The 288358-nt window shown below is 44.0% G+C and overlaps 5 protein-coding genes across 25 annotated transcripts in view; 3 read left to right on the plus strand and 2 right to left on the minus strand.

Moving 5' to 3' along the window:
* Positions 1-7339, plus strand: part of CEP20 (centrosomal protein 20) — a 10273-nt gene extending 2934 nt beyond the window's left edge. The window contains exons 3-5 of one of the 2 annotated variants that reach the window (XM_075566094.1): positions 461-545; positions 3177-3313; positions 7026-7339. In XM_075566094.1, coding sequence (XP_075422209.1) covers positions 461-545; positions 3177-3313; positions 7026-7102 — 299 coding nt within the window. In that variant the 3' untranslated portion in view covers positions 7103-7339. Of the gene's footprint in view, positions 1-460; positions 608-3176; positions 3314-7025 lie in introns of those variants that run through there. The other variant, XR_012787429.1, reaches the window with a different exon arrangement.
* A 28182-nt stretch (positions 7340-35521) lies between these two features.
* MYH11 (myosin heavy chain 11) lies at positions 35522-121786 on the plus strand. Of its 3 annotated transcripts, XM_075566097.1 has the most exons (43): positions 35522-35636; positions 43530-43885; positions 49128-49284; positions 61268-61295; positions 74412-74514; positions 75983-76003; positions 78619-78711; positions 79847-79910; positions 84195-84293; positions 85537-85680; positions 87594-87689; positions 88038-88156; positions 89183-89335; positions 90173-90346; positions 90679-90852; positions 90950-91064; positions 91544-91737; positions 93790-93911; positions 94630-94699; positions 95253-95413; positions 96532-96640; positions 97404-97535; positions 97643-97849; positions 99231-99368; positions 101124-101247; positions 101915-102086; positions 102435-102647; positions 104218-104362; positions 104457-104663; positions 108333-108437; positions 108530-108682; positions 109605-109853; positions 109977-110189; positions 111050-111262; positions 111374-111535; positions 111833-111961; positions 112108-112196; positions 113190-113313; positions 113399-113607; positions 113926-114034; positions 114807-114979; positions 118035-118067; positions 120807-120945. In XM_075566097.1, exons 2-42 carry the CDS (start codon positions 43547-43549, stop codon positions 118057-118059), a joined length of 5826 nt encoding a protein of 1941 aa, XP_075422212.1. In that variant the 5' UTR covers positions 35522-35636; positions 43530-43546; the 3' UTR covers positions 118060-118067; positions 120807-120945. The 3 variants fall into 3 exon arrangements, with proteins under 3 accessions (XP_075422212.1, XP_075422210.1, XP_075422211.1); XM_075566095.1 differs by lacking the exon at positions 118035-118067 and having other exon boundaries at positions 120807-121786; XM_075566096.1 differs by lacking the exons at positions 75983-76003; positions 118035-118067 and having other exon boundaries at positions 120807-121786.
* Positions 121787-122234: 448 nt separating this feature from the next.
* NDE1 (nudE neurodevelopment protein 1) lies at positions 122235-138028 on the minus strand. The gene is made up of 9 exons (XM_075566118.1): positions 137822-138028; positions 133776-133906; positions 133542-133695; positions 130516-130664; positions 129611-129747; positions 127076-127249; positions 126336-126427; positions 125771-125904; positions 122235-124077 (listed from the first exon to the last, which is right to left on the minus strand). Exons 2-9 carry the CDS (start codon positions 133859-133861, stop codon positions 123984-123986), a joined length of 1020 nt encoding a protein of 339 aa, XP_075422233.1. The 5' UTR covers positions 133862-133906; positions 137822-138028; the 3' UTR covers positions 122235-123983.
* MARF1 (meiosis regulator and mRNA stability factor 1) lies at positions 137999-178747 on the plus strand. Of its 18 annotated transcripts, none has more exons than XM_075566109.1 (28): positions 138185-138759; positions 140761-140817; positions 142034-142100; positions 144575-144775; positions 145522-146205; positions 147342-147510; positions 149107-149333; positions 150657-150774; positions 151233-151405; positions 151787-152212; positions 152886-153073; positions 154279-154440; positions 154527-154710; positions 160922-161100; positions 161229-161309; positions 161841-162077; positions 165994-166113; positions 166432-166607; positions 167465-167685; positions 168338-168480; positions 168848-168981; positions 169243-169445; positions 171845-172075; positions 173298-173528; positions 174037-174249; positions 174445-174505; positions 175509-175670; positions 176148-178747. In XM_075566109.1, the coding sequence occupies exons 4-28, from the start codon at positions 144629-144631 to the stop codon at positions 176381-176383; spliced, it is 5106 nt and encodes a 1701-aa protein (XP_075422224.1). In that variant the 5' UTR covers positions 138185-138759; positions 140761-140817; positions 142034-142100; positions 144575-144628; the 3' UTR covers positions 176384-178747. The 18 variants fall into 18 exon arrangements, with proteins under 18 accessions (XP_075422228.1, XP_075422224.1, XP_075422225.1 ...); XM_075566102.1 differs by lacking the exon at positions 138185-138759 and adding an exon at positions 138813-139900 and having other exon boundaries at positions 144571-144775; XM_075566099.1 differs by lacking the exon at positions 138185-138759 and adding an exon at positions 138813-139900.
* A 5367-nt stretch (positions 178748-184114) lies between these two features.
* Positions 184115-288358, minus strand: part of BMERB1 (bMERB domain containing 1) — a 105962-nt gene continuing 1718 nt past the window's right edge. Inside the window, 5 exon segments of the mRNA XM_075566119.1 lie at positions 184115-186800; positions 188096-188178; positions 188688-188802; positions 198712-198785; positions 215713-215836. Coding sequence (XP_075422234.1) covers positions 186688-186800; positions 188096-188178; positions 188688-188802; positions 198712-198785; positions 215713-215836 — 509 coding nt within the window. The 3' untranslated portion in view covers positions 184115-186687.

The following is a 288358-nucleotide window of genomic DNA, read 5'->3' on the forward strand; positions in this document are numbered from 1 at the left end:
GCCAAGTACCGTCCGATAAAATGATCGTCTCTTCATGTTACAGGGAATTTTCATCTTTATTACGTTGCAGCAACTATTGTTTCTTAGTGTGTCACTGTTATGTTTCCATAGAAATTGTTTATAAAGCCTCGTGATTTTGTACTATAGCACATATATATTTCCGCAATCAAGAAATATTACCATTGAAAACTGATACCAGGCAACGTTATCTGTTTTGTTTCGGACACCTGGTAGCGGTTTTGAAAAGTGCCTTTCAACACGATACATTAATGAGAACTTTGATCCTAAAACAGATAAAGTAATATTTATTTTATATCTTTGTCGTTGGCTAGAAGTTCCTCTGACTGCTACTATTGTTATTTCACCCCCACATCGCTGTAGAACTGAAGAAGTATTCATTATAACAGAGGATTCAGTATAACCGCTCACAGTAAGAAATGTACTACATTTTGTTTTTCAGAATCAGGTCTATCAGACATCCCACTGGATCGTCCGTTTCTTGCCAAAGAGCTTAATATTGTTGAAGACGCAAATTCCCGATCAGTGTAAGGAGGTGCACTTAAAGAAAATAAGTGTTTGCCTTTTTCTACTTGCTGTTTGTATCCTGGTAATTACTGATTACAGATAAATTTGTTTGCCAATCCCTAAACTAGAAAACTGTAGATTAAAAGTATTCCTTTTTCCCAAATGTAACCTTTTCCTGGGTTGTTTCAATTTTGTTATATTGAAACAGTCAACTGAGCCTCAGTTTTAATCATTTTGGTACCTAATTTAAATGGTCCATGGCTTTTCTAATATATTCTCCAAGGCTACGCTCTGCTACACAAAATACCAAGAGTAAGCCAAAGTGTCTGACTATAAACCTCTGACCGTTTCTCATAGATGTTTCGCTTAAACCTAACTCCCTGCACCTCACATGTATCCTCTTGAAACCTTTCTCATGCTTTCAATCGCCCAATGCATCTCCATTACTTAAGTTAATATCGTTTAAGTACGTATATGTTTGTGGATAGAGCACCATCAATGTACGCTGCGCTTTACAGAATAGGCAGGAAAGTTTAGGAAGATCATATACAAAGTTTTGCAAGTGCATTAAACAACTGGAATTGCTCTATACAGTTTACAATCTAGTAGCCACAGGTCTAAACTACCTGAGGAGGTGAGATTTCAGGCGTGAGTTGAAGATTTGTAGGGATTTAGATTGGCGAATGTGACAAAAGTGAGAGGGTTTTCAGATATTAGTGCTGAGGAGACAAATGGAGCAGAGAGGAGACAGCCAACTGCAGAGGATTAGGGAAGAGAAGAGGTTTCGTTTGAAATTTGAACCGAGATGTTCAAGGGAAGAGACGAATGTACAGCAGAGAAGGAGAATCTTGTAATTGAATGCAGAGTTTGATGGGGGGAGCCATTGGATGGGATTCAGGCATAGAGGAGATGGGACAGATCTAGAACAGAATGAGAATTCTAGCAGTAGCATTTTGAATCGGTTGCACAGTATGGAATTGGGAGGCAGGAAGGCCAGAGAGGAGAAGGTTGCAATAGTCAAGTCAGGAGATAATGAGGGCATGCATGAGCGTTTTAGTTTGTAGAGCAACAGAGAAAAGGACGGATTCTGGCAATGTTGTGGAGGATGTGCAAGATTTAGCAACTGGGTGAATGTGAGAAGAAGGGGTGAAATATTACACCTAGGCAGTGTGCTTGGGAGACTGGTAGGGGCTAATACAGTAAGGGAATTTAAACAGGCTTGGGAATGGCATAAGGCATAAATACAAAGAAAGTTAATGATCAAATATGGTCAGAGGTTTTACAGTGCACAGGAAAATTTGCAGGCTTGGTAATTCTTATCTGCCGTCAAATTCTGTTTTGTTTCTATGAATGAATGGTAGTGCCAATCACTGGCGGTGGCGGCGGTCGTTACCTCCATCAGAGCAATCTGAAGGACTTCAGATCACTCACGGGGCCGGGGGTGCGGCCATGATGTCACGTGAACCGCCGCCGTGATGTAATCAATGCTCGGCCGCCGCACCAAAAGACAAAAATCTTGTCTTTGGCAAAAGTGGTCGCGCATTGCGCTTTCTGCAGGTGCGCGCAGGCAGTGACTGGGGCCGGCCCCATAGAGGGCCGTATCTTGTTCGCGCCGCGCATGCTGTGGCGCGCAGTGGGGATGAAGCCTTAGACATGTTATGTTTTAGGTGATGGAGGGCTATCCAGCCTGAAATAGACAGTGATATGTGATTGGATGTCAGTAGTAAGCTTAAGGGTTGAAAAATACAATTATGTCATCAGCAAAAAGGTGATATCTGAATTCAAGGGCACTAATTATATTGCCAAGTGCTAGTGTATATATAGAGAGAAAGAGGGGTGTCATGACGCACACCAACAGACAGGTCATCAGGAGAAGAGGAAGAGCTAACAGAGGCACTGAAAGAGCAGTTAGGAAGATAAGAGGAGAACCGGGAGAGAGCTTTGTTACGGATACCAAGATATTGCAGAATAGGCAAGAGTAGAGAGAGGGTGGTCAACAGTCCATAAGCCAGATTGCTATAGGCCTAAGGAAGCATAAGAGTTGAGAATATGAAGGAAGAGTGCATCGACCACGTTCAAGGAGCTTGGATACAAAAGGCAGGAGAGAGGGCGATATAGGGGTAAGTATTATCAAGGGTATTGCTTTTAAGGATGCGTGTGACTATTGCATGTTTAAAAGCAGAGGAAGAGGTGCCTGAGCAGAGCGAGGAGTTGAATGTGTGTAAGTGTAGGCAGCAGTGTGGGAGTAAGAGAATGAGGTTAAGGTTTGCACCTAGTGGAAACAGACGAGGATAGTAGATGAGACCATTACAATTCTCTGACAGGTGAGATGGGATCCAGCGTAGAGAAGGCGGTTTTAGGAAGAAGAAGAGTATGAGATGCACGAGGGTTGTCTTGATGGATTAGATCGATTTTTGCCTTAACTTTGCTTAGCCCTGGTCTTTTGCACCATTCTCCTGATCACTAGTTCTAAGCGTTCTTACTTAGTACAACTTGACCCTGGGAGTAAATGTAACGATGGCTTTCTTTAAAAATAGATGTTGTTACTTTAAATTGGAAAAGGTATTAACTATTACTAAAGTACTCACTTTTTTATTTCCACTGTCATTCTGTAATTACGGAGTATAATCAATTCTGTTTTGATCACATAGACCTATTCTGTATGGAATCCTGTCTCACTTTCTACACGGAACCAAAGAAGAAAGTAATCGTAACACATTCCTAAAGCCTTCATCAGAAAAGCATATGCGGAGACTTTATGGAGATGCTAAGGAAATAAATGCAACAGGTAAACTTGAAAAGTTCAATACGTTCTGTTTATTACATAGTGTTCTAGGTATACACTGTCTTTGCAAGCTCAATATTATATGTATGTTTGTCAATTGTATGTTTGTCAATTGGACTGCTACTGGGATAGTGACCTAAGACAGGGGTGCAGAAACTTTCCTGTCTGCGCCCTCTGTCTGCACTGCCCCCCTGCTCGTGCGCAGCTCCTTACCTTGTCTCCGGCGTTAAATGACGTCACGTTGCCATGGCAAAGCGATGTCACGTGGCCCTGCGGCATCACCGGAGACAAGGTAAATGAAGTAGAGGCCTCTCGCGATCCCCCGGCATTTAATTTAAATGCCTTGGGAAAGAGCGTGCCCTGTGTCCCCCTTGAAAAATCTTACACCCCCCATGCAATCGGCAAAGAAGCCTCAATGTTACATCCACTGTGACCAATGATTTAATCACCATCTATTTTTTCTCATAAGTATGGGTCACTTGGTAAAATCCTTTGGCCAAAACATTTCAAGCCTCCAACCGTGTCACAGTCAGACCCCATCAGCAGGTCCTACAATACCAATTTTATACAGTGTTTTCTGTATTTCTTCCCCTGCATAGAGAGAAGAGGAAGCAAAACAACTAAATTAAAGTGAAACAATCTTTAAAATATTTATACTTTTTTTCTTTTTCTTGCACTTTATTTTTACCTTTTTTTCACTATAATTATTAGGCCACTTCTGAGTTTTAACTGCACTGTAGTCCATACATGGCACATACAGTGCTTCTTAATGTTAACCCTTTAGGCAGCACATACATGTCACAGATCCCATGCTGTTGGCTATAGTGCTGTTTTGCTTCCTCTTCTCTCTATGCAGTGGAAGAAATACAGAGAGTATAACATTGGTAGTGTAGGACCTGCTGACAGGGTCTGACTGTGACACGGTTGCAGGTTTGAAATGTTTTGGCCAAAGGATTTAACTTAAATGACCCATACAAAAAACAGATAGAGATGAACTAAATAATTTGTCATCCTTGATATAGCATCGGGGCCTATTTGTCTGTCGTGTTCTAGGTCCCAGCAGCAAGTGTTTAAATATAATTAGTTGCGGATTGTGAACTCTTAGGCTGAGTCCATAGAAGGCATAGGCTGAGTCCATAGAAGGCACGTCCGTGCTGAGCCGTGCGGACGCTCCGCGCTGAGCCCCTGCATCCTCCATGAGGATGTCTTTAGAGGGGGCTCACGCGAGCGTCCGCAGGCGTGCTGAGGCGCTGGATTTTTCAGCCGACAGCCAAACTGTTTTTCAGAGCCCTGTCGGCTGAAAACATCCAATCAGCGCGGAGCAGCGTCAACATCACGGCACATGACGTTGACGTCGGTGCGTCGCGGGCGATTGGCCCAGCGACATCACTGCCCCGCCTCCCTCATTCTCCCCCCGCCTCCCGATCGCGCCCGCTGGCTCGCCTGCATGGGCATGAAATCGCGCAGATTTCAGCAGGCGAGCCTCAGCGTCCGCTCGCCTCAGCCCTGCTACCCCCTCTAAGGCCCCAGCCTTAGATGAGAATTGTCATGCAAAACTCAATCTTGTGTTTTGTCATTAAAGTAGCAATCCCACCCCTTCTTATTTTTATATATAGAATTTGAACTGGGGGGTCCTTCAGATCTGAACCCCTGGTTCCCAAGGTACAAATTGTTTTAGTCGCAGGTTTACTTTGTGGATTTTCAAAGTTGGCGCCCGCAGTCATTCAGTATGAACCCGTATCGTCTCCCGTGGGATTTGGCGACTATTTTAATTTCCTGAATCGGAGCAGAAACTCTGGCAACTAAAATAGTATCTCGGGGGTCCCATAAGCTAAAAACAGCACAGTTCATACCCGAAAGATCTCCTTCCTTGCCCCCTCCAGTTCGAATTCTTTAAAATATTGGAAAAAATAAATCAATGCGGAAAAAAAAACGAAGTATGCAGCATTAAAGCTGTAGGTATCTGTTGCACGTCTGTAGAGTATAAGCGGTCAAGTTTAGAAGGGTTCCAGTGAACCTGTGTGAGTTAATTCATTGATGGCATTCGCACATGAGGCACAGTTACTGCGTTCCATGAGGAAGGCGCTGTGATTTTTAGGTCTTCGTTCTCGCAGCTCTGGCTGGACGATTTTCTTTTCAGCCATTGGAGGGAGCTACTGATCTGCTTTTTACAAGCAAGACCTTCAATGCGTTCCTATTTCACCAATAACATTTCCCTGCGATGGAAATCTAAAATGCACATTTTTGTCCTTTCCGATATAGGAAAATGATTTTGTTCATATTCGTAATAGACCTAAAAGGACCAAAATAAAGTACAAACATTTTGACGCTGTCAGATTGTGTACAACCTCGTCAGTGCAGCTTTGTGTTGTGGGTCACTGTCAGTATGATTGCAAAGTGCTACTTTCTTCCCTACCATGTTACGTGACTGTACTTTTGTCTCCCTGTTACTTGGATTTAACATAATTAATCTTGCATTAAATTACTATCTTCTCGTATTCCGTATTTTGGCCTTGTTGCCTCGTAAGTGCAATAAAAGTAGTTAAATCAGGCTCATCTAGAGAGAATTTACTTATGTTGCTAGTTTCCAGGCTACATTGTTTTAAAGAGGCAGTCCCTGCTGTTTATTTTTTTAACAGGATTGAAGCGGGGGTTTCTGGAGCTGAACCCCATTAATTTCAGCTCCAAGGACTCCTGCGTCCACAGATATCTGAAGGGGGCGCCGGTATCTCCTGCAGTTTTCAGCTTCCTTCGTCACATGGGAAGCCAAACCTAATGACGTCACAGCTTCCTATTGGCTCTCAGAGCCCGGCATCTTTGAAGTGTGTGTGTGTGTGTGTGTTTAAGTCTGTGTCGAAACAGCTGTCTGTTGTTAGGTTTACTGGCTATGCATCTTAATCCAGGCTGTGCTGAAAAGCTGTGCAATGCAGCAAGCATAAGCTTATAGGGGACCATGTTATATGATTTTGAAGCATATGCTCATTTGCATATAATTTCCCAGAAACCCTTGCTGCAGTGGAAGAACTGTATGCTGGGCGATAATGGTGAAAGGCGGGGTTGCAGACCTGTCTAAGACATGCAAATGAGCACACTGTAATAAAAAATAAAAAAAATAAAAATATATATATATCTCCATCCACATAGAACCGCAAAGTGGCTCCTGGCACCCCCTACGGAGGTAAGTATCTATGGAAGCAGGGGGTCCCCAAAGCTAAAATTAATGGTGTTCAGCTCCGGAGACACCCCTGTATTCAAAAACGGCAGGGACGGCCTCTTTAAGGCAATTAAGATTTGCTTTCCAGTTCCTATAAAGCAGAGCAAGCCAAGAAAAAAATCTATTAGTTTAGAAGGCATAAGACAGAGTTAATTGTTTAGAAAAACTTGTTTATCAAACCTCGGAGGTCGTGGTTGGAGATAAATGCTACACTAACACTTAAATATTTTACTGTAATGTACGGTATGTTTATAAGTATTTTTTTTTTCTAAAAGGTTTATTCTAGAACTGAACTTGGCAGTGCAGTTTACCATTAGTTTATTTTGCAACCTTGTCCTATACTCACGACTTTGCTCAAAGTAAAAGGATCAAACTTTAATACATTTGATGTGATACTAAAATGCAATGTGCTCTGTTGTTTGCATCAGCCACGGATAATTTTTATGAACAATATTTTATGTTCTCATTTTAACAATACATCTTTGGGTTCTTGATTCTCAGATAACCATCCAGAACCGGTGCGAATGTCCGAGTCTGGTCCCGAAGAGCTGCATGCTCTACGTGGCACGCACAGATAATGCTCCATGAATCTCCTTCACAGTAAACGCTTTAAACATACCGTTTTCCTGGCATTTCGTCATGTTCTGCGCCTGAGTATGAGCTTGCCAGGAACAGCAGGTATCCTTACACATGGATCATCATTTTTACATTGAAATATTTTATATAATTTATTGACTGAATGTTTATGATGTATTTTGACTACATTGTACATGATATTTTTTAAATGTGTGAATTAAATATATTTTCGTACAGTGTCCTCAGTCTATTTTTGTCCCTTTTTAAAAAAATAAATTTTTTTATTCACATGCTCCTCCGTTTTATGAGGACAAAATAGCAAAGAAGCACAGAGACCTATTTACGAAGATGCACGCAGGTGGGTAGGCTGTATGAAATTATTAATGAACAAGGGTAAAATTAATTTGTAAAAACTTTGCTTTTATTAAACAACTTGAAATATACACAATGTACCCCGCAATATAGTATATAAATCACCCTGATAGAAGCGAGCCTCCTCCAGTAGCCGTATTAAAGTGAAGTTAATGTCTAATCATCTGCAAGTTAAGCATAACAAGAATATAAGTACAGTGTACATAGCTAAGGGGGTTTGGATGATTATTCTATAGTATTCCTACTCCATGTATAAGAATGTTAGCTCGTTAGTATTGTTGAAGCTCCAATGTCTGATTTATACTATGCGGAAATAACTATTTTAAATAAAAAAATATATATAAGCAATGTTGGTATATGATGATAACAATACAATTAGAAAGCTGCTTAGCAGCACTCCAAATGAGCAGGTTCCTTGGTATAGTGGGGGTTAATTAAATATATAGATTATTATTATTTGTGACACGCCAACTTATTCCACCAATGGGGTACATACAGAGTTATGTACAGTATATTACAAAAACCTAAATAGTTACATACAGGTGAAGACAAACGTGCACAAAAAGATACAAAGGTAATAATCATCCTGAGAGTTTACGATTCTAGAGGGTAAATTACCAATCCTAGGTGTCTAGTGATCAGAGAGAAGTAATGGTAGGAGTAGAGTATATATAAAGTGGCTGTGTGGTCTTACCCTGAACTGCTAAGTATGCAACTTAATAATACTCTATACAGTGAAATGAGTAAATCCCTAGGAACTCGCTGCCTACGGCTGTTTGCTGCAGGAGAGTGCTGGTGGGGATCCCAGATCAACTAAAATATTGAGTAGCAGGTGAGGGTGAATGGGTGTGGGGATGTGAAGAAACACATGTTGTGTGATCAGTATTACTATGCTTGAGAGAGAACTCTCCTAGTTCAACTCTCATAGTATTTTTAATTTGATTGTTCTCATTGTATACCAACATAGCTTATATTTTAATTTGTGTATTAAAAGTTGTTTTTATATAAATTCATTTTACCCTTGTTCGTTAATAATTTCATACAACCTACCCACCTGAGTGCATCTTCTTAAATAATTGTGTGTGCTTCTTTGCTGTTTTGTCCTCGTATAGTTTTTCACCTGTGGAGGTGCACCTCACTTCATTGGTGACATTGTGGGTATCAGCATGAGATACTAATTGCTCAATGTGTAAGTGCTAAATCCTGAGCAAACTATTTCTATAATTGGAGTTTTTTGAGTTATAATACTTGGACCCGAGTCCGTTCTTTAGTTTAGCTCGGATCACTTACAACATAACCTGATGGCTGGCTTCCAGTCAAATAAAATAGACCCCAGTGTCTGGCTAACTGCGGCTAAGGAGGTTTTCTCTATGGAGAGGGACAATTCCAAAACCCCTCGAGACCACCAATATATATGCCAATTTCAGAAATTTACATATATTGCACAACACATAAATTAAACAGGTGGTAGATATTAAGTTTAAATAACTGTTAAAAACAATATGATTCCCAGAGGACTGAGAATTAATTTGGCCCTTCCTCATGCTAATACGGAGGATTTCCTACAACAAAGGCAATCCATATTGTCTAGCTGCTCACGACAACTATTGATGTTACAGAACATGAAAATAAAAAATTGGATGAAGTTAAGCTCAGTTTAGACTAAAGTATCACTAAAATCCAAACTTTCATTCACCAGACAGAATTTGGAGTTTTGGAAAATAAAATTAAAAGTAACACAGAAAAATTCCAAATTGAGATTAAGGAGAGAAAGCATAATACATTTCAGAGAGATGTAAATGATTACAAACAGGGCAACACATGGAGATATAAAGGAGCCCAGAAGAACATCGTTTGGATATTACTCCTTGGCCACTAAATTCTCTAAAGGACAATCAAAAAAGAAAACAAAAAAACTGCATACAAATTAGATTTATAACACACAAAGAAGAAATGGGCGCTAATCACGTGCCTATTTTAGAGGTACGACAAAACGCAAAAGAAGATATAGCACCAAGAAATCCAAAATGCGCTTCTCTCGGCAAACAGAAGATCGCTCAACTACCCCACAGTGACACTCATGGCATGACATGATTTAGCCATGTTCAACCTGTCTGAACTCAACCTGGACGAAACTTGCCTATCTCTGTTAAAAATGGGTCAATCGTTTTACCCAACTTCAAATTTCAATTTATTTGAAACAGTCAAAGAAGTAAATTTGTTTGGGAGGAAATTGATCCTCCACAAATTCCATTGCCAAACAGAGTTCCGTTCGCTTAATGAGGAAACGTCTCAAGTGGATAGGAACAATATGGATGATTTAATTGCATTATTGGTGGCCAATGATGTACAAACTAACATACAGCGTCTTTTCACAGACCTGAGAAATAAACACATTCACACCACTGAACATCATAAACCCACATGTGGAGCTATTTGTGTAACTGGAAACCAATAATTTACAACACACAAAACCCGAGCAAGCTCAAGAAACCCTAAAACCCACCACATATATACATATATGTATTAAGTGTCAAAAGGAGTTCTACTGAGTGTGGCCAAATGTATATTACAAAAGCGTTATAAGCCTGCCAGCCACAGAATTTTAATCTGGTAGTGTTGGGACCCGCTAAGGGTATGCCTTGATGTGGCTTGCAGACTTATGCTTTGGCCAAAGGGTTTAACTAAATGACCCTTTTTCAAGAGAATATATAGGTATTTCACTGTGTATTTTTGTCATATTGGATGTAGCATTGGGCTTTTCTGTCTTTTGTTGTAACCAATGATTTAGAACTGATTTAAACTCAAAGTCCAAAGAAAAGCTATCAAAAATGGAAAGGAAGTTTTTAAAAGTCGAGTGATAACACACATCACTGCGAAATGCTCAAAGAACTAGATTGGTCATCACTCAAGTCTAGGCGCAAAGTTCACCTTTCCTGTCTTGCCTTCAAATACTTTCTGGGCAAGCTACCCACCTATCTGAACAAGCTCCTCACCCCTACCACATGCAGCACTTATCATCTGAGATCTGATTCCAAAAGACTGTTCATGGTCCCAAGGCTCAACAAAGTATCTGGCCGCTCCTCCTTCTCTTACCATGTCCCCCCAAAACTGGAACAACCTACCGGAGACTCTCACATCCACCACAAGTTTAAGTTCTTTCAAAACTAAGGCTGTCTCACATTTTAATCTGGTCTGTAACTGTTACTTAAGCCTATAATATACATTTTCTCTAACTGTGCATGCAATGTATTGTATATAATGTATACCCTGCTCATTTATGTAACTGTATTTGTAACCATGTATTATTTGTCATATTATCTATGCCCAGGACATACTTGAAAACGAGAGGTAACTCTCAATGTATTACTTCCTGGTAAAACATTTTTATAAATAAATAAAAAAGATCTAAGTGAAAATTCAGAGGTCACAATAAAGTCCTCAATACAAAGGTGGCAATATAGCCCTAATAAAGACCACTGACTATATAAAAGAGAATCTGAGACTTCTGATAGGAATTGCTATTCTGTACAATAGTACCCAAAGATCCAACAATAGAGTACATGAAAGAACAAAACAATCCTCATCAAAGGTTTGGACAATGAGGTCAATGATAGAAGTGTGTTTGACTATATGGAGGTCAATCAATGCATGACAGCCACCTTTTATTCAATCCCTAAAATACACAACAATTCAACCAGTCCCCCAAGCAGACTAATTGTATCAGGCAATTGCAGCCTGACCGAACATAGAAGCATTTATCTTGACAAAACATTAAGATCTTTTGTCACCACATTACCCTTGTATGTGAAAGATATGATGGACACATTGATCCGATTACATGGTATCACTACTAACAAAGAGTGCCCTAGTAAGCCACGACATAGAGGCACTATACACGTGTATTAAACATGAATTTGGATAAAAGCCTTGCAGACATTTCCTAAAGGCACGAAGTCCGTTGTTGGAAGAACACAATGATTTCATTAAAGAATTACTGGATTTCGTACTGAGACATAATTACTTTTTATTTAATAAGAAGTATTATTTGCAAACTCAGGGAACAGCTATGGGCATATCCTGTGCCCCTTCCTACGCCAAACTTTTTTTTAGGTTGGTGAGAAGATACAGTAGTATTCAGCAATGAATTTACAACATATACTAGCTCCATCGATCTGATTAGATTCATAGATGATGTTCTATTAATCTGGAGCAGGAGCCAAGAGACACTACTGGAGATCATTGAGATTCTCAATAATAACCTGAATTTGAAACTCACACATGAATTCAGCACAGATCGGATAATGTTTCTAGACCTGGTAATAAAAGATCCATTAGGTAATGTACAGAACACTGTGTTTCGGAAGAAAACATCTACAAATAACTTGCCTACAGGCAGCCGCCATCATCCTCATTCACTTCTGACTAGTATCCTTACAGGCCGGTATTTGAGATTGAGACGAATCTGCTCAACGCAAACTAAATTTGAAGTACATGCAGAGGATCTCAAACAAAGATTTCTAAAACGGGACTACAACTTAAGAAATTGGAAAAAGACGTATAAAAGAGCTAATAATACAGTATACAATATACGCTACTCAAGTCAACCAAAGAAACCAAAAAAGAGATGAGGTATATTGGAACATACAACAAGAGAGCTGCAGAAATACGAGCCATTGACACATACTAGTATCCGACAAAGATCTTAAAGAAGTATTGGGCAAATGAGCAGTGATTACCAACAGAAGGTCTAGGAACATCAAAGACACACTGGTCCACAGTCACTACCAATAAAGAAGCAGACCAATTGGTTAGTAGACAGAATTAAGGGTTTCTAGCACTGTAACTCATGCAAAGCGTATCCTTATATGCAACCAGGTAAATCTTTCTGGGACGCTAGTCACACGCAGGAATATCAAATCACAAACTTTATCAACTGTGCAACTACCGGCGTAATCTACCTCATAACATATGAATGCGGTCAGTGTTATGTGGTCAAAATCTTCTGAGAATTGAGAAGGCAAGTAAGAGAACGTGTCAACTCTATACACAATGAACAAGATACACCGGTGGCATGTCATGTTACTCAGCTTCACAATGGGGGCAGCAATTGCTTTAAATCCATGGACTTAGAATTGGTCCCCACATCAGCCAGACAGGGTGACTTTAATATTAAAAAAAACTACTGCAACAGGAAGCCTAGTGGCTATATACAAACTAAGAACACGCAACCCTTTAGGTCACGTCCAGGGTGAAAGCGCGCTCGCTCATGCTCGAGCGCCGTGACATCAAGCACTCATGTTACTCGGGCAATTTCTGACATGCAGGGTTGTGTGATGGGGGCGTGACGAGGGCGTGCCCGTGACGTCACATGAGCGGTTCGCCCTCATTGGCTGAACCGCACACGTGACCAGGGCATAGCGTGACGAAGACAAAAAAATTGTCTCTGCATGCATCGCGCCTACCCACGCTCACATGCATGTGCGCACACACTATGGGCACTACAATTCAGGTGCATTGGTTTGATCGCGCAGCTCACAAGCGAGCACGCAATCACCCTGGATGCGGCCTAAGGTTTAAATGTCTCTAGTTGGGATAAATTGTTATATTTATCATGTTGGTGGTTGTTATGAATAAAGCTGTGACTGTTTTTTTCCCCAAAAAGTTGTCTGGTGTGGTTATTGGGAATGGGAGAGTCCAGCTCGAGGCCTGGATACGTCAAGCATGGGTTCAGTTAATGAAGTCAATGTGAATCTAACTGGCTGATGGCAACACCTAATTGGTCATTTCTCTATACACCTTTTAACTGGTACCCAGCTTACTTTGCCATGTTTTTTGAGTATGTCTAATATGTTAAAATGTACTATCTAGAAATATAACAGACCAACATTCTTCCCAATACACAGGAAAGCACACTGCTAACTGGATTTTAGACCAGTAACAACCCAATATGCTGTGTGGTTATAAAAAAAAACAAAAGCTGGATTGAAATCTCACAATGACAAGAAGCCTTGTTGTCAATACTGGTTATATGAATGTTTTCATTAACCATCTCCAAACAGAGCTCAGTTCATGGAAAACCATGGAGTCTAGACTTTTATTTCTCTTTCTTAATCGGTGTCGTCCATGTTTCAATTCCACGTGCCAGGTAATTTCTGCTTTGCATGTATGGAGAAAAGGATAACATCACACCTGTAACTCGGGTACATAAAGATGCCGATCTCTGTTCTCACTGTGGTCATGTGGCTGGAAGGATTGGCCAATGTTCCATCAACCCTTTCAGAGCTGAAAACGCCTCTCCAGCACCAGTGGAGTTCGTAAAAGCATTAAAGCAGCAATGTAGCCTTCAAATTAATTATTTTTTAATTCACCGGACTGTTCCCCATATATTTGTAGGTTTTTTTTGGTGCCTTTTTGACACACACACACACACAAAAAAAACCTACAAATATGGCAACTGGGTCGCAAACAGAAAGCTGCAACGTCAAAACTGCCCATCGGTTGAGACCCAGCGGGTTCCTGAAGGTCGGGGGACAAAGGATCGTCTCCAGGGGAACCCACAGTTCAGGTAAACGTACAAAATAAATACATTTGCAAGAAGTGCGCACTGCTGCTTTAAATGACTGGGCTCCGAGTTAGCCAACCTGCTGCCTCGCTGAGAAGAAGCCAAAGGTTTCAAAGTGACCATGTATGGGGAAAATACACCAACACTTTATACGTTGCAGTATATGCTTCTACCCAGCAGACTTCTCCCTTCTATCAAGTCTGCTTGTCCACATTCCTTTGCCGCCTCTGAAAATGTTTCCATTGACTGAAGTATTAACATTTTTGTGACTTGCAGTAAAATGAAAAAAAATTGCTTCTAGTTTTGCTGCGCTATTTGATATGTTCTGCTACATCAGGGGTGCTCAACTCCCGCCCGCGTCCCTCCTCCCCCCCCCCCCGAAACAGGTCAGGTTTTAAGGATATCCCAGATTCAGTATAGTCGGAGACTGAGCCACTGATTAAGCCATCTGTGCTGAAGCAGGGATTTCCTTAAAACCTGACCTGTTTAGTCTTGAGGACTAGAGTTGAGCACACCTGTGCTAAGGGGATAATATTTCATGAATCCTTGTTCTATTTCAAAGGAGAAGTGGATATGTTTGAAAGGGGCAGACAGAGGGGCCACCTAAATAGCTCTAATGAGCCAAACACTAATAGGGGACCAAGTATAGTTAGAAAAGGGGGTCTATGTACCAAGGCAATTTTGGAGCAAAACCGGGGCATTTTCATCCTACACTTATGAATCAAACCATTTGCTCCAATTTGGTACTGCGTGCCTCAGCTTGCACATTGGGGGGACTCAGCAGGAGGAGTTGGGGGGAGTTACATGGTGCACAGATTATAATGAGATGCATCATATTCTGCGTCTCTGTCCCAGCATGCACCTTGGGTAGTGTCAGTAGGAGGAGTTGGGGAGGAGTTACACGGTGCACAGATTATAATGTGATGTGTCACATTCTGTGTCTCTGTCCCAGCGTGCACCTTGGGGAGAGTCAGTAGGATGAGTTGGGGAGGAGTTACATGGCACACAGATTATAATGAGATGTAACACTTTCTGGGTTCACCATTCTTTTTCATGTGTTTGCCCCCAAAATTCACCATATCCGAAGTGAGGCAAGTCTAGCATACTGCTTCAGATGTATGAAATGGTTCTGATATATGCCGCAGCTCTGCTCCAAGAAGTGTGCTTCAAAAACAAACATTTCTCTACTTTGATGCATGATACCAAGGCTTGTGGTGTAAAAGCCAATAGACACTGACACCACACAAAGTCAATTTGGCGATCATTGAAAGGACATTTTAACTTATATTCAATACATGGGAAATAATCTGAGAAATGGAAGAGGAGAAAGATAAACAATTGAATTATACAATGTAGCATGGTGATTTTATAGAGGTGTTACCTTCCTATGCAACAAAATATGGCTTTTTCTCAATTCATTTTATTAATATTTAAAATACCAAAAGCAATAAGTTGTTAATGAAACATTGCTTTAAACCAGCAGTTTCACCCATAAACCCCTCACCCACTCTCTCCTTTTTTATTAATTACATAGGTGGGAAGGAAGAGCTATTTAGTTCACCTATATTTCACTTGAAACTTTTGAAAAAGTTCAACTATTAATCAAAAAGTTCTGTAGAATTGTTTTATTGCAAATGTTGCCAGGGTTACAGGGGAGAAAACTTAACTTAATATTTCAAGATCAGTATGAGAAATAATGTACAAATATGGGTATATAGGGAAAAAAAACATGTCAGGATAAGGATTAAAACAGATCATTCAAGATTCGCAACACGGACTTCAGAGGTGTTTAAGATTGACCACGTACAAAACTTCGTCCAACTAGCCCAGTCAGAGGGAAACCGTGAGCCAAATTGGAACCAGATGGGGTATACGGGAGATAAATGATAAACTCAGTGAGGTGAATACATAGATGTTGGGATTTGTTACTGTATGAGCGTTAGAAGCGAAACCATGCCTCCCAGACCTTGTCATACTTCTGGAGATTGCATGTGGTTACTGCCATTAAAGTTAGCCGATAGATCGGGCGCATGCGCGACAGCAAGGAGCATGGTCGCATAAGATAAGTGCTCCGTGCCTCGCTAGAATATATCGATAGCAGAAAACTATTAAATTCATCCACTCAACGGATCATTTTACCAATAAAGCCCCACATTGTCCCGCAATGTCAAGGAAAACCCCCAAAATAGCCAAAAAGAAAGGGCTACCAGAATATTTCGGCCGTGCTGGATCGAGCGGTGCAGGGGGAGAAATGGCGCCACATTCAAATGCCGGATCGGAGACTGAGCCGGACAGGGAAGGAGAGGAGCGGGATAACCCAGCATTGCGTCCAGTGAGACAATGTGACCTGGATAAACTCTATGAAAATCTGAAAGCACTCCTGCAGGCTGAGCTTAAGGACCTAAAGAAAGAGGTAACCGGTCTAGGGGAGAGGACGAACGTCCTAGAAAATAAAATGGACCAGTCGATCAGGGCCATAAAAAGACAAGACCGCAAATATACCAGTCTCCAAGAACAAATAAATGAGCTGCGGGACCGCCAAGAGGACTCAGAGAATAGGGACAGGCGTAATAACCTCCAGATTAGGGGGGTCCCTGAAACCGTCCTGGACAGCGAGGATTTTATCCTGAAATGGCTAGAGACCCTGCTCCCTGACACCCCTAAAGAATACTTAGCACTTGACAGGTGCCACAGAGCCCTGCGATCTAAGCCACTAATGCACGAGCAGCCACGGGACATTGTGCTCAGACTGCACTATTACCGCACAAAAGAAGCGGTACTACACAAAACGAGACCCCTGCCAGTAGTGGAGTATGAGGGCGTGAGAATGTCTATTTTTCAAGACCTGTCCCCAGAGACACTAGCTCTCTGCAGGGCCCTGCTGCCTCTCACCAAGACCCTGAGAGATAAAGGGGTAAGGTACAGGTGGACCTTCCCCTTCGGCCTGAAGGTAACGAGAGGCGGTAAAACTACCACCCTCCGAGGACCAGAAGAGGGGCCAGCTTTCCTCCATAAGCTGGGCCTAGGTGAAGCTCCGGCAGCGGAAGACCCAAATGTCACCCTCCCAGAACCTGTATGGGAGCAAAGGGCAAGATCCCCCAGAGAGCAAAGGGGAGCAGCACAAACCTAAAGGTCTCAGCTGAACACTAAGAATAAAAAGTTCAATGTTGATAGAGTTCCGTTACAAGAATTACTTGATGTCTGGTCCCCGGCCACGGTGAAGCTGTCACCAAATAAAGAAACCCACCCCCGAGTAAAAGAGTGGTGATCCCCGACACCCCAACTACAGATGTCCAGTGATCAAGCAACTTGCACTAATATAGAATCCCTGGTGAGAAAATTTGCGGCCTACCTTTTTGATGATGGCGGCCCCTGACACAAGATGGCGAAGCAGCTCTAGAAGGCGGGAATCCACAGTGACCCGCAGGAGCAGGAAGAGAGCGGTGAGCGGGAAGCAGGAGCAGGCGCACGCACCTCCGCACTGGTGAGAGACGTCCTCCAAAATGGCCGCCTCCCGGATGCGCGTCACAGCTGTGCCCCGGATGGAGCGGCGCCATCTTGGAGGTGGCGCGGAACCAGCTCCCGCCGTCGCAGCCAGAGGACGTCACCAGCAGGACCGAGGACAGCCATAAGCCCAACAAGGCGTCCAGAATGCACCGGACGGCCCGCGCAGGCCTAGATTAGTCACCTCACCGGCCTGACGCGGGCTTTTTGAATTTTGATTCTGGGAAGAATAGAAAGAAATACGGGAAGGGAATTAGTATAGCGCCGTAGCGGCAGAACCATTAAGCGAGCAATGGCAGGGGGAGTGAAAGAAAATGAGTTAGTAAGAGGATAAAAGCAAGTAGATGAGGGGAAATAAGCAGAAGTGGAGACATTTATGGAGACAATACTATAAGAGGGAGTAAGGAAGTAGACTTGAATTTAAAGCGGGGTAGGGATGCAGCAGGTAGTAAGGAAGTGGTAGAGGGGAGAGTAAGGGGGAGAGTTAGTAGGGAGCTAGAAAGAAAGAAGAATAGAAGTGGAGAAGTGAGGAAAACAGAAAGCTAAACAATTGTGCAAGCTGGAGAGTGGGAGTGGTGACTGGAAGTGGAGTGAAGGGGGACGTGAAGTAGGACTTAGCAGGTTAGGTATCAAATGAGGCAGAGAAGTGTGAGTAGGTAGGTGAAGATAGGCTGAGTGGGAAAGGAGAAGGGAAGTAAGGAGCAAGGCGACACAAGGTTTAGATGGACAGTTGAGATCGCTGGGGAAGGTTGAAATCAAAAGGAAGGGGGACGAGATCTGGAGGAGAAGCAAAGAAACACAGGTTGCTGAGGCCATGACACCGAGGGATTAGCCTGGTACACTATAGGGGTGAACAAAGCCGGGACAGACTCTGGTTATGCATAGTATAAGTTAGGTTTAGTTAATTCAAGCTTAGGAAGAGCGAGGCAGGAGAAGGGGGGAGTGACCTGCTCCAAAAGTCCGCATGGGCCACGCACTAGGGGGGAGGAGGGTGGTTCTCCTGGGCCCTAGTGAAGTCCTTTGGGACTGGATGCGGTGGGTGAGTGATCTTCATCCCACGTTACCTCCGGACGGTTGGAGAGGAGTCCAGCTTCCCAAAGGCGGTGATCTCGTCAAGGAGGCGACGTCTCCGAGACGACGAGAATTCTACTGTCTTATGTCCTGTCTAGTGTTTGTTATGTCCCCCCCGGTGTACCCTCTTGTGTGCTCCCCCTTGTGTATTTCTGTAGGTGGCGAAGTGAGGTGTTGCAGTTCGAGAAGAAGAGGAGGTCGGGATTCTGGCCCAGGAGCATCAATCAGGAACAGATATCGGCAGCAAAGTCGTCTCATACTCTTAAATGAGTAAGGAACTCAGGCTAGTATCACATAACATTAAAGGGTTTAACAGCCCGGCTAAACGAAGAATCGCCTTCCGAGATTATAAGCGTAAAGGGGCAGAAATTCTGTTTCTGCAAGAAACACACTTCTCTCAAGACAACTACCCCAAATTCCTGGATAAGGACTACACGACACACTTTTTGTCTTCCGCGAAAGTTAAAAAAAAGGGGGTGGCCATACTAATTCATAAAAGAACACCATTCGTACCCGATAGGACATTCAAAGATAAAGAGGGCAGATTCCTCATTGTAAGAGGTGCAATCCAAGGGTTCCCAATTACTCTAGCAACAATATATGCCCCTAACGAGACGGCCCCAAGTTTTTTCTCTACCGTCTTTGGGAAACTCAACAAAGTGGCCAGAGGTAATATCATTGTTGCTGGGGACTTGAACAGGGCACTACGAGAGGACCTTGACAGGTGTTCATCCACTAATATTACACACAGATCTGACATACTAACAATTAAAAAAGGGCTACGGGACTGCCAACTACTCGACATTTGGAGGGAACAACACCAGAGACTGAGAGAATACACCTTCTACTCACACCCACATGACACATATAGCAGGATAGATTACTTCCTTGTATCCAACAGATTGGTCCCTGGGGTCTCTCGCACCGAGATCCATGATATTTCATGGTCAGACCATGCATCTATAGAGCTGCGTTGCACACTAATCCCGCTAAACAGACCTAGAGCGAACTGGAAACTAAACGAAATCTTGCTGAAAATCCCAGCCTTACAGGCGGAAATTGGGGAAAAGCTCATACAATACTTCGAGGAGAATGAGGGGAGTGTGGCAACTCACTCCACACTGTGGGAGGCCCATAAGGCTACCCTCAGGGGGGTCATTATGAATCTGGCCGCTAAACGGAAAAGAGAGCGGGAGGGAAAATTTTTGAAGCTAGAGGAACAGCTAGCAGAGCTTTCCTCCCTTCACAAAAAAAATAAGAATGCCCACACGTTGACTCAAATATTAGCCACTAAAACTAGTCTTAACCTCCTCCTCTCCGCCCAGAAGGAATTGTCCTGGTCCAAGCGGAAAAAGCTAACAAGCCTGACACACTACTTGCCAATAAGCTAAAAAACAAGCTTCCAAACTATCACATTCACGCAATTCGAAACCAAGAAGGGGACCTTACCTCCATCCCAGCGAACATAGCAGGGGAATTAAAAAAGTATTACGAAATATTATACAATGGAGATAAGGTAACCCATAATCGGAAAACAAAAGAGGAGTTACGGACCTTCTAAAAGAGGCACATTTACCAATTTTGGAGAGATGCGACAGGGAGGCACTCCAGGCGGACTTCACGATGGAGGAACTCACTGGGGTCATCAAAGCACTAAAACCGGCTAAAGCCCCAGGGCCAGATGGCTTTTCGAACTTATATTACAAGAAATTTTTAAAAATTCTAGCCCCCCCACATGTTAAAGTTATTCAATGAAATCTTAGCAGGGGCCTCATTCCCAGCACAAATGCTCCAAGCCTCAATATCGGTGATCCATAAACCCGGAAAGGACCCGGCAGACTGTAAGAGCTACCGGCCCATTTCACTGATTAACTCGGACCTCAAAATATACTCTAAACTTATAGCCAACAGGGTGGGTAGTGTTCTTCCCGGGTTAATTCACACGGATCAAGTAGGGTTTATTGGAGGTAGACAAGTGGCAGATAACACCAGGAGAATTATTGACCTAATTGATCTGGCCCAAAAAGAAAAAATTCACTCCATGGTGTTAAGTCTGGACGCTGAGAAAGCCTTCGATAGAATAGACTGGCCCTACCTATCGGAAACACTGAGAGCATTTGGCTTTGAGGGACGCCTCCTGCAGGCCATCCTGGCGTTGTATAAAAACCCAACAGCAAGAGTGAGATATCAAGGTTTCCCCTCAGAACAGTTTGAAATCAAAAGTGGAACACGTCAAGGATGCCCGCTGTCGCCACTACTGTTCGCCTTATGTATAGAGCCTTTGGCGGCACACATCAGAAATAACCCAGATATCTCTGGTATCCCAGTGGGAGACCAAATGCACAAAGCCGCTCTATATGCGGACGATGTCATTCTCACATTAGCCAAACCTCTCACTTCTCTCCCAAATGTATTCAACATACTGGGCAAATTTAACCAAATATCGGGATTTAAGATCAATCAGTCTAAATCAGAAGCCCTCAATATTAATCTACCAAAAGAAGTCGAAAAATTGATTGACCTCAATTTTCAGTTCAAATGGCAACCCTCCGCTATCAAATATTTAGGGGTTTATCTCACAAGGGAGTACAAAACTTTATATAAAGAAAATTTCCCCAAGATCATAAAGACGCTGGGGGAGGATCTCCGAACCTGGATGAAGGGGAGCATCTCATGGATTGGGAGGATACATAGCGTGAAAATGAATCTCCTCCCAAAGATGCTATATATCTTCCAGAGTCTCCCTATCCCTTTGGTGCAGGCGGACATCCTCTCCCTCCAGTCAAAAATTATGAAATTTATTTGGAAAAGGAAAAACCCAAGAATTGCTAAAGGAATCTTAAAACGTCCCACATTATGCGGAGGGTTAGCGGTGCCTTGCTTGCAGGCCTACTATAAAGCAGCCCAATTAGGGCAGATTTTCCAATGGCACACAGACCCAAGCCTACGGAGATGGGTTGAGTTGGAGAAGAAATGCTGTGCACCAATTGAAATCCGAAATTTAATCTGGCTACCCAGAGAAGGGGTACGCAAGATGAACACTCCGCTGCAGACCATGGTCAATTCATTAAAAGTTTGGGAGGCCACGAAATTCAAATGTAATTTGACTACCAAAACATCATTAATGACACCAATAGTTGGCAACCCAGACTTCGCTCCGGGCCTGAATAGCAAAAATTTCTTGATATGGACTCAGAAGGGGTTCTCCCGTCTAATAGATCTGGAGGGCATAACGACCATACAAACATTTGACCAAATTAAATCCTCTAAGAATATCCCAAACAGCGAATTTTTTAGGTACCTCCAGATCAGAGATTTCTACAATAAAACGCCAATTCGACCGGCGCGAACAAATTTTGAGCAGCTGTGTTCCAGAGATACGGACACAAGGGGACTCACATCTAGAATGTACAGGGAAGTGATCTGCCAGAAGTCGCCCATTGACAATAGACTGAGTTACATGAGACACTGGGAATCAGACCTAGGGGAGACTTTAGAGGATGACGAATGGGACAGAATTATACAGGCGGCGAAAAGCTCAATCTGCACCACATTAAAGGAGAACGCATATAAAGTCCTTATGAGGTGGTATTACACTCCGACGCACTTAGCGAAATTTGTAAAAGGCTACTCCCCTCTCTGCCCTAAACAGTGTGGGGAAGCAGCAGACCTCCGACATATGCTGTGGTCTTGCACTAAGGTGGCCCCTATTTGGGAACAAATCAGAGATTGGATTCAGCGGATTCTCGATTTGGAGATCCCCCTGGACCCGTGGCTGTTCCTGTTGGGCAGGCGGATCCAGGGTCTGTCAAATGCGTCGCATAAATTAATCGCGCATTTTGCTACAGCCACAAGATGTGAGATCACAGCATTATGGAAACAGCAGGAGATCCCAATTATCCCTAAGATCAAAAACAGAATTTGGCATGTCTGCCGGATGGAACAATTAACGAGTTTAGTTAATGACTCCGGCACAAATTTTCTAAAGGTCTGGGAACCATGGTTGACCCAGGTAGACATCCCGGGAAAGGACGCCACCACAATCTTGCACTAATTATACTAGGTGCGTTCTCCTTTAAGGGCAGATTAGACAACACGACTCAGCGACGCACAGTTAGCAGACCTTCATGTAGTCCTAGATTAGGGAAAAACAAAAAAAGAAAGAAACCTCAGAAGAACCTGACCCAGATAAAACCCTTAGCTATTGCCTAAAAAGTTGAACAAGAGATATCTAAAAATCCGCAACAGAGCCTGACAACCAACCACTTCCCTCCCCCCCCCCCCCCCCCTCCCTAACCTCTTTCCCTGTCCCCTTGTCAAGTTCGTCTGGTCTTGTTTGTAAAGTGATATGTGGATGTGTTTTCGAAGCGTCATTACATGTGTTTGACAAAACTGGAAATGTTATACTGGGCTGTGGTACATTGGCTGTATTTTTACTTTCCAATAAAAATTCAAAGTTGAAAAAAAAAAAAGTTAGCCGATAAAGTCTGGGCGAAATTGACAAGACGAAGCAAAATGTGACACTTCCAACCAAATATGATATGAGAGATGAGTGTTTTGAGGGGTATACGGCTCGCTCTTCTCTCTATCTCCCACCCTACAAAACACGGTACATTTCGTCAGGCCTACTCCTGAAAGGGAACATTTCCACCCCACAAGCCTTCTCATTAGAGACAATATACTGTGAATTAGCCCCCACCCTTTCCGCTTTTCCCTGATATCCCCACATCCCTGCAGTTTTCTGGTGCTCAGAACATCAGTGATTGCTCAGTGATTAGAAGCGGTGATGTTTTCCCAAAAGGCAAATACCTTTCAATCTCACTATAACTTACGTTTCCATTCCCCCTCCCTTTTAGATTGTAAGTTCCTTGGAGTGAGTGAGCCCTCCTTACCTACTGTACCAGTGACATTTAAGCTCCTAATGTTGTAGTAGAAAATACTTTTTGAAGGATACATAAGAACGTTTTTCTACCTGACCTCTGATAAGCCCTGTGAGATCTTGAAATATTAAGTGGCGCTATTTCTATGGAGAACTCTCCATGTTGGCAATAAGAGAATCTGGGAGCATTGCAGATATTAAAGGGAATATTAAAGTGTTATAGCCATTACGACTTGTTAAAGGATGTTCACAAGAACAACTGTTAGTGAGGGATAATGTTGTCAAAAGGTACTATATATGTAAAGGTTGTTGTTAACCTTTCATGGAAATCACAAATGTTCTCAATACGCTCCCAATTCAAGGCAATTCTGAAACCCGTGTGCAGCCAGCACTAAATGTAATTAATGTCCTTTAATGTCAGCAGACGCAGGCGATTTTACATAAATGTATACAACATGAACCGTTCAATGTACAGCTCTGAGGCTCTCTGCTCTCTGTCTGTGTGCCAATTGCACAACTTGATTTTACGTTTAAACGAAAAAAGGCCAACGGTGAATGTGACGGTGAGATTAAACCTTCAGTCAATGTTATGCAGGTCCAATCAAGGATTATTTCCTTATTGTTGCTAATGCTTTCTTTCTATTATGCAGGTGCTGCCCGCAGACCAGACCCGTCCCTTGTACTGAGGTGGGACGTATGTGTGCACGCACCAGCAGCAGAAGGAGCGTGTCCGGAGTGTGGTATTTTGGCGTTGCCAGGCCAGGTGGATATACCTATAGCAATACTTGCTGGTACCGGGTAAAGAAGAGACGTAGTAGTTGCCGTTGCCAAGGTCAGGGAGTGGAGAGGTCCGGAACGTCGAGATGCAAGCTGAGATCGAGGGACGTGAGAAGCAGCGTAGTCAGGAAGGAGCCGGGGTCGAGGGCCAGAGAGAGTAGTCAGCCAAGCCGGGTCGTAACCTGGGTAGCAAAGAGAAGAGGAAACCAGAGTAGACATCCACAAGTGGAGACTATGTCGAGCAATGTGGAAGTGGTAAGACAGGCACTATATAGTGCGGCTGACCAATAGGAAGCGGAGGCAGGCCTGGAGGAGTGCGTGGAGCTGTCCTGGATAGGTTACCTGGATAAGCATACAGGTGAGCAGCTTCGGTATTTAGGTGTAGCCTGCGCGTGAGTTGGGGGCGTGGTTTCACTGCCAGTGCAGTGAATAAATTAACTTCGTCCTGGTGCGCTCTGTAATGTCGGAGTGCGCGCACCCAGGGGTAATGGCAGCCGCCTGAGTGCAGGCTGCCTGCGGGGCAGCGGTAGCCCGTCGGAGACGACGGGGAAGCCCCCCAACAACGGGGACTTGGTGGGACCGGCGACGGGGGTGTCCCACGGCAGCGGGAGCAGTAAGAGGTGAGGGGGGGTCACGCTGCGACCGCCGTGACCCCCGAATCCTCACACTTTCTGTCTCAGTCGCTGGTTCTTGCTGCTCTATGCTGCTCTACCTGACTACAACTCCTAGTGGTACCCTACTAACCCATCCAACCTCCTCCCCACGCAGAAGCATAATGGCGTCAGTGAAAGAAATGGTGTTTAGGTGTTGCTTTATTTCAGATGCTACATAGTTATGGTCAAGTGGTAACAATCCGGAAAGCAAATGCACATGGGACATGGATTCGGGGAATGCAGTCAAATCAAATGCTCATGGGTGTCAGATTGCTCATCCACAAATGTGCCCATCCTTACTATCTGCCATCTATTTACCATTGCTCTATCAGCTATTGATCTAACATCTATTTATCATTGATCTATCATCTATTTATCATCTAGCGATTTATCTATTTATCATCCATCGATCTATCATCTATTTATCATCTATCGATCTATCATCTATTTATCATCTATTGATCTATCATGCATTTATCATCCATCGATCTATCATCTATCAATATAGCATCTATTTATCATTTACCTGTCTATCATGCATTTATCATCCATCGATCTATCATCGATCTATCATATATTTTTCATCTATCGATCTATCATCTATTTATCATCCATCAATCTATCATCTATCAATCTATCATCTATTTATCATCCATTGGTCTATCATCTATTTATCATTTATCGATATATCATCTATTTTTCTTCTATCTATTTATGATCTATCCGTGGATCCATCGACCCATCCATCTACATCTCTCTCTAAAATGTAATTATTTACTCTCTCTAAATAAGACCTGCTTGCTACATCATTCTATATAAGCATGATGTGACAAATATATATTATTTATGCACATTTAACGTAACTCAACTTTTCAGAATACCAGTTGTGCACAGATTCAAATGTTAATATTCAACTTTCATTTTAGTTGTATTGATTTTCATAAATAACCATTCCAAGTGTAACTGTTCTATTAGTACTGATGTGTGTATTAATGAGCCGTATGAAATAGGTTTAATGAAAATAGTATACCCTTCAGTGCCAGAAAAAGATGCCATGTATTGCATTCAAAGGCTTAATGGGACATTAATCTGACAAGCACCCAAACAAGTAACAGCTTATTATTAGCAAACATTTTCATGCAACATACTGCTAAAATAATAACAACAATAATAATATAATATTAATAATATGTATGGGATGCATTCACATACTTGCTTTCAATACTACACTTACTGCATTACAAAAGTGTGGGCACACAATTTTTTTAAATAATTGCATTTTCAGAACCAGCTGAGTTAATTTTGTTAGTCAAATGCCATGGGTATATTAAGGAAAATATAATATATATAGATTGAATTTCAGTGAGTAACTTATATAAATCACAGCACACAAATTGCCATATGTATCATTCACTAAGTGGGACTTTTCCATAAGACACCTAACAACGTTGGAAGATACCATAGTGCGGAGATAGCCAACTCCAGTCCTCAAGGGCTCCTAACAGGTCAGGTTTTCAGGATATTGCAACTTCAGCACAAGTGGCGCAATCAGTCTCTGCTTCAGCACAGGTGTATCAATCAGTCTCTGCTTCAGCACAGGTGGCTCAATCAGTGGCTCAGTCTTTGACTGTGGTCACTTGAGAACGACCTCAGAGAAGGTCGAAACGTCATGCTGTTTGGGCTCAATAAACCTTTTGAAAATCCGCAGTGCCTTGGATCATCTATCTTATCACAAAGACAAATAAGTCAGCAGAGTGATAAGAGGACACGGAAATGCATCATTTTATCAAAGTCTCATTAAACCGTGCAAAAAACGGCCCCGGATTAACTGTTACAGGTCCCTTATTAAATACCAGACAACGGAAATTGGAGAAAAGCAACACATGGGAGAGGTCCATGTATCAAGGCAAACGTGGTGGAATTCTGGGGCAAAAAACAGCATTAGACACTGTATATCAAGACAAAAATTCCATTGAAATCAATATGTTGTTTTTTCTGTGATACGTGTTCTATTGTTGTATCCCATGATTGCTCAACTTGTACATCGAGAGATCCACTTCATGGTTGCATAGGGATAGTACTTTTGTGTCCAGCTTCTAACACCACTCAGTTCATTCCATTTGTTGACTTAAAGCAGCAATACTGTTTTCCAACTTGTTTCTTTTCTTTCTGTTTCTTATTTGTATTTGTAAAGCGTGTGACAATGTATAATTCTACATTCCTACCTAAGCTGGCAATTGTTTGGTGCCCCTTTTATTAATGTGTCAAAATCCTGATTGTGTGACTAACATAATGGCTGCTTCAGTGAGTGTAAGGCTAAGGCCCCGGTCACGGCGCTCTAATGTGCGCCAGCGCTTTTGGCTGCGCGTTCCGGCGATTCCCCGGTCTGCAGCTCACTGCAGGAGCAGAGACCGGGGGGGCGTGGCGGAGGAGTGACGGGGGCGCGGCCATGACGTCACCCGGCAGGTTCGCCCTCATTGGCTGAACCGCCGGGGGGCGTGCCTAGCCGCTCGACGCGAGTTCCTGCTCTCAATTCTATTGAGAGCAGGAGTAGCTCTCGCGGAAGCGCTGCGGCCCCCCCTCGCAGCGGGCCCGGCGCCATTGCGGGGAGGGCTCTCGTGAGCGCAGTGTCCGCCACAGCGGACGCTGTAGCAGGCAGCGGGGGCAAGGCCTAACTCAGCAGCTACAATGTATCTTAAGGCATCATTATCTATTGTTACAGTATGCAGCTCAAACTGCTGGGGAAATTGGCAACAAATGATCCCAAACAGGAAAGTGCAGCAAAGATATTGCACTGCTGGGGAGGTTGGTTAAAACCTGCTATAGAAATCAAAGGATGCTTTAAAAGTCATTATGAATGGCATTAAGAGTTGAATAACAAAAAACTTTATAAAAACTGATTTATTTGAAAAATAAATTGAAAAACCATATAAGATTTCACGTTTTGCTGCTTTAACCCTTTCCTTCTCCGGCCTCCCCCGGCTACCTCATCTTCACTTCCTTACGTAAACATCTGTTTTTTATTTTTATTTTGCCAGTCTCAATATAAAGTAGAGGACTGAGGATGTATAAGGGTGGCAAGTAAAACCAGGACTGGCCAGAAATTTCTGAAAAATGTGCTTGACCTTTATAGGTATGTTATACCGCACATAAAGCCGCCATTCATATTCAGAAACCTCAACTGAGAATAAACATGTTGTTATGGGCTGAAATACTACGCATAATCACACACCAACATGTGAAGGGCATTCCAGAGGTGTGGGGCAGTCAGTGAGAAAGGTTTGAGGCGGGAGAGGGCTTTAGATACAAAGGGGGTAGAGAGAAGACATCCTTGAGCAGATCGCAAGAGTCGGGATGGTGCATAGCGAGAAATTAGGTCTGAGATGTAATGAGGAGCAGAAGAGTGTAAAGCTTTAAAAGTGAGGAGAACTGAGTGAGTGATACGGGATTTGATAGGAAGCCAGGAGAGGGATTTCAGCAGCGGAGGCGCTGAGACAGATTTATGAAAGAGTAGAGTGATTCTGGTAGTAGCGTTTAGGATAGATTGTAGGGGAGACAGGTGAGAGGCAGGAAGGCTGGGCAGCAGGAGGTTACAGTAGTCGAGACGGGAGAGAATGAGGGCCTGAGTCAGAGTTTTTGCAGTCAAGCAACAGGTTTTAGAAACGTTTTGAATGTGAGAGGAAAATGTGAGAGAGGAGTCGAGTGTGACCCCTAGGCAGCGTGCTAGTGCTACTGGGTCTATGACAGAACTTCCAACAGTAATGTGGAAGGAGGTAGTAGAGCCAGGTTAGGGAGGAATTATGAGGAGCTCTGTTTTTGCCATGTTAAGTTTAAGTCAGCGGAGCACCATCCAGGATGATATAGCAGAGATCCATTCAGAAACTTTGGTCTGTACGGTCAGGGGTTGAAAAGTAAATGTGAGTGTCGTCAGCATAGAGGGGGTATTTAAACCCAAGATTTGTGATTAGGTCACCTAGAGAGAGTGTGTAAAGAGAAAAGATAAGAGGTAAAGGGCAGAGCCCTGCGGTACCCCCACAGAGAGATCGATAGAGGAGGAGGTGTTAGCAGAAGAGACACTGAAAGTACGATGGGAGAGGTATGAGGAGATCCAGGATAGAGCTTTGTTACGAATAATAAGAGTATGGTGAATGTGAAGGAGACGAGGGTGGTCCACTGTGTCAAATGCTGCAGTGAGGCCGAGTAATATGAGCAGAGTGTAACTACCTCTGTCTTTGGCAGCATGGAGGTCATTAGTTATTTTAGTGAGGGCTGTTTCAGCCGAGTGAGCAGTGCGCAAGCTAGATTGTAGAGAATAGGTGTTGAGAAAGTGGAGCAAGCGAGAGAATACAAGAATACAAGACGTTCAAGGAGTTTAGAGGCAAAAGAGAGACAGGTCGATAGTTAGAAAGGCAGGTAGGATCAAGCTTGCTGTTTTTGAGTAATGGTATAACTGTTGCATGTTTGAAGGAGGAGGGAAAGGTACCAGAGCAGAGGGAGGAGTTCAAAATGTGTGCGAGCGTAGGGATTATAGTAGGAGCAAGAGGTTTTAGGAGATGGGAGGGAATGAGTGTCACGGTAACTTATGACAAGATGTAATATACACCAAATAACTGGGTTGAACTGAACGAGGCTTAGATATAATAAAGTATATTTATTCCTTAGATAGGTGAACACAACAAGATAGTACAATTAACAGACAAGAAGGTAACACTTACTTAGGGGTTGGAATGAAGAAGTAGTCAAATAGCAATTCTCCAGCAATCAGGTAACAGTCAAGATGTATCAAGAAGACAAAGACTCTAGGGTTGACAACAGTTTAAATATCTTTTCAACCCTATGCTTATCATTGAGTGCAGATTATTGGAGAACAATTATCTGAACCCAATCTCTAACGTGGGAAAATTGTTAACCCATGCCCCCCAGCTAGATGGCCCATGCGTACTGGGACCCTGAGGGTCTCATTTCTGTAGCCCCACACTCAAATCAGGGGCGCCGGGCAGTCTGCCAGATAGGGTATCTGGCAGGATATTCTTTGTTTGTAGGTGTGAGTTATAGCACCTACAAACCACTCCAGCTTTACGCTTCTCCGCCCTCATGTAAACAGTTAGAGTGACTGAGTCTTTGATCAGGGGCCTGGTTCTTAGACATTAGATCGCCCACCTGACCATTTGCATTCCTTAGTGTGCAGGAATCTTCGCGGGCTTTGTCCCCGCTTTGAAATACAGTATGGTTTTTAATATACAAACATATTAAAATACCCGGTTCTGTTGGGTCCAGCTGGTCGAAATGGCCCAGTTCTTAATGCCGGAACTGACTTGCCATCGTGGCCAAGTTTCAGCCCGCTGCGACCTACAGAACCGGAGATATGCAAATACAAGATAAACTGTTTATTTCTTTATTACAAATTTCTCCGCTGTAAAATAAATCTCAGTTTTTCACTTATTCCCCATTGAAAACCACGGGCTCCGCCGCCATAGACTTTCAATGGTGAAACTCCGCCATTGGCGTCTATGGGAGTCTACCGCCGCCGTTGAAGCCTATGGGACTTCTCCGCCATAGTCGGTCAATGGTGAACGGCCGCCATTGAAGTCTATGGGGAAAAACTCACGAACCTTTATGGTGGTCCATACTCCGTCGGGTTGGTCGGAGAGGGTCGGGAATGGGTCTGCGGTCATGCCAGAACAATGACTACAGGCACCCCAAACCCCAGCCCTCTGGACCCTCCAGAACCGGAGATATGGGCTTATGGTTTTCAGGGTTTCGGACTTAGCCGTTTTCTCGTGCTGCTTTTTCTGCCGCCATTGGAACCTATGGCACGACCCGCTCAGCCAGCATGACCCTTTCTGGGGGTCCTTGATTCTTGGACCCGGTGGTGGTCTAGTGAGGGGAGGCCTAGGAGCTAGGGGCAAACAGAATTTTATTCCTGGGTGCCCTAGAACCTAAGATTCCCACGCCACTTGTCGTTGACCTTGAACTAATCGTGATGAAAGCTCTTTTTTAGACAAAGTATCCTCTTTGCGGTTTTGCGGTTTGGACGGCTGCCAACCTATTCCTGGAGATCGCCGTCGAGGAATCTCCATTGAAGTCAATGGGCCCATTGACTTACAATGGGAAACCGCCGCTCCTCCTCTCGGATGCCACCTGCTGGTCTTCGAGGGAAACAGGTCCAAAACAGCTAGATCCGCCATTGAAATGAATGGAGCTCCAATGGCGGCCTATGGGACTCTGCAAAATGGTGCCTGAAATGCGGGAAAATTAAACAAAGGTCTATAATCACTTTCTACCCATTAACCCTTGTCCTCCCGGATGGATCCCAGTGTGTGTGAGGCACAGACACTTACATGGTGGAAATACATTATAACAGGGGAACATACATTTTCATATCATAGCAAGGTGAAAACCACATTCCTGGACCACAGTTCAGTTAACCCCTTGCCTCCCTGGTGGGGTCAGGGGGTGGCCATATGAGGTGCAACCCTTTTAATACCGGGCCAATCCCACTCTCCCTCTACAATGGGGTCAAGAGGGCAAGTGGTAGAGGGAGAAGAGGAGATCAGCAGTGACACATCCTCCTCTGAGACAGACAAAAAGAGTCAAGGAAGGCAGGAGGAGGGTTTGGATGTGGTGTAGGATGGGAGGAGGAAACAGAGGGGATATTCTGATGTATGGATTCCACCTTTTCCTTTAAACAGTCAGCAAAGTCCTGAGGTGAGATGGAGGAAGAAGAAGAGTCAGTTGAGGGTGGTTTGAGTAGAGAATTAAACAAAGTACCATTGACTTAAATCGTATGTTTCCACTGAATCTGAGTTCTCAGTGTTTATAGGATAAGGCACTTAGGGGCAGATTCATTAAGCGTGGGTACAGGTTAACACACCAAATCAGCATCAAGTCAATGGGAGTTACTGCCGTATCAGATGCGCTAACATGTTTTGCCTGCGAAATAATTGCAGCAGCTGTTCTCAGCTTCAGCTTAAAATGCCCTTGCAGCCTGCAATAGGATCAACGTTGCATAGAAGTATTTTATAATGACATTTTGTGTCTGTTTTATTTACAATGGGATCTGATTTTGTTAGTCTGATTTGTGCTAACCCCAGGATAGGGTAATCAGTGTTATGTACGTCCCCTCCTAGTTAGAACAGGAAAGAGTACAGCTTAAGGGAAGATAATGGAAATAAAACTGACTTTAAAATTTAACCTTCAACGTTTACAAACCATCTGGTCTGTTTTTAAGGAATCGCCTAATTTAACCCAGTAAACATATCACTGTCATTAGTTTCATTTGGTTCTTCCTGGGACTGCATCTTGCTCTGCCTTTGCGTTCAAGCCCGAAGCAAAGGTTATATCAACCCCTCTTAGCTACAAGAGCTTGGAGTGGTTTAAAAGAAGCCCTACTGTATATCCTTCCTAAAGGACTCGCACTTGAATCCTGTTTATTAGTTAACCCAATACAGCCAATTTTAGCCATCTGAAGGAAGATTCTGCCTCAACTCTCTGGATTTGAACTTGACACCATATTTAGTATGTTACAATGTGGCTGGCCTCTAGATTTCACATCCGGTATGTTGATGGGATTCCAGGAGCATCCTTGCTTTCCTTTTTGGGATGTCTCAGAGTCCCCTTGGATCAGGACCTTGTCAGAGGCTGTTTTACTGAGAAGGCTTGGGGGAGCGATGTTCTGAAGTCTTTCTCTAAATTCATTTGGCATTGACGAGGACCAGAGATGTGCAATGCTCTTTAAAACCCCAGTTTAGCGTCAGAGAGGCACAAGGCGTAGAAGTTCCACTCATCCAAATAACCAGCTTCTCTATGTATAGATTTCCTTTTCCATGCTGGTAACGGATTTCATTGTCGAAACCCCCCCCCCCCCAAATCTTTACTACTGAGGAGAAACGCGGCCACAAGACCCACTCATGGAAACCATTGAGCATTGTCTAACTTCAAAAAATGAGAGAAAGGGCCCCCGGGGGGTTGCTTGAAACATTGCTTTTGTTCTCTGCATATTCCTCACCTATAAAAGACAATGGTGATTTAACTAAAAAGTCGCAAGTGATTGAGATCTCAGTTGTACAACAGGAGTAGCCACTCACCATCTTGTCCTGCCTTATAACCCAGTTCTAATCATGGTAACCCTGGAATCAATGCATTCGTTAAACGATGAACTTCCAAAAGCAGTATTTAAGGTACTCTGTGTCCCGTTGTGCGTTTGCCGGTTAGGCTCTCTGACCCCCATTTGCAAAGCAATAAAACAGCTGTGAAAATAATATTGGTACATCCCATCTGTAGTGGATGTAATATTAGATCTGATTTTGTTGCACTTATTGTAATATAATTCCCTGAACTGTATTGTCTCTTTGTAAAGTGCTGAGTACACTGTGGGCTCCATACAAATAATAAATATACGTATATATAAAACAGCTGTGAAAATAATATTGGTTCATCCCATCTGTAGTGGATATAGCATTCGATTGTCAGCCTATTGTCTGACTTTGTTGCACTTATTGTATTATAATTCCCTGGACTGTGTTGTCTCGTTGTAAAGCGCTGAGTACACTGTGGGCTCTATACAAATAATAAATATACATACCTACCTACTCTTTATTTCTATGCCTATATTTGTTGGAACACCTTTAACACATCAGCTACCCTTAACTTTGATTACAATATCAGTCAATGTGAGGGGGGTTCACTGACTTAACCATATTTAAATATATATATATATATATATATATATATATATATATATATATATATATATATATATATATATATATATCCTTTCCTGTCTTCTTTCTAAACAATCCCAGCAGCTGTTTTTCATTTGTTATGAGATAAAAGTGAAATCAGCGAGTGCATTAAAGATGGCTGCCACCTTGAGACAGATCCCCTACACGGAAGTTTCAAAAATGTGCATTGTGTTTCAGATTTACTATACATTAGAGATAGTTCCATAAACACGTGTTAACTCCTAGCGTGCCAGAGCAGGCCTCTGTCAGAGAAAGGGTTTAGAAGGGAAAGTTTTCCCTTTGAAAGTCTATTTTTGTTTGTTCCAAGCTTTGCTGCTTTAAAACCCCGTTCTTCCTCTCACAACACCCCCCTCTCCCCTTATAAATGAGCGATCTCCCTTCTCCCTCCCTGAGAGCAGCCTGCCCCTAACTTAGATTTACTCTGTCGGAAAAAAGTGCCCTCTTCCTTTTTTGGGTAGATGGAGTCACATTTTCGCTGAGATGTTTTCGTTCTCAGGAACAGACATGGGACGCCCCGAGCTACCGATCTACCAGCTGGCAAAGAGCCAATTCCCCTTAGAGAGAAGGATGTCGCTACACATGTATTCCAGATGTTAAAGAATGATTCTGTCAAGTCCATGTGTATTACTGATGCAGCAGAAGTAGTGATCCCCCCCCCCCCCGGTTAACGCAGGTTAACACAGGTTAACGCTGGATTAACCAGTTAGTATTAGGACCTGCGAACTGGTCATGCCTTGAAAGTGGCTCGCAGGCTTATACGCTTTGGCCAAAGGGTTAACTAAATTACCCTTTTTCAAGAGATATACAGTATAGGTATTTCACTGTGTATTTTTGTCACATTGGATGTTGCTCTGGACGTCTTTGTTTCTTGTGTTATACAATTAGCCACGCTCAGTAGCACTCCTTTTGACATTTATATACGTATATATATATATTTTGTGGTAATTTTGGGGGATTTCTGAGAGCTTGCTGGGTATCTGTGGGTTTGTTAACGCTGGTTAACGCAAGAAATAACGCAGAAAATGTTGCGTGTGTTAAAGAGATAACGAGCGTTGTATTTAATGGAGCAACTGTATTTATAGCGATCAATATCGCAGAAAGCGTTACTGCATCGCATGGCGGCAACAAATGCAATAACATCTGCTACTGTACATATGTATACTGGAGATAAAAACAACATATGTATCAAGATTAATTCTGTCTCTTTTTGTATGCGTTTATAATAATATGCACAGTTATTATCATATAGATGCCCAGTATCCACTTTCACTGGAGGTAGGGGGAGGGGGAAGGGGGGTGGGAAGCCTCTTGCAGAATAAATATACTTCCTATTGTACATACCAATTAGATTGTAAGCTCCTCGGAGCAGGGGCTCCTCTTCCTAAATGTTGCATTTGTCTGAAGTACTTATTCCTATTACCTGTTATTCACATTTATTTATTATTTGTTATTTATACGATTACCACGTGTATTACTACTGTGAAGCGCTGTGTACATTAATGGCGCTATACCAATAAAGACACAATACAATACAATTAACAGTCAACTTTAAACAATCAATGAAATTGTTTACTGAAATAAAAACATTATTATGACATTTGATGGAACATAAAAAAATTAACCCTTTCAGTACTGCAGGGTCTTGGATTGTACATCTGTCCAGTACTGTAAGAGGTTAATTTGAGGAGATAGTAATAATAATTTTAAAAAAAATAGCTCTACTACGTATGTTCCCATTATTATACAGTTGATATACTGTGTGCCATAGGAAACATGCATTTAGACATCAAAGAAACGATATATCTCAGCCCCTCCCTCCAATCCTTTGCTGGGTCTTTCCCTCCCACTAAGGAGATGTCTCACTCTATATAGAGGGACTGTAAACTCAAGGGGAATTTGGACTGTCCCAGCGGTGAGCTGTACAGGTTCCAGACTCTCCAATTCATTCTCTGCTTTACTAATTGGACATCTGTAAGTAGTGACTAAAGATTGCAATGGGATTTCAATACATTTTGCAGATATGGCTTTACAGCCTATGGGGAACCAATAGATAAACTGCAGAAAAGACAATTAGTTAAAAACAACAACACAGTAGTGGTAACAATTGACACACAATAACTGATGACAAGCTAAGATCAATAATTGTATTTTGTATTGTGTTGCATGCCTTTCAATGCCCCACTACATAGAAACAGCTATTTAGATACATAAATGCAACACACACACACACACACACACACACACACATATATATATATATATATATATATATATATATATATATATATATATATACATACACACACACACACGCACATATATATATATATACACACACACACACACACACACACACACACACATATACAGTATATATATATAGTACGATACGACAATGCATATCATTCTTACTCTAGCTCTTCATTCTTACTATAATGTTTCAAAAACATGTTTTATTCCTCTGTCACCTGTGCCTATTCTTTGTGCTATTTAAAAACCTATACATTTTGAAAAGGAACATTCCAGGAATGCAATTTGAATGTACACAGTGAAGCAATAAGGGTTGATGATGATATGCATTTTAATACACTTATTTCAGTGCTTGTTTAAAAACAACACATGTATTGTTTGTAAAAAGAATCTTGTCACAAAATAGCATTAAGGTAAAAGGAAAGGGAGGCTAACTGTATGAATTGTATACATGTTTTTCAGTGTAAATGGTTATACAGAAGGATATATTCTTATAATAGCAAAGTCATGTGTTAGATGAGCGTAGCTGCTACAGTATCATTGTATTGATGTATTGTATTAATGACACACTATCAGTATCATTGTATTGATATATTGTATTAATGACACACTATCAGTATCATTGTATTGATATATTGTATTAATGACACACTATCAGTATCATTGTATTGATGTATTGTATTAATGACACACTATCAGTATCATTGTATTGATGTATTGTATTAATGACACACTATCAGTAGATGGCAGAGCATTAAGTAGCATCCATTGAAGTCAAGTGCAAAAACGCCAGAAGGCGATACGTCTGTTAGTTTGATGTATTTTTAAAAGTGCTGTATACGTAACTGTTACTTGTTAATAACTGTGCGCTATGGATGATGACAGAGGGGCTCAACTGCAGTCCTCAACCCCCCCCCCCTCCAACAGGTCAGGTTTACAGGATATTCCAGCTTCAGCACAGGTGGCTCAATCAGTGGCTCAGTAAAGACTGAGACACTGATTGAGCCACCTGTGCTGAAGCAGGGACTGATTGAGCCACCGGTGCTGATGCTGGGATATTCTGAAAACCTGACCTGTTGGGGGGGGGGGGGGGGCTTAAGGACTGGAATTGTGCACCCCTGGCCTACTCTGTGGTATGATAACTGTTGTATTCTCCTTTTGCATTGGACAGACAGATGCATAACTGGAAATTAATCTTAATATTCACTGCTATAACCCTTCCACTTCTTCTCCTACTAAACCCTACCCTTTCACTGCCAACGTGCCCAGCAACTCACTCTACTAGCCCCGTTGGCAGTGAAAGCTTCCAACACTTTGACAATACTTGTACCATAATTTTACTTCTTTGCTATTGCCTGGTTATATTTCCCCAAAGCACTTTTTTAAACGTCGGCATACTGTAGTAGTTTATGTGGATATTTGGGAAGGATCAGGTCTGTAGCATGGAAATGATAGCTGTGATGTGAGTCCTCTGGTTTACATGATGGGGGACACTTATTTATGTTATTGCAGGTTTTCTTCAGGCATATTGTTCCCTAAAAGGTATTTGTTATGAATGTGTAGTAGGGTATTGAGGAGAGCAGGACCTTATATGGTAGCATAGTTAGACATAGTAGAGGACCCTTGGTGGTTTGCATGCAAACGGCTTTGAACTTGAGATGCTAATATAAGCTTTGTAGTTATTTTGATTCAAACTTTTTTTTAACCATGTTTACTTTATTTGCCTAACTTCTGCATATGAACTGGACTGTGTTCCTGTTACTTTGCTTTATTACAGCACTATGTAGAGAGGCAGTGATTTGCTGTATTACATGCACGGCGTTTTACTTCACTGGAAAGCTGTGAATACAAATATACACCGTGATATTAAATCCTAGAATAACATTATTTCTTAGTGTACACACAACGGCGCATACAAATGTCCAGGCACCAGCCTCTGACATATAAAGGTTGCCGCAAGTACAAAATGGCGGCATGGGCACTCACAACTTGGTAATGCAGGGATAAAGGATTTGGTGTGGGTACAGGTGAGGTGAGGATCTGTTTCCACGTCAAGATGCTCAAAGTAAAGCAGCAAGCCCTGTCACACTTCAGACGAATTCCACTAAGCGCAGCTTGGCGCAATCATACATAGATTGGTGGTTACAGTGACAGAAGCACAATGTTTCGGGGAAAACCCTTAGTCAGGTGGGAAAGGAGTAAGGGGCCTACTCTAGTAGCTTCGATAAGCGACTTATCGACAGTTTTGAGCACTGTTCGGGTGAGTTTGCATGTGTAGCCTTTCAGAAAAATCAGATAACATGCCAAACTCGCTCGAAAACTGCTTCTTTGCGATTGGTTGCGCTCCCGTTCAGACATACAGAGCGGTAGCTCCAAAAATGCTGAAACTCGCGTTTTACGACAGATCGAGCTATTCAGGTAGCTCCGAGATTCACATGTGCGGCTGCAACTCGCACATTCTGATCTCGGGATCCGCAACGTGACTCCGATGGAGAAAATGTATTCTTACTACATCGGATTGAAGCCGGGAGTCTCCGGAGCTGACATGGATTAATCCCTGCTCCGGAGACCCACTGCTTCCATCCTATGTTATAAAAACACATTTATAGGCAGCTTCATTATCTCTGCGGCTAACCGGGAGTGGGAGTGTGTAAGTGAAAGAGTGTGTGTGTAAGTGTGTGTGTGTGTGTGTGTAAGTGGGAGTGTGTGTGTAAGTGTGTGTGTGTGTGTAAGTGGGAGTGTGTGTGTATGTGGGAGTGTGTGTGTAAGTGAAAGAGTGTGTGTGTACGTGGGGGAGTGTGTGTAAGTGTGTGTGTAAGTGGGAGTGTGTGTGCATGCATGCAAGGGGGAGAGCGAAGGAGAGAAGGAGCGTAAGGAGGAGAGTGATGGGGGAGAGAGACGGGAGTGACAGGAGGGGGTGGAGAGAGACAGGGGTGACGGGGGAGAGAGATGGGGCGACGGGGGGGGGGGAGGCAGAGAGACTGAGCAATGGGGAGATGAAACAAGGTGCGAGGGTTGGGGTTCCCCAGAATTTCAAAATCGAATTCTGGGGTTCCCTAACCAGAAAAAGGTTGAAAACCACTGCGCTAAGGTAATGGAGCTGATTTTATTTTAATAACACAGTATTTTAGTAGGGGGTCTCCGGAGCTGAACCGCATTCATTTCAGCCCCGGGGACCCCTTGCTTCCCGAGTTACAGGCCCCGGTATGGGGTGCCGGTATCTCCCCGCATTGTTTAATGCGTCACGTGACCAGGACATTTAAATGCACAAGAGATGCTGGCACCCCATACCAGGACTTATAACTCGGGAAGCAGGGGTTCCCCAGACCTGCATTGAATGCGTTTCAGCTCCGGAGACCCCCTGCTTCAATACTGTGTTATTAAAATAAAATAAAAAACAGTGCGATCGCCTGTAAGACGCGTGCAGGGAGACGGAGCTCTGTCTGTGCAGGGAGATCGCCTGTAAGAGCTGTGCAGGGAGACGGAGCTCTGTCTGTGCAGGGAGATCGCCTGTAAGAGCTGTGCAGGGAGACGCAGCTCTCTCTGTGCAGGGAGATCTCCTGTAAGAGCTGTGCAGGGAGATGCAGCTCTCTCTGTGCAGGGAGATCGCCTGTACGAGCTGTGCAGGGAGATGCAGCTCTCTCTGTGCAGGGAGATCGCCTGTACGAGCTGTGCAGGGAGATGCAGCTCTCTCCGTGCAGGGAGATCGCCTGTAAGAGCTGTGCAGGGAGATGCAGCTCTCTCCGTGCAGGGAGATTGCCTGTAAGAGCTGTGCAGGGAGATGCAGCTCTCTCTGTGCAGGGAGATCGCCTGTAAGAGCTGTGCAGGGAGATGCAGCTTCTCTCTGTACAGGGAGATCGCCTGTAAGAGCTGTGCAGGGAGATGCAGCTCTCTCTGTGCAGGGAGATGCAGCTCTCTCTGTGCATGGAGATGCAGCTCTGTCTGTGCAGGGAGATGCAGCTCTGTCTGTGCAGGGAGATGCAGCTCTCTCTGTGCAGCTCTTAGAGAATGTAGGCAGACCACACGGGCAGAACTTAGACAAATACTGAGATAAATCCCCAGCGATACGGTATTTTCCTACCGAACGGTATCTGACTTGCGATAACTCTTTTTGAGTACCGTGATAACACAAACGTCAGACCGGTCGGTGGGAACGTGCCAAACCATTCGATATGGCAGTGATAACATCGAAGTTACCTTAATAGGCCCTAAAGGTCACTGACAGAATTGGTAGGTGCTGGGAGGAGCACAGGAAGATAAAGTGACTTGTTCAAGGTCCCAAATAGCTGACACTGGGATTGAACTGGGACACTGGGATTGAACTGGGTGCATGTTCTTCAAAGGTAGTCCCCTTCCTATTATTTATTGCAGGAGTGGCCAACTCCAGTCCTCTCAGGCCACCGACAGGTCAGGCTTTAAGGATATCCCTGCTTCAGCACAGGTGGCTCAATCAGTGGCTCAGTCTTCGACGTGAAAAAAACTAAAACAAAACACTGGTATGCATTCGTACATTGGAAGTTTTATATAAAAAATATTTCTGCTCAATGTACAGTGTGACAAAACTATTTCACCCCCAGATTGGGAAGGCTTAAATACTCTTTGTTGTCCGCTTTCTAAAGATACTAGAAACCCCCAAAATTGAACAGTTTAAGAGCCAACAAAATAAATCCTTCCAGCCACATGCCCTTGGTTTTGAAATAAGTTTTCCTGAAAGGTCATCGACTGAGCAACTGATTGAGCCCCCTGTGCTGAAGCAGGGATATCCTGAAAACCTGACCTGATGGTGGCCCGAGAGAACTGGTGTTGGTCATCCCTGAGGCTATTGTGTTGTACTTCCCCCTGCAGGGGGGGGGGGGGGGTCTGCCTCTCTGTGCCCAGGGTTCTGCACCCTATGCTGAGGTATTTCAAAATAATTGCCAAGTGACAAACAAAGAAAATCCCTCAAATTGGCATTGGGTTTTATCCTACTATCTTCAGTTAAGACCTTGAGTGTTAGGATAGTTTATATATACAGCTTCATCTACATCAGTGGTTTCCAAACTTTTTTTGGTTAAGGAACCATATAATTATATTGTCAGATTCTGCAGAACCCCAACCCTCTCTAATAGCGCATCTGAGATCAGATGCATTGTAAGGAACCCCAACCCTCTCTAATAGCGTGTCTGAGATCAGATGCTTTGTAATGAACCCCAACCCTCTCTAATAGCGCGTCTGAGATCCGATGCATTGTAAGGAACCCCAACCCTCTCTAATGGCGCATCTGAGATCAGATGCATTGTAAGGAACCCCAACCCTCTCTAATGGCGCGTCTGAGATCAGATGCATTGTAAGGAACCCCAACCCTCTCTAATGGTGCGTCTGAGATCAGATGCATTGTAAGGAACCCCAACCCTCTCTAATAGCGCGTCTGAGATCAGATGTATTGTAAATTCTTCTGTATTTGGTACAATTTTCAAATTACCTGAAAATTGCAGGGAGCCCTTTAGAGATGCCCGGGGAACCCAAGGATTCCTAAGAATCCCAGGAAAGAACACACAGAGCGCACTAAAGGTGCAGTAAAGGTGTATATTAAACGTACAAAAATGCAGTAAGTGTAGATTAGATTTAGGATAACGAGGATTCAGCAGGTGCCTAAAATATGTCCATGCTGCCAAGCTCCTGATCCAAACAGGTAAGAGATGGAGTAGGTCTTGATGCTGTATGTCCCGCGTGCTGGGATCAGCTGTTACTCAGTGCAGACCTTCCACTCCCGGGATCGTGAATAGAAAGTGGTAGAGCGTATTTGATGCTGTCCTGGGAAGCTGCTATTTGAAAGTTCATGATCGGAGGAAATTGGAAGTGAGACACATGCTTGACTGCACACACACGGGACTCACGATCCCGGGAGTAGAAGGTCTGCACTGAGAAACAGCTGATCCCAGGTACACAGCTTCAAGACCTACTCCGTCTCTTACCTGTTTGGATCAGGAACTTGGCAGCATGGACATATTCTTTTAGGCACCTGCTGAATCCTCGTTATCCTAAATGTAAGTCTACACTTGCTGCATTTTTGTATGTTTAATATACACCTTTACATGACCTTTGGTGCGCTCTGTGTGTTCTTTCCTATGCTTACCCTATCCGTGGAGCCTGTCTTCGCTGGATAACTATGGAGGTGAGGAGAACCTCCAGACACAGCAGCTGCAAGAAGTTGAAGCAGATTCACTTCTGAACTGATTAGGAAGTACGAGCGCGGATCAAAGCTCCCCCTGTTCCTAAGAATCCCTGTTGAAAATCACTGGTCTACATGCTTCATTACCCATTGAACTGCTTACCTGAGCCAGTAACGTATCACAGTAAAACTCATGGCTGCCGCTATAAGCCGGGTTGGCTCACTCCTGCTCTGCATTTCTCATTTGTAGTAGAGGAAAAGATTTGCTTTGCGTATGACATGTTCTGCAGACCCAGTTTCAACTCTGATTGGGGCCTAAGGCATCTTTGGGTCGAAATTGGCGCATATTGCATCATTTTTGTGTTGTGCCTCTTTGCACCAATGTATCAATTACTTTGCTCTATTTTTTTGCGCCACGTGCATCAGCTTGTTTTTGGGGGAGTGTCAACAGAAGGACTTAAATGGCACTCAAATTTCAATGAGATTTCTAATTGCGCTCCGCTGTGCATCACGTTTTGGCCTTTTATTTAAAAAATCCGCCACGGTTTGAGGTGATATTAACTTACTTCCTTAAAAATCTGTGCCTTATGTAAGAAACTGGAGCCACAGGTTTGGTGCATGTGACGCACTTTGAGCAAAGTTTGGGGCATTGCGTCAAAAATAGTTTTCCTGTGCGTTGATTTGGGCATTAGGGCCCCAGTTGTGTTACCTGTCCCATGGCGAACAATAATTCCAAACCAATGTGCTGCCAGGGAGGCCTATAATGCATTACATTACTTTGAAACGCACTGCAAACCCTTCTGCTTCTTACCATTTAATAGGGAAGATTAGAGCTGCATTGCTAGCCATGTCCTGCAACCTGCAGCTCTCTTCTGTGTATAGCACGCCTAGTTTATACAACAACAGAGCCACAGTAAAAAAGCATACAGTATAAGTATCAGTAGCTGAAGCACAGAGAGATTAATACCCATGTGATCACTAAATGGTGCTGAGTTGTAAGGCGCTTCACGGTTCATTTTCTTCAGTGGGCTGTACGGTGCCTTACCACTTAGCACCGCTTAGTGAACGTGCTCCAAGGTGACTTGGCCAAGGTTACATTGAGGTAGCACTGTGGAGAGCTCCTTACCAAAGTGTCCGGGCGGCAGACACAGCGCAGAATGGCATCCGATTTGGGAATGGACAGAAATCTCATGGCTTTTAATGAAATGTATTCAATAAATCTGGTGCTGTTTCCTTACACCATTTATACCTCCGCCTGGCACTTAGGAGACTAATCAATAGTTCCCCGCGCTTTGAGATAGGATCCCACATGTAAGAGACTCGCACTAACCGCGGTTGTACACCTAACCCAGGCTGCCAATGTGGTTTTACAACGACTTTCCGACTGTAACCGTTACATCTTGTGTTATTAACCTGGCTGTGCAGAATTAGATATTCATTTACCCTTTCGTTGTTCTTAACAGGTGACTGTAAGGTCAAAATGTCACAAAAAACACTCAGCGAGGATGAGAAATTCCTTTTCCTGGATAAAAACTTCATTAACAGTCCGGTGGCCCAGGCGGACTGGACCGCCAAGAAACAGGTTTGGATCCCGTCCGAGAAACATGGATTTGAACCGGCGAATGTCAGGGAGGAGAAAGGCGACGAGGTCCTGGTTGAACTTGAAAATGGGAAGAAATTCACGCTCAGTAAGGACGACATCCAAAAGATGAACCCCCCCAAATTCTCCAAAGTGGAGGACATGGCAGAATTGACGTGCCTGAATGAAGCATCCGTTCTGCATAACCTAAGAGAAAGATACTTCTCCGGCCTCATCTATGTAAGTCCTTTACCAGACACACACTCGAACACGTACAACGGTTGCAGTAATGTGCATATCACATGACATATTTGTATATTCCCAAAGAACATGTATTCCACAAACTATCATTTTAACAGCCACTTACATTCTGTTGGATGCCTGATTTCACTCATTAATACCACTATCTTTCAAAATTAGAAATGACAGAACTGGCGCTGAATGACAAGTGCCCATATTTTCAAAGTGGGGTAATTCTTCAGTAGGCTGCAAAGTGTTTTCACACACTGGAGGGTGTCGTGTGGAGTACTACTGCTTAGGAAATATGTCCCTCTGCGTGTCTGGAAAACTGCAAGCTGAACTCTAACATTTTAGAAGCTACACACACATGGGTTATATTTACTAAACAGTGCTAAGCCCTAAAAGCACCTTACAGACAGATAATGAAATAGTCTAGAAGGTGCCTTATGGGTTAGTAGGACTTAATAAAGACATGTGTGAACTTTCTCACACGCGGTCACCCTATGCTTCGCATGAACTTTCAAAAGTGTTCGTAAATTCACAAACCTGCATCGTCCTTATTATTTTTTTACCAAGTCGCAGCAGAAATGTTACATTTTGTACAGGGAATAGTTGAATTTCAATAGAGACGAATCTACTAGCCACGCCCGCTAGTGATAAAGAAGCAAAGCAAGTGTTCCCCAACTTGTACGTCCCCAATTAAGAACAGTTATTTGTTTGTTTTGATCGTTATAAAACTTGTGCTCTGAGCTTAATTTATAAAACCTTTACTCTGAGTCTGAGTTTGGAAGGTAATGGGTACAGAACTTTAAATTCATACATATTTTCATTCCCTAATGTTGCTCTTAACACACCCTAAAATAAGAGGCCTATGTCTTAAGGCAATTTTGGTTCAAACACCCCGCCAGCACCGAGGTGGCATGATCCCCACTTGATAACAATCTCCATCAGATGGAAGAAACCTGGTTAACAAGTTTCTTATATTTGGTGGGGTCAAAAAGCACAACATGGTGAACTGCATGAGAGTGTTTTTTTCTTTATGCTGTTACATAGACCCAGGTGTATCATCAATATTCATGGACTGTCAGAAGAAGGCTGTACCTTCATACAAGTCATAACTCTTTATTGTAAACCAATATATACCCTCGTTTTATGAATCAGTGTCTCCTGTCCAGCAGATTTATATGCACAATGTGTATGTAAGAGAGATAGTTTTTCCTCTGAATGATATAAAAACGAGCAGATGATAGGAAATCTTGTTCTTTTGTGTACAGTCTAATATTCATGTCGTAGCTCAATCATAGACATTTAAGGAAGGTATGTAGGAAAACACAGCGTTCCCTTTATTTCTACGTTGCAAGTTTCCAAGTGGGCACGGTTTCAAGAATTTACTTCAGTTAATGACATTAGCAATTAGCAATGAACTATTTCAAACGGTCTTGTCCTCTAAATAAGCAGCTGGGTCCCATCGTGATCCTCCTATATCCTAAGAAGCTAGAACAAACACATCATAGAACCAGCAATTAGCCAAACGTTCTGATCGTTCCTTTCCAGTTCTGCCTTTCTCAGTCAATTCCATTCCATTTCGATTCCATTGGACAGAGAGTCAATTTCTTGAAGAAATCAGGCCTAGTTCTGTTTTTTTGTCAATCCACATCAGTACTACAGTGTACAATATTGCTTTTCAGTACTTGATTAAGAGTTATAAACTACTACATATATTATGCTGAGCATAGACTGTATACAGTATATTCTAATCCAGCACAGTGTCTCTGTGGCAAGCTAACTCCCAGGTCATTTGACATACGTTTTGTGATTCATGGATGTCATTCATTTGAATACACAGATATCTATATAGATATAGTTGCAATTTCACCCAAATATTCACAATCCATAAAGCAAGTGAATTTCTTCGTTAGCACTATCAGGTGTACGCTCTTTGGAGCAAGAATTCAATCATCTCAATATTCATATTTGTTTTGTATGATAATTCTTTGTATTATACTGGCAATTTAGTAAATAATTGCATATATGGGGCTATATAAATAACTATATATATATATATATATATATATCTAAGGATGTCTGCAACAATCTATATAGGAAAAAATATATATTACTCTCAAGCAGTCACCCATCCAAGTACTAAGCATGGCCGATGTTGCTTAGCTTCGGGGATTGGACAAGAACCATGTATTCAACATGGTATGACCATTGCCAACAAAAGTATTAATATTTTGTAATATAAAGCAAAGCGTTGGGTAATGATTATAAGATCGCAATGTGGTTGTATAAAAAAAACTGACAAATTGGATAGATACTTATAATATTTCTATTCTATTATCATCATACTGATCGCTGCAGCAAAGCGCGGATACTATTATGAGTGATGATACTGCTGATCAACTTGCAGCCCCGGAAGAATTCTTAAACAGTCTAACACCTACCGGAATGCCTCCTCATGCACTGAGACTTAAAGTAGGAGCAGTTCTGATGCTCCTATAAAACCTAGTGCCAGTAAGAGGACCATGTAATGGTACACGACTTACTGTTACTCGAATACAAACACATAATCGAAGCAAAAGTGATCTGTGTAGCAAACTCGGACTGTACTTATTCCAAGAATCCCACTCATTCCATCAGACACAAATTTACCATTCAGTTTCAAACTAAAACAATTCCCCATACAATTGGCTTTTTCAATGACCGTCAATAATCAAATGGATAAATGTTTGACAAAATATGCCTTCACCTACCTAAGCCTGTTTTTAGTCTTGGAATATTATATGTTGCTCTATCAAGAGTCAGATCGTTTGATTCACGTAGTGTCGGAAAAGAACCCAGAAATGGACAATTCTGTCTTTAGAGAAATCTTTGATTAAAAAATATGTTTAAAAAAATAATAATGCGTGAATATTTTATTAATAAACATTAAGATCTGCTAGATCGGCGTGTGTTACGCCGGGTACAGCTAGTAACTTTATGTTCGGTCTAAATTTGTAGCGGAGTAATTAGTGATTCGTTTTGTATTCTCTTGAAATGATAGAGAGCGCATAATACTTATTATTGTTATACCAGATACAGGTTATAGCTCTCTTCAAACAACCATTCCCAAACCAGAGGCTGTACGTGACATGTCATGTCCCATAGGCAGATATCCAAGCATTCAGACCGTCTACTCAATAGTTGCCTTAGCCCAAGGGAAGCCATACTTTGCCAAAGTATCTTTATTAACTTATGCGAACTGTATTATGCTGGCAAATAGTGACATGCCCAGCACATCTTATAGTTGGGTCCAGACTGGGAAATATGATGAGTATTCAGTCGAAGAAAAGTCTTCCCACACTAAAGACATTTGCCCTTAAACCTGTTTTGTTCTATTCTTTGATCACAACATGAATTAGAATTCATTAACCCTTTCATATAAATGCATTTGGAAATCAGCATGTCTTTGGAGACATTATAACATTTATTATCCCTATTGAGGATCTAGAGGAATGGAACAGATATGTAATTTCTTGGGTACTCCACCTTTTGCCATTCTTCATAGCTAGAAGTGTTCTGCCCATTCCACAAGCAAGAATCAATTTGGAATTGAAAATGTCATACATCTGTTTTCTCGTCGTACAATATCCATAGAGACGGCTCTCCATGGATATTGTACTCTACTCTCCCAACTACAACACTACATGGTTTCCACCGTTTAAATCAGTGTGGGGATAAATAAGAACTTGGATTAATATTTTGAAAATGTGGGGCTGCCAGACAAATATTATTCAATATATATAAAAAATAGAAAGATAAACCAGCGACTTTCTCATTTCACCTGGTCATGAAATACTACCTTCAAATGTAGGACTTCTTGGCCAAATCGACTTCACTGTAGACCACACTGTTTTCATATCCCTTCTTCTCTGCTGGTATCACTCACTTTTCACCCTAAAGCATTCAATGAAAACGCCTAGGTCCTCTGTGCTGGAGCTTTATAATAACTTGTGATTCTCTGGCAGAGGAGATGGTGCACTATTGTGCATGATACATATCTCATATTCAAGAGGACATTACTAAAAGTATGAGCAGAATATTATCCTTCAATATCAAAGACAGCTGCTGTGTTCTTTTGGACTCATCAGCAATCATGCTCCCACTGATGATTTTGGAAGGATGCAGTAGCCCACTGCATAATTAGGAAAAAGCTATAGGGAAATACAGTTAAAATGGATAGGAAGCTAAAAACAGATACTGGTGCTGATTTGCATGTTGTCCCCCACAATCCTTCACTGCGGTTTAACTAGTTAACATGTGACAATGGGGTGAATGAAGCAGGTTTTGGGACCTATGAAACACATACAAATGCCCTCATGAGTTTCTTATTTTTGTTCAAATGACAAAATTGCGCAGCACAAGGGCGCAAAATAAGGAAAAAGCACCTTTGATACATTACTGTTAAGAGACACAGGAAGAAAATTAGTTTAACATCAAGTATTCTCATGAGACATCTTAGCGCCCATTCAAGGGAATGCGCCATTCACTATGCGCATAAGAAGGATTACCTACGTGACATGCTGAGAGAGGTACCCTGCTCTATCCATCGAAATAAATACATCCCCGTCCACTGTTTCTAAATGCCAAGCAAACCATACATACCATTGCTTTAAACAAGAACTTCTTTGTTTTCCTTTTAAGGCCATGCAAATAAAAATCCTAATGCTCCAATCTGGCTAATAGATGAAAACATCCTGAAGGATCCACTGCCTAGAACAACTAAGGGGTTAATACTATATTCACCAAAGAGATAGAAAGATGCTATTTTTCTTCCACTTCAGCAAACTATAAAAAGAACGCTTAGGATCTTATGCTATATCCACTGAAGCAGCTTTTTGGGTCGATTCCTGACAAAAATCCCCAGTGACTATAATGAAGATTTTCACCCGAAAATGACCCAAACTATTTATTTGGTGGATATAGAATTAACCCCCAAGTTGTTCAAGGCAGTGACTCCTTCAGAATGTTTTCATCTATTAGCCAGATTGACTATTTAACAATGGCAAGTTCCAAAGTCTTTATGTATCTAGTCATATGGCTAGGCTGTATGTGCATTGTGTACATCTATACAATCCTTGTTTGCACCTTCTGTGGTAAAGCGCTAAGTTCACTACGAGCATTATGTTAGAAGATGCAATACTGCTGATTCAACATTCATTGTAATTGGAGATGCTTTTTCCATATGTTTTTTTTACAGACATATTCGGGTCTTTTCTGTGTGGTGGTCAACCCATACAAATCCCTTCCCATTTATTCAGAGAAGATTGTTGAGATGTACAAAGGAAAGAAAAGACATGAAATGCCCCCCCACATCTATGCAATAGCAGACACGGCGTACAGGAGTATGTTACAAGGTACGTGTTTTGCATTTTGTTTTGTATGGGGCTGGAACTTTGAAGATGGAAACTGTTTTGTTGGCTCCCACTTTCTAGCCCTGTAATTCTGCTAGAAAGGACGGAGACAATAACATAAAAAGGGTTGGTCAGAGTTACATAGAGGCCACAAGACACATTTATAGTGGGCTGTGACGTGGGAGATGTAATGTTGTAATCAGGGATTCTAGTTAACTTATCTGAGCCAATTGGCCATTTTGCCAACTGAATTGGGATGAATATATCTGGAAATGAAAAGTGGGAACATCACAGTCGGCTTGAAGTGGATGTTGAAAAGTTGGCAACTATGGGTGAACACTCCAACCAAGATTGGGGTTCATAGTTCAGTCCCTTACGTGGTGAAAAGTCTCTCTTTCCATTAACTACAATTCTAAGCTAAAGCGTTGCTTGGCTCTCTGGCAGTGAAACGGTTCATAACATTCCGGAGGAGAATAGTTGGATATAAATGGTAAGGAATCCATGCGGGATCTGTGATCATGTTGCTAGCAGGAGGCCATGGTTCACATCAAGCAAACGATGTAGTCTCACAAACATAAAACCGAGACACAAGAAAACAACCCATATAACTGATTTCAAGTCACTGTTGCCTTATTTGGTGGGAAACAGAAGTAAAACACAAGTGAAATATTCTTGGGAATCATTTGGCAGGATTTAGGAAAGATTATTGTCTTCACAAGTTCATTACAATTTGGTACATTCGACCTCTGGTCTTGAAGAGTATAATTCTGCTACAGGGAGATAATAATGTGTCGGGGATATGGTTCCAACATTTTTTTTTTGCACCTGTCGGCACTATCGCAGTTTTATGAATAATCCCTTCAATGTCTTCCATTAAAATAGGATGCTGAACAGCTATGTAATTATATGGTATATCTATGCAGCCAACTCCTGTGTAGACCATTTTTACAACACAAGTTCACAGCCTGGAAGAATAGTATTATTATTAGTAGTAATATTATTATTGTATGTACCGTATAAGAAATTGAGAGAACTGGGTTAAAAGGAGATGCCATTGTTTGCCCAAGAGCATACAAGATATTAATGGTAGGAATTAAGTCTGAAACTTTGTGTATCATAGTCTGGTTAAATTGCCAGTATAACTCCCCCATCTTTTGATCAATATGATGAATAGAGATAGGCGGACTTGTCTGGATCTGTTGTGTGGACTTTTACGGACTTTCACGGCTCAATTCAACCCTCAGACTGCAACCCGTAGTCGGATTGTGTCCTCTTAAGGCTGCACGGCCCCTTCAAAATCTGTCAATAAATCTCACGCGGATTTTAAAGAATCTATTGCGGGATTCAACTGAATCCGTTCAGCAGATTCCACACTATTTGAAACAGGGGTCGGTACAGTCATTCGCAGGGTAATGGTTAATGGTTAAGCTACAGGTTTTATTAAGTAAATAATGGATAAATGTTTGAGCTACTACAGCAGCAGCCCCAACCAATCCACACCGAAACCCTGCCTGTAATACACCGGCTTAAACTTGAGACTCTGCCCCTATTTATATACTCCCCCTCCCATACAAATTCTGTGGCCGGATGCGAATTCGGTTTGCCGGATGCGGATTCAGTTTGCCGGATGCGGAATCCGTTTGCCGGATGCGGATTCCGTTTGCCGGTTCTACTGATGAGAAGTGGTGTAACACATAGTGACCAATGCAGTATGTTCCATTGCGGGGAAGTGAATCCTCCCTTCCCATCACAGTGGATAGGTGTTATTCAATTAAAATGCAGTAAAATATAATGAAACCATCCTGTTTGGTTTGCATGTATACTGTGGCACACTGAATCAGACAACAACCCCCACAATTAAATAGGGCTTTTCAAATGACTACATGCAATACAAGCTGGCCATTCCCCCCCCCCCCCCCCCCATTATTTGTCATTTTATTTACATAGGTTTTAAGTAGGGGGTCTCCGGAGATGAACCCCATTAATTTTAGCTCCAGGGACCTTCTGATTCCGGAGATACTTACCTCTGCAGGGGGTGCCAGTAGCTACTCCGGCTCGCAAGCTGGGGTTCAAAGCTCGCACGCCATGCGGGCCAATAGGAAGCCGTGATGTCATCCGGTGCTTGGCCCATGTGACGCGGGAGCTTTAAACTTGCAGGACATACCGGCGCCCTCCTACGGAGGTAAGTATCTTGGGAAGCAGGGGGTCCCCGGAGCTGAAATTAATGGGGTTCAGCTCCTGAGATCCCCCAGCTTCAATCCTGCGTAAAATAAATAAATAAACAACGGCTTGAATTGCTCATTTAAACACACTCACGTCATCATTTTAAGACTTAAAATGTACAGGCTGAAGAAGCCGGCAGTCAAAGTCAGAAGTCATTCAGGAAATTCACGTAGAACATTTAAAAAAAAGTTACTAGCAATATACATCACTTGCTCATTTGCATACTCGTACCCATAATCCCTAGTTTTTGCATTGTATTACCCTATGTGATACTCAAGTTGCTAAACAACCTAAGGAGGTGATTCACTAAAATCCATTGCGGGTTAATACACACGATCCACCGCTACCTGCAGGAAACACCGGATCAGGTGCGTTATCCTGCAACGCCAGTTAAGTGATTTTAATATGTATGTATATCTTTATTTATATAGTGCCATCCAGGTACACAACGCTTCACAGCAGTAATACACGTGACATAATAATATGACAATAAGACATACAAGTAACATTGGGAAGTCCCTGCCCCGAAGAGCTTACAATCTAAGATGCACGTTACAATACTGGAAAAATCCTTACAAATAAAACTGAAATATACATTCAAATATAAGTGTAGTTGTTTATTGCCAAGATCCTAATTAGATATATAATTGTGACATCATTAAAATTCCAAGTCAGGGGGACGACTTATGTTATGGTCTGTACTATAGAGCTGACAGACTGATGAAAGCTCACATGGCTTTTCCTGTTAACAAACCTCCCTTGTGTTAATAGGAGATAAGATAAAGTGCCCGCACATCAAAGTGGGAGTTTTGACATTCTGCTACAGTGGCGACAGGAGATACGAATACGATATGTTTGTGTGTGTGTGCGGTAATCATTTTAGCCGCAGCTATATTTGTAGTCATTAGTGATCTACATGGTGGTAAAAGATTATTTATTTATGTATACAATGTGTTAGCAGGAAGTAATACATTGAGAGTTACCTCTCGTTTTTAGGAATGTCCTGGGCACAGAGTTACAATGACAAATAATACATGGTTAACAAATATCCGTGTATCCTTTTTTTCTGTTGGTCCAGTCCTAGTAATTATGAGCTGTACACCTTGTCAGATTAATTTACAGGCACATTTTATATTATGAGTTGAAGTAAAAGGAAATGGGTCGTATTTTAAATCGGATGATCAGAAAATACTACATTTATTACAAGAATATACGCAATAGTGCTCACTAGGGACAAAGCACAAAATAAACAATTACAGCGTCCATCCGTACTGGGTAGTTTATTTTTGCTTCTGCATATAAGGTCTCAACCCAGCTGCACTCCCACACACAATACATGACATTGAAATGAACTATGTGATCTTAACAAACAGTGGATTCTCTATGTATTAAGTCTACTCCAAGCAGTTAACCCCAAGCACTTCACTTCATGTAAGATTACCTTTCAAAATAAGAATGGATTAGTGTTTGGATTTGAGAGAGTGTAACACACACACACACACACACACACACACACACACACACCAACTCCAGTTCTCAAAAGCCACCAACAGGTCAGGTTTTCAGGATATCTCTGCTTCAGCACAGATGGCTCAATCAGTGGCTCCCTCCCTGTGCTGAAGCAGGGATATCCTGAAAACCTGACCTGTTGGTGGCTCTTGAGGACTGGAGTTGGCTACCCCTGGTATATACTGTACTCTGTGTCATTAACAGTGGAATGTCCTGCAGTACAAACAATATGACTGGAAACCAGTAATAAAAGAAGCTTACATTGTATAATTTATGTACGAACCAGATAAAAAAAAATATTCCAAAATGTTGCCATGAAACTTGAGACATTAACTTAATCTCTATAAGGAAACGATGGAATTTTTGTTTAACTACATTTGTTGTTGTATTTTAAACTTAATTAAGCTACAGTGCAAGAGATTGATGTAATATGTTGATTTGTATTAGACGGCAGAATAGTTCAGCATGGAAAAATGTAACTGCAGAAGGATGTAGTTGAATTGCAATGCAAATATACAGGCAGTACGGTTGAAGTAGGAGCAAACAATTAATAATAATAATGTTGTTTCTTGAATATAAATTTTTTTGCAGGCACATGTCCCTGTCCAGGTGAGCTTACAATCTATGTTTTTGGTGCCTGAGGCACAGGGAGATAAGGTGACTTGCCCAAGGTCACAAGGAGCTGACACCTGGAATTGAACCAGGTTCCCCTGAGTCACACTCAGTGTCATTGTTATCAGAGTTAGTGCCACTCCTTCATCCCATTCTAGGACATAAATGATCAATATTCCATAACTGCTATGGCAGAAAGTACAGTCTTAACCTGGGCTACATAAAGTATCAGTTCAAAGAGTATTACGGTGTCATGGTGAGAATGGGGAGAATGGGTGAGAATGGGGAGAATGGGGAGAATGGGGAGAATGGGGGAGAATGGGGGAGAATGGGGGAGAATGGAGAGAATGGGTGAGAATGGGTGGGAATGGGGAGAATGGGGAGAATGGGTGAGAATGGGGAGAAGGGGTGAGAATGGGGAGAATGGGGAGAATGGGGGAGAATGGGGGAGAATGGGGGAGAATGGGGAGAATGGGGGAGAATGGGGAGAATGGGTGAGAATGGGGAGAAGGGGTGAGAATGGGGAGAATGGGGGAGAATGGGGAGAATGGGGGAGAATGGGGAGAATGGGGAGAATGGGGAGAATGGGTGAGAATGGGTGGGAATGGGGAGAATGGGGAGAATGGGGAGAATGGGGAGAATGGGGAGAATGGGTGAGAATGGGTGAGAATGGGGAGAATGGGGGAGAATGGGGGAGAATGGGGGAGAATGGTGAGAATGGGGGAGAATGGGGAGAATGGGGAGAATGGGGAGAATGGGGGAGAATGGGGGAGAATGGGGAGAATGGTGAGAATGGGTGAGAATGGGGAGAATGGGTGGGAATGGGGAGAATGGGGAGAATGGGTGAGAATGGGTGAGAATGGGGAGAATGGGGGAGAATGGGGAGAATGGGGAGAATGGGGAGAATGGGTGAGAATGGGGAGAATGGGGGAGAATGGGGAGAATGGGTGGGAATGGGGAGAATGGGTGAGAATGGGTGAGAATGGGGAGAATGGGGGAGAATGGGGAGAATGGGGGAGAATGGGGAGAATGGTGAGAATGGGTGAGAATGGGTGAGAATGGGTGAGAATGGGTGGGAATGGGGAGAATGGTGAGAATGGGTGAGAATGGGTGAGAATGGGGAGAATGGGTGAGAATGGGTGAGAATGAGGAGAATGGGGGAGAATGGGGAGAATGGGGAGAATGGGGAGAATGGGTGAGAATGGGGAGAATGGGGGAGAATGGGGAGAATGGGGAGAATGGGTGAGAATGGGTGAGAATGGGGAGAATGGGTGGGAATGGGGAGAATGGGGAGAATGGGTGAGAATGGGTGAGAATGGGGAGAATGGGGGAGAATGGGGAGAATGGGGGAGAATGGGTGGGAATGGGGAGAATGGGGAGAATGGGGAGAATGGGTGAGAATGGGGAGAAGGGGTGAGAATGGGGAGAATGGGGAGAATGGGGGAGAATGGGGAGAATGGGGGAGAATGGGTGGGAATGGGGAGAATGGGTGAGAATGGGGAGAAGGGGTGAGAATGGGGAGAATGGGGGAGAATGGGGAGAATGGGGAGAATGGGGAGAATGGGGAGAATGGGTGAGAATGGGTGGGAATGGGTGGGAATGGGGAGAATGGGGAGAATGGGTGGGAATGGGGAGAATGGGTGAGAATGGGTGAGAATGGGGGAGAATGGGGAGAATGGTGGAGAATGGGGAGAATGGTGAGAATGGGGGAGAATGGGGGAGAATGGGGAGAATGGTGAGAATGGGTGGGAATGGGGAGAATGGGTGAGAATGGGTGAGAATGGGGAGAATGGGGGAGAATGGGGAGAATGGGGAGAATGGGTGAGAATGGGGAGAATGGGGGAGAATGGGGAGAATGGGGGAGAATGGGGAGAATGGTGAGAATGGGTGAGAATGGGGAGAATGGGGAGAATGGGTGGGAATGGGGAGAATGGTGAGAATGGGTGAGAATGGGGAGAAGGGGTGAGAATGGGGAGAATGGGTGGGAATGGGGAGAATGGGGAGAATGGGTGGGAATGGGGAGAATGGGTGAGAATGGGTGAGAATGGGGGAGAATGGGGAGAATGGTGGAGAATGGGGAGAATGGTGAGAATGGGGGAGAATGGGGGAGAATGGGGAGAATGGTGAGAATGGGTGGGAATGGGGAGAATGGGTGAGAATGGGTGAGAATGGGGAGAATGGGGGAGAATGGGGAGAATGGGGAGAATGGGTGAGAATGGGGAGAATGGGTGAGAATGGGGAGAATGGGGGAGAATGGGGAGAATGGTGAGAATGGGTGAGAATGGGGAGAATGGGGAGAATGGGTGGGAATGGGGAGAATGGTGAGAATGGGTGAGAATGGGGAGAAGGGGTGAGAATGGGGAGAATGGGTGGGAATGGGGAGAATGGGGAGAATGGGTGAGAATGGGGGAGAATGGGGGAGAATGGGGAGAATGGTGAGAATGGGGGAGAATGGGGAGAATGGGGGAGAATGGGGGAGAATGGGGAGAATGGTGAGAATGGGTGGGAATGGGGAGAATGGGGAGAATGGGTGGGAATGGGGAGAATGGGGAGAATGGGTGAGACTGTTTCCAATGCTTGAGATTCGACATGCCTCTCAATAGCCCTCTCCTGATACCCACTGTCTGTGTACATTACCCCACATTGCCCAACAGGCCGGGGATAGAGGCGCCTGGGAAATACCCAGAACTCAGACATTTTACAACATACCAGCATCAATGAACTCTTTGGTCACAGTCTTTGGCTTTGCCAGTTCTCTGTTCCCTGTTGAACTATAAACTGCATTAAATCTGTGACAGATGTGGCCTTAAGGGGATTTCTGGGACAAAATGTCAAATGATTGGAGTAACGCAGTTCAGGCATAAACCGCTTTTATGGCAAGTCTTCTCTGATAACAATCGCCTAATTACAACCGTTCCTGTGGCTATTGTTGGATGCCATAAAGAGCACAGAGAATGGGACTGTGTGGGACTTCACTTGCTTTTGCTCTTAATGTTTCCAATGTTAAATTCATATGTATCTATGACATTTTACATATGATTCAAATGTAACCCCTGAGGTGCCAGAGGAACCTGTAATGCTTTGCTGAGTAACACATTGTTCCAGATCTCTCTAGCGGTGTCTCTCTTCAGTGTATAGCAGGGATGGCCAACTCCACTTCCTCAAGGACCAACAACAGGTCAGGTTTTAAGGATATCCCTGCTTCAGCAAAGGTGGCTTAATCTGTGGCTCAGCCATTGTCTGAGCGACTGATTGAGCCACCTGTGCTGAAGCAGGGATATCCTTAATACCTGACCTGTTGGTGGCCCTTGAGGACTGGAGTTGGCCACCCCTGGGGGATAGTATTATTAGGGTATAATATGTATGATCTCATTGAATAGTTCGAAGAGCGCTGCATATAGTGTTTAGCGAGATATGGGTATATAATAACAATGACTGCATTTGACATATTGCATACGTCCTATATGCATCTCTTCTGGTTACTAGGACTGTCACAGTTTGATGTCCTGTATTCTATCTAGATAGTAAAACATGAAAAGACTTCCTTACCCCAATGCCTGATCAGCTTTTGTTGGGTATGTTTTCCCTTTTATGGTAACACTGCCAAGTAGCTGCTTCCCGCTGATAAACCATCAGATTATGTTTGAGATTGAGCAGAAATAGCTGGTTTCGTGGGGACTGGAAACACTGAGAAGCTCATTATGGAGAGGAGGCTCACCAAGTGAATATGTCTCATTATCTTCATTCAGCAAGATGACATTTGTGGACACCGTGTATGACAGATCCATATGGAAATGCTAGCGTTTACTATGATTGGACAAGCAATCGTAGGCCACTGGAGCCCACGTGTCTCTAGGGTGTAACGGGCGACCAGACAAAATGGTTCTGGGAGAATAAAAAAGGTTGATACTGTAGGTGTGGTTGAGAATGAATTTTAGAGACCATATATGTCTTCAATAACATCGGGTACCTTTGCAGATTGTAGTAACTTTTATAAATGAATAGTGTTCTATTTCAGGGGTGCTCAAGTCCAGTCCTTAAGACCCTTCAACATGTCAGGTTTTCAGGATATCCCTGCTTCTTCGACTGAGCCACTGATTGAGCCACTTGTGCTGAATCAGGCCTCTTGGGGAGTCTTGAGGACTGGAGTTCAGGACCCCGGTTCTATTTGACCAATACGGATTTGGTGGGTGGCGGGAGTGGAGGAGGAAGATGGACAGTGGTTGGTGGGCACGGAGCAGGACGGCGGCAGAAGTGGTCGTGGTAGAGATGGGCGCTGGTGGGAGACTAAGACGGAGCACCGTGGCAGCGGAGCAGGGCGGCAGAGGACTGCCGGGAGGAGTACGTCTCAGCTGTTCAACCCAGAAGTGTTCACTTACTTCCGGTGTCTGCAGCTGGTAAAGTGCAGGTCCTTCCAGTCGTCCTCCTCCTCTGTCGCCCTTCTCTGATCCCCATGGTGCTTCATCTTCCTCTCCTGCCACCGCCCGTCTCTACTACCGACCTCCGTCCTCCTCTCCCACCACCGCCGGTCTCTGCCGCCACCCTGCTCCATACCTACCACCCGTCTCTACCGCCGCTCTGCTCCTGCCGGCTGGATTCCTCCGCTGACCACTCGTAGGCTTTAATTGGGTGAGAGGAGGAGGGGGTGAGTGTAGAGGAGGAGGAGGGGATGAGAGAAGAGGAAGGAGATGAGAGAAGAGGAGGAGGATGGGGTGAGTGAAGAAGAGGGGGATGAGAGAAGAGGAGGAGGAGAGAAGAGGAGGAGGAGGCTATGAGAGAAGAGGAGAGGAGGATGAGAGAAGAGGAGGATGGTATGAGAGAAGAGGAGGAAGGGATGAGACAAGAGGAGGAGAATGAGAGAAGAGGAGGAGGGGTCAGAGAAGAGGAGGAAGGGTCAGAGAAGAGGAGGGGGATAAGAAGAGGAGGAGAAAGGGGATGAGAGAAAAGGAGGAAGAGGGGGAGGGGAGAAGAGGAGAGGGGGAGGGGAGAAGAGGAGAGGGGGATGAGAGAAGAGGAGAGGGAGGGGATGAGAGAAGAGGAGGAGGAGGCGATGAGAGAAGAGGAGGAGTAGGGGATGAGAGAAGTGAAGAGGGGGGTGAAAGAAGAGGCGGAGGAGATGAGACAAGAGGAGTAGGGGGTGAGAGAAGTGGAGGAGGGGGTGTAAGAGAAGAGGAGGGGGTGAGAGAAGAAGAGGAGGGGGATGAGAGACGAGGAGGAGGGGAGTGAGAGAAGAGGAGGAGGGGGGGTAAAAGGAGGAGGGGGTAAAAGGAGGAGGGGGCGGAGGGAAGAGGAGGAGTGGGTGAGAGGAGGAGGGGTGGGAGGAGGGGGTAAGAGAAGTGGAGGAGGAGAAAGAAGAGAAGGAGGAAGGTATGAGAGAATAGGAGGAGGAGGGGGTGAGAGAGGAGGATTAGAAGGAGGAGGGGAAGTGAGAAGAGGAGGAGAAGTAGGGGGGTGAGAGAGGAGGAGGAGGGGTGAGAGAAGAGGAGGAGGTGAGAGAAGAGGAGGAGGAGATGAGAGAAGTGGAGAAGGATGGGGGGAGAAAGGAGGAGCAGGATGAGAGGGAATGAGAAGAGGAGGAGGAGGAGGTGAGGATGAGAGAAGGAGGGGGGGGTGAGAGAAGGAGGTGAGCAAGGAGACGAGGGGCTACTTTGTAACACTTTAAAAAATTGCAAAAGGGGTGGGTGGGGGGGGGGACGGCAAATGGCTGAAGGTTTGCTTAGGGTGCCAAATACCCTTTTACCGGCCCTGAATGCACATATATGGTCTGTTGGCATTCAGCCCATGTTCTTGGATAGAAGACAGTCAGGGCAAAGATAAATGTTACAGCTGCTTTGTGGCAGGGGACGTTTCAAAGAAAGTTTCGAGCCCATAATGGTATGAAGATTGCAGGAAGGAACCCTGGAGAGAGACGGCGCATTCTGATTAAAATAAGGAAGTGATAATGGAATAAAGATTGAATATTATTAAAAAGAAAATATCTAATAGGCCATTTTAATGCCTAGAGCGTCAGTCTACATTGGGCAATATTTAACTCCAACATTTAACCTTTTTGCTGCCAGAGTGCCAATATTAATTCAAAAAGATCATTCTTATTATACAAAATACAGTGGAATCATTGGAACCACACCCATCTACAGCACTTATTCCCTCACCTGCTGTCTCTGTAAGTTTCCCCTCAAACCTCTTAGATTGTAAGCTCTTCGGGGCAGGGATTTCCTTTCCCATTGTCTGATTTTTGCTGCACTTATTGTATTATTATAATTCCCAGTACTGTATTCTTTGTGAAGCGCTGAGTACACTTTTCGCTATATAAATAAAGACATACAATACGCGCTGACATTTTATGACGCACAAATATTTGAATATGTACGTATGGAAAAAGAAAAGTCGTTTCCATTTTTCTAACAATTCTGCATCGGGATTCTTTTTTTTTTTATCTTCCGGAGACTTTCTCCTTCACTTCGTTTTTTCCAAGGGAAGTGTCCCCGTGTGTGACGTGGACAAAGATGATTCTTCATGGCAAAGTTCCAGTGAATTCCTCATGGACTTAATAATAATAAACTCCAAGTTTCTTTAGGACTTGACCTGTGATATGTTTAGAACTTTCCAAGTACTGTTTTTTTTAATGGAACATCCGGTGTATCAACTACAATATAACTGAATTGCATTTTCCAGTTTAAAATGTATTTGACCTAGATAGGGAAACACAGCTGCTCTTGTTTCCACGTACCATACCTAAACTCCAAAGTCCAAGCACCATCAGCTTCCTTACTATGGGAGATAACCTAATGGTTATCTCTGTGTCTACGGGGATAGATCCACCAAGTTCTGTTAAGTCAGGGCTCATACATGAATTCATGTTCCCTGAGGTTAACGTGTATTCCTGAAAAGCTAATTATATGCCAAAATAACGATTGTGCGTCATCTCATTAGCATAGGCGTATCGTCATGTTATTGTATCATAATGTTGCTTTATCTTCCAATAACTGGATGTTAAGTACGTCCCAGCGTCACTCTGATCCAGACCCTGGAATAGGTCTGTAGCTGAAGTGGAGAGAATGTTAATTTATGCTTAACAGTGGTGTTACACCCATCCAGACCCTGTAAAAACCCTACTGTGTTTTATTGTCTGAATGTTAGTAATGCTAAGTTTTTGTATGACCTGACTAAGGTGACATTAAGTGCCTGCATTAACCTACACAGACACTTATGAATATGCCATGTTATGGTAATGCTCATATACATATCAGTTGTGTGTCGTTATCAATAAGAACCTTTATAGTTAGTGCTCTTTACTGGAGAAAGCATAACGTATGGTTCATGTCCTTTGACGATACACGGTTAGTCTTAACGTGATGTTAAGTGACTAAACAGAGCTTAGTGGATCTGGGGGTTAGTGAGCACTGTGTAAAATGAACATGGTAAACTTTATAAGGATCTGTGAGCTGTAAGGGATAACATTTTTGTCGATCTTCATGTTTATAACATCTGGGGCAGTATTTGTCCCAAACATCTGAAACCACATTCAACATTAAAGGGACTTAAGTGCAAGTTATTTTCATCCCATTGCATTTTTTCCGTGCTGATATCTGGATACCCGTTCACTATTGGCATCTAATGATTTGTGTTTTATTCTTTGCAGACCGAGAAGACCAGTCCATTCTGTGCACGTGAGTACAGACAATATCTGTTTATATCAAATATACATTATCCCTCTGCCAAGAACGGAAATATTGGATATGACAAAGAGACTCCTAGTGCTCAATACAATCATCTTTATTTATTTATAAAATGTTTTACAAGGAAGTAATAGATTGAGAGTTACCTTTCGTTTTCAGGTATGTCTTAGAAGTGTTCTAGCTAAATGTACTTGTAGGTAATAATATGGTCCTCTTCATTGGACCAACATGAGAGTCCTTCATACTGTAGATGTGGCTTGGGCATGATGTTTCAAGACTTTACTCAATACCTTGTGAGCTTACCCAATGCCATCTGGGAATAATCATGGTACAGCATCCCCAAGTGCATTTGCTTGATGTTTTGTACAGTATACATATTCAAATTTCCTGTTAAAAAGTTACTCTGTAATCTCATTGGGCAATGAAAGAATGTAGCACCTATTTTAAAGCATACATGATCAAAACGAAACATTATAAATGAAACACTTGGATCACGTCTGTGTGCGTTCTTCAGGACGTCAGAGTTGCCCAGACTAGTTGATACGTATTTTACATGATCAGTTACTTGAGAATGAGAATATAAAGCACCCAGTTTGTTCAGTCCGGATCTGGTCCTCACTGACTTCCATTAAGGTAACAGCATTTCTATCAGGGAAAAGGCAGAAGATAATACATTGTTTAGTTGAAGAGAGAAATAGGGAGAGTTGGCGAGTATGGATTTAACATTGACCTAAAATATGTAACCAGAATCCATCCCATTGATGGATAAGAGCAGCTCCTTGTGAATTGTATTACACCGAGCATGTAAGACCTGTAACCTATAGAAGAGGTACATTAAAAAAAAATCTCAGGTCTCTCCCAGGTCACTCATTGATGTTTCTCCCATATGGAATTAGACTGTCATTATTATCATCGTTTATTTGCAAAGCACCAACATATTCCGCAGCACAGTACAATGGGGTACAGAGTTATGTATATTACATAAACAGAAGGACATGTAAAATAAGGACAAACGCAAACAGGTACAAAAGGTAATGGGGGCCCTGCTCTCAAGAGCTTACACTCTACAGGATGTTGTTTTTTCTTAAATACACTCAGACTCCCGTCTGAAATCCCTGGGAATTAGTAGTCTCTGGTTCAGTAAAATAGGACTGATGAAGGTTTAACATGCGAGGCATCACATATCGGATGTCCTTATGTGTTCCCATGGTAAACCGTGCTTTTTAATATGATTAATTGTGCACAGTTGAAGTTTTTCGTGTTATGATACTGTAACCCATGTTCCCCCCTCCCCCCCCCCCCGGTCGCAGACTGGACCTCTAGGGTGTAGTGAGGGCTGGATACATGTACTATGGTGGTGCATACCTGCTTGGAACAGGAGGGCCTGAGTCTCCCGCGTTGGTGTGGGGGATGACAGGACCAGGCTTCTGGGGTATATGCCTCCATTCTTTAGTGGTGGTGGTGCAGCGCCTCCATCTCTGGCAAAACCTAGGGAATAGGCTGGAATCCTCCCAGAGAAGCCCTGGTCCCAGGGCGAGAGATTCCAATCTCACACACAGTCTCTTTTTATATAAAACAGCAATGTCTTTATTGTCCTTGTAACAATGATACAGCACACACCAGCAGAAGCAGTTCATGTACAGCAGTGCTTCCAAATGCACAGGTATATTCCTCCACTCCTCTCCTCCAGGCTGTACCCTAGCAGGATGGGCTGTTTGGGGCTTCAATACCCCAACCCCCACCTCCAGGATGTACTCTCTAGGTGAGGGTAGATCTCTTCCCCCCTCACCCCCTCAGCAGGGTGAGGGGCATTGGTCCACAGCACTACAGTGCTATCAGCTCTACTCAAGGTGCTGAGCATCTCCTCTCCTGTCTCCTTCTAACTCCCAGACCATCTCTCTCTCCGCTCCAGAACCCTCTGCTCCCAGGACAGAACTACTTGTCACTTACAGGAACAGGCAGAACTAACTTTAGACAGCCCCACCCCTCATGATGTCAGCAGGACCTCCCCTCTGTCTCTGGCCTGCAGACAGAGTCAGGGGCCTGCCTCTCTCACTCAAGGCAGGGCTTGATGTGGGGGAAAAACCCATGATAACTACTGGCGGCCTGCCCTTAACAGGACTTACACCAGTAGGAGAAAGATATATAGCCCCCATCTCTTACCGGGGCTACGCTCTCCCTCAGGTGAAATCCAATGGTCCCCACTTGGACCTAACTTTAGCAGCACCATCCTGCGGTGAACAAACCTGGGAAACAACGCATTGCAGGTTATCATTACTTGAAACATTCACCAGGTGGTATACAACAGCACGGTTACTCCCAACGGGGAGAACCCTTAATGATAATGTTTTGGGTCAGGCTTCCGTACCTTCCTTCCATTGTGGTCAGTTATTGTAATGTAGTAGTGTTGCACCGACCCAGACTCCGGCCGGTATATCACACTGTGCATGTATATGCATCGCCCTATACTCCAGGCCCGGACCACCTCACTGATTCGGTCCTCATTGTGGTAACCCGCCTTACCAAACTTCGTTCTCAAATACTCTTGTACGGCCTCCCTGAGCCAACTATCTCTGTTCTCCTCTATTTCCCTCATTATGGGTTCAGGTACATAAGGGTACTCGTACCCGTGGGACTGCCTATACCGGAAGACTATGGCTCTGTCTGCTCTGCTCAATTTGGGCAACTTCTTATGACCCGCCCTGCTTGGCAGTACCCAAAACTCCGGTTCTGCAGGGGCAATGTCATCATATAATATACTAGGCCCCTTAGGCATGGGGAGTTCTTGCTCTATCTCCTGGTATCTGTGCTCTAACTCATCCACCACCTCCTGGGGAGTATAGGCACCTACCGCCCACCAATGATCAACTATGTTGTTCCTGATCAACAGGAACCTGGTGCGGTCCATCCCTTTGTGGTAACCAGTGAACAGGGGTGTCCACCACTTATCACGGTGCTCGTACTCTGACATGGGGCTAGAAGTACCTGTCTCGGACTCGGCATGTGATGAGACACCGGACGTGATCGCCTCTGTAGAGCGCAAGCAGCTGCGTCTACCCTTAGCGTTAATGTAGATGGTAGGATTCATTTTGTGGACCACTTTACTTACAGGCCCTGCCTCCGCAGTAGTGTGGGACCCTCGGGCCCTCCCTCTAAACACAGGAGAAAATTACATTGGATTAGGCACACGTATCACAGTATCATACAGTACTTCCTCATCAGATCCCTCGTCACTTAGTTCCCAATCCCTCAAATCCTTGGAGTACTTGGGGTTCTTACTTAACTTATCCCTGCTAGGTCCCGGTGTCATGACTCGTGACTGGGCAGGGGCAGTGGCCGGGGCAAGGGCGCTAGGGGCTGGGGCTGGGGCAATGTCCGAATCAATGTCCAGCAAGCGGGTGATACCGTGACCGCTGGGCACTTTCTTGGTTGCTCTCTCTGCTGGGCTCCGTGTTCTTCGGGAACTGCCTCGGCCTCTCAGGGTGGCCATTGCAGCTGCCATGGCTGCTCTCCACGGGGAGAACAAGGCTCCCGGGCCTCTCTTCCAGTCGGACCCGGAAGTGACGTCATCATGGCCGCCTGCGGAGTCTCCATCCGCCCTGTGGTCACGCACCGGAAGTGCGTCGAAGACCGGAAGGGGCGGTGGTGGATCATCCGGTCCGCGGACGGGTAAGTAAGCCGCGAGCCCCTCCTTCTCGTCCTCTGCAGGGTCCTTCGTCGCCTGGTGGGAGTAAGGGGGTGGTGGAGTCTCCTTACCGCTCTGCTGCTGACGGATGACATCTGGTTCCTATGGAGCTGTCTCGGATCCCGTCTCCGCCGCACTGGGAGTCACCACAGCCATGGGACTTCTACGGGCCTCAGGCCACACCAGAGCTCGCCGTCGGTGGGTGTCCGGACTCGTCTGCTCCCTCTCTCCGGTAAGTGGACCGCCATCTTTCTTACAGCTGGGGTGGTTCGCCGGTAGGCGCATCGCCACCGATGAAACGCCATCTTCTTCCTCCGAAGACGACTTGATCGGATCCTCCGCTAGGGAGTCACCTGGGTCTTTTGCGGCCCCGCCAGTGGTTAGTGGTACGAAACGGGCCCGCTCCGGTACCTCCACTGCGGTCGCGCTCTTCTCCGCCGAATCTCCGCTCAGCTCTGTAGTTGGCTGGGCCTTGGTTCCCACCTCAGCAAGGGTGCAGGGAACTAGGGCAGCCTCGTCTGTTGTCTCCGCCACCTCCGTTAGTGTTCCCGGAGAGGCACCCCGAGGGGTCTTTAGCATGGGCCATGGTTTGTTAGGCCATAAGTAGTACGTGCTACATTGAGGGCATTGTGCTTTGGTGCTTGCGGCCGTTCCGGGTGTCCTGCAGTGGACGCACAGGCACCGGAGGTACTCTCGGCCCTCGTTCTCCACCACCTGGTAGCCTCCTGGGAGTTGGAATACCATAGTGCTTGGTTCTGACATGATTTGCTCAGGGGTGGAACAGTTCAATGTTTCAGCTCCTCTCTCTGTGAATGTCAGACAGAAGTGAAGTTCCTCGCTCTCACTTCCTGCCCCTCCCTTCGCTGGGGAGGACGCTCCTGATTGGCTCTCCTTATACCCCCTCCCTCTGGTGGAAACAAGAGGAGGGGCACTCCTTCTCTCAGTGTGACGTGGCCTTGTCTGTCGGCCAGTCACAGCACAGGTGGGTGGGCTTTCGGCTTTCACGCGCTCCGCTCCTTTTGCAGGGGATCTGGGTTTGGCGCCAAACTCCTGCACATCTCCCTCCACATTTCTCTAACAGTCTCTTTGCACGATTCACGTGCGCGCTCCAGGATTGGCGGGAGTCACCATTTTAGTTCGGCTGCTAACTGCTGGGCCGTGGATGGCGCTGCGGTCGCCATTTTTAACTCTTTCATGCTCCGCGGAGCACATGTAGTGACGGCCGCCATCTTTGATGAGCCCACCAAATGTATAATTGCACTATTCTCAGTGTCTAGTGCATAGCTCGTTCCTAGACACTGACTGCTCTCACACTGCTAACTAAACGCTCTCTGCATGATTTCTGACTGTTTGCCCACTGATACGATGTGGCATACCCCAGGCTAGGCAGAACTCCTTCTCTGTGCACCGCACTCGCTGACGGTTCCTACAAGTACTCTGTGGTATGTTTTATGTGGGTGCTGGCTAGTGTACCGGGCATCTCCCTAAGTACGGGCGTCTCCTACTTTTGGCCACTCATAGTGCAGACCCTGGGCCATGGTCCCTGGACAAGTTAACAGGCTAACCCCCCAGTTGTCTCACACTATCTGCCTCAAGGGACTAGGGCAGCTATAGCTCCACACCCATCTACAACACCCTCTTAGGGCACCCAGGGCGTACTGTGCGGGAATCCACGCTCCCCTGACTACCCCTGGTATTACATGTCCTACTCTCTCCAGTACTTGCACAGAAGGTGCACTTCACTCCCACCAGAGGGGGAGTGGTTCCTCGCAGGACACTATATATATCACTCCACACACAGTATTTAAAACAACCAATGACTTTACTTGTGAGCATAGGAACCGTACTTTTGCATATAATCAACAGGTGTCCCTCCCTAGAGGAGACACTTACTACTGCGTCTCGCAGGACGCTACCTCCTCCTCCACCTCCACCAGATGATCCCACCCAGTGTCCAGTAACCCCACACAGTATTACCCCACCCTCAAATGAGAGAGATATGTGTGACTGCGCAGCCACTATGTCCCGTGTGAATATGAGAGGACTCGTTGGTGCACTTGTGGATTACCTGCCGGGCACTCCGGTGCCCGGGCCTGCCAAGGAACTTCACAATGGATCCTGATGTCGGCTGTGTACAGGAACTACCATCCGGGGCGATCCCACCCGGATGGCTGCGGCAGCGACCGCGAAGGTCTGAGCCCAAACCTCTGGATGGACGCGCGGCGTCCGCTGTGTCCCTAACTGACTCTGGATAGTACGTGGCAGGGTCCCTAACCTGGGGCCTGTCCCTGACACAACTTACTCTACTGGGTGACTCAGGGCTATCTGGGGCCTTGGGGGCTGCTGGCCTAATGCAGGGAGTCACTGACTCCTGCACCCTACCTCCTTCCCCTAGCTTCTCCTGGCGCCAACTGACTCTCTCCTCCAAACCCCGCAAAATGTATCCCTTCTCTCGGCAGGGCAATCCTCCAGCCCTATTGGCTACTCTGGGGCACCTGGTACCTCCCCCCCTGAGCCTCCTGGGAATTGTAGTCCCGTGGAGGCTGTTTCTATACTGGGGCCACGTGCGCGATTCCACTGCACATGCGCAACCCTTCAATGGCCGCCGCAACTCCCTGGCCTCTTCCGCGCATGCGCGACCCCGGCGCATGCGCGCGCAACTACAATGGCGGCCCCCGCTAGCCGGGTGCGCCGCCGAGCCTCCAAAGGCTCCAACCGCTCCCTGCTCGGGCCCCCGCCTTTGGAAGCAGCCGGCGGGTCCGTCGCTAGCTCCGGCGGCACCCGCGACCGCGCTGCACCAAAGGAGGGGGTCTCTAGGAGCCGCCGGGGACCGGGGCTACAGTACAATCCGCCTGTTTTCAGCACTTCTAATATTAGTACGATTCAATGTGTACTTGAAATCCTCATTGTGTTTTGATGAAACACAAACTCCTCAGTGCTGTAGAAGACAGTTATAAGCAGCAGGGCAAGTCTGCCTCTCACAGCGAAGCTCCCAATGGTAATAAAAAGAGAAATGCAAGCCCTTTGTTTATTTATTAATTTTTAACATAGGTTGGAAGTAGGGGTCTCTGGAGCTGAACCCCGTTCATTTCAGGTGTGGGGAGCCCCCCCCCCTTTCCCGAGATACTTAACTCCGTAGGTTAACAAGGTTAAAGGAGCAGTCAGTGCTGATCACCTTTTTTTCACCTTTTTACTTACGGTAACTTTAAGAGGCCTCTTTTTGCCCTTTCAAGGGCCGCTTTTATTTTTTTTAACGGGCGCTTCGTTCAGGACATATGAGCATTTAACATATTAAGTGTTAAAATGCTGCTCTGCCCGGAGCCCAGGGCAGTCTAAAGTTTACCATGGTAACCTCAGAAACCAGAGATGAGGTTATATTATTTTTTAGAGCAGCCAAAATACTAACATTATGTGAGTGATAGCAGGGGTGGGCATCTCCAACTCTCAAGGGCCACCAACCGGTAGGGATATCCCTGCTTCAGCACAGGTGGTTCAACCAGTTCCTGCTTCAACACAGGTGGCTCAATCAGTGGCTCAGTCTTTGAGCCACTGATTGAGCCACCTGTGCTGAAGCGGGGATATCCTGAAAACTCAACCTGTTGGTGGCCCTTGAGGACTGGAATGGCCCACCCCTGAGTTATAGGAAGGGGGGGGGGAAGGGGAGGGATGGGGGGAAGTTGCAGCTGTAAATGAAGCAAACATTGACTATTCTTTTAAGTATTGAAGAGGTTAAACAAATTGATCCCCCCCCCTCCCCCCACTAAAAAACAAAAACGCAATGCTCGGTAGATCTCTGCAGCAGTGAAGATGTTAAAAGCCGTCATACTCACAGCATGTTTAACAACGCAATGCCTTGGAGCATGGTGGGACAATTAGAGCAAAATGATGCCATATATGGTCAAACACCCAGGGATCTCAAGAAATGCCAAGAGATAGGCACTGCAAGCCTGGGAGACAGGGAAATGCAGTGTAACTTCTTATGACCACAGGATAACCTTTAGCTAGAGAAACAGCTTGGTCCAATGCTCATGAAAGGGAGTTTTCGGTTTGCACCCCCCACCCCACCCCAAAAACAAACGTTTTGTTGCAAGGTACATTTACTGGAAACACTGCGGTGAATTGAGCGTGCGCGCCGGGTCTGTGAGCTTTCCCAGAGGACGGTATTTTTATCTGTGAAATACAGAACCATTCCGGCGCAGATACAGAGAGAGATACATGCATTCTCACGCTTCTCTGGGATCTGTTCTCCATGTCCTAGCGTAGGTGATGAACTCACCTTGTGCCATTCTCCCCTGCTGTATGCAGTAAAGACACAGGTAACTGATTAGTTTACCTTCATGAACGTAGAGAAGCCCAGAGCACTGCCTATTATATAAATGTGGCCTCGTAGGTGCACCCAAGAACAAAAGGGAATCCCCAGGGGGGAGGTTTTCAGGATATCCCTGCTTCAGCACAGGTGGCTCAATCAGTCCCTGCTTCAGCACAGGTGGCTCAATCAGAGGCTCGTAGAATAATGAAATGAAAATCTTATTACTCTATGATCAATTTATTAAAGGTTACATTTTAACTGATTAGTTTATCCTGTTAAACATGTTTTCCCTAACAATGCTTATGGACTTACCAAATCTTACTGATTTGGAGTCAGCCGCAATGATTATAAGCCTTAGCAGTCTCAAAGACCCATCTCATTAGCATAGGCCTAACGACACGGTAGCATACCTGGCCTTATCTTCCAGTAACGTGAGGCTATGCTAGTCTTGGCGTTACTCCAACCTAGACTCCGAAAATAGGGCTATAGCTCAAGTTGAGAAAGAGAGGAGAGGGAAAAATCCCCAGGAAACAACACTGTTAAATCAGGCCTACTGTAATTGTGGTGTTACACGCATCAAGACCCTGAAAATGCCCTATTTCAGTGGATGGGAATAACGCCAGGTTGAGGTTTGACCCAACGTTAAGTGCCTGCGTTAACCTTTAACGTATTTTAATGGATATGCGTTGTCATGAAACACCTCATTTGCATATTATTTGCACGTCATTATCACTAACATCAATATGCTCTTTATGGGAGAAAACATGATTCTTTAAAGAGACACCATTAATCTTAAAGTGATGTTCAGATCGGCAAACGCCACGTTAAAGAGGCAATGCAATATGTGTCTCTGGAAGCAGGGGGACCCCAGAGCTGAAATTAATGAGGTTCAGCTCCGGAGATCCCCTGCTTCAATCCTGTATTTAAAAAAAATCTTACTGATTGAAGACAAAACTTCTGTGTCCCGAGCTTCAAATCTCACTGATTTTGATTGTTTGTTTTTTTTGTAGATTTATATCTCTGTGTTTTTCACCTGTAACCTGATATTTAATATGTTTGTGTTTATATATATATAATGTGGATAGTGGTTCAATCAGATATATACACACAAAAAGTATGTCACCAAAATGTACAAGTAAAGTAAGTATGTCATATAATTATGTTAAACACTAAGAATTGTCTGTGAAAAAACAAGACAGATACCAAAATAAACTCAGAAGCCAGCAGAAGAAAAACCTATGGTTTACATTGTATATAAGATAATGATACATAGTATAAACACATTCACTGTTACCACATTGCTCATTCTCTCTTGATTTACACAAACTCACTAAAAACTCATTAAGATTATGTTGTTAATGGGAACCTCTCAGTCTTGTTTAGGAAACAGCAATTAATTGTTCTAAGTCTGTGTGATGACCATGAGCACCCTCCCAATTAGTGGCGTGTCAAAGACCCGTGTTTAGTTTATCCGTGGTCCCCGGAGTGCGTGAGAACACATTGCTGATGGGACATGGCTCAATGCGCCCTATATTTATGTAACAGGGCGTCTACAATTTGTTTACGTTTCACTTTGTTTGTTTGTCTTCAGCTTATCCCAATGGGACCTTCTGGTTCTGTGTTCTTTAGCTCGTCCCAAGTTTATATCTTACAGCATTTTTTTTTGCTATTCAGTTTATCTTCCACTCACTCTCTTGTTGCATACTCCCCTAGAATATCCTTAGTGGTCGGGAATCTTTCTCTACACAGAAATATAGCAATATAGAAAAATGTCACTTTCAACAACCTCCCATATTCAGACCTTTAAAGGTTGCCAGACGTCCCATATATACAGGACTCTCCCTTATTTCATTGACTTGTCTTGGAAAGGTCTGCCAGGACGCATAATTGTCCCATTTTAGCGCCTTGACTTGAAATTCCTGAACTTAACATTACTGTAATTAAATCAGTCATAAAAACGTAATAGATTTGAACCTGAGTGTAATAATTACCTTTTCCGATGGATGTCGCCTTTCTAAATTATTACAATAATAAAGTTAGGTTACTGCCTGCTCATCTCATAATACCCTGACCCCCTCCCCTATAGCTGTTACTTTTTCTCCCACCGCTACTGGTTTGGTCAGCGCGCGTCTTTCCCCGCCCGGCCAAGCGCAGATTGGAGAAAAAAACAAACAATATAGCGGTCAAGCGGGAGATACCGTTCAGATGGAAGCGTTTGCAAATCTCTCATCACTCATTATGATGTCACACTTCTATACTGGATTTCGGCGTCCTGCATTATTAACACTGAAATGTGGCGACCCTAAGATCTTTACATGATGATTTTGTTTGGTTCTTTCTCCCAAAAAACAAGGCAAGTGCCGACTTCACAGCTCAGCCCTCGATATATTGTTCTTTTAGCTGTGTCGTGAATGTCATCCTTGCTGTATGCTACAAAGCTATAATAATGTTTTGGGCCGTATTGCGTAGCAACGCGTTCCTCTGACTCCACTTGTGGCAAAGGAGTTAGAAGTAATACAATAGAAATGTCTTACATGTCGCTGCTGGTGACTAGCTGAGGCGCACCTCGCCGCAGGTACGTCTCTCTGCCGGCCTTTTCGAGGCCAAGGTCATTGCCCTAACCTTACCCCTTACCCTATAAAGCCCTAATACTAACGCTACTCTAAAAACCTTAACCCCTTACACTGATACCCTTTAACTTAACCCTCTACCCTAACTGCTTATACCCCTTACTGTACACACCTTATTGGTGAGACGGCCGGCAGTGGAGCGGCGGCGGCGAAGGATTCCTCGTCAGCCAAATGCCCACCACTAAATGTCCGATTCCGGTACATAGTACTTACCCAGAAGAGCTTACAATCTAATGAATGTCATTGGGAGATAAAGTGACTAGCTCAAACTCACAAGTAGGAATACATATAAGTGCCCTAGAAATCTCTCATCATGCTCAGTATTGATGTTTGCTGAAGCACGTTAATTTTGGGATGGGATTAGAGAAGGAACACGAATTGCTGTTGTGAACTCTTTGGTCACCAGCAGCAAATTGTAATAGTGTTATGAAGTGTATCATTTTACAGAAGGGTTATGTTTTACACTACATCTTCCTTGTTAGCTGGCACTGTTTGAAAGAGTTAGTTGAACATCTGGAAACCTGCTCTCCAATATTTCATCTTAAAGCAGCAATGCGGGTTCCACTTTGTTTATAGTTTTATTTATTTGTTACAGGATTGAAGCAGGGGGTCTTCGGTGCTGAACTGTATTAATTTCTTCTGAGACCACCTGCTTGCAGAGACACTTCCCTCCGTAGCGAAGCAGGTATCTCTGCAGTCAGATAAACTGTGTGCCTAACATAATGGCGGCATTTAAATGTCACAGGGGCCAATAAGAAGCCGTCACATCATCTGGTGCAGCTTCCTACTGTCCCGCGTGACCAGGACAGTTAAACTTCGCAGAGATACCGGCACCGCTACGGGGGTATGTATCCCTGGAAGCAGGGGGTCCCCGGAGCTAAAATTAACACAGTCCAGCTCCGGAGACCCCCTGCTTCCACCCTGCCATTAAAAAAATAGTTAAAACATTTTTTTTTAAATGAAATCCGTATTGCAGCTTCAAGCTTATAAAAAGCCTGGCATTCCTGTGACCAAAAAAGGCTTTGAAACGTCTTCATTCCATTTTTAAATGGATTCAAAATAGCGATGCTTATGAGAAAAACTTTTAACATGTCATTAATGCCAATCATAGCCTTGCCTCTGAACTGGCTTCTTTGTTGGGAGATAAATGGGGAAGCCCGAACCGTAATCTAAAATTAAGTAAGAACATGAGAAGCCGGGGGCTTCATCTTAGCAGTTCTGTCAATTACGGCAATGCTTAATTAACAATATTGCATCTAATTGTATCTCATTCACACTGTAACTATCTGTGCTGCAGTCATCCTTTATTTTCAAAGATACTTCTTGCCCTATATGGAAAGCGGCAGTCATTTCCCCAGAGAGACCCCTGAAACGGCAAGTTAAGGCAAATACTTAATAAAATATAAACGTCTTCATAGCATGATAGTATATGCATGATAGTACATAGCCCTTACCCAGAACACTTTGCTAGAGCAATCTAATTTACAGCATGTCATTGGGACAATGTATGTTTGATATTTTATTGTGTTCGTCCTCCAACCCTATTGTACTGCACTACGGAATATGTTGGCAAGTTATCAATAAATGATAATAATAATAATAATTATTATTATTATAAAGGGACACTACAAGTGGTTGGAATTAATTTCAATGCCCTAGAATTCCTCAGTCATGCCCAGGACTACTGTTGCATTGATCCAGTAAGTGAGGTCTTTGCTGGACCAAAGACGGCATTTCAATGGTAAAGTTCTAGTATCGCTGGTGGGTCTTGGGTAGCGAAAGTACATGGCTGACATGTGCAGAACATGGTCTGTGAGGGAGTGGAAGGGAAGAGGATGACTCCTGTGCTGTCATTAGTGGCACAGCCCCTTCAGCACACAACGGGTTAAGCATGGTTACGTTATTTACCAAATGCTTCTTGTCAGATACGAGGGACTCAACCTTTTCAAGGAGCAATCCAAGCGGGCCGTTTTGTTTATCCTTTTTAATTTTTAACACAGGTTTGAAGCAGGGGATCTCCGGAGCTGAACCCCATTAATTTCAGCTCCGGGAACCCGCTGCTTCCAGAGATACTTCCTCTGTAGGGGGTGCTGGTAGCCACTCTGGCTCGCTAGCTGGGGCTCACGTAATGGCTGCTTTCCAAAGCTCCCACGCCCTGCGGGCCAATAGGAAGCCGTGATGTCATCCGGTGTGGCTTCCTATTGGCCCGCGTGACAGCAGAGCTTTAAACTTGCAGGAGATACCGGCGCCCCCTACGGAGGTAAGTATCTCTGGAAGCAGGGGGTCCCTGGAGCTGAAATGAATAGGGATCAGCTCCGGAGACCCCCTGCATCAATCCAACATTAAAAAAATCAGCCCGCTTGGATTGCCCCATTAACTGAAAATCTATCGTACATGTTCCGTGTGGTGTTGCTTGTAAATGCAGTGTATATATTACCTGTTGCATGGGGGGATATAGCCACATTCTTGTATTTTTTTTCCAGGGGTGAATCTGGTGCAGGAAAAACAGAAAATACCAAGAAAGTCATTCAGTATCTGGCTGTAGTTGCATCCTCCCACAAGGGAAAGAAAGACACCACCATCACTGTAAGTAATAACTCTCACTGCCACTGAAATCCTGACGCTGTTCTGGTGCTGAAATATGCTCGCGTCCAAAAACAGCCCTATGCGGAGAACAGCGCCAATGAAACATTTAAAACGTTATTTGTTCTCCTGCCAAGTAACTGACATGTTAAAAATACACAGCTACGTTACAGTTTTGATGTTTATGGAAAGATAAGCCTTTGTTTGACATGCTTTCAAGCACATTGAAGCAACGAGTCTTCGAGATGGAATAATTTGTCCCTTGCCATTTGCGCTAAAGCGCTGGGGTCTGTTTCTTCTACTCTTTAAAGACCAAGATACTGTAGTGCAAAATGGTATAAGGTGCTTGTATGGTGAGACTTGCAGAGGTAATGACAGGAGACATGCGTTTGAAAAAGTAGATGTAGGCTTTTATTCAGCCGAAGGTCAGCAACACAAAATACAGCTTTTATTCAGCCGAAGGTCAGCAACACAAAATACAGCTTTTATTCAGCCGAAGGTCAGCAACACAAAATACAGCTTTTATTCAGCCGAAGGTCAGCAACACAAAATACAGCTTTTATTCAGTCGAAGGTCAGCAACACAAAATACAGCTTTTATTCAGCCGAAGGTCAGCAACACAAAATACAGCTTTTATTCAGCCGAAAGTCAGCAACACAAAATACAGCTTTTCCTCAGTCAAAGTTCTGCAACAAAAAATAGAGCTCCAGCCAACAAAAGTCTATATACATACGATAACGCAGGAACACACTTCAGACCTAGTGTCCCTCTGCAAACCGGGAACAGGCTTGTCCCTGCTACAGTGCTCAACATTGATTTAAACAATGGTATGACTCCTGAAAATACATTGCTCATACAATATAGGATAGACAAACCAAATACTATTTTTGTATTGGTTTTGCTTTTGGAAGACTATGGCAAATAAACTTATTGTCTCTAAGAAGTGGTACAAAAATTACTATCTGTTTTCTATTTTCTGCTCTATTTTTCTGATGTTTATTTATCTCTCAATTTAATAACAGATCTGAGGGTATAGCCGTATGCTCTAAAACATATACCTTATCTATATCTACATGAATAGTAGGAAGGCTGTGTATTTAGTATTGTCATTTTATGGATATTGTGGCATAAATATACACATCCCAATAATATTATAGTCAACCATCCATAAGTGGTAAAAGATCCTCAATGTACTTAAGCCACCACTTAATACTCGTAAATTGGAAAATGTTATACAATTGTTTTTAAGGTGTGGTTCTAGATGTTACTATAGATAATACAATATATTACAACAACTAACAAATACATATTTGTGCATCACCAGTCAAATGAACCAAAGTTATAATAACAACTCTGTACTCCACCCTTACCTCCTGTTTGTTTTATGTACGGTATGTGAAAATAGAGGCAAAATGTATGTTTGTGTTAAAGATAATTCTGACATTTTTTTCACAACATTATTCTACTACAGCAAGGCCCGTCTTTTGCCTACGTGAGTAACTTAGATTGTGCAGTGTGCGTGTGAAGCACAGAGTGGAGACCTGCATGCTATTGTTGCACATACGGAATACCGGTGGTGGTGGAAAACATCAATCATGTTGTATCACAAGGGGAAATGCAACAATAGCACTCGTTTATGACACATTTATCCTATTGGTGTGAAAACTGATGAGCTTTGACTAATCTAGAACATTGGTTCTCAACCACTTTTTTTTGGAGCCCAGTTTGACCTGTTGAAGGCTTTGTTACTGGTGTTAATGGACACAGAGGTGTACATTATGGCTTCTTTTTAATTATTACGGGTACATTTCCCAAAGGAAAACAGGCTATTTGCAAATTTAAAGGACACCCAATGCCAAGCCTGGCGTAATTCACTGCCCCATATTTTGGGCCAGTCTCAAAACTATTTTACCTTATCACCACCATGTCGATCAGGGGTGCTCAACTCCAGTCCTCAAGACCCCCCAACCGGTCAGGTTTAAAGGATATCCCAGCTTCAGCACAGGTGGCTCAATCAGTGGGGGATCTTGAGAACTGGAGTTGAGCACCAGTGATGTATTGTAGAGGATGGATGAGAACCACTGATCTACCAGCCAAACCTCATACTACTTTTTATTTGTGTGTGTGTGTGTTAGATATCCATAATTGAAATTTTCAGAAGATCCTGAAAGAGTCAATCTGCCTGAATTTGGAACCTGATAAGTTCATGACGTTGAACTTCTTGGGATTGCTGTGAAATAGAAGTGGAATGTGCACTGGTTAATCTAAAAATGCATGTTTCCTACAGATATTTATTACAACAGTGTGTTCTCATATAACTATTTTAAGCTGCATGGATGCATGTTTTCCCGTTTGCGGTAATACTTGTTCGTCTAAAAGTACCAGCAGGGACCGTGTCCACTCCCTGGGTATTACATTGTAATGAGCCAGAGACTAAGAAAGTTCACAAAGGCCCATGATATAATGTTACACATACATTCTGGAAGTAAAGACCACTTAATTAACTTGCAATTACTTGCATTAAGGTTGCATTCAATATCTGAAGGAAAAAAATGAAAAATGTAGATAATGATATTAAGTTGGCCCAGTTAAATCATTTGAAATAACAATGATTACCAAACGATTGTCCTCCTCTCAAACCATGGAAATGTTGGAAATGCCAGTTGAGCTACATTGAGCTACATATGAAATCGGACAAAACCCCTAGATCTGCCCCCAACAATATCCCCCTTGTTCCCATGCGGACTCTTGATCAAAAGGAACAGGCATTTTTAAAATGTCCCATCATTAATTATTTTACATTTTCTCAAACATATATAAAGTAACTACAAGACAAGATTTATTTATTTTTAGAGAAAATTGGCAATAGATTGAGGTTATTTTGGAAAATCAAATATGGGTCAATTGCCCTTTAATCTCCCCTAATATCTCAAGCTTAATGAGCAATAACTGTGTGCATATGCTTCAGTAACTGTTTGATCTCTACAAATTCTTAAGCTGGAGCAAGCAACTACTTAGCTGCATCATATGTTGATACAAAAGAACGCAGGAGAAACATTAATGGCTATTTAATCTCATCATGCATTACTTTGCTTTATATTAGTGCTGCAGGGTAGGAATAATGAGACATTCCATCCAATCCATCACTAACTGAATGCAACATGTTAGCAGTTCTCCATGAGTTTGTTTTGCAGGAGATAGTCCATGTTAATGTACTCTAGCTGCATGGCGTGCTGTGTAATTATCTAATGCCAATGACAACTCCCAGTGCGAATTTGCATGCCACGTTCATTACATCATTTGCAAGAACTCCATTGATTTTCATTTGCAGGGTAAATGCTGCTGCATTTAACTCTATTTGCCCCTTCAGTGCTACAGTGCAGGGGTGCACAACTCCAGTCCTCAAGACCCCAACCCCCAAGAGGTCAGGTTTTCCAGATATCCCTGCTTCAGCACAGGTGACTCAATCAGAGGCTCAGTCTTTCATTGAGCCACCTCTGCTGAAGCTGGGATATCCTGAAACCCTGACCTGTTGGGGGTTGGGGGGGGGGGGGGCTTGAGGACTGGAGTTGAGAACCCCTGGTATAGAAGCCAGTGTTGTCCGATGCATTGCAACCCTTTCAGGCCATGAAATGCTTAATGCAGAGCTGCTTTGAAGTTCTATGCTACACAGTACTTTTATCATCCTGCTTTATGCTACAAACAAGGTACCAGATTCAAGGGGATCCTAAAAAAAAAATGTTTGTACAGTATGTACATTTTTGCCAAGAAGCAAAGTCTGTGAGTGACATTCACTTTGGGTCGGAGCCTGGGCTAATCTCAGTCTCAGTAATGATGCTAAACAGGTACTGCTTTGGGTCTTTGATCTATGAGACATTACAGTATTGTAATATAGTCGCTGCAGACTTCATGCTACACCAGAGCCCTTAATTGCATTGAACTACTGTAGCATATAAACAAGCCAATTCAAAAGGAGAAATCGGACGCCAAAAAACAATTAACATGGCGTTTAGACATATGTACCTGCATCATATGTTATGCTAATATGTGCTGCCGTCTTCCCACTGGTTGATAATTGAGGATAACATTGGTTGATATGAATTCTAGGGTGAGCTGGAAAAGCAGCTTCTTCAGGCTAATCCCATCCTCGAAGCTTTCGGTAACGCCAAAACTGTGAAGAATGACAACTCTTCAAGATTTGTAAGTAACAAAGACATATAGCGGGTGCTTACGTGGTTTGGGAAGCTAAAATCCAACCGTCCGATGAATTAAATGAGCAAATATTGAATACAGATTTATAGGGTGTGTGTATCAAGGCAAGAAAATTTCCATTGACACAGTGCGCCATTTTCTAGTTATTGCAATGTCAGGGAAGTAGATTTATTGATGCAGATTACCGGGCTATATTACCAAACAGTGGTACGCTGGAAGACACCCTACAGCCTATTGACCTCAGTGGGGTGCTTTACAACTGAGAACCGCTCACTAGGTGTGGCCCAAAATCGAGAAATAATTGAATGCGTGTTATTATAGCGTGTCATTATAGCGTGTCATTATAGCGTGTCATTATAGCGTGTCATTACAGCGTGTCATTACAGCGTGTTATTACATCGTGTCATTACAGCGTGTCATTTTAGTGTGTTATTGCAGCGTGTTATTACATCGTCTTATTATAGCGTGTCTTATTATAGCGTGTCATTATAGCGTGTCATTGCAGCGTGTCATTGCAGCGTGTCATTACAGCGTGTCATTACAGCGTGTCATTACAGCGTGTCATTACAGCGTGTTATTTTAGCGTGTTATTACAGCGTGTTATTACAGCGTGTTATTACAGTGTGTTATTATAGCGTCTTATTATAGCATGGGATTCTATTTACACTCCTCAAATCTCAGCGAGAGGAATATAGAGAAAAATGTAAGTAAGGTACTTTAGTACTTTGATGCTAAGAGGGACAAGATAACAAGGCCTCTGTTTTTTCTGTTCTGTAGGTGTTCCTTTTCATGTATAAAGGCATTCTGGGTCAGTTTTGTCTGCATTTGCATCATTTGCATCAGTAAGAGACACAGTAAGGGGAGTTGTTACATGGAGAAGAAGAATGAGTTAGGACAGAGGAGTAATTTGCCACACATTATAATTGAATTGGTGTGTTATAATATCTGCAGGTGCCAATTTCTCCCCATATCTGCTTCCTCTTTCTGTGGGTCAACCAAGTAACCTCACATGAACTCAAATACTCCAAAATACTGTACTTCTGAATATTTTATCAATTCAATATTCTGTACAAATAAGTGTTACTGTAACTAACCACTTAAACCCTGGTTTTTACTTCTCCAGGGTAAATTCATCCGTATCAACTTTGATGTGACTGGCTACATTGTGGGAGCCAACATAGAAACCTGTATCCTTTTCAGTGAAGTGCTCGGAATGATGTAGGAGCTCGGGCAGTGAGCAAGATAAACAGATGTGAGTGCATGTCTAAGTAAGGCAAATATCTATCAGAGGGAGCGATACAAACGCAGGGAAATGCAGACAATGTTTATAGAGACATTCAACTCTCTGTTTCTTTGGCTGCCCGTCTTGCATAACCCCTTCACTGCCAAAAAGGGACAGCGGTACAAGGCATTAAGTTTGAACGATCCAAGAAAGAGATAAAGAGTTCTTCGGAGAGGATATTAGACTCATCGTTGGCACTTGGAAGAATCCGTCTCCTCCTGGGTTACTCCCAAATACAATCCCATCTCACTCATATTGTGCTCACTGAAAAATGTCCAGTATTATTAAGGGACACTCTTCCTAGATTCCAAAGACTTTGGGGGGTGGGGGGCAGGGGAGTTGGGGGTGGGGGGCAGGGGAGTTGGGGGGGGGAGGGGGGCACTGGTGGTTTTCCTATATTCTCAAACCTCAGTTCAGAAAATTGGTCTGTGCTATTAACCTGCTTTGCTAACTTAAAGGTGCAGTCCCACAGTGTCGCCCAGTTGAATTTCTTAGGGGCCTCTGAATGGGGAAGTGTTTGTCAATCAAGTGTTTCCTTTCCCCTTATCCCGTCCTGTCCTCATCAGGGAACCAATACAGATAAGGGATGGTTGGGAGGGGGGACTCCGGCTGTACAAGCGCCCGCTGATCACACAGTGACATCACTTCACACAGTGACATCACACAAAAGGAAATCAAACCCCCTCCCAAGACTAACATAACAAAAATAATTTAAAATACTTATGCGTCAGGTTTGAGTTAAAAAGGTGTCAATTACCCAGGTGAGACTCCTTAAATATGTCACTGGAATTAGTTCACTTTGCTTCTAGAAGAGATTGTCCCTTTAACTGCGAATAGCCATACCCCTCTTTCTTTTGTTCCTCAGTTTCCACTTTTTTTTCTTATTTTCTATTACTGTGTCTTATCAGTTGACATACTATGTTGTGTATGTTGATTGATTGTATATATTTGTATTTCCTGTATACAATAAAACCCACTAAATATTTTGTTTAAAAAAATAATATATGTATGTATTTGTGTATATATATATGTATATATATATATATATCTATCTATAGCTATATATTTTTGAAACCGTTGTATGTCCTGTCCCAAAGGCCAATCTGATTGGTCAGTTGGTCTGCCACTCACCCTCTGACCAATCAGATTGGTCCATGGCCCGGACCCGCCCCCGCACGCCTCTCATTGGCTCAACTGCCACACTCATCCGCCCACACCTGGAGGGGGGGGGAAGACACACGCACCACCACCAGGCCACTCACCCCGCGGCCTGGCCCACTGGATACCATCACACAATGCTCATCTCCCCACAGCCTCACACACACTGCACGCCTTTAAGCCCGCTCTCCCAATTCCCCCTCCAACCCCAGAGCAAGCTCTCTCCAGCTCCCCCCCCCCCCTAACCAATCCCCCCCCCCAGGCCGCTCCCCATCCCCGAGAGCACTCCTCCGGCTCTCTCCATCGCGCTCTCCCTTCCCCGGCGCTTCCCCACTCTCTCCCCCCCACCCAGGCCGCTCCCCCGGCTCCCCATTACTGAGAGCGCTCCTCCGGCTCCCCATTACCGAGAGCGCTCCTCCAACTCCCCATTACCGAGAGCGCTCCTCCGGCTCCCCATTACCGAGAGCACTCCTCTGGCTCTCTCCGTCTCTCCCTTCACCGACTCCCCCCTGCAGACAGAGGGGAGGGTGATGCGTGGCCGGGGGGTGACATGCGTGCACTTCCGATGCCCCTCCCCTCCTGCCTTTCACCCCCTCCCGGCCCCCCTCCTGCCTTTCACCCCCTCCCTCTCCCCCTCCTGCCTTTCACCCCCTACCTCTCCCCCTCCTGCCTTTCACCCCCTACCACTCCCCCTCCTGCCTTTCACCCCCTCCCTCCCCCCTCCTGCCTTTCACCCCCTCCCTCCCCCCCTCCTGCCTTTCACCCCCTCCCGCCCCCCTCTTGCCTTTCACCCCCTCCCCCCTTCCTGCCTTTCACCCCCCTCCTGCCTTTCATCCCCCCCTCCTGCCTTTCATCCCCACCCCCTCCTGCCTTTCATCCCCCCCCTTCTGTCTTTCACCCCCCCCCTCCTGCCTTTCCCCTCTGCCTTTCAGCTCACCCACCCACTCACTCACTGTCACTCACCCACTCACTCACTGTCACCCACCCACTCACTCACTGTCACCCACCCACTCACTCACTGTCACCCACCCACTCACTCATTGTCACCCACCCACTCACTCACTGTCACCCACCCACTCAGTCACCTGTCTTTTGTGGTAAATATAAAAATAAACATGTTCAGTGTTCGACAAACCTATACATTTGCTCGCCCCGGGCGAGTGGATTTAACCCCCGGGCGAGTAAATATTGGCCCAAGCAGCACACGTTTGGTACTAGGTTGCGTGTAGATTTTTTTGTGTGGCGAGTAGATTTTTTGGTGATTTGTCAACCACTGAACATGTTGCATTGTAATCTTTTTTTCTGTATGACAATAAGAAAACAGTTAAGTTAAAGTTGTGCGCTATAACTATTTTACCCTGGTAGGTGCGCTATGGGTTGGGGGGGGGGGGGTGTGCGGCCGCCCTGCTCCTTTCATTTGTCCTGGGCCCCATGCTTTCTGTTGATGACCTTGCTCCCACCCGCCACCGCAGCGAAAACCCCGCCCCACAGTAAATCGGCTGCCTCCACCCCCCCTGTCACACACCGCACCCAAAGTCAGCCGCCGCAGAGATACCCGCAGTGGGCCGCCGCCACACAACCCTCCCGCCTGCCCCCCCAGTGATCCGCCACTGTACAGCTCTGAAAGGGGGGGGGGAAATCACAACCCTTCCGCCTGCCCCCCCAGTGAGCTGCTGCTGCCGCCGAGCTCTGAAGTGGAGGGGGGGAGGAAATTCCTAACCAAAGGTGAGCCACCGCCGCTAAGCTCTGAAGGGGGGGGGGAGGAATTACAACCCTCCTGCCCACCCAGGGAGCCGCCGGCTAGCTGTAAAGGGGGGGGGATCCCAGCCCTCCCGGCCGCCCCCTCAGTGACCCGCTGCCGCCGTGCTATGAAGGCGGGGGAGGGGGGGAATTAGAGATGTGAAGGGGGGGGGGGGAAATCGGACATGTGAACGTGGGGGGCGGAGGGGATGCAGCTGTGAAGGGGGAGGGGGGGAACCGGAGCAGTGAAGGGGGGTGAGCGGGAAAATTAAATCCCGGGCAACGCCGGGTATATCAGCTAGTATATATATATAAATGTAAATACAACTGTATGCTCATCTGCATGTCTTAGTATATATATATATATATTGTAGAAAAGACCTCACAGGTCTTTTCATGAAATTACTGTCAGTGAAGAAAAGAGCTGTCAGAATGTAAAAGCTCTGTATGTAAAAGCTCTGTATGTAAAAGCTCTGTATGTAAAAGCTCTGTATGTAAAAGCTCTGTATGTAAAAGCTCGATTTAAAGAAAAGGGATTAATTTGAACATAAACTACATTTTTGTCTTGATGGCATACATATGTAGTCATCCTTTTATAGCACTATTGAAAAAGTCTTCACTGAATTTTGAATAAATTTACCGTATTCTAAAGAAATAGCAAAGTACCAGTTTGTTGGTAATCCCCTATAATTTCATCTGTGAAGGACTCTCGGGTTCTGTTTCTCTATTACAAAGTATCACATCCTGCAATAAATCTCAAGACTGTAAAGAAATGAATAGAAAAGATAGGGAAATAGCTCCCAATTAAACTGTAAGTCTCTGTTAAATATGAATTTACATGAATGGGCCATAAGGGGTCTTATGACACAGCACCACTTAGAAAAAATGGCCCTTAATTATTTTAATGAGACTCCGATCTACAAATATTCCAAGGAATACCACTAACCCCCGAGAAAGGTTCATTACTGGATTGGTTTTCAAGCCACACTCATCTAGACTGCCGTGGTGTAGGAAGTCAGATGGAAACGTGTAAGGACAGGCCTCCTATTGTACAATTTAGTGAGTTATTCCTGCCCCTAAATATTGGAACTCGTTCACAGATGGATTACAACGCAAGGTCTCAGACGCGCTTTAGGTAATAATAGTGCAATCCATATAAGGGCTGTTAGGATTTGGCAACTGTTCTCTTTGTGTAAACAGCGGTGAAATATCCAGTTTTCCTCCTGGGATCTCAGATCCCTTGCTTTGTGCCCCCAAACCGTTTGGTTCTTTAGCAACTCTAACAAAATAGATTTGCTGGAAAAATCGCGTGCTATCCGCCAAGCAAGAGACGAGAGGACCTTCCATATATTCTACTATATGATCACTGGTTCCAAGCCTGCATGGAAAGGTAACATATGTTCTTGACATACACCTACAAACATACTACATTTTTAGTCACAGGAACAACCATATCTATGCACTGTACACTATATCTATATGCAAACTGTTAGCATTATGTGGTTCACTGAACAGGCAAGCTATACCCCCCTGAACCTAACATGCAGTAAGTATGTGATAAAGATACACAGTCGAAGTATGATGGTGCAAGGGGTGAAGTAAGACCACTACTGTTATTATTTACAGACCAGTAGTACTGCTACTTTTTATATTCATACACTTACAGAACCACTTCCATTAAAAAGAAAGTGGATTTCAGAAAGACTCAATTTTAGTATAGTATTTCTTCCCTCCAAAACACACTCCAAAGAGCTCTATGCCAACGTTTTAATGTAAGCACAGTACCACTACTGTATACACCCCTTTTACCATTGCTTATGATTGGTGTCAGTATTAGTACCAATTGTTATAATTGGTACATTGGTGGTAGGTCTCCAAGTGCTGTACATAGTAGAGTAACAGAGGTACAAGTAACCTTTGCCCAGATAAGCTTACACAGGTAGATATAGTAAGGTTGCCAAAAATTACATGCAGTTGACATAGAGCAGGGGCCACCAACTCCAGTTGTCAAGGGCCACCAACAGGCCAGGTATTAGGGATATCCCTGCTTCAGCACAGCTGGCTCAATCAGTGCCTCAGTCATTAAGCCACTTATTGAGCCACCTGTGCTGAAGCAGGGAAATCATTAAAACCTCACCTGTTGGTGGCCCTTGAGGACTGGAGTTGGCCGCCCCTGGTATAGAGTCTCCATCAGGACGACCGCACTTCAAGTGTAAGGCTAAGGCCCCGGCAACTCCGGTGCAATGCGCGCCCGCGAGATAGGCGGCGCGTGCAGCCGATTCCCTGCAGGAAGAGAGACCGGGGGGGGGGGCGTGGCGGGCGAGTGACAGGGGCGCGGCCATGACGTCACCCGGCAGGTTCGTCCTCATTGGCTGAACCGCCGGGGGGCATGCCGTATCGCTCGGCGTGAGTCCTGCTCTCAATTCTATTGAGAGCAGGAGCAACTCTCACCCCAGCGCTGCGGCCCCCCCTCACAGCGGGCCCGGCGCCATTGTCACATTGTCTGTAGTAGACAGCGGGGTCAAGGCCTTAGTCTGCTCCTTTCTCACATGTGGCCACTTTACCCAGTAATATAATGGTATCTCCCTACCTAGTGCAGCATTGTAATGTGTGTCCTGCCTTTGTGTTTTCAGAGGAATTGCTGCTCGAGGGCTTTGGAAATTACACCTTTTTATCCCACGGCTATGTGCCTATTCCTTCTCAAGATGACACTGACATGTTCCTGGAGACATTGGAAGCCATGGAGATTATGGGATTCAATGAAGATGAACAGCTATGTAAGGACTTTAATACATTTATCCCAATGTTTCTTATCTTGGAACTAAACATATCAGAAAATCCCTTAGAGTTGGATGTATACGCAACTCCTGTGGGGCGTTATTGCCACATAAATTGCTTGCAAGTGGTTATGAACTGTTGCTTTTCAAGCTAGCAATTACTGTAGCTTACTGAATTTCAAATTTGACTACAGTATATAGCTGAATTCTGAATATTTATGTAGTAAAGCCAAATACAATACTCTGCCTTTCTTTGGTCATTCAGATTTATTACTATAAATATACAATATTTTGTTGCGTGGGGAGTTTTTATTATTTAAAGATGCGGCCCCTCTACTGTTTTGGTCTTCCCTCCACATACCCGAAGAGCTATCCTACATTTCCTTGGAGCTGGGATAAAGTTGGTCTGAAAACCTCACTGCCTGGCATAAACCAACATGGCAGAATAGAATTGGATGAAGCTTTAATTCCAGTCTGATAATGTAACAGCCCTCACTTGTGACCAATAAACAATGAGAATGAGGCAAGCAAAGGATTCTGGGAGAGTAGATAGCAGCCATAAAGTCTTAGATACAGCATCAACCCTTAAAACTGAAATTGTTAAGAAATCATTAGATTTTCGACTGTAGGCTAGTGCTTGTGACTGACCGCTGTTTCATGTGATGTGTTGATTTGGGGCAGAAATGACACACACTTTGAACAGTCTGCGATTGCCTTGGGTTTATATGTTTCCATATGAATTTCAACAATTGCGCTAATATGACAATATATTAGAAATAATATCCAATTGTGCCAGATCACTTACATTAATGACCATTTAAAGCCAGGGGTCAGCTACTCTGAAGCTTGCAAAAGCGCTTATGATTGAAGCTAGGAAGAAAGATTGCTACTTGTGCATTAAATTACACTAATTTCTCTTTGAAGTCATCGGTGTCATCTGAAAAAAACATCAATTAAAACGAATCATGTGAATTGAAAGCGCTCATCCTTCATATCATTGATGGCATTTGTTATATTCCAAGTGTTAAAATTCACAGCACAGCCAAACCGTGCCACGAAAATCAGCACGGTAACATCCAATTCAGGGAGCCGGATTGAAAACAAGGATTTTTAACACTTTACCTGCTTGAGGAGCATGCAATTGTAATACGATGCATTGCAGCCCCCCCTGTCTCAAACAGGTTAGGCTGCGCTTATAATGCCGGCGACAGCGACTCGACGTCGCGGCAAAACAAACGCATTGCCGCCGTCGCGTGCGCTTATAGTAAGCGTGACGTGACGGAGCAACAGATTCGTCGCGATCGCTGGAAGTCATCTCTATTTGATTTTCCAGTGACCGGCGCGTCGCCGGTACTATAAGCGCAGCCTAAGGCTGCTAACTATAAGAAATGTCTTTACTATTAGTCCAGGGTGTTTTAAACTCAACGAAGAGGGCTTTGGGCAAAAATCATAGTAATAGCTCAAAATGTTGGTCTTTTCTGCTGTTAAGTTGTTCCTCACCCTTATAAGCAAATATAGCTGGGAAGTTTTGAAAAATAAAATAAAACATATGGTGTAGTATTCAAAATAAACACTTGTGAAAAGGTGGAATTAAGACTGAAGTTTCTTAGCCATTATTTCTCTCAGATCCATGAAAGGAAATTGAAGATTATACACCATATCAATCAGAAAGTAATTAGAATCAAAATAATTAATAATATATAATGATATATATAATGATATAATTTTGTGTGTGTGTGTCTGTGTCTGTGTGTGTGTGTGTAAAACAATGTATTAAATTACACAGTCAATAGTCGGCATTTCAAGGATAGGCAGAGCTTTCCTTCTGTATATTTATGGTAAATACAGAATACTAAATTATGCTTTATAGCAAAAATGGCTCAATAACAGTTTTTTTTGTTGCAATATTACAGCCATGATGAAGGTGATTTCCTCTGTTCTACAACTTGGTAACATTGTCTTCAAGAAAGAAAGGAATACAGACCAAGCGTCTATGCCCGATGACACTGGTAAGTTTGTTGCCAATAAGGTTGCAAGCCCCCACTATGCCTGGGTGCTGAATCATTATGTGCAAGCCCTCAGTACCTGCGGGGGGCGGGGGGCAGGCCGGGGGGGAGGGAGGGGGGAGAGGGGTGGGGGAATAGGCCGAACTTCAAGTTTTGGCCAACTGAGTCCACCAGTGATGCCGGAACTGGCATATTTCCCGGCTCTGCCCCAGTGTCGGCAGCTCTGACCCTAAATAGCAGTAATTTCCCAATAGCGTAAAATATTTTTTCCAATATTTTGAGTGAGACAATGTAAAACATGATGAATATGATAAGTTATTGTTTCAAGTAACAATATATTTTATGTTTAAGCTGCTCAAAAGGTGTGTCACCTCATGGGAATCAATGTGACAGATTTTACAAGAGCCATTCTCACTCCTCGTATCAAGGTTGGACGAGACCTTGTACAAAAAGCCCAGACCAAAGAACAGGTAATTCTACCGAGGGATTTCCTATTAATCTGATCTACTTCAAACAGCAACAGGCAGCTCCTAATCTACTACATATATTTTGGAAAGCTGTCTGTCTGTACGCTGTGCATTTGGACGCCTCTTCAGATTTCGTAACCAAATTTTGCATGATGGTTCCTGAGATCAAGGAGCAGGTTTTTGTCTATGTTTGGATACAATTCACAAATGACGTCACATATGACATCAGCAATGACATAACTGATGACATTACATATGGCATCACAAATTACATAATCCCATCACAAAACCCTAAAGCTACCACTTGATCTTGGTCACTCTGAAAACCCAACTCACAACATTATCAAAAAATACAGGAGCAGCCAAAGTTCTTCAAGAGTGTGAGATAAGTGTTTGGGACGAGAGTGCAATGTCCCACACACACAGCGTAAGGCTAAGGCCCCGGTCACGGCGATCTAATGCGCGCCCGCGCTTTCGGCTGCGCGTTCCGGCGATTCCCCAGTCTGCAGCTCACTGCAGGAGCAGAGACCAGGGGGGGCGTGCCGGAGGAGTGACGGGGGCGCGGCCATGACGTCACCCGGCAGGTTCGCCCTCATTGGCTGAACCGCCGGGGGGCGTGCCTAGCCGCTCGACGCGAGTTCCTGCTCTCAATTCTATTGAGAGCAGGAGTAGCTCTCGCGCGAGCGCTGCGGCCCCCCCTCGCAGCGGGCCCGGCGCCGTTGCGGGCAGGGCTCTGGTGAGCGCAGCGTCCGCCACAGCGGACGCTGCAGCATGCAGCGGGGGCAAGGCCTTAGAGGCTCTCACTATCCTAGGAAAGTGCAACATAAGAAAAATACTTGTTTATTCAGAACGAGGGGCCTCTATCTGATATAGTAATAATAACAGCCGGTAAAGCAAGTTGAAAGATCAAATATAAAAAATAAACACCATTAACAAATATAGGAATCGACTCATCACCCTTCAAGATGTTGTGATTTCCCCCCCCCCCCACGTTGAATGGCTTTTGACTTTTCTTTCCCCTGTGCACAGGCCGACTTTGCCATTGAGGCCTTAGCGAAAGCAACATATGAACGCCTCTTCCTGTGGCTGCTCAGCCGTGTCAACAAAGCTCTAGACAAAACGAAGAGACAAGGAGCCTCTTTCCTCGGTATCCTTGACATTGCTGGCTTTGAAATATTTGAGGCAAGTAGCATGGATAAAATTTTGGGATAAAAAGTAGTCATGACTGTCCTGTGCTCTAGAGTGAGTGAGATGTGGCTGGGTGCAGCTCAATGTGTAACCGATGCTGAAGTTAGCTTCATGGAGACTAGAAACTACAAAACCTCTTTAGATAGAGCGCACATAACCTGGACACACGGTGAAGGAAGGGCAGATGTATATTCTTACCTCCTGTGTTCGTCCTTTTTGGGATCTCCGGTGCTGGCAGTCTCCGCTTACTCTGCTGGTCGTGGTATGAGCTCTCTCGTATTCCGTGAGGGTTCGTCTGTCTCCGTAAGCATGCTTCCAATCCGAACAGCGAATGACAGGTAAGAAAGGAAGTCGGAGCACTGCAAGCGTTGTTCTGAAAAAAATGCTCGGGATCCCAACAAATGAAAAAATATAATGTAGCTTTATTCGATCGTAGACAGTTTAAAAACACAAACAAGACATTGTCCAAAAAGGAAAAAAATCTCCCACGCGTTTCACATCACTAAGGAGTTCTTGACAAAGCATCTTAGCGCTGTGAAACGTGTGGGAGGTTTTTTGTCTTGTCCATGTTTTTAAACTGTCTATGATCGAATAAAGCTACATTACATTTTTTCATTAGTCGGGTTCCCGAGCATTTTTCAGTGCGCCAGCTTCCTTTCTTTCCTATATATTGGATTAGACTAATACAGCTTGATTATTATTTTAGACAAGGAAAATGAAATTCATCCTATCCTCGTATTTAATTTGGATTCTTTACATGTCAACGTTTTGTCGGGTGTTAGATCTCTCTATTATATTTACATGAAAGTGACATTGTTTGCATCATTTTAGGTCAACTCATTTGAACAACTATGTATTAACTACACCAATGAGAAGCTTCAGCAGTTGTTCAACCACACCATGTTCATCCTGGAGCAAGAAGAATACCAGAGGGAAGGGATTGAGTGGAACTTCATTGACTTTGGTCTTGATCTACAGCCTTGTATTGAGCTTATTGAGAGGCCTGTAAGTGACATTGTGGGGTTTAGGAAGGACATTCAGTTAATAACATTTACAGTGTACATTTTATAAAACCACCAAAGGATTAATCTTGCACACTGTGTCTCACTAGACAGCTTACCACCTGGTGGGAACTGGACCTCGTTTTAGCAACCAGCTAGCTGCTGCATGGGGGGATTTAACTCTTCACTGCACTTAGCAAGAACTTATAAATAGGTTTTCTAGCATGTTGGGTGTGTAAATGGACCCATAATATATAGCTTTATTTTTCTGCAAAGACAAATAGCTAAGTAATGTTTATTGGGCTGGCAGTACTGATATTCTGTATCACGTTGCAGAATAACCCACCTGGTGTCCTGGCTCTCCTGGATGAAGAGTGCTGGTTCCCTAAAGCCACCGACGTCTCTTTTGTGGAGAAGTTGTGCCAAGAACAAGGAAACCACGCAAAATTCCACAGACCCAAACAACTAAAGGATAAAACCATTTTTACTTTAGTTCACTATGCAGGAAAGGTACTGCATCTCAGCTGGTTTAGAACACACATATCATGAATGTCCAGTGTAACTTGGAAGACACTGACATAAGTATCACATTCTTTGTTTCCAAAAGGTGGATTATAATGCCAGTGCTTGGCTAACCAAGAACATGGATCCACTGAATGACAATGTGACATCTCTATTGAACCAGTCATCAGATAAATTTGTTGCAGACTTGTGGAAAGATGGTATGAAAGTATAGAAACGGCCATGTCCCTGAAACTGATTAATGATGATTTATAGGCACCGTTACTTGCCTTTAATGCAATGCTCCAATTTGAATGCCAGAAACACAAGCATTTCTCACATGCCAGCAATGTTCAAATGATCCTTTCTGATAATTATGCAAACAAAAATTTAGCCACTCACCTGCTAGTTGTAACATATAAAGTATGTCTGTCATAGAACGTGTATTTTCAGTTTCATTGTTCACTGTCTTGGATACACATATCAAATAAGTGTGCAGATTACTACACGCGTTGAATATAAAGGTTGTCAAATGTATTCACTGATGATCTATATTAAAATACATTGACCGTAGGTCTTGGCTTTAAATAATATTGATCAATAATGTTTTATTTGTGTATATGAGGAACCCTAAATGACTTCAATCACATACCATCATTATATTATCTAACATCTAATAAATGCCTGTTTATTCCTCTAGTGGATCGGATTGTTGGACTGGATCAGATGGCAAAAATGACAGAAAGTTCTCTCCCCAGTGCTTCAAAAACCAAAAAAGGCATGTTCCGTACTGTTGGGCAACTATACAAGGAGCAGTTGACCAAACTGATGACCACTCTGCGGAACACAAGTCCCAACTTTGTCCGCTGTATTATTCCGAATCATGAAAAACGGGTAAGTGCACATTTTGGAAAACGTTCAACTGAACTGTACAGTATATTACTGAAACCTTTACTAAGAGTATTTCTGAAATTGTGACAATTTACTCTTCTCATTGCCCTTTTACACATTTAACATACATATAGCTCCTAAAGTCTCACTATATAAGTCAGGATCCCACAGTTAGACCCATTGTATTGTATTGTATTGTATGTCTTTATTTATATAGCGCCATTAATGTACATAGCGCTTCACAGTAGTAATACATGTGGTAATCAAATAAATAACAGATAATATAAATAACAGATCATGGGAATAAGTGCTTTAGACATAAAAGTAACATTTCGGAAGAGGAGTCCCTGCCCCGAGGAGCTTACAGTCTAATTGGTAGGTAGGTAGAACGTACAGAGACAGTAGGAGGGAGTTCTGGTAAGTGCGTCTGCAGGGGGCCAAGCTTTATGTATCGTGTTCAGAATATCCACAGTACTATTCATATGCTTCTTTAAGCAAGTGTGTCTTAAGGTGGATAGAGAGGGTGCTAGTCGGGTACTGAGGGGAAGGGCATTCCAGAGGTGTGGGGCAGTCAGTGAAAAAGGTTTAAGGCGGGAGAGGGCTTTAGATACAAAGGGGGTAGAAAGAAGACATCCTTGAGAAGAACGCAAGAGTCGGGGTGGTGCATAGCGAGAAATTAGGGCTGAGATGTAAGGAGGGGCAGAAGAGTGTAAAGCTTTAAAAGTGAGGAGAAGAATGGAGTGTGAGATGCAGGATTTGATCGGAAGCAAGGAGAGGGATTTCAGGAGGGGAGATGCTGAGACAGATTTAGGAAAGAGTAGAGTGATTCTGGTAGCAGTGTTTAGGATAGATTGTAGGGGAGACAGGTGAGAGGCAGGAAGGCCGGACAGCAGGAGGTTACAGTAATCAAGACGGGACAGAATGAGGGCCTGAGTCAGAGTTTTAGCAGTCGAGCAACAGAGGAAAGACCCATATTTATTAAGCAGTGTTATTCCATAAGACAGCAAGTCACCGAACGGCCAATTCCCCTGATTAGTTAATAAGGGGTCATCTGGAGCCAGAAGGTGTCTTAAGGCAAAGGTGCGCAAACTTGGGTGCGCAAGTTTTTCTGGGGGGGAGAAGGGCGCAGTGCTTCAGGCCCTGCACTCTTCTCCAAGGCATTTAAATTAAATGCCGGGGAGCGCGCACAAGGCCTCTGTAACTTCCTTTACCTGGTCTCCGGTGGCTTCCAACGGCGTGTTGCTATGGTAACGCGGCATCAAATCACGCCCCGGGGTCACCTGACATCGTGGGGCCATGGTAAGGGGGGGGGAGTGCACGAGCAGAGGGGAGAGCAGGCAGGTGGGAGCAGACGGAAAAGTTTGCGCACCCCTGCCTTAAGCAAAAGCATGTGGCTCTAACTGCCTTCAACTGGGAGGTTTGAGCACTAATCTTTATAGCAATAGTTTGCATCAGAAAGAAACATTTTCAGTTTGGGGGACATGTATCCAAGTTTACAGATGAGCAGCATGAACTGAAGTTCATTGAAGTTAAAATGAGTGTCAATGTCCTGTCACTTCGGAGGTGCTTCATCAGGTCTGCTCTGCTAGTGGCAGCACGTGATTTGCACAGTTGCTACTGTTATCCTTTCTCTTGGCACCAATAAAGTCCACCAGGGCTGATATGAATTTTACCTTTAAGAAATTGATATGTTTTGATCAAATACAATTTTTGAATCCCACCATGGAGCAAGTTGTGTCATCTCGATATATTATATATATATACAGTGTTCGACAAACCTATACATTTGCTCGCCCCGGGCGAGTGGATTTAACCCCCGGGCGAGTAAATATTGGCCCAAGCAGCACACGTTTGGTACTAGGTGGCGAGTAGATTTTTTTATGTGGCGAGTAGATTTTTTGGTGATTTGTCAACCACTGTATATACGTATATATATATATATATATATATATATATATATATATATATATATATATATATATATATATATATATATATATACACACACACACACATACATCAGAGTCATTTCCAATGTTATCCCTGTCTCTGCAGTCAGGTAAACTTGATGCTCACCTGGTGCTAGAACAGCTCCGGTGCAACGGGGTCTTGGAAGGGATCCGAATTTGCCGCCAGGGATTTCCTAACAGAATTGTGTTCCAGGAATTCCGCCAGCGGTAAGACAATTACCTTTGAGTCTCATTACTACGATGTGACGGCAAAGACACAAAGATGGTAGATGATATCAGTTATTAGCTACTTGTGTCACACTACCATTTACGTTGGACAATCATGAATCATCTTCTGTTCTTCAAATGTTGTCATTAAGCAAGCAGTCCTTTATCATTACAGATCCTTTTTAAGACGGAACTTAGGGCTGATAAAATGGAAGCAGAATGGGTACCATTGTATTCCTCAAAATGCCATTGTCACACGTACTATATTTTCAAATTCTATGTAAATACTGGAAAGTATAAAACATTAAATAAAGCTTAAAAACAGAGACAAAAAAATCAGACATAAATTCAAATTTGACACGTTTGGCTATTAAAAAAAGAATAATTATCCAACTGGAACATTAAAAAAGTGCCACCTTATTCAAAGACTGTTATTTGTAATTTTCCAAGCAAGAAGAGTTGTGTCAATACAAGTGAGCTTAATATTCATTCACTTTAGTGAATATACTTCACTGAGTTGTTTTAAGGTAATCTCCATAGCTGAAGGCTGTTTTATTATACAGACTCAGTGTAGGAGATACACGCTAAACACTCTAAAACTTGACTAGCACCAACATCGAGGAATAAGTGTAATGAGTAAATTGCTCATTGTACACTCAGCTGGATAAGAATGTTGGAGCGTCAGATTCAGTGTGATGGTTTTCACCTTCACTTGCAGATATGAAATCCTCGCCGCAGGTTCGATCCCCAAAGGTTTTATGGATGGCAAACAGGCCAGTGTTCTCATGGTAAGGATTCAAAACAACACAAATGTTAAATATCTTGTATTTTATTGCTATATTGGTACATTTTGTTTTTATATACGATTGTTTTGCAGGTTTGGGTAGTTTATTCAACAAATATTAAAATGATGCAGAAATGTTTAATCTTAAATACTACCTTTCGGTAATCATTTTCCTTATAAAACCCAGAGATCTTACAAGGAGTTTCTGGTGTCTTCAACACAGGTACAATAGTTGACCAAAGAAACTTCAACCTCCTTAAAAGTGTTTAGGCCACCAGACAACTCCTCCATGTGACCTTGTATCTGAAAACAAATGTACTTATTTGTAGTGGTGATAGCAGATCAATAATATGTCTCCCAATCATGCAAGAAGCAATACCGGTGCTTGACACAGCTGATACAATAACTCCTGCTTTGCCACAGGGACCAGTGACATGCTTATTACTGGCCACTCTACCTGATATTGAGTTCGTGGTGGAAATGACTAGTTTTGAAAGATACCTTTTCACATCCTGGGAAATCCAGGTGCATCTACAAATGTTCTCTCGTTGTTCCAGATCAAAGCTCTAGAACTTGACCCAAACTTGTTCAGGGTTGGACAAAGTAAAATTTTCTTCAGGACCGGGGTCTTGGCACATCTGGAGGAGGAGCGGGACTTGAAGATCACAGATATCATTATTGCTTTCCAGGCTCAAAGTCGTGGTTTCCTTGCAAGAAAGTACGTAACAAAGTGAAACGGCCGCCATGAAATCATAGTCCACCATTTAGCCAGCTGCAACTCCGGTCCTCAAGGGCCACCAGCAGGAGCAGAAGACTGAGCTACTGATTGAGCCACCTGTGCTGAAGCAGGGACATCCAGAAAACCTGACTTGCTGGTGACCCTCGAGGACTGGAGTTGGCCGCCCCTGCCCTAGACAACTCATACAGTCACCATCATAATGCACTTAAGATTCTTTTAGAGTTGAAGCAGGTTATAAATACATTTTAACAGAGTTCATCATGAAGACATGCCACAAAAATGTACTTCTCCGTGACCAATATGGCTACTATCAGTGTGCATTTGTATCTTACCTTTGGTGTGGATGCAGTATTGCCCACCAAAAAGTAATGTCCATTATGAGTCCAGTTCTGGTTTTCCACATTCCATTATCTGTAGCATTACAAGACTATTACTTATTTATACAATGTGTTACCAGGAAGTAATACATTGAGAGTTACCTCTCGTTTCCAGTATGTCCTTGGCACAGAGTAATGATGACAGATACACGGTTACAAATACATGGGTACATTAGGTAAACAGGGTTATACATTATATGTAAAGACATTGCATGAACAGTTAAAGATAAACTAAATTAACTAACAAGAATGCACTGGGATTAGTCAGAGCGCTGGACCAGAGGCGTGTGATGTCATGAAGCGGAGTTAGCGATACTACAGAACAAAGCTTACAAAGTTATACAGAAGATAACTTCAATATAAAAAATACATTTAAAAAAAAGGACTTCAAAGTAGCTTTTTGGCGGTTTAAAAAAACAATACACATACCTGGGCCCCATTTTTACAGGTTATATCAGCTCTGTGCTCTTTCCTTAACCATTTCATTATTCCCCTGCAGTCTGCAGTGCGTTGACATTCGGAACGTGTGTGCTTTAGTATCACTCCACCTTTAGTCTCCAGCAATAGGATGCATATTTTATAAGAAATACATTGACATATTTTTCATTGGAGAATGAACATTTTTGACATGCACTTTCACTTTCTAAGTTGTGCACATGTCAACTTAACATTGGAAATATATGGAGAGACCTGGTTAATGATGGTGGTTTACATTCACAGGGCCTTTGCCAAGAGGCAGGCGCAGTTAACTGCAATGAAAGTTATTCAGAGGAACTGCGCTGCTTATCTGAAGCTCAGAAACTGGCAGTGGTGGAGACTGTTCACCAAAGTAAGTGTTCCCCCTCAACCCCCCCCCAAAAAAGCCATGATTTAAAATCAGACCTGTAGTGGCTTTACTGAAACATATTAGTAATTGTACAGTATGTACAGTGCAAGAAAATCTTCTAGTCGTGTGTGAATGTTTGCATCCACCAACACTAGCAGTTTCCCACACATCTCGGTCTTCCTTATATATACTGCTGCACTGATTCTGTGTGTATGCACAACGATGATGTGTTAATGCACAGCACTGCTACATTGTTACCACACTTAACCAGTCCTACCATTAACATTTATTTTACCTGTGGTTGTTACACAAAAAGGAGTCTCGGGACCAGCAACTTGGGATGCCCGTAGCAGGGGTCTAAGAGGGTAATACGTGGTAACCCTGGGTGCTAAGGCAAAAATATTTTGGTCAAGAAACAAGACTAGTAGATAGAGAGAAGCCAAGCACACAAAATATAGGAGCTCAAGTAAATCCAATTTTTTTTTAAATTTAATGACTAAAGAGTCATCCAAGCATTCAACGTTTCGGTGCATCTCTGATGAAGGTGCTTTGCACCGAAACGTTGGATGCTTGGATGACTCTTTAGTCATTAAATTATCTTTTTTTGCACTTACTTGATCTCCTGTTTTTGGTATGCTTGGTTAATGCCTGTTTACCAGTGATTGTTACAAAATGTCTGTTCCCCCAAATTAGGCAACATGGGCGATGCAATGTGTTACTCTGCAAGCCTTTCCAGTACGCCAACTAATCCAAGATTTTTCTATAGGTGAAGCCGTTGCTGCAAGTAACTCGGCAAGAAGAAGAGATGCAAGCCAAGGATGATGAGCTCATAAGAGTTAGCGAGAGGCAACAAAAAGCAGAGGGGGAATTGCGTGAGCTAGAGCTGAAACATACCCAGGTATCCTTTAGCCCACACAAATCAAAAGTGATGCAGAATCATTTTCGACCTGGCAGAGGTGTCTGCCTAGAAATAGTTCATGTACTTATTTGTATTGCTTCGTTTAGCTGAGCGAAGAGAAGAATCTCCTCCAGGAGCAGCTTCAGGCCGAGACAGAGTTGTTTGCTGAGGCAGAAGAGATGAGAATACGTTTACAAGCCAAGAAACAAGAGCTGGAGGAGATCCTTCATGAGATGGAGGCCAGGATTGAGGAGGAAGAGGACCGTGGACAACAGCTGCAAGGAGAGAAGAAGAAGATGTTGCAACAAATGCAGGTACTAAACGACGCACCAAGTTCATCCTCATTCACTCTGTCTCCTTCATATCTCAAAGTTAGAGATACAACGGTTGTCATCTAGGGAATTAGAACTGGGATTTGTAGGTCAGTTTTTTTTTACATGAGCCTGAAAATACTTGTTCCTTTATTTGTAATTGTGTGTTACTCCCTATCCAATATCCAATGAAATATCTGAAAACAGATCTCTCGGCAGTTCATTTACTTATCGTAAGGCAACATAACTATAAAGCTTCATCTACAGGTACAGGCCAACCTAAAACGTACTATGGGCGGAGAGTGGTGGTAACGCATTCTTGATCCCTTGATGGTATCGTTCGTTCTGACGCATCAACTCTAAAAACAGATTCATATAATACTTTCTTCCACTACAGATTAAGCTATGCAGGGCTATGTTAGTGTAACTAATACAATTAAACTATAACATATTCTCATCCTTGGAAAAGTCTGCGCATCAAGCCTATATCCTTGATAGGCTCCATTTTGTACCCAAGATGTTCTATGAATAATTCACTTGTTCTAACTTTCCTACAAATCAGTGGTTTTCCTTAAATGTGTTTTTTTCTGACATTCCACAAACTTCCTCACACTATGAAACTAACATTACAAAATAGAGTCTGGGGAAACAAAATGGATTATAGCCAACAAAATGGATTTTGAATGACATTCAGAGTCCATAAAGAATTCTGAATCACAAAAATCCATCTTCAGTACCCAACTACAACATTTTATAAAGCTTAAACATGGAATCTAGGGGCTTATGCAGAGAGGATAGAGAAGGGAAATAGCGCCATATTTTGGTGAAAATACGTACCAGAGAAGCTTGTCCTGCAGAGAACATGGAGAGATTCATAAAATTCGCCACAGCAGGTTTCTTTACTTTAAAAATTGCCAAACACGTGGCGAGATTTTAAATTCGCCATGTTAAAATAGGGTGGTATGCAGGTAGCATAGATGCACTGCAACTCGCCATTCTGCCCTATATTATAGCGAGTTCAATCTAGCCAGAAAAACTTGGCAATTTTGAATCTCATCAGAAAAATGAGGTAACGCAGCTTTCAGCATACGACCATAACTTGCTCCAATTCTGTGGCTATTTTCCTGCCGTTTTCACATGAAATAACGTTCCTCTCTGCATAAGCCCCCTAATCTGATATTATTTATGAAAAGCATACAGAGGAAGTCAATTGGAAAAAAAGACATCTTTGTCGATCCTTTTGGAAAACGTTACCAGAAAAATATGTACTTGTGGAATATCTGTGTCTTCTGAAACCTATTCTTTTAATTGCATAAAAAATATACACGTTTTAGAGAATCTTTTATGGCCCGTGCTTTTAAATTACTGTTTTATTTTAAAAAAGGACCTGGAAGAACAACTAGAAGAAGAAGAAGCTGCCAGGCAAAAATTGCAGCTGGAGAAAGTGACAGCTGAGGCCAAGATAAAGAAATTGGATGATGACATTCTTATGATGGATGACCACAACAATAAATTAGTAAAGGTAAGTGGTAAGAGATAAGAATGATCTCGGTTCATGTGTAATAATAACGCTCCTATCGTTGCATTAAGCAGTTCCAAATAAGTGCTATGTCTGGGGTGAAAAGAATATGCCTTAAAGCAATTCCAGGTAGCTACAGACTTTGAACCACTGAAAAGGGCAACAGTTGAATCTGAAGACTACTGTCCAAGAATCATGTTTTGGCAAATAACTAATAGAATGGTGGACAAGCACTAGTAGGAAACACTGGAGCTTCATCTCACAGAGAACCAGACTGTATTTATGTATGTATGCATGTCTTGATTTATATAGCGCCATCCACGTACATAGCGCTTCACAATACACGTGACATAATAATATAACACATAATTGGAATAAGCACTTCAGACATAAAACAATAGGAATAGGAGTCCCTGCCCCGAAGAGCTTACAATCTAAGTGGTAAGTGGAGAGAACTTAGAGACAGCAGGAGGGTGTTCTGGTAAGTGCATCTGCAAGGGGCCAAGGTCGATGTATGAGGTGTATAGTATCAGCCAGCGGAGTTAACCATATGCTTTATTGAAGAGGTGTGTTTTAAGAAAGGTCCTAAAGGTGGATAGAGGGGGTGCCAGTCGGATATTGAGGGGAAGGGCATTCCAGAGGTGTGGGGCACTGAGTGAGAAGTTTTGGATACAAAAGGGGTAGAGAGAAGACATCATTGTGCAGGACTCATGAGTTGGGATGGTGTACAGCGAGAAATTAGGGCTGAGATCTAAGGAGGAGCAGAAGAGTGTAAAGCCTTAAAAGTGAGCAGGAGAATTGAGTGTGTGATACAGGATTTAATAGGAAAGCAGGAGAGGGATTTCAGTAGGGGAGACGCTGAGACAGATTTAGGAGAGGGTAAAGTGAAGTTAACAGCAGCGTTAATGATAGATTGTAGGGGAGACAGGTAGGCTGGACAGTAGAAGGTTATAATAGTCGACACGGGAGAGAGTGAGGGTCTGCGTTAGAGTTTTAGCAGTATGGCAGAACCACAATTTAGGAATTAGTCAAGTGTGGCAGGGTGAATAATTGTGTCCCTATGTTGCAGGGAGACTGGATAGTTTCTCCCCCTAAAGGTTGTTTATTATAATGTCTGCAAAAAAAACACCTTGCTTTGTGTCTCAGGACTAAACTTCAGCTGTGAACAGCTCCATCTTGAGCTTAACTAGTGTAATAGATTATATTGTCTTATCATACACATACCAAGGCCTGCACACGTGAAGCTATAGCACCTTGGCCCTCAAACCAGCCATCTAAAATGCATCCTGCAGTTATTTGCTGTCATTAAAGAATGACAATAACCTACAGTAACTTATTTTGAAATATGACAAATTACTGAACATCACAGCTACATTGATAGTTATTGGAAAGACGAGTGAAGCCCAACACATTTCGCAATCTTCAACAATGGCTTTTTACATTCTTTTCCCAACTACGCTGCCTTCTGATATTTGCTTCTATAATGTTGCTTGTAAAACACAGAAGTAAAATAATCTAAATGTCTTAATTTTTCAAGATTCGTACACGTTTGCAAGGTTATACTGGACCCTCAGCACAGGAAATAATGTCATATTAAAGATTACGAATGTAATTTTAAATATGGGTATCTTCAAACACCACAACAAAAAGCTAGATAGGGATTTATAAATGTCCTTTTTTTTATTATTATTGAACTGCATCAGTTGACAGTCGGTCCGGTAAAATAATAAAAAAATCTTTTCCTCTTTGTAAAAACAGGAGAGAAAAGTCCTTGAAGAGAGAGTGAATGACCTAACAACAAATTTGGCAGAAGAAGAAGAAAAAGCAAAAAATCTTACAAAATTAAAAAACAAACATGAGTCTATGATATCAGAACTGGAAGGTAGGACACCACAACATTGTGCTTCACTGTTTAGGAGGCGAAACGACACACTGTGTATATTTGTTGCCTTTAGAACTAAACTGATTTACTCAAAGTCTTTGGAGAAGCACAAACAATGATGTATTTTATTGTACGGTGCATATAGATCACAGGACTAACCCCACTTCTTGGAAGAAAGGTAAGCCCCAGAGGGGCCAGAATGGTCCGTCGGCTCCATAAGGGCTGGGATGGCCGGACCATGCTGGTGTGAGCTGGCTGCAGGGGGGAGGCTGAGGGCAGGCTGCCCTCCATCTTTCCTGTCCCCTGTCGGGGTGGGAGGCAAGGAGGAGGGTTTAAATGGGAGAGTGTGGGGTTAGTGGGGAGAGACTTTTACACAGTTATTTATTTAACTAGCTTTATGGCCACTTGAGAAAGACTCTACAGAGACTATGAAAGCATTTGAAACCAATAGGTCACTGGCCTCTCAGCCACTGCAGACATTGTAACAATGGAGGTAACCTAACCTCCCCTATTAAATACAGTAAAACGTGAGGTAGTACACCGTTAACAAACCATCATCTTCCATTGACTTGAGTTACAGTAACTGTGCATTACTGCTCTCCTTGCTACATTGCATTGGGGCCAATGAATCATCATGAGTTCTAAAACAGAGTGTTGGCTCTTCCAGTGCGTCTAAAGAAGGAAGAGAAAGGCAGACAAGAGCTGGATAAGATAAAGAGGAAGCTTGAAGGAGAATCCAATGACCTCCATGAACAAATTGCAGACCTGCTAGCACAGATTGCTGAACTCAAGTTACAGTTGGCCAAAAAGGAAGAGGAATTGCAAGCTGCTCTTGCCAGGTAACAAACTGACATTGTAGTCAAGAAAACATACTTTTTTTTTCTATATGAATTTCTTTCCTCCTAAGCATCTCTGTGTCTTTATATTAGCTTATCTGCATGTGTTCTGATACTGTTGCATCTATACTTGCTAGAAGTAATCTTAGCACAAACAAGCCTGTAGTTGGCTCATCCATAGTTACTGTATGTTGGTGTGGTCAATTCAGGGAACAATAAAAAGGTATCAGCCAATTGTCCCCCTATGGAGCCACTGAAATTGTTACTTCCACACTAAATTCGAACATTCTGCCAACAGAAATTACTAATGTTATTCTGCTTCTGACTTCTTCATTGTTTGTTTTTTTTAAGACTTGAAGATGAAATCGCTCAGAAAAATAACGCCCTGAAGAAAATCCGTGAGCTTGAAGCTCACATCTCTGACCTTCAGGAAGACGTGGAGTCAGAAAGAGCCGCGAGAAACAAGGCTGAGAAGTTAAAAAGGGACTTGGGTGAGGAGCTGGAGGCCCTAAAAACAGAGCTGGAAGACACACTGGACAGCACAGCTACACAGCAAGAGCTCAGGTGTGTTCCATAGAGCATGTGTGGAATGCTCATCCAATACAGACTAGGAAGCACTGTGTGATACAAATACATACATTCAAACGGAGTTTCATTTGAGTTGATCCCCTAAATTCCATAGCTTGGAAAACATGACTACAGGCTTTTGGCCCTGCACTGTAAACCTAATGTACTTTGCATTTATTCGGAATATCCAGAAAGAAAGGAGGACAATTGTGTTGATCTTTTCATGGATTGCTTTAAATTAGCTGCATAGACAGATGTAGCAGTCTATATTGCTGCCTCTGGCGTATTATGGTGGTATACTGTATTTGGTTATATTCTGTGTTATCAGTACCATTGAATCCTGTAGAAACACTGTAATATTCTGCATTATAACAGAATATGTTGTGTCATCAGTAGGTACAATTGAGTCTGCGACATCTGTATTTTACTTAGCATGAGGAAGTGTACCTAATAAAGAGATACTTGACCAATAAGTTTGCTAATGAACCACTTGCTGTCCATGGCAGTGTTTACTTGTATGTTACATAATAGTACAATAACATTCTAGTATAGTAAAGTTTTAAAAATGCTTATTTCCATTGAGTTCAATATTTTCCTCAATACTAAGATGTTTGATGCCATCTTTCTGTATTATATTACTATTCATTGTATTCTATTATACTGTGATATATATATATATATATATATATATATATATATATATATATATATATATATATATATATATATATACACCATAATACTGAGTTAAGTTATGGTGAGTAAAAAAAGTGACAAAAACCCTCCACAGGAAAGCAAATATGCAAATACAACTGTATGCTCATCTGCATGTCTTAGGCAGGTCTGCAACCCCACCTTTCACCATTATCACCCAGCATACAGCACTTCCACTGCAGCAAGGGATTCTGGGAAATGACATGCAAATGAGCACTCGGTGCCTCTTTTTGCTTCAAAAACCATTTTTAACATTTTACTCACCATAACTTGACTCAGTATTATGGTATAGCCTATCCCATAGCTTCTGTGCATACCCAGTTAACCAGCCCCACACTGATGAGACCCATTAAGGTCGAAACAGCTGTCTGTGGGTGGTTTTCTGGGTATGCACCTTAACCCTGGCTGTGCTCAAAGCTGTGACCATGCAGCAAGCTTAAGCCTATAGGGAACCATGTTAAAATGGTTTTTGAAGCAAAAAGTGGCACTGAGTGCTCATTTGCATGTCATTTCCCAGAATCCCTTGCTGCAGTGGAAGTGCTGTATGCTGGGTGATAATGGTGAAAGGTGGGGTTGCAGACCTGCCTAAGACATGCAGATAAGCATACAGTTGTATTTGCATATATACATATATATGTATACACATATACATATACATATACACACACACAACTATATTATCCATTGGATTCTGGATGCTACTGAATATGTATAACTATATTTTCCATTGGATTCCGGATGCTACAGTATATCTATAACTATATTATCCATTGGATCCTGTATGCCATATCTATAAAGTGCTGCATTCAGAGTTTGTGCTATATACACGCATCACATATGTATTTTATCCCAGAGGAAAGAGAGAACAGGAAGTTACGGTATTGAAGCGGGCACTGGAAGACGAGACAAGAACACATGAAGCGCAGGTTCAAGAGATGAGACAGAAACACACCCAAGCTGTAGAAGAGCTGACAGAAACACTGGAACAAGTGAAAAGGGTAAAGCGTCTCCAATAGGATGACCAGTGTGTCTTTCATTCATTACCCTTTTGCAAGGCAACCTCATTCACTCGTATTCGTTCCATGCCTTCAGGTGAAAATCAACTTGGAAAAGAGCAAACAGAGCCTGGAAAAGGAAAACTCAGAACTCAGCATAGAAGTGAGATCATTGAACCAAGCCAAGCAAGAGGGCGAACACAAGAAGAAGAAGCTGGAAGTGCAGCTGCAGGAGCTCCAGTCTAAGTACGGTGATGGAGAGCGTGTCCGAAATGAACTGACAGAGAAAACATTCAAACTACAGGTACATATCTATTGACACATTCATTGAAAACTATTGTTTATAGTAATGGGGAATAGGGGGGGAGGGATAGAGAGCTCTAGCTACTGTCTGTGGTTAGGTGCCAGGGGTGAGAGGATCATTAATTGTACAGAGAGACTTGCCTAGACAAGTAAGAGTACCCCTTTGGAACAAGCACTCATAACATAATTGATACAAGTAGTTAAAAAAGTATGTAGGTAACCTTTATTAGTGTCTGTGGGTAAAATAAGTGAAATACATAAACACTCAACACAATTAAAACACGTATTAAACTGTTTGTCTCTGAGTCTAAGTCATAGACTAATGAGGGTGGTGTTTGAAGGAATATAGTGTGACTGGCACCATATGCAATAAAATCAAAACAAGACAAGAGAGAGGATTTTAATTATTGCAGTATATTATGTGTAGGGTAGGGTGCCTCAGTGTGGTGTGTATATTATAGATGAAAGGGTCTGAAGTGTGTCACATAAATAGAGTGTAAATCACACTGCTTTCAACCACATCTGATTAATATGTTGTTCTCTGACAGTATATAGATGGTGTAATATATTTGGTACTTTTCTTTCTAGATCAATGTAATTTAATACATGATGTGGCCCGTTTGGAATCGGTTTGTCAGAGAAGCCAACAAGAGGTTAATAAATTTCCTTCAATACAACGCTGGGTAAAGTCAAATATCAAAAAGGGAAAGGAAGGCTACTACGTAGCTAGGGGTGGTGAGGCTAAATAGTGGAAACTATTGGTATATAGTAGTACTTATATAGTTTCCCCCTAGTCAGTAATTATTACAGTAAAGATATAGCCTCAAATGAGCTCGACAGAATTTACTTGATGAATAAATAGTGAGATAAATAGCTGCTCATGTCCCCTGTGAAGGTAGCAAGTGTGTTCATAGATAGGCTAGCTGATATCTCTGGAATAATGAGGCCAATTATAAAGGGTAAACTTCAGCTGCCTATAGGATAAAAATCACTCTATATCTGCAGACCTCTATATGTGGTATAGGTGGGTGATTACTATATATACTGGCCGCCCTGTTGGATCAGTCCATGTGAAAGTTGTGAATGGGCTGGCTATATTAACATAGATAAATTTGTCACAGTAATCACTTATCATCTAGGGCAAATGCGCCCTGTCTGCTGGTTATAGGTGACTAGGTATAATCTTGATGGTGCCCCGCAGCCGCTATAGCGTACCCTCTACAATTCAAGGGGGCTGTGAGGGGGCTGCTTGCTCGGAGCGTTTAGTTCCTGCTCCCGAGTGGCGGCATCTGTTTAGTCTCCGCCCGGCATGGTGTATTCATAAACACCGCTATGTAATCAACTGCTGGGTGGAGCTCGAATATGAAGCTGCGGCTATTACTCCGCGCTCTACAAACAAATGTCGCCGCACCAATGCGCGTGCTGACGTCACAAAGGACCGCCCACCGACGTACGTTTCGCGTCACACTGACGCTTTCTCAAGGTGGCCATGGAGTAATAGCCGCAGCTTCATATTCGAGCTCCACCCAGCAGTTGATTACATAGCGGTGTTTATGAATACACCATGCCGGGCGGAGACTAAACAGATGCCGCCACTCGGGAGCAGGAACTAAACGCTCCGAGCAAGCAGCCCCCTCACAGCCCCCTTGAATTGTAGAGGGTACGCTATAGCGGCTGCGGGGCACCATCAAGATTATACCTAGTCACCTATAACCAGCAGACAGGGCGCATTTGCCCTAGATGATAAGTGATTACTGTGACAAATTTATCTATGTTAATATAGCCAGCCCATTCACAACTTTCACATGGACTGATCCAACAGGGCGGCCAGTATATATAGTAATCACCCACCTATACCACATATAGAGGTCTGCAGATATAGAGTGATTTTTATCCTATAGGCAGCTGAAGTTTACCCTTTATAATTGGCCTCATTATTTCAGAGATATCAGCTAGCCTATCTATGAACACACTTGCTACCTTCACAGGGGACATGAGCAGCTATTTATCTCACTATTTATTCATCAAGTAAATTCTGTCGAGCTCATTTGAGGCTATATCTTTATTGTAATAATTACTGACTAGGGGGAAACTATATAAGTACTACTATATACCAATAGTTTCCACTATTTAGCCTCACCACCCCTAGCTACGTAGTAGCCTTCCTTTCCCTTTTTGATATTTGACTTTACCCAGCGTTGTATTGAAGGAAATTTATTAACCTCTTGTTGGCTTCTCTGACAAACCGATTCCAAACGGGCCACATCATGTATTAAATTACATTGATCTAGAAAGAAAAGTACCAAATATATTACACCATCTATATACTGTCAGAGAACAACATATTAATCAGATGTGGTTGAAAGCAGTGTGATTTACACTCTATTTATGTGACACACTTCAGACCCTTTCATCTATAATATACACACCACACTGAGGCACCCTACCCTACACATAATATACTGCAATAATTAAAATCCTCTCTCTTGTCTTGTTTTGATTTTATTGCATATGGTGCCAGTCACACTATATTCCTTCAAACACCACCTTCATTAGTCTATGACTTAGACTCAGAGACAAACAGTTTAATACGTGTTTTAATTGTGTTGAGTGTTTATGTATTTCACTTATTTTACCCACAGACACTAATAAAGGTTACCTACATACTTTTTTAACTACTTGTATCAATTATGTTATGAGTGCTTGTTCCAAAGGGGTACTCTTACTTGTCTAGGCAAGTCTCTCTGTACAATTAAAACTATTGTTTAGACAGTAAAACAAAGTGATGTGCTTTGCGTGTGTGCTGGTCCACACGGAGTTAAGTCTTGGAGCACTATTGGGTCATTTGGCCTTTTGAAGCTCTTAGTTATTAGCCAAGAAGTTATTATTTATTTATTTTTATTTATTTATTTATAAAATATTTTACCAGGAAGTAATACATTGAGAGTTACCTCTCGTTTTCAAGTATGTCCAGGGTTTCCAACTTTGCTTCATCCTAAATACTTACCTTGTGAGTTGCCATTTATTTTGCCTAACTGTGACAACAGATAAACGGCTGCAAACATATCCGCAGCGTACATTGCCTTGGCAGGTTTGGTTTATGTCAGATTTCATTTGTTACATTTCACAATGTGTTGAAGACTTTCCTTTTTTTCATGGCGTTCCACATTATTCATTTTATTTCAATTAAGCTGAGTTTGAATATGATGAGCTGGATTCATGCAAGTCCTCAAGGGCCACGAACAGGTCAGGTTTTAAGGCTATGGCTGCTGTAGCACAAGCAGGGATATCCTTAAAACCTGACCTGTTGATGGCCCCTTGAGGACTGGAGTTGGTCACCCCTGCACTAGAGAATGCAGTTTACTGTAATCATAATAATAATAATAATAGCATGTTCTTGTATAGCGCTGATAGTTTTACGTAGCGCTTTACTGGCATTTTGCAGGCACAGGTCCCTGCCCTGTGGAGTTTACAATCTATGTTTTTGGTGCCTGAAGCACAGGGAGATGCTAATACGTTTAGCTCGAAAGTTTCCAGTGTTCAAAATGTTAAGAAAAAGTTTACGAAAATAGATTAGGTTAACCAACAAAACTGCCTCTTGTAACCGGTTCTAAATATACTTCCCATCAAGCAGAATACGTGTTCACCAGAGGTGTACTTTCTCCTGTAGGTGGAATTGGAAAATGTCACTGTTCTTCTCAGTGAAGCAGATACCAAGACCATCAAGTTTTCTAAAGACGTTGCAAGTTTGGCATCCCAGCTCCAAGACTCTCAGGCAAGCTGCAGTATTCTCCATGTTACCTCACATCTATCTTGTCTCAAACGTGGGTCAAAGTTATTATAAATGAGTTCCTGTATCCTTTGCAGGAGTTGCTTCAGGAAGAGACCCGACAGAAGCTGAATGTGGCTACCAAGCTCCGTCAAGTCGAGGACGAGAGAAACAGTGTGCAGGAGCAGCTGGACGAGGAAGTGGAGGCGAAACAGAACCTGGAACGTCACATTTCCACACTGAATATTCAGGTAATGCAAATAGCGTAATAGGCCAGCAGAGATCGTTTAATATCAAGTTGTAATCGTGTAAAAATGCTTTCCTATCTCACTAAATTAAATGTCAGATATAGAGAAAATGCTCTTTATTTAAGCAGTGCCAGTTAAGTAATTCTGTTCAGTGTTGATTTATAGATGACAGGTTTGTTTCGTTATAATGAACACATAATAGGTAATAAAGGTGATGCTGGTGCAGTGCAATATTTGCAGTATTATTACAACCCATATCTGCAAACAAAGTGGCATAAAGTAAACTAGGTTAAGGCTAGGTTCCTATCACTGATAAGCAAATAAAAATATCACTTGTGAGCACCATTACAGCTCAGACAGGTCTGCAACCCTGTTTTTCACCATGATCTCTTAGCATACATTGCATACACTGCAGCCAGGGATTCTGGGTAATGAAATGCAAATGAGCACACAGTGTCACAGTAATAAGGAATACTGTGCATATCTAAATCGTAAACAGACTACAGAATTAGAGTAAGCAGTGGAAACTGATTCAATAGGATCAAACTGAATCGGTTCCTTGATGGAAGACACTGTTTTCTATCAATTCATTTAATTATTAGCCTTTGTCCTTCTGGGCACAGTTATTACAACTTCAATTTGATTCAGGGTCTCTCCTGTTCTTATCCTGGGTAACACATTTTCGGCTTCCTTTTCATTGACGGCCAATGAATAGCTTATACAGTTATGTTAGCGTAGCATAGGTAGAACAAGAGCCTATTGAAAGAGCGCTATAAAGTGTCACTGTGAAAAATGAATAGCTCAACGCGGCATTAAATAACTACGGAAATCCTCTGGTGCGGGCAATTCACATCGAAATGCATATTTGACTGTATAAATTGGAGTTCCAGTTTAATACATATCTGCTTTTCCTTTCAAATTGTAGCTCTCAGACTCAAAGAAGAAGTTGCAAGAATATACCAGTACAATCGAAGCAATGGAAGAGGGTAAAAAGAAATTCCAGAGAGATATTGAGGGTGTCACACAGCAGTTTGAAGAGAAAGCAGCTGCTTATGACAAACTGGAAAAGACCAAGACTAGGCTACAGCAGGAGTTGGATGATCTGGTAGTTGACTTGGAAAATCAACGTCAACTGGTGTCCAACCTTGAGAAAAAACAGAAGAAGTTTGACCAGGTCTGTTGGGCGTGTGATATAATAACATGATAATTCGACGTAATGGAAGCTGACTATAGAAACATATACAACCTCATTCGGAAGGTAAATTAGGGGGTCTCACAATTCCACATTATTTTGCAGATGTTGGCAGAGGAGAAAAACATATCTTCCAAATATGCAGATGAAAGAGACAGAGCTGAGGCAGAAGCCAGAGAAAAGGAAACAAAGGCGTTATCACTGGCCAGGGCCTTCGATGAACTTCTGCAGTCCAAAGACGAGACCGAGAGGATGAACAAACTACTCAAAGCAGAGATGGAGGACTTGGTCAGCTCCAAGGATGATGTTGGCAAGAATGTAAGCCGCCCAAACCTTCTTGTTGTGCTACAAGAAATCATACTCCGTTTAAATAATATGCACATTGTTTTTCCATGTTGTCTATTTATTAGATTGTAATTGGTAATGTTACAAGAATATTAAAGTATAAAGAGCTCATAACATGGAAATTTACAGCAGCTAAGGATCATTATACATGCATACCCTTGTTTAAGGACACTCACTTTAAGTACACTCGCGAGTAAGTACATATCGCTCAATAGGCAAACGGCAGCTCGCGCATGCGCCTGTCAGCACCTCCTGAACAGCAATACTGTCTCCCTACCTGTACCGAAGCTGTGCGCAAGTGGGGAGCCTATAGAGCTTGTTACACATGCGTTATTTACATCAGTTATGCACGTATATGACGATTGCAGCACAGTACATGCATCGATAAGTGGGACAAAGGTAGTGCTTCACTTTAAGTACATTTTCGCTTTACATACATGCTCCGGTCCCATTGCGTACGTTAATGCGGGGTATGCCTGTACCACCTATTGTTCCATTTTTAATACGTATTATAATATTTTAGACCATATTTAATCCTATAACCTTTATGCCCCAACCACTTGTAATCATAGGCTGTTTAATGTTTTTCTCAACCAATTTAGTCATATTGTCTCACATTTCTGATCTGTTTATCTTACCCATGCTAGCAGAGTAGATTAAAAAAAATCTGTCATGTCGTAATTAGGAACAACATTTTTGTTATCAGTCTGCTAATAAAAGAATGTACGATTTGCTATCTAAGTGTGAAGCATCTTATTAGAAATGTATACTACCTTGTTTATAGTTGTATACAAGTGAATTACAAAGCCGAATCCGCGTCTTTTGTCTCTAAGGTCCATGACTTGGAGAAGTCTAAACGAGCCCTGGAGCAGCAAGTGGAAGAGATGAAGACACAGTTAGAGGAACTTGAAGATGAACTTCAAGCAACAGAAGATGCCAAACTTAGATTGGAGGTCAACATGCAAGCCCTAAAAGCACAGTTCGAGAGAGATTTGCAAGCCAGAGACGAGCAGAATGAAGAGAAGAGGAGACAGCTGGTAAAACAGGTATGTAAATGTATCTCATGTGAAACACCGGATGTAGAAAATGGACTTTTCCTCAGATATAATCCACAACCTAAGAACGGTTTAGAGTTACAAATACTTTATCGTTTAAAGGTTCATGAATATGAAACAGAACTGGAAGATGAACGGAAGCAAAGGAACGTAGCAGCTGCAGCCAAGAAGAAATTGGAAGTTGACCTCAAAGATCTTGAGGGACAAGTGGACTTTTCCAACAAAGGCCGGGATGAAGCCATCAAGCAACTGAGAAAGATACAGGTTCGCGAGTTTACCCATGATATTTTCACTGCAACACTTGAGGAAAAATAATGAGAGTTGATCTTAATTTGTTCACTAACAATCACGATAGTGATAATGTAATGATTAGAAAATAAAAATGAACGGCAGGACAATTTAGCTGATATAGTCTGTCCTTTATATCTTCATACTGTAGACTCTACTATATTTCAGGCTTGTATTGTGTGTTCGATTATCCTTTGAACTGTATATAGACGCTATTAATGTCACTCTAACAATATCTGATTAGGTTACATATATTTGAAACACACTCTTTAGGCTCAAATGAAGGACTTCCAGCGAGATCTCGATGACGCCCGCACGGCCAGGGAGGAAATATTTGCTACTGCAAGAGAAAATGAGAAGAAAGCAAAGAGCCTAGAAGCGGAACTTATCCAACTACAAGAGGTAAAACTCATCGCAGGGGAGTACTGGTGGCTGTGACAGTGTTACACTGCTGTGAAAAAAGTGATCAACCATTACATGGGAAACATAGCTCTAAATACTGAAGTTGACATAAAATCTGATATATATATATATTTTTTTTCTTGTAGGATCTTGCAGCTGCTGAGAGGGCTCGGAAACAGGCTGAGCTAGAGAAAGAAGAATTGGCAGAAGAGCTCGCAGGCAGCACATCTGGAAAGTAAGGAGAATGTCAAAATGTATCTTAACTGTGCAGGGACTCGGCAAATAAAGGCTCAGGGCTACCTTATTTCAAACCCTCGTGGTGGTGGTAGCTCTCGGTTCTCAACATTCTATATAGGTAATCAATGGCAAGGGTTATCAGTGACAACTGATTCATTGAAAACAACCCTTTATTTTAACATCCTATAAAATAAACACTGAGTAATGATTACGGTTCATGTTGATAATGACAACCCTGATTGAGTATTCACGGTATTAGGCCTTTGACCTTTTGGTCTCCTGAGGGCATTGAGTGCCAGGAAACGCCAACACGGTAACAGCATTTAAAGTAATTACTTAAAAGGTTTTATTAGGAAGAGAAGCGCACTGGAGGTTTCTTAGGCTTTGTCCCCGCTGGCGCTGAGCTTGCTCATGAATGGAGAGCTCTCCAAGCATGAGCACAGGTGTCCTTTAAATTTTCGTAAGCACTCGCGGGGGGGGGGACAATGCAGGGGAAGGTGACCACGCTTGTAAGACTGTAAAATTTGTTTATGTAAGCGCAGAGCGCCGGTGAGCGTGTGTGCCCGCGCATACACGGGCGCACATCGCGTGAGCGGAGACTTGCATATATATATATATGTATGCAAGTCACCTCGCCAAGCGCCGCCCGCTCAGCGAGCTCAGCGCAAGCGGGGACGCAGCCTAAGGCAGACACAAGCCTTAAGTCTTCAACCAGTGTTTCAGTTCCATATCCTGGACCTTTATGAATGTACTGTACTTTATTACCTTGATGACGGTCCAAACTATGAGATTGAAATGTGAGATTATTAATTAAAACCCTAATGTGAATAGAAAACATCATAGAACAACTTGTGCTACTTCTCCTTCGTGGCTATTCTACTAGTACCTTTGTGGTGCCTTTTAGATCACGTAGAGATATGCATCTTTGAACCATAATGCCATTACATTCTGATATAAATGTAATGCAGTGTCCCATTTTGTAACTATTTAGATCCATGCTCCTGGATGAGAAGCGTCGTTTGGAAGCCAGAATTTCTCAGATGGAGGAGGAACTTGAAGAGGAACAGGGTAACATGGAATCAATGAGCGATAGGATGAGAAAAGCCGTGCAACAGGTACCTACAGCATCGTGGTAAAGCAGATCTGCACTTGCTTGCTGTGAGATTTTCTGCAAAAGACAATGTTCTCCTTTGTTTTAAGGCAGAGCAACTGAATAACGAGCTCGCAGCAGAACGTAGCACTGCGCAGAAGAACGAGAGTGCCCGGCAGCAGCTAGAGAGACAGAACAAAGAACTCAAGGGCAAACTGCAAGAAATGGAAGGAGCTGTCAAGTCCAAATTCAAGGCCACAATCGCTGCTCTGGAAGCCAAAATCGCTCAGCTTGAAGAACAAGTAGAACAGGAAGCCAGGTACAAAATGCAGTGTCCAGACGTCCATGTGCTTCTCCAAAACCAAGAATGCCTAGTGATTGACCAATGTGTTCAGTAAAAAACAAAACTGTCTGCTGTTCATTGATACACTCGCAATTTTGTGTCAATATAAAAGAGAACAGTTTCACTAAAACTGCATGTTTTACAGAAAATAATAATTCCAATTCTTGTATAATTACCAGGCATTTTGGAGAAGTCTAACTTTGTTTGAAATCTTTTGCTTATATTTTGGCCTTTAAGAGAGCCTTTGTTTCACGCAATCCTGTAACGCATGGCGACCTGTTCCACTATTTGTAGAGACAAGCAGTCATCCCAGAAGACACTGCGTCAAAAGGACAAAAAACTCAAGGAAGCCCTTCTGCAAGCGGAAGATGAAAGAAAGCAAGCTGAGCAGTACAAGGACCAGGTAAAGTCACTAAGCGGCTACAATAAAGATGCAGAGAGGATTCAAATACTCTTAACACACTCGTAGCTAGTTGCCTGATGGGTAACCTAAGCCTGTGGGTATCAAATTCAGTGGTGCAGGAGTAAAGACCTTTTGAGAAACCTACCATACAGTACATTGTTCTAGCTTGTGGCATCAGCCAAAGATGAGCAGGATCTGTCACCCCCAGTCAAATATTAAAATAAGTATTTATCTTTGCAAGTATCCAAAGTTTGGGATGGCATTCCAGTGTTACCGACACAAATACGTTTGTGTGCAAAATAACTCATAAAACTCTAATTTGTAGTACCAAGATCTGCAAAAAATAATGTGGGAGCACCAACTATGTACAGTACTATGGGCTTAGTCATTTTGTTTAAGAGCATTCTAAAAGGGAAGGATAGATTGAAGGCCGGGGTGGCCTGTCCCCAAGGGCCACCAACAGGCCAGTTATTAGGGATATCCCTGCTTCAGCACAGGTGGCTCAGTCATTGAATGAGCCACCTGTGCTGAAGCAGGGATATCCTGAAAACCTGACCTGTTGGCTGCCCTTGGGGAGTGGAGTTGGCCACCCCTGATTTAATGTTAATAGGTTGGCTTCTGAAGGGGTGAACTATTGTTTGTCACCCAGATAAAATGATGTCGGAGCCTTGGTCAGTGTAGTGCAGGATTGCCAATGTCCACTACCCAGTGGCAGTCATCGTAAGGAGAAAGATCAACGTTTGTACCACATTTATCATCTAATCGTATTCAGGCTGAGAAGGGAAGTGTGAGGCAGAAGCAGCTGAAAAGGCAGCTGGAGGAGGCTGAGGAAGAATCACAGCGCATCAACGCCTCCCGCAGGAAACTGCAGAGAGAGCTGGATGAAGCCACCGAGAGTAATGATGCAGTGAGCAGAGAACTCAGCGCAATGAAGAGCAAGCTCAGGTGGGTTGGGTCCAAAGAATGCAAGCGTCTCCAAGGCTTTCTCAGCTATACATTACAAAGCAATGCATTGCAACGCCCTCCAAATGGGGTTACAGGTAGGGAGGAAGGACACTCCTGAAACCACATATCATATATGATCATTAGAAGACTGACACAGGAACCATACCACAATGATAGAATATACTACCTATTATCCTTGTCCTCAGATAGAGAGGAGAACTCTCCAAAGCTTGTCCTATGACATACATTTAAATTGTTAGTCCACGTAAAAAAGGTATCACCTAATACTGAAGTACTTATATATGTATTTATGTACTGTATATATGTATATATGGGGCAGATGTTCTAAATGCCTGCAAATTTGTTGAACTATAATAATTTGCAAGTATTTACATGTATTTAAAATGACATTACAACAAGCTCCTACTCTTACATGTATGCTGATCCCTTTGGAGATGTAGTGGAAGGGCCTGATGTACAGCGATAAGCGTGGGAACCAAAATGCAGATGAAACGTCCCCTAAATCACATTTTTAGACCGTAATTGCAATGAGGCATTTGAGAACACTTGCTACGGTATTTATTTATTTTTGCACACTTCTGCCATTCAAATCTCTTGCCAACATTCAATCTGGGGAATTCTCTGTGCCAATGGTTGAGGCCAAAGAGTTATCCAACGCCTGGTAATCTCTCTTTCCTTGTGTACGGTAAGTCATTACACATTTGAGTGCGAATGAAGGATGTATGTCAGCCTAGGGGCGGCTAACTCCAGTCCTCGAGGGCCACCAAAGAGGTCAGGTTTTCAGGATATCCCTGCGTCAGCACAGGTGGCTCTATCATAATGATAAAAACAGTCATAATGACTGGGATATCCCTAATACATGGGCAATGGCCCTTGAGGACTGGGGTTGGCCACTGCTTTAGACCAGATAAAAGGTTATGTTATGTAAGTAGCAGCAGCTGGAAAGTAGTTCTTGACTTTGAAGAGGTGGTTGGTCTTTTCTTTAGAAGATGTTCTACAGCCGTTCTTAAACTTGTCCCTAGCGTCGGCCCACTTGGTTCATTTTTTGTGTGGGGGATCATGACACTTATTTTGCTTACTGCTGCTTATCAGCTTCTGGACCTGGACCTAATTATGAAAACAAACACAGCAGTTTAAGGGTAAAAGATAGGGAGAAAGTTCAATGCTGCAGGAGTTTGAATGGTGGCTGGTGCACAATGGCTGGCGTATAGTTAGTGAGGCGGTCACAATTAAAATGAAGTTGGGTTTCCAATGTTGAAGATGTCAACTCCATTCAAAAGGACAGGTCTAAAATCTTCCCCAGTAGGCCCGGACATGGTGCCGCAGGCCGTGCGGAAGCGAACAGACTGGCTTAAGGCTGCGGCCCCGCTGCACGAGCGTCAGCGAGGCTGGCGGCGCGTGCAGCCGAGTCCCCCGGTCTGCAGTGAGCTCCAGGGGGAAAGACGGGGGGCGTGACGGGGGCGCGGCAGTGACGTCACCCGGCAGGTTTGCCCTCATTGGCTGAACCGCCGGGGGGGGCGTGGCCTAGAGCTCCGTTGCCAGCTCAATTTTCAGGTATCCCTGAAAATCTCCCGCACGGGAGAACTCCCGCATGTCTGAGGCCGTAGAGTGAAGCAGCTTCACAACATACTAAATACGGACCTCTGACTTGTTTTATTACACAAGGGGTGGTTTATAAAAATTGAGATTCCACTTTACCACAGTAATTAAAATGAGACATAGTAAAAACAACACAGTTTAATGAGCCTGCTAAGGAAGAGATTTGACTTTTTGTCATGAGGATACTGTGTTCATAAAAGAGTAAACGTAACAAAAAGAAAACATATTCTTTTAGGGCACCGGCAAAGTAAACAGCTCCTAAATCTCGGCCTGCCCAGGTTTTTTTTAATACAGTGCACGCACTGGAACAGGCGGCATATAAAATTAGAGAAGCGTTGAGTTAAAACGTTTTGCATCCTTGAGATGTACATTAGGAAAAACCATTGTAAACTTCTAAAGTTTCCTTTCAGTTATATTTAAAACTGCTGTAATGGAGTTTACGTCACACACAGATTCTGCAGAAGCTTTTAACAGATCTCCAAGTGACAATCCAAGGGGTTAATCGAATAAAGACTGAAATGGCAATTCCAGATGTTTTGGCCGTAAATCCCATTGGCGTCAATGGGGATATCCGGCAGAAAAAATGGTTTGGGGTGGCTACTTTTATCTTTATTGAATTAGACCCTAAACTGCAACTTCTAATTGGATTTAATCTGTCTGCTGACACTACCAATAAGGCAAAGCAAGCAGGAGAGAACATCAGTGGGAATAATATACAATAAAGGGATGGAGGATAATGCAACCCAAGCGCCTAACAAATCGATAGAGGAAAGAAATAGTGGAAGGAGATACTTCAAAACATTGCTCGCTTGCTTTGGAGGAATCACAAGTCATCAATGCCGTAACTTGCCCACCACCAAGCGGCTTCCAGCAAGCATGCCTTGGAAGTGGGACACCGCTGTGTTTCAGTATCGATGTCTGGAAATCAGATCACAGCTGGGTAAAATATTTCACCCAACAAGATGCAATATCTTAAAGACGTCAACTCATACCAACGTGGACTGCGCAACTGGTATCGATGCACCAAATACATGTCCACACAATCCCAGATTTGGGTTCATTAGGGGTTGTCCTTTAAACTGATTGGGGCATTATCACACGGAAACACCCACTGAATTCAATGGGCGTTTCCATGCATTAGTTCCCTGATTGGCACTATCGCAGATTAATGAAGTGGAGTTTACCCCATAACATTGCCCCCTTGTATTTTGTCACCAGTTCTCAAACGGTATCAGTAGGAACTTTTGGTATCTTACAACAAGCCACGTTCCAAATGTTTCAGCACGTAGTGTGGTATCGGAGTACTCTTGGCCCCAACACCTTCCCCAATTTTCCAGCTGTTCTTCTGTTGTTAACACTGATATCCAACAGGTTGTTGCGAGGTTACCTATTGCTATGTGCAATGTATAACAGCTGCAGGCTCTTTCTATTTCAGAGGGACACAGGAAGCCCCGCAATGACTACGCAGGTACCACGCCTTCAATTTTGCAGCTCCTCTGTATTGCCCGGATACCCATTTCTTCTTATTTTGTCTTATTAAAGCAGCATTGTATGTTTCAACAGAGATATCCTTATGAGAATATAATCATAGAAGGGTTACCCATACCCAGTTAAAAAATCTCTATTACTTTAAAAAGTGTAATATTAAAAAGATGAATGATGTATATCAGGTTCTTGATAGTCTGCCTACGGCACATTCCCTATGACTCCTGTGCCAGCCGTACTCCCGTTCCCTCCCACCCCTAGCTAAAGTGATTGCATAGGGAGTATTAGTGACTGCTGTATTGCCTCCTATTAACCGCATAGCAAACAGCAATGGAGGTATTGCTCTACATACTATCCATGTCTCCATTCCTTCTCAGTCCTGGTCCAGAGAACAGGGTTTGTCGCTTGGTGTGTCTCCTTCAAGTTGTGGCACCTTCGGTCACCCCTGCAGTGTTTTTAAGTGGCTACCAAATTCTACCCATTTGGCTGAGGTGATACAAGTGTTCACATTTCTGCTTTTCCAAGGCTACTCTCAGTATAAGCAGGCACATTTATAGGTGAGAAACATGCAATGCTTCTTTAAACATACACCCTCTTCCTGCAAAATCTGAAGGCTTGGGCATCTTTGTATCAATATAAACCTTAATCAACAATGGTGCAACTATGACAATGAGAACTAACCGTTCTTCACCTCTTCAGAAACATTGCAGACAGGATGCGGCACAGAACTAACTTGACTTGCATTTACACACAGCAAGTCCTCCGTCCTTCTACTCTCTGACGGAATGTTTCATCGGTTATGCATGAAAATGTGCACCTGAAATGGTCATACTTACTGTACTTATTCTAGAACAGGGCGCTGTCCAAGTGTAGATCTCAGACCAAAGCGTTGGGTGGTGACCTTTCTAAGAAGACGAGGTGGTAACATATCTCAAAGTTACTAGCGCATGCTAATCCGATACTGGTCTTGAAACTCCCTTGCTGCCGGGGGGGACCCCCAACTGCTTTGCAGACCCCTCTGGCAGCAGCAGATCCTTCGGTGTTTTGAAGAAGAATGACTAAATGTTAATCTGGATTTACTCCACGTGGCTGCATAGAAGAGAAATAATGTTACCCTCTGAACTTCAACATTTAACGTGCAGAGGGAAAAGGGGATTATAAAAACATTTTAGCATTGCAATGTTATTCAGCCCTAAAACAACTATGAGGGCCCTCTAGCATATTGTGCAGGGTGTATCCTGAGCAGTGTAACGGTTAAAGCATGAAACATCATCCAATGAGCTCGCTCCTGGTGGAAGCCTGTCTATTATACATCGTACATAAGCTCATTAGCGTTCAGGTTACCTACAGTATTACGATTCAGCGAGAAGCAATACAATTTCAGAAGTACGCCCTGCTAATATTGCATTTTATTAACTGCATCACAATCATCTTTGCATGGTCTACCCAGTAACAAGACCTTTGTTATATACCATGCATGCAGATACAGTGCCTTGTGTACTTATGGAAACAATCTACTATCACAAACTGAAAGCATTTATTTGCACACTAATCCACGTGTATGCCTTATTGTAGTAGAGATGACCATGTAATAATGTGTCTTTATTGTCTTTCTTCTGCTAAAGCAAAAAATATTTAAAGGAAATGTTTTGTCAGAAATTGAGCGACTATTTCACTGATCACTGTAAACTCCTGCCAGGGAAAAGATCTAGGGCCATGTTTACTAAGGTGGCGTATGGAAAACCACCTACTATTGCACCAAAATGCATTGCAAGACCCTACAACGGGGAACATGAAAGCAGACTCGCTACCTCCTCAAGGAGCTTTGGATAAACGTGTTCACAGTAAACAGTTCACGGTCTGGAAGTTTTCGGTAGTGATCTCTCCCACAGGAAGTAGAATCTCAGGGCAGCTGTAATGTCCGGAATCTGGATTTCTTTTGCCTGGAGTACTCAGCTCAGGGGGGGGGGGGGGGGGGGGAACAACTGAGAACTTCTTATAATTAAAAAGTCAAATGTATTGTAAAATATATATTAACTCAGAAGCAGTTGCTTGACCGGTTTCGGCAAAAAGACAATGAAAATGGTATTGGCGGATGATCTAGGACACTTGGCAGCGGCTTTTTCTGCCGCGACCAAACCACCGCCGGCATTTAGCCACCACTCACCTCGCCGCAGGGACAGCTCTTCGACGAGTTATCCCCCTAACCTTACCTTAAAACCCCCTAATATTAAACCCCAATACTAACCGCTAAAACCCCTTAACTCACCTTATTGGTGAAACGGCCGGCGGCAGTGTCCAACGGCGGGGGCAGCTGTGGCGAACGGGTCCCTCAGCGGCCAAACACCGGCGGAGACTTGGTCGCGGCGAGACGGACACGGCCAGATGTCCCATTCCGGTTCACGGATGCTAAAATTTGTATCAGAAAACCTTCAACACTTCTGCGCACGCAGAATACACTGCACATACTATAAAGGTGTTCTGCTCGTGTTACACATATCAGTGAAATCAACATGTGGACCTTTTGCAAGTCTGACACACCTTTAAATATTAAATCATGATTGCTGTATTAAGAGACCCAGACAGTCCAGCTTTCTATATTTGTTTGGTTCTGCAGCGATCATGAGCGCTCTTGCTGCCTTGTTTGTGATAATCTCCCTGCCTGTCGCGAAAGGTCAAATGCAGGGTGGGGGGGCCTGACCACTGTGTTTATCCTCTGCAGGGGGGTACGGGGGAACGAAACATCTTTTGCACCCACCCGGAGATCTGGTGGGAGTCGGAGAGCTGTAGACAACGCAGCCGATGGGTCCGAAGAGGACGCCGAACTGCGAGACGCGGACTACAACGGAACAAAAGCCAGCGACTAATCCTACCCCTCGTCACGCCACCCGCCTTTGGACTGTATTTGTCACGGTAGAAACGTCTTTATCCTCTTCAACGGCAGAGGCGCCTGCAACATAATGTGTTGCAAGCCCGTCTGTTAATGAAGGGAAGACTACCCAACGCACATGCACCCCGTCTACTCCCAGTCACTGCAGCATGAAAGCCATGCAGAAGCTCAAAGTCTAGAAGTCTGGAGATCTACTTCTTTTACAGAGCGGCAGGAAGCTAAAAGTGGCACACTCCCTTTCATGCTCACCCCACATACAGTGTTCACACCGTATTACAGGCTGATGGCAATGTGCAAGGCACGGGGACTAGCTTTGGGGTGCTTCTAAAACTTTAAATAAAGGGGCTTCCCTTATTTGTTTCCCACTGGCCGACATCAATATAAATGGAATCTATTTTCTTTCCACATCTTTTTAGGATCCAGTGCACCAACATTTTGTGCCTTGATGTTTAATCACTATTTTTTTTTTTAAACCTCTGATGCACAGTTCACCAAACATCCAAGTGCCTTTCTGATCACCAGTATTAAAGATCTTTGTTTAAAATGAAAGCAGACATATTACACAATTTCCTTTTGCACTCCGACTGTGCTAAAGCCACCTCCGCTAGTAAAATTATAAAGCACGAGTGATACAATAGTATCAGCCTTCTGTATTAGCCGCACAACCTTCTAGGGGTATGGAGAATGATGGGATTTGACCGTTTCCTGTTTTCGAAGACAGCTGACTGCTAATCAGTTGTGTTACTAACCTATATTTAAGTGCAAGATCTTTTGATTTGGCTTCTCTAATAAAATACAATTTTATTGCACAATGTCAGTGTTATTCATGAACTGAATTACTGGAAACCAGATTATTTAAAGGTATTTCCACTTACCCACAGATACTGGAGTAGGCAAAGATAGGGCCCTTACAGCAGCAGTGCAAGAAGCCACTTGATGAATCTAGGCCAGTGTTATATCTTATTCTGCCACTAGATGGCAGGGTTAGTTTTTTAGCAGGATATCAAATAAAAATACCACTTGTGAACACATTCACGTCTCAGACAGGTCTGCAACCCTGCCTTTCCCCATTAGCACACAGTGATTCCACTGTAACCAGGGATTCTGGGAAATGACACGCAGCACCCCTAGTAGTAGGAAACCAAAGTCTATGCTAAAAGTTGTAAATGTGCATCCTACAGCAAGCAGTTGGTAAACCAGATCTGCGTGGGTGGTCTCAAACCCAACAGGACCAGACTTAGACATGCAAACGACAAGCCATTTAGTAGTACAACTACAGTTTATTTACAAAATAAAAAAAAGTGAGTTTTTAACAATGAAGAGTTCAGAATAAAATCAAACATTTCATGGCCCTGAGGCACAATTACATTGTTCTCCATTTCTATATGGACCCAAGTATTGTACTGGATCCAGTTACAGAAGTCTAATGGTAAGCTCTTTACTACCAGAAGTGTCTGCTTTGTAACAAGTTACTGGCCCATTGGCCAGAGAAAGGTGGTCATTGTAAGGACTTGGTCACTACAATTAACAGGACAATCTTTTCCATAGAAACGAAAATTGCAGTAACAGTTCAAACTGCTATACAAGGTCCGTCTCTGGTGGCAATTATTCTCAAATATTGTAACAACTGCTGGGTTGAATTTCCATAATAGTGAAGATCTCAGCAAACATTAAAATGCACCGACTCCGTTTTTTTGCACTTTTATAAATTAAACTGAAAAGCAGAAAATCCATAAAAACAGTGTGTTCAAGAACAAGGAACAAATATTATCTGATAAATAACAATTCATTTATGCTAAATCCCCAGAGTAATTATAATGTGCTAGGTTTTTTTTAAATTTTTTTAAATGCGTGACATCAAAATAGTGTAACAAAAAATAAAAGCACTGTAAACATTCAGCACAGGATGAAGAAGTAATTCATTACCATGTACATTCAACATGTGCTGTGTACAAATGAAAGAAAAATATGTAGTTGCGTCAAAGGCAAAATTCAAGTCTCCAACTCCCCGAAGTGCTGTAAGAATTCTTGAAGTTACAACCGAGCTGATGAAGTCTCAAGTTTTTTTTTTTAATTAAACCATGGCAACAGTTACTGCAAGTAATTTGATGAAATGTTCTTTAGGAGCTTTTTTACTTGATTAGCATTGGAAGTGGTAGAGCCGAGATGTCAACAAGACATGATTTACAAGCGATTAGACAAAACGTGAAGATCCCAAAGAACCGACTTCATTCTGGAAGCCGTGTGTGCGCTCAAGAAAAATAAATGTTAAAAAATCTTGATTATTGATGCCATTTGGTTGGGTTTAGAAACTCGAACAGATGTACATGGCCAAATAGGTTACTTCTTCGGTTACTGAGAAAGTGCTACACAGCTCTTACTCGTACACTAATCTTAGGTTGGTTCAGTAGACGGGCATCACAACCTGTAATGTACAGTATCCAGGAAGATTCATTTAATTCCCCTTCACCCCTTGCATGTCACAAACCATTCTGAAACACTTGCATGTGCCAATTGTCACTTTCAATGGTTCTACACAAAACCAGAACTTCATTCAGAACAGAAATATTTCCGAGCAGCAGTTCAGTTACTGGTAGGCGGGAAACAAAATCACTCACTCCATTTTCCACATTGCAACCCTTCACGGACGCTCTGTTATTTTACCTACAAAACACCTGCAGATTTCCTTCATTGTGGACAACTGCCCTTCGTGTCCAATCATTCACTTCCTTCAATGCCCTCTTGTTTGCATAGGTTAGGATACGTACAGAAAAGACGACGGTGACCGTGATGGAGTGGGTGAAAAGAGAGGTTGAAAGCACAGCAGTCCATGACTCATATTATTCCGAATCCTTGGGATTCAGGAGACTGTGCATTATCAGAATGAAAAATAAAAAAGGGTATATATAGTTTCCATGATGCCCATCCAGTGTATTCTGTAGTGTCCGTATTCATCGGTATCAGTGTTTTTATAGATGTTAAGTTAGTGCCTTTACGTCATAACATTATTTAGAGTATCATCTTGACAACACCTTGAGGGGAGGGCATCATCGGTCCTGGGACGCTGGGGGCCAATGATCCAAATTCCAGACGTTTAACCAACCTGGGGACAGAAAATTAAAGAAAATTGATTAAATTCTAAAAAATAATATACATATATAAACAATGTAACTCCTGAATTACAGACCAAGATTCACTCTCAAAATGTGAAGGTTCATTTGAGGCTTAGCCACGCAGCTTTCTGCTTCTACTGTACGAGCATGAGCGAATGGAAGAGGTCTAGTGGCACAAGGCTGGAGGAAGTAATGAATTGATAGATATATTGGTACTTTCAGGGATAGCTGGGAGTTCGGCGGGGCCCGGTGCCTCTTACCTTCTCCAGAGCAGTCATCTCCTCCTGCTACAGGAGCCTATAGGCCGCCCTTGTGTCATGAGACGTTGCATGGTAGCAGCAGGAGATCCCGGCACTTACAGTGGCCCCGTGCTTTCCCCCAGGCAATCACAGAAGTTGGGCCAGGCAAGAGCATGGGGGCCTCCAAGCACAGGGGCCTGGTGCAGTCGCACCAATGACACCGCCATCAAGCCGGCCCTGGGTACATTTAATACCTTCTCCCACCCTGCTTAATGTGGATTCTGAAGCCAGTATATCTGCACTACATCACTATAATTACAGGGTGTTAGAAGCCATATTGGTCCTAGAAAAGCTATCACAGCCTAACCTTGTAGGCTGTGGTACCTTTTAATGGACCAACATATCAATTGTACAAGGTTTTCTCGTGCAAAAGCTTGCGAGACACAAAAGGTCTCACCATCAGATGTCTCGTCTAAACTGGAGATGGGAGGCTTAAAACCAAAGACTATAACTTCCCAGCAGGGGACGTCTCCTGTGAATTCTGTGTTGAGATAATAGGGAGGCAGGATATTTATCCACAGATAAGGTGTTGGAAGGAGAAGTATCTATGACTAAATACTCCCGCCTTACTATAAAAAGGTGTTGAGAGGATAAGTAAACAGGAGGCAGGGTGTAATGAAAATGGAGTTTGTGTTTCTGATGAGTTAACTTTTGTCTCTTACAGACATGCTTAAATGTAGTTAATTTTGCTGTGAACAGGATACAGAGTGGAAAGTTACTTTTATTATGAGACGCTCGCTAGAGATGTGTGTGGGAGCGTGAGTCCCCTCTTGCCTCCCTAACTGGGATGTTGGCTGAATGCCTGGATGTATTCTCTGATACATTTGTACAGCGCAGAAATGTGCCAGGCTCTCAACCAAGGCAAAGCTGATAGTATGCACAGGACTGCGCGCAGTACAAAAAAAAAAATCGATCACAGAATAGCAACTATTGACCAGGCAGTTCATCTTAACTGATGATGGGAGTCCCTTGGTTGTTGATGACATCATGAGCGGTATCTTGAGTACCATAGAACGCTGAAATATATCCGAAGCATAGTACCAAATAAATTATATTTACCCATAACAACTGTTGTTGGTGGTATTCATGTGTGCACTCGAGGCCGACAAAACGGATCAATCTCTTGAACAAGTAATTTTATTTGCAGAACACGGGGTATTTAGCAATGGCTGAATATACCAGCGGACAACACTCCAATCTCCCACATCACTATAATGTTTGCACATTTAATTTGAAACAACAAAATGTCACTTAAATGTTTTATTTGTAAGCCTTGCACTGGGTCTCATTTTTTATGCCCGATCATAAATAAAATCAAAATAGATGTCTGTACACACAAACACAAGTGTTAAGAACTTCATATTACGGAGTCGGGAAACCTTACCCTTTTTCAGCCAGATTAATTCGGTTTTCATTGCCTTCTCTCGCCTGGTTTACACGGGCAGACGACATAAGCGGCCTGTTGGGAGACTGCTCGGATACAAAGTTTCTGCAAGACGCCAGCTTGGACTCCAACACCTGGAAAGGAAGAGGCGTAAAAATCGGTCATCGTCCTTACACAGGGCTTTGCATCTGTACATTTACAACACAAGGATGCTCCAAGCCCCTCATCTTTCGTAACTGCATCGTAGAGCAGGGTTGCACACACTGGGGGGCGCGGGCGGTTGCAGAGGACCCACGCTCTTCTCCAAGGCATTAAAATTAAATGCCGGGGATCGCGCGAGGCCTCTGGAACTTCAACTTAACTTGCTTCAGCCGGCGTCTGGAAGACTCTCCATGGCAATGCGAGGTCATGCGGGGTGACGTCACATGACCACGTGCGTCATTTGACACCGCACAGGGCTAAGCGGGGGGCGAGCACCGGGGACAAGAGGCAGGGGGCGCAGGAGCAAAATATTGTGCTCTAAAACAGGGGTGCGCAATCACAAAGTTAATGTAGCAGTTCTTACCCCCACTTTCTTCAGAAGGTCCCCCACTATGTGAAGGGCGGATATCCGTGCGGCCGGTGTGAGCGGTGTGCCACTGTAGCCATAATCACAATCTAAAATGCAAGCCACAAAAAGAATAATCAGTTCAAACCCGACAACCGGATCTTCAAAGTAAACACCCCTTACTTAACTCAGTGATTTGCAATGCGTTGGTTGCGGACGTCCGCAAAACGGATCTTTCTAGAGGCCTTTAACATCAAGCCAAGTTACATCATATCATAATGTACATTTCAAGAGGACGCAGAGCAAAAAAGGACCAATAGTAATCTAGCTATTTATACTAAAACAGAAAATAAAAATACCACTTGTGAGAGCACATTCACGTCTCAGACAGGTCTGCACCCCGTCTTTCCCCATCATCTCTTACAGTGCTTCCACTGCTGCAAGGGATTCTGGGTAATGAGATGAAAATGAGAACAGTATCCCCTTTTGCTTCATGTCGATTTTAACATGGACCCCTTATGTGCTCACAAGTGATATTCTTATTTACTGTACAGTGTATGGTTTTTGTCACTTTTTTATCCACCATAAACCTATTTAATGTGTGGTTACTAGTCAACAAAAAACTGCAACTAAAGCCTGATTCTTCCGGTTTTTCATGCTGCAATACTGGACGAGTTTGGTTTTACTTCGGTTTTAAATGTTGAATAATAATAATAATAATAAAAAAAAAAACCTAATTTGTTTTTCTGTTCCTTTACTTTTTCTGAGTGACAGTGGTGTGTTCAGCCCACTTCCTCGGTGCACTAAGGGTGTTGATGGAATGGATATGGACGCTTGGACAGCTGTATCAACTCTGCCTGGCTCCTGATCGCCAGACGCGCTGGATTTAGGCTTCTCCTGTTTCTGTTGCACAGCCAGCTCCTGTCTCAAATCTAACAGGAAAAAGAAGGGGCAGAATGGTTATTTGTGAACATCCACACGTTACCATGTAGTCCATTTAATTACTGCCAACTATTAAATACCAGGAGAAAGGTTACTTTTACTTAAGAGTATTACAAGCACGGTGCAATGCTCCAAATATTTTATAGTAGAGAAGGGGGGCTCAACTCCAGTCCTCAAGCCACCCAAACAGGTCAGGTTTTAAGGCTATCCCTGCTTCAGCACAGGTGGCTCAGGCTTTGACCCACCGGAACTGTTGGGGGGCTTGAGGACTTGAGTTGAGCACCCCCGTAGTAGAGGATGGTTACAAAAAATAAAGAAACACGAAAGTACTTGGCAAGTCCTTTGAAGAGAAAATACAGTATGTAAGAAATATGGAACTGTATGTATAATTACATATTGAGGTACATGGAATATGAAGTATTGCAACGGTTATTAAATCAACAGGCAGAGAAGGCAAAGACTTCATTTAGACCTTGTGAGTTGGATGTTCAATGTAAAAATTAATTCAGATTCCCTATTCTGAAGTTTTTTTTTGTCCAAAGCATCTTTTCTAAGATATTTGGTCGTGACTAAATGACCGTCGCTAAGCCGCGGCTCACCCTGCTGCCAAGGTAAGGGTCCGAGCATAACCCTTACCCTAAAACGCTCTACCCCAAGATCTTTCCATAAACCCCCTAAAACTATTACCATGCTCCAACCGTTAAAACTGATCTTCTCCGAGAAGCGGCCGGCGGAGGGACCCTCTGCGGTCGAACGCCAGTGATCATTTGGTCGAGGCAAAAACAGCCACGACCAACTATCACGTTCAAATGTGCTCAATTCCGATGAACCAAATACAGGTAATAGTCCCATTTTAGCTGACACTAAAATGGCGTGCATCGTCATTATAGCATGTACATATTCCCCGACACGTCTCCAGAGCGGTCTAATAGTTTCGCCAATGTATTTTAAACCGCATGTACATGTGGCCAGACAGACATCGTACAATTTACACATTTGTCATGAATCTTCCATCGGCGGTTGTGAAATACTTATTGGGAACCAACATCTTCCATGCTTTACAAATCACTGCACCTGTAGGATGCTGCAATAAGTATTGTGATCCAAGTACTTGTTTAGTACTTTTGCCTGAAAATGGTCATGTACCAGTATCTCTAGGAGAAGCGAGACTTGCGATAACCAGTTTGACTTAAAACATAGACACGCATCATCTAAGAGAATATTGCAGGGTTTGCCACAGCCTGCTGTATACAAGGACACCGCAAATTAGGTTCCGTGCTTGATCAGGAGGCTGATCTTGTAAAAAGGGAACATCTTCCTAAATTTAACGCGGTTTGATTGGACTTCCCCCCTGCTCTTCTATTACACGTGTAGTTTGCTGGTACAGAAATCTCTGTCACTTAGTAACCCGATCACCAGCAAGTCTGAATTAGTAATGCATTACTAACCAATAGACATGAAAGCAGAATCATAAACAGCGGCTTTAAATCCCATCTACCATTGTAAGAAGAAAAGTAATGTTTGCCAAAGGGGCCCACAAAATAAATCATAGTTATGCCATCTACCTTTTACCCAGAAACGAATGTCAATGAAGAGAAGACAGAAGCAAGCGTCTGTACTTTCTATTTCTGAACAGAAATCCCATTTATTTGATCGCAAAATGATAGGGGGAAAACAAAAAACAGTGTTTGCTATGAACTAGAAGAGTAACGAGCAAAAGGACATTATAACACCCCTAAAATGTTACGTCTCAGCTTACTTTTAAAGTAGCAGCCCACACCCCCCTTTTTTTCCCCTTTCTACCATGACAGGAAGCAGGGTACCCCTGGAGTCACATTCATTTAAGCTTTGGGAATTCCAGAAATACAGTATTATTAATATAGTATTTCCTTGAATTTAAATCCCCGGTGTCACTCAGGCCAGTGGGAAGCTGCGTCCGTTTCCTATTGGCTTGCGTAACGCATGTGATATAAACCGCCATTTTATTTCCCTGGAGGGAATGCTGCCGGCAACACCTTCTCTGGTATGCATATTGGGAAGCAAGGCGTCTACAGAGTGGATATTAAAATGTTCCCAAAGACCCCCGCTTCCCATACAGATTAAAAATATGTTTTTAACATGAGAATCATTATTAATATAATCAGCAACAAAATATACCTGCCACTGTAAATAAATATCTATCATGCACAACGTTCTCATTCTGCATACATGTAAATATATTTATATAGCACCAACCAAGAACGCAGAATAGACATTAAAGTGCAGGAAGTTGTAAACATGCCACAGGAAAAGGAATGCCTTGCCTGGAGAGCTTACAATCAAAGCGTAAGATGCATGACGCTTCCTCTTACCTCGAGCTTCGTCCTTCAGTCGCTGCACCGACTCCAGCATGTTTTCTTTCTCATCCAGCTCACTTTCAAGGAAAGCGTTCCTCTCAATGGCTTGATTTAATCGCTGCTCAAATTCTTCCAAGGACATTATAGTAGCCCTGTGTAGAGAGGATGCTGCAGGTTAAAGAAATTGTTTGACTTCCTTATATAAAAAAGGAGCACTCCGAGATTGGAATTACTACCCCGGGTGCAAACAAGGACATAAGATTCCGCAGTCTGGGTGGCATTTCAATAAGGAAGGTGAACACGCTCGCGAGGACGGACGGACCGACACACTTTATTATTAAAAATGGTCGACGTTTCGATCCAAACCTGGAACTCCCGAGAAAAGGTCCACGTTGGGCCGGAGCAGAGACTCTTTTAATTAAGTACACCGTGAGAGTGTTCTCACCTTCCTTATTGGCACCCGTGTGTGGTATAGGCCAGGGATGCTCAACTATAGTCCTCAAGGCCCTGCCCAACCAAGCTCAGGATATTTCTGCTTCAGCACAGGTGGCTCAATCAGTACCTGTTTCAGCACAGGTGGCTCAGCCTTAGACAGAGCCACCTGTGCTAAAGCTGGGATATCCTGAAAACATAACCTGTTGGTGGGGCTTGAGGACTGGAGTTGAGCACCCCTGGTATAGGCCAATATCCCTGGCCACATGTAGACAGCTATAACCCAACATGGTAAAAAAAAAAAACGAATGGTGCACTACGAATAGCGAACAGCAATAGCCTTATTCACTTCCTCTCCATTTCCTTTACGGTTTTTATGCCCATTCCACATGGATAAATTGTAAGATATTGAAAGAACCACATGGCTCAACCCCCCCTGCCCCCTTAAAGTATGAAGGTGAATTGTATTGCTCAGAGAAGACGCTGACCGCTTAGCTCTTTCCAAGTCATCGTTGGCTTGTTCCAGTTCCCGGATGTATTTCTGCAATTGATCTCGGATTGCCTTCGTTTGGGAGAGATCCCCTTCCAAGACAGAAATCTGCACGTAACTCTCAGAGTGCTGCTCTTCATACTTATCCTGTTCCGAAAAAAATAAATAAGGAGATAAAGGATGGTGTCATATCTGAACTGAAACAGACCGCTAGGACCTCAAATAGAGTTTACTTTAATGCATGAATCCTGCTTTCCTCGTTCCCCCCCCCCCCCTTCCCATTTTACAGTTATAGTATTCAATCAGGGGGATCTTCGGAGCACGAACTGCGCCGACTTCAGCTCCGGAGACCCCATGCTTCCCAGGGCTGAAATGTTTGCACTGGTGTGCTCCCTCAAGGGGAGGGAACATGGAGGTTTGAATCCACCGCATCCCCAGGAAGCTGTGACATCATCCGGTGCAGTTCACTATTGACCCGTGTGACAGTCGGGATAAATTCAAGCTGTACCAGCAGCACTCTTCCCAGTATACATCTTGGGAACCTGGGGATCCCCAGATCAGAAACGGAGAGTCGCCGCTTCCCATCCAGTTGAAATAAAAAATAGGTTAGCGGGAACTGCTCCCTTAAGATCTAGCTCTGCTACAAACCGAAATCCACTTTAGATCATTAACAAGCGGGTTTCTCTTCAGGTTGTGCCTATGTAATCTTTATTCTGTTATATAAAATGATGAAGACATGATCACCGTCTTGTTACGTGGCATTCACTAGACTTATTTAAGGAGATTTATTACAGGGCAACAAGAGTATAATTGCACAATACTTCCCGAATATAGGCCAAGAGAAAGACTCATTTTAAAGATGGTCACAAATGTTAAAAATCGGGAAAACAGACAATAGCAAGTGCGCAAAATGTCACAATCCCTTAATAATACTTAAGAGGATTCACATGAGACGACATGTGCCCAAGAAAATGGGCTTAAAAAAAAAAAAGCTATCCTGAGAGGCTATGTAAATCTATAAATCAAGTAATATAAAGATTTGTGGTTGACAAAAGAAATCATGTTTTAAAACTGATGCGGCAAGTTCCTTATCTGTACAACAATTGGCTTTTAAAAACCTCGTTTATGTATCACTTTCTATCCCGCTGTCTAAATTTGCTAGCTAACATTCAACTGGCCTTTCTTTTAATTGGCACATAGGCGTATAGAAAGAAAGTCTTTACAATTACCTTCCATTCCATCCATAGAACAATATACAGTACTGGTTTATAAAAGGTTACCCCATAAATTAGAAACACCTCTCTGATTAATTCCCACGGTGTTTAACATTAAGAATGTATATAATAATAATAATAATAATAATAATAAAGGACCAAAGTCAAAAAGATTTGACTGTTGAAATTGTCAATTATACTGATGCAAATGCCATCATTTGAAAGTCTGAAACCGGCTGTGCTAAACTGGTACAACTAAATGTCAGAACGTGGCGGGCTAAAGATAAAACCCATGAGCCTGTTAACTGTTCTTAAGTTTTGTTCCCAAACGAGGATTGTAATGAGGCAGAAGAGAGGCCAACACAGCCATACTTTTGTTCGTGGCCAGTTTACGCAAACACCCAGCTGGTATAACCATCAATGGAAGCGCTGTTAAAACAATATGCCCTTTTATCCAGTTGGAAAACAATAAATGACAGCTGGGTTGTGTTGTGCTGATCAGAATACATCACTTCCAGACATTTGTCAGAATAGGTCAGAATAAAAACCATTCTGCGGTCCTGTGGTTTGCCACCTTCGTTCTGTGTTCTTGCCAAGCATTCCGTAAGAAATCATTTTTTAATAATTGCCATTTTAAGTCAAGACGTAATTTTTTTCTGCTTCATTTATGTAAATGCTTAAATGGTTTGCAGCAGGGGATCTCTGAAGCTGAACTGTTTTAATTTCAGTTCCTGCGCACCCCTGCTCCCAGAGATATTTACTAGGGGGTGCCGATATCACTGTGAAGTTTAAATGTCCCGGTCACGCTGGCCAATAGGAAGCTGCAACGGATAATGGCTCGGCTTCCTATTGGCCCGGGGAAAATGGGACATTTAAAGCTGTCATAATGTTAGGCACACAGTTTCTCTACCTGCAGAGATACCGGCACCGCTACAGAGTATCTCTGGAAGCAGGGGGTCCCCGGGGCTGAAATGAACAGTTTAGTTCCCCCAGACCTCCTGCTTCAAACCTGTAATAAAATAAAAACAATTTAAAATGCAATGCAGCCTGTCCTGCTGCTTTAAAATGTTATTTTAATGTTTTAAACTATATAAAATGAGTGAAGCAACACAAGGCACATACGGATTTTAAGTTAATCTAATTTATTTAGAGCCAACACAGTGTATTGGCTCTTAATAAATTAGATTAACTTAAAATCCGTATGTGCCTTGTGCTGCTTCACTCGCTGTGTCCATAGGATTTACTGCAGGCTATCCTTCAAACGCAGGAGCACCGGTGATTGTATCGCTAGCATTATTTTTGTTTTTTGGTGTGCACCACTTGTCCCTATTTTACATTTAACTATATAAAATACGTATCTAAAAACCACCCAATGCTCTATTACAGGTACAAAGGGATTGCGGAGCTCGGGTTCTGCGGAGTCAAAAACATCTTTAAAGGGTCCCGTGGGTCTTAAAAAAGGTGCAAGCGCACGTAGACGGTGAAAACAGTCGAATTTCATAGGGGCCTCTGAATGGTAAAATATTAAATCAATCAAGTGTTTTCTTTCCCTTTTCCCAGCCCATCCTTATCAGAGAAACAGTAAAGATAAGGAGGTGGGAGATGGGACTCAGGCTGTACAAGCACTGGACTTCACACAAGGGAGCAGGCAGAGGAAATCAAACCCCTCCAAAGTCTCACTTTAAACAATAAATTAAAAATACTTAAAGATGTCAGATTTCGGGAAAAACAAAAACAAAAACACACTGCCCTATTTTGTTCACTTTGGTCCTATGAGAGATTACTCCTTCAGAAGGATGTGGTCCATTACCTTAATGCCCTCGAGCTCCAATCGCAGACGGTTATTTTCGGAGAGGAGGTCTCGGTTCCTGCTCTCCGTCTGCTGCAGCTGAGTCTCCAGCTCTGCCTCATACTCCCGGCTGCCTTCCTGAAATTCTTGCAGCTCTCCCTGAGCGTCTTCTGCACTGAGAGCAGAAATGACAGAATATCACCTTCAGTCACCCTCCGCCGACCTTTGGGACACACCATGTTGCAGAACACCTACCATTTCTTATATTTCATTGCCAGATCTTTCCAGTATAGAACTTCTTCTTCCAAAGAATTAAAACTATTTCTTCCTAAATTATCCATGGAGACAATTCCATTAGAAGTCTTGGGCTAAATGTATCACGAGATCTGTAAAAACAGATGTTGACATTTAATTTTGGTACAATTTTAATGCAGTGAATAGTTATGTAAACAGTACCTCGCCCCCTAGAACCAAAGTCAACCAGTTGCAATATGATGAAGTTATAAAAAGAAATGAATAAATGGGAGGGATAGAGATAGAGCGACACACACTTTCTTTTGGAAACACGGGTTCTCAAGAGCTGAACCGCGTTAATTTCAGCTCCAGGGAGCCCCTAATTCCCAAGATACTTACCCCCCCCCCCCCACCCCCCGCAGGTGCCCCAGTCTCCTCCATGGTGAACAATATGGAGGTTTAAAGCTCCTGTGTCACACGGCCAATAGGATGCTGCGATGTCACCCGTTGCAGCTTCCTATTTGACTGGGAGCTTTAAACCTCCATGAGATACCTGCAGCACCTACGGAGATGGGTGCCTCAGGAAGCAGGGGGTCCCTGGTGCTGAAGTTAACAAGGTCCAGCCCTGGACACCCCTGTTTCCCACCAATGTTTAGGGGCCAGTGAGTGAAGACACTGACTCTGTTAACAATAACACAGTGTGAAGCAGGGGAACCTGGATCAAATTCCTGTGTCTGCTCCTTCTGACCTTGGGCATGTCACATTAACCTCCCTGTACCTCAGGCACCAAAAACAGATTGTAAGCTCATCTGGGCAGGGACTGCGTCAGTAAAAATCCTATGTACTAGTAGTCATTAAACTGTAATTGTGACACGCTGTTTATTCCATTTGGAGAAAAACTCTATATGAAATAAAATTATATTATAAAAAATAAAATTAAAAAAACTAGCAGAATGGACTTATTTTTTTTTACATTTAAGATCTGTGGTAACAGGATATCCCTGCTTCAGCACTGGTGGCTCAATCAGTCCCTGCTTAAGATGGGATATCCTGAAAACCTGATCTGTTAGGGGAGCGGGGGGGGATGGACTCCTGCCATAGGCCAACAATCTTTAGGAAAGCCCGAGATGTTTTAATCTGAGTGGGACTGCCCCTTTCAACCAATTTTATAACTGTGTATTATTCTGGTCACTTCAAAATACACAATATGCCGCATTTAAAACAAATGACTGCTGATCTAGTACATACAATAACATTACACAGCATATATATATATATATATATATATATATATATATATATATATATATATATATATATATATATATATATATTTGCAATTGTCATTTCCTGTGCAACCAACAGATTATTAGACCTCAAACACTTGTGGTTGTGTGACCGCTTCAGCATCTATCACATGACCGTCACGGAAGCGACTTAGTAGGAGTGGGCAGCCCGATCATCCCCTAGAAAAGCGAGCATTTGTGCCATGATGTACCAGGTCCGTGAATAGGGACTGTGGTGTGCCAGGGCCACAAAAGCAAGTCACAATGTGTATGCATACTGTACAGGAAAGCAAAAGGAGTACAAAAATGTTTGTGCTCGAAAAGAAAATTCACTTATATGCACACTATGTGAGTTAAAATGTAACTTTTAATAAGTGTCCTTAAAACATATATTACCGTAACACTAGATGTAATAAACCTTAAAAATAAATTAAATAATATGCACGCATGCAGCAGAGTTAGCCTCACATATACATAAATTCCAGTATGAAATTACAACTGAAACCTGGGAGGCTAAACAAAGTGCAACCAGGCAAGGTGAGTCAAAATACCCAACACTTGCAATCACTAGCACAGTAAGTAATTAGCCAAAATTTGTCCCTGACGAAGCTCCATAGTAGGAGGGAAACGCGCATTGGACGCGTTATCATGTCATCAGCCCCTGTCATGGGGTTGTTTTAATACAGTGTGCTATTACCAGTATTTTCACTAGCATAGCCATATATTTAAAAACAGTGTAGCTGGCAGGGTTGGCTCTATTGATACTATCATCACAATCTATGGACACATTGTAGCCGTATCCCTGCTGCAGCATTTGGCTAATTACTTACTGTGCTAGTGATTGCAAGTGTTGGGTATTTTGACTCACCTTGCCTGGTTGCACTTTGTTTAGCCTCCCAGGTTTCAGTTGTAATTTCATACTGGAATTTATGTATATGTGAGGCTAACTCTGCTGCATGCGTGCATATTATTTAATTTATTTTTAAGGTTTATTACATCTAGTGTTACGGTTATATATGTTTTAAGGACACTTATTAAAAGTTACATTTTAACTCACATAGTGTGCATATAAGTGAATTTTCCTTTGGAGCACAAACATTTTTGTACTCCTTTTGCTTTCCTGATTCACTTCAATTCACAGTTGCACCTATTGTTTTTGATAAATTATCGATTATATATATCATTTATTTACATTAAAATCAGTATGATTTAGTTGATAACTCCCTATCCCACCCACCCCTTTTTTTGCTGCATACTGTCCAGCTCCAAGCAAGTACGCCACATTTTACAATTACACTATAGGAAATATAACCGGACAGGTGGCATAAGTCCAACACTGGGAGAGAGAAGTCCCTGCCCCAAAGAGCTTACAATCTAAAATCAGCTGGTGAGGAAGTATAGCTATTGTTTCACTATGTTTTAAGGTGCAAGTATTTCATGTTTTATTCTTGCCCGTCCCAAATGGTATTGTGCAGTGTCAGTAATATATAGAGAGAGAATCACATGGTATTCATTATAAAAAGGATGCCTAATACATAGGGGAACAGGAGCATGTGTAAAGGCAACAGGTGTTACCAAAATGCAGTAGATAGAGAATAATAATAATAAAGAAGAAAGCTGGCAGTCCATGGCCCAAAATTAGCCAGGAAAGGCCTGGGAGTGGTCCTGATAATGTTATTGTAATGGGCCTGGCAGCTTTTTTCACACAACTTGTAAGCCAAGGTAATGTAAATCTGGAACAATGTATTTATGATATAGCACCAGCAATGTACACAGCACTTTACCAACCCATACCACGAGCTAAATACAGGCCAAGCGCTGGCAAGAAGTGCAACACAAGGCAAAGGGAGGCCCTCTCCCGAGCAGCTTACAATCTATGACACAGGTGGGATGAATGGCTTGTGTTGCTGTACAATGAAGCATTTAAAGTGTATCCATAATTACATGATACTGATTGTAACCATGCATTAGGCTGCGCATATAGTGCCGGCGACGCAAAGACGCCATCGCGGCAAAACAAATGCATTGCCGCCATGCTTAGGCTGCGCTTATAGTGCCGGCGACGTCGCTCGAAAACAAAACAATTGACTCCGTCGCCAGCGCTTATAGTAAACGCGACGGAGCGACGGATTGTCTGGAAAATTGGAAACCGGGTGTATTTGATTTTTTAGATACAGTCACCACTTGTGGCTGTCTCTAAACCAATCAAATTGCGCAGCCCCACCCCCTTTAGTGACGTCACTGGCGACCGTCGCTTAAAAACAAATTACAACTATTGCGGGTGGCGACGGCTGACGTCATCGGTCGCGTCGCCATCGCCAGCACTATAAGCGCGGCCTTACGCGACAGAGCGACGGCTTGTCGCGATCACTGGAAGTCATCTCAATTTGATTTTGCCGGCGACTGCAGCCTGTCGCACCGCCGGCACAATAAGCGCAGCCTCATATTTGTGCTGACCCTTTGGAGAACTAATTGAAGAGCCCTGGTGATAGGAGACGGGGAGACATGTCACTGCCCACACCTTGCCTATAGAACATGCAGTCTCCACACCACAACCTAGGCCGCTTACCATGCCCCCCCCTGCCCCCTTTACCATGCCCCCCCCTGCCCCCTTTACCATGCCCCCCCCTGCCCCCTTTACCATGCCCCCCCCTGCCCCCTTTACCATGCCCCCCCCTGCCCCCTTTACCATGCCCCCCCTGCCCCGCTTACCAAGCCCCCCCTGCCCCGCTTACCAAGCCCCCCCTGCCCCGCTTACCAAGCCCCCCCTGCCCCGCTTACCAAGCCCCCCTGCCCAGTATGAGATCCCTCCGCCGGGATGCAGACCCGCCGCCGCTCCAAGCTCAACCACCACACAGACTTCAACTCAAACTTCCCCGCATTCTCATTGGCTGAGCCCGGCGGTGACTTGATCAGCACCAGCCAACCCGGTGACAGCAGGAGGGCGTGGCCTCCCCTACAACCGCAGAGGGAAGTAGGTGGGCTTGTCGTCTCTGTGCTGCGTCACAAGCGGAAGGGGGCGGGGGTAGTGTAACGGCCGCGGGAGAGGGCGGGGGCAGTGTAACGGCCGCGGGAGGGGGCGGGGGCTGTGTAACGGCCGCGGGAGGGGGCGGGGGCAGTGTAACGGCCGCGGGGGCAGTGTAACGGCTGTGGGAGGGACGGGCACCTACGCAATGTAGATGCGAACGGTTAATTATGACGCGTCATTAACCCCGTCGCTGCAATGACAGGTCTCTAATAAGCGGGTTCAGATATAGAAGTCGGGGTAACAGTTGCCCCATTTAAACCCATTTAGAGGAACCTGTAATGGCAGCGACGGGGTTAATCCAGAAAGATAACATAAACATCGATTTTCTTTTACTTGCAGATAATATAACGGGTGTCCGGTGACACCCGGCGGTGTATTTATTTATTTGTATGTGACCGCCTTTGTGTCAGAAGCTTTCAGCGCGCGCTTCTCTGTGTGCCAGCAGTTAAGATGGCCTCCACGTGCGTCATTCAATGTTGAGAGACGTGCCAGTAGTAAGGATGACCCCCCCCCCCTGCGTAGATTCGTGGCTTAAATGCCGCGCCCATTTGCTTTTACGTCACTGTTTACGCCACCCAGAGAAGGTAGGGGGCGCTGCGCAATGAAAGGGGGGAGGTGTACGGACGACGGCGAGTTACAAAAAGCGGAAGTGCGAGGCGCTGCGTGGGAGAGGGAAACAAAGGAGGAAGATGTGAGTGGAGGGAGCAGGAAAGGGGGTAGTGTGATATAGGCCAGGTGAGCGCCACCGGAGAGGGGGATGGTAGCCATGGCAACCGGGCTCACGGGGAGAGAGATGGGGGCTTTATTTACTAAGCCCCAAATCGGAGGGGGGAGAGAGTGGCTTCCATTGCTGAACCCTAGGCAGAGGCATTACTAACTAAATCCCAGCACAAGGGCATGGGCATTACTAACTGAATCCCAGCACAAGGAGAAGGGCAGGGGCATTACTAACTAAATCCCAGCACAAGGGCAGGGGCATTACTAGCTGAATCCCAGCACAAGGAGAAGGGCAGGGGCATTACTAACTAAATCCCAGGACAAGGGCAGGGGCATTACTAGCTGAATCCCAGCACAAGGAGAAGGGCAGGGGCATTACTAACTAAATCCCAGCACAAGGACAAGGGCAGGGGCATTACTAACTAAATCCCAGCACAAGGAGAAGGGCAGGGGCATTACTAACTGTATCCCAGCACAAGGAGAAGGGCAGGGGCATTACTAACTGTATCCCAGCACAAGGAGAAGGGCAGGGGCATTACTAACTGTATCCCAGCACAAGGAGAAGGGCAGGGGCATTACTAACTGTATCCCAGCGCAAGGAGAAGGGCAGGGGCATTACTAACTGTATCCCAGCGCAAGGAGAAGGGCAGGGGCATTACTAACTATCCCAGCACAAGGAGAAGGACAGGGGCATTACTAACTATCCCAGCACAAGGAGAAGGGCAGGGGCATTACTAACTGTATCCCAGCACAAGGAGAAGGACAGGGGCATTACTAACTATCCCAGCACAAGGAGAAGGACAGGGGCATTACTAACGCAATCCCAGCAGAGGGACAGGGACATTAACTGCCCCCTAAAATACTGTCTGGAGCATTAATAACTGAAGCCTGGGACAAGGAGAGGGACCTTAAGTAACCTTCCTCACCTGGGTGACCTGACTGTGATCGGAATCCCTCTAACTACAGCAATGTATTGGTAGCTAGTTGTGTATGATCCAATCACATGTGTTGGCTGGTGTTTGTTTACTAATAGAGCAGCTGGTTTCACCCTTTCCTGGACTCCTCAATAATGTAATCTTGTTACACTCTACCCAGGATATGCTTGAAAATGTGAGGTAATTCTCAATGTATTTCGTACATAAAATAAACAAATACCCAGGTGCCAAAATGCAATGACTACGCATAAATCTATCCAGTTGCTGGAGTAACTGGTAATGATGATCAGCCTGTCTTCTGTGCAATTATTGTATGTCGGCTCTGTGGTAATTGGGTATTTGTTATTTTATCTCTGTTTGTGACATGATTCAGTGATGCTGCCTGATCATATTTCCTGTAATTGAAGGATTATAATTGTTTATATGATTAGCATCGGAATGTCATTGTAGTAATGTGTGTTGACGATCTGATTTCACCATTTGCTGACAGCGGAAATGGTAAACTAGAACTGTATGTTAGATATACACGCTATGCTGTTATGTGGATACTACTTTCGTGTTCCTTTTTGGTGCTAGGTGACGACTGCAGTGTTTTGGCCTTTGTGCGAGGTTTTAGTTTGTAAATATTGATTTGTGTATGACCAGTTTCAGGAGAAATGCCCCTGTCTTGCATGTCCTGTGATGGACAGATTATGATCTTTTCCTTGTCATTATTTTCTGGTCTTATTGTTTAGCGTTCTGTCCAGGCGACCTCCTTAAAGATTGCCGGAAGTGAACCAGTGTGTTTTTCCTTGGGGTGTGTTTGTGCTGCATTTGTATGGTGGTAGTGGAATACATATACTTCTAGCCAAGCTATGTCATGTTATGATTAGCCTTTTGGCTGCCCAAGGTAGTTGCCACTTGTTAGGCCATGTGTATTTTTAACACCCTGCTGTACGATTTGTTTAACCATGATTCCTGTGTCACTTTCTATGTACCTATAAAAACTGGATATGGTTGTTTTCCGTACAAGTTGAGCGTTTCATTGGTATCTGTTTTAGGACGGCTTGCATATCATGTGATGTAAACATGAAGAGAAAAGACTTATCATATTCCAGGTACCTCAAACACCTTTTTTTTAATGCTTTCATTAAAATGAACGCTAAATGTAATTAGCCTGTGTCCCCCGAGTACATTGCATGCTATGTATATGTTGACATACTTGTGTGTCTTGTAATTAGCAGGTGTTTGCATTTTTCACAACTGGATATAAATGGTGCACCCCATCATTGACCATTCAAAATACAACCTTACCATAATAATGCTTCCAGAAAAGTATATTTTATGACCGTACACACCTAACGGTATTTAAACATGGCTCTGAACTTTCATCACCGAAATGTTTAACCAGGAATCTTTGCTGAAAAGTCTTCAATTTCTCACTCCCTAAATAAATCTATACCAACTCGAGATTTTGAATCAACATTCCTCATACAAGCTCATTGTAATCGAGGAAAGAAACTAAATGTTATTTCCCCAAGTTCACCACACTGATTTGGCAAATACAGGCCTCTAATCAGTAAGACTGTCTCCATCCCTGGCAAGCCTAGACACCCCCATATAATAAAAAGCCCCCACAAAAGAATGTTTTCTGAAAGTACAAGCCGGTAGAAATGTACACGTGGGTAGTAACAACGTCTTTTGTCACACAACTGTGTGCCTGAAAGCTTTGCTGATTAAAGCAAAACAAAAAAAATGCATGTCTGATTTGGTAATAAGGTCGCTCTGTGCAATCATTGACCGGAATATTCCGTTATTGCCCCATATCGCCTGAGTTTACTTGTACCAGATGTAGGCTTCCACCATTTATTTTTTACTGGGACACCAACATCATGCCTGTTTTTTGTCCACACAACCCATATCCTTGTAATCGCACACAAAACACACCGAAGGGCTTAACACATGAGTTGGTACAACAAGGGTGGACACATTAATTGCAGTTCAAAGATATATAATTGTATTTTTATATTTCAGTGGCAGCCGTTCATGCAGCACAGTAAAGACGTTTGCTCACACTTCTGCTTTTTTGCCACTATTTCTTCTGGCAACCCTTTCCTGTTTTTCCTAACTGTGCCACATGCAAGGGTGTCCAGACATTACAAAGCTTGAAATACAGTTACGCTGGTGTCATAATTATCCGCATAAAAGGTGTAGCCGGAACCTAATAACGGATGAATGGGATCCAACACAATTGTGGAGGCAAGACCTCCAGGGCAGGGATGGCCCAACCAGGGGCATCTAATTGCTTTTTTTTTTCTTTTCTTCTTTAAACAGGACAAAGTGGAACCAGATGAACTCTTGCAAATTTTCTACAGCATTATTCCATAGAATGCTTCTTTTGGTGGGTGGGAGGGTGTACTACCTAAAATAACTCTAAAGCATTGCGGATTCTTCCACAGAGATTTTAAGTAGGGGAGCTGTAGATGCCTGTGCCATCTGATCCGTTATTGACACAGACGTCATTGGTTTGCACTGGAACCCTCGGTTTGGCTGGGAGACCCTGTGTATTGCCATGTGTTTACATGTACTAGGAGGGACCCATGCTATCTGACCACTGATTAGCCTCAGGGACCCTCTAATGTGACCTGACGAGGCAATTGGAGGACTTCTGGGCCATCTGATTGCTGCTGTGGCTGCTCACTGTGGTCAGATGGCATGTGTCCCTCCTATTCAGTGACATGACAAATCGTGGGAGGCAGTAGGAAGGACTTGTGCCGTCAAACAACTGTGATCAGTCATAGAAGCGATTTTTAGATGGGTGAGGAGCCATATGATTGCTTCCTTTGGTGTGCGGGGTGTAGTAATAAACTTGAGCATTCATTCGCCGCACAACATACAGTAGCTGCTGGGCTATGTCCTGAGTCATCTACTCACAGCTGTAGGATATAGCGGCAATCCGATTGCTCAGTACTGGTCATCTCGTGGGCATGGGTCCACCTTTTTTTAATTTGAAAGCGCTCCCTCTGCGTACCACGTGGCAGCGAAAACGCACATACGGGAAAATCTATTATCGCTGCCTGAGCCATCACTGCTTTAGGGTGGAAGAACTTCAATGGTTCCCCTGTGAAAGGGTCAGGTCACCCTCTTTAATTGTAACACGCTCCAGGGGCAATCGCCATGATGGACCTGGTGCAGTACAAGTGCTGGCCCTGTGCTGTACAAAGTTAGTCACTAGGGCACGCCAAAGGTCGTACTAGTCCTTTTCGGCTTTTGTTGAACACTGTATTTATGGAATATAATTTGACCACTTGAGTAGCTAGTTGATTAATGTGAGTGGATGGAAGAGTTCTCTTGATGGGGTAATTGGAGAAGCTATATTGCTTGGGTTGTAGTAGTTGCACTGATATGGCATATGAATAATTTAAAGGATCAGTCCCATATAGCAGGTTAAAAAAAATAAAAGTTTCTTAAGCAACTTAATGTGGCTTGTTGTCTGTGCCTTAGAAATATTCAACCACCCGTAAAGTAACAACTTCACTCCTTTGTGTTCTGTTACAAAGGAATGTTTATACATATACAAAAAATGGAGGTGCTACCTGGGGGTTGATTGTAAGGGATTAAAGATGAAATCAAATTTATCCCATAAGAATGCAGCTCCTCCAAATTAAACTGTCCCAACAGTTTGTAAGTCAATAGTATCTCCTTAGTGGGCATGCAATCATAAGGATAAAGAATACAAAACACAGTGTAGAGGATCTCAAATCAAAGTACCAGACAGATACACAAAGCTATCCAGACTTGTGATGGTATAGGTCTTTGACTGAGCCACCTGCGGTGAAGCAGGGATGTCCTTAACCTGACCTGTTTGGCCCTTGAGGACTGGTAGTTGTCCACCCCTGGTATAAGACATGGTATATGCGAGTGTATTAGGGCTAGCTCACACTGCCTGCTACGCGACGTTACGTGTGTGCGCGCACGCTCGGCACTCTTTGAGGCTAGTGGATGAGTTGTCACACTAGAAACTGCTTGTGATGGCAAAGTACAGCGTTGACACTGCAACATTTTGCCGCCACAACCCAAATTGACATTTCGGGCTGCAGTCGCGTCACGTGAGCTGGTTCAGCCAATAAAGGCGAACCAGCTCCGTGACGCGTTCGTCACCCCAGCACGCCCCCAATCGCCATGACCCAACTCGTGCAGCTACCTCATAGATCGCTGGGCTGCAGGAGCGCGCGGCGGAGGCGTGCACGGAAGTGTGCGGCCGTAGCAGGCAGTATGAGCTCGGCCTTAGACATGGTTTCTGTCTCGTACTTTGTTTTGAGATCCGCTGCACTCTTTTTGTTTTTGTATTCTTTATCCCCTATGATGGCACCTCCACTAAAAAGATGCAAATTCATGTTTTTCATTTCTTTGGGTCTGTGGGATTTGGGCATCAAACTACTTGTGTTTATCTGCTTAATTATTGATGGATTCATAATTCCTATACAACAATAGACATTCAAGTCAATAAGTTTTTTTTGGACAATTGTGCTGCCTCAGCCTATACAGAATAGCCCCCAAACACTCTCATCGTCAGGAAAGACATTAGATAAAGCTTAACACCTTGTTGCTTAAATAATGTAAGCTGCTTCATATCACCTAATAAACATTGCACTCTCCATACTACTTTGCTCCTAAGAGGGACAGTATGTTTAAGTTGATTCACTGCCATGTAGGCCTGCAATATGCAGTTGAACCCTTCCGCACCAGAGCGACTAGCTGCGCATTGCTCCGCCATGTGTCGCTCGCCGCCTGCTGCTGAATGGGATTAACCCTGATGAGTGGTAAGTTTCAAGGGAACGTAACGCTTCTCTCTCTCTCTCTTTGGCAAGGAAGGCATAATGAAAGAAAGGCCCGATAGGATGTTGAACTGCTGTTTGTGGCTACAGGATGGAAGGGAACGGAGCAGCGAACGTGTGCAGTAAATCCGTCGGCTGGCTTCAGCAGCAGGATAAAGATGCAAAGCCATGGCTATGGAAACTCTCAAACTGCTTTACAGCTGTTGATCCGGCCCTGTCTGCTAGTGGTGGAAAACCGGTACCGGCCTATATTTCCTTTTTCATTTGGGAAGCAACAGATCTGCTGTCCAAACTCTTCAACTTTTGTATAAATTGCCTTTTTTTTCCTCCTACTGATAATATGCATTAATGTGATTGTATCCATAATTGTAACTCATGCCTTATTTCCTTTATTATGGGGGGAAGGGATGGCGTTAATTGCTGCCAGAACTGTGTAGTTGCAAATGTTGGTGGCAAATTTTCTAGCCCTTGAATCTGCTGCAATAGCTATTAATATTGCAGATGTATGTATAGCTTTATTTAGCGCCATCCATGTATATAGCGCTTCACAGCAGTCATGCACGTGATATAATATAACACATAATGGGAATAAGCGCTTCAAGCCTAAAAGTAACATTAGGAAAAGGAGTCCCTGCCCCGAAGAGCTTACAATCTTAGACCAAGGGTGGCCAACTCTAGTCCTCAAGGGCCTCCAACAGGCCAGGTTTTCAGGATATCTCTGCTTCAGCACAGGTGGCTCAGTCAAAGACTGAACATCTTATGCTGAAGCAGGGATATCTTTAAAACCTGGCCTGCTGGTGGCCCTTGAGGATGAGTTGGCCACCCCTTGTCTAAGAACCTTAGATAGGATGTATTATATTGTCTGTTTGTTTAAATGCACCCGTTCTTTTATCCAGGTGTGAGTATTTGCTGGCTAGCCCTGTTACTTGTATATGTTGCGCTGCCTTTATGCTGTGCCAATACCATTGTCTGTTCTATTTCCAGAACAATTACATGGAGAGTGTGAAACCTACAGGGGAACTAAAGGATTTTCCACCTCCTCCCCTGCCCCCCCTCCGCGCTGGCACAAACATCTTTCCAGCAGTACCACTTCCCAAAATCCATCCACCCCCCGTACAAACAATCCAACTTCAAACAGCCCCCAAAGTAAGCTGCTGTGTGTTTTGCTCCAACGGCACCTCTTGCACACCTGAAATCCGGTGCGGTGGCGGCAGTTTTCTTCACCCGAGCACAATATTAGACGCAAAACGCACTGGTACCATTACCTGTCAGGTAGCCCCAGGACTAGCTTTTCCGCCTGAAAGCCCCTTCAAGAAGGTTCCTGCTACAGGCACCTTTAGCGGCTGCTCAACAGGCTTCCCCAGCCTCTGCGTGGAAAACCGTTTATCCCCCTGCGCGCTGCGTTCTTCACAGCCAGTCACCTGCTGCAGCAAAATCCATTTGACACAGTTTCACGGTGAAGTTCACAAACTCCGGGTCCCTGCACTGAGCACCTCCCCCGGTTACTTCCCTTATTCCGATTTCCCTAGAGGAGCTCCCCGTTATTTAAAAGAGCACCTCACGCAGTCTGATCTCCTGTCACATTTCTGCACAAGTTCCCTTCATCTAAACACCGCACCCTCTGTCTTTCTGAAAGGCTCTCACTTCTGTGATGTCTGCTTGGAAAAGGTTTGTGCTAATTCTTTTACTTTCTGGTTGTGACCTAGTATTTTAAAGTGTAGGTGCATGGGAAACAGAACCTTACAAATAAAAAAAACCTTTAGAATAAACACTTATTTTTTTTTATTTTTTTTGTGTGTGTGATCATTTCCTTTTCATTTAATACTGTAGCAATTTGGTGAAAAGGAAGAAAAACATAATGAAGTACTTTGATTTTTAAAAAAATCCAAACGGAGTGCTGGGTGATAATGGTGAAAGGCTCCAAATAAGGCAACTTATTTTATTTGAATAAATGAACAAAAAATATATACATATTTAAAGTAGGACTTTTCACCTTAATATGTTAACGCAGCAGTCCTGCCTTGCTGATCTAAAAAATAACTATGTACAGGGTATATGTATTTCTGAATAGCATGGGAACCAGGTTCCACCGTATTCTCTTCACATCCAGGGACCCTCTGGTTTTTGAGACTGTTTAAAACTGTCTGTGCTCCCTCCAGGGAAATCAGAATGGCCACCCTATCCCATGGGCCAATAGGACGCCACATCATCGGTTGCGGCTTCCTACTCGCCGGCTATTTAAATCTCTTTAATTAAAAAAAAAAGCAAGTGACACTGGTAATGTATCCTGTGAACCAGGGGGTTCCCCAGAACTAATAGTGGGTTTCAGCTACAGAGTACCCCCCAGTTCCCATCCTGTAAAGGGCAGGACTGCGTTTTTAGAGGTTTTTTTTTCCCCCTACTAAAGTAATAATAAAAGCACCGGTAAATATCCTATGAAGCAGCGGGTCCTCGGAGCTGTAAAAAGCATGGTTCAGATGCAGGTATTGGTGTCTTGTGATCTTCACCATCGGTCTCCCTGCTCGAAAGTTGTAGAATACCTTCAAATAGAGCGCTCTACGTCTGGTTACCATAGTGATGTTTAAAATAAAACCTCTTTGTTACTAGGGCGTGTCCTTTAATTTCTCGTGGACATGAATTGCGCCTTTATGTTTTGGGTACTCCGGTATGAGAGGGTGCTAAAGTCGCTTATTTACTTAATAAAGCCCCTCTCCCTAACTTGCTAAAATGTCATGTATGAAATATTAGTGCTGTAAATACTACCCAGAACTGTAAATATTAATATTTGTTTCCTTTCCTTGCAGCCATCTAGCAATAGTGTAATTGATGCAAGTAAAATTTGGCCAAATATACCTCCCCCAAGTGCCCAGACTGCTCCAATCCCCATATGTAATGGTTGTGGAACACAAGGACCTGTGAAGGAGGCGTCCCTTATACTGGCAAATAACCTCTGTAAAGCCGCACAGAAATATGGTAAAGATTTGCTGCTTTATCCCTCTGTAGCCTTGGGGCTCCTCACATTTCTATATTTCCTACGCCTTTTTTTATTCCATCTTAGTTGAGATAGCAGCGCTGAATTTTATGGCCTCCAAAACAGATCATGTTCTATCCATGTATGGGCTTCCATGAAGAACTAATGGTGATAAAGGATAAATATTTTGTGTTGACACATGTTGGTATATCTTCCTCTCGCCCCAAGCTTTTAAATCTGTTTTGGTCCCCTATTCATCCCAAGAATTAACTTTTTTGTATTGTTCATAAAGTCGTGTTCCTTCCATTTTAAATGGCGTTGATCTAGCGGTGATGCCTGTATATCATAAGAAGGCTTTTTGTTCAAAAAAGAAATGGTTGTGTGTGATTATATACCCTTAAGAAAATGGCACATCCGCAAGTGCAGTGGTTGGCAAAGTGCTCACACTTTAATTTGCTTACATTAATCATCTTAGACCAGCCTGTCTCAATGATTAAGCGGCCTCTGCTGAAATGAGGATATCCTTACCCTGACCTGTTTGGAGAGGGAGGGGGGGGGGGGCTGTTGAGGACTAAAGTTGGCCGCCCCGGGTTTAGACAAATCTCTTTTTATAGCCCCAAAGCTGCTTGTTTTATGGCACCAATTATTAGGCATCAGTCAAATATACATTTTAGATTGTGGGCATATTCCCTATGCCAATGTGTGGGGGACATACAGCAGTATTTCATATTTAGGATCTACTGCTACAGATAAACATATTGCAACATTGCAAACAGCCCTTCCGAACAACACCTGATGTCGATATTCCTGTAGATTAATGCTGAGAATAACGGAACTGCAATAATTCCAGATTTCTGGAACTGTTATGTTGGCCAATTAAGAGTAGTATTGGTAATCTCTTATTTTGCTTACTTTTAGCCTACAACTTCAAACTGTGGGCAGTGGAATAAGTGGTTTCCTAGAGATCTGTCCTTTTTATACTAGTTTTTGCCAGTAATTTCCTCTGGGAACCTCAGCCAGACTATATTGATGTGAATTACCAAGTGCATATTGTGTGCACTTAACTTGTATGCGAATAAAATGTGATTTGGCTGGTTACCCCACACCACGGTCTGGCTGGGGCATTCCTAACAAGGAGGCTGACCAACACTGCTTTTACAAACCCTAGCACAGTGTATTCCACCCGTGCATTAGGATCGTCATGTTAGATAAGGGTTGGGCAACTCCAGTCCTCAAGCCCACCAACAGATCAGGTTTTAAGGATATCTCTGCTTCAGCAAAGGTGGCTCAGTCAAAGACTGAGACTGAGCAACCTGTACTGAAGTAAGGATATGCTTAGAACCTGATCTGTTGGTGGCCCTTGAGGACTGGAGTTGCCCACCCTTGTGTTAGATTCAGAGTTTCTCATGTTCAGTCAGGATTTTTTTAATCCAGTTCATAGATCATGTTCGATTTAGTGAAGTCTCAGAACTGTCAACTAATTAAATCAGTTAAAACTGTACAGTGTTACATAGGATAAATATAACATGGTCATGCTATACATGCTACATGTAACTGTTACATTTATGTTACGATGTGTAACTGTTACAATCCTGTAGGGTCCCCAGACTTGGCCAACGCTGGTCAGATGCAGGAAAACCTTCCCCCGATTGGCGTGTTTTGGGATATTGAAAACTGCTCTGTTCCAAGCGGCCGCTCTGCTGTGACTGTGGTGCAGCGAATACGGGAGATGTTTTTCAAAGGTCACAGAGAGGCAGAGTTCATCTGTGTGTGTGACATCAGTAAAGAAAACAAAGAAGTCATTGAGGAACTAAACAACTGTCAGGTAAAATTTCGTCTTTTTCATATTGGTCTAGTAACCATAAACTGCTTTATCTAGGAGAAAAAGAAACTGGTGTCTAGATAAATGCACAGCGTTAATGACCTGCTGTTCCCTAGCTGGTATGTTTAATTTTAGTGATACAATACAAAATAAACCGTGGCATTTGTTTCATGTTTTGGGCCATATACATTTATACGGATGGGAAGGAGTTGAAGCCGCAAAATATACAGTAAATACGAGCATCCAGAGAAGAGGACGGGGCACTGCTGTGAAAAATTGCAGGGGCTGACACCAGTGAAGACTTAAAAGGTTAAACTTTAATGTTGTGACATATAAGGAATTTAATTGCAACTCTGACGCGTTTCAGGCTGACGCCCTTTATCAAAGAGTATGTCCGCGTCTAGATCATACTCACACTATTATAGGCGATCCCCCGCCCCGACGACCGGAGCAACGCGCCGAAAAATGACGCGAAACTGAAGGCGCCAATCCCATTGGAGGAACCCATCAACCAATTAGCAACCCCCAGGGGGAGACGCATCACGCGTGAGCGGAGGGTCACAAACAGGAGCGCGAGAACTGATCTATGATAACAAAAGAACAAATAAAGTTTATACAAAATTGAAGAAAACTAGAAAAAAACATAAATATGAGAAAAGCAATAATAAATAAAGAACAACGAACTAGTGGATGGGAAGGGGGATAGTAACTAATCGCAACCCCTTCAAATAGAAACTCATAATTTTTTAAAATATCAATGCATAGATTGTGGCAACAAAACTAATAATAGTATACTGTCACTAGTCTAATCATATAAATAGTCCAGAGTAGAGAACCGCAATATTACTTTTGACAGCTCCCAAATGTAACAGAATCAAAGGGTGCAGAGAACTGATAAATCATTTCCAATATGTAACCACTTTCTCTAAACAAGCTGAACAAATTAGAAGTATTTTATACAAACATTGGAAAATTTTGAAATTAGACAAAGATTTGGCTTTATATACGAGACCTAATCTCTGAAACATAAACCCCTTTCTGCACGTGGGAAACGGATTTTGATAGCGAGACCCTTATTATGGGAGGGAAATCCTACCAAGTGGAACTTGTAATCCTTTACCCCAGAAGACAAAAATATGTAATGCCAACAACTACATGAAGATCTGTCTTTTAAAGCGGTAGTATCTTGCAACTCGTGCGTCCATGGAGCTGAAATTGACATGGTTCAGCTCCCGGGCCCGTGTTTCCCTCACCTTCTTTATTTTTCTTTTTTTTTAAATTCTTTTGCACGTGATTGATGGCTTTTACATGTAAATCTCTCCGCAGGTGACCGTTGCGCACATTAATGCCACCGCAAAGAACGCTGCTGATGATAAACTACGGCAGAGTTTGAGAAGATTTGCAGATACACACACTACTCCGGCCACTGTGGTTCTGGTTTCCAGTAAGTATATTCTTCTTTTAGATATGTCACTTGTCTAGTCGGGAAATAATCCCCAAAGGTGTTTCTTTGTCATTATGTTGGAAGATGCATGTTTTCAGTACTTCACATAGTGTGTCAGAAGTCTAATATCTATGCAATTAGCTTATCTAAGGAGATAACGACTTGTCAAAATTCCGCACTAGAGCATGGGCCTATACATGCCTTGTATGGCATCCGTTACCTAGATTTGTTGTTGCACCTCTTCCTGTCATTAGTTCAATTTTGGTCCTATGTAAAACAGCATTTTAAAGCAATGGTGGCTTAATTGTAGGAAATATACTGCAGTGTATTGCAGGCTCTGGCTTGTGTGGTTTACCCACAGTGCCTCTTCCTGCTGCATCCTTGGCCTCCTCCACTAAATAAAAACCCTTGCAACACCAGCTGGAGCTTGCACAGCTGACTTCCAATTTCTGTTCCAGCTGACGTCAATTTTGCTCTGGAGCTCAGTGATCTGAGACACCGGCATGGATTCCACATTATACTTGTTCACAAGAACCAGGCTTCTGAAGCACTCCTTCACCACGCTCATGAGCTTATCAGGTTTGACGAGTTCATTTCAGACCTGCCTCCAAGATTACCACTTAAAATGCAGGTAAGGCGTTCCTGGAACTCAACAGTTGTGTGTTTGGAACGAGCTGCTTTGTACCCACCTTGAGTTTTTTCTGACTTAAAGAACATGAAATAAACCACACACTGTCTGCTTATGTGCAGGTCTTCTTACTAAATGATCCCTTACTATATTTTATAATCCTGCAATTCTTCTTGACAGTCAAAAGCAGAAATCTATAATAGTTCTATTTTCGCTCATTGAAAAAGGCTTGTGTAATTGAAGTTTGTTTTTATGCATTCTATGAAATGCGCGGGCGTGATGTAATTATAATTGATTTTGTTTTTGAAAGGACTGCGAAATAAAAGTGGGCATTCAAATTACCCTACACTTGAGGGTAAATGGTTTTGTCTCCTTCCCTCATAGCAGTGCCATACTCTTTTATACGTATATAACTTGCCAGCAAACAGAGACTCGAAAAGTATCAGCAACCGGCTCAGACGGTTATCGGATAACTGCGGTGGGAAAGTGCTCAGCATCTCTGGCAGCAGCGCCATCCTCCGTTTTATAAATCTAGAGTGTGCAGAGCGAGCGCAGAAGCGCATGGAGAACGAAGACGTGTTTGGCAACAGGATCACAGTGTCTTTTGTGCCTAAAAACAAGGAGGTGACGGAAGCCAAGAACTCCAGCTGCGTCAGCGGCGAGAAAGCCAAGTCTCCCAAAAAAGTGAAGAATACCAAACTGTGCCTTGCCGCTAGGGATCAACACGACCAGTCTCCCAATGCCAAAGCTGCTGCCGGCAAGGCAACACATGGCTCTGTCACCAAAAACGCTAATGTCAAAAGTTTACAGGTAAATGTGGGCTACCAGGTTAACATTTAATGGGTGATCTAGTTGGTTATGGGCTGTTTTTTGTAAGGTATGAAAGTAAAATATGGCGTTGGTGACCTCTTTATAGATTAAGAGATGGTGGCCACTGATCCTATAAGAGCATGTTCCGCCACCTGTTTCTTTAACGTCTGTGAGCTTGAAAGACTTTAGATTAATGGCAATCACTGTTCATGTAGGGCCCCCACATAATAAGGCTGTGGTTTAATGGCCCTTCTAGTGTTGCCCGTTCCCTACCAGCAATAACAATGGGGACTATCCACACTTTGTTATCCATTGTCATGGATATTATCGATGCATATCTTTCTATATATTGTGTATTCTGGGATGCCCCCGTTACCTTCCTATTGGTGAAACTGTCATTGACTTCGAAAATGCTAAATCTGTTAAGCACGTTACACTTTACTACACCATAATGAAATCTACTAAATACATTGACCCGTTGGCTGTATCTAAAGACACTTCAGCCTGTGTACAATAGAGTAGTACTAAAGTTGCTCCTCTTCTTTATATATACTGTTTGTGCATTTGATTACTAAGAATATATGCATCTCTAACACTTTAAAAGGTCAAACATTACTTTTGCGTCTGAAAAGTCAGACATTTACTTTTTTGTTTTCAATGTTTTATTTTTAAGGAGCTGTGCCAAATGGAATCCAAATCCAGCACCAGAACAAATCCCAGCCCGCAGGACAAAGACAAGCGGAGGAACGGAGAACGGCTAGACACCCCCTCACCCCAAAGTAGCTGCCATGCTTCAAACCATGTGTCCGTGGCAACAAAAAGTGTTGGAACAGCAGAAGCTGTTTTTAAAAGTGGTTGCAAGTAGGTTTAATTTCAGTGCAGAAGATATTTGCTAAGAATTAGTTTTATTGAGATCTCTAGGGCACAGCTAACCAGAACAGAGGTTTAACGAAGCGGATTAGTTGATTATAGTTAAAGCAGAAAAATGTGAGATCTTGCTGTGTTGTTGTGTGTGTGTGTGTGTGTGTGTTGAGTTTAAAAAAAAAAAAAACATTCTGTAGTATTGGATAATACTTACTGTATTTTTTTAAATTATTAGGATTATTCCACGCTGTCTTTTGTGTTTTAAAGCATACTTTGATTTTCGGTTTTAGCCCAACTCCCCAGCAGTGCAAGATCTTTGTAACACTTTCCTGTTTGGATTAATGTGTTGCCAATTTCCCCAGCAGTTTGAGCTGCAAACTGTAACAATAGATAATGTTACCGTCGTAATATAAGGATGCATTGGAGCTGCTGAGTTACACGGACTGAAGCAGCAATTATGTTAGGCACACAATCAGGATTTTGACAACTTTATAACATGAGCACTAAACTATTGCCAGTTTAGGTAAAAATGTAGGATTATACATCACATGCTATACAAATAAGAAAGGGAAAAAAAGTGATGGGGGGGGGCACTGTAGTATTGCTGCTTTAAGCAGAAGTACGTCGAACCGTTTTCTTGTGCTCTGCTACAGCTTTTATATATTTAAAGCCGCAGTCCCTTGTGTTTGTTTTCACTCATCTGTTCAGGCTGCTTGTTTTAATAGGTTTTGATAGTGGATATATTTGTAGGTTGGGTTTATATGTAGAACGTCTCGGGAGCGCCATTTTGGTTTGAGTTGTGTGACTATATTTCACTGATCATTTGGGTGGTGCAAGAACTTTGATGCTATGTTTTGCAAAATGTAACTAGGAGCCAATTGCTTTTATTACCCTCACATATGGAGTGTTGCAAATATGGCATGGGCGGCCAATTCCTGTCCTCAGGGGCCACCGTCAGGTTTTCAGGATATCCCTGCTTCAACACAGGTGGCTCAGTCAATGATTGAGCCACCTGTGCTGAAGCAGGGATATCGTGAAAACCTGACCTGTTGGTGGCCTTTGAGGACTGGAGTTGCCCACCCCTGAAATGTGGGCAACCGTTGGCACAGGAAAGTTATACTATGTGACCTGTAGTTTGAAGTATGGCTACTTGGTAAAACCATTTACGTGCTATTGCGTTTTATTTTTTTGCTGTTTTTTAGACGAGATGCACCTACTGCCAGAAGTGTTTCAAATTCTCCTCTGGAGAAAAAAGAAAAGGAAGAAGTTCCATTTCAAATCAGTAACCCCTCTGCCTTCAGCAAACTTACAGGATCAAGGCAGCTTAGTCCTCTGCTAACATCTCAAAGTTGTTGGTCTTCAAGGTATACTTTTCCTTGACCTTGTGGCATTATGTTGACCCAATATTAATCTTTTAGGCTGGTTATTTATTACTTTTATTTTTCCACAGGAGTTTGTCTCCAAGCCTCTCAAACTGTTCTTCACCGCTCTCCGTTTACCAGTCTGGCTGTGCTGATTATTCTGTTGATCCTTTTGCAAATGGTGCTGATATTCAGATTGGCAATCTGGACTACAGGATGTCTAGGAAAGACCTTCAGCAAACATTACATGACATATTTTTCAGACATGGAAAGGCAAGTATATTTTGGATCCTCTTTAGTTTCACACTGGTCTTTGACTGTTGGAATGGGACACCTCACTGCTCGCTATCTCAATGACATCTTTAAAATGTCCTGCACCACAGAAATTTAAAGATGGCGACATCGCGAGCGGTGAGTTCTCCCGGTGGCTACATTTGTTGCAGTGGGCACCAGCGGTGGTTTGATCACAGCCAAACTACATAGGTGGACTCTCATACTGCTATACTGATATGTCCATAACTATCAAACCGTACATTAGCCTGCAAATATTTTTTTTCTTTGTCGTCGAAACGGCAGTGCACTGCTGTGAGAATTCATCCCTCTGGCAGGGCAGTCTTCACCTTTTTGGGTAGGCTACTTCCTGTAACCTCAAGTATCGTAATGTACATCCACATCCTTCACGTTCATTATTTTGGGAACCTAATCCTCCCTCCCATTGAAGACTGCCCCGAAGCGTCTTCGGGAATTGTCCAGATCGCCCCCTCCATGCTGCATACTGTATGTTGGGTCGCCAGTTTCCATTTTGCAGCTCTTATTTTCGCTCGATCGGACAGAAGTCTCGGAGTCGCTTTTAAATCTGATGCATGGGTGCACCTATGTGCATGTTTAATTTACCTAAAATTGCAAGACCGGATGTGACTTTAGGCGCGATCGACAAGCGGCTACGCAGGACCGAATTCCCATAGTTATGGCTACAATAGATCGGAATGGTACCCTCCAAATGAGCAATGTGTCAGTTGGTTGTTACATTTGACTGGTAATCCTCTTGGTTGCTCATAGCAATGTCTTCTCCACCAAGTTAAAGTCCAGAAGGGGTTACAACAAAGTCCCTCTGATTTTAAAGCAAGACAACAGAACACTTGAGCACTGGATGTGAATAACCATTACCAGATAAACATACAAGGAAATTATGTATAGACTGTTTGCTTGAAAACAAGCTTCAGTAGAATAATTACCTGCCCATGTGGCTTAAATGATCTGTGCAAGATGCTTTGCCAGGATTTCAATAAGTGGTTGAATTAATTAAACCCCCCAAAATCTGTCTCAATCCCAGACTTAATGCATGAGATTGATTAACACACATTCCCAGCTAGCTCAAACTCCCACACCCACCACATCATGAATATATATTTATGTCAACAAGAGAGCTACTGAGCGTGGCAATTGTATATAACAAGAGACAGGGGTGCCCAATGCTGCATCCCATTGACAAAACATATATGGTATAAAGTAAAATACTTCAATAATAATAAATATTTGGTTATTTAGTTAAACCTTTGTCCAAAGCGTCATAAGCCTGCATACCAACGACAAGGTATAACCAAATTAATGCAGGTCCTACACTACACTACACTGTGAACACTTCCTTTTACCTCTAAGAGGGGAAGAACCATCATAGGTCATGTTTCTGCAGCAAATGAAAAGACCTCCCAAGTTAAAAAGGTGAAGGAGGAGGAGTGAGCTCTGGGGGACGGTGCCACCAGCCTCCAAAAAACTGCTACCAGTCAGACATTGATTTATTATTATTGAAGTATTTTACTTTATACTTTTTACCATATATGTAAAAAATCATTTTGAAGGGGGAAGTGAAAGACTATTTTACTTTTCCAACTTGCATTGGTAAACGTATTAAAGCGATGAGAATTGTTGTGGAAATGACGATAACGAAAAAGAGCTTGTGAAAAAGCAAGATCAAATATTCATGGAGGTACATAAAAGGCCATTTTCCTGTTTTATTCAGTACCAGACCTGATGGAAAAATCATGACAGGTACCAGCGCCTCATGTCTAAAGTTCTGCAGATTTGACCTTTCCACACGGAAGACCTGTGTGGCATAACCCCTAACTACTGGGTGGGAAAAGGATAGGTCACTCACCAGAGTACATTTGTAGAGATGCCACCTGGGCAGATATCCAAACTTTCACTAACCGTTGTAAACTGGGCATCACTGCTTCAGCAAAAGCCACGTTTAGGCAAAAAGTACTGTAGGCAGTTATTTGTTAGACCCAACCTTTATTTTTTTTATTTATTACTGCTGTGGTAGGTTCCACAGTCGTGCACTGCTGCATTAGCAAGTCAGAACTGCACCACAGAGACACCTACTGCAGTGGAGAAAGAGAGGTTTTTTTTTTAGGGGGAGGGGTAGGTAAAAGGAGGCAACTCCTTGGGGACTCCATTAAGAGTATTATAAATTTGGGAGCAGGTGGTGAGGCGAAAGAGGGAGGTAAAGTGCCTACCTGGAGCTACAGCTCAGAGGGATGGGAGGTGCATTCTGGGAATTGTTAAGGCAGCAAGAAAGGTAGATGTCATTTTTCTACCTAGGAGCTAATTACCTGACTAGGACAGACAGGTGGCATCCTCAGTGGGGGGTTTTTCAGAGGTATTGCCAGTATATAGGGGTGGGGAAGGCACTTTAATGTGTAGTTGGGGAAAGTGGTGTGAGGAGGGATTTGGATTTATTGGATACAGCTGTTCTTCTACCTGGAGGGATATGGGTCTATATAAAGGAGATGGCAGGCATCCATCTATGAGCGGAATCAGAATACTCCGAACAGTTCAGATGCTTCCTTAGCAAGTATTTAAACCAGCTGAGGGGAGGCTTTGAAATGAGTCAGAATAAATTCAACTCCCCTTCAATCTGCCAGATGTGCACTTGCATGTGCCTTTTGCAGGTTCAGCCAGAAGCAGGGACCACCTGGATTCCTTGCAAGGGGCATCTTTCAATCAATTGGCGAGAGAGCTTGCAATTAAGTAATCCCGGATTTAATACTTACCAATGGGGACAGTATCGCACGTACTTGTCGCTGAGCGCTTGGGTTCTTGTGCTCATCAATCCGTGTGGTTTAGTATAAAGACCGGCTAAGGTTTTAGATTTTAGGAGGACTGACTTTCGATATGGGAAATGATTTCAGGGATTCTTTGGCAGGGTGGAGGTATTGGCGTGCAGGAGCAGTGGGGGAAAAAACTAAAAGATGCCATACTAAAAGTAACAGGCGTTTGTGTCACACAGGTTAGTAAAAGTGCAAGGAAAAAGCCTATGTACAGTATGCTTCTCAAAGGAGATGGCCGGTAAGCTAAAATCTAGATCAAGAATCCGGTCACGGAAAAGCAGCAAATATAAAACTTATCTGTGGACTGACTGACATTTGGATCCAAGCACGGATCCAAGCACTTTGTCACGCTACCACAGTGGTGAAGTAGTATAGTTTATATACCGGCAGACAGGGTGGGCGTGCTGACATCGAGAAAACGAAAATGTGAGGTGCTTCTAAGAAAAACCTTCAGAGTTTGAATGTTCAGTTCAATAATATATAATGTTCCTGAGATGATGACCCCTGATAATAGAATAAATGGGAAACAGTCCAATATAAATCACTTCTCTATACAATCTGACTAGTGGGCTAAGGCCCCCACAAACACTGCAGTAAGGGGCCACACTGTTGTTGAAAGTGTCCCAGCATAAGTTATCAGAGTGGAGTTGTGCAAAGGATATAAATGACTCACTTTTAGGAGTAGGTGTTGTCCCAGAATCTTCTTCTGCCAGATAGGGCGTGCTGACATCACCAGGTGCAGTTAATACATTAAAGATGGCGTCTTTTTAAAGTGAGCAAGTGCAGAATTTCATTTCATATAGACGACATAAACAAAGATTCCAACACTGGATGTGGACTAAATATGTTCATGAACTATATAAAACCTATATATGGGAACATGGTGTACAAAATAAAGCGGAGAATGAATCATAAATACGAATTAGTGTTAAATATAGAAATAAAATATAAGAAATTATAATTGTGTGAATATAATGGCCATTGAATAACTAGGTAAACATTATATATAAAATACCATTTTAAAGATTGAACGGTCTACCCCCGAATGCTAGATGTGCTTAAAGTATAAATAATAGTTAGTTTAATTAAAGATTAACTCTCTTAGAACTGACACGGTCACTTGTGCCTGCATGTTTACAATTATAGTTGCATGCTTACAAACACCTTATTGACGGTAAAGCAAAAAAAGGGGGAGAGTGGGGGGGGGGAATATAAAAGGGTGAACATCACATTACTCAGAAAATACTGGCTTATAATTTCAAAACACATAAAACAGCATAGATCAATATCCTAGGACTCCTGACTTTTAGACAGTTATCAAAGGCTCCCAAATCTTTAAAATGTTGCAGGAGGGCTGTCGGCCTCTCCATTCTCTAACTTCCTTTATTTTCCTGGATCCCACTCACAACTGCATTCAGGTGTAGAAAATATCTTGTCAGACAAAATATAAGTCGTAGAATCCTAATATTCTTGATTTAGCAATTTAATGAGTCATGCTAAAAGAGCAATATTCTAGGGAAAACCAACTAGCAAGAGTACTAAAATATCCATTACTTTTTATGGTAAACAATAAAATTTTATTAATGATGCTACTAAACAATGACGCATGTGATAAAATGTACAGTGAATAATAAAAAGCCCCAGGATAGGCGACTTGGATATTAACACTACTGGATAACCTAAGGTTAGTATAATGCCAATAAATGTCTCTAGATGTTATCGCTGATTGGGCAATCGGGGATATATCCACACGGAAGGAGTATATTAACATACTGTCAATTCACAGGGTAGTGTAGAAATGTGTCAAATAAGGAATTGCAACATTGGTCAAGCTACTGGCATAGTAGAATGGCTACAGACACATCACTCATTGACAAGTATTAGGGCATAAAAGCATGGTAGATACTAATGTGGCTATTACAAGTAGCAGATTTGAATAGAGGTTGCTACAATAACACATTATTAGTATGTTGGTGTTAGGCTTTGCCTATTGTGCTGCCGATGGCGATACGATGGGTGACGTTTGCCGTCGCTTCTTTCGCCGGTCGGCCGCATTGCGGGATTCCCGCAATTTGGTTTGTTCAAGGGCCGTCACGTGACGCGACGGCCCTTGAAAAATCAAATTTTGCCGGCGGCGGATTTTCGCAACGTCGCCGTCGCGTGCACTATAAGCGCACGCGGCGGCGGCAATGCGTTTGTTTTCGGGCGAATTCGCGTCGCCGGCACTATAAGCACGGCCTTGGCTAAACTAGCCATAATTCTTCAACCAGCCGATAAATAGAGGGTACTAGCCTGATATGTCAACTTTCCCAAATAATGTCTTTTGTAGCCAGTAATGAGGCTAGATGGAGTAAGTAGGACATATACCAAAAGTCAATGTGAAATACATATGGAAAAGCTATGTAACACTATTGCCATTCATCATCGCTATACAACCATATCAATCTCAGTTGCTGCACGCTGTTTCTGGGTATCTGGTTTCAAGTGTTGCCCCGACGGTGGTGTCAATGCGGGAGGCTACTCATACCAACTCATACATGACTGATCCATATTAAGTGAGTCAAATCCCACTCTAGGGGTTCAGTCCTTGGTTTTTATACATTGCTACTTTGTGTTGATCACCCTAGCCTCTACTATAGGGCAAAAAAAAGAACAGAGTTCATTAATGAGGGGAAGGTAACCAGATCTGTTCTGGGACCAGTGCTCTAATATCTTTATTGGGGACATCGCCAACGGTTTGGAGGGGAAAGTCTGCCTTTTTGCAGATGACACAGATCTGAAACAGAGTTGACCCTCCTAGGAGATGAGTGATGGTAAACAAAATGACTATTTAGGCAGATTGGAGGAATGGTCAAGTATGGCAACTACAATTTTCGGTGTAAAATATTGCACTTGTGTCACAAAAATCCAAAGGCAGAATTCGGTATTAATGGTGAATGTTCACCCTAGTGCACTGTATAGAGTAGAAGAGAAAAGGACACTGTTCTAAGGAGGAAGGTTGTAAAAATCTGCCGCAGTCCCCCCCGTCCCCCCATTACTTTTTTAATAAACATTTTCATATTTAAATTTTCAGTGGTTCCATCTGTGACCTTTTTAAAGTACTTTTTAACATCTTGAGCCTACTCTCGAGGCAAGTAAATAAAATTGGCCAACGCAGTCATGAATACAGACACAGAACACTCGTGTTTTTTTTTACTCCATATTAAAACTATTAAAGGGGGCGATGGGTACGCCACTTCCGTTTTCATTGGCTAGCTTGGTCATCCCCTAGAACACATATTTTTGCCATGATGTACCTGGTACATCATAAGGGACTCTAACAGTTAAACTACCTGTCTACTGTTGGTCATCTGTAGCGGTTTTTGTGGTTTCAGATAAAGCATGCTGAACTTAGCCCTCATACGGACTACCAACTGAAAGCCACAGTTCAGATGGAAAACCTTCAAGAAGCCATCAGTGCTGTCAACAATCTTCACCGATACAAGATTGGGAGCAAAAGAATCCAAGTGTCTCTAGCTACAGGAGCTACAAGTAAATCACTGTCTTTGCTAAGGTGAGTTTCCCATTTCCATCTTTGGGGTGGGAAAACCTTGTTTAGGTGTAAATGTAAAAAAGATATAGAATGTGGACACATTTATGGCTAAAGACCGTTTCTGATACGCTCTTGAACTCTCTCCTTAGCTTTGAAACGATGTCCATCCTTCAAGATGCTCCAGCCTGCTGCCTCCCTTTGTTTAAATTCACAGAAATCTATGAGAAAAAGTATGTTTCAAGTCTTTAACAAAAAAAATCAAATAAATAGTTTTGAAGCTGCATTCTTAAATCAGAGTTACTGGGACTCATGTCTGTCTTCCGTCTCCTCCTCCTCAAGCAAATCTACACGTTTGGATTTTTTATTATATTTGATTTTTTTTGTATAATAAGAACCACCTGTAAACTTCTTAAAAAAAAAAACAAAAAACATTTCGTATGTGTAGACAAATATCTGCTTTGGAAATATTCATTGTGTAGTAGTAACACATGAAAACCAATGGAAAAAAATCCAACTAAGGGAAAATAAATCCAACTAAGGGGAAAAAAAAACCTGAAACTTAAGGGGCTTGTCAAAACGATCCTTGGGACTCAGTCAGACTACAGGAATACAATGCATTATACCAAAAATGTCATCTGGAGTGGCTAGGTTATATATACATATACATTAGGCTTTCTTTGTGTAGCTATATATAAAAGTGAATCAGATATCTGTGTTCCTACTCATTATGATTCCCTATTCTTTTCCCTCTTTTTTTGTAGATTTGGACACAAGCTGATTGTGTCCGATCTGTACAGATTAACAGACACTGTTACTATCCGTGACCAGGGAAACGGGCGATTGGTTTGTCTCTTACCTAGCAGTCAAGCTAGGCAAAGTCCATTGGGATCGTCTCCGTCACACGATGGCTCGTCTACAAACTGCAGTCCCATAGTGTTTGAAGAATTGGAATATCATGAGCCTGTGTGCAGGCAGCATTGTACCAATACGAAATTCAGGTACCCATTACGGAAGGAAATGGTTTGCCTCCTACGAACCTCATTGGTTTTTACTTTCTGCTTTCGAATGAATAGTGTGGTCTGCATCGCCGTAATTTTTGTATCTTTTGTATCTGGATGGGATACATGGGTTCCCTGGTGCTGGACCATGCTGGGTTTTTTATTTTTATTTTTTCCCCAGCTCTGGGTACCCACCTGAGATACCAATGGCTAAAGGTACCGGTTTTCAGTCTCCTCCAGGGGAAGCAAAAGCTGACTTTATACGGAGTGTGGTTCATCTCCGCACGCCCCCTGGGTCCTAGTCCTGGTTAGGGGGGCTCGGTGGAGGGGGGAATTAGAGTGCGCATAATGACTACTTTAAATGGGATAAGTGACCGAATGTGTGAACATTAACAGTTTTTTAGAGCTGCATGTAAAATATAAAGCCGGAATCTACAGAGGACGTTATATAAAAGGAGTACCTTCTTATTGAACTTGACATGACTGTAGTTTATTGTTTTGATTATACATTTTAAGTGACACATTTTTACACTTGCAAGATTCTTGTGTTCTGCATAGTGATTCTTGATTTTATTTTATGACATACACTTAGCAAAGATATCTACTTATTTGTTCCATTCTTTGAAGTGCAGCAATAGGTGTTACATTCTGATTAAATGTTCATTGCCATTTCCAGCAAGAATTAAAATGCAATTTTTTTCTCCAAATGCAGTTCTAATAAGCGTAGTAGTTGGTGATATTGTCTTTGTGAATGTTCATAAATGAACACTGCCACATTAAGACGCAATTCCTAATTGGGCTGAGTGGGGAAAATCTTTCTACTGGACACTGTCCTTCCCTTTTTGTGTGGTTTTTTTTTTCCCTTCCCCCCCCCCCCCCCCCAACAGCCTTTGCGAATATTTTTGTGCATAACTTTTTTTTTTTTATTATTATTCATATGGTGATTTGCAAAAGCTGGTATTGAGCAACTTTACCAATAAACTGTTTTTCGTAGTATTAGATATTTTAAAAAATAATGCAGAATTTCATCTTTATTTATAAAATGTTTTACCAGGAAATAACACATTGAGTTACGGTGACAAAATACATGGGAGAACAGGTTTAAACATTGTATATAAAGACATTGCATTACATTAGGTGAACAGGGTTATACATTAAACATGAAGACCTTGCATGAACAGTTAAAGATAAAATAAGTTTTATAGGCGGATGTAACACAGTTACAGGCTACATTAAAATGTGAGCCCGCGAGGCGCATGCGCAGCAGCTGAGGGAATGGAGGCTTAGTTCCTGAGCTCCGCTCCTACTGGCACTAATAAAGATCATAATCGGCACAAAAGCGCTGAACATAAATCTACCAAAGGAGATGGAAAAATTAATAGCGATCAACTTCAATTTTAATTGGCAACACAGATATCAAATTCCTGGGAATACGCATCACAAAGGCATTTAAGACTCTATGATGCAAACAATCTAATTTTGATCCCCAAAATAGCACTAGCACTTAAATCTGTTAACTCCACTATCCTCAATGATCAACTCGTCAATCTGGGAGGCCACTTAATTCAAAAGCTCACTGACTACCAGGAACTCTGACTCCTTTTTGTGGGACAATCCAGATTTTGCTCCAGGTATGAATAGCGCTGATTTCTCAATCTGGAAACAAAAAGGCTTTATTAGACTTGGGGATCTGGAGGGCAACAACTGCATCAAATCATTCGAACAAATCAGATCTGATAACATCCCCCACTCAGAATTCTTTAGATAACTCCAGATCAGAGCTTTCTACAATAAACAGAACACCCCTCCCCCCAAATTTATAGAGACGTAACCTGTTCCAGTTCTGATGCTAAAAATAAACTAAGCTATATGACACAATGGGAGGCGTACATGGGAGAGGTACAAGAGGAATGGATTGAGATCTTCACGGCGACATCCAAGAGCTCAATTTGCTCAATGTTAAAGAACGCATATAAAGTATTAAGGAGATGGTATCTCACCCCGCTCAAACTATCTAGATTTTTGCCGGGATTCTCCCCATTGTCTCGGGCACAAGGTGGATAATCTGTTGCATATGCTGTGGTCCTGCCCTCAGATCTCCCCTTTCTGGGAGAAAATGAGAGATTTAACTTCAGATGATTTTTGACCTCGCAACCCCAATGGACCCGTGGCTTTTTCTACTAAATAGACCAACACCGGGTCTGGCCAAAGAAGAGAATACATTGGTTGCTCATTTTGTAACAGCGACGAGATGCGAGATCGCAGCGTTATGGAATCAGAAATTCCAACGATTTCTAAGATTCGGAACAGAATTTGGTTTGTGTGCCAGATGGAAAAATGAACAAGTTTAGTTAATGACACTGGCATCAATTTCCTAAAAGTCTGGCTACCATGGCTATCGCAGACAGATGTCCCAGGGTTGGAGATGTCCAATATTTGGCTATGATAATTACAGATGCGTTCTCGTTTTGACGATTGGGAAATAAATGGGGCCACGAGGGGAGCAGAAAGTCTCGGTCTGAGGAGGAATGGGACCGCGCAGGGAGTAGGTACCAGAGTACCACCCGAGACCGAATAAATTTATTATATTCTGATACCATAAGATACCTCTAAGTAGAGGAAAGGACCTCCCTTCTCCCCTTCATTTTGTATTCTGTTTTTCTTTGATTTTGTTCATCATGATTTCTGTTGGTTGTTAAACGAAACAATGGATGTACTCTGTGTTATTGCTTTGCATTGAAAACTAATAAAAACTTAAGTTACAAAAATAAATCTGAGACCGCTTTAGATTTGAAAGAACTTAAACCGATGGTAGTTTAGAAAGTATCGGTTAGATTGTTCCAGTTGTGAAGTGCACAGTAAGTGGAGCGGCTGGATACTTTGTTGAACCTTGGGACCATGAAAAGTCCCTTGGAGTCAGATCTCGGGTGATTAAGTGCTGCGTGTGATGGGGGTGAGGAGCTTGTTCAGATAGGTGGGTAGCTTGCCCAAGAAGTATTTGAAGGCAAGTTAGGGGAGAGGAACTTTGCGCCTAGAGTCAAGTGATGACCAATCCTAGTTTTGGGGGGGGGGGGGTGGATTTTTGGAGCATTTTGCAGTGATGTGTGTTGTAGCTGCATTGGAGGACAAAACTGCATATTGAATTGTATAGGTTGTCCATTTTTGCTAAGGTGAGTTTTGGGGTGCTGTACCATACACTATCTCCCCATAGTCTATAATTGGCATTAGCATCTGCTGTGCAATGTGCTTTCTGACCAGCGGGCTTAGTGTGGTTTTGTTCCTATAAAGTACACATAGTTTGTCATACTGTAGGTTTTGGATGTCAGAGTATCAATGTGCAACCGAAATATTAAATAAGGGTCAAACCATATGCCCAGATATTTAAAACCATTAACATCTGCAAGAATAGATGCAACATACGTTGTCACTCATATGGATTTCCTTTTGTTTTATTTCTGGGAAAATCTGCATTCTGCTGTACTGCAGATTTTCTCCAATAAGGTGTGGTTTTGTTTAGTTTTTTTTTTTTCTTTAAGATTCCTGCTGATCCAGGGTATTTCTCAGTATCTTACTCTATAAAAAAACAAAAAATGGGGCGCTGCTGCAGTTTGAGACTTTTTATTACTGGACATTACGCATCTTGGTAAACTTGGGCCTAAAGCACTAGTGCACCATTCAACAGAATAGAGTTTAAGTTGCATTAAGGCTTGGCACCATTCAGTAACTTGGGACAAGATGAGCTTGCAGGGGCATAAGGAGCATTAAAATGATCCTGGAAAGTCTATATTTTATTTAAACTCTTTCCCGCTCTTACTCCCCCCCTCTTCCCCCCCCTCCGAGATGTACTAATTCCCTGTAAACTTTAACTGCTGCTCTAATCATTTGTAATGCTGTTGAATTCTGTGTTTCATTTCAGCGAGCATGATTTTGATCCAGACTCCTACATAATTCCATATGTGATCTTGTCTTTGAAGACCTTTGCTCCCCAAGTCCATAGCCTCTTACAGACCCATGAGGGGACAGTTCCTCTTTTAAGGTAAGAGTTCTATATATTCATTGGTTAGTTGTGGGATGAATTTAGAGCAAGGTACTAGCACTACAATGTGTGTACCTTCACCAATAATTAGAAAGAAATCAGTCATTCAAGACAAATATCCAATGGATAGCGTTGAATTTATTATTTGGGACAGGGGTACCAGTTTTGCTCCTGATACTGATGCTTTTTCTCCCCCCCACCCCCAGGGTCTTTATATTTAGTAAATTATGGCGGAACCTTATTCACAGTTAAATTATTATGTATTTTTGAGGAAGCATGACCAAATAGCAGTTTTTGTTGCTTTTTTTAAAATTGCAGTTTCCCTGATTGCTATGCTGCAGAGTTCAATGAGTTGGAACAGGTGCAAGAAGGACAGGGAGGGGTCCCTCTCGAGCATCTGATAACATGTATTCCTGGTGTCAATATTGCAACTGCCCAAAATGGTATAAAAGTGGTCAAGTGGATACACAACAAGCCGCCTCCTCCAAATACTGGTAGGTGCCATTGTGTGAAATAGTCACAAGGCAAAAGCTTGAGTTGTTTGGCTTGTGTATGGAACCTACCTCATTCTGGCCAAGTGAAAGCACGATTTAGTTACATTGTTCAGTAAATGTCTTGGATAGTAGACTGCATCTCTTAAAATGATTAGCTATTCTGTGAACTAATTTGGATACCGTACCTGTGAACTTGTTTTGACTACTGGAAGCTTAAATGTTGCATACATTTGAGTGACATTATTTTATTATGTACATCTGTGCCTATGACTTCGGAAAGTATGTGACTTGAGTATTTTGACTTGTCAAAAATGAGTAAAAGGAGATGGATCCTAATAAAGAAATCCAGTGGGGGTTGTTTTTTTTTGTTTTGTTTTTTTCTCTCCTTGATGCTGCCTAATTTTTACAACTTCATTACTGGTCATGGGTTTCTCTAAATAGGTCTGATTTTATATCATTTGGAAATGGACATCCTTTTCAACCTTGGGAGTTATTTCCTTCATTGGGAGATTCATAAGCTTTAAATAAATCTAAAATACATTTTGACGTTTGTATTCATGTTTTAGAGCAGGGGTGGCAACTTCAGTCCTCAAGGGCCACCGTCGGGTTTTAAGGATATCCCTGCTTCAGCACAGGTGGCTCATTGTCACCTGTGCTGAAGCGGGGCTATCCTTAAAACCTGACCTGTTGGTGGCCCCTGAGGACTGGCATTGGCCACCGCTGCTCTAGAGACTAATTCAACCATAGTTGTCTCTTGCACTCAATTGCTTTATCTAATGGTCAAAATAGTATATTTATGGAACAGCTTTATTTTTGTATTTTTTTGCAACAAAAGTAACACCGCTTTGTCCAATTAGATCCATGGCTGTTGAGGTCCAAGAGTCCAGTCGGTAACCCGCAGTTAATTCAGTTCAGCCGTGAAGTGATAGATCTAATGAAGAATCAGCCATCATGCATAATGCCTGTCAGTAAATTCATCCCAACATATCATCATCATTTTGCTAAGCAGTGCCGTGTGTCTGATTACGGATACTCCAAGCTGATGGAGTTGCTAGAAGCGGTGCCTCACGTTCTACAAGTAAGTACCAATGATCTACTAATAATGCCTTTCTTTTGCAATGAAGGAGATCAGGAACACTGTTTTCTAATTGCCTACACACTTATTGAGCAACTCGGATTTGCTTGTGCTGTGTACTTTCAGGATTTCAAATGCTATAGGTCATATCCTGCGTTATAACGCAAAGACAAAAAATGGCAGTGAAGGTACTTTCCTCTGTGGCCCCGGAGTCCAGGAAATAGCTTGGCCTCACTGATTTTTTGACTGGGGGAAAAACATGGGGATGGTTGTTGACCAGTTTCACTTATTCTGCAGTGAGGTTCAGCAGAAGTAGAGGGATAAGCCCCTTCCCACTCCCAGACTCTTCTTGGCAACCTTGTTGCGTCCATCGAATGTCACTTGCTTGAACTGCACCATAGTTTATGAAGCAAGTGCAGCTTTTGGCAACAAAAAACAATGTGTCTTGTTCATATTTAATTATAGAAACTAATTACTCTTCAGTACATTTTAGTATCGAAGGTAATTGTTACCTTCACTTGTTTTATATGGCTACTTTAAAGTTTGCTTTATTCTGTTCGTATGGATATTGTAAATATATCTCCTATGTAACTTCATGTATATTTATTATTTTATTTAACCTTGTGTTTTTAATTTCCACCATTTTTGTTTCTAGATTCTCGGCATGGGTGCCAAACGCTTGTTAACCCTAACTCACAGGGCACAAGTGAAGCGCTTCACCCAGGACCTGCTGAAGCTTCTCAAGTCCCAGGCCAGTAAGCAGGTCATTGTAAGAGAATTCTTACAAGCTTATCACTGGTGAGTCGGCATGCCTTGGGAATAATGTATTGCATCTACCCTGTTTAAATTCTCACGTCTGGGTCTTCTGTTTTTGCATTGTTTATTGCGATTCTATAAGTCTTTTTAGACTGGAAGGCACCCCCTGGTTCCAATTATGTAAATCCAACTTGGAGGTTGGGTTTGCTTTAAGGTGACTTGTGTGAACAGACACGTTTCATTTGATTATTTATTTCAGTTGGCTGACGGTTTTTACTTCATTAGCGTAAATTAAATATATTTAGTAAAGTATGGGGGGGAGAAAATGGCTTACTGCATTAGGGGGAAAACCGGTGAATATCACGATAACCACCATCTCGTTCAAACTGATCAAGTTTCCAATTTACAGGTGCTTCTCAAGAGATTGGGATGTTACAGAATATGGTGTGTGTGAACTGGTTGACATAGTATCAGAGATTCCTGATACCACTATATGTGTGTCTCAGCAAGACCATGAGATTGTCATCTCTATTCCCAAACGAGGTATGCGAACCCTATTTACATTTATTCATCAAAGATTTAGTATGTACTTGTTATGTTATAACCCACTCTGACTTCGTCCGATTTGTAATTCCAAATAAGTTGACTTTTTTTTTTTTTTTATATATAGCAGTTTTTTTATTTAGTTCTATGTGTACTAACCGCATTGGTATTAAATACATGTTTTGTATTCTTATTAGTAAACCTATAGCATTGTTGACCAGTAATTTTATTGTTTTTGACCATTTCATATTGTCTCCCAAGAACGTACTCCAGAAGAAATTGAAAGGACAAAGCAGTTTTCCAAAGAAGTGGTTGACTTAGTGCGACATCAACCCCATTGCCGAATGCCATTTAATAAATTTATTCCGTCCTACCATCATCACTTTGGGCGCCAGTGCAAGCTCACATACTACGGTTTCACTAAGCTGCTTGATCTCTTTGAAGCCATACCAGATGTTTTACAAGTAAGTCATAGCAATCCATGTGTTGAAGGCGCATTGCGAATAAGTACTGCTCTGGCCTGTATGAAGCGAGACGCCCTGAATCTTGGTGGAGTGGGTAACTGGAGAATTGAAGCATGAATATTTTCTAGGTAGATAAACCCTACGCGGACAAAGGGGATGATGCATTATGGCAAATATGGAGCAACATTTACGCAATTGTCATTTTCGTCTTGGGTCTGTGTCTCTGTCGGTATTTTCCCAAAGCACATGCACATGGTGCAAGACTCATAGCAGAGTGCAGGCATGGGGGACAAGTTACATAATGCACATAACATCTTGTCACGGAGGAAATACATGGAACGTTGAAACCAGACTTGGCACACTTTGTTGTATAGAAACCTAGAATTTGACAGCAGATAAGAGGCACTGGGCCCACCAAGCCCATCCATTCTCCGATCTGCTGTCAACCCTCAGACCCCATTTGATCCTTGGATTTCTTTCGTATTTACGATAATCTTGTGTCCAAGACTTTTTTTTTTTTTCCCCCTTGCTGTATTGACTCCTACCATTGATGTTGGGAGGATATTGCACCACCCATTCCATGAAGTACTTCCTCACACGTCTCCTGTGCCGCCCACCCTCCTGTACTGTCGAAATACAGAAGTGTTTCCACAATCCTATTCCCTGTCTCCCTTCTCGCCTCTAAGCTGTACATACAAAGGTCTTATGGTCTTTCCTGATCAGTCCTATGCTGTTGGTCATGCACCATTTTAGTAACCCTTTGCACTATATCCAGTTTGTGTGCTGGTCTCCAGAGCGGATCACTGTACTCTACTTGAGGTGTTAAGGAATCTCGCCCTAATAATTGAACTTTTGTGGGGGAGGAGTCGAGGTAATGTGCAAATTGTACAGCAGTAAGAATCAATTAAAAAATTAAAAAAACAATTGTGGCAGAGACTCGGTAAGGATGGGAAGGTTTAAAAAGACATGTCCTACAGGTAGAACGGTGGAAAGGAAGAGAGGAGAAAATGGCGTTCTGTAATATTTTGGTTCTCCACTCCTCAAGAACTCCCCCCCACCCCCCAAACATGTCAGGTTTATAAGGATATTGCAGCTTACAGCACTGGTGGCTGTCGAGTAAATAAGCCTGTCACGGGAGACCAGGCAGTTTACACTTTTTTTTTTTTTACCAGGATCATTAATTGAGCAAAACAAGATAATGAAATAAATTGTGGTTTATTCACTTAAAATAGGCAAACACATAGTGGAACATAAAATACATAAGAAAGGCACACTGGGGGTCTGGGCTACAAAACTAGACTTTCTTAGTTGAAATGAACGAAAAACCAAAGTCTTTAGTTGACCGGGACTTAGCCCGAAATGTCCTGGAACGCAAATCTGCCTGAAGTTCCTGACGCCACCACGCTCTCTTTCCTCCAGAAATTACTTAACCGGGCGTTGGCTCCAAACGTCCTGGAACTAAATTCGGCTTGCAATCCTAGGCGCAACCGCTACGTTCCTTTTTTAAAACTTGGTCCCAAAAAGCTGGACTTAAAAAATATTTCGACTTGAAATTTCTGAAGCCGGCTCGCTGCTCTTTCTCCGAGAGCATCTTTTGGTACATTCAAATTTGCTGCTGCTGTTCTTGCGCTTTTGAATCTGATGTCCGGATTGGCAGCAAACCGGCTTCAGAAATTTCAAGTCGAAATGCTTTCTAAGTCAAGCTTTTTGGGACCAAGTTTTACAAAGGTAACGTAGCGGTCATGGCTAAGATTGCAAGCCGAGTTTAGTTCCCGGTCGTTTGGAGCCAACTCCCGGTGAAGTGATTTCAGCACCTCTGGAGGAAAGAGCGCGGTGGCGTCTGGAGCTACATGCCGATTTGAGTTCCAGGACATTTTGGGCTAAGTCCCGGTCAACTAAAGACTTTTATTTTGTTCAATTCAACTAGGATAGTCTAGTTTTGTAGCCCAGACCCCCAGTGTGTCTTTCTTACGTATTTTGTGTTCCACTGTGTTTGCCTATTTTAAGTTTTGCTCAATGAATGATCCTGGTAAAACAGTGGAAACTGCCTGGTCTCCTGTGACTTATTTTCTGGTGGCAGCAGTGGGATCATTGTGCTCGGTTTTAAAGTCCTGTGGGGTGACTGAACCACTAGTGCTGTAGCTTTAATATCCTTAAAACCTGACCTGTTTTGGGGGGTGGGGGTCAGGGGGGGGGGGGGTTTGAGGACTGGAGTGGAGAACCCCTGGTGTACAAACATTTTAGTTTGTAATGTATCTAATATTGTTGGGAAATGAAGTTGGCCTACTGTTGGTAAGATGCCTATCTTGAGGCTGTAATATCACTTGGTTTAATATTGCTCAGTCATGGCCCTCCTAGCCATTTCAGTGTCTTAAGTCTCTGCATTCCCAACATTGTAGGTCTTAGAATGTGGAGAGGAAAAGATTTTGACATTGACAGAGATGGAGCGTGTTAAAGCCTTAGCCGCACAGTTTGTTAAACTTCTACGCTCGCAAAAAGACAACGATCTTATTATGATGCCTGATTTACTTGCTGAATATAGCAAGACGTTTGGTTACACTCTGAGACTCCACGACTATGATGTCAGCTCTGTGCCAGCGTTGGTGCAAAAGCTTTGCCATGTTGTTAAGGTAACTTTAAATTCCCAGATTATACCTCACAGCATGCAGTTTATTTATAGTTTGCATCCAAGTCTTAAGGAAAAGTATATTTGGTTTATAATAGAGCGGGGGTGCTCCACTCCAGTCTTCAAGCTTCCCCCCCCCCCCCATCCCCCAACAGGTCATGTTTTCAGGATATCCCTGCTTCAGCACTGGTGGCTCAATCGGAGGCTCAGCCTTCGACTGAGCCACCTTTGCTAAAGCTGAGAGATCCTAAAAACCTCACCTGTTGAGGGAGGGGTGGGGGGGCTTGAGGATTGGAGTTGAGCACCGCTGCAATAGAGGATGAGTATGCATAGCACTTTGGGGCACATTGCTCCAGACAAGATCTGGCTTGCAATATACTGTTGAATTCTTAAATAAATCCATCTATCCACTATTCATTGCTTTACAGCTGTAGATGGTAAGACCTTAATTTTTTATACAGCCCTATAATCTGGGGTCTCCACGAGCTTGTAAATGGCACATCATGAAAAACTGTTTTCACAGCAGCTTTACCACTTGATACCTACTGGATTTAATTGGCAGACAAACAATGGGATATACGCAGTGAGAGAGAGAAACATATTGTTTTTGACACTAATTTGATTTTGTTGTAGCAAATAAAAATACCAATTATTGGCATAATCACATGTCTTTGGTCCACAAACCTGCCTTGTCCCATTCTCTTAGCACTCAATGCTTCTACTGCAGCTAGGGATTCTGGGTAATGGCATGTGAATAAGTAGTGTCACTTTTTTCATCTAATCTATTTAACATGGACCCCTATAAGCTTTTGCCTGCCGTATTAGTTTTTTAAGCACAGCTTGGTTTGAAGTGCAGAGCCAGTAACCCTTCCCACAGACCTCTGTTTTGACATTTTGGGTCTCATCAGTGTGAGGCTGGTTATACTGGCTTTGCAATGTGAAGCTGGTAGTGGCTAAAGCCAGACATTTGTAGTTGTGGTGCGTTGGTGACGAACCCGTCCCCTTTTTACTCGCCATACCTTTTTGATTTTGCATTCCTTCAACAATTCAGATCCAAATAGATCAACCTTTGCAAACTTGTTAGTGCATTTTGCTCGAAGTAGACTTCTGAAGCAGAAACAAGGGTGTCACTTCTACTTTAAAAGGCAATTACAGTAATGTGCAGAAGTCTCCTGTCTGTAATGTAGTTACAACGTAGGGGTTGTTTCTAAGTAATACTCAATCAGGTTACAGATACCGACGTTGGCAAGCAGATCCAGCTGATCAACAGGAAGTCCTTGCGTTCATTAACTGCACAACTTCTGATACTGATGATGTCTTGGGATGAATCCTTGTTCGTTACTGTTGATCAACTTCAAAACGTCTATGAATCTTTCCATGGTGTTCCTCTTAATCCATGTGAATATGGGTTTGTGTCCATGACTGAACTTTTGAAAAGCCTGCCTTACTTGGTTGAGGTATGTAGATCATTTGTAATCAATCAAGAACTGTGGTCGGTGGCATGTGATAGGAAGGAGGAAGGGTTTTTTAAAACGGTCATTGAACTCATAACCGCAATGTTATATTGTGACCTCAAAGCTTTTGGAAAATGAAGTTTGGATATGAAAAATAGAACTTTACTAATGGAAGGAACACCAAACTATTTATACAAACCAAGAGCATTCTGTTTTGCCTTTTTTATATATTTATTTATTTAACCCTTTCAGTAACAAGACCAGCTGGGGGATAACCATATTAAGTGGAGCCTAATATTTTTTTGTTTTGTCTTCCCATTTTTAACTGGTGTTTCCCAGCCATTATCCTTCGTAAGCTAAAGCTTCTCTGTAAAAGAGTTGAACAGTATATGTAAGTTTTTTGAGCAGTGACTGTCATTGTAGCAAGGAAACAGATGCTATACAACTAGAATAACTAACAAAACCATGGATGTACGGTCAGGAAATAACTGCCATTTTGCTTTTCTCCCAGGTGTACACAAGTCATTCTGGGGAAGACTCTGTGAAGCTGACGTCGCTGTACATGTTTGCAAAGAATGTGCGCTCCTTGTTGCATACTTACCACTATCAGCAGATCTTCTTGCACGAGTTCCCGACGGCATACAGCAAATACATTGGAGAAGTGCTGCAGCCCAAATTGTACGGATACAGCAATTTAGATGAGATCTTGGGAGCAATTCCACAGGTAGTTACTCTATGTAGGGTAAATCGCTTGACATGCATTGTATATTCGCAAGCAATTGTAAAGTTCTAAACCAGATCGGTATTTTGCAGGAAAAAATGTTGACCGGTTCATTTTGAAATGAACACTTCATATATGTCTTGCATGTACAGTATGGCATAACACGTTGTTTTGTGTTTTTGCCCTCTTTCTGACCAGGTGGTTTGGATAAAAGGACATGGTCACAAGAGAATTGTGGTCCTAAAAAATGATATGAAAAGTAAGTACAGTAAACAAATATTCCTATGAAGTGTGCAAATATCTGTGTATTGTATCCTAACACACATCTGACTCCAGTAATTGTAATTTGGGTCCTGTGAATGGAACATTTCCGCTTGCATTGCCTTATCAATCTCCTCTCCAACAGATGATCATTTAATCGTTCCAACAATTAAAAAAACATCAATAGTCTGTTTAGTGGGAGGCCTGACATAGGTGGACCATGGAACCTATGAATATAATTTGTTTAATTTTGACCTGCTATAGACTGCTAAAGTTATTTTGACATGCAATCTAGGTTTATTGAATGGTGAGTGTTTATGCAATTGGGATTAAATTGCATCTTCCAAAGCCGCGGTGAAGATTTTGTTCTCAATAGTACTGAAGTTGTACAAGTCCATAGTATGCCTTCCCATATGTATACTTAAATTGATCAAATTGGAACAATTTATCCTGTGATTTAAAAACAATAAAATAAAGGACCCTTCTGGTACTTTTGGGGGAGGTTCATTAACTTCCAATAATTATTGCCCTGTGTTAACTGCAAGTCAATGGTATTTAGTGGTTCTCTCACTTGATCCAGCATTACCAGAGGTTAATGCTGTGTTTTTCAAACAGAGTTCCTGGTAACCCTTGGGTTCCCCGGGCATCCCTAAAGGGTTCCATGTAATTTTCTCGTCATTTGAAAATGATCAAATACAGAAGAATTTACAATGCATCGGACCTCGGACGCACTATTGGAGAGGGTTGAGGTTTTTTACAATGCATCTGATCTCAGGTGCATTATTAGAGACGGTTGGGGTTCCTTAAATGCGTCTGATCACAGACACTAAAGAGGTTTGGGGGTTTCTCAGAATTTAACTTGGTGTCCCTTAACTAAAAAAGGTTGGAAACCACTGGCTTAGTGAATCCCAGCATTTATACCACTGCTTTACAGACAGGCCTTTTATCCCACATTGGCAAAGTTTGGTGTTGTAGACGCTCATTACTGTTATTCTTTCCAGGTTGTCACCAAATAGAAAAGGAACTCCTCTGTCTTACATCTCCCGTGGACCTCTTGTGTGGGCCAGTTCCTTCCTGCCTGCCATCCCCACAGCTGCACCCCGATCCCGTAGTCTTAGAGTCTGCTGACCTCATTCAGTTTGAAGAACATACTTATCTCTCTGGTGAGACACAAGTCTGATATGTAAATGCAACAACACATTTGTTACTAATCCTATTAATATAATGTTAACTTTCTCAAATATGCCAAGGACGTTGATTGCGTTTGTCCCCTTTAGCACAATGCCGGATTTACGCAGCCCCAAGGCATACACTTTTGAAGTGTTGCATATAGTTCAGTTTATGTTGGTAGCAAAATCTTTCCATTTTTCATCTAAACCTTGCCACTAACCAATTGGTACACGTAATGATCTTTTCCCCCATCACGGCTTCAAAAAGTAACCCTTTAATAACTTTTTTTTAGAGAGGTGCTTGCTAGATTTGATGGTTCCAGTAGGCATCAGACCATAGGTACAGGTGCAGTTGCTCCTGCACTTCTGTTTTTGATTGATTTATTTTACTCGGGAGTTATTTAAATAAATGAACCAGTACTGGGCTAATTATGGTTATTTTGGCTCACCTATTTTTATTTTATCACACAGATTTGGTGCTTTTAACAGAAGAAACACAGAACATCTCTTTAACTAATGGAGCCCTGAACGGCGGTTTTGCGTCGTCCATAGATGTAGACCAGAATGTGGAGCCTTCCCTTCAAGTCTCTGAACGATTAGAAACCAAGCTCACCAAGGAATCATTAGACAGCCCAGTTAGGAAACAGAACAGAAGCAGAGTGAAACTGGCAGCAAACTTCTCATTTGCACCTGTAACGAAACTTTAAACTTTTTTTATTTTTATTTTCTGTACAGCGGTCTAAACAATAAGGGCACACACATTTATTAGTTCCAGCGAAAGTAAAATGCAGCTTTTTAATAAGCAATGGCACTTCTATACAAGCCCCCTGCATTAATGGTACCATACCTTGTACTGAAGATGCGTCTTCGAAAGCTTTTATTTTTGCGATACAAAGGTATGATTTTGTGACAGCGTTTTACAGGTTTCCGCAAATGAAATGATCTGTGAAAGGAAAATCATTGACGAACAAATGAATTGGATTTTATTTCCTTGAAGCCTCATCAGTGTTGTAATCCCTAATTGTAGTGTGTTTTTTGTATAATGAATTGTTTACAGATGACATTTCAGGCGTTATTAATCTAAAAGCATGTTCTGTCTGCAAGGCATGTCGGTTTTAACCCTTCAGACCTCGAGGGGCTCACTTGTTTTATGATCTGTGAAGAAAATTCTGTACTTTGAGTTGTCGCTTGCTTTTTGCAATACAGTAAAGGCACTGCAGGAGTTTAAATTACCATGCCATAATTGCACCTTTCTTTTAAGGGGAAAGGGGTGCAGTAACAAAAAGCTTGTAACTGTTTGTTACGAAGGACGTATTTCAGGTGACTTGTAACAGCTGTGAATCCTTATGTACAGATATATGTAGAAGAGTGGCTTTGCCCAGTTAGTTTTAAGATGTGAAAATGTATTTATATTTTCATTTGCACTGAGGAACTGTCTATTACGTCTAGGAGCACGACAGCTTCCCTTATGTTCTATTCCAGTTTAAACATGGGTTGGGTTATTGAAGTAAAGGTCTTGTTCAGTTTGGTATTGTACAGGAAGATAAAAACACTTGACGGTGTCTTGGCAGGATAGAACATTTCACACAAGGAAAGTTTCCTGACTTTATATACAATAATATGCATTGAATGCATAAATCATGGATGAAGGAGCCATAAAGTTGTAGTGCTGTCAGCTTCAGTAGATGTTGCCATTTCCAGTGAAAAGGAAGGGTCATCTACAAGTGGAAATGCCAAGGTTGTCCTGCTTCACTTTGCTTGGGATTGCTTTTTAAGACAGTTGAGTAAATGGCGAAGCATACGGTTTGGGGGGGATGGCCTTGTTTTTTTTAACTGTAAATGTTTTTATTCTGATTGCGTTCCTTTTTGGATTTTGGAAGCTTTGTCCGTTTTGAAGACGTTCAAGATGGCTTTTGGAAAAAAGGCCAGACTTGATACTAGGAAAAACCAGTGGAATTGCCTTCCTTTTGGTTGACTGAGTTGATACTTGGTGACAGAAGGCCACCTTCTCCTTCTGGGTTAATTTGGCACTTACAATGGGTTGTATTTGCCAGGTGAGTGATGGTTTCTGGTAGAACCTATTTTAAAAGGTCCTACGCTTGTTTTTTTCAGTTTGGGTTCTTTGCAATGTGCTAGAAAGATAGAAAATGGACTCCGATTCCATAGCCATCAAAACCAAAATGCTTTTACATAAATGGCTATAAGAAATAATTTTACCTCTTGGATTTTGCACAAGAATCTTTTAACTGTGGCTGCTTCAGACCGATTAAAATTTGTAGCTACTGTGTAGACACAGGAAAAACACTACGACGTTTTTTTTCTGCACATTGAAGCACACAGGAGTCCTTACCAAAGGCATTTCATCTCCAAACATGGTGGCAGTACAAAACGTGAAATCCAGGATAATTTGTTTTAGAATGCTTTTAAAAATGTAAAAATCGAGAGTTTAGTGTGTAAACACCTATTGTAACCTTTATACATGGGATTTTTCATAAGGCCAACACGAAACAAAAATGTCATCATGTGTGTAAATACAATAGTAGAATAATTTTCTCTTTTTCATGGCATGTAACTGCAAATCACCTGAAATACTTTGTTGAAACACGCTCTTGTTGTACAAAGCGATTAAAAGAACTCTGCACTGTTGAGCATAAAGGTTATACTTGTAATGATGGTCTGTATAGATTTTATTTTTTTCCTCTCGGAATCATTTACTTGCAACCAGCTCGTTTGAGAAATAAAATGGGACGTTCTTGTACCGTATGGCTGTTGGCATACATACCGTAATATAGAAAAATACATTTCATGAATATATATATTTTTTTCTTTAAACTCTCGGCTTGAAGAAGTAAGAGGCTGATTAGAAACATATTAGGAACAATAAAATGTTAATTTGTAGATTTAAAAATAAAAATGTTAATGTTACACCTTCTTGTGGAGGCTTGGAAGTTGTTGGGGCTTAAAATTATGCACTGTTCTTTTTCTGTTCATTTGAACATCGTCTCAAATGCTGGTTTTTGTGTTTTTGGGACCAAACAGTTGTGTGTCAATAAAAGTTACTTGCAAGCATGTATTTTGTCACTGTTGCTGTTTACATGTACAGGCTCATAAGACCCTGCATTTTTTTTTTTTTTAGATTACAACTCTTTACATTACAACATATTCCAGCTTCAAATTGCAAAGCCGGTATAACCTGCCTCACACTGAGACCCAAAAGGTTTAAATATCTTTGAGGGTAGCTTTACATGCTATGAGCGTCTTTAACCCATGGTGTGCTGAAAACCTGTGTAATGTGGCTAGGAGACGCTGATGGGTGTCCATGTTAAAATGGATTTGAAGCAAAAGGTGACACACTGTGTGCTTATTTGCATGTCATCTCCCTGGCTGCAGTGGGAGCACTGTATGCTAACGGATAATGGGGAAAGGCAGGCAGACCTGTCAGACGTGACTGTGCTCACAAGTGATATTTTTATTTGCTGAACTCTACATTGAAATTAAATGTCTTCTCTCTCCATCTCTCCTATTGCCAGTACAAAAAGGAAATTAAGCCCTGCCCATTTGGGTAGGACACAACTTTTGAATCCGACTCCTTCAGCCCATATAAGACCCCATGCTCTCCTCATCACATGTCTTGTGTCCTATTGGTCAGGTGAGATAGGTTGGGGGAATGGGGCGAGAGAGAGGCTATCTACTCACAGGTTTGGTAAAGGTCGCCTTTGGGCTGGGCAAAGAAGATCTAACCCAAGTCCCCAGTTTTTGTGTTCTGTGGAAGGTGCAATCGGTGGGACCCCATGGAGGATGGGGTGGCATGCCGTAGGAAATTCCAAGTTCGGGCTTGTGCCAGGTGGGGTCACCGACTTTATATACAGCAATGCCCCGCTTCTCGGCGCCCCGCTTTTCGCTGATACGGCGACACCGAGAAGGGGGCCGCCATGTCTCCTCAGAGGTTGCGCATACGCAGAACTGGCTGTTGCCGGCGCGCGTGCGCAGAACGTAGGTTGCGCGTGCCGAACGGGATGCGCACAGCTGAAAATCGCCGGTTCCGCTTTCTAGCGATTTTCACTATACGCGGGCTCTTGGAACGGAACCCGCTGTATGCCCGGGGCCCTGCTGTACAATATAAAAAGTGTGCCCTCTGTATTTGTGGTATTCTGCAGCAAGCTATGCCGCTGCCCTCCTTTTTCACTAAAGAGGATTTTGCTGCGACTTTATTCAGGAGTGTAGAAGTCACCAGTATGGGAACAGGCCTGCAACATAGTATTCCAAAGGTAGTGTATGCCTTCCAGGATCTACATGGTAAAGATGCTCTGGAGTGTTCTTATGCTAAAAAGTGAAAGTGGGCAAAGCTTTCTTCTTACTTGCTGCTGCATGAGGCTTTCCTGTGTTTAGACCCATTAGCCAATTGATCTCGCGGAGTAATTTTTCATCCTTCCTGGGTGCCCCTGCGACGTGTCCAGCGATGCTGCGTTCCCCTTGTGGTTTGCACGTGGCCTGTTTTTTGTGTGTTCTTGGTCTCTTCTGCCTCCCTGAATGGGAACTGCTTTCATATGTTCCCATTTGTTTGGTGTGGGAAGGACAAAGAGAAAAGGGGTATTATTCTTACCGGGGGTTTTTTTTTCCTTCCTAGTTCCTCCATGCCAGGACTATTTATTTTATTTCCTTCTAGGCAACTAACGTAATGTCACTTATGTTAAAGTTTCCCTAATCTTAGTCTGATGGCTTTATTTCACATCAGAGGTTATGTCCTGGCTGTAGTGCCCATAGAGATGTATGCAGGCATGCGCTGCAGCTCTTGCCAACATGACAAGGTGTAGCGTGTTTGTTCTAGGAGATGCGGTCCCAGTTTACCTGTGACTGCTTTGAGGTAAAAAATAAATATAGGATTATAGTGAGGCTACTGTCGCCAATGACTGACATCACTTTTTTAAAAAGTTCCTTCCTGTTTGCAAATGAAGTTGCTTTTGCAAACTAGTGTACTGAATTTGATACTTTGCTTTTTTTTTTCTTCTTCTTCTTCTGAGCACTTCCAGTGTTTGTATCTGGCATTTTCTTGCCTAATTGCGGGATCCCTCGTATGGTATAAATTCACATCTGGCTTCTCCTTTTTTTTTTTAATTTTTTTTTTTCTTTTCAGATTTTCTATATTGAAGTGAAAACTACCTAACATGTAGCAGATGACTTTCTTCAATCTTGTCCATCTCTCTACATGGATATTAAGCTATTCTTTATTTTTTTTTCAGTGCCTAAATTTCACCTCTTGCTGGATTCCTGTCGGATTCCATCACAGCCAGAAGCGTTCCTAAATAGATGGTGCTTTTGAAAAAGTAATTTAACTGTTTCCTTTTTGCAGGACGGTCCCTATGTGCAGTATATTTGAATCAAACCATCTTTGAGGTGGTAAGTGTGCCCTTCATACATTTTCATCGGGCTATTTTCAGCCGTTTCAATTCTTTACAAACTTGCCAATGGAAATGCTTTAGAACCAACCATCGTAAAGGTCTTGCCGCAGCATTCAAATTACCATCACCTCGTTTTGGGGTTCACTAGTGTCTGTTATTAATGAGCGCCTACAGCTCTGTTTTTTCTGGGTTCTGTAAGAATGTTGAAACTACAGATGTAGCCCGATTTTTTACTTGACTCGGGGACGCAGCAGAAAAAGTGTGTAGCCTCTGTTATGGAATAAACGCGTAGAAGGTCACATTTGCTGTGGTTGGGTGGGAGAGCAGGACTGAGTGCGGTTCTGAACTACAAATGATTGTGGTGAAAAGCGGGAAGGAAAATAAAACTCAATATATGCAGAATAATGCAAAATTACATTGTTTTGCATTGTTTCATTTACTCTTTTTTTTGTTCTAATTTTTTGTCCTTTCTGTCAATTTTCTCTCTTTTTTTATTGTATCAATAATGGCAAAGTCCTTCCGGCGCCCAAGAGCATTGTAGGTCTGGAATTCCAGTCTTAGGCCGCAAGCAAACCCTTTCTATCACATATAACTAATTTTCTACGCTGCTAGAGGGGCCCGTAATATCTTGTATATAGGCAGGCAATAAAGTAAATCAGTCATTTTTCCATGACAAAGTTGGCACCGGGGACTATTTGCTGCTGGATGTTTTGCCAAGCAGGCAAGTTAACTTTAAAGGCTTTAGCTGTGTAGGGGGTTGATAGTTGTTTTTAGGTTGGGGTAAGGGGTTAAGGTTTTTAGGGTAGCGTTAGTATTGGGGTGTTAGGAAAAGGGGTAAGGTTGGAGGCTTTCCTTGGTGAAATTGAACAGTCCAACACTGTACACACACACACACACACACACACACACACACGTGGGCTCTGGAGCTGGACGTTATTAATTTTAACTTTGGGGACTCCCTGCTTCCCAAGATGCATACCTCCTGAAAGTGCTACCAGTTCCTTATGCAGGCTCGTGTCACTGGCCAAAAACCTCCACATGCTTCACCCAGCTTGGGATGCTACCGGCGGCATCTATAGTACGGAGATATGAATCCTAGAAAGCGGGGCTCCCCGGAGCTGCAATGAAGGCTCCGGAGACTCACTACTTTATACCTAGACGGAAACATTCACTGTAGGCGACACCACACTTCTTTTTAAACTTGGCATTTACAACTCCTAGTTTGTTGGAAGAGCAAGACAACAGCAGGGTGCGGTCACACAGAACGTTAGGTGGGTTACATCTGAAGGGAATTCTTAAGTGTTCTGTAATGGGCCATTTTAATGATGGAGACCCTTAAAATATCCTATTTGCTTTTGCTCACCTCTTAAATTATTCTGGGGGAAAGAAACACGCATTACTGATCACCAACAAATATTTATTTCATATTCCTTAGGAAGTAAAACATTGGTTTTCAGGGTTTTTATATAACAAGTTGAGAGGGACACAAAATATAATTACATTTCACACTTGTTAATATGGGTGAGTAGATTTCCTTTTTGTTACAAGATTTTATTATCTTTCACAAACATGAGGAAAAAGTCAAACTGCGTTCAATTGCTACAAATATAGAGGTTTTAAAGTGATGGCACATTTCCTTGTTTAGAAAACTGGGTGTGTTGAAGTGTGTGAAATTAATTCTGTTTGCTCTGGAAACCTAGCCCATGAATTTCAATGATAACTGTTGCCCTGGTTAATGTGCTCCTCTCCAAGCCCTCCCTCCATGAAATGATTGCAATGGGACGTTCTGTGAGGAGTCTGTCTGGGTTCCCCAGCCTTTCTTTACACTGTGTGTGAAATCACTCATGTTAAAGGTGCAATCTCACCTAGTCAACAGTTGCATTTTGTAGGTGCCTCTGAATGGGGAAGAGTTTTTCAATCAAGTTTGTTTTTCCCCCCTTATCCATGTCCTTTATCAGGGAACCAATACAGATACGGGGAGAGAGGGGGGGTTCTCTGGCTGTACAAGCACTTGGTGGTCACACAAAGGGAGTAGCCAGAGGACGTAAAACCCCCTCCCAAGTATAAGTAAAAAAAAATAATAATAATTAAATACTTCTAGGTGTCAATTACCCAGGTGAGACCCCTTAAACATGTCACTGGCATTAGTTTTATTTGGTTCTATGAGAGATTGCCCCTTTAAAAGACTATTTGAATTCAACTATGAACATGACTTGGAGAATAAAGAATTTCAACCTTCTCGTATATTGTGTTCTAGTTGTATGGTGCTTTATTTAGTTCTATATATAATAGAACTTCGGCATTCAGAACACAGCCTTTGATGTTACCAGGTTGTGTGTTGTCCCTAATTATACTTGCAGGTGTACAGTTTCTAAAAGGGGCATTCTCACTCAGGGCCAAGTAAACTAATGGCAGTGTTCTGTTCAATTTGGAAGTGTGATTGACACTTTAAACAAAAATAATGATCAGATGAGCAGAAGTATTTTAAATGGTCTTAATGTTTCCATTGTAACCAAATGCTTCAGAGGGTTCTACAAAGTTTATCTACCTTTAGTGATGATACTAAGATGCTGTATACAGGGAAAGTAATACACACTATTTTGTGTAAATTAAATGTGCTACCCTTACTGACCCCCCCCCTCTCCCCCCCTCCCCCCCTCTGCTGTTTGGCTATTAAGTATCAGATGGGATTAGAATGGGGAACTGTGACCTGCCAAGACATATAGACACCAATCACTTTTGTGTTAAATGAGGTTACAAATGTACTGAGTGGTCTAATGAGGTCACTAATAACTGGGGTGTACTAAAGGTGCTCGAGAGGGACTCGGTGAGTAAAGACACTGACCCTGTAAACAATGACACTGAGTTTGAATCCGGGGAACCGAGATCAAATCCCGGTGTCCGCGCCTTGTGACCTTGGTTAAGTCACTGTATCTCCCTGTGCCTCAGGCCCCAAAATCATAGTGTAAGCTCATCTGGGCAGGCACGGTCTGTTTAAAAAAAAAAAAAAGTGTTGGTGCCCACATGCCTGCTCCCCCCCCCCCCCCCCCCCACCTTGCCTTTTCTCCGGCATTAGCGGCGTCATTTGGCAACGTGTTGTTGGAAGCCGCCGGAGAGAAGGTAAGACATACAGTGCATTGCCCCGGCATTTTAATGTTGTGGGGACGAATGCAGGGCCTCTGTGAGCAGCGCGACCCCCCCAGAAAATGTTGCACACCCCTGCACTATACTGTAATTGTGAAGCGCTTTGAGTCCCATTGGGAGATGAGCACTATATGAAATCAAAGTAGTTATTTATTATGTAGTCTTGCAGGAGTCTGCCTTCCCTGAATTAGCACAAACCTGGTCATTCCCCTTTTCATATATTTGAAATGGCATCACAAAGGTTTGTGTAAAAGAAATGGAACCTAAAAGACAGAAAATTGAATACGTCTAAAATATTACTAATCTAGAAAAAAAATGGGGTTAAAAGTAATCCATCAAAATAACCTAATCACAAACTTAATTTAAATCCACACAAAAAGTCACCATACTTTCTTTGCAGATATCAATTGGAGACGGGAATCTCATCTGTATATTAAATGTTAACCTTCAAAGGTAGGAGACCAGCTTATGGAGGCAGTGACCCAGGGCTGAATACTCGTGTGCTTTGAGATGATATGGTTGATTTAGAATTCTAAATTCATGGCAATACCATTCCAATTGTGTAGGGGTTGTGTAGGGGATGTGTAGGGGGTGTCCTAACACTGGCTGGTTGGGAAAAACAGATTACCCAAATGTAGACTTGCAGCAGGAGGAGTGAGAATGAAAGGACAGCCAAGGATCAGAAAGGTGTTTTTTTTTGTTTTTGTTTTTTTTTGCGCTTTGATCTCTATTACAAGGTTGCAAATACACAGGAAAAATGTGCAGTAGAAGCTGCAACCAGAGAATGCTTCACTGCTGACATTAATAATCGGACGTGGCCCTACTGTTTGAAACCTTGTTTTACAGCTTGTTTGAAAGATGCCAACTCTTTGTAAGAAGAGCAATAGTTGTATAATTTTACTGGTCTAAATCTTTATAGTAATTCCTGATTATGGTGATCCCTTTTCTAACTTTGCAGAATTGAGATCTACTAATGGTCCCATGAAACTCCAATCTGACAGCCCAAATTCAAGATAGTAACCTTAACAGAAAAAGCTACCGCCCTCCATTATATTTTCAGCTTTTCTTTGTTTCTTTGATAGAATATATAGAGTAAATATTTCGTTTTGTACACATGTTGCCCCCCTGTTTAATACTTTGTGAAGCAGCTCTCAGGACTGGAAAATAAATCTGTTCTAGTCCCAAGTGAATGGGATGGAAATCTTCACCACCATAGGGAAACCCCTTCCCAGTGTACTGAATAATAGTCTTTGAGGCTACATTTAAATAAGTAGCCTGCCAAGAGTGTCATTTATGATGTTTGCCTAGCAACTATGCGTGCCAGTAGGCACTTTTAATGGAAATCTATGATCCAATTAATTAATCAGTCTTCATTAATGAAACACAATACACGAACAAAGAAGATCTTTTACTTGATACCAAAACACAAAAGCATTTTCTTGTTTGGTTTTGTTCATTGCCATCTAAGAACTGCAGGTGAAATTTAACAGCAAAGTGGGTAAATATTACATCCGTATCACATTTTGAAATTTCACAAAGATACAAATAATTGATTTACTTACAAGCTGTACTTCACAGTATAGTACGTTCTAAGACCTAGATCTTTCACTGTTTTAACATACACTGAGGTTCCAATGTGCAAGGAAAATGCATAACAAATTCTACAAAGTGCTGGATTTTTAAAATCAGTATTTTACACGTACTTTGTAAAATACGTATAGTTTTCTAATTGGTTTCAAAGCAGTCGTTCAACTTTGGAGAGCAGAGGTAAGGCTAAAAATGGCTCTCTTGAAAAGAGCAAGCTGCAATGTATAATGGTGATGAATATCTCCATACACAATAACCCTTGAGGCTCTGTCCCATGCAGGCAATCAAAAACAAATCCTTTTTTTTTTTGTACAAGTTGAATTTTTGTTATTTATCCAATGGGACAATATTTTCTGTGTGTTTAAAAGTTGGCTGAGCGTCATTACCCAGTTTTCTGCCAGTGGTGCCTGGTTACATAATGCACTGCAGGCTTTGCTAGCAGAGAAGGGGTTAAAGGGAGCCGGCGGTTGTAAATATTGCCAGGAGACAAGTTGTTGAGGGGCCTTTTACAAGTCACTGGGTATAGTCATACTCATTTCTACTTTATACTGCTGCTGCATGTTATTTTCAGACAGGGGCCTGAACACGAACTGCTACTTCTACTAATCACTCGCGCTGTTACACATCAGTATTGGTTGCTGGCCGACATATATAGATAGATTTATATATCTATATATATATCGGTATATACACACTCTTCTTAAACATGCTCATTGAGTGATCCATGCGACAGTGAAGGATTCACTATTGATAGACTATTGGTAAATGCGTTCCTGGAACACCTACAGCACGTACAGTTCGGGTAGCAGGATTTTGGATGCTTTAAATCCTCTCTTGTAAAACCCATCATCCCGTTCTGATGACCAGCGAGAATACACGGGCTACATCACGCTACACTGGGTGGTCCCACAGCAATCTTTGAGGATAGCCATTCCCGTTTTTGTTATGGAAGGTTTAGTTGGTGGAAGTTCTGCTTTCTTCTCTGGTGCACTATCTGTGGATTGTCAATAAGACATGTTAAAAGGAGCAATTCATAAGCTTTTTTTATTTATCCATTTTTAACACAGGATTGAAGCAGGGGGTTTCTGGAGCTGAGTCCCATTCATTTCTGCTCTTGGGACCACCCTGCTTCCGGGAGATAGAGACCTCAGAAGGGGGTGGTGGTATCGCAGCAAAGTTTAAAGCCCCCACGTGACGTGGGCTAATAGGAAGCCGAACCTGATGATGTCGCGGTTTCCTATTGGCCCGTCGGATGCGGGAGCTTGGAAAAGTGTGTATTACATGATCCCTGCTAGCCGAGTGGAGCAGCTACCGGCACCCCCTACAGGAAGTCTATTTCTGGAAGCAGGGGGTCCCCGGAGCTGAAATGAATGAGGTTCAGCTTCAAAGACCCCCTTCTCTAATTCTATGTAAAAAAGAACAAAATCGCCAGCTTGAATTGACATTGTTCAGCTATAAGATGTGGTTGAGGTGTGATGGTTTTAGGGATGACCGTGTTTCATGTAGGAGAGCAGGAGCCCGAAGCTTCATATCCTGAGTAATAGAATTGTGTGATTGTTTAAATTTTAGAATGATTCGGGGGGGTTTTCTATTCCTCATGCACCCCTTCATATTTATTGTCTAAACTAAATTGGGCCGCCTGACCCTTATAAGGGTTCTATGTAAAAATGGATTTCAGGCAAAAGGTGACACATTGTGAGCTCATTTACATGTTATTTCCCAGAATTCCAGTGGAAGCACTGTATGCTAGGTGACAATGGTGAAAGGCAGGGTTACAGACCTGCCTAAGACATGTGAATGTGCTCACAAGTCATATTCTTTATTGGAGATTATATATATATAGATAGATATAGATATAGATAGATCCTCCCTAAATGGGGTTACCAAGTTGCTGTGAGGAGTAAATAGTGGGATAGTGTGTGTTGGGCCCCACCCTGTGTGTTACCATGCGAATACTGATCTCTGAAGGGATATAAAAGATAGGGGGAAGGGTCTGGAAGTCGGGTTCCCGGAGGACAAGAGGAGAGGAGCCTGGTGTAGAGTAGATAGGGATAATTAGAAAGTAATAGCGCAGACCAGGCCCCCCTACTTTATTATGTTGTAGATGGGGACTGTGCCCCTCTAAGGTAGAATTGTGGCAGAGGTTACACTGGTTTGTTTGCTGCACATTTACCGACCTATTTTGCCGGCCAATATCTGCATCATTTATCACTAAAGCCTAAGCCCTACTGCGTGCACAATGATCCCACACAACATTTCATCAGTGTCTACTGCTCCCCAAACACTTACTGGCAACCGGCCTTGTTACTTTGTCAAGGGGTTTTAATTTGATGCGTAGGAAATCAGCAATTTCCTTGTCTTCTTCTTGTTCCCTGGGAGCAGAAAAGGAAACCGTGTGAGATACACAATCTGAAAAAGAATGAATCCTGCGAGCAAACAGTATTTATAAATGCAGAATGCCTTTGAAGCCAATCCAACCTAAGTAGTTTGCATAACTGTTGATTTACTTAAAGTTAATATTGTGGAAGGTGTTGCATGGATACATTCTGAAATCCTTGCGTCAATATCATGCCTGGCTAATAACTATATTTAGAGAGAAGAACCTTACTCTAACTCTTAGAAAGTTAGTATGGAGAGGTGGGTGCTACCTGGGATATAGTCAGAGAACGGTCACAAACGTGTACTACAGCGTACATGGAGCCCCGAGCTCCCGTAGTGGGACACACCATCACAAGGATTATATATGGATTATATATGTATAATAAATACAAGACAAATCTAACTGGTGCTTCTCAAACAAAGATATAAAAAGGGGGTGGTCATCTCCAAATTTATGATGGTAGCTAGATATTGAGCGTCTGTAACCCACCACAATACTTACCTTAATCTCTCCACCTCTGCGTCATCTACCAGGAAATCCCTTTTCTGCACCAGTTTCTGAATCTTCTGGATGAGCTCCTCTTCTCTCTGCTTCTGATGGCTCCTTTTATCCTTCTCTGCAACACAATGCAGCAGAGTGAGAATGTACGGTGTGTGGTGTAATGCAGGGGTGCTCAACTCCAGTCCTCACGCTCCCCCCTCTCAAATAGGTCAGGTTATCAGGATATCCCTGCTTCAGCACAGGTGGCTTAATCAGAAGCTCAGTCGAAGACTGATTGAGCCACCTGTGCTGAAGCTGAGAGGGGGCTTGAGGACTGCTGTTGAGCATCCCTGGTGTAATGGTTACATAGTTACATAGTAGATGAGGTTGCAAAAATGACACATCCTTTGGGTTCAACCTGTGTTTTCATTTTCTTCCTTTATTTGTATTTATAGTGATCCAGAGGAAGGGAAACAAACCTCCCAATGAAACACGAGCCAATAAGGTCTCCCACGGGGAACAATAAATGTCTTCCCAAGTCCAGTGATAGCTAACTTGACATTTGCATTTCCAAAAATCACATCACACCAAAAATTAGAGTGTAAACTCTTCTGGGGCTGTACCACATTCATTTCAGCCCATGCTTCATACATATGTGAAAGGAAAGGTGGCAGCATAGGGGGTACCTCTGACATGTTTTGCACTCTTGGCGTGTTGTCAAAGAGTGCCAAGAGCGCAAAACGCATCAGAGGAACCCCCTATGCCGCCCTCCATGCTGACGCATTTCGCGCTCTTTGACAATGCGCCAATAGCGCGAAATGCATCAGAGGTACCACCTATGCCGCCCTCCATGCTGTCACCTTTGTTCTAATAAAGTATTTTTAATCTTTTGGCTCGTGCATAGCCCCCTCATTTGACTGCAGTGCTCCGTTTTTTTCCTCATTGGATTTTCTCTATCTGCAGCTATCAACCGGAAGCACGCAAAGGAGACTGGCCCTCATGTGAGTAGCATACCAGTTATTTCATATTTACTCTGGCATGTATACTATATGTCCGCTCTAGGGATTACACCCTGCATTAGAGGAGAACCAGTCAACATTGCCCATATAGGTAATTTTTGGCTCCATTAGCCCCACTTGCATGGGTTTGTGTATACATCACAACATGTATAACAGATGACTCATCTGTATTCCTCTTACTCACAAACTCAGTGGTCCGTCCCATTCACTCATCACAGCTTCAGTCCAAATGCTGTCATTGATCACTGCTCAGTGGCACTGGCTTCCTGAACTTTGTTCTACTTCTCTTTTTAACCCGTGTATGTTAGCAAACCAACTAATGAACGTGTTTTTCACCATAGAAAATTAACCGTTCCATCCATAAATATTGCTCCTTCCTTTAATAAATATCCAATAAGTAAAAAAAAAAATCTATAGGTAGGCAGAGAAGGAAGAAGAAAATAATAATGAACCCTGAGTCTCTCCAGCCACATTTAAGGCCTTTCTTAAAACACGACTCTTTAATGAAGCACATGCGTAGCTCCATGGCTGATACTCTACACCTCATATGCACGGACCTTGGCCCCTTCCAAGCACACTTACCAGAACACCTTCCTACAGTCTCTGTACGTTCTTCCTACATAGCACTTAGATTGCAAGCTCTTCGGGGCAGGGACTCCATTTTCCTAATGTTACTTTCATGTCTGACGCGCTGATTCCCATTATATGTTAAATTATTATGTCACGTGTATTACTGCTGCGAAGCGCTATGTACATAGGTGCCGCTATATAAATAAAGATATACATACATGCAATTTTGCCAGCTACTATGAGCTCGCATATGCCCTGCCTATAAATTCCTACCATTAACCCTATACTAAAGAACATTCTGAATGCAATTAACTTAGTGAATATGGAGCTAAAGAAAAATGCAAAAATACCACACATTGCTGTTTTGGTTAATATTATGCTGTTTTCACTGATTTAACGCTGCTAAGTGAATTTGGGGTAAAATCCCTGTAGACATCAAACAGTGAGACAGACATATCAATATAATATTTCAGAATTATTATTATAATGGCAATTATATGAATTGGCAATGCAATCACTACAAATGTATTATTACCTCACGGTAACACCATTTCTGTGTCTATTACGACATGCTATGTGACTTATCTATTAAAGCCCCAGCTCTTCCACACGGGGACAAATCGATGCATAAACGTCCCTAGATTTCTCAGATTAAAGAAAAAGTCCAATGAAAAGCATGGCGATTTTGTATGCGATAAACCCGAGGCATTATTGCTAGTTTTAATACCTAACCCACTTCCCTTATAATTGTGCTTGTAAATACTCTTTCTTTTCCTTTTCCCAGCCCCATTTCATTTTGTGGTGTGTTTTTGTGTGTCAGCTTGCAACCCAAGTTAAATCACTAACTCTTGGTGAAACTAGATGGAAATTGTGACCGCAGTCCGTACAGAATCAAATCAAGAATCCCTCCACGGCATTGACGCATTAAAAAGAAATATTAAGTGCTGCTATAAATTCATATCAGCGGGGAGTCTTTGGAGGCTTATCGGGATATCCAGAGGCTATTACTGTTCTCTGCCTCACAAACTTTTAATATATACACAATTACACAGTATTGCTACATGAAACAAAACCCCGATACGCCAGCTTTATTTTTCAAGTCGACGTAGTGAAAAGCACATTGAAATGTGTGGGATGATGTTTGCCTCTGGCTTTATTTTTTGTATTCCTTATACATTTGGCGTTAGTACATTGGTTTTCTTAGCTGCTGAAGGGTGTCCTCTGTAATCCTGGGGAATTTGCACCCGCCTCTCTCAGAAGCAGGGATACCTATTGAAGAGGGGAGTTTGCTAATCACTGGCAGATTGCTGCAGAATGGAACATGAAGTCCTTCTGAACGCTGCTATCATTTCTTTAGTAGTGAGGAGCTCAGGATGTTCAGGACGTTGCTAATCATTTTGACATTTTCAAGAGCTTACCCTTTCCGCTGCGAAAAAAAAAACCCTTCGTGCATTTATGTCAATATTTCTACAAAACGGAGCACCGAGGGCTTCTCAAAGAAGGAAGCGCTCAATAAAAGAGACCCTTTTAACATAAATCCCCTTCTCTTTCAAATAAAAGAAAAACTACAGCTCAACCCCGTTATAACGCGATCCGTTACAGCGCGAATCCGCTTATAACGCGATGCGTGGCTCCCAATTTTCGTATTAATGAATACTTTACAACACAATTATTGGTATCTTAAATACTTTATTGTACAATGCATACAATTGTACATTATTTCTAACGCGATCCGCTTATAGCGCGATGTGATTCTTTGGACCCCAAGCACAACGTTATAAGGGGGTTGAGCTGTACATTGTTGTAAAGCAAAAAAATGACTGTATACCCTCACATTTTAATCACTGTATAGGGTATGTGCAATATGGTTTCTCCTCCTTGGATGGGAGGAAGAAGTTAGGGAGGATATTTGATGCTGATCTGCCCTATATTTGACGGAGTTTTGCATTCATTCGCATCTGTCCGACGGTTACAGATTGCCAGTCACAGCTGCAGTCTGGAAATGACCAGCCTTTGGAATGAATGAGGTGACACAGCTGACTGAGAAAACATCAACAAGACGTTTCTCATAGCGTCTTCATTACTTACATTTGGGGCTGTGCAGGGGTGGCCAATGCCAGTCCTCGACGGCCACCAACAGGTCAGGTTTTAAGGATACCCAAGGTTCAGCACAGGTGGCTCAGTCGAAGACTGAGCAACTGATTGAGCCACCAGTGCTGAAGCAGGGACTGATTGAGCCATCTGTGCTGAAGCAGGGATAGTCTTAAAACCTGACCTGTTGGCCACTCCTAGTATAACTGTTGTACTCAAATATAACCACTGAATTTGGGATCCAGCCCCCAAGAATTGAGATTGACGAGATTTGGGGGTTGTAGAAGAACAAGGGATGATTTGGGATGAGAGAGCACTGAAGTCTAGCCTGCCAAATGCTAAAAAATCAGTGAGACTGGCTCTAGCTCACCGAGACTCATTCAAATCAATGAGAGTTTTACATGTCTGCAAAAGATTTATTCAAAATGGAAAAACTTGCCAAAGATTTGCCTAGTACAATACGTAACTGAACACATATTTGGCACGGCTAGTGGTGAACTAAGGTTATTTGTGACAATCTCCAGGCGACAAAAGGAACAGCACTGAAAACCTCCCACTTAAAAAATAATAATAATAATTCTGGATTGGTTTTAAATAATAGGAAGTTTGTGAACACTCCCCTATCTGCTTTTGCTCTCCACAGATAATTGTACTAAACAGATGAGGTGTAACTCACTGGTTATACAAGTATGTGTTTTGTAAAACTCTACTGAAGCGCACTGATTTATAGGCTTAGGCACGTTCTATAGTGCTGGGCGTGCGCTGCGCCGGGCGCGTGCTGCGCCGTGCGCGCGCGGATTTTTAGTTGGCTGACGTTAGTCTGCCTTTCTATAGATGTGCCGCGCGCATAGCAGGGAGAGGGGAGCCGACAGACAGCGGCGAAGATGAAGAAATTAATCTTTTCGCGACGCTGACTGCGCTCAAGTGTGTGTTTGTGTGTGTGTGTGTGTGTGTGTGTGTGTGTGTGTGTGTGGGAGGGGGAGTAGCCCAATTCTCTGGAAGAAACCCTTGTGATACCTTTATACCTCATTATCCGAACTGTCAAGACTCAATCCCTCAGAAAGATTGTTTACCAGGATTATGCTGGTCTCCATTCACACACTACTTTGCTAATGTATATTGAGCAATGTTCATTACTACATAGCCCCATTTAGGTATTATATCTCTACTGTATTTGAAATGATCACCCAGTTTCTGTGCCTTCAGTTTTATTTTGTCTTGCACTTTGTTTCAGTTGGCAATAGTATCCTGGAATGAAAGGAAGGTTTGCCAAATCTCACTGTTACGTTGTAAACTCAGTAAAAGAGCTATGTTGACTTAAAAATATATAGTCTGGTAACCATGGGTCATGTATTAAGAGTACATTGACATTACAATCTGTTTATTATATGCATAATTTAACTCAGTTTGAAGGAGTGATCACTAAACACGCAGCTTATGAAATGCATTCTGTTTCTTAGCTACAGCAGATAAACAAGTACTTGAAGCATAGAAACAATGAAATGTAATACTATTGCCCGCTTTTGTTTAAGGGTATGCTCCTTATCTACAAAGACTTGTTTGCTCGGTTATTCTGCAGTGAATTAGAAGTGTGATTGTCTAGGAGAGACAAGTTGTCTCCAATTGTTTGACGCTGTAATGGGTGTGCAGCTGCCTAAATCAGGTTCTAATGTATCAGGCAGGTGTAGCAAAATATGCAAAAGAGAATAACATATATAGTGCAGATGGTAAACACTGTGCAGATAGATGTAATCTATAGAATAGAACTCACATAGATCGCAGAAAATATCACGTGTCAGAGATCCTTCTCTCTCTGACTGGAGCCCTTTGAATGGTAACAGGGAAATCCCTCAAGGCACGGATATGTATGGATAAGAAGAAAAGCCACAATAGTGCATACTATTCCAATATTGTATTAATCAGACAAATAACACGAGTATATTACACTCACATTCGCCATGTACAAATCAGGTGGAGGAGAGAACCGCAGCTCGTTATATGGTGGTGCAGGTATAGGCAGCTTCACAGCATTCAGGATTCTCTTCCGCGTATGTCACAGCCGTCGCGTCACTTCCGCTGTCGCGTCACGGCTGAGGGCGGAAGTTCCCAATGGAAGAGACCTTAGACCGAATTCTGCCAGTCCTTCAGAGCTTGTTCCCTCACTGTAAACTCTACGCGTTTCGCCAGATGCTTCGTCAGCCGTGACGCGACAGCGGAAGTGACGCGACGGCTGTGACATACGCGGAAGAGAATCCTGAATGCTGTGAAGCTGCCTATACCTGCACCACCATATAACGAGCTGCGGTTCTCTCCTCCACCTGATTTGTACATGGCGAATGTGAGTGTAATATACTCGTGTTATTTGTCTGATTAATACAATATTGGAATAGTATGCACTATTGTGGCTTTTCTTCTTATCCATACATATCCGTGCCTTGAGGGATTTCCCTGTTACCATTCAAAGGGCTCCAGTCAGAGAGAGAAGGATCTCTGACACGTGACATTTTCTGCGATCTATGTGAGTTCTATTCTATAGATTGCATCTATCTGCACAGTGTTTACCATCTGCACTATATATGTTATTCTCTTTTGCATATTTTGCTACACCTGCCTGCGCTCCTCCTCATCTCCAAGAAACAATCTACCCTTCTGGGACCCGGAACTGTCCCATCAGAGGAAGTTGAGCTGCTCTTTACACTTATATATTTATTCACCACTGGTGTTATATTGTGTGATATTAGTTGTATTCCCAACAACATTATTGGTTCACTTGGGAGCGCCCAATCCACTTCCCACCCCTCCCCTTCCCCTTCCCTCACATCCCCTTGTTTTGCATTCTAATGTATCAGGTTGTTGATATATATAGCAGGGTGCGCAAAATGTCCTTCCCTGTCTCATCTCCCCACCACTCTGCATGGCTTCGGTGTCAAATGACGCAGCAGGGTCATGTGATGTCACTGTGCCATTTACGCCAGGTTTCCATGGAGACGCGTTTCTGGAAGGCAAGGTAAGTAAAGTTATAGAGGCCTCGCGCAATCCCCGGCATTTATTTGAAATGCCTTCGGGGAAGCGCGTGGTCTCTAACAGCCGTGCCCCCCCCTGAAATCTCACGCCCCCCACTTTGCGCACCCCTGATATATAGGGGGGTGGAAAACTTCAGTCCTCAAGGGTCACCAACAGGTCAAGTTTTGAGGAGATCCCTGATTCAGCACCAGTGGCTGAATCCGTGGCTCAGTCTTCGAGATTTACAGAGCACATACACACTCTCTCTAGGTGACCCTTGTCATATCTTTGGGTTCAAATAACCCCTCTATGCTGACACCGCTCCAATACACTTTTCAACCCCAGACCTTGCACTCGCTGTTCAGACAAGTCAGGAATGTCCTCCTGGATGGCCCTCTGCCGACTCACACTAAGGGGCCTATGCAGAGAGCAGCGGTAGAAATAATTGGAGAGTTTTAGAAAAACTAGATTTAATGGAGAGTTTTTATCTCCATATGCAGAAATGGGCGAAATTCGCAATTTCTGGCATGAAAGCGTGTGGAAAGATGCGCGCTGCTGAAAGGGGAAAAAAAAAATCGCGCATTTTTTTTTTTCCCCTATGACCGGCGAGCTCCTGCTTCTTGCCAACTTTAGTTGGCGGAGCAAATTGAAGAAAATCGCGCCAACAGCCACTAGATGGCGTTCGCGCCTTTCTGAATTTGGACATTTTTAAAGCTGGCGAGATGTAGGTTCTTGCCAGCCGCGCGGCGAGATTTACAAATAGAAAAAAAAAAATGGCGCGTTTTTCCTACCTCGCCATTTTCAGCTGTTTTTTGCGCGATTTTCTCCGAAAAATGGCGAGATTATATATAGCGCTGCTCTCTGCATTAGGCCCTTAATGATTTAGATGGAACTCCTCATACTTGCTCCCAAGCTTGGCTCTATTGCTTCCTTCTCCATTACTATTTGCAGCTCTCTCGGACTCCCAGTATCACAAGCATGCTGCCTGGATGTCACATTTGACTCCCTCCTCACATTCAAACTGTCATAGAAACACAGAATGTGACAGCAGATCAGAGCCCACCTGGTTTGCCTGCTTTCCTATCTGCTGTAAATCCTTAGACCCTACTTGATGCTTGGCTTTCTTTCGTATGTTTGATTTCCCTTACTCTATTGGCCCTTACCACCTCTGTCCCTAAAACCATTTACAGTACAATTTTTACCTCCCTAACATTGCGAAGATACGCTCTTTCCTTCATCGCTCTAATACTAAAACTCTAACTCATTCTCTCCCTTTTTCATTGGTGTAACCTCCTGCTGCCCGGCCTTCCTGCCTCTCACCTGTCTCCCCTACAATCTATCCTAAACGCTGCTGCCAGAATCACTCTACTCTTTCCTAAATCTGTCTCTGTTTCTCTCCTGCTGAACTCGCTCTCCTGGCTTCCCATTAAGTTCTGTATTACTCCTTCTCTCTGTTAAGGCTATACTGTACACTCCTCGGACCCTCTTTATATCGCAGCCTTAATTTCACACTATTTCCATGCTCACCTCTTGCGTTCCGCTCAAGGATGTCTTCTCTCTACCCCTTTTGTACCTAAAGCCCTCTGCTGCCTAAAACCTTTCTCGCTGACCGCTCCACACCTCTGGAATACCCTTCCCCTCAATATCCTCCAAGCACCTTCTCTCTTCTCCTTCAAGGCCTCTCTCAAAACTTGCCCCTTGCATACGTAATCACCCCTTGTATATGCACTTACAATAACACTCTCGTTCTTTCCCTGTAAGTTCTCCCTACACAACACTTACATTGTAATCTCTTTGGGGCATGAACTCCTTTACCTTCAACTCCAGTCCTCAAGGGCCACCAACAGGTCAGGTTTTAAGGATATCCCTGCTTCAGCACAGGCGGCGGCTCAATCAGTAGCTCAGTCAATAACCCCCCCTTCATCTCTCTCCCCCCCCTTCATCTCTCCCCCCCTTCATCCCTCTTCCCCCTTCATATCTCCTCCCCCCCCTTCATATCTCCTCCCCCCCTTCATCTCTCCCCCCCCCATTCCTCTGCCTTCCCCTATTTCTTCTCTCTCTCTCTCTCTCTCTCTCTCTCTTCTCTCTCCCTCCTTCTCTCCCCATCTCCCCCATTCTTCTCCCCCCCTGCCCCCTTCCTATCTCCCCCCTGCCCCCCTTCCTATCTCCCCCCTGCCCCCCTTCCTATCTCCCCCCTGCCCCCCTTCCTATCTCCCCCCTGCCCCCCTTTCTATCTCTCCCCCTGCCCCCCTTTCTATCTCTCCCCCTGCCCCCTTTCTATCTCTCCCCCTGCCCCCCTTCCTATCTCTCCCCCTGCCCCCCTTCCTATCTCTCCCCCTGCCCCCTTCCTATCTCTCCCCCTGCCCCCCCTTCCTCTCTCCCCCTGCCCCCCCTTCCTCTCTCCCCCTGCCCCCCCTTCCTCTCTCCCCCTGCCCCCTTCCTATCTCCCCCCTGCCCCCCTTTCTATCTCTCCCCCTGCCCCCCTTCCTATCTCTCCCCCTGCCCCCCCTTCCTCTCTCCCCCTGCCCCCCCTTCCTCTCCCCCTGCCCCCCCTTCCTCTCTCCCCCTGCCCCCCCTTCCTCTCTCCCCCTGCCCCCCCTTCCTTTCTCCCCCTGCCCCCTTCCTATCTCCCCCCTGCCCCCCTTTCTATCTCTCCCCCTGCCCCCCTTCCTATCTCTCCCCCTGCCCCCCGTCCTATCTCTCCCCCTGCCCCCCCTTCCTATCTCTCCCCCTGCCCCCCCTTCCTATCTCTCCCCCTGCCCCCCCTTCCTATCTCTCCCCCTGCCCCCCCTTCCTATCTCTCCCCCTGCCCCCCCTTCCTCTCTCCCCCTGCCCCCCCTTCCTCTCTCCCCCTCTTCCCCCCCTTCCTCTCTCCCTTTCTCTCTCCCCCTCCCCCTCCCTAGCACTCCCCCTTCCTCTCTTCTCTCTTTCCCCCTTCCTTCCTCTCCCCCTCACTCCTCTCCCTCCCTTACACCTCTCCCTCCCCTCAGTAAAAGAGCAATGTTGAGCTATGTTGACTTAAAAATATATAAATATATACCTTACCCCTTTCTCTCTCTCTCCCCCCCTTTCTCTCTCTCTCCCTTTCCCCCCTTCTACTAAAACAATATCCAGTTAGTATAGATCATCTCACAAGTATACCATAAAGATGTTTGTTACATTTGTATAATTAGATCGTTTTAATGTAATTTTAATCAAAATGTCCCATCTGTGAGCTTGATACACAGTGTCCAAACACTAAAGAAAAACTGAGGTTTTTTTTGTTTTTAAAAGAAATAAGCCCACAGCTATCACTCTAACTAGCCTATTATAACTGGGCCCTTTCTAATTGTCTGTATTTTATGGCAAATCTAACCAATTACCTTGGACGGCTACTAAATTCTGCAGTTCTTGTTTCAGGCTCATAATTTCTTTGCACAGCTGAATATCGTCAATCCTGTTAAAAAAAAAAAAAAAAAGGAAAGATGAAAACATTAGGACAAATTACCTCGGTAATTCAGTTTATAGACTTGTCCTAACAAGACATGGAACAAAGAGAGACAATTGTTTCCTTGTCAATCACAAATCACCTTTACGACCCCGCGAGCATAATAAAAACCTCCCCCTAATCCTGGACATAGATCAAAGATGAGGAGATCACCAGTCACATACTGCAATGTCCAGTATACTGGAGCTGGTGAAAGTGAAGAAGGCGCCTCTGAAAGCACAGTTTATAGAACATATTAAGCTCTTCATAGTAAGAGTGTCAGCAATGCAGCTAGAAGTCCTTACATTATTTTTTTTTTTACATAGGTTTGAAGCAGGTGGTCTCCGGAGCTGAACCCCATTAATTTCAGCTCTGGACACCCCGTGCTTCTGGAGATACCTCCGTAGGGTGTGCCGGTCGCTGCTCCTGCTCGGGTAGCAGGGTTCATATAATGGCTGCTTTTCAAAGCTCGCAAGCCCTGCTGGCCAATCGGAAGCCGTGACGTCATCTGATGCGGCTTCCTGTTGACCCATGTGACGCGAGAGCTTTAAACTTCCAGGGGATACCGGCACCCCCTTCTGAGACATGTATCTCTGGAAGCAGGGGGTCCCCGGAGCTGAAATTAATGGGGTTCAGATGCAGAGACCCCCCCTGCTTCAATTCTATGTAACAACAATAAGAAAATAAAAATGGTTTGGATTGTCCTTTAACTCTTTGCTCTCAGAAAGCTAGCAGTACGTAGCGAACACAAAAGGGAACCACAAAGATTTCTCTTCGTTCCCTTCATTTTGGTGATCAGACAGATGGTTTCTTATGAAAAAGTAAAGCTAAAAATAAGTAATTTAAAATGTTCCCCCCACCCCAAGAATTTGTTAGCGTATCATAGGAAGCGCTATACAGGCAGTCCTCGGTTATCCGTTCTGGAAGTGGCGTTGGATAGTGAAACCGTTGTAAAGTGAGTCCCATGTTAATCAGTGGCGGTGAGCGTTGGATAACGCATTCCGGCATCGGATAATGCATTCCGGCGTCGAAAAACGACCCATAGGGCTGCATTGTAAAGCGTTGGATATGCCATTGGTTGTAAAGTGAAATACTGGATAGCGAGGACTACCTGTACACTATTTGTTCTGTAGTACAATATTCTGACGAGTAGTCAGGTTAGGCACTGCACTCATATATTTTCGCATTTTCAAAAAAAAAGCATGTATCCATCGCGGCAAGGAACAGGTTAACAACTCAGAATACCAGTCACTTCACAAAGTTTGTGGGTCTGACAGAGGTTCCTGTATCTGGAATTAATCTACCGGAAGTGACGCAGAGATCTGCGCGAGCGGCGTGAGATCGCTGAGATTCAGTCTCTCCCCGTCTTCTCTACTCAGAATTGTGTCTGATCTGCCGTCTTGTATCTTCGAGCGTGAGTGTGAGTGCGAACTTCGAGGTTGTTGCTTTATATAAATCTACTTTATTTCGACTATCTGCACTATTGTATTCCTCTCTTTTTTACTCTGATCTAACTAGTGCCAATTAGAGAGATAAAAAGTCTGATATTCAGTGGTCTTTGACTTGTTCCTTGCCGCGATGAATACATGCTCTTTTGTAAATTAGAAAAAATGTGAGTGTAATTCCGAACTTGACAACTCATCAGAATACCATGGGGGTACAGTATTACACTATTGTGTCTTTATTTCTCCTTTTCTCTGTACCTGCGCTCCCCAAGCTTTCTGAAGATCTCTACGTACAGTGTGGAAGAATTTGGGAACAAATTCTGAAAGGAATTCAGGAAGAGAAACTGGGGGAGGGGGGCGCGGCAATGACGTCACCTGGCAGGTTCGCTCTCATTGGCTGAACCGCCGGGGGGCGTTACTTAGCGCTCTGTCGCGAGCCCTGCTCGAGCAGGAGCAACTCTCGCCACAGCGCTGCGGCCCCCCCTCGCAGCGGGCCCGGCGTCATTGAGGGGAGGGCTCTCGTCCCTGCAGCGTCCGCCACAGCGGGCACTGCAGCAGCCAGCGGGGACCAGGCCTAAGGCCTGGGACATAGTAAACACTCTGGTGCTGTTGCTTGCTGCCGCTTGCTCTACCAGGAGCTTTTTGCTGTCCTGGCAGAGGAGACAGCAAGCGCGCTTGGGAAGCGGGTATCACTGTGTGTGTGTGTGTGTCACTTGGTAGCTGTCAGTGTGTGTGTCACTTTGAAGTGGTCTGTGTGTCACTGGGGAACGTGTGTGTGTGTGTGTGTGTGTGTGTGTGTGTGTGTGTGTGTGTGTGTGTGTGTGTGTGTGTGTGTGTGTGTGTGTGTGTGTGTGTGTGTGTGTGTGTGTGTGTGTGTAAACATTAAAACTGGGAGCAATGAAATGTACATGGCGGATATGGTCTAGAAATAAAGATAGATAAATATATTCACACACATCACACACACATCACACATACATCACGCGCACACACATTGCGCGCACACATTACGCACACATCGTGCCCGCGCACACATGCGCGCACACATGCGCGCACACATGCGCGCACACATGCGCGCACACATGCACGCACACATGCACGCACACGCACACGCACACGCACACATCCACATCGCGCACACATCGCGCACACCTCTGTGCTGCCTTTGTCTTGTCTGGTGGCTCTGTAGTTCAATGCCGGAGCGGCTGCAGCCCCATTGGATAGGAGCGGTCACATGACCGCTCCTCCGCTTCCACGAGCGGCAAATTTCAAACTTGCCTGTCTCGGGGAAGTTTCTCAGCCTCCGCACGTATCAGCAAGCATGCGGAGAGAGATACTATAGCCGCGCTGATTACAGATGCAGGGGCTTTGTGCATCTGTTCAGCGCGCCTGAGCGACGCTGATTTCACTATGTCCTGGGCCTAAGTCTATGAGTCAGCTGATGCTAAAACACAGCAAGACTGACTCTAAATTATTACAATCAGGGACAGTTGACATGTTGAGGTTTGCAATGGTTGAAAATCAATGGGTAAGTAATTTACGTGGCTGCTTATCTCACAGTAGGTATTCAGAGTGAGAAGTAAGACTGCTGATATCTGCTGTGCACAATGCAAAATCCACAATGGGATTACAGATGGAAGACGAGGAATAGCTTCAAATCTCGGGAAGAAGTAAACTTGATTCGTTATTATTATTGTTGTTGTTTATTTGTCAAGTGCCAACATGTTCTGCAGCAATGTTTGTCTGTCAGTTTGTGCCCCCTGTGAATGGCCAGCGGACAGCCACAGCTCATTGGCCTGCGGGATGGGCGGACGTCACGGCCACCCCTACGCAGGGCGTGACAGTCACACCACCCTTAGCGCACTGCCGCCACCCCCAGTGACCCAGGAACCAGCCCCCCCGGCCGCCACCACCCCCAGTGAGCTTGAAGCCAGGCCCCCCCCCGTCCTCCCCCCCGCCGCGAAACAGCCCCCGCAGCGCACTGCACTGCCGACATTACTCCCGTGCCTGTGAACACCCTCCCAATTCCTCCCTCCAGCGCCCTGCTACCCGCCTCCGCAGCGCACCGCCGCCACCCGCACACAACACCTGCCTATCAATGGGCGGGCGGGGGGGCGGCAGCTGTGAACGTGGGGAAAGTGATATCTGAACCGGGGGTCTGCGCTCTGAACGGGGGGGCGCATTACTGTGAAGGGGGAGAAACGCCGGACACAAGAGAGAGGAGGGGACAGAGGGGAAGTGGGAGACAGTGATTGGAATGGGGAAAGAGACAGAGTGTGGGGAGCGGGGAAAGAGGGTGGGAACACAGAGAGAGAGGAGGGGTGCGGAGAGAGGGTGAGCGGCCCCCCACTAAGCCTGCGGAACGGGAGGGGGGCGCGCTGTGCACTGGGGGACCGCATTAATGTGAAGGGGGAGAAATGCCTGAGAAAAGAGAGAGTAGGGGAGAGAGGTGAAGTGGGACAAAGAGAGGGGAATGGGGACGAGACAGATAGGGGGGAGCGGAGAGAGAGATGGGGAGCAGAGAGAGAGCGACAGGGGGAGCGGAGAGAGAGATACAGGGGGGGAGCGCAGAGAGATACAGGGGGGGAGTGGAGAAAGATACAGGGGGGGAACGGAGAGACAGGGAATGGAGTAGGGTCCTGGCTTACGGCTGTGTAACCTTGACACAGGTTACAACTATTCAAGTGTATTACAAAATGTAGCGCTATGTACATTAATAGTGCTATATAAAGACATACACACATTTTGTGTGCCATGACTAACATCCATTGCAGGCCAGACATACCCTCAACTTGTCACCACTGCAGTCAATGGGTAAAGTCCGTCCCACATTCCATGGTGGTTGATGCAACTTTACAAGACCTATTATCTTCTCCGGCAGCTTGTGTCCTGCAGGCATTAAGTAAGACTTCTGAGGTCCTCATAATGTCTGAATCAAGCAAAGGCCGTTTGGGGGAAGGTAATAGGACTGTGGGTTTTCTGAGCTCTGGGGAAAGCACTCAACTGCACTAATTAATATATATATATATATATATATATATATATATATATATATATATATATATATATATATATATATATATGTGTGTAGAGGTATCAGTACCGTGTTAGCCGAGCTTCAATAATCAAAAAAATAAATAGATGATACCGTTCTGTGGCTAACGAAATGCTTTTATTTGTGCGAGCTTTCGAGATACACTGATCTCTTCTTCCGGCGATGTTACAATGAATGAAGCAAAAGGTAAACTTAAAAACAGTGTCTCTTGGAATGTTATCTGTGCTGTTCCTCCCCTGGTGTGGATGTGTTTTATGGCTAGAGGTGTCAAAAGGTTACTGTGAAAGCAAGTTAAGAAAGAGTGTGTATGTGTATCAGTGTGAATAAAAATGAATGGAGAGCCCACAGTATATACAGTGCTTTACACAAGGTGTGTGTGGAGTGGGACTGGATATAAATGATATATATATATATATATATATATATATATATATATTAAACTATGATAGGGCAATCGGGGCACTATCTCACAGAAACTCCCATTGAAGACAATAGGAGTTTTCCGGACAATAGTGCGCTGATCAGCCCTATTGCAGTTTAATGCAAAACCTCTAATGACTCTGGGGGTGTTGTCAGCCTGGTGAATGTGCAGAGTATGGGACTGGCCAGCATGATCAACTTCTTCATCAGTATTAGCCTCCAACACCCTCACCTCCAGGTGTGCTTTTCGTGGCTGTGGTCAACATGGTTCCCACTCCCACATCTGGTGGACCCGCCCTAAGAGAGACCACCCCCAAATTTAACAAGATCTGGGCCCCCTGATCAACGCACGAAGGGAGAAACAGACGCAACCTAAACCAGGTTTTACTGTGAAGATGCAGTGTAGACGCCTGGCACGGTGAGCAGATGGAGTGGCCCGGCTGCCTGGGGTGTCATTTTATGAGAGCCCCCTTCATTCCCCCATTATTTCTTCAATTATTTGTTGGATGATATTACAAATGTGCAATGGTTTTGCGGTAAGCATGTACTGTACTGTGATGTATATTAATGCAAATATGCAGTGCTGGTTCCCCTGATATTGTTTTCTCACATTTTTCTTTCTGTACCCTGAAAAACCTAAAAAAATAAACAGTTGAAAAAAAACCTAATAATCTAATAATAAATAATAATATATACACACAGTACATGTTATGTACAATTGTACAGTATGATGACATCTGGACAAATCATTTGAAGCAAAGCTAAATAAATATATTTTTTGTTTCACAGTAAAAAGTAGAATACTTAAACAAAGAGAGGGAGAAGTGCTTCCATCAATTTTTTTTCTCAGGTATCTTTGCCTTTTTCTGCAAAAAAACCTAAATAAACATCACAAACAACTGCAGAGGTAGGGCTGGCTGTCCGCGGATATAAATCCCTGCGCATGCGTAGTAGGGTCGGCCGCCAGTGCGCATGCGCGAATATAAATCACTGCGCATGCGCAGTTGGATCGGCCCACCAATGCGCATGCGCAAAAATTAATCCATGTGCGTGCGCAGTATGTCCGGGCCGTCAATGCGCATGTGCGAAAATAATTCCGTAGGGGGCGGGCGTCAATGCGCGTCAATGCGCAATGCGTAGGGGCGGGCGTCAATGCGCATGCGCGAAAATAAATCCCTGCGCGTGCGCAGTATGTCCGGGCCGTCAATGCGCATGTGCGAAAATAATTCCTTGCGTCTGCGCAGTAGGGTCGGGCCGCCAGTGCGCATGCAACAATAAATTCCTGCACATGCGCAGTAGGATCCGCCCCCCCCAATGCGCATGCAGTTCGCATGAAGAAAATTTGCACATGCATCGTAGCTTCATGTCAGAGTGCGCATGCAGTAACAATTTAGGTCAATGCTTTTTTTCACTAATATGGACTATATTGCTGTATTAAAGAAAACAAGATTACGCTTTAAGAGTCCCACGTGTAGAACTACAATACATTATAAGTTCTCTTCCATTTTTAATGCAAAATGTTGATAAGCTGCACAACATCAAATAGCACAGAACAAATTACACAATGTGCGCTACACAGGCAAGTACAGCATGCTAGAGAAAGGAATGATGGTTGGGGGGGGGGGGGGTGTTCATGAAAACCATTACCAGTCCCTTTGGTAAGAATATTTCTATATGAATCCATCCTCTTCATCACTGTCTCTCATTATTGTAATCGTGGTAGTTTCACTATTTGTACCGCCCTTGAATAAATGATGACGATGATTACTGGTGTCTGCTGCAATCTCCCTTTTTTTGTTATGTTGATCATACTCCTTATGCCGCTTCCAAGGCGTGATTTTGGGTTGAGCAAATGTAACGATCTTGGGCATTTTGACTCCGCCAGCGTTTTGCCGCAGATGAGCTCGCCGCAGGGACACTCCACCATTTCACCCACTACGAAGGTAAGCCCCTAACCTTATCGCTAATCCCCTAAAAGTTAACCCCAAATACTAACACTAACCCCTCTAAGCCCTTAGGCCTCGTTCAGGGTGCCAGAGACAGGAGTTGGAGGGAGGGCGGCAGTCTGCTGGGCGATGTGTGTTCATCCCCAGCAGAGTTTTTCAGGAGTTGAGGGGGAGGGGTGGAGCTACATACGTGAGGTTAGGGATCGAGGCTGCAGTCTTGAAATCATTCTCAAGAATGATTTCATTGGCTGCCGAGGTCCGAGTGACGCTGCTGCAGCTTCAAAAAACGATTTTTTTGTTTATTGAAACTGTAGCCAGCGTCAACTCTGGACTTCGGAGACAGGGCAGCTGCTACCCTGACAACCAGTATTCAATTTGAATACTTTGTGTCCCACGGCAGCTCGCACGGCAGCACGCCCTCCCTCCGAAGCCTGCACCCTGAACGAGGCCTTACCTTCGCGGTGAAACGGGCGGCGGCGGGCTCGGCCATTACGGAAGCACCGCCTTGTCACACAATACACATCCGGGTGTTTTGTTGCTGTAGCCAGGTCCCCCTTGCCCCTTAACCTCCGATGCTGGAGCGGGGGTGGAGGCTACTGCTGACGGGCAAACGCTGAATACCTCCCTGTTTTGCAGAAGGGGTGTTATTGAACAAGCCTTGAGCAAAAAGAAGAGGGTAACTGGGTCCCAGAAGTAGCATGAAACTCTTGAAGTCAGGAAAGTGGGCGCTTGCAGAGTGTGCCCATGAAGGAGCCATGCTTATTTTCTGGCTAGTACGACGAGGTGGCATTAGCTGCCTAACTAATGTTGCACTACAAAAGCTACTGCAACTTAGTGAATAACATCTAGGGTTGTGCATAGAGACTTTTCTAGAATTTGCCCAGCAACTTTTCACCCCACATCTGGACAGATAAGAGATTTATTGGCATCTGCCAATGACTTTGTTACAGCTGGAGAAGCCTGAGAGTGTGACTGCAGGAGGTTAATACATGCTGCTCCTAATATTTAACAATCTGATAAGTAACAATAATTTAAAGATAAGCCGTAAAATGGATATGAAAAATGTGTGAACTGTGCATGGAGTCAGGATATTAAAGCCACATAAGCAACAGCAAGTTTGAAACCTAAATGTTATCACACAGCTCCATTGGCTGCACATCGCCTATGTATTAGTAATGCCGAGATGGATGTCAGATCTTCTCTCTGAGATAAAACAGCTGGCTCATGTAAGCTAAGGGGAAATAAGCCTGCATGGTACCACTGTGACACATGAGATGTGGCTTAAAAGATAGATGTGAAACGATAAATTAATATAGGCTTTGGTGCAGTTTTGTAACATTTCCTACTATAAGCACAGCTAGATAGAATTAGAAGTGAATTTTTTTCTTGGGTATCATATTAGGAGAAAGCTTCATAATAGCGTATATGTAATGACTTCTGCTGCTGCCCTAAAGCCACAGTGCTTCCTCCCAATACGCTCTTTGGTGGCAGACATAGCAGATGTTGGCCACCATCTGCAATAGTCCAAAACTCCAACACTTACAGAGGGTTGGCGATAAGTCTCACAGTTGTTGGCACAATGATATTAAATCTTGTTTTTCTTCTACATAACTTCTCGGGGTTACTAAGGATATATACCATGGCCATAATTTCAAGTTCTCCATCACCAATGTCTGGTAACTTCTTGGGCTCAGACCGCAATGCTTGGGGTATATGGACCGTGAATATACACGGAGGCTGCATTCTGATTGGCTTGTGCTGAATACCGAATTTGCCATACCTTTTAACTGTGTTTGAATGAAATAAAATGTTATGCCATGTGGTTTTTGGCACCTCTTCTTTTTTTGGAGATAATCGGTGCAGCATTGGCCAAGCTTTTGAACGAGCCGCATGTCCATAGTCAAGACTTCTTGAAATAACTAAAAGCTGCAGACCAAGCGATATCCTACATGTGTGTTTTTTTATTTATTATTTATTTGTATTATAATGTAACAAGCCTTTTTTGTTTCTATAGCAACCATTTACAAAGTCACATCATTGTCCTTTGTAAACGATTGATACACAATATTATTTTTACTTGGAAATAGCATGAATCACACTCAGAGAGCTTTATAATAAAATAAAAAAAGCAGTAGGAAGGAGATAAGAGTTTTTAGATTTATTTTTATTTGTAATTGGGGAGTTTCATGTACATAATAAAATCTCCTGCAAACAAGTTGATTGCAATAGTAACCATCACCCTACTTGGATTAATAACACTCCATCTGGCCGGTTTAGAAAGATTAGGAGATAACTGTACATGGGAGGTGGATTTTTTTTAGATCAGGCACAAGATTAAAAACAAAATTATGTTGAAAAAGGCTATAATTCATTTGTAGTTCAGAAAGCATTCATTAGAAGTGTAAAGAAAACAGAGAGGAATCCCATATAAATGCAATTGTTAGAACATTGGCATATTCTTAAATGTGATCCACTAAAAAACTATTCCCAATAAACCAACTATAGTTTACAGAAGGTCTCAAAATGTTATATATTTTCCATCATCGAGACAACCAACATGACCATATTAGATAGATAAACACAGTCTTTGATACACAGAAACCAATTTAGGAAGATAAAATTGAACAATACCGATTAATAATGTCACCCAATGAAAAGCTGACTTGTATTTGTTTTAGAACGTATACCACCCTACCTTTTTGCTTCCATGCGTGACGCATGGACGCATACACCATGTGCTTGCAATCGGCATAAACATAGACTCCTTTTGAATGACATGCAATATGTGTATTCATACACTCATGATATCACGTGATACAGACCCGCCAACATTCTGCACATAAAAATAGGTTTCTCTACTCGTCATGCATGCAGGTACTTCCAAACAATTCCTGTGGAAGTCCCATAATCTATGCTGCTTATGAAACACAAAAAAACAGCTGGTCTTACAAGACCCCAAAATATGTAGTGTACTTGCTATATACCTGATGTATCCACGCTGCTGAGGGAAGCTGCCGAATCGTGACCGTGGCATCCCCCGGCAGTGGGGAATTTCTCAGTCGGGGGGGAGGGGGGGAGGGGGAGGGTGTCTTGACATTTAATTTTTTTTTCTTAGGCACTTCGGGGCCTAAAATTTCAGAGTGTTTCGGATCCTAAATACATATGTGATTCATGGAACAGCTAATTACAGATGCAGTGTAAGGAACCCTAACCCTCTCTAATAGAGCGTCTGAGATCAGATGCATTGTAAGGAGCCCACAACCCTCTCTAATAGCGCGTCTGAGATCAGATGCATTGTAAGGCTGCGTCCATACAGCCTTCGACCGTGCGGAGGCATGCGTGTGTCCAAGCTGCCGTATTTGTTTAAAAATAATATATATATTGTGACAAACGGCTTACTCCGGGACTCCGTCGTTTGTCCGGGACTGTTTAGAACACGGTCTTTTAGGGTAGGTTAAATGATGAGGCGTCACGTACTGTTCCTTTAAACAGGCTATGCCTGGTTTATTCAGTCCCAGGCACTGAGACTGCCACAGTGCATACAACAGAAAACAGATCAAAACAAAAGCTGCTCACCTGAGCGATAACTTAACTTAGATATCCCTGACTCAGGGTTGGACGTGGCTTTTCCACTTCCAACATCAAAACACGGTACTTTTGCAGTCTTACACAAATGAACAGAAAGATTGAACCTGTTTGGGGAAGAGGCTTCTCCCCTCTGTAGTTCAGCAGCCTTCCAGCCTCCTGGCTCTTGTGGGGAGACCAGAGCAAACAGGAAATCAGTCTTTCATACCTGATTCCTAATTAGCATGACAGGTGACAGAAATCAGGCAGCAGACAAACTCTGGTCTGGATCTCTCATCCCTCAGTTCCAGCGCTTGCCAAACTGTGGGATGGAGTGTATGTATTATAAGGCTGCACTCCCAGGCCAAACAGGATAGAAACTGTCTAGTATCCTGGGAGCCCTATATACGGAATTTATTACCATCCCCTGGTTTCTGTCACATATCCTCCCCCCCAGCTCAGACCTCGAGGGATGAGCGACCATGGATATTAGGGAGTGCATCCTTGACAACCCGTCAGCATTGCCATGTTTGTGCCCTGACCTGTGTTCCACAGAAAATTTAAAGGGTTGTAGGCTTAGGAACCACCTGGTCACTCTAGCATTCTTTTCCCTGTTTTGACACATCCAGGTAAGGGGTGCATGATCTGTGACCAACCGGAATTTTCTCCCCAACAGGTAGTATTTGAGCGTCTCTACAGCCCACTTTATTGCGAGACACTCTTTCTCTACTATGGAGTAATTTTTCTCCTGGGGATTTAGTTTCCTACTTAAATAAAGGATGGGGTGCTCCTCACCTTGAGACTCCTGGGAGAGTACCGCCCCCAGCCCAACCTCAGATGCGTCGGTTTGGACTACGAACTCTTTGGAGAAGTCAGGTGTGACCAACACTGGTTGGGCACAGAGAGCTTCTTTCAGGCTTCTAAAGGCCTGTTCGGTTTCGGGGGACCACTTTACCATTAGCGGTCCTCTTGCTTTTGTGAGGTCAGTTAGTGGGGTTGCCTTAGTTGCAAAATTGGGAATAAACCTTCTATAGTACCCAATTAACCCCAAAAAAGTCCTTACTTGTTTTTTTGTAACTGGTCTTGGCCAATTTTGTATCGCCTCCACTTTGAGTGTTTGGGGTTTGAGTAAACCTCTGCCAATAGAATATCCCAGATACTTGGCCTCCTCCAGACCAATAGTGCATTTAGCGGGGTTAGCAGTTAGTCCAGCAGACCGGACTGCGTCAAGCACAGCTTGGACCTTTGGAAGGTGGGATTGCCAATCTTCACTATGGATTACCACATCATCCAGGTAGGCGGCAGCATACCGAGCATGTGGTTTTAAAATTTTATCCATCATTCTTTGGAATGTGGCGGGAGCTCCATGTAAGCCAAAAGGCAACACCTTATACTGAAAGAGGCCGTCTGGGGTTGAGAAGGCTGTCTTTTCTTTTGCCCTTTCTGTGAGGGGAACCTGCCAGTACCCTTTTGTTAGGTCTAGGGTTGTGAGATATCGGGCTTTGCCCAGTCTCTCTACAAGTTCATCTACCCTGGGCATAGGATAAGTATCAAATTTTGACACCGCGTTTAGTTTCCGGTAGTCATTACAAAACCTTGTTGTACCATCTGGCTTTGGGACTAAGACTATAGGGCTGTTCCACCCACTTTGGGATTCCTCAATTACACCTAGTTTTAGCATTTTTTTAACCTCTAAACTTATAGCCTTTCTTTTGGCCTCTGGGATTCGGTACGGTTTAAGGTTAACTCGGACCCCTGGTTCAGAGACTAGGTCATGTTCAATTACGCTAGTTCTACCTGGCCGTATAGAGAAGATTTCTTTGTTTCTTCTCACTAAATTCTGAACCTCTCGTTTCTGATGAACAGACAGGGTTTCAGCTATGCTAACCTCTGGGTCAGTTTCTTGATTCTCTGACGGACCTGGGGGTACTAGGGTTAACAAGACTTCTCTATCTTTCCAGGGCTTGAGTAGGTTTATATGGTAAATTTGCTCAGGTTTCCTCCTACCTGGCTGTCTTACCTTATAATTTACTTCTCCCACTCTTTCCAAGACCTCATATGGCCCATGCCATTTAGCAAGGAATTTACTCTCCACGGTGGGAACCAGAACTAGTACCCTATCACCTGGAAAAAAAATTCTGACCCTAGCACCCTTATTATACGTATTCCTCTGTGCTTCTTGAGCTTTCTCCATGTGTTCCCTCACTATGGGTAGGACTGCAGCAATGCGGTCCTGCATCTGGGCAACATGCTCTATTACACTTCTGTAAGGGGTAACCTCGTGTTCCCAAGTCTCTTTGGCTATATCCAGTAAGCCCCTTGGGTGTCGGCCATACAATAGTTCAAACGGGGAGAAGCCTGTGGATGATTGGGGAACTTCCCTAATGGCAAATAACAGGTACGGTAACAAACAATCCCAGTTTTTCCCATCTTTATCAACCGCCCGCCGTAACATGCTCTTTAAGGTTTTATTGAACCTTTCCACTAAACCATCTGTTTGTGGATGATAGACTGAGGTTCTGAGATGCTTGATTTTTAGGAGTTTACATAGCTCTTTTGTTACTTGGGACATAAATGGTGTTCCCTGGTCAGATAGAATCTCTTTAGGAATCCCGACCCGGGAAAACAGAACTACTAACTCTTTTGCTATGTTTTTAGCTGAGGTGCTACGTAGGGGAACTGCCTCCGGATATCGGGTGGCATAATCTAATATTACCAATATATGCTGATGTCCCCTAGCAGACTTTATTAGGGGTCCTACTAGATCCATAGCAATCCGGTCAAATGGTACCTCTATTATGGGAAGGGGTACCAATGGGCTGCGGTACGCCTTGAACGGGGCGGTTATCTGACATTCTGGGCATGAGGAACAATAATTCGTAATTTCTGCCAGAACCCCAGGCCAATAGAAGCTTCGGAGAACCTTTTCTTTTGTCTTTTCCACCCCTAGGTGTCCCCCTAATGGATGACTATGTGCGAGGTGTAATACTACGTTACGGAATGTCCGTGGTACCAACAATTGTTTAGTTGTAACTGATTTCCTTTTATCAACCCGATATACTAGGTCGTTCTCTACCTCGAAGTAGGGGTAAGCAAGTGACCTATCTGGTTGGCCAGGAGTACTATTCTGGTCCCGTATATTTCCCCTTGCTACCGCTAATGTGGGGTCTTCCCACTGGGCCTTCTTAAAACTCCCAGGACTGACCTCTAGGTCAGCGAGGGTCTTATCCGGTTCTGGGGTGGTAAGTGTCTGCTCAACATCTTGATTTGGGGTATTCCCTACCAAAGTAGTGATGGGGAAGGGAATTTTACAGCACTCCTCCTTTTCCCCCTTCTTATTTGGGCCCTCGTCAACCTCCATTTCTGAAAAAGGGAAAGGATTTGTTTCTTCTAATACTTCGTTATGGTCCGCTATTGAACTCTGGGCGCTATTCTGAGCGGGGGACCACATTTTTAGAAAATGGGGAAAGTCGGTCCCTATTAACACATCATGTGCCAGTTTGGGTACAATACCCACCTTGAAATCTAAAGAACCAAACTCTGTTTCAAAAAAAACATCAACAGTGGAATATTCATGATTATCCCCATGTATACAACAAATTGCCACTCTTTGTGAACTGTTTCCCTGTTTCTTCTTAATGGGCAAGAGGTATTCGGACACTAGTGTGACCATGCTCCCAGAGTCAAGAAGTGCCCGAACCCTCTTACCATTAACCTTTACAAATGCCCACAGATGGTTATTCAAGGGGTCCTCTGGGCTAGGGCCCATACATTGGGACAACAGCGAATAAGGTTCCACGCTGTTGCATTGCATGGGCTCATCATTTAGTGGGCAGATTTTTGCTGTGTGGCCCCTCTCATGACAATTTACACATTTAGGTACATAGTCTGTGTCCCACTTAGAGCCTTTTCCCGGCTCCCCATGTTGGCTATTGCCCTTAGTGTGCGAACCACTGTTGCTGGTGCTGCGTGAAGGTGGTCGCCGCTCTTCAGCGCCCCTTAACCCCGGTACCCTTTTACCGTCTCTGGAAGAGTCCTGGAACCTCGGGTAGTGGGGTTGCTCCATGACTGTGGGTTGCGTGTGCTCTTCTGCTGCATTGTACCTTTCTACGAGGGCCACAAGCTCATCCGCATTGTGGGGGTCACTCCGACTGACCCAACGGCGTAAGGCAGAGGGAAGTTTCCTCAAGAACTGGTCCATGACCAACCGTTCCACGATGTGGCTGGCTGAGTTGATCTCGGGTTGTAGCCACTTCCGGGCGAGGTGGATGAGGTCATACATCTGGCTTCGGGTGGCTTTATCCATCGTGAAGGACCATGCGTGAAACCTTTGGGCGCGAACAGCCGTGGTTACGCCGAGGCGGGCGAGGATCTCGAACTTCAATTTTGCATAGACGTTAGCTTCGGCTGGCTCTAGATCAAAGTAAGCCTTCTGGGGTTCGCCGCTTAGGAAGGGTGCGATTAGACCAGCCCACTCAGCTTCTGGCCATCCCTCTCTCTGTGCCGTGCGTTCAAACGTGAGAAGATAGGCTTCCACATCATCTGAGGGTCCCATCTTCTGAAGGTAGTGGCTTGCCCTGGTCATTTTCGGAACTGGGGCTGCCGCTGCCAGTGGAAGGTTACTGATAGTCCCCCTCAGGATCTCGAGTTCCTGCTGTAAGCCCTGAGCGAACCGCTGTTGCTCCTCTCTCAGCAAGCGGTTTGTCTCTTGCTGGTTTGCAATCGCGTTTTGCAGGGCTTCATTCGTCTGTTGCTGGTTTGCATTCGCCTGTTGCTGGTTTGCATTCGCCTGTTGCTGGTTTGCATTAATCTCTTGCTGGGCTATTAGCAGCTGTTGCTGGGCTGCATTCGTCTGCTGCTGGTTTGCATTAGTTTCTTGCTGGGCTATTAACAGCTGTTGCTGGGTTTCATTCGCGTCTTTCTGGGCAGCGACATTGCGTACCAGCGCACCCACCACGTCTTCCATCTTGTTTGCAGAGGATGAAAAAAACTTTTTTTTTTTTTTTCTTTCAAAGTTCTTCAACCCGCAGACCCCCTAGTGCTCTGCCCGCATTCTCCACCATATGTGACAAACGGCTTACTCCGGGACTCCGTCGTTTGTCCGGGACTGTTTAGAACACGGTCTTTTAGGGTAGGTTAAATGATGAGGCGTCACGTACTGTTCCTTTAAACAGGCTATGCCTGGTTTATTCAGTCCCAGGCACTGAGACTGCCACAGTGCATACAACAGAAAACAGATCAAAACAAAAGCTGCTCACCTGAGCGATAACTTAACTTAGATATCCCTGACTCAGGGTTGGACATGGCTTTTCCACTTCCAACATCAAAACACGGTACTTTTGCAGTCTTACACAAATGAACAGAAAGATTGAACCTGTTTGGGGAAGAGGCTTCTCCCCTCTGTAGTTCAGCAGCCTTCCAGCCTCCTGGCTCTTGTGGGGAGACCAGAGCAAACAGGAAATCAGTCTTTCATACCTGATTCCTAATTAGCATGACAGGTGACAGAAATCAGGCAGCAGACAAACTCTGGTCTGGATCTCTCATCCCTCAGTTCCAGCGCTTGCCAAACTGTGGGATGGAGTGTATGTATTATAAGGCTGCACTCCCAGGCCAAACAGGATAGAAACTGTCTAGTATCCTGGGAGCCCTATATACGGAATTTATTACCATCCCCTGGTTTCTGTCACAATATATATATATATATATATATAATGTTTGTGTGTTTCCCTTTAATATGAGCATCAATACAATCCACACAATGATAAGTAATTAGCTAAGTCGCCAATCGATCCGTTCTCCTGTGATCGATCGGCAAAGATTCGACTCGGGGGTTCACTAAATGGCTGCAGAGGAGTATTGACTAAGCATCTGTGACTTTGTAAATGGTTGCATTAGATACAAAAAAGGCTTGTTACATTATAATACATTAAAAATGTAATTCAGAGTTGTTTAAAAAAAATGCTACAAGTAGTTTCTCATAGTACAGAACCGATTTGTTAAAAAAAAAACACACGTGTAGGATACAGGCATACCCCGGTTTAAGGACACTCACTTTAAGTACACTCGCGAGTAAGTACATATCGCTCAACAGGAAAACGGCAGCTCACGCATGCGCCTGTCAGCACGTCCTGAACAGCAATACCGGCTCCCTACCTGTACCGAAGCTGTGCGCAAGCGGGGAGACTATAGAGCCTGTTACACATGCGTTATTTACATCAGTTATGCACGTATATGACAATTGCAGTACAGTACATGCATCGATAAGTGGGGAAAAGGTAGTGCTTCACTTTAAGTACATTTTCACTTTACATACATGCGCCAGTCCCATTGCGTACGTTAATGCGGGGTATGCCTGTATTGCTTGGACTGCAGCTTTAAGTCCCAGGCTGCCTGGAATGCTGCGCAATGTACAGTACTTATTGCCGATTGTCTTTGTACGGAATGCTTGGATATATTGTAACACTCACATGAATCTAAGTTCTGATTCTCTTCTCACCAAGACTTCTCGAAGTCTCTGGATTTTGATCATCTCCACTTCAATTTCATCTGGCGTCATCGTCGTTTCAGCCATCGAGACAATGTCAAGTTCATCTAAGCGTGTAAAGAGAAAAACGGAAAAACTTCATTGATACAATGAATATCACATACACACAAAACAAATGTTCCCGGCACTCAAAGTGATACAGCATAGGCAAATGGATCAGCCAAAGGGGTTTAATGGTATATATGTAAAAAAAACACAAATACACAATACAAACTGAATGATGACTGCTGATGTCTATAAGCAAAAAGATGCACAGTGAAGGATAATGAGATCTGAAAAAATAAAACAGGGAGAGACACAGGGAAGGGAGGGAAGGATGGGAAAAGGGGGGGGGGGGAAGGAAGGAAAGTCCAGGGCAAGGGGGGCAACGAACGTTTTGGGGTATGAAACACCCTTCTTCAGGCCAGTTCCCAGGGAGACCGTAGTCCCCAGGTATTTCCCTATACCCTGTGACTAAAATCCCTGAGGTAAAGAACGTCAGACTAGTGTATAATGAGGTCAGAACACGGGGCCACCGCTATGAGCATAAACTGATGCTAAATTAGTGATAGCTGGCAAAGAGGAGTTCCCAAGGACTGGGATATCCTGAACATAGACTTTGTGAAGTGGAGAAATGCTGCCAGCACGACTGGAGTCCAGAGGGATAAAGTCCAGATGCAGCCCCGTCCAAATCTGTACACACAACCCAGCAGCCCTGAATATCACATGCTTTAGGGATATTACCATTGGTAAAATGAGGATGGTAGTAGGATGTACAGAAAAGCACTTCTTATGTTTTTTATTTTCACACGCAAATTACAGCTCTTATTTATTTACAATCTTACAAATCCACTTCTTTTCTTTTTGTTAAAATCAGCAATCCATGCCATTTTCTTTTTCTTCGTTTTTATTTCTTTTTTTTAACATAGCAGGGGATCTCTGGTGTTGAACCCCATTCTTTTCAGCTCCGGAGACCCCCTGCTTCCAGAGTTATAGGCCTCTGTAGGGGGCGCCGGTAGCTGCTTCGCTCGAGCCTATCAGGGATCACGTAATTGCGAAGTTTCAAAGCTCCTGCACCCTGTGGGCCAATAGGAAGCCGTGACATCATCAGGTGTGTCTTCCTATTGGCCTGCATCACATGGGAGCTTTAAACTTTGCCGAGATGCCGGCACTCCCTTTAGAGTTCTGTTTCTCGGGACGCAGGGGGTCTCCAGAGCTAAATTAATGGGGTTCAGCACCGGAGACCCCCTGCTTCAATCCTTTGTTAAAAAATAATAATGAATAAGAGTGCACAAATTGCTCCTTTAAAGAAATTGAATGTTTTCATAACGCCTTTCCTCCTTCCTATTTTATAGCCTAAATATTACTCAAGCAGGAAAAGGTAGTGGGACGGGCACTGCTAATTGAAACAGGCTGGAGGCAAGGTGCTACAAAAAGGGTTACTTTATTACGGCATAACAGCCAATATAAAAAGCAAGGAGGGTCCAGAAACCTTGAGGGTCCCTTACAGGGACGAAACGCGTCAGAGGACCCTCCTTGTTTTTTATATTGGCTGTTATGCCGTAATAAAGTACCCCTTTTTGTAGCACCTTGCCTCCAGCCTGTTTCAATTAGCAGTGCCCGTCCCACTACCTTTTCCTGCTTTACCTTACCTTTGGAACGAGAGGCACGCAGCAGACCAGGAGCTACCTCATCATACCGGCCGGAGGAGTGTAGAAGAATTCACCTAGCAACTGTGAGTAAATGTGCTCATACTCAGTGAGACTACGGGAGATTTGAAAAGCCCGCCCAGAGGGGGACCGCCGGGTGGAGCAACATACTCACCGGGAACAGGTTAGATGGCTTCTCCCCTCACTGCATGGATTAATATACTCATGGCTCACTCCACGCTGGAATAATAGGATTGAATTTATGCCTCAAGAGGATGTAACCTGGTCTGTGTATTACCACTGTTATGCTTACAAGCAACACTCAGGATATAGAGCACCCAATCAGGCGTTTTCCCTTGTCCACATTGTCTCTAAGTATTACTTAAGTCTAATTGCAGCCCAAAGAGCCGTGTCCCAAGGTTTAATAAATGGCGATGAGGCACAGTAACACTATCTTGATTTAAGCCCCTTACACAGCTGGATATTATATGGGACCCTGATGAAGACCTTCATGGCCGAAACATTATTTTTTCCCTTGCTGTAAAATACACACTACAGTATTTTGTATTGAAAATGCAGCTAGGAGAACCTTGTTAGTCTTTCCAACTATATCAATTTGTGACAGGTGGCTGCTTGTCCCTCTGGACGCCCCTGGTAACCTCTTTCTAATATGTTATTGCTGTTATTGAATCATATTTGGTGTGCATTACCTTTACGTTTTGATGGACCGAGGAGAAATGTAACAATCACATTCCTAAATGCATATACTGGGGTGAAAACCATATGATTGCATACTGAAAATTCCACATGTGCTTCTACCACCATATCAGGTAATACAATATTACATTTCCATGCTGTGCTTGTATAATTATGTTCGCCTGTTTCATTTTTCACGTGTATTTCTCAAGGTTTCTGGCAGCACCAGAACAAAATCCAACTTAAAGCAGTTTCATTTCCTGACACGATCAATCTCATGCTGTTTCTGCGAATAACGATTGTAAAACCTACCGATAAAATGTTGACCTAACACCACTACGGCAAGTTAAAATCCGAGTTATTAAACCAGGAAATGGATATGGTTAAACACATGGGTGCCCTTTCTACGTGTCGCTGCCCCGTCACAGGGTCTGGCACTCAAGGGGGTCCCGTGATATAGTACCCATGTCATAATGGAGTCACATTGGAATGTGATGTATCAGTAAGTGGAATGCATGGAGCGACCACGTGACCGCTATTGGAGAGGTGAGTGCCGAGGCGCAGGGCCGCCAGCATGGGGGGAGAGGCGGGACAAGTGTCCCGGGCTGCGGGGGGAGGGTTTGGGGGGGGCCTGTTGGAACTCAACTTCTGGGCCCCGGGCAATCTGGTGCCACGGCTCCACCGGCACTCAAAGGGTTAAAGAGCCCAGACACAAAATGTTGGATTGTAGCTCAAACAACCCAGACAAGCAAAGGAGATCCATAAAGGAAGAAGTGACGAACATAATAAATGGTACGTTTCACAACGTTCAGAATAAAATAATGGTTGAGCGGAGTATTAAACAATGTGCAGCGTTCGCCTTTTTTATTCCCTTGAACAACTGAAGTTTACGACGCGTGGGCTTCCATAAATCCACAGTTATTTCCATACGTACGGGTCATGCATTGACATCTGCCTATTAGTGCAAACTGTCTGATTACAATGCCGAACCAGAATCGACAATGAGAGAGGAGGTCTCGGAGACGGACTACGCACTGTGCCAGGATTATTCACACGATCCGGCCGCCGAAAGAATATGTCATTGATGAAATATGTGCGTCTATGTTCTCTTGGATGTGTCGCAAAGTGAAAACTTAATAGGATTATTGAGACATGAGCGTCAAAATGAATAATAGATGATAAACAGAAACCCGCTCCTGTCAGTTGTCTTTGTGGTGAAAGGGCTAATTAAGATTCAACTTGTCACGTCGTTCATAGCAGCTGTAATTTTTGGGCAACTGTAACCTTAGCTAAATTATTAATCAAAATAAGCACTGACAAGGTGATCATTTATAAATTGCTCTGCAGTAGCAACGAAAATCTGCTCTCAGCCTCAAAAATGGGCACGGGGTATTAGGGTAAGCAGGCCGCCCCTAGGGTGTCTGCCACCCTTAGGTAAACACTATTAAAGCCGTCCCTCTCCTCCCCCCCTGCCAAAAAAATAAACATAAAAAGAAAATGTTTTATTTAAAAAAAAAAAAATCAGTGTAGTAGTATAAGATAATACTGACTGCAATTTTTTGTATCTCATACCCACCCTCCTCATCATCTCACCCACTGTCCTCATTCTCTATCCCTCACCCACCCTTCTCCCTCTCCCTCCTCGTCCTCTCTCCCACCTCGTCCTCTCTCCCACCTCGTCCTCTCTCCCGCCTCGTCCTCTCTCCCGCTTCGTCCTCTCTCCCTCCTCGTCCTCTCTCCCGCCTCGTCCTCTCTCCCGCCTCGTCCTCTCTCCCTCCTCGTCCTCTCTCCCTCCTCGTCCTCTCTCCCTCCTCGTCCTCCCTCCTCGTCTTCTCTCCCTCCTCGTCCTCTCCCGCCTCGTCCTCTCTCCCTCCTCGTCCTCTCTCCTCCTCTCTCCCTCCTCGTCCTCTCTCCCGCCTCGTCCTCTCTCCCGCCTCGTCCTCTCTCCCGCCTCGTCCTCTCTCCCTCCTCGTCCTCTCTCACTCCTCGTCCTCTCTCACTCCTCGTCCTCTCTCACTCCTCGTCCTCCCTCCTCGTCTTCTCTCCCTCCTCGTCCTCTCTCCCGCCTCGTCCTCTCTCCCTCCTCGTCCTCTCTCCCGCCTCGTCCTCTCTCCCGCCTCGTCCTCTCTCCCGCCTCGTCCTCTCTCCCGCCTCGTCCTCTCTCCCTCCTCGTCCTCTCTCCCTCCTCATCCTCTCTCCCGCCTCATTCTCTCTCCCGCCTCATCCTCTCTCCCTCCTCATCCTCTCTCTCATCCCGCTCTCCTCATCTCCTCCTCTTACCTCCTACGCCCCCCCCTCCTCCTGCTTACCTCCCCCCCCTCCTCTGAACCCAGTAACAATGCCTACCTGATGCCCCTTCGGTGGAGGATGACCACGAGAGCAAAGCAGGGCGGTGGCAGAGGAGGGCGGCAGGAGAAGAGGTCAGAGGACTGCCAGAGGAGTTGGACAATGGGAGCAAACCGGAGTGGCAGAGGAGGAGGACAGCTGGGGAGGAGTGCGCTGTAGCAGCGGCAGATACCGGAAGTCAGTAAAGACTTAGATAACGGCACACTGGGGCCCGCTCCTGCCCGGCCATCCAGCTTCACTCCCGCCATCCAACTCCTCTGCTGCCCTGCTCCGCTCTGGCGGTCCTCGTCCTCTATCTTGTTTCCCTGCTGCCGTCCTCCTCTGCCAATGCCCTGCTCTGCTCCTGCCGCTCTCCTCTCCCGCCACCCACCTCTTTTGCTGCTGCTCTGTGCCCACAAATTGGCAACCCCCTTAAAAAATCTTTTTCACACCAATGTTTTGCCGCCCCCAGTGAGATGCTGCCCCTCGTGCAGTGCCAGTGAGATGCTGCCCCTCGTGCAGAGCCAGTGAGATGCTGCCCCTCATGCAGTGCCAGTGAGATGCTGTCCCTAGCGCAGAGCCAGTGAGATGCTGCCCCTCGTGCAGTGCCAGTGAGATGCTGCTCCTCGTGCAGAGCCAGTGAGATGCTGCCCCTCATGCAGTGCCAGTGAGATGCTGTCCCTAGCGCAGAGCCAGTGAGATGCTGCTCCTCGTGCAGAGCCAGTGAGATGCTGCCCCTAGCGCAGCGCCAGTGAGATTCTGCCCCTAGCGCAGAGCCAGTGAGATGCTGCCCCTAGCGCAGAGCCAGTGAGATGCTGCTCCTCGTGCAGAGCCAGTGAGATGCTGCCCCTCATGCAGTGCCAGTGAGATGCTGTCCCTAGCGCAGAGCCAGTGAGATGCTGCTCCTCGTGCAGTGCCAGTGAGATGCTGCCCCTAGCGCAGCGCCAGTGAGATTCTGCCCCTAGCGTAGCGCCAGTGAGATGCTGCCCCTTGTGCAATGCCACTGAGATGTTGCCCCTAGCGCAGAGCCAGTGAGATGCTGCCCCTAGCGCAGTGCCAGTGAGATGCTGCCCCTAGCGCAGTGCCAGTGAGATGCTGCCCCTAGCGCAGAGCCAGTGAGATGCTGCCCCTAGCGCAGAGCCAGTGAGATGCTGCCCCTAGCGCAGTGCCAGTGAGATCCTGCCCCTAGCGTAGCGCCAGTGAGATGCAGCCCCTTGTGCAGTGCCACTGAGATGTTGCCCCTAGCGCAGAGCCAGTGAGATGCTGCCCCTTGTGCAATGCCAGTGAGATGTTGCCCCTAGCGCAGTGCCAGTGAGATCCTGCCCCTAGCGCAGCGCCAGTGAGATGCTGCCTCTAGCGCAGAGCCAGTGAGATGCTGCCCCTAGCGCAGTGCCAGTGAGATGCTGCCCCTAGCGCAGAGCCAGTGAGATGCTGCCCCTAGCGCAGAGCCAGTGAGATGCTGCCCCTAGCGCAGAGCCAGTGAGATGCTGCCTCAAGCGTAGAGCCAGTGAGATGCTGCCTCTAGCGCAGTGCAAGTGAGATGCTGCCCCTAGCGCAGTGCAAGTGAGATGCTGCCCCTAGCGCAGAGCCAGTGAGATGCTGCCTCTAGCGCAGAGCCAGTGAGATGCTGCCTCTAGCGCAGAGCCAGTGAGATGCTGCCCCTAGCGCAGTGCAAGTGAGATGCTGCCCCTAGCGCAGAGCCAGTGAGATGCTGCCCCTAGCGCAGAGCCAGTGAGATGCTGCCTCTAGCGCAGAGCCAGTGAGATGCTGCCCCTAGCGCAGAGCCAGTGAGATGCTGCCCCTAGCGCAGAGCCAGTGAGATGCTGCCCCTAGCGCAGAGCCAGTGAGATGCTGCCCATAGGGCAGTGCCAGTGAGATGCTGCCCCTAGCGCAGAGCCAGTGAGATGCTGCCCCTAGCGCAGAGCCAGTGAGATGCTGCCCCTAGCGCAGAGCCAGTGAGCAGCTGCCCATAGGGCAGAGTCAGTGAGCAGCTGCCCATAGGGCAGAGTCAGTGAGATGCTGCCCCTAGCGCAGTGCCAGTGAGCAGCTGCCCATAGGGCAGAGCCAGTGAGATGCTGCCCCTAGCGCAGTGCCAGTGAGATGCTGCCCCTAGCACAGAGCCAGTGAGATGCTGCTCCTCATGCAGTGCCAGTGAGATGCTGCCCCTAGCGCAGAGCCAGTGAGATGCTGCCCCTAGCGCAGAGCCAGTGAGCAGCTGCCCATAGGGCAGAGCCAGTGAGATGCTGCCCCTAGCGCAGTGCCAGTGAGATGCTGCTCCTCATGCAGTGCCAGTGAGATGCTGCCCCTAGCGCAGAGCCAGTGAGATGCTGCCCCTAGCGCAGAGCCAGTGAGATGCTGCCCCTAGCGCAGTGCCAGTGAGATGATGCCCCTAGCGCAGAGCCAGTTAGATGCTGCCCCTAGCGCAGTGCCAGTGAGATGCTGCCCCTAGCGCAGTGCAAGTGAGATGCTGCCTCTAGCGCAGTGCCAGTGAGATGCAGCCCCTTGTGCAGTGCCACCAAGATGTTGCCCATAGCGCAGAGCCAGTGAGATGCTGCCCCTAGCGCAGTGCCAGTGAGATGCTGCCCCTAACGCAGTGCCAGTGAGATGCTGCCCCTAGCGTAGAGCCAGTGAGATGCTGCTCCTCGTGCAGTGCCAGTGAGATGCTGCCCCTAGCGTAGAGCCAGTGAGATGCTGCCCCTAGCGCAGAGCCAGTGAGATGCTGCCCCTAGCGCAGAGCCAGTGAGATGCTGCCCCTAGCGCAGAGCCAGTGAGATGCTGCCTCTAGCGCAGAGCCAATGAGATGCTGCCCCTAGCGCAGTGCCAGTGAGATGCTGCCCCTAGCGCAGTGCCAGTGAGATGCTGCCCCTAGCGCAGTGCCAGTGAGATGCTGCCTCTAGCGCAGTGCCAGTGAGATGCTGCCTCTAGCGGAGTGCCAGTGAGATGCTGCCTCTAGCGCAGTGCCAGTGAGATGCTGCTCCTCGTGCAGAGCCAGTGAGATGCTGCCTCTAGCGGAGTGCCAGTGAGATGCTGCCTCTAGCGCAGTGCCAGTGAGATGCTGCCCCTAGCGCAGTGTCAGTGAGATGCTGCTCCTCGTGCAGAGCCAGTGAGATGCTGCCCCTAGCGCAGAGCCAATGGGATGCTGCCCCTAGCGCAGTGCCAGTGAGATGCTGCCTCTAGCGCAGCGCCAGTGAGATGCTGTCCCTAGCGCAGTGCCAGTGAGATGCTGCCCCTAGCGCAGTGCCAGTGAGATGCTGCCTCTAGCGCAGCGCCAGTGAGATGCTGCCTCTAGCGCAGCGCCAGTGAGATGCTGTCCCTAGCGCAGTGCCAGTAAGATGTTGAGATAATATAAATAACAGATCATGGGAATAAGTGCTTTAGACATTAAGGAAGAGGAGTCCCTGCTCCGAGGAGTTTACAGTCTGATTGGTAGGTAGGGAGAGCGTACAGAGACAGTAGGAGGGAGTTCTGGTAAGTGCATCTGCAGGGGGCCAAGCTTTATGTGCCATGTGTTCAGAATATCCACAGTGCTATTCATATGCTTCTTTAAGAAAGTGTGTCTTAAGGTGGGTCTTAAAGGTGGATACAGAGGGTGCTAGTCGGGTACTGAGGGGAAGGGCATTCCAGAGGTGAGGGGCAGTCAATGAAAAAGATTTAAGGTGGGAGAGGGCTTTAGATACAAAGGGGGTCGAAAGAAGACATCCTTGAGAAGAACGCAAGAGTCTAGATGGTGCATAACGAGAAATTAGGGCTGAGATGTAAGGAGGGGCAGAAGAGTGTAAAGCTTTAAAAGTGAGGAGAAGAATGGAGTGTGAGATGCGGGATTTGATCGGAAGCCAGGAGAGGGATTTCATGAGGGGAGATGCTGAGACAGATCTAGGAAAGAGTAGAGTGATTCTGGTAGCAGCGTTAAGGATAGATTGTAGGGGAGACAGATGAGAGGCAGGAAGGCCGGACAGCAGGAGGTTACAGTAATCAAGATGGGAGAGAATGAGGGCCTGAGTCAGAGTTTTAGCAGTCGAGCAACAGAGGAAAGGGCGTATCTTTGTTACATTGCGGAGGAAAAAGCGACAGGTTTTAGAAATGTTTTGAATGTGAGGGGCAAATGTGAGAGAGCAGTCGAGTGTGACCCCAAGGCAGCGTGCTTGGGCTACTGGGTGAATGATCGTAGTTCCAACAGTAATGTGGAAGGAGGTAGTAGGGCCAGGTTTGGGAGGAAGTATGAGGAGCTCTGTTTTAGCCATGTTGAGTTTAAGGCGGCGGAGGGCTATCCAGGATGATATACCAGAGGGTGTGATGCATGAAGAAAAAGAGGGAAGTGTCCAAAATGGCAAGAAGGAAAGGCTACAACAAATGTGATTAAACTTAAGTTAACTTTTCCATGTCAAATGAATGGAGCTCCAATCTTCTCTGATATGGGGAAGTGGCTTCACATCCAATTGAATAGGGACCTGCTGAAATATCACAGGATGAACCTGTAATATAGCAGTGCCACCTAGCTACTCATTGGAAGTTACACCTACATACATCTGAACAGCTGTCTAAAGTTTTCTCAAGGGAATAATTATTTCAGCCAATCCTTTTCCAGAGATTTTTATATTGGAGAAGTAAATTGGTTCTCATGTTCAGACTGAAGGGATTTATTGCAAAATATCAACAATTGGTCTGCTCCAATCAATATAATGACTATTAAGACGACATAGTACCAGAAACATGCTATCCAATGGGTTGGTGATGAAATCATTTTTTTTTTAGTCCCAAGCAAATAAAAACACGGGGTTAATTCCTGATCTAGAAAATATAAGTAACCCTTTCACTGCCAGGTAGGCATACCCACGTTGTTCTATCCCAAACAGGAGACATTTTTCCGAGGGAGAAGTCCAAGAATGAGTAGGAAGGGACTGTATGTTCTTGGGATGACGTTGAGATGTCCTTTGAAAAGGTAAAGAAAAAACAAAAACTTGCAACTTTTAATAATTTCAGGAGCAAAACTGGTGGGGGAAGAAAAAATAAATCACCAGATGCATATATTACATTTCTTTTATGAAAATAAAAATAAATATCCTGTGGAAAAGCAGTATGATGTTTATCAGTTGTAGTTCAATTTACCTGTGCTGACTTTACATCCTGGAGACTTCCATAAATAACCCACATTGATGCCAAGAGAGTGTCTCTCTTAATTGACACGTAAATGGCAGAAAACCCTTTCCATTTCTAGTTTCCTACATGGCCCTAGAGTTTCAACAACCCTTTTTTTTTCACATGGAAAATGCAATTTGTCTAAATAAAAGTGCCACAGCTCCACTAGAAACACACATAAAAGCGAACTCACATTGTTATTCTTAAAATAAAATACTGCTTTAAAGCAGGTATAAGTATTATTAGGCGCTCAAAGCAACGTCTGCTCTGTTATAAACGCTCAATTGATCCATCTGTGCTGGGCCCTTGTCTTAATGTGATGTTAATACCTAATTTCTCTTAAATTCATTTCTAAAGACTTGGGATGACAATAATGTCATTCTTATAAAGTGGAGACATATAATGATAGAGCCATGTGAACTGTGTACTGACAAATATCTGCACATTCAGCAATGCTAAAAATAAGATTTTCTGCTCCCAAACCAGAAAAGTTGTGTATGATATATTTTCAATCTTCAAGGCTGAATTAATTTCTTCTACCAGAACCTGAAATTGAGTTTGTTTAGAGGGAAAGGAGCAAAAGGTACTCAGTAAGTTTCCATATCCAGACAGTTGAGCATAAACCTGGTTTATTACTAGCCCGTTGCTCTATCTGTAGAGTGAACGCCGATCTTAACACTTGCCCAACGCGTTTTAAATCAAATATTTTATGTAGTTTCTGTATGCAGATTTCCATATATTCCCCTGGAGTGTGTTCTGCATCTACAGAAGACATGCACGAGGAACATAATGAAATGCATTTGATTTTATTTGTGTCATTCATCCCCTTCCCAATATAACCGATGGTGGCATATATAATGACATTGTAACTGAAACTGTATGATTCAGGGATCTATCCCTGTAGTGAATTCAGTTTGTAATGAGTGTTATAAAAATCATATTTTTCGAGCAGCTTGAAGGAAGGAGAACCTTAGTGGTATGGTCACAGCCTTTGAAAAGGGTGACCCTAGTGTTCACTTCCTGTGACCTTGGGCAAGTCACTTCCTTTCCCTGTGCCTCAGACACCAATATTAGATTGTAAGCTCTACGGGACAGTCAGGGACTCATTGTGCCCGCAAAATCTTTGCACAGCTCTATACAGGCATACCCCGCATTAACGTACGCAATGGGACCAGAGCATATATGTAAAGCGAAAATGTACTTAAAGTGAAGCACTACCTTTTTCCCACTTATCGATGCATGTACTGTACTGCAATCGTCATATACGTGCATAACTGATGTAAATAACGCATGTGTAACAGGCTCTATAGTCTCCCCGCTTGCGCACAGCTTCGGTACAGGTAGGGGGCCGGTATTGCTGGTCAAGACGTGCTGACAGGCGCATACGCGAGCTGCCGTTTGCCTATTGGGCGATATGTCCTTACTCGCGAGTGTACTTAAAGTGAGTGTCCTTATACCGGGGTATGCCTGTATAGGTATATATTATTATTAATATTATTATTACTATAAAGCAGCCGTTATTTTTTTATTCCCTAAATGTGCTGCGCTGCATAATGATATAGATTATTCCTAGGTATCTTAATTAGAAAAACTGAAACGTAACACGGTCCCAATGTGCAGACAGCTGCCAATCCATCACGCTCATTGTGCGCTCGTTTTGAAGAGTCACTGAGGGGGTAATTTACCAAAGATACAGTGTAATTAAATATATCACATTACAGTTCCGCTATTGTTTATTGTTCTGCCTGTTTGCCACGGTTTTAGGAAGACTAGATTCACCCTCTTGATTGTGAATGAAGCAACTGTACAAGTTTACACCGCTTTGTAGATCACCTTAAAATTGTCCCGACACTTATTTTAACCCTGTCAGTGCCACCCCCGTGGCCATGGACCCTCTGGCACATGACCACTCTTCGGAGCGATGATGTGATGATGTTCCGGTTCTGGTTGTCAAGGATGTGTATTGTGGGGAGGAGTCTCCTCCCGCTTCAGCGTAGTATGCGATGGGCTCCGATCATGTACAGACCCATAAAAATGACACATGGTGTAAGTCATAATGGTCCCTAGGGTGGCATTTTTATTGACATCCACTGTACGTCATTAGGGCACTAAAGGGGTTAACCAGCAAAAAAAAAAAAAATGCCCTGTAGTTTACATGGATATAGCCTTTATTTGTGGGGGAGTAGTGTTTTTAGCCCAGGCTTTCAGGCACTTTGCAGTGTTGTGATTAATCAATCACAGCTGATCTCTAACTACCAAACTCTTCCCAGCCTCCTTTTCCAGCTGTGAAAATCAGAAGCTGGCCTCCCACCCTGCCATGCTTTTCCCTCCCACCCTGCCATGCTTTTCCCTCTTTCCCTCTCACCCTGCCATGCTTTTCCCTCCCACCCTGCCATGCTTTTCCCTCCCACCCTGCCATGCTTTTCCCTCCCACCCTGCCATGCTTTTTTCTCCCACCCTGCCATGCTTTTCTCTCCCACCCTGCCATGCTTTTCCCTCTTTCCCTCTCACCCTGCCATGCTTTTCCCTCTTTCCCTCTCACCCTGCCATGCTTTTCCCTCCCAGCCTGCCATGCTTTTCTCTCCCACCCTGCCATGCTTTTCTCTCCCACCCTGACATGCTTTTCTCTCCCACCCTGCCATGCTTTTCCCTCTTTCCCTCTCACCCTGCCATGCTTTTCCCTCTCACCCTGCCATGCTTTTCCCTCTTTCCCTCTCACCCTGCCATGCTTTTCCCTCTCACCCTGCCATGCTTTCCCTCTCACCTTGCTATGCTTTTCCCTCTTTCCCTCTCACCCTGCCATGCATTCCCTCTCACCTTGCTATGCTTTTCCCTCTTTCCCTCTCACCCTGCCATGCTTTTCCCTCTTTCCCTCTCACCCTGCCATGCTTTTCCCTCTCACCCTGCCACGCTTTCCCTCTCACCCTGCCATGCTTTTCCCTCTCACCCTGCCATGCTTTCCCTCTCACCTTGCTATGCTTTTCCCTCTCACCCTGCCATGCTTTCCCTCTCACCCTGCCATGCTTTCCCTCTCACCCTGCCATGCTTTTCCCTCTCACCCTGCCATGCTTTCCCTCTCAGCCTGCCATGCTTTCCCTCTCACCCTGCCATGCTTTCCCTCTCACCCTGCCATGCTTTTCCCTCCCACCCTGCCATGCTTTCCCTCTCACCCTGCCATGCTTTTCCATCTCACCCTGCCATGCTTTTCCCTCTCACCCTGCCATGCTTTCCCTCTCACCCTGCTATGCTTTTCCCTCTCACCCTGCTATGCTTTTCCCTCTCACCCTGCTATGCTTTTCCCTCTCACCCTGCCAGGCTTTTCAGCTGCTCATACATTGTACCCAGGTCAGCTCTGGATCGCTTCTGTATTTCCCAAGTTTGGTTTGTACATATCATTTATTTGGTGGCATTGCTTTATACTCCCTTGATTTAGCACTCCCACCCCCTGGAAATGCCTCCCCCATCCTACCACCAGGAAATGCCTCCCCCCAGGAAATACCTTCCCACGCCTACCCCCAGGAAAGGCCACCCCCCTCCTACCCCCAGGAAATGCCTCCCCCCTCCTACCCCCAGGAAATGCCTCCCCCCTCCTACCCCCAGGAAATGCCTTCCCACGTCTACCCCCAGGAAATGCCTCCCCCCTCCTACCCCCAGGAAATGCCTCCCCCCTCCTACCCCCAGGAAATGCCTTCCCCCCTCCTACCCCCAGGAAATGCCTTCCCCCCTCCTACCCCCAGGAAATGCCTTCCCCCCTCCTACCCCCAGGAAATGCCTCCCCCCGCCTACCCCCAGGAAATGCCTCCAACCATCTACCCCCAGGAAATGCCTCCCCCCATCTACCCCCAGGAAATGCCTCCCCCCTCCTACCCCCAGGAAATGCCTCCCCCTCCTAGCCCCAGGAAATGCATCCCCCCTCCTACCCCCAGGAAATGCCTTCCCCCTCCTACCCCCAGGAAATGCCTTCCCCCTCCTACCCCCAGGAAATGCCTTCCCCCCTCCTACCCCCAGGAAATGCCTCCCCCTCCTACCCCCAGGAAATGCCTTCCCCCGCCTACCCCCAGGAAATGCCTCCCCCCGTCTACCCCCAGGAAATGCCTCCCCCCGTCTACCCCCAGGAAATGCCTCCCCTTCCTTCCCCCAGGAAATGCCTTCCCCCGCCTACCCCCAGGAAATACCTCCCCCGCCTACCCCCAGGAAATGCCTTCCCCCTCCCACCCCCAGGAAATGCCTACCCCCAGGAAATGCCTTCCCCCTCCCACCCCCAGGAAATACCTCCCCCCTCCCACCCCCAGGAAATACCTTCCCCCTCCTACCCCCAGGTGTTCCCTTACTTGATTTGTCTCTCCTAGTCCTCCCGCACCAGTCTCTCCCTCTGTGCCCTAAAAGGGCTTTGCTGCCAGTGCCTTGCATCCTGTGTGCCCTCTCCCTCCAAGGTTAGAGGGCCCGCCCGCCATGCTATGCTGCTGTGTCCTATAATGCTCTTCGTCAAATAGTGACGTCTCCCAGCACTGTGCATAGCCCTCCCCGACCTGCCGATGGCTGCAGGTATACATCCGCTGTCCCGGCACAAGACCGAGAGTAGCCAAAAGACCAAGCACTACTTCAACAAATGATCAAAAAATGCAAAAGGAGAGCGTTCCCATGTAGAAAAAAGAAACAAATTTATTGTCAACATGGATCCAAACAGCATACACAGGCAATAATGCCCACACCTACGCGTTTCAAGCGTTAGCTCATTATCACTTTTTTCACTTTTTTTTTAATCGTTGCTCTTTTGCAAGATATTTTGTCAAAGTTTACAGGGCTAAAAAAAAAAAAAGGTGTGAAATCTGACCTACATGCTGCAGGAATCTGCCACATTTCACAACACTGATCCAGAGAGAGAGAGACTATTTCCATATTAAAAATGATCTAATTTGCATTCTCCCACTTACCCCCCTCCTCATCCTGCCCAGCTCAATCCCTATTTCAAGGTCTGCTGCCATTTTATTTTAGAAACGACGTTTGCAACATTTTTTTCTTTTTCTTTACAAAATCAATGTTTCCTGGTTTGCAAAGTGCTGCGAAAATTTCCCACTCTGCCCAGGATAACTACAGCATACATTGTTCTTATTTTTTGTATTGGGTAAGGACCACCGAGCTTGAATGGCGCCCCACCTCTTGTTCACCCGCGTGCGACTAAAAAGCACGGAGTATGTCGCTGGAAAAACGTCAGCAACATTTCTGGGAACTTGATAAAGTTTTGGCATTTGTACCTTATCCCCACTCAATGTCACATGTTGTAATTATTGGCCATTAAAGTTTTCCTGGCAGTCTTCTCAACAGCAGTGATTCCCAACACGGGGTTCCTGAGGTGTCTCCAAAGGGCTCGCCCTCAAAAAAGATGTAATAGCGTATAGCGGGTTCCTGAGCTCATGTGGAGACTGAGCAATTAGCAAGGCCTCAAACTGCACCTTATCGTGGGGGTTATAGCTGTTAATAAATTACAGCAGGAAATTCCAAAATCGCTTCTCACAATGCTTTGCATCCACAGCAGCAAGGCATTGTGGGGTGTGACTTTGGAAGCTCTTGCAGTGAGTGACATCCATATCACCCCATGCTGTGTGCGTTTGGGGCCTTTAAGTGTGTGCTCCCCACACAAGCTCAGGACACTACTGTAGAGGGAGAGGGGGTTGGCCCGGTATTAAAGGGGTTGCACCCCATATGGCCACCCCCTGACCTCACCAGGGAGGCAAGGGGTTAACTGGACTGCGGTCCAGGAATGTGGCTTACACCTTGTCATGTCAGGAAAATGTATGTTCCCCTGTTCCCATGTTTCATTATAATCCTGTATTTTTATGTTTTAAAGTGCATTTCTGTATCTCCAGTTCTGGAGGTCACAGAGAGTTGATATTTGGCCAATATGTGGAGGCACTGTAAACATTAAAAACTGGCAAATTTCGACCCACTGAGCCCACCAGAATGGAACTTATTAATATCTGTAGATATTAAAGTGTATATGTATGGTATTTTGGATCTGCTCTGACAATGCAGACTCCATCTGCTATGCTAAAAAGTCATGAAGGGCAGCCGGCTGATTGAGCCTAAGCACTGTGATCAAACGTTAACTGCCTGATTGTTTACACTAAGTACTAATCAACCGACCAAGTACTAATCAGCAGACTCTGCCACTCTAATTGTTACCTGAGGGTGGAGAATCATCAAACTGGAGTGGTTTGTAAGTGTTATGTCTACACCTACAAACAATACAGATACTTCATTTGGTAGACTGGTTGTTGCCCCTGATTTAATTATGGGGCTACCCATAGAGTCCCAGTACACATGGGCTAATTAGCTGGGGGGCATGGGTTAATCTGTGTCTCCACGTTAGGGATTGGATACAGATAATTGTTCACCAATAGTCTGTATTCAGTGTTAAGAATAGGATTACACAGGTATATAAACTGTGTCAACCCTACAGTTTTTAGTTCTTCTGATACCATCTTGAATGTCACCGGATTGCTGGAGAATTGCTAGCTGATACTTCTCCATCCCCCAACCCTAAGTAAGTGTTACATTCTTGCCTGTTAATTGTACTATATTGCTGTGTTCACCTTTTTTAAGGAATAAATATATTTTATTATATCTAAGCCTCGTTCAGTTCAACCCAGATATTTGGTGTTCATTATATCTTGTCATAAGTTGCTGTGACAACTTCCCTGCCTGGGATCGCTCACACAGTTTTGTTAGCGATAGTCTGATCAGTAGGCAATACGATTTATTAATTAGTGGTTCCTGGAAGGAACAAATATTTTGTAGCAGGGGGTGCACAGTGTAAAATTATTTTTTTTAAGCTGCTGCTCTACATAAAGGTTTAAACAATTGGAGGAATGATGTAAGCTCATATTTACTAAGCCATCTAAAGAACACTTACAGCCTATTGAGGCCGTCTCCCCGCTAGCGCTGAGCGGGCAGCGCTTTGCGGTAGTTACTTACATATATAGATATATGCAAGTCCCCGCTCACGCTGTGCGCGCGTGCTCGTGCGCGGGCACACACGCTCACCTGCGCTCGGCGCTTAGATAAACAAAAATGTTATACTTTCCTGCGCGCTGCGCAGGACACCGGCGCTCATGCTTGGAGCGCTCTCCAGGCATGAGCACGCTCAGCGCCAGCGGGGACTTGAAGGTACATGAGGCTTCCTCCAGCGCTGGGGTCTTTCCGCAGAAGACTGCTTGGTAACCACGCCCATTACATTTACCTACTTATTTATTGACATAGTGCATTAAAATAGGATCTGAGTGCTTCCTAATACGCTTCAAATGATTTGTGATTTAATATTATAGGACGAGGAGTGACGGGGGCTCCTTGTTCAGGTTTACTCACAATGTTTCTTTTACATACCTTTTTTAATTAATATAATTGTGCTCAGTGGTGTAATACGCTCCAGCAAGTTAATTGTCTGCTTCGAACATGGACATACTGCTTGCAAGAAAGCATGTTTGTGCAATGCACCAAGATAAAAGTTAATGTTCCCAATCTTTTCTTCGGTTCCCTCATTTTCTACGCTTGATACACTAAAGAAGGGAAAGAGCTATCAGGCAATAAATAACCTAGGAAATAGATATTTAATGGTAACATAATACCTGTAGTATCTTTATTGCTAACATTTCCTTACACTTATGGAGCCCGTGACATGTATCTAGAAAGTGAACAGCTCGGACGCACATGAAAAAAAACACTTACGACACTTTTATTGCAACGCAGAAAACCGCCAATGAAAGTAACGCAGGGCGCACAAACATGCAAATAGAACTCCGCCCTAAGCGCCTCACACTTGCTTCATAAACCCATCACACGCGAAAATGGCGCAACTGCAATAAATACACAGACACAGCATGTCACAGGTATATTTTAGTATGGGTTGAAAGAAACGACTTTGCGCCTACATTTCAGCATTGGTACTGTAAATAGAGTGCGTTATTCCTCCACAATAAGTGTTTAGTCAGCCTAAAATTATTCATTGAAGGCAAAAAAAAACAATACTACATCCAATATAGCAAAGTATATAGTTAAATATGTAACTGTTTGTCTTCTCATAGGTAAGGGTCATTTAGTTAAACTCTTTGGCCAAAGCATTATAAGCCTGCAGCCACGTCACGGCATGACCAGTATATGCAGGTCCTAACACTACCTTGTGAAACTTCTCATTTACCTCTGTACTGGAGGGAGAAATATCTCAATAGACCAGTCTTCCACATGGGCATGAAAACACCTGCTAAAAAGTGGGGAGGAGTGAGCTTAAACCCAGGGAAGAGGGACCACTAACCTCCAAACAATGTTAATAGTTGATATTTTACAAACATACACTTAAACTGTATAATTTGTCATATTGGGTGTAGCATTGTGCTTTTTTTTAAAAAAATTTTTGTCTTTTGTTGTATGCATTTTGTCTCACCCAATAGCGCTCCTTTTGATATATGTATGTTATGGTGCAGGGGGGCGCAAACTTTTTCCCCTGCGCCCCCCTGCCGGCGGTCCCCTCACTCCCGCGCCCCCCTAACCCCCACTTACCTGCGCTCCGGCGTCATGACGTCACGTTGCCATAGCGTTGCCGTGGCGACGTAGGAAGCCGCGGGAGCCTAGGTAAGTGAAAGTTTACAGAGGCCCTGCAGCTCCCCGGGCACTTAAATTAAGTGCCTTCGGGAAGCGTGCGGGGCCTCTGTAAACCCCGCGCCCCCCCGCCGGTTGTCTCGCGACCCCCCCAGTTTGTGCACCGCTGTTATGGTGGGTAAAAAAAGTGACAAAAATCCTCCACAGTAATGCATATAGCAAATGGAAATAGTACTACATTTGCATGCCTTAGACAGGTCATGTTATATGGTTTTGAAGCAAAAGATGGCACTGTGTGCTCATTTGCATGTCATTTCCCAGAATCCCTTGCTGTAGTGGAAGCTCTGTGTGCTGGGTGATAATGGTGAAGGGCAGACCTATCTAATACATGCAAATGAGCATACAGTAATATTTCCATTTGATATATATAGTGGGTGTTGGTGGTGGGTTTCGAGCGTGTAGAAATTGTGTATGTGAGTCTAAAGTTTTCTTGGGTCATAGAATAATGGGCAACATATAAATATAATATAATATAAATATTTGTTAGAATTATGACATGTGCCACAAAAGGATTTAGATCAATGTGTTGTAGGTGCCATAAAATACTTCACAGAGAATGTCCACTGCAAATTAGGGCTCTAATGAGTAAGTATGATGGTCTTGCATTAGATAAATACCTTTGAAGAGTTCTTCAGGAAGAGAATGTTAAAGAATTCCTAGTTTATATAGTTTAAACTGGGTCAATTGAATTCTGTATCCTCAGTCACAATAATGCAAAGCCTTAAAAATGAATGTAACCCATCACTTGGTTACTGCAAAACGGTGAAAATTGCATTATTTTTTGTGTTCGCTCAACCCCTTACCCCCTAATAACCAAACCCGGCAGGCTTTTTAACTGGCAAATATTTGATACATGAATGCGGCAGAAATAACTAGACCCGGGTTAACTGCAGATGAGAAAAATGGCAGATGGTTGAGATTAAAAACAACATATTTTCCTTGGAATAAAAATAGCTTTGTTATACTGTGGAATGAATTTGTACTTTATAAAATACTAAAATACTCTGATAAGAAAACATTAAGGGGCCTAGGCAGTAAGCGTTCATAAGCCACTTGTCGAGCACTTATCGGCCCCAAATGCCTACTGCTATTGAGTAAGCGGTGATAAGTGGGTGATGAAAGACTGAATCGCCCCCCAAAAAAATGCTCATAAAAAAAAATCACAGAGGCAGCGGTGATAAGCCAGGATTGGATTCGGTCAGCAGCGAAGATCTCGGGATGATAACACAGAGGATGATCGATCGGCCGAGGGGGCGATAGTCCGGAGAGGAAAAAGCTAAGTCTGACTATGCTCTTGAAGGAGTCCCGCTGAGTCCTCCTGTTGTTCATCCCAAAATTTGGGAAGACTCAACAAGAGTCCTCCGTCGTTTCCCTGACCGATGATTCGGCGACCCAGAGGAGTGTACACCGGATCTGTAGCCATGTTTGTTTTCCCTCTGCCTTTCCCCCCGTTTTCCTTTTTACCTTCCTTATAATCCATTGGGGGGACTGCTTTATCTGCGATCGGGAGTCTGCTGCCCATTCCCTGGGTGCCAGTCTGTTACGGCTGATTGGTGGATGGAACCGGTGAACGAGCGGATTGAGGGCCCTGGCGGTGGATGAGGGAGCCTTGGCCCAAAGACTAAGAAGGATGGTTTTCTGTTTATAGACACAAAGGGACATTAAGCTTCATTGAAGGTCAAGAGTAATTTTTGCTTGAAAACGGATGCTCGCAGATATTGAACGTTTAATGATAAAATACAAAACCTGTGCTATATTTCTACCCGGGAAGCCTACCCCTATCAGTATATTTTAATACGAAAAGTTTTATTTGTTTACCTGTCCCACAGTTGTTAAGAGTTGATGTGCTTACTAAGGTTTCTTTTCCTTTTTTTCTTAAAATATATAGGGGCCCATGCACTAAGTGCCGGAAAAAAAATTGCCGGTCTGTTTAAATTGCCAGTTTTGACCGCGTTGCTATCACGGTGCAGAAAGCCCAGACTACCTGTGATCGCAACATCTGCAAGACTGGCGAGTAGCCGGCGACGTGACGTCTGAAAAGGGCTCACCCGGCTATTTCTTTCTGCTGCAGAGCGAGAGCCGCCTCTCACTGCGCAAATCTCTCCAGAGATCAAACATTTTAAATCTAAAATGTAATACTAGTGTATTGTAGCAGGGGGTCTCCGGAGCAGAACCTCGTTGATTTGAAGTCCGGGGACCCCCTGATTCCCGAGATAAAGGCCCGTTTTGGGGTGTCGGTATCTCCTTTGCATTTTATTCCCACGGTCACGTGATGGTGGTATTAAAATGGATAGGAGATACCAGTACACTGTAACGGGGCCTGTATCTCGGGAAGCAGGGGGTCCCTGGACCTCAAATCAACAAGGTTCTACGCCGGGGACCCCCTGCTACAATATTTAAATCCCACGGTCACATGAAATGGACGATTTAAAAATGGAGGCGATACCGGCACCTGATGCTCCATACCGGGGCCTGTAACTCAGGAAGCAGGGGGTCCATGAGGCAGAAACCAAAGCGGTTCAGCTCAAGGGACCCCCTGCTCCTGCAAACTATTAATAAAAATTACATTAAAGCAGCTTCATTACCTTTAGCGGATAGCCGCTAAGGCAATGAAGGGGTTAAGGCACAATAGCAGGTTTATTGAGGTCAGAGGGGGTGAGTGAAATGGGTACTTGGCCCTTCACCTCCTTTGCCCCCAATAAACATTACAATATGTACTAACCATCAATACACAACCCACCCACACCCTGTGCCCACACATAAAAACAATTAAAAAACATTCTGCACAGGATTGATGCCAGAGGCCGATGGGGGCCCTCGGATGGTCCCCGCGGGTCCCCGCTGGCTTGTGGTACCAATTCTGTTGCCAAATTTTTTTTTGGAATACATTGCAATAAACACACACACCCCAACACATATAGTACAGTAATGGGCAAAATAACGATTATCCAGATATGGATAATAGCTCATTTCCCCTTTATTAAATAAAACATTAGCCAGCCAGTATAAATAAAGTAAATAAACCTTTCTACTTACCCCTGCCATCATGAAGGGCATCCTTGTCAGCATACTACAGGTCCATGTCCTCCGATGCCAGAAAGAATACAAGAAAAAATACAATCTAATGGCCCCCTAACCCCTTTATCACCTTAGTGGTTCATAACCGCTATAGTAATTAAGGGGTTAACCCACCCTCCCCTGATACCCACCCTGTACCCATTGATTGGCATAGTGGTACATCATACCCATATAATATAGGCATGATAAGCCACTATAGCAGCCAATGGTCACCCTAATCATACATCATGAAGGCCAAAAATACACAATAATAAAACATAAACACAAGCACCTAAACACTACAATTAAATAAATAAAACACTAGCCAACCAATCAATTAATTAATTTTAAACACTAGCCAACAAATCAATTAATTAATAAAACCACTATGCAACACATCAATTAAAACCAGTAGCCAAAAAAAAAAACAATTTAATAAAAATGCTAAAAATGGGAAAAGGACATCAAAACAAGCCATCCAAATTACAAACGGTTTAAGCCAAACAATAAACAGAAAAATAATAAACAACAATCAATAGAAAAAAGGTTTTTGCCAAAATAATGCATTGTTTCTGTATTTATCTGTACCCTAAATGGGCACAGATTAATACATTATCAGTCAATGGGCAATGAATAAGAAGAAAAAAATACAATAAAAAAACCTGAAAAAAAATACATCTACATACATTCAATATTTTTCTTACTTTTAGAAGCGTTCACCCTCCAAATTCCCGCGATTTCTGCAAGCTCTTATACCGCGACGTCATCAGTCAATCCAACGCCATCCACCATGAAGATCCGGAACAGGTAACAAAATTATTCTCTCTTTTATCTTCTATCACCTTCTATCTTCTTCTGTAATTATTTCTATATTTTCTTTAATCTTCTATCTTCATCTGTCAATCCATAGCCCCATGGTAAATCCACAACACGATACTGTCTCGTCAGCTTCTTGAGGTAAAATGAGACATCAAGACATTATATATGGCTTGTGACGTCACATTTTCAGATCAGATGGTACAGCTCCAATCTGATTAGACGCTGTATCATGTGCCCGTCTCTTTTTTTTTTGGTGAAGGATGTGACGTCATCTCCAAGGGAGGTACGTCACATCCTTCAAACCACATGGCTATAGCACATGGTATTACAGCCAATGGGATTGAAGACAATCCCATTGGTTGCTGTACCATGTGATAGGTTACATTAGTTCAAAGGATGTGATGTCACTTTAAGGGATGATTAGATAATGATAATTAGAGAGGTATTTTGAACTACAAGCTTTATCCTTTTCCTGTGTTAATTTCTAGGTCAGTACCATTATTCTGTGGTATATCCCAGTGTTTCTAACTTTGCCCTTCTTGTCCCTTGATGAGTTTGTTTGTGTCCCCCTCCATTTTATTCTTTCTCCCGTTTTTATGTATTTAATAGAATTGTTATATTACTAGGAACTAAACTCCTTCGCAACCCCCCTTCCCCCCTTCCCCCCTCCGGTACGTGCCCCGACTGTAGTTACGCCACTGATTATGATGGAAACATCACTTAGGCCCATAGTTTCAACATATTCAACGCTGTGACCTCATCAGGTTCCAACGAGCAACCAATTAAAAAGTCACGTGTCTCACAATAAGCCACGACTGATGGAAGCAAAGATATAACACCTGCAATATGTAACTAGCACATAAGTACAGTGACCAATCTCCCACAGCACAGATAACAAAAAAATCATTGTCTACAGAGAAATCTTTAGCACTTGCATAGAATAATCTATCTTCTAGCTCACATATTTATTCCAGCTTCCAGAGGAGACACTCATACAACGCATCACAATTGTCATTATAACAGTAGCAGTACAGTACTGCAGTGTAGAAGAACACAACCCTCTAGAATAAAGTACCAACGCTCTTTAGACACAATTTAAGGGCTGAATCCAGAAAGCTCATAACGTCATTAGTAACAGGCGTTCTTTTCCCTGTGCGTAACGCATATCCACAAAGCTAATTATATATATTTTTTTAAAAGACCTTATTTCACGGTCTGGTTGTAAGTAACGCAAAGTTTATGCGTGAACTAACTATTGTAATCCCTCTTTGATATAGCCCCCAGACTGCTACCTGTTGCTGAGGTGGGAGCCTGAGTCCTCTCTTTGTCTTGGGTGATATGCCACACATGGCTTTAGGTCAAACAACGGGAGACAACTACAATGATGTTTGCAATATAACCAATTTTATATAGCAAGAATAGAATTTGGAACCCCGTGACCCTTAACAAAGGGTTACTACAAGCATATTGTAACACATCAACATAACATTCCCCATAAGTGCTACACTGGTGTATGTCAGTGGAGGCGGCCACCCAATCCTGGGTATCAAGGCTATGTGATGGTGCCGGCACACCTTTGGAGCTCTTTAATGCAACAAAGTGTAGAAGACCTAGGAGGTCGCAAAATACTTCGGTACCACTTTTAGCTGTGACCGTTGAGGGTTCCCTCTGACGGTGCTCGCTCCTCCGTGTGGCTTCCTAGTGATCATCTGCTGGGCCTCCCTGCACACGCTGCTATCCTCCCTCCAGTCCATGCCGCTCTCCCTTAGTGGGACAGACAGGCCCTGGGTCACACTCAATCAAGCCTGAAGTAGTTCAGGCTCACGCAGATCTCCTCCTCCCGTGCCCTGCCAACCCCTCTTAAAGGCTCCTCTCCCCTTAGTCCCAACTCTTCCACAGTCTTGGTTGTTGGCTGATCCTATGTCCACCATGAGTCACATGTCCATACCCCAGTGGAGAGGAACCTGACGGGGCAGTGTGAGCGTGTTGCTTGCATCACACATGGGGATACACTAACGTAACGTCCCTGTGTTAACTTTAATAGACTTAGTGGATATGCTCCGTTAGGGGAACGCATCGTTCGCATGTCATTATCATTAACTCTTAGCTCTTTCTGGGAGCAAACATGAATTAACTTTATGGTATTACAATTTGAAGATATGAAATGAGGCTTAACATGATGTCACATTAAGTCACTTAACGGAGCTTAGTGTATATGGTGCTAAATGCTTTAAGGCGTATTTATGTAATAGTAATAGAAATAAATACATTATTTAATAAGGAAAGAGAAGTTTAGCTTTATAAAAAAAAGGTACTTGTACTCTGTACCTTCACATATCACCACACCAACCACAACGACCTTGAATGCCTCCACCATACTGCCACAGTTCCTGGGTTACCCTACCATGTATTTCTCATACGAATACACGGTTACTGGCTATGCAATTCTTTACCACAGGCTGGGCTGAAAAGCTGTGTAATGCGGCAGGCATTAGCTTATAGTGGTCCATGTTGATATGGATTTGAAGCAAAAGGTGATACTGTGTGCTCATTTGCATATCATTACCCAGAATCCGTGGCTGCAGTGGAGCCACTGTGTGCTAAGAGATAATGGGGAAAGGCAGGGCTGCAGACCTGGCTGAGACGTGAATGTGCTCACAAGTGATATTTGCTCATACTAATACAGAACTTTTTGTTTATTCTGTTCTAAAAGTGTAGTAGAGTTAGTGTTGCGTCTGTCTTGAAACTACAAATCCCTCAAAAACAGCAATGTACACTTTGTGACCCAAAGTCATGAAAACCCTTCGATTTTAGAAATGTGATAACAAGAAAAAGTCTCCACATTTCTACTCCGCAGAATTGGTTCGTGAATACGGAGCACAAGGAACTGGAGTTCTGCAAACAACACCACAATTCTCCGTTGCTCTTGGAGACTTGGCTCGCTGATAAGAAGTGGCACCCTGAATGACAAGTGTTTAGTACCATGATACTGCAGAGAAATGACTCACCCGCACAGTGCAGATTCTCAACCGTTCTGCATTTTGAAAATAGCCTCTGAATAAAACATTCCTCGCTGGATGTCCACAGCTAGAGAAAATCACTGGCTGGATTAACCCCTTTTGTCGACGGGGGAGTCGGCAACGCAACAAATAAAATATCATGGTCCCAGTCAGCTCTCCAGAAGGAGGCTAGCTAAGCTGCCATATTATTGTCCCAGACAAAAATAAAACTGGAAATAAAAATGTAAATATAGTGTATTTCGGGAACAAAGGGGTCCCCGGAACTCCAAACAATGCAGTTAAAACAAAAATAGTTTGTGTTTATTTCTAAACGCTTGGGACTATTATTTGAGTGTTGGGATATCCCTAAAAAAAGCATTAATACTGTATCTTTGAATTTCGTTGCTGCAAGTGACATTCATGTAGTATCACAGCATTGCACGAATGTTTAGGTGTTTCAGTGGGCAAAGTCATTATTAGAAATCAAAGCAGAACTACTGGGTAATAAATACATCCTGAAACACACTTTTCTCTGTGCTTTCTGATGGATACTAATTGATAGTCAATATTGTCTTGCTATTTATACATGCTATGTGATTGATTCTGAACATTACTGGATAGATAAATATAAATATAAGACTGAATGCATTATGTCCATGCTCTATAATCTAAGCCTCTGTGGACAGAGATAAACAATTAGGTAGAATATTGTTCTATCCTGTTTCCAGTCTTTCTTCTCAACTTCATGATTTATTTATCTGCCTGTTCTCCTAATGAAACATAATATTTCCTTTTCCAGGAATATCGTGAGTGTGTTTAAGTATTTTCAACCGAGCCCGTCTCAATGAGCTGTAATAAAAGAGATGGAAGATTCCAGTTTTACAATGAAGAAATCAGCACAATGTCACTTTTAGGATGGATATGCATCATTATGTTGATATTACCATGTTTAGACCCTACACATTATATTACTGCGGTACCCAATCCTTTACAACTTTTAAAAAGGGTATTGTGTAGAGTAACGAGACGTTTCATTGCACACCATCTTAATGCCACAACCCCTTCCAAACTACCCTTAGCGCTTGTTTCCCACTATGAGGTAGCATTAGTCACCAAACACACCCTTTAATAGAATCATGAAGCTGCAGGAGCTATTGATATCAGGTTTATATTGCAATTACTGGTAACCATTTTAATTTGTGGATTGGAATGCGCTTTTCTAGGATACAGGAATGATGAATGATACATCCTTAAAATAAAACTGGGTTTACGAGAGGGTCAGCAAGTATAAAAAATTACTAAAAAAGTTGTGTTTAGAACATCGCACAATCTAACAAAAAGGACATTAATTCTCTGGCCTTAGTCTGTTCCTGTTCTTTTGAATTCTCATTTACAAAGTACTGCATTGAGCCCATCTACTTCAGACAACAAAGGATAGCCACATTGCTTTGACTCCTAATGGGTGACTTGATGCTTGTGAATGCATTTGGTTTTTTTTTTAACCGAAGTAATTCTTTACATCACGCAGACATACAGTACTGCCGGCCAAGACACATTTGCTAATTAAAGTTACACGGGCCAATGCAATAAGCTACAAATGCATTGCTCTTGTAAAATTCATAATTTTACCAGCCAGCCAGTCTGCTTGTGATTTACCCTCGGTGGACCGTTTTTATCCAACAGACTTGTTCAGTTTTGCAGCTTAAAATAAGCCTTTCCATTCCACGTCTTCAATATTATTCCGTTTACGCAGTGTGGCACAGTGGTTATTTTCTCTCTATGCAGTTGCACAGTGTGTAGTCAGTATGCAGATATGCCAACTCAGTGATTTTCTGTGAGTTTCAATGATTTGGGGTCGGTCTCACTGATTTCTAGATTTAGCCGTCTCAGAGACTTGAATGGGGGGTCTCACTGATTCAAATCATAACTTTTCTATAACAAGGCAATTTTTGTTATCCAAACCCCAGTGGTTTGGGACCTCAGGGGTTGATATTTCCCAGAATCCTCCTAGTAGAAGTATTCTGTTTTTGTAGTTGAACAGTAAGTGGAAATTTGAGGAAGTTATTTACTAAAGTCACAGGCCTACAAAACCGGGGTTAAGACAGTTTACAGGAATTGCACTAGATTTATTCATGGAAAAAACTTCCAGTTTCTTTCAATGTGACTATCTTTGATATTTTTGCTGCTATTTTTTTTGCCCTGATTTTTTTTTGCCAGTTTTGCAATTATGATATTTTAGTAAATAGGCCCTCAAGCGTAGTTAAAGAATTGATGTTGAAACCTTGCTAGAAGAAATCATAGTGTGATATAGCTACAGAGATCTAATAAACGTGTAATACCAAAGCATTTACAAGCCTGCCGTATGTATTGTTTAAACCACAAGAGTGGGGTTTTCATGTGAAAATGTATATCTGCACACACAAGGATATTTCACTTCATTTATCAAACAGTCCTTCATTGTCCAAATCCATGTAAAAACAGCATTTTGGGTCCCAATTTAGGTCCAGTGTGCGAATCCAGGCACATTTTATATAAAGAAATCTTACAAAATGAAGTATTCCTGTAATATGGTATTCAGTGAGATTGCATTTGAAAGGGAGAGAGAATCAGTGGCGAAACTACAATTCTTGGACCTCCCTCTCTCTCCCTCTCCCCCTCCTCTTTAACTCTCCCCACGGCTCCTCTCTAACTCCCCCATTCTCTCTAACTCTTCCCCCCTCCGCTCTAACAGTCTCACTTCCACCCCCATCCTTTCTAGCTCTCACTCTCCCCCCTTGCTCTCTAACTCTCTCTCTCTCCCCCCCCCAGTCTCCAATGCTCTAACTCTCTCCCCCCACTTCCTCTCGCACATAATCCCCCCTTCCTCTCACTCCCCCCCCCCCTCCTCTCACTGTCCCCCCCTTCCTCTTGCACATAACCCCCCTTCCTCTCGCACATAATCCCCCCTTCCTCTCACTCCCCCCCCTCCTCTCACTCTCCCCCCCTTCCTCTCGCACATAATCCCCCCTTCCTCTCGCACATAATCCCCCCTTCCTCTCAATCCCCTCCCTTTTACCTTGCCTTCAGGGACAAGGCCACAGGTCGGGCATCAGTGGGAAGCTGGGGCCACACACGGCTAGTGCAGAAGTTGGGCCTGATTTCTAGGCAGACCCAACGTCTGGTGCCGACAGAGATACAGGCTCCCCGGCAGCCTGACCTGGAGTTTGAGTCCGACCCCAGGCCACGCTCCACCCTACCCCCGGGCCCGCCTGCATTGCAGGGTTTTGCAGTAATGTCATTTCTTTATCTACCAGAAAACTATAGTACTTAGCGTATTCAACTGAGAATTAAAATAGTTGCATTTTTTGTATATATAATGCATATTTGGGGCATATATCATAGATAATGACCCATATTTACATCTCATTAACTTGAATGGGCTGTAATGTGCCCTCCAGACAAGAATAGTGCCTTAATACAGGGGTGCTCAACTCCAGTCCTCAAGATCCCCCAACAGGTCAAGTTTTGAGGATATGCCAGCTTCAACACAGGTGGCTCAATCAGTGGCTCAGTCTGAGCCACTGATTGGGCCCTCTGTGCTGATGCTGGAGATCTCTAGTGGCAAACGCTACCCATGTGAGTGCCACATGCCCAGGGGGTGATGTTCATATACAATACTCGTGCTCGTCCATCCATCTATACGCATGCGGCTTCTTTCAATGAATATGGCACATACACGTGTGAACAGTTCACTAGACAATCCGTTCAAGTATCACCACGCTGATTATAATACTATAGTTTATCTTATGTATGCACGGACTACATACTGGGCAATGTAATGGAAATCCTCCCAGAGGAGGTCTAGGCGCCGCACAACCGTAGATGAAAAATATGAAGAAGGCTGATGTAGTGACTGTAAAAATACTTTATTGGCACAGCATGCAAGCGGATCCTCTGACGCGTTTCAGCCTGTCAGGCCTTTGTCAAAGGAAGGAAGTGTCGGTTACTCGTGGTGGTTTGGCACCACACTGATTCTACAGTGCCATCATACAGAGGAGTCTCTGCAGCAGGACCTGCGGTTCTCTACAAGCCAAGAGGACGTGGCAGTTACGGTCTCATCATCCCCACTCGTGAGTTAGTCTCTTTTGTCTCAAACTACATTGGTGCTTGTTACAAGCCAGTTGCTGAGAAAGACTTCATGCATATATGCACTCACTCAGTTTGGGGTTTGCCGTAACCAGGGTCCCAAGATTACATCATACATACCATTCTACAGCTTTGTGTGTTTTTCTGAGCACCTGGTGGGTTAACCATTGGTTCACCCGTTTTACATACATACTTGGCAACATTGCGTTCCTATACTACTTCTACCTACAATATATTTGTATTCAGCATTGACTCGTGCACATTAGCCATAACCCATCCTGGATGCTGGTTCTTGACCCCTAAGATCCAGATCCCTCTATTGGGCTTGCAAGTATGCTCTGCGATACCTGGTGAGGGCTTCTCTTTACTCAGAGAACCTTTCTGCTCGGTGCAGTGCATCCAGATATGTTACAGATGTTGCATGTTCTATGTGATAATATGATTTGATACATTGTGACTCTATGCCAGGGCTGGCCAACTCCAGTCCCCAAGAGCCACCAAATGGTCACGTGTTAAGGATATTCCTGCTTCAGCACAGGTGGCTCAATCAGTGGTTCAGTCGTTGATTGAGCCACCTGTGCTGAAGCTGGGATATCCTCCAAAGCTGACCTGTTGGGGGGGGGTCTTGAGGCCTGGAGTTGAGAACCCAGGCCTTAATACATACAGAGCGATGTATATTTCTCCCAACAAAACCCCCAATCTCACGAAAAATACGCATTTCATCAAACAAAACAAGAAAGCTTTTGATGCGGAAAAAAAAGTACATGCAAATGAGATTTCTTTCACAGCTATATTTCTGAATATATAATTCCCAATTGTTTCAGTGAGGATAGGACGGCTATTTCAGTACCAACCCCCCCACTGATTGTGACATTGACAGCAAGTATGTTTCTGTATAACAGTCAAACATAAATCTAATTTTGCCATTGTGGAGAATCATGCTGAGGCAGCATCTGCTGATATGCCCAGTTATGTCCTTCCTTCTGTTCCAGAGGAGAGTCTTCCTAGCGAAAGACGTGCTTGAACATGTCTTTTTGGGTTGTAACTAGCATATGATCAGTGGCGGATTTAAAATGTTGCCGCCGATAGGCACTCACCCCGGGCCGCCTCCTCCTGCAGCGCCGCCTTCCTGCTTCTGCGGCGTCAAATGCCGTGTCCATGACAATGCGACGCCATGTGACGTCCCGTTGTCATGGCAACGCATCGCCATGTGGTGTCGCCGCATCAATTTATGCCGCGATGCTGCAGAAGGAGGAGGGTGACATGAAGGAGAAGGTAAGAGATCTTTAGAAAGGCCCCGTACTCTCCCCCGACAATCAGTGGGAAAGAGAGCGGGGCCCTGTATGCCGCCCCCAAATGTTGCCGCCGTGGGAAATCCACCACTGCATATGACTGTCTTGTATTTTCATGGGCGCACTTGGTCATAATTGACTTCAGTTTGTCTGAATAGAAGATTGCCCCAAAGGCGAACAGCCTGATGGGGCTTCCCAAGAGCTGCTCCCCTCTGCACAGGAACAGCGTGCTAAGGGTTAACATTTGCTTGTACTTTGTGGAACGTAAACCCCACCCACTGGAATGTTAATGAGCCAAGAGGACACAAAGAACTTTGGTTTCACAGCTGCATTGAATCTCAACCTCCCCAGTGTACATCTGTGTTGCCCAAAGGCGGGCAGCCTTTGGGGAGCCAAAGGGTGTGAGCCCTTTTGCTGCCGTTCACTGATGTTTGGTGATGTTAAAGCTGCTCTATTTCAATCTCAAACTCACAAACCCTATATCCCCTGTACCCAATTATCCAACTCTATCTGTCCATGAAATGTCTGTGACTTGACTACATAACCTCTGTTCTTCTAATGTAACCATGTATTGTTCTAACTCTGTGCACAGGACATACTTGAAAACAAGAGGTAACTCTCAATGTATTACTTCCTGGTAACACATTTTATAAATAAATAAAATAAGAAGGAATGGGAGCATTGGTATGGATTTAAGAAATACATTTCTGACCCTTTTGCCACCTATATGTTACATAAAAATAAAAAAGCTTGCAAAACATGCTATGAAGCGAGTGGTCCAGCACCCCTTAGCACATATGAACTGAGGTCCCTAACACTTATTCGTGTCAATGTGAGTTATTTGATGCTTCAGACCTTATTAATGAGGGTCCTATAACCACTACTCATATTGCAGTTAATAAGTGCAGCGTTAGCCGTGGCTGAGGTGCATGTTAAAACCATTCAGGTGTGGAAAAAATGGATGCAAAATACATTATTACCTCTGTAACCCTCCGTGCTCTGCTCTATAGGAGTTTACATAGTGTTGAACTATATACATGGCAGTGCTCAGTCTCCCATACCTGTTCGTGCAGGCCGTTCATAATGCTCGCCATATAATAGACAGACTATAACTATATGGTTACTCTGTGCTTCTTCCCCTGGCAGCACTCACTTCTCCGCTGGGGAGGAACTTACGCTTGTTTCGCTCAGCATTGGTTACATTGGGCATTATAGACACTATGCATCAGATTCCCAATCTCAGGTGGGCCCTTGTTGGGGATACACACTGCTTTTTCTGGGATCAATGGTGTTTCTTTGATAAATAAACACCAGTGTCTTTTGACATATGTTTCATATCTACAGTAACTGGAAGCAATAATCTTCTGCTTAACCCATTCGGTGCCAGAAAATCTAAGCCGTGAATGCCCAGGCGATTATTATCTTTAATGCGTCTCATGCACAGCCTTGTTTATGTAATGCCCATCATGGTATTATTCCTGAATGCAGTCAGGCTAGGGCACGACCACGGGATACTAAGGGAGGGTATACAATGGTGGAGGCGTGGCCAATTCCAGTCCTCAACGGCCACTAACAGGTCAGGTTTTCAGAAAATCCCTGCTTCAGCACAGATGGCTCAATCAGAGTCTCAGTCATAATGACTGCTCCACCTGTGCTGAAGCAGGGATATCCTGAAAACCTGACCTGTTGGTGACCCTTGAGAACTGGAGTTGGCTACCCCTGGAATAGGTGGTCATTGAAAGTCCAGGCTGGCCATTTTTTGCTATACCCATCTGCCATAGTTGTGATTTGCTTGGTGTGAGGTCTATTATGAGGTATACACCTGGTGTGTATAGCCGTTTAAGTAGGGTATGACTTTAAATGTTATTATACATGTAACAGGTCCCCCCCCATCCACCCAACTGCAGATTGGCCCCTCTAGGGAAATACTACTCTGGTTACACATGGCTATAGTGTGGTGCACCTGCTGGCTTCCAGGACTCCTGAGTATCCCGCTTGATGGTATTAAGGGAAATAGCATCAGGACTGGCTTGTGAGGTAATGTTGAGTTATACTCACTCATAGTACTGCGCCTCCATCTCTTCCAGCGTAGCGGGGAGGAGTCTCTGAAAGAGAACCTCTATGTGCACCTTCTTCCTTAGTGACTCCACCCACAGGAAAGAAGCGATATCTTTCTTTGGCATCCTTTATTAACAGCAGACATGGACAGCTGCCCATCATAGTGGCTTGGTCGTCTAGACACTCATTCTCAGGTTGCCAACCCAAAGGAAGTCCCTGACCTTACACTCCCAGACAAGGGCCCGAAAGCAGGTCTAACTCTTCCCCTACTCCCTAATGAAGTAAGAGGTATAGTCTTCCACACCACTCCCTGAAGGGAGGTCCACAAACACTGCCAGAGCCGTCCACAAACACTGCCAGAGCCCTGACAGGTTGCTGGACAGACTCACCTCACTCAGATGGTGAGGCACACACTAAATAGAGGAAGTGCTGCATATTATATAGCTTCAGAAGGCACCACCCCTGTGTCACTGTTAGTGGACACAGAGTCCGATGTCACTTCCTTCACTGAACAATATACATCACAGGAGGTGAGGGTAAACCCCATGATTACTCCTGGCACACCTGCCCTTTTAACAGGGATTATTGCACAGGAGGAGAAAGGCATGTAACCCCAAAATTACACAGGGCTACATAGATTTGATTTCTGGCGTGCGAAATGGGGGAAGTGATATTATGTTTTGGGGGTGGGGCTATGGGCCTCATGCAGTAAGCCCCGATACAAAATTTTCGGCACGAATTGCGAAAATGTTTTTTTTGGGCGATTTGCCCTCGCAGTATTCAGTAAGGGCCGAATCCTTCCGATCCCTGCTGAAGCACTGCGAAAGCAAAGCTGCCGATGAGCTGTGGCGATACAGCCTGGCTCCCGATAAGGCTCCCGATAAGACTTTGGTGCCGATAGATGTTTGCAGCTGAGAGAGACAAGCCGCTCTCTCAGCGCAAACTTCGGCACCAAAAAAAGTATTTAAAAACAACTTTTATTTATACTGTACATGTGCAGGGGGTCTTCGGAGCTGAACCGCGTTGGTTTGAGGTCCGGGGACCCCCTGCCCCCCGAGATACAGGCCCCTTTATGAGGTGCCGGTATCCCTCGGCGTTTAAAGGTCCCGATCACGTGACCGCGACCTGTAAACAAACCAGAGGGATACCGGCACCCCATAAAGGGGCCTGTATCTCGGGGGGCAGGTGGTCCCCGGACCTCAAACCAACGCTGTTCTGCTCCGGAGACCCTCTGCACATGTACAGTATAAATAAAACACACACACATCAATAAAGACTCGTTCCTTACCTTGGCGGCTATGTGCAACGGTAATGAAGCAGCATGAATGTCTTTTTAATTATACTGTACAGTGAGCAGGGGGTCCCCTGAGCTGAACCGCATTGCTTTGTGGAGCAGGGACCCCCTGCTTCCCGAGTTACAGGCCCCGGTATGTGTCATCGGGTGGCAGTGTCGCCGCCATGTTTATAGCGTCCCCGCAATAAACATGGCGTCCACACTGTAACCGATGGCCCAAACCGGGGCCTGTAACTCGGGAGGCAGGGGGTCTCTGAGCCACAAATAAATGCGCTTCAGCTCAGGGGGCCTCCTGCTTCCGCACAATATTATTAAAATACATTAATGCTGCTTCATTACCATAGCGGATAGCCGCTAAGGCAATGAAGGGGTTAACGCATAGTAGCATGTTTATTGGGGACAAATGCCCCCAATAAACATAGCATCAATACACAACATACAGTATAGTAATGGGCAGAATGACTATTATCCACAAATGGATAATAGTGCAGTTGTCCATTTACAATACATACACAACAATAAAGACTTTAAATACATATATGGCCGGACTCACATGGTAAGCCAGCCAATCAGAGTGTGGAACTCCATCCCTACTCTGATTGGTTCAAGTACCATGTGAGTCCGGCCATGTGTCATTTCATGACGTTTTCTTAAAGGCAATAGCAGCAAAGCCATTCTGATTGGCTTTGCTGGCATTGCCTTTAAGTGACGTCATCAATTTTTTTACATCGGCCAAAACACATGGTTTTCACGGCCCAATCAGGGCCGTGGGAACCATATGACGACAAATGTGACGTCATAGGCCTATAAAAGCCTATGTCGTCTCATTTTGAAGGCAGATGCCGAGGAGGACGGACCTCCTCCTGAAGATTGAAGACCAGGGCGTGGCACCGGACGTCAAGAAGACCCCGGAACAAGGTATTGTAATACAGATTCACTAAGAATAAAACTAGTACAACCCTTGATTGTCATGTTTTATTATTTTAATGTTTAATTTGTTGTGTTTTTTTCTTTTATGGGTTCCTGTTCCTGGATCGTGTCGTGGATTGTTTCTTGGATTTCTTCGTGGCTTGCTTCCTGGATTGGTTCCTGCACTTGTTCTTGGATTGGTTCCTGGTTTGGTTCGTGGATTTGTTCCTGGATTGTGTCGTGGATTTGTTCCTGGATGGTGTCGTGGATGGTGTCGTGGATTGGTTCGTGTGTAAGCTGATCAACATGAGTCGGTGGGGGCAAGTAATGGTAAGTTAAATAAAGAAATGTACTTAATGTAACTGTTTTTTGTGTTGCTTTTTCATGTTTTCATTTTTTACAATGCATATCATTTCTTCCCACTGTATGTATGTCTGTATGTATGTGTACAGATATATATACAGGGTAAGAAATGATAGTGTTGTTAAAGCTTCTAATTCTGTATTGTTAATCATTGTGGCTATGCATTGATGTGTGCTAAATGTATTTTATTTTTAGACAGATGTAAGTTTTGGGCTTCCAGGCCGTACAGTAGGATATGGAAAGCCTTGCTTTATTATATTGTAATTGTTGGTGTACTTTTGACTATGTTTTGAAGTTGTTCTCTGTTAGGATAGCTTTAGTTCATTGTGTAATTGGTATGGATGGTATTTTAATTGTTTAGGGATGTAATTGATGTGTGGTAATTCATTGATGGTGAGTTTATTGTATTAAATAATATACTTCTTGTGATGTATGGCGATTTGAGTGGCATTATTGTATTGTTAACATTGATTTGCAGCGTGTACATGCAGTTTACATGTTATGCTACATGTATACACTGTAAATGCAATGTTTTATGAGGCATGTGAGCCTACAGATTGAATGATTAAATGGAATTTGGTTAGGCAATTGGTTTTTATTTCACTGAGGATGTTATGCATAACTGTTGTAGGCATTGCAGGATGGCTTCACCCCTTAATTACCTTTCAGGTTAGTACCCGATAAGGTGATTAAGGGGTTCAGTGTTATGTTAATGATATTGAAATGTTGTGGCTATTTCTAATGTTGGCAACGGACCCCAAGGATGATGCTGGCGACGGAGACTTCTTATTGATGAGGTTAGTACAAGTTTCTTTACATTTTAACGTTATTGAATGTGTTTAATAATGGCCAAATAATGTATTATCCCTATGTGGATAATAGTTATTTGGCACATTATTGTACTGTATGTGCTGGGGGAGGGGGTATTAGGCCCAAGGGTATTTGGTAGGACTCCCCTGTGGGTATTGGGTGAGGGTGGTTGGGGGGCTTTGTGGGGGAGGGTATGTGGGTGATGGTGGCTTAACCCCTTAATAACTGTAGCGGTTAATAACCGCTATGGTGATTAAGGGGTTAGGGGACATTAATTTGGATGTTGTAATTCTTGTGTTTGTTTTGCAGAAGCGGATGGGGCATGGGCAGGATGAAGATGAGGATGGCCTTCATCGTGGCAGTGGGACATGGGTGAGTGCTATATGTATTTAAAGTCTTTATTGTTGTGTATGTATTGTAAATGGACAACTGCACTATTATCCATTTGTGGATAATAGTCATTCTGCCCATTACTATACTGTATGTTAGGGGGGTATAGGTGTTGTTGGATATATATATATATATATATATATATATATATATATATATATAATTATTTAATTATTTATTTAATTCGTTATTGTGGGGCTGGGGTGTGTTTTTTTTATTATTGTGGGTAGTGGGGGTGTGTGAAGGGGGCATTAGCCCCAACGGTGGTTGTTTAGGGCTTGCGGGTGGGTAGCGGGAGGCCTTAACCCCTTCAGGACCGTAGCGGTATTAACCGCTACGGTCGTGAAGGGGTTAAGTGCCCCCGCATCCCCCCCGCAAGTCCTAAACTCACACCCAGGGCCAAATACCCCCCTCACCCATCCCCGCTACCCACAATAACGCTGGCACGGTGGGTTATCCCCTTCATTGCCTTAGCGGTTAGCCGCTAAGGTAATGAAGTGGCTTTTAAATGCCTTTTTCCTGCCTCGGATGCATGCCGGGGGGCTCCGGTGCGGGTATCAGCTCCGGAGACCCCCGGCATCAATCACAGGCAGGAAAAGGGGCTGATTTTTCCTAAGTGTCGCCCTTGCCGATGTTTCTCCTTCAGCAAGTTGCCAACTTTAGTTGGCGGGCTGGATTGGCCATAAAATCTCCAATCTGGCCTGCCGATCAGCACCAAAAAGCTGATCGGGGCTTACTGAATTCAGGCGGGAAAAAAAAGTCCCGATAAGTGGCTTATCGGCAGCCGGGTGGCGAAAAAATTTTTTTCGGAAGAAAAGTTGCCGATAATTCCCACTTATCGGGGCTTACTGAATCAGGAGGGCAAAAAACGGCTATAAAATGCCGAAAAAGCCTTATCGGGGCTTACTGCATGAGGCCCTATGAGTGCTTAATATGTTTATATACCACTGTGTTATAATGTATAACCTTGACAAAGGCCCATCCGAAACGTTGGAAAATTGAGCAATAAACCAACTTTTTGATGTTTTACTGTTACCCTGGTGTGCACACTCTTTTTTGGATATCTGATATACAGAGTATATGCCGTTTGATCAACAGTGGTGATATTTTTTTTTCTGCACCCAACAAATGTTTTGTATTTTTCAACAACCTCGTTATAACTTGAATCCGCTGATAACGCGATGCAAGTGTGGCTCCCAATTTTCGTATTTATGAATACTTTACAACACGATTATTGGCATCTTAAATACTTTATTGTACAATGCATACAATTATACATTATTTCTAACGCGATCCGCTTATAACACTATGTGATTTTTGGACCCCAAGCCCAGCGTTATAAGGGGGTTGAGCTGTATAACATTTTTTTTTTCTTATGTCAAGAGAGAGGGGATTTGGTCCAGGATTAAAAGGGTTACACCCCATTTGGCCACCCTCTACTCTCACCTGGGAAGCAAGGGGTTAACTGGACTGGGGTCCAGTAATGTGTTTTTGCCTTGCTTCAGCCATCCAACTGTTTATTCCCCTGTATAAATGTATTGTTTCTGTGCCAGTGTCTGCACCACACACACACTGGGGCTTAAGGGGTTAATGAGCTGCAGTTTAGGAAAATACAAATATGTGGTGTCTTTTCAGAAATATCTGGGCTTCAACAGGCTTGATTGAAGTTGGGTGTGAAAAGTACAGAGGGGGTTTGGTGTATGTTAACACATCTTGCTGGTAGAGACAGCTAGGCCCATGTCTGGGGCATTGGGTGTGAAATCTAGCACCTGTGACAAATGTTCTCTACACAGGAGTCCCTGCTTCAAAGGATTTATTGACAAGGGGTTATGGGGGCCAGGGGTGCAGTTACCCAAGAGATATCAGAATGAGTGACCTTATTAAATATAAGAATACCATGAGATGTCCTCGGCTGAACGTGCTAAAAATTACATATGTGTAACCGGGGGATCGAGCCGCAAATAACGATTACAGACACATGATGTCTAGCAGGTCCAAGAGACACATATTAATATCTCTCTTAATTTTAGTATTACACGGTAATATTTAGTCTTATTGGGAGCGTCATGCGTGCCGGAATGTATTAATATGGCTCGCGTGCCCGTAAGTACTACTGAACTGAAGTTATGAAGTTATTTAGATAGGAAAAGCAGTTTTTAAACGTCCTTGGGTGGGAGGAGTTTTACTCTGAGGAAAACTGTCAACCTCACCACTGATTTATGAGAGGGGCTGGGTTTAGGTTGTATTCAATGGGAAATAATTGTATAAGAACCAGGCTCAGCCTATGGCTATTGTCTTTCGTGTCTTTTGTGATTTTCAAGATTGCTGTATGAACTGCTAGTCACGATTTCTGACTATTTCATCATTCCCAACTTTAAGTAAGTGCATATTTGTCTGTTATTTGTATATCTCGTGTGTTCACCTTTTTCAAGGAATAAATTATATTTTATCATATCTAAGCCTCGTTCAGTACAACCCAGTTATATTTGGTGTGATTATTAATAGCCTGTTACAAAGTCACCGTCACATCTTACTTATCCAAAATGACTCGAAATCTAGGGTAGACTCGTGAGACGAATTCCGATGGCAGTCTCCTGCTGCTGCTGCTGCTGCTGCTCTATGTGTCTATAAGTGTATGTATGTGTCTGTCTGAGTGAGGCCTCGTCCATGTTAACCGCTTGCTGGCGGAAGCGTGCTGAGGCGCGCTCCCGCTCAGCACTGAGCCCCTACAGCCGCAATTAGAGCGGCTTTAGTAGGGGCTCACCTGTGCTTCCGCGCGCTTGCGGAAGCGCAGGTCTTAGGGAAATTTAAAATTCCCCCGCTTGCTGGCGCGACAGGCCGGTCGCGTGAGCGGTTCGCCCAATGAGGGAGAACCAGCTCCGTGACGTCACTGGCCCGCCCCCGGCCAGTGACGCACCCGCCCCCGGCACGCCCCCGGCACGCCCCCTGACGGCTCGCTGCCAGCACGTGCGGTAAGCAACCGCAAGGCCAGGGAAAGCAACCGCTTTCCCTGAGCCTCAGCGCGCCTCAGCGAGCAAGCAGGGAGTATGGACTCAGCCTGAGTTTGCTCTGCATCCATCACTGCAGTATGTGTACGTCTGGATGTACAGTATGCATTTATACACAAAGAACATGCATGTCTGAACTTCTGCATGCATACGAGTACACGCCCTGTTATCTTTTTGGTCCCTTATGACCCACATAATTGGCCCCTGCGATCTGTTTTCCCCCGTGACACTGTTGCCGTAAGATTTTTCTTTGATTTTAGTTTCTTTGCAGCTGTATCTGAGTTTCCTTAGCCGCTTTGCAATTAGAATGTACAGAACTGAGCATTTCCTTTCTCATGTTCCTATTGGCTGTAGCTCAGATGCTTGCGTTACATTAATTAGAACAGCTACAGGTAGGCAATTGATAACATAATTCCTATTTATCAGACAATAGCTCAGAGCAATATTCTTATATGACCAAATGTATTACCAGTCCTATAACATAGATTTTGAAAAAATATTTACAACATTTGTGAAGGAACACGTTAAAAAGACGTTAGAAATATAGTAGCGGTAGTTTTGGGAGCTAAATCGCTTAAATATTTTATACAAATCTGTCACAGGAGACCAGCACTTTTACCACCTTTACCTTCTGGGATCATTCACTAGGAAAAACAAGGTAGTGGAATAAAGTGAGATTTATTGTGGTGAGACCAGCAGACATACAAATGGTACACAAAATACAGAGAATATACACTTAACTGGAGGTCTGGGTGGAGACTCTAGTCTAACTAGGTGCAGGGCACCTGCTTCAGAAGGCTTACCCTGTCTGCTCCAAATCCAGAAACTTCGCAGTACCTTCCTCTGGGAAGGTACCAGGTGATATCCACTAATCCCGAACAAAGCAGAAAATTGTAACGGTGCTCGTCTCTGATCAGGAAGCGTACCCGCAGGGCTGAGATAGGGATACCAATTACCCGACCAGAGCCCAGGGACAGAGTCCTGTTAGAGTATCCATGGTCGGTAAGCAGGCAAAGGGTCAGGGCAGGCGGCAGTGGTGCAGAATCCAAGCGACAGGCAAAAGGTCAGGGCAGGCAGAAGGCAGTGAGATCGGGGTCATGGTATGGGGTCAGCAACAGGAATTCCAAATGAACAGGAAAGCCACAGGGATAGGCAAGCCACAGCAACAGGCTAGAGTCTGGAACAGGGAAGTCACAGGAATAGGCAAGCCACAGCAACAGGCTAGAGTCTGGAACAGGAAAGCCACAGGGATAGGCAAGCCACAGCAACCAACTAGCCTCTGGAACAGGAAAGCCACAGGGATAGGCAAGCCACAGCAACAGGCTAGAGTCTGGAACAGGGAAGCCACAGGAATAGGCAAGCCACAGCAACCAACTAGCCTCTGGAACAGGGAAGTCACAGGAATAGGCAAGCCACAGCAACAGACTACAGTCTGGAACAGGGAAGCCACAGGGATAGGCAAGCCACAGCAACAGACTAGAGTCTGGAACAGGGAAGTCACAGGAATAGGCAAGCCACAGCAACCAACTAGCCTCTGGAACAGGGAAGCCACAGGGATAGATAAGCCACAGCAACAGGCTACAATCTGGAACAGGGAAGCCACAGGAATAGGCAAGCCACAGCAACCAACTAGCCTCTGGAACAGGGAAGCCACAGGGATAGGTAAGCCACAGCAACCAACTAGCCTCTGGAACAGGGAAGCCACAGGGATAGGTAAGCCACAGCAACAGGCTGGCCTCTGGAACAGGGAATCCACAGGGATAGGCAAGCCATAGCAACAGGCTAGAGTGTGGAACAGGGAAGCCACAGGGATAGGCAAGCCACCTGGACTGGCAAGCCACACGGAAGGCTCAGGAATTAGAAGGCTCAGGAACTAGACCAATGGTGGCCAGGAACAAAGGGAAACATATACCATGCTCAGGCAGTAGCTGGAAGTCACTGGCTGCAAAGCCCTTGAACAGGTGCAGCCAATATAGCAGGCTGCCAGTAATCAAAATGTCCACAGCAGCCAGGTAAGGGCGGGTTCCAGCCAAAGCCTGGACTGGAACCCTTACAAAAATAGAACTTGGGCGCAAAATTCAGGACTTAGTCTCTGCTAGGCAGGCTTCTCCGGCTAAAAACGAAGCCGGTTGCTCTGCTATTCGTAACAGAGCAAGTTTGAAAAGCCCGCCAGCGCCTCACTGACCTAAGAGCTGAACTCGTTTGGTTCTCTGATCGGCCAGTCCCCTTACATAGAACTCGGTGTTCTATGTCTAACATGTAGCAGGGGCTGGCGACCAATCAGAAAGAGGGCTCGTCTGGTTGCTGACGACAGGAGGGGGTGTATCGAGCCAACTTGAAAATCCGGGTGAGCGGGAAATATCAAATGGCCAATGGGAATCATGCCTACGTGCAGTGGCTTCCCCCAGCCAACCCATTGCCTCCCACTGGGCTGGCTCCACCAGGTCTGGTAGTCCAAGTGTCTTCCCTGCGGGAAGCCCTTGTTCTCTGGACCCAGTACACTGCCCTTCCCCGCTCACCAAACTGTTCCGACACCTCTAGACTTCCATTCTCCTCTTTAATCCACGATCTCTATGCAGACATCCCGGCACCTATGTAGATGCCTGGGCTGACTGTATAGAGATGAGTACATACAGTATAAAACATAATACACTGTTTTATTAAACTTGTAACTCTTGGGGAACATTATACATGTGGGGGAAATGGGTCTGGGATACTTGGGGTCAAAAAACAGGATTCTGGGGGACACTGTGCAGCCCCGGTATAATTCACCTCGTGTACCCGCAGACCCTGCCTGCACATCGGGGAGAATTACGGGACTACCGGTAACTTTGTCCCCCGAACTCCTACACAGAATCTAAATACATTTACACCCCAAATATCCAACCTTGAAACTCCCACTCCCGAAATCCCATGTTTATTGTATAACAGGAAAAGGTAAAACACATAACAGGACAGGTTTTAGGTATACACACCGTGTTCCTGGCTTATGGTGCTAATTAGCTACCAGGGACCCATGGTTGTCAGGGGCAACCAGTCGACCTTCCCCTTTATTATGAAGACTGGCTCCCCCCTACCATCACAAACTCAATGTACTAGTGGCCTAGTAGATTTATACACACACACATACACATATACTGTATACATTTTGGAAAGCAGTTTTATGAATATTATTGATATATACTATGTAAATTACTAATCATGTTTGCATTGTTGTATATAATAGAATTTGCAGGCAGAATGAATTCCTTCGCTGAGGAACTTGAAATGTCATTTTTAGTGCATTAGACACAAAGGTATACAATACAGTGACATTCACAAGGTCATACGTTTCTGATCGTGAATGTAGCACTCCTCTTTCGAAAAACACGAGAGACCCATGTAAATTCAATACAGCTGTCAGAATTCAGAATCTCTCGGCGGACTATAGCAGAATATGAGACTGAGTTAAATTGAATGTCCCACTGGGACACAAATATGTGTTACAGCAGAAGCAGAATCTCAGGTTTTCGTGAACATGAGCATTGTCTCCAGCTGTGGACCAACAACCTCCAAAATCCCAACCTAAATTAGAAGGCAGAACACAAACCAATCCAATAGAAAAAGCCCAAACCAAGATACTTGGCATGCGTTTGGTCCTCTACTGCAGTCAAAACGGATGCAATTTTTTTATTAGAGATTTATGGCGGGGCCGGCATGGAAAATCCCAGGGCCCAGTGAAAATTGTGAGTGAAGGATCTCTTATGCGCTCCAGAGCGCTACCTGTGGGGCAGCGCAGGAGGGAGCCCACCCGGGGTGCATTCCTGACATTGACGTTGGGCTCCACCGAAAGTCGGGTCTGGCTTCCATGAGCGCCACCTGGGTGAGCTCTCCCTTTCGCTGTCGCTTCCGCCACTCGCCCTCCACAGGTGGGGCCCCAGGGCAGAGGGCAGGGCCTCTGCAAGCGCGGGGCACCAGTGCAGCTGCACTGATGTCACTGCCATCAAGCCGGACCATGGCTATTGAGGAGTAGAGGGGAAGGTTGAGATGCATTGACACGGCGCCCAATCATAAGATAGATTGACTCCTTCCAGGTTTTTTCATCTTTTACCAATCAAAATGACTGCACTACAAATCCTAGAATGTTTTAATTGTATATTTTCCCTACCTAGCACTGCCAATATAAGTAGCGCTGTACTTAGAATTTCACCGGCACAATGGGTCCCTGCCTCAAAGAGCTTTCAATCAGATAGATAAATTGACTTGCCCATGGTCACAAGGAGTGTTGTCATTGGGATTCAGGGTGGGTTTTTAACACTTAAAAGGTACTGTTCTTATCACTACACTACTCATTCTACTTTGAAAAGAATTTCAACATAAAATCGAAATGAGTCAACCAGCCATCGTTATAGAACCCAACGGGCCAGACACCAGAAGTAACTGCAACTGTATTACAATACGAGTAGAAGGAAAAAGGCTGCACTCACATGTCTGACAAGATCCGCCTCAGGTGCACGTGTGGCAGTATACAAGATCTCCCCGTGAAAAAGGAAGAAAAACGGCACACCAGAGGACTTGTTGAAAAAGTAAAAAAGAATTTATTAGAACATGATCTTGATCTGATAAATACTTTTATTACTTTTTCAACAAGTCCTATGGAGTGCCGTTTTTCTCCCTTTCACAGGGAGATCCTGTATACTGCAATACGAGTATACAGTAGCCTACTACAGCTGAACCCCCGTTATAACACAGTGCTTGGGGTCCACATAATGTGACCGCGTTATAACGTGGATCGTGGAAAAAAATGGCCACTGCGATCAGGGGTTCCACGTCTACCGGAGGGGAAGAGTTGGGATAACTCTCTCAGCTATCCCAGACCACCCACGCTGCCCCCATTAAGCCCCGCTCTCTCCTGCCCTTATACCGCCCCCGCCACCTCCGGACTCCCTGCTGGTGCCTGCGGCCCGAGACCTCACCTGAGCCGGGCTGTCTTGCATGTCGCAGCCATGTCCCACATAGTGGCCAGCCTGGGTTACCCGGGGGGGAGGGAGGGGGAGTTAGCAGGACGAGACCACGGCTCCAGTGAGAGACAGGAAGTATAGGAAGACAGGGTCCTAAAGACAGATCGGAGCAGGCGGAGGGACCCGCATTGTGGGTTGCGGCTAACGTTTATACCTATAAACAGCTCATTCAGAGAATTGAAAACCCTGTGCTCCAATACAGGAATCCATAATCCAAGTGGTACTTGGCACCTCTGTATACTAACCTACTTTAATCCCGGCTGTAATGTATTTTGTATATAAATACAAATGACTGGAATAGCTGTAGTCACGCTGACTCACTGCCTGGTATTCCATGTACAGACACAGTGGGACATGGTGAAGTTCAAAAATACATACTAAATTATGTACTATAAACCCTATTCCCAATATATCCATTTTCAGAGCTTCTTATGTAAAATGCACAAAATGGATAAAGACCATGAAAACCAGATAATTTTTTTTATTGGGGTAGCCTATTCCTAAATTAACTCCATTCCATTCTTGCATTGTTCTGTTGGATGTATAATTTCAACATACAAGGTATTAGCTGCTGGCTGTTGTGCATTTAGTCAGTGATTATAGTTAGAATCTCTGCATTTTACAATATCATCAAGTTCTAATTCTAGTTAACTGTACACATAAATCGGCATCATTCCTGTTGCAGAGAACTTACAATCTATTGTCAGCACCCCTTATCAAAGAAAAAGTGTGTGTGTGTCTCCGTGTGTGTCCGTTAACAATAAAGCATTGAATATTTGTATTAAAAAAAAGAATGCAGCTTAGCTTTTTAAGAACGGGAGCCACGCTCAGACAGCGTTATAACCGTGGAACCGTGTTGCAGCGGATCGCGCTACAATGGGGTTGACCTGTATATTTTGTCGTGTTCATGCTTTAATATTTTACCAGGCCTCCTTGGGACAAGAAGTCCTCAGAATGGCTATATGGGCTGACACGCTGGTGCTCTCTCTCTATTCCTTTTTTTGGCATTGATAAGTAACTGCACGATATGAAGTGACTTTTACGGGGCACATTACTTGTATATGTGTGTTTGTGTGTGTGTGTATATCCATCATCCTCATTATCTTCAACTCTTCTTCATTCACTGCTGAATAAAGGCTTCCCTTTTTCTAGCCTTCGAGGCCTCTCTTCTCTGTGTTTCTTCAATGACATTCCTAATTTCATCCTCCTGTCGTCTTTGTCTTGTCACCCCACTTGGAATAGTTTAAAGTACCAACGGGTCACTTCTTCTTGCAATATGCTCGGCCCACTGTAACTTTAATTTCTTCACCCTTGTGATGATGTTACAGACTTTTGTTTGCTTTCTAACCCATTCATTTTTTTTTCTTCCTGTTCACAAATGGACCTTCCTCAGACTGATGTTGGAAGGTCCATTTGTGGACTGAAATGTCGTATTTTCTATAGATTCTAAATAGTCTTCTGAACATTTACTGAAGCTGTGCTGCCTATTGTTACAACCATGGATTGGATGCTGTGTGTTTGTGTGTGTATGTATACTGTATATATATTTATATATAACCCTCCTTGCCTGGCACTAAAAGAGTTTACATGCGCTGACTATTTACGTAATTTTGCTCAATCTCTGTTACCTTGTCAGGGTGCTGGATCTGTGCAGGTTGGGCATGTACGTGCGCAGGTTGGGCATGTACGTGCGCAGGTTGGGCATGTACGTGCGCAGGTTGGGCATGTACGTGTGTAGGTTGGGCATAATAAGGGGCACCAGTAACTTTTATAAAACAAACAGCAGTCTTTAATACATCATCAGGTGGCTGGTCCCTTCACCTGTTACACACGTATTATGTACATCTGCCAAGCTTGTACTGAAGAACATCTTCCCTAGTTACTCTCATCATATCTATAGGGAGGTACTGTAGCTTGTTCCTGTATAGCACACTGGACCTGTCCCTCCCCTTGGTAGCGCCTCTGCTGACCCATTGCAGTCGGGTCCATTTCGGGCTCAAACTCACATCCATCCCTCATGTTCTGACTGCCACTTCTCAGCAGGCTGGGTCTGGATTAGCTAAGGACCAGCCACATGTGCCAATCCTACTATGCCCTCAGGTTTCCTATTTGCGGGACCTCCTATAGGGCATAGGTTTTGTCTCACATATACGCACAGTGTTTGTAGGGGTCATTTTTCATAGGCGCTATCTTAGTGGGGTACTTTCCCAATAACCAGGAACAGATCAATATATTACCTATACACATAACTTATATAGATATCTATAGTGAGGCTCCTCCATTTGACTTCTCCCAAGAACCTTCTCGCTAGTATATATACTCTATAGGTGACGTTCTATCACTAGGCAGAAAGTGGGCGTTGCTTAGTTTCTGCCAAGTCACCCAGTACAATGCGAGGGGAGGGGGTGTTATACCGTATGAGCCCACACATTTGAAACTATAAGGCTGTTAAGCCCTCACACTTCAAGTAGCTACCAAAGGGGGTTAAACACATACAAACGCACAGATAAAACAATACTATGACTAGTAAAAGCTGAAACATGCACTGAAATCTGTTACAGACGCACTTACCAGAATTCCCTCCTCCTGTCTCTGTACGTTCTCCCTACCTACCAATTAGATTGTAAGCTCCTCGGGGCAGGGACTCCTCTTCCTTAATGTTATGTTTGTCTAAAGCACTTATTCCCATGATCTGTTATTTATATTATCTGTTATTTATTCGATTACCACATGTATTATTCGATTACCACATGTATTACTACTGTGAAGCGCTATGTACATTAATGGCGCTATTTAAATAAAGACATACAATACAATACAATACATTTAAACATGAGGCACTTCGATTTAATAATTAGTGAATATCACTTAAGATTAAATGAGTTCCAAGTAATTACAGCTTCTAATCAGTACAGAAGCGCATACACAGCTTGGTACTAATTGTAAGTGAAAGTGTGTTGTGCTGATGTTACAAAATAACAATGCAGAATGCCTAGAACATACTCGGTGCTATATTGCGCTTGAAAAGATGCTAATTGCTGAACACAGCGTTGCGGGGCCCTTTGGCTGCCAAGTGATATTTCTACAATGCTCGTTATTAATTTTTTTTATTATGTACCGCGTAAGAATCTTTATCCAGGCAACTATCTCGTGGCAAATTTTATGCATGAAAAACAAACATAAAATGAATTTCCTTCATCTCAGAAAACATCCACGCTGGTAATTATTGCTACGGTAACCCGATCCAGCACAAGGAAGCCGACTCGGGAACATTGTGTCCCGGTAAAAAAAAAAGAAACAAGCTGCCCATGCATTTTCCAATAAGAGGCTGTATTTAACAGCTTTCCTGTGGCAAAACAGGAGGCTTAACACCTTCGCTGCCAAAACAGAGCATCGACACATTAGTTTGGCAGATTTCACGCATAAGTCTTGGCCCCCCTGCAGACGCACTTACCAGAACGCCCTCCTTGATGTGCAAAACAATCGGAGGAAATGGTAGCAAGTGATGCAGAAATTGACTCGCCTTATCACAGATGTAACAAGCCTGAGGGTCTTCGGTGCCGATTCCATGGGCGGTTCCAGCACCGAAGGATTAATGCTCCGAGGGGGGTGTCCCATTCAGAAGCATGCACCTCCCCACCCCGGCAGCTCCATCGCGGAACGTACTGTCTCCAGCGCCGTAAACTTTTGCTTTTTATGTCCACGGCGCCGGGGACAGCAAGCCTTGCTACATCTGTATATCTGTGTCACAGACGACCACAAATGCTGTTTATTGCACTATGACCCATATTTATTAAGAGATGTTATGCCCCAAGACACCTTCCAGCGCTGGAAGACACCTTATGCCCAATTTGCTTGGAATGGTACTTTGTGGACCGTACATGTGAATAGGCGTAAGGTGTCTCCCGCTGCTGGAAGGTGTCTGATGGCATAACACCGCTTAGTAAATATGGCCCTATATTGTTACTCCTAGTATCCAAATGACTAATTTCATAGAGGATTCAACCTGTTTCAGTTTATTCCAGGCAGCCTTGATGCTTGAAACACATCATCCTATATCCAAGAGATAGGATTGAATGGTAATGCTTACACAATATGTAACACCAGATCAGGTTATGACTCGCCTTGGTGAATTACACCATGTCTATATAATAACTTGTTTCGCTGTTCAAATCTACAGTGGTCACCTGGAAGACCTCAATAGACTGTGTGGTTGAGCTCTGGAGTGTTTTTCATATATGCCTTGTTGTATTGTAGCACAGAATCTCTGCTCTGTAATATAAAGTGTTACCTCCAGTGCGCTAGCTATGAAATAACAGGCCTACATTAATGCTCCCTGAGCATTCGGGGATATGTCAAAAATAACCTAGACCTAGACACGTTTTTAGAGCGATTATTCATTCAAGGGAAATCGGAGCACAGGGCTCCGTGGGGGAGCTGTGCTTTGTAATTGATTTGACATGTGAATCATAGGGGAAAAGATTGGAGGGAAAGGTTGTAAGGCCAGCTGCACAAATCGTTCACTGTTTCTTATTATCGTTGTTTGCCGGCAGTGTTTGTTTATGTCAGAATACCAGAGTGAACTAACGCACGAGGAAACGCTAGTTGTAACGATTGCTGAAAAGGTGCCTGTGTACAGCAAGTCACACAATGGGGTTTTCTTCTTCTATGGAGTCACAAATAAGGGAGAGGGAGTAGGTGTATGATACCTGTTATTGGACAAACAAGTAGTTGATATGTTACAAGCTTTCCAACCTCTCAGGGTCCTTGAAAGACCCCAAGAGGTGGGAAAGCTTGTACCATATCAACTACCTATTGGTCCAATAAAAGGTATCATACACCTACTCCGTCCTTTGTTACTACATGGAACGATCCCGCCTGCTTTGCTTCTATGGGTGATTTCTCAATGTAAGCTGCAGTTTAAAGCACTACGGGTATTGTAAATGATGCATTGGTATTGCAATTAGTACTATTCTCTTCTCCCTGGCAGTAGAGGGCATTGTCATCTATCATGTCCCTCAAACAGGTTGCCTATGGACATTAAGTTTGAGTCATCTCTGTTTCGTTCAAATTGAAAGAAATTCTGCTAATTCTGACATATCCAGGGCCGCCGATAAGGGAGGAGCGCCAGCTCAACTGCCCCGAGCCCGGCGGCTGAAGGGGGCTCCTGTCCAGTCTTAACCCATAACTTAGGCTCCACTGGACCTCTTGGGAGGCGTCTTCGGCCGCTATACAGGGCCCATTGCCCCTAACCCTTTGCTCAACAGTTGGAGCCAGAGGAGATGAGGAGTGGGGTATAATAGAGGGGGGAGAAATAGAGGGGGAGAGAGGTGCGTAAGTGAGAGTGATAGAGGGGGGAGGGAGAGGGATAGATGGGGGAGGGAGAGGGATAGAGGGGGAGAGGCATAGATGGTGGGAGGGAGAGGGACAGAAGGACAGAGGGGGAGGGATAGGGATAGATGGGGGAGTGAGAGGGATAGAGGGGGGAGTTAGATGATAGAGGGGGGAGTGAAAGGCAGAGAGGGGGAAGAGTGAGGTGGGAAGAGGGGGGAAGAGAGTGAGTTCGGCGGGGAAAGAGAGACTTTTTTTATGCTTAAATACTGCAGCAGTCATCTCTATCAAGGAGCGTATTTACCAAGCACTCTTCTACAATAAGACGTCTTCTCCCGCTGGAAGACACCTTACAACCTATTGAAGACAATGGGATGTGAGGAATCTTCCAGCTTCAGAAGGTATCTTATGGCAGAAGACCGCTTAGTAAATACGTCCCTATATCCCTTGCTGTCTCCTCTCTACCACTTTTTCACAACTGAGGTATTTATAGGAGGAGTGGCTCAGTGAGTAAAGACATTGACTGACACTGAGTTTGACGCAGCGGAAACCTGGTTCAATTCCGATTCAATTCCCAGTGTTGGCTCCTTGTGACCTTGGGCAAGTCACTTTATCTCCCTGTGCCTCAGGCACCAAAAACATAGATTGTAAGCTCGACGGGGCAGGGACCTGTGTCTGAAAAATGTCTCTGTAAAGCGCTACGTAAAACTAGCAGCGCTATACAAGAACATGTTTGTAGCCAGGTTACCTTTTTCTTCCCTCGACCCCCCAGGGAGCCTCCGTGGCCACGGACGCTGTCGGGTACTGCCAGAGGCAAGCGGCAGACCCGACGGCCATTCAGGAGGGTGGGGGCCGAGGAGGGAGCTCGCCGGAGTGCAGGAGATCTCCGGCGGCTCTTGCACAGGGCGCCGCCATGTTGCGCCGGTTCGCGCATGCGCAGAGAGTCCCCGGCGGCCCGAGAGAGTCGCGCATGCGCAGAAGATAGGCCAGAGTTAGGAAGGAGTCGCGCGAGAGTAAGGACAGTGAGAGGGATGTTGCGGCGGCCATTAGGGGTTAGTGCAGGTGTAGGAAAGGCACGCATGCGGCCCCAATGTTATTACAGGCGCCCAGGGACTACAATTCCCATAGTGCTTAGCGAGGGAGGCACCAGGTGCTTCATAGGAGCCAATAGGGCTGCAGGACTGCCAGGAGAGCAAGTGGATACATTTGGCGGGCTTGCAGCTACGTTGTCAGTCAGAGGAAGGAGCAGTCAAGGGAAGGAGGTAGGGTACAGGAGCGAGGGACTCCCTGTACTAGGCCAGCACCCCCTTGGCCCAAGATGGCCCTGAGTCCCCCAGTAGTGTGAGTGTTGCCAGGGACAGCCCTCAGGATAGGGAACCTGTCACTTACTTTAGTTGGCACTAGGGAACAGCAGGGAAGATAAGGACAACTGGGGGGGTTTCATAGCGGTAACCAATCCGGGGAGCCATAGCCCAGGGTCCTGTTGTGAATTAGTGGCACGAGACAGCTGGGGGGTTCATAGCGGTAACCAGTCCGGGGAGCCATAGCCCAGGGTCCGTGTTGCGAGTGGCGAGGCCACTGGTGGGGTTTCATAGCGGTAACCAATCCGGGGAGCCATAGCCCAGGGCGGCGTTGCGCGTAGTACGAGGCAACTGGGGGGGGGTTCATAGCGGTAACCAGTCCGGGGATCCATGGCCCAGGGCCCGTATTATGAGTAGGGTGGGTACAAGACCTACCTATATAGGATAGGCAACCCCGAAGGCCCTAGGAGAGTGACCCTTAAGCCACTTAAGGATGCTGTGCTATAGGGACGGCCTGTAGTGCAGGGTGTGTCACGTTGCTGTATCGTTAGTGAGGGACTCAGCGGATGCTGCGGTTCCAGTGAAGGAGTTCGGACCCACGTTGGGGTCACAGGGAATATCGCCAGGATAGGATCAGACGGATTCATCACGCGTCTGACCCTTTGTGAAGCGTTGCTCATCCGAGCACTGGAGTGCTCGGCAGGTATCTACAGTTCTAAGTGCACCACCGGGCCCTTAGCTTAATAGTGACTGCGCAGTCACCCATTGATTCTCTGCAAGAGTGCGGGACATTGGGTGGGGTTCTTTGGACACTGGGTGGGATCACCTAGTGTTGGGGAATCGTCCTGCGAGACGTCACGGTTAGTGTCTCCTCCTGAGAGGGACACAGGTTATATTATGAATGTGATGTGTCGGATTACATGTTAGTAAAGTCCTTAGTTATTATACCCCATTGTGTATGTGATCATTGAGTTTGTCCTGCGAGGATCCACTCCCTCTCTGGTGGGAGCCATCGCAGGTGGAGGCGCTGCACCTATTGAGTAAGTGGTTACCCCTAGTATAATTGCCCCAGGTTCCCAGTGGCGGAAGCTCAGCCCTCCTGTGAGCCTACAGGTATACGCACCACACCGGTAACACTGCATGTTCTACTCACCCACACTATATATGCGATTGGGTGGGGTGGAATACCCGTTACATGTTATTATTATTATTATATTATTATTATCTTCCACTAACCTATATCTCTGCAATTATTTTACCCTCAATTTTCACTTCATTCAGTGCTCTATGAAAAATGCAGTTGGTCAAAGTCATTCAATAGCATGAAATAAAAACGTTGACTGCCCTCTCTCACTCACACCAAACACACTCATCTTCTCTAAGGCCTAGGTTGCTAATGCAGCTACTTACAGCCCCCGTCTCAGTATATTTCACCACCTAAATCACAGGGATTTTCTAATCCCTGCGCTTACTTCTAGATCAGTGTTTTTCAACAGGGGTTCCCAGGAAGCCTTAGGTCCCCCGGGTATCCCTAATGCAGGGGTGGGGAATGTCCTAATGGGTTCCCTGAAATTACCAGGTAATTTGAAAATGGTATCAAATACAGAAGTATTTACAATGCATCTGATCTCAGACGCGCTATTAGAGAGGGTTGGGGTTCCTTACAATGCATCTGATCTCAGACGCGCTATTAGAGAGGGTTGGGGTTCCTTACAATGCATCTGATCTCAGACGCGCTATTAGAGAGGGTTGAGGTTCCTTACAATGCATCTGATCTCAGACGCGCTATTAGAGAGGGTTGGGGTTCCTTACAATGCATCTGATCTCAGGCGCGCTATTGGAGAGGGTTGGGGTTCCTTACAATGCATCTGATCTCAGACGCGCTATTGGAGAGGGTTGAGGTTCCTTACAATGCATCTGATCTCAGACGCGCTATTAGAGAGGGTTGGGGTTCCTTACAATGCATCTGATCTCAGGCGCGCTATTGGAGAGGGTTGGGGTTCCTTACAATGCATCTGATCTCAGACGTGCTATTGGAGAGGGATGAGGTTCCGTACAATGCATCTGATCTCAGACGCGCTATTGGAGAGGGTTGGGTTCCTTACAATGCATCTGATCTCAGACGCGCTATTAGAGAGGGTTGGGGTTCCTTACAATGCATCTGATCTCAGACGCGCTATTAGAGAGGGTTGGGGTTCCTTACAATGCATCTGATCTCAGACGCGCTATTGGAGAGGGATGAGGTTCCTTACAATGCATCTGATCTCAGACCCGCTATTAGTCAGGGTTGGGGATTCCTCAAAATGTCACAATATAATTATAGGGTTCCTTAACCAAAAAGGGTTTAAAAATACTGTTCTAGATTCTGCTCTTTTTTAATTTAAATAACTATAAATCCCAGAATTTGAAGGGATGTGAGACAAAAAAAACAGAACTATCCCAAGCAGAGTATTTGTAGTTAAGTTACAGGCATTCAGCTATTGCATAATAAAATAATATAGAATAAAAATGATCCACAGCCGTTGTTCTAAAAAAAAAAAAAATTTAATTAAAAAACAAAAGATCATCAATGATGTTATGTCATGTTCGCATAAATAACTCTTCTTCTGCTATGATCTTGTCAGTGTCGTGGCATTTAAAATACTAGAATTGTCCTCATTAAAAATAAATAATCCAGCTAACAGTTCTTTGTCTTGATGAGAAGGCAGATGGTTTCTCGTCTGAATTGAACGGAGACAGTTTAACAAATCATGTGGCCGGGATTTAATGATATCGATGCACAAGGCACATTATCCTCTTCAAATAAATTTGTCACATTAAACAGCAGATGTGTTTATGCACAAACGTTTCAACCACTAACCCGTACATTTGTTTCCACTGGCCCCAAAATGTTACAGGGTAGCACGGCTGCTATTTTCCTAACAAAGGATTCCGTGACATGTTGCGGTGCATGCTTGGCACACATGAGCCCCTTTTGGTACATACCCACCAACGAACACCAGATACACTGTATGATAAGGGGTTTTGCATTGTCAGATAATGACGTGGGAATCTTATGTTTTGGTATAATACAGGTTGCTGTGAAGAAACACCGGCCTGCATTATTATTACACTGTCGTGAAGTTACTGTGGTTGATAGGTATGGAACTCATATTTAACACCAGGTAGGCAAAAGCCAGGTTTAGACTAGACATTCCCAAACTCAGTTTGGTCTGCACCACTGCAGAAGGACTGAACTTCCCATACTTTTTTTTTAATTGGCCTTCTAGACTGGTCAAACTAGTGGTACGCCTTTATAGATATATCCTATTATAATGAATGCACGGTAGTGTATTTCTAATTATGTACTTTTGTTACATGTGAACTTAGTGTACAGCCATTCAGATATGAGTTACATAGGGATCACAAAAATACGTTCTACAATTCTTCCTAAACTCACAAACAAAGATATATGCGAGTCTTTTCCTCCCAAACCTCCCGTCTAGCTGAACTAAAAGTAGTAATACAAATCAAACAAGTTGATAACTATTCTGCAGCTGGCTCCTGCAATTACTTTTGGCAGCTGTCATGCAATCCATCACGGGCCTGTGCTAGGAGACAAATGATATCTTTGCTGGGAGCAAATGAATAATCTAATGATGGGTGGAAGAATAACTGAAAACCATTATCAGCATTTACAGTATATGAAAATGGGCCAGAATGACTGTACTACAATAACGGGATACGCGTTAAGAGAATAGTTAAAGGGCTGCATAAAGGGAGTTAACTGTGTCAAACTCAGTCCTCAAGGGCCACCATCAGGCCAGGTTTTATGGATACCTCTGCTTCAGCACAGGTGGCTCAATCGGGCCACCTGTGCTGAAGCAGAGATCTCCATAAAACCTTGGGTGTTGGTGGCAAGGACTGAGTTTGAAACCCCTGGTGTAGACCCTCCACAGACAAAAGTGAGCGAATAGCAACAATATGTTGAAAGTTTACAAAGTGGGTGATTGACAGGGGTTGTGCCAGGAGTATTTGGTACTACAAGGGTTCATTCAGAGCCACTATAGAGTAGAGTAGAGGCGCTGTACACACATCAATAACCTGAGCAAGAGAGTCAGACAATGTGTACTGCTGCTCGTCTGATAGAGATCAGTTCTATCACACAATAACTGTGGCTTTGACCATTTAATTACAGCTTGCAGATATCAGCCGCATCTCCCCCAAATCTTGTGTTGATTCCAGCTGTCAAAAAAAAACTAATTCAAGATATATTGTGCACGTCCACAGAATTACGTTTCAGACAAACATAATCAAAGTGCTTCTGTTTAGAAAAAAAACAACCCACAAAAGTAACATCAATTATGCAACACAGGATTTGACATCTGCAGGTTTCAGACTGAAGCCCAAATGAACGTGACACTCAATGCCCAGAGCTACAGAGGGGAAGGTTTGACAGTAGTTGATCCAAAACCTGAAGCCGTGTGCTGTTATTGCAAGAATCCAGCCAGGATTGAGCTTTTCCTACGGCCAGGGACTCTTGTTGCTGTCAGCGAGGCTGCCTGGTGCAGTGATGCAAGGACAAACTGGGGTTCTCCTGCATGCTTTCCAGCAAGGCATTTTCATGTCATTTAAATGTCAGTGGGAGAAATGTGATTTCTGATGCTCTGATTGTATATAATAATAGCATGTATAGCGCTGCTAGTTTTATGTAGCACTTTATAGAGATATTTTGCAGACAGTCCCTGCCCCGTGGAGCTTACAATCTATGTTTTTGGTGCCTGGGGCACAGGGAGACAAAGTGACTTGCCCAAGGTCACAAGGAGCCGAATTGAACCAGGTTCCCCTGCGTCAAACTCAGTGCCAGTCAGTGTCTTTACTCACTGAGCCGCTCCTTCTCCCATCTCCCATCTCCCATCTCCCATCTCCCATCTCCCATCTCCCATCTCCCATCTCCCATCTCCCATCTCCCATCATCTCCCATCATCTCCCATCATCTCCCATCATCTCCCATCATCTCCCATCATCTCCCATCATCTCCCATCATCTCCCATCATCTCCCATCATCTCCCATCATCTCCCATCTCGCGTTGGTGCCTGTGGGAGAGGTAAAATGAGGTGACCAGATAAGGAGTGTATTTTCATGTACCACTTGCTAGTTTGGAAACGTGGGTGTCATTCAGGATTGGAAAATCGCAGCCAATCTCTCATTGACGGTTTGGGTTTGGGACAGGGATTCTCAATCTTTCTCTCATTGTGGATCACTTCAATGTTATTAATCATATAGTGCATACAGTACTTCACCCTATGGGACCTATGCTAGTAGCTTCGATAATTTTATTGCAACATGGAACGTGTTCGCATGTCCCTAGCTCACGGTATGACATTTGTAAAAAAACGGCATTCACTAAAGCAAAATCGCATTCTCTATACCGTTTGTTACAAAAATGACACACCGCACTCATTTGTATTTGCTTTACAAGCGAAATGAGCTGAACGTGCAATTTCAGATCACCAGTCTGGCAGAGCTGCACAGAGAGAGCAGAGAGCCGCTACATGTATGTATGTAAGGAAAAAATGCATGTATATGTATGTATGCATGTCTTTATTTATATAGCGCTATTAATGGACATAGCGCTTTACAGCAGTAATACACGTGACAATCATATAAATAAAAAATAATACAAATAACACATAAAGGGGAGACATGCTTTAGACATAAAAGTAACATTTAGGAAAAGGAGCCCCTGCTCCGAAGAGCTTACAATCTAATTAGTTGTAAGGAAGAACATACAGAGACAGTAGGAGGGCGTTCTGGTAAGTGCATCTGCAAGGGGCCAAGCTTTATGTATGAGGTTTTAATTATCAGCCACGGAGCTACTCATATGCTTCCTTAAGCAGGTGTGTTTTAAGGTGGGTCTTAAAGGTGGATAGAAAGGGTGCTACCTCTCCCTGCGCAACTCTTAGAGACGATCGCACTGTCTTAACTTAAATTTTTACTACATAGAATTGAAGCAGGGGGTCTCAGGAGCTAAACTGCATTCATTTCAGGTCCGGGGACCCCCTGCTTCCCGATGTACATGCCCTGGTATGTGGTGCCCGTATCTCTTGCAAGTTTAAATGTCCCACATCTTGTGACCATGCCACCCTGTGGGCAACTACAATCTTCACCCACCCCCTCTTCTACCAACAAACCGGGTACTGGTGGTTAACCCCTTCATTACCTTAGCGGTTCTCCACTAAGGTACTGAAGCTTGGTTGTTTTCTTTTTATTACATAGGATTGAATCAGGGGCTCCCCCGGACCTGAAATTTAAGGGGTTCAGGTCCGGAGACCCCCTGCTTCAATCCTAGGTAATAAAAATAAATGATACTCCATCCGATGCAAATCACAAACCCTATCGCACGCTCCTTTAGGTGCTGTTAAAAAAAAGAAAATATTTCAGGCACGATTTGCATCTCAGAGCTGCTTGAAGGGCTTACTGAGTAGCCTTGCAAAATCGCTTGTAAAGTGCACTTAACACATGTGAAGTAACTTATCGATGCTACAAGAATAAGCCCCTATGTATCAGACTTCTGTATAGGTGAAGACATATTATACTGGACCAAGACCTAACAAGTATATATATATATATATATATATATATATATATATATATATATATATATATATATATATATATAGTACATACAGCAAAGCCAGTATAACCAACCTCACACTGAAGAGACCCACAAGGTCGAAACAGCCTGTCTGTGAGATGGTTAACTGGCTTTGCATCTCATCCCAGTCTATGTTTAAAAGCTGTGTTTAAAGCAGCATGCATTGGCTTAAGGGTTGTTCATGTAATGTTCCTTGATTGGAGGGGGGGGGGGGCGTGCCCGTGCGGATGTCCCGCGCAGGCCCACACACAGCCCCGATGTCCCGCGCAAGCCCACACACAGCCCCGATGTCCCCCGCAGGCCCCCACATACCCCCGATGTCCCCCGCAGGCCCCCACTACCCCCGATGTCCCCCGATGTCCCCCGCAGGCCCCCACATGGCCCCGATGTCCCCCGCAGGCCCCCACATATCCACGATGTCCCCCGCAGTCCCCCACATGCCCTCAATGTTCCCCGCAGGCCCCCACACAGCCCCGATGTTCCCTGCAGGCCCCCACATAACCCCGATGTCCCCCACACACCCCCGATGTCCCCCACACGGCCCCGATGTCCCCCGATGTCCCCCGCAAGCCCCCACACGGCCCCAATGTCCCCCGCAGGCCCCACATGGCCCAGATGTCCCCCGCAGGCCCCCACATGGCCCCGATGTCCCCTGCAGACCCCCACACGGCTCCGATGTCCCCCGCAGGCCCCCACACGGCCCCGATGTCCCCCGCAGGCCCCCACACGGCCCTGATGTCCCCCGCAGGCCCTCACACAGCCCCGATGTCCCCCGCAGGCCCCCACACGGCCCCGATGTCCACCGCAGGCCCCCACATGGCCCCGATGTCCCCCGCAGGCCCCCACATGGCCCGATGTCCCCCGCAGGCCCCCACACAGCCCAGATGTCCCCCGCAGGCCCCCACACGGCCCCGATGTCCCCCGCAGGCCCCCACATACACCCGATGTCCCCCGCAGGCCCTCGATGTCCCCCTCAGGCCCCCGATGTCGCCCGCAGGCCCCCGATGTCCCCCGCAGGTGTGAGAGGGTGTGTGAGGGTGTGTGTGTGTGTGAGGGTGTGTGTGTGAGTGAGAGGGTGTGTGTGAGTGAGAGGGTGTGTGTGAGTGAGAGGGTGGTTGTGTGTGAGAGGGTGGTTTTGTGTGAGAGGGTGGTTGTGTGTGAGAGGGTGGTTGTGTGTGAGAGGGTGGTTGTGAGTGAGAGGGTGGTTGTGAGTTAGAGGGTGGTTGTGAGTGAGAGGGTGGTTGTGAGTGAGAGGGTGTGTGTGAGAGAGGGTGTGTGTGAGTGAGAGGGTGTGTGTGAGTGAGAGGGTGTGTGTGAGTGAGAGGGTGTGTGTGAGTGAGAGGGTGGTTGTGAGTGAGAGGGTGATTGTGAGTGAGAGGGTGGTTGTGAGTGAGAGGGTGGTTGTGAGTGAGTGTGTGTGAGTGAGTGTGTGTGAGTGTGTCTGTGAGTGAGTGTGTGTGTCACCCTCTCCCTGTGTCACCCTCTCCCTGTGTCACCCTCTCCCTGTGTCACCCTTTCCCTGTGTCACCCTCACCCTGTGTCACCCTCACCCTGTGTCACCCTCTCCCTCTCCCTGTGTCACCCTCTCCCTCTCCCTGTGTCACCCTCACCCTGTCACCCTCTCCCTGTGTCACCCTCTCCCTCTCCCTGTGTCACCCTCTCCCTCTCCCTGTGTCACCCTCTCCCTGTGTCACCCTCTCCCTGTGTCACCCTCTCCCTGTGTCACCCTCTCCCTGTGTCACCCTCTCCCTGTCACTCTCTCCCTGTGTCACTCTCTCCCTGTGTCATCCTCACCCTGTCACCTTCCCCCTGTGTCACCCTCTCCCTGTGTCACCCTCTCCCTCTCCCTGTGTCACCCTCTCCCTGTGTCACCCTTTCCGTGTCACCCTCTCCCTGTGTCACCCTCTCCGTGTCACCCTCTCCCTGTGTCACCCTCACCCTGTGTCACGCTCTCCCTGTGTCACCCTCTCCCTGTGTCACCCTCTCCCTCTCCCTGTGTCACCCTCTCCCTGTGTCACCCTGTCACCCTCACCCTGTGTCACCCTCACCCCGTGTCACCCTCACCCTTTCCCTGTCGTCCTCTCCGTGTCGCATTCTCTCTGTCGCATTCTCTCTGTCGCTCTCTCTCTGTCGCACTCTCTCTGTCGCACTCTCTCTGTCGCACTCTCTCATTCTCTGTGTGTCTCTCTCATTCTCTGTGTGTCTCTCTCATTCTCTGTGTGTCTCTCTCATTCTCTGTGTGTCTCTCTCATTCTCTGTGTCTCTCTCTTTCTCTGTGTGTCTCTCCCTTTCTCTGTGTGTCTCTCTCTTTCTCTGTGTGTCTCTCTCTCTCTGTGTGTGTGTGTGTGTCTCTCTCTCTCTCTCTCTCTCTCTGTGTGTCTCTCTCTCTCTCTCTGTGTCTCTCTCTCTGTCTCTCTCTCTCTCTCTGTGTCTCTCTCTCTCTCTCTGTGTGTCTCTCTCTGTGTGTCTCTCTCTGTGTGTCTCTCTCTCTGTGTGTCTCTCTCTGTCTCTCTCTCTCTGTGTCTCTCTCTCTGTGTCTCTCACTCTGTGTCTCTCTCTCTCTCTGTGTGTGTGTGTGTCTCTCTCTGTCTCTCTCTCACACTCTGGATCTCTTATTTACCCTATATATCTTAACTGCCCTATACCTACACCGAAATAACCTACACTGCTTTATTCCAGGTCTGACTCAAGCTTCACACGGAAGACATCGGAATCCCCCCTAACCCAGAAAACAGGTAGGGAACACCTCCCCTCCAATGTATAACATTGCGGGAATGAGGTACCTGGACATTGAGGGACTGCGGATCAGGTAAGATCCCAGGCGGGATTGCTGCTTTAAATATTGTGACGCGGGGGCGTCCAGACACTAGTTATGGGGTTCAGGAACATTTACACACACACACACGTAACAAGGACTAATTGTAGTATAATGTAATACAATAAATAAACTAATGTCAAAAACGAATGTTGTTCTTACTATGAATTTATTCTTTTTTTTTTTAAAGGGGCGGGGTTGGGGGGGCGGGAATTGGGGCGGGGTTGGGGGGGGGGGAATTGGGGCGGGGTTGGGGGGGGGGGGAATTGGGGCGGGGTTGGGGGGGGGGGAATTGGGGCGGGGTTGGGGGGGGGGGAATTGGGGCGGGGTTGGGGGGGGGGGAATTGGGGCGGGGTTGGGGCGGGAATTGGGGCGGGGTTGGGGGCGGGACTAGGGCGGGGTTGGGGCGGGACTAGGGCGGGGTTGGGGGCAGGACTAGGGGGCGAGTAGATTTTTTTGTTGGGCGAGTAGATTTTTGGGTGATTTGTCGAACACTGTATATGTGTGTGTGTGTGTGTGTGTGTGTGTGTGTGTGTGTGTGTGTGTGTGTGTGTGTGTGTGTGTGTGTGTGTGTGTGTGTGTGTGTGTGTGTGTGTGTGTGTGTGTGTGTGTGATCAAAATGGCACTGACTGCAGAGAAGAGCTGAATTTTACAAATGTTTTTGGGTTGAGCAACGTTCTAGTCTTCAGGGAGCACTCGTAATCCAGGGACCGAATCTTAAGAACCACTGGTTTATGGGCTTTCTACATTAAAAATTCATCTAAAGGGTCATATAAGGTTAGGAAAGCCAAACAAAAAGCAGAGAATGAGGATGCCATTTAATATGAAATGATAATGATTTGGTAACTTAAGAAAATCTAAGCATATTGTCTCACTGTAAAAACCTCAGGTTGTAGGACCTGCATATAGACAGATACAGGGTGGGGGAAGAAGTTGATCCATTCCATTCACTATGGTTCTCTTTGTTTGCTCAATAGAACGAAAAGGCTGCAACCCTCGAAATGTCTTTAACCTGCAGTACAAGCTGCTTAAAAAAAAAAATCCATTCAATATGTGCATCAATACAATCTGCACACTGACAAGTGATTAGCCAAATTGCTGATCGATCCGTTCTCCTGTAATCGATTGCTGAAGATTGGGCTCGGGGGTTCTTTATATCACTGTTAGTGCTGCAGAACAGTTCCCAAGATGCAAAGTTCTGTGGGGAAGATCATGTGACCAGGCAGGCACTAGATACAATTGGTGCACTGCTAGAGAGAGGGCACAAGGGGTGTGCCAAAGCCTGCCTCAGAAGAGGAAGGGGATGTGACTTTGTAAATGGTTGCGATAGAAACAAAAATGCTTTTTACATTAGAATACATTTAAAATGTCTTTACATTTTTTTTAAATGCTACAAGTTTTTTCTCATAATACAGAACTGATTTTTTTTTTTTTTTAAATAACACACACACACACTGTAGGATTTTGCTTAAACTGCAGCTTTAAGACACCTGAAGTGAATGAACTTGTATCTACAATCTCGGATCAGCTGGCAGCCCTAGAAAGCTGGCGCCATTAAAATGTTATGTTGTTTGTGTTTATTTATAACCACTGTTTCAATGCCCACAGCGCACACATTGTGGTGCCACGGAAACATTCATAAGAAATAACAGCCAATCTCCCTGTCCTCATGAGATGCAGATCTAGGCCTTTCTTTCTAACTCCAGTCTCGGTGCATACTGGGTCTCAATAGTCTTGTACTCCAATGGGAAACGGGGACTAGGAGAACAAGGCCTGAGCATGGGGGAGCAATAAACATCAGCAATGAAAGATCTGCAAAGTTTGCCCATTGCAAACAAAACAGCTTCATTAAACAATAGATTTTTTTGCACTTTTTAAACCTGTTGGATCTCCCCTCTCAGAACCTGTTTCTAGTATTTTGAGACTTCAAGAATCTCCAAGACAGTACTGCAGAAAACAACACCTTTGGCACAATACAAATAAATGTCCAAGTCCCTGTGTTGTGGAAGGTTGCTATAAATGACCTAAACATTGATTTGGTTTTTAAATCCCATATATATTTAATCCCAGGAATGCACAGCACCCAAACACAACACCCTTATAGAATAGTCATATTTATATTTCAGGTCAATCCATTGAATGAGACATCTTGTCTCTTGTTTCCAGTACACTGACCTGTAGCCAGTGCCGGATGAAGGGGGGGCTGGCTGGGCACTCACCCGGGGTGCCTTATAGCACTCTACCAGTTCAGGGATGCCTTGTGGAAAAGCCACAAAGTAACTGGCACTACCAAGGATCTCAATCACTACAGATGCCTGCGAAACATGTGCACAAGGCAAACAAGGCATGCAAAAGCACAATATTACTCTGACAATCTCCTCCAGAACACATCAAACCCTGCTAACTTCTGGAAGGTTATCAACAACATATTCCAGCCTTCTAACCACCAACAGCCAAGTAATATCACTAAGGGCGATATTACTCTGACAAACCCCACCAACATTGCAAATGCATTCAATGATTACTTTGTGGGGTGTGCTACTAACTTATTAGCGAAACGCAACCCAAACCACAAACCTGAATCTCATCCTGGGAGTACCCCTATAGCCCCACCCCCTCCCAACACTGCCCACAATTTTCCATTTGTCCCAGTATCCGAAGAGGAGATTACACAAGCGCTTCTCAAATTAAAACTAAGCAGCCAATGTGGACCTGACTTACTACAATCTAGGTTCCTAAGACTTGGTGCCCCAGCAATTGCCAAACCAATTGCTTCCATAGTCAACTCTATCCTGTCTGCAGGCCATATCCCTAAGACCTGGAAAACTGCCAGAGTTGTCCCAATATTCAAAAGTGGGGACAAAAACACTGTCTCAAACTACAGGCCAATCTTCCTTCTCCCAATCCTATTCAAAGTCATGGAAAAGGTGTCCACTCCCAATTAAGCGATTACTATACCAAGACAAATTTCCCTAGCCAATTCCAATCTGGCTTTCGCCCCAAACACTCTACCGTAACTACCCTGCTAAACGTTTGCAATGAAATCCAGTGTGGAATGGAACGGGGACAACTCACTGGTGCAGTATTCCTAGATTTTGCAAAGGCTTTTGATACTGTTGATCATGCTATCCTGCTTAACAAACTCCAGAGCTCTGGAATAGGGAAGCATGCTTTAAACTGATTTCAGTCCTACCTATCAGGAAGATCCCAACATGTGTCCATCTCAGGCTCTAACTCCAACCCCCTGGATATCACCTGTGGCGTCCCGCAAGGCTCTGTTCTGGGGCCCCTACTCTTCTCAGTGTTCATTAATGATCTTCCCACAGCTTGTCAGGAAGCCTCAATACACATGTATGCAGATGACACAATCCTATATGCACACAGCCATAGCCTCCCTGACCTTCAACACATACTTCAGTCTGACTTTTTCAGACTCAAAAACTGGATTTCCCAAAACAAACTGTTTTTAAACACTGACAAGATTGTAACAATGGTATTTGGGACCAAGACTAAATTTTTAAAGCTTCCAGCGACTGAGCTCCAGATTAGAACCAACACTAACACCACCCTAACCCCTGTCACTAGTTTTAAATACCTGGCATATGGTTTGACTCCCACTTAACATTCAGGATGCACATTGATACCCTGACAACCAAGACCTATGCCAAACTAGGGGTACTTTACAGGAACAAATCCTCCCTAAGTCTCCTGGTCAGAAAACGTATCGCACAGCAGATGCTAATGCCAATTATTGACTATGGAGACATAGTATATGGCTCAGCACCCCAAACCCACCTTAGCAAACTTGACACCCTCTACAATTCAATTTGTCATTTTGTTCTCCAACGCAACTATAACACACATCACTGCGAAATGCTCAAAAGAACTAGATTGGTCATCACTCAAGTCTAGGCGCAAAGTTCACCTTTCCTGTCTTGCCTTCAAATTCTTTCTGGGCAAGCTACCCAGCTACCTGAACAAGCTCCTCACCCCTACCACATGCTGCACTTATCATCTGAGATCTGACTCCAAAAGACTGTTCATGGTCCCAAGGCTCAACAAAGTATCCGGCCGCTCCTCCTTCTCTTACCGTGCACCCCAAAACTGGAACAACCTACCGGAGACTCTCATATCCACCATCAGTTTAAGTTCTTTCAAATCTAAGGCTGTCACACATTTTAATCTGGTCTGTAACTGTTTCATACGCCCATGATATATATTATCTATAACTGTGCACGCAATGTCTTGTATATAATGTATACCCTGTTCACTTATGTAACTCTATTTGTAACCATGTATTATTTGTCCTAACTCTGTGCCCAGGACATACTTGAAAACGAGAGGTAACTCTCAATGTATTACTTCCTGGTAAAACATTTTATAAATAAATAAAAACTGAAAAGGGGCGCCCCGCCGCCATTTGTGAGCGCGCGCCAGATGAGGACACCTTTTTATATTTCCTGTGCCCCGAGTATCCTGGCTGCTGGCGGCCAAGCTGAGTGTCCTGCTGTGCACACGCACGGGGGAACTCACAAATGGCGGCGGGCTGGGAGAAGGTGTGTATAAGAAGAGAGACAGTCAGGATGATTACAAACAATTCTGACAGTGTGTGAAAAATCCCATATCCGCATTAAGTCCTTTTGTTTTGTGTCAAAGACCTTATCTACAGTACATCTGTTTTGTTTTTTTTTGCTCTCCCTTACACCGTTTTAGCTATAGATTCCTTTGCAAATCAGTATTGCCGACCTGAGGAAGAGAGGAGAACTCTCGAAAGCTTGTCCTATGACACAAAATTGTTAGTCCAAATAAATGACCAGGCTTAAACTGACGTGGAATCAAATTGTCCTGATGAAGGTCTGCTATGTGCCATATGCTTCCTCGCCATCTTTTATGAACACGGCTTACCTATGTTTTATTCAGTCACTTTGTAACTAGGGACTCATTGTAAAGAGTGCTTTCTATGTAGTGTATGTCAGGAAACATGGGTGTTTTGCCCTACGGGCGATTGGGGTTGCCCCGGTGGGTTGGTGTGATGGCGTGATGGCCCCCCCAGCAGCAGCGGTCGGCGGCTCCCCAGGTCCCTGACCGCCTATTATTCTCTCCCTCTTCCTGTCGGCGCCGAGATCCAACTTCCGGACAACCAGAGGAGGTCACTGCAGATTCCCCGGACCGGCTTCTCACCCCAAGGTAATAAAGAGAGAGTGAGCGGCATCTCCTCCTGCAGCATCGCGTTGGCGACCTGACTTCAAATAACTCACATGGCGACGCTTTGCCATGACAACGTGATGTCACATGATGCTGTGACGCTGCAGGAGGAGTACCGCTCTTCAAGGAATTGCCCAGGCCCGTTTGTACCTACAATCCACCCCTGACAGGAAAACACCACTTAGTACAGAAGCTTGTTATATGAACCAATCTGGTTCTTCCGGACTCATTTTAGATTTAGGGTGACAGACAGAAGGATAAGGATCCCTTAACGTACAGTACTATTGATTTTGTGGCTCTGATTACAGCATCTTCCCATGGAAATCACATATCTATAGAAAACATTGATTTGATGTGGTAAGCACGTATTTATCTGCTTCATCAAGCAGCTGTGGTAAGTTAAGGTATAAAACAATTATTGTAATCACAATAATGGCACATTAATGCAAAGGTGTAATCGGCGCCAAATTGTCAAATCAGATATTGAAAGCACAGAGGGTTTTAATTTTAATTCTTGACATTGTTGTTGCTTAAACTGCAGCAAAGTACAGGTAGTTAAGGAACAAATAAGGAGACCTACATATATTTAAATGTATGTGTTTGTATGTATGTACAATATTACAGTTTAAAAATGTGACACAGGTATAACAATGAATTAGGTTGAGGATGAGATATATTGAGAAGTTTACAAAAGATACTGTATGAGTCCAGAATACTAAATAAAGTCAATATATATATGTTTTATTTTTACTATATTATACAATACTTAAAAAAAACCTTAATAATCTTATTAACATTATTATTGAAGATTTTTTTTAATGCCATCATAAAAAAGTAATATAAACCATAACGTATTTTTTTAATTCAGTATCACATACTGTATCGCAACTTTAACTAATTGCTTTCCTTTCTAATATCAACAAAATATAAGGGAGATACGCTGGGTTGATGGATGTATATACTATAACAGATTAACAATTAATAAAGGCATGATCTTCTTTATATGTGTTTAACATATCAAAACATTATTTACTTCTGTTGAAATCAGAAACAAAATATGCTACCACATGCAAATATATACTTCATGTTATGGATACAAAGTGTTGTTACTGTCATATTAGATATGGTTACAATTGTTATCTTCTTAATTCTCTTATAACTTTGCATGGTTACTCATTGTGTGTGTGTGTGTGTGTGTGTGTGTGTGTGTGTGTGTGTGTGTGTGTGTGTGTGTGTGTGTGTGTGTGTGTGTGTGTGTGTGTGTGTGTGTGTGTGTGTGTGTGTGTGTGTGTGTGTGTGTGTGTGTGTATGTTACAACAAGTATTTTACATACCTGTCGACTGATTCCAGGTGTTCAGGACAGTGAGACCTAGTTCGCTTTTTAAATCTTGCTCATTGAGTTATATGAAATGTGTAGAAATACTATTTGGAAAAGAAGACTAACAAACAACAGAATGCTTATGGCAGAATTTGAATCCCAAGACCGAACCAGACTGCTCTTACAAAATGTTCTGTTTCGTGACAGGTACTGTAACTTTGCGAAATACTACAAGATAATATAGTCTTACATGTGGGTAGGGACACAATAAATTCTACAAAAAGACGGCGTACAGTCCCAGTGCCAAAAACACATTAACCTTGTTACTACCATATGGGACGAATGTGCTGTTGAGAGTTTAGGGGTAAAATGATGGCATGATCTAAACCTTGTTTTAGACTTCTCTTCATATATCTGTAGTCTTAGCAGGGCTGTCACAAGGGGGGTGGGGACAAGTGTACCGAGCCCGCTGTGAAGGGGGGCTCAGTCAATCCTGGAACTTGAGAACATCTAATCGGAAGTGGGGAGCGAATTTTGTGATTGGCAGGCCGGGCCCCTTCCTCGACTGGGACCACGCTCAATGGTGCTACACCCCAGCATGACAGAATGGCCCCATCTCTATGCTCCCCAATCCACATACGCATCCTCTCCCCTTCCACCGCTGAACAACCCGGGGCCCAGGTCCAGACTGTATTCCTGGGTGAGCTGTCAGCAGCACTGAGTGTTAGTACATATGTTTCTACAAAATCATCAACACAGTACTTTGTAAATAGGGCTGCCAAGTGGCTTCTCCAAAAATACTGGACACAATGGTGCAAGTTGTGACGCGCTCGAGACACACACACACCTCTCTCCACTTGATACTGTTTACTCCTCTCCTTGGTCCCACCCCCAGGCTCCTGACGCCTCCTCCTGATTGGCTGCATTACTCAGTAGCAGCCAAATCGGGGTGGAGAAAGCTGCCCAGCCCCGTAACAACAGCCCTACTCTCTCCCTGCTCGGGGAAATACCACGGCCCCCCAAGCCAGTCCGGTCACTATGTCTAGAGAGGTAATACCGGTATACACATACACACCCAGAGAGGTAATACCGGTATACACACGCACGACCAGAGATGTAATACTGGTATACACATACACGCCCAGAGAGGTAATACCGGTATACACATACACGCCCAGAGAGGTAATACCGGTATACACATACACGCCCAGAGAGGTAATACCGGTATACACATACACGCCCAGAGAGGTAATACCGCTATACACATACACGCCCAGAGCGGTAATACCGGTATACACATACACGCCCAGAGAGGTAATACCGATAACCACATACACGCCCAGAGAGGTAATACCGGTATACACATACACGCCCAGAGAGGTAATACCGGTATACACATACACGCCCAGAGAGGTAATACCGATAACCACATACACACCCAGAGAGGTAATAACGGTATACACATACACGCCCAGAGAGGTAATACCGGTATACACATACACGCCCAGAGAGGTAATAACGGTATACACATACACGCCCAGAGAGGTAATACCGGTATACACATACACGCCCAGAGAGGTAATACCGGTATACACATACACGCCCAGAGAGGTAATACCGGTATACACATACACGCCCAGAGAGGTAATACCGGTATACACATACACGCGCAGAGAGGTAATACCGGTATACACATACACGCCCAGAGAGGTAATACTGGTATACACATACACGCCCAGAGAGGTAATACCGGTATACACATACATGCCCAGAGAGGTAATACCGGTATACACATACACGCCCAGAGAGGTAATACCGGTATACACATACTCACCCAGAGAGGTAATACCGGTATACACACACACACCCAGAGAGGTAATACCGGTATACACACACATGCCCAGAGAGGTAATACCGGTATACACATACATGCACAGAGAGGTAATACCGGTATACACATACATGCCCAGAGAGGTATTACCGGTATACACATACATGCCCAGAGAGGTAATACCGGTATACACATACACGCCCAGAGAGGTAATACCGGTATACACATACACGCCCAGAGAGGTAATACCGGTATACACATACATGTCCAGAGAGGTAATACCGGTATACACACACATGCCCAGAGAGGTAATACCGGTATACACATACACTCCCAGAGAGGTAATACCGGTATACACATACATGTCCAGATAGGTAATACCGGTATACACATACACGCCCAGAGAGGTAACACTGCTATACACATACACGCCCAGAGAGGTAATACCGGTATACACATACACGTCCAGAGAGGTAATACCGGTATACACATACACGCCCAGAGAGGTAATACCGGTATACACATACACGCCCAGAGAGGTAATACCGGTATACACAGACACGCCCAGAGAGGTAATACCGGTATACACATACACGTCCAGAGAGGTAATACTGGTATACACACACACACCCAGAGAGATAATACCGGTATACACATACATGCCCAGAGAGGTATTACCGGTATACACATACACGCCCAGAGAGGTAATACCGGTATACACACACACACCCAGAGAGATAATACCGGTATACACATACATGCCCAGAGAGGTATTACCGGTATACACATACACGCCCAGAGAGGTAATACCGGTATACACATACACACCCAGAGAGGTAATACCGGTATACACATACACGCCCAGAGAGGTAATACCGGTAAACACATACACGCCCAGAGAGGTGACACCGGTATACACATACACGCCCAGAGAGGTAATACCGGTATACACATACACGTCCAGAGAGGTAATACCGGTATACACATACACGCCCAGAGAGGTAATACCGGTATACACAGACACGCCCAGAGAGGTAATACCGGTATACACATACACGTCCAGAGAGGTAATACCGGTATACACACACACACCCAGAGAGATAATACCGGTATACACATACATGCCCAGAGAGGTATTACCGGTATACACATACACGCCCAGAGAGGTAATACCGGTATACACATACATGCCCAGAGAGGTAATACCGGTATACACATACACACCCAGAGAGGTGATACCGGTATACACATACACGCCCAGAGAGGTAATACCGGTATACACATACACGCCCAGAGAGGTAATACCGGTATATACACATACACGCCCAGAGAGGTAATACCGGTATACACATACACGCCCAGAGAGGTAATACCGGTATACACATACACACCCAGAGAGGTAATACCGGTATACACATACACGCCCAGAGAGGTATTACCGGTATACACATACACGCCCAGAGAGGTAATACCGGTATACACATACACGCCCAGAGAGGTAATACCGGTATACACATACACGCCCAGAGAGGTAATACCGGTATACACATACACGCCCAGAGAGGTAATACCGGTATACACATACACACCCAGAGAGGTAATACCGGTATACACATACACGCCCAGAGAGGTAATACCGGTATACACATACACGCCCAGAGAGGTAATACCGGTATACACATACATGTCCAGAGAGGTAATACCGGTATACACATACACTCCCAGAGAGGTAATACCGGTATACACATACACACCCAGAGAGGTAATAACGGTATACACATACACGCCCAGAGAGGTAATACCGGTATACACATACACGCCCAGAGAGGTAATACCAGTATACACATACACGCCCAGAGAGGTAATACCGGTATATACACATACACGCCCAGAGAGGTAATACCGGTATACACATACACACCCAGAGAGGTAATACCGGTATACACATACACGCCCAGAGAGGTAATACCGGTATACACATACACGCCCAGAGAGGTGATACCGGTATACACATACACGCCCAGAGAGGTAATACCGGTATACACATACACGCCCAGAGAGGTAATACCGGTATACACATACATGCCCAGAGAGGTAATACCGGTATACACATACACACCCAGAGAGGTAATACCGGTATACACATACACGCCCAGAGAGGTAATACCGGTATACACATACACTCCCAGAGAGGTAATACCAGTATAAACATACACTCCCAGAGAGGTAATACCGGTATACACATACACGCCCAGAGAGGTAATACCGGTATACACATACACGCCCAGAGAGGTAATACCGGTATACACATACACGCCCAGAGAGGTAATACTGGTATACACATACACGCCCAGAGAGGTAATACCGGTATACACATACACGCCCAGAGAGGTAATACCGGTATACACATACACGCCCAGAGAGGTAATACCTGTATACACATACACGCCCAGAGAGGTGATACCAGTATACACACACGCCCAGAGAGGTAATACCGGTATACACATACACGTCCAAAGAGGTAATACCGGACACATACATATCCAGTATTACCTAAAAAAAAATACTGGACAGGGGGTCCAAACACAGGACAGTCTGGTTCAATACTGGACACCTGGCAGTCCTATTTGTAAATTGAAGAAATGTTAAAGCAGAATTTCAGATAGATCACATATCTAATGTAATCTTGTTGAAATGTGGGTTCCCTAATAATTACATACATTAAGTTTGTGTGCCCCGATAATGTTTTGTACATGTGTATTAGTATTTTGGCTGAGACGTGCTATCGTATTGTAGGAACAAAGCAGTACTAAGAATTAAACATTTTTAAGAAAGCAGTGTAAAAATTGGTCACAAATTGTCTAATTCAGATATTATGTGTTAGTATTTAGAAATTAAAATAACTCCACATACCACATTACAAAAACAATAAATAAACCATCAACAATTTAGCTATCACTTTACACTTCTAAAAAAGACATATATATAAATACAGCTTAACCCCCTTATAACGCTGTGCTTGGGGTCCAAAGAATCACATCGCGCTATAAGCGGATCGCGTTGGGAATAATGTACAATTGTATGCATTGTACAATAAAGTATTTAAGATACCAACAATCGTGTTGTTAAGTATTCATAAATAGGAAAATTGGGAGCCACGCTTGCATCGCGTTATAAGCGGATTCGCGCTGTAGCGGATCGCGTTATAACGGGGTTGAGCTGTATATATATTTATTAACCCCCAGGGGTCAGTAATGCATTGCAAAGCAATGTTACTGCTCTTCTGGCTGCAAATGAGTTAATGTCAAAGGATTCGTGCATAGTAACTATTTGCGTGTATAATGCAGTATGTTTACTGTAATCTGTTCATCTAATGGAGTTTTGTTATAGAAACGGTATATGATTCCTTGTGCATATGACTCACTCTTAGCACTGCTCCACGCACACTGGAATGAAAGTATTTCCTAAAAACTTCCTCCATTAAATATGAAACAGGAACACATTACCTCTTCCATTACAATATTCTAATAAATGCATCCACCACATAACACAAATCTGTAATCAATTTG

Source organism: Ascaphus truei, chromosome 11 (genome assembly GCF_040206685.1).
Source record: "Ascaphus truei isolate aAscTru1 chromosome 11, aAscTru1.hap1, whole genome shotgun sequence".
Classification (NCBI taxonomy): Eukaryota; Metazoa; Chordata; class Amphibia; order Anura; family Ascaphidae; genus Ascaphus; species Ascaphus truei.

Excerpts from the sequence above, each read along its gene's own strand:
- MYH11 (XM_075566095.1), top strand. The coding sequence starts at position 43,547 with ATGTCACAAAAAACACTCAGCGAGGATGAGAAATTCCTTTTCCTGGAT. Across the intron at positions 87,690-88,037 it reads GTCTATGCCCGATGACACTG|CTGCTCAAAAGGTGTGTCAC; the intron begins GTAAGTTTGTTG and ends TTTATGTTTAAG. Across the intron at positions 112,197-113,189 it reads GCAGGCAGCACATCTGGAAA|ATCCATGCTCCTGGATGAGA; the intron begins GTAAGGAGAATG and ends GTAACTATTTAG.
- NDE1 (XM_075566118.1), bottom strand. The coding sequence starts at position 133,861 with ATGGATAATTTAGGAAGAAATAGTTTTAATTCTTTGGAAGAAGAAGTT. Across the intron at positions 133,696-133,775 it reads GCAATGAAATATAAGAAATG|TGCAGAAGACGCTCAGGGAG; the intron begins GTAGGTGTTCTG and ends TTCTGCTCTCAG. Across the intron at positions 124,078-125,770 it reads ATTAATCTGGCTGAAAAAGG|GTTGGTTAAACGTCTGGAAT; the intron begins GTAAGGTTTCCC and ends TTCTGTCCCCAG.
- MARF1 (XM_075566113.1), top strand. The coding sequence starts at position 144,629 with ATGGAAGGGAACGGAGCAGCGAACGTGTGCAGTAAATCCGTCGGCTGG. Across the intron at positions 154,441-154,526 it reads CAAAGTTGTTGGTCTTCAAG|GAGTTTGTCTCCAAGCCTCT; the intron begins GTATACTTTTCC and ends ATTTTTCCACAG. Across the intron at positions 167,686-168,337 it reads CGGTGCCTCACGTTCTACAA|ATTCTCGGCATGGGTGCCAA; the intron begins GTAAGTACCAAT and ends TTTTGTTTCTAG.